The sequence below is a fragment of the Brienomyrus brachyistius genome, chromosome 14, assembly GCF_023856365.1.
Source record: "Brienomyrus brachyistius isolate T26 chromosome 14, BBRACH_0.4, whole genome shotgun sequence".
Classification (NCBI taxonomy): domain Eukaryota; kingdom Metazoa; phylum Chordata; class Actinopteri; order Osteoglossiformes; family Mormyridae; genus Brienomyrus; species Brienomyrus brachyistius.
The window spans coordinates 21461348-21744850 of NC_064546.1; the positions used below are offsets into that span (position 1 = coordinate 21461348).

Sequence of the window (283503 nt, forward strand, 5' to 3'; positions counted from 1 at the left end):
GCGGTACATTCCACCTGCCCTCTCCCAGCCCTGGGGGACAGAGGGCGGGTTAGGTGGTGAATGGTGGGGTGGGATGGCCCCATCCTAGTTCTGAGATCAGTACCTCGCTGAGCAAAAGCAGCCAGAGTGAGCAGTGGGCTACCCCCCAACAGGTCCTGCCATGCTGGATCTGGGGGGTGTCAGGGGGGGTGTATTTGTGGACCTGTGAAACACCAGCTCAGTCAGCTCACGGCTGCCGCGTGCCTTTCCAGCAGGCTCCAGGCTCCACAAGGACATTAGTAGGTCCCAGAGCTTTTGGCTGTCCCACCTGCTTCCAGGTGTGAAAAGGACCCCTTTCTTCATGCAGTCATAGCTTGCTAATGGCTCCCACCCCCCTCTCCAGGTTGGGGGGGGTTGGCCTTGACAAGCCTGGTTACACCCACAGGCCATCAGGGGAGGACTGGCCTCAATGCCTTGGTTAGTGAGAGTGAACAAATTAGCATGTGTGCTAAAGCCATCACTCAGCCACGTGGGGGTGGGGTGCTGGGGGCACAGGGTGCTGGGGGGGGCAGGCTGTCAGCACAGCTCAGGGCAGGTGCTGAAAAGTCACGCATCAGGTCCGTCTTTGTGGGACAGAAGAAAACATGCCAAACTCAGCACCCCCCACCCAGTTCTGAGACAAAAGGGTCCAAGTATTAAGGAGCCGCTCCTTGTGTCCCCATCCCCAACAGATGCGGTGGGTCCCTGTCGCCATGCCAATAATTACTGAATACGTGGAGTGTGAGCAGACGGGCGCAGGGGGGTGAGGAGCCATCGTCTGGGCCAGTGGGGGGCTCAGGTGATGCGTGGGCTGCATCTCGGGTTTCCAGGGCTGGTATCAAGGCAAAACGCCAAACGGTGTCAGCAAGGAAGGATGGCAGGCGCCCGTGTGCTCAGCCCTTTCACGGACCGGGGAGGATCGAGGACTGGGGAGGATCGAGGACCGGGGAGGATCGAGGACCGGGGAGGATCGAGGACTGGGGAGGATCGAGGACCGGGGAGGATCGAGGACCGGGGAGGATCGAGGACCGGGGCATGGCCCAGAAACAGCCCGTGGCTTCTGAAGCAGGACCATCACTTTCCAGCACCCTCAGGGTCGGTGTCTCATTCTGCCCTTCTGCCAGGGACCCATCCTGTCAGCTCGTGTCAGGCACATTCTCCCCTAAAGACTATAACGAGACGACAGGAAATACATCATACATTTGTACTAGTGAGGAATCAATAGGAGCAGGGAAATTCATGACACAGTTCAGAGCATGATGGTGGAGGAGGGTCTAGTGGGATGAAGACAGACCTGGAGCAGATCACAATCAGATCACATTCAAATGAAAAGTACAGAGCTGGGATTATAGATAAACGGTGAGCAGAGGAGCATGATGACACTCAGTGAGCGCGCCCGTGCATCTGCTGACCCCAGAGCACCATTTACACAGCAGCAGAGTGTTCAGGGAGCTGGAGCACAGAGACCTCCTCTTGGTTAGCGGGCCTGTGCCTCCGCTGATCCCGGAACACTGTTTACACTGCAGCAGAGCAGTCAGGGAGCCAGAGTCCGGAGCCCTCCTTTTGGTTAGTGCGCCAGTGCCTCCGCTGATCCCGGAACACTGTTTACACTGCAGCAGAGCGGTCAGGGACCCAGAGTCCGGAGCGCTCCTTTTGGTTAGCGGGACTGTGCCTCCGCTGATCCCGGAACGCTGTTTACACTGCAGCAGAGTATTCAAGGACCCAGAGTCCGAAGCGCTCCTTTTGGTTAGCGGGACTGTGCCTCCGCTGATCCCGGAACACTGTTTACACTACAGCAGAGCGCTCAGGGAGCTGGAGCACAGAAGCATGCTCAGTCAAACTTGCAGTGGGAGCTGGGGTCTCACTGCTCAGCCGTGCAGCCAGAGACTGTTACATCATCATTATTTTCCTATTGACATTCTCCTCGGATGGATGGTGCCAGTGATTATTGATGCTCTCCTGCGAGCTCCTGTGTGTTCTTACTCTTCTTTGACTGTATTTATAGATCCTTGTTTTATGTGCATTTTAACTTAAACTTCATTGCCTTCATCTCCCATTTACTGTACTATTCTTGATAAACTTTGATTTGATTTATTGCTTAAGTGATATTCCTGTCCAAAGTGCTTCTATTTACAAACACCCTGCAAATATAAATATTAAAATATACATTTGCAGGACACTTTCGGGTTGATTTTCCCAGTGCTCTGCAGGGATTTCTGCAATCCCTTCCAGCCCTTTAAGAGTTACCCCCCCACCTTCCTTTATGGTTTTGTGATTCTGGGCTCAGCTGCCTGCAGCTGTTTTTCTCCACATGCACGTCCTGGTGCCTCCTGGGCACCTCACACACAACCTAAACCCAAGAGTCGGGCTCTGAACCCACAAACACGCAACTTTCAGTCCAGGGTCGGGCTCTGAAACCACAAGATACGAACTTCAGCTCGGGTTTGGGTTCTGAACCCACAAACTTGTGACTTCCAGCCTAGTGTTGGTTTATGAACCCACAAACCCATGGCGTCAGGCTTGGGTTCTGATTCTACAAACACATAACCTTCTGCCCAGGGTCGGGTTCTGAACCCACACTGCAAAAAATGAAAATATAAGCAAGTATGATTTTCTTATATTTAGATTAATTTCCACTAAATTCTAATTTCATTACTAAACTGACCAACAATGAATGAAGATTAATTTGCTTGCATTTAGGCATATTGTCTTATTGCAGGAAACCTAAAACAAATTTCTTACCGCACTGGAAGATCATTTAAGCGGGGCCTCCAACCCTCATGTCTGACAGCTCGGGAAGTTGCCTCATCTGCCTGATGGATGGACAGAGACATGCAGCTCCAAGGTCTGGGGAGGGCGAGGTGAAAAGGCCTGCAGGCTTGTGGCTGACACTCTCGGCTTCGCGACCCCCCCTTCCCAGGCAGCCAGTCAGAGGGATGATCGCCCCCACCTGACATCTTTATCAAGTACTAAAAGATTCCCAGAAATTACCTGCTGTATTCATGAAGATTAGAAATCAATCATACAATAATTATATGATGTTAGTAAACGCATTTCCAGACATGATGAAATATACCAGTGTTATTTTATGAGATGCTTAACTTATAAACCAATAACAGCCTTATACCACAAAGAATTTTAAGGTCTGATTTTCACCAGGGAGACTCAGACACATTAGTTGTGATTAAAAACAGGTTTGAAGAAGCAGTAAATGTTTGGCTCTGAATGCCTTTCATTGACAGCAGCCGTGCTTAGTATAAAATCAGAGCCATTGTAATTATTTGGAAGGGAAGCAATTAATTATTAATTATTATTATTATTTGAAAGGGAAGCCTTCCATATGTACTACGTGGAGAAATTTGTTAATCTAATAAAAGTTGAAGCAATGTTTGTGTTGAAGGCAAAATCCAGGAAATGAGCTGAGAGTGAAACATGTATAACAGCCTACAAATATGTTTCCTGGGGGGCGGCAGCAAAACTAAACTAAAGTTAAAGCCCAGGAGAGGAGGCTGCACCAAAACCAGTGGGGGGGTAATGACAGTAGGTCTCCTTAGCATGTCAATGTGCTGCCTTTAAAATCGCGGCTGCAGTTTCTCCCCCTGAATTAACTGCAGTTCACACCTGCGGGACGTGAATCTCGCCTCTATTCTGCCGTGAATGGGACTCAAAACCCACTGCCTGTGATTGTCCTGTGAAACACCGCCCCCCCCTCTTGCCAGGCACTGAAAGAGTTAAAGGTGTTACACCTGTCCTATCAGACACCTGTCTCCAGGCTCCCAGCCAATCAGGAGGCGGCCGGGGAAGCTACCTGTCGGAGCATAATAAAGCCGCCGCTCTGTGGCAGGCAGAGATCAAACAAGTCCCATCAGTGCAGCGACAACATTCCTGCGCTCCTCTGCTGCACCGAGCACCGGCGACTCCCCGGGAGACCAGCTCAGCACCCTCCGCCTCCCACCAGAGTCATGACCAAGGAGATCGAGTAAGTGCCTGTCTGCTCATGTCTGCTCCTGTGCCTCTGTGCTCCGTTTGGCCGCCGCTCTCCTTCCTGCCTGGTGTCCCTGTGCTGTGCCGTCTCTCGGTGTGACTGCGGGCTCCCACATCCTAGCCTGGGGCCCCAGCCTGGGGGCCCCCGTCGCTGTCTTAGCTAGTGCTCCAGTGCAGTGTGGTCACGAGGATTCCATGTCAGCCAGAGCCGCTGTGCTCTTGGTGCCGAATCTGACACTTTTGGGGGGTTACGTGGGGGGCCGAAGGCTGCCCGCAGGCTGCAGTGTGTGTGTGTGTGTGAAGGCTACTCAGTGGCTTACTTAAGAAGCACCATGCCACAGACATCTAGACGGACAGATGGACAGAACGAGGTCTTCTTGTTTATCCGGAAGCTGAAGATGAAGGTCTTTATCAGATGGGGAGGGGAGTCCATTGGCTCCCCCAGTGCTGTCCTTGGCAGTCCACTGGTTTCCAGCACAGTTCCTTGTTCCAGCCCCCCGCCCCTTGTCGCTGTAGCTGGTCTCATGCTGTACTGTGTCACTGCGTTCTTTGCTATCTTTACTGGGCAGACCATGAATCCTCAAGCACTATGCCTAAGCAGCTGAAGAACATCCAGAGGAAATCTATTCCGGGTAAAGAAGGTGGGGTCCATTCCGGGTAAAGCCCATTACTTCAGACAACTCGGACAGGAGAACCTTCCTGTGTGATCTGGGAAAGTTCGAATCTGAGGTTGAACATTTGAAATCTGTAACGTGTCAGGATTTTCAGAGCATTTTCCTCAGAAATCCTTGCAGAGGAGGTGGTTCTGTGTGGTTTCTAAAGCAAATGAATGTGTGCCGCCTAGGCGTGTGTGTGTGCGTGTGTGTGTGTGTGCGTGCGTGCGTGTGGGTGGTGTTAAGGCTCGCGTCTGTTTACTGCTGCCAGATCCGTAGACAGACGCATTAAAATTGTGGTTTTGCAATCGAAACCATCACAGCCTGCGGCAAATATCTGCTGTGCTTCAGGAGTGCTAATAAAACGCCGGTGTTTGTGTTGCAAAGGCCGCACATGAGTGCAGCCAATCACAGCCTCCGTTTGCGGTGTGTCACCCCGCTCATTCCTTTAGCTGTCACCGAGTGTCACTCTCGGGGACCTGCAGCCCCCAGCCACCATACTTGTCATTTTTGCGTCATGACGATGAGAGCGGTATCTGAAGACGCCCGTCTTGCTCTGTCCCACAGCGCTTTGATGGTTCTGCAGAACGAGACCTATAACTTCCCTCGATATTACGACGGTCTCATCATGGACCCCTGGAGACAGTACGGGGACGGTACACTGCAGGACGAGGCACGGGCCCGCAGCCGGCTGCCCGCCGAGGATGAGGCCACAGCCCTCTCCTTCATGTGTGACCAGTACAAGGTGAGTTGTCCAGGCAGAATCTTCAACTCAGAAGTTGAGACTTTCAGTTCCTCTGTCAGTGCCGAGGCACAGGAAGCCATGAAACATGTCATATGCTCCGTTTCAGACGCCTAAAGATCAGAAGATGGCGCCCTGCAGTCGCAGCAGCAGCATATATAAGCAGCTCGAGCGGTAAGAGGCAGCAACTGCCCTGTCATAAGGGCCAGTTGTTGAAATTTTGACTCCTGAAAGGCACCTGTCAGGTCTGTGCGTGTGTGTGTGTGTGTGTGTGTTCGTGGAGCAGACAGACTTGCACTCTCTCTGAGCAGTCACCTGTAGAAAACTGAGGTCAGATGTAATGACTGGATAATCCAAACGTTAAACACAGGGGAGAGATTCTGAGGCAGGACACCCCATCCCACTGCCAGCACTCTGACTCACAAAAGAAATCGTCTTGAGAGCCTTTGTTCTGTGAAAAATGCCCTTCAGTTGGGAATGCTGTTATTCCCTCAATAACACTCAGAGCCACACAAAGCGGATCTCTGAGCGGGCAGAAAGGACGGATTAGGGCACAAGCAGTGCTCTGCCGGGTGTCAGTCTGCCTGGGAGCAGCGTGGGCGCCGGGAACAGAGTTTACCACACGGTGGCGCCACAACCTCTCAAAGTTCACTTCAGCCAGCTGCCCGCCTGGCCTCTGTGCCTGTTATCTAATCAGCCCTCCATCCCGCTCCTTCCCCTCCCCCAGGAATGCCAGCGTCACATCCCCAGACCTGGCTGCCTTGGAGAGTCCCACCCACATTATGAAGCTGTTCTCTGAAGTGATTACCAACGGTCAGCAGCAGGAGGCGCTGGAGCTGAACAAGAAGCTGACACCCATGTGCCCCCCCCGGGCAGCACCGCAGACTGATGGCTTCAGTGAGTCCAGTGGTGAGAGCTACGACAAGCAGGTCATCAACCACATCTTCGAATCCATCCTTCTGCCGTCGCAGCCGAAGTGGACCCCTGGTGCCAGTCCCGAGGTGAGCATATGGACGGCTTTTCTCCAGCCATGAGCATGCAGGCCACAAGCCCCCTGTCCTGAGCCTCACCTGCTCTCCTCCATCTTGGTTCCTAGGCTGTTCACTACCCAGAATCCTACGTGGGACCAACCAGTCCTGTGTACTCCTACACAAACTCCCCCCACGAGAAATACAGGTACGTCTTCCAGGAAATCACTGTCCCAGCAGCGTCTCATTGACCACGCACTCCTGCCCCTAATAAGCAGTTGGGAGGATGGACGATTTCACCAACTCCATCAAGCTTGCACTGTAATCAATAAGCAAATTGTTTTTCTGCTTGGCTGTATGTTTTCCGTCAGAATGACAATGACCTCTTTTCTAGGAATGAGTTTCAGTTTGTCCTGGGCGCCCCCCAAGCCTCCCAGCACAAGCCCAGCGAACTGCCTATGGTCTACCTGAACAAGGGCCAGTTTTACCCCATCACCCTCAACGGGCTCGGAGGGGATGGCGCTGGGGGCCTCTCCTGCAGCAAAGTGAAGGTGTGTCTCACTCTGACAGCCATGGCCTCTGCAAATACCTTCGACTGATCCTTTAAGAGGTCTATGATCTCTGAACACAATGTGGACACTTTCTGGCAGCCACAAAGCAGTCAGCCATAGTGCCTGAAGCACCCATCTTCTGATATGCTGCCCATAAGCATTAGCAAGACCCTTCGTGAGGGAAATCCAGGACGTGTCTCTCGTCAGTGATTAGCGAGCAAATTGAAGTCAGGTCACTGTTGTTTTTCCTGTGTGGGCCAAACCCATGCGTGTGAGGGTTGGATCTGGTGATTCCCACCCGCAGTGTGACTAACCCTGACAGCGGTGAGGTGTGGTGTAGGAAGCCTGGAAGATCTCTCCATTGTGGAGTAAATGGACTTTACACAGAAACATAAAAACAGCCAGGGACAAAAGAGTGGGAAAATTATTGTGCCATATGTCACCCTGATGAGTGTCAGGAAACATAAGCAGAGGCTGATCCTGTGCGTTTGGATGGAGAGGATAAGCAGAGGCTGATCCTGTGCGTTTGGATGGAGAGCATAAGCAGAGGCTGATCCTGTGCGTTTGGATGGAGAGCATAAGCAGAGGCTGATCCTGTGCGTTTGGATGGAGAGGATAAGCAGAGGCTGATCCTGTGCGTTTGGATGGAGAGCATAAGCAGAGGCTGATCCTGTGCGTTTGGATGGAGAGGATAAGCAGAGGCTGATCCTGTGCGTTTGGATGGAGAGGATAAGCAGAGGCTGATCCTGTGCGTTTGGATGGAGAGGATAAGCAGAGGCTGATCCTGTGTGTTTGCCCACAGACAGTCATCATGGCTGTATTTGAGAACGACAAAAGCCCAGAGATGCAGCTGAAGTGCTGGAACCACTGGCACGCCAGGCAGCCCACCGTCAAGCAGAGGGTCATCGACATCGGTACGTGAGCCGTGAAATGGCTGCACCCCCCACCCTGTTACTAAGGGGGGACAGTCCTGCCCCGGAGAGCCAGCGTCTGCCATTAACGCGCTGGCTGAGCTGACCATGTCTTGACTCTGCTGAACACGACATTTTCCCTTTGAGTCATCACATCCTTCAGCCAGTTGCAATACTAGAAGTGCTTCACCATGATGTCAGGAAAACCCTGCCTCCCTCTTAATCACACTGCGTTCTTCATGTTCTCCTCCAGCGGACTACAAGGAGGTCTTCAGCAGTATCAACAATGTGGAGGAAGTGGCCTTCAACGCATTGTCCTTCATCTGGAACACGGCCGAAGAAGCCAAGGTGAGACTAATCAAGGAGCACGAGGTAACCACAGGTGTTAGAGACCCGAAAATATGTACTGATGGGAGCCAATGGGATGTAGGGTGCTTTCCTTCATGAATCTCATAAAGCCAGGAGTGGAAGACAGCCAGTGGGCACAGCCAGTGGGCACAGCCAGTACTGTGCCCCCCCCCCACCCCCACTAGCAAGGAATTCATGGCATGTCACCACCCCAGGGTGCCTGTCACCACACAGACGCCTTGAAAGAGCCCAATCTGATCTGCTGCTCGCCCCAGGCGCTCTCGGGCGGGGCACTGAAACTCACAGCAGGTGTTCAGGAAGAGAGAGAGAACAGGAGAGAGAGGGAGGTGGCAGAAAGAGAGAGGACAGTGTTGCCACGGCAGCACCGGAAGAAGCCACTCCCTGTCTGCCATTCAGTTGTTTTCATGGGCCGCTGGGGGGACCTTGGTATCACCCCCAAATGTGACCCTTGAGGAACCTCGTGAAGCCCTGAGCGAGGAATGCAGCCCAGCTGGGGGTGCGGTGGAGCGCTATGCTCCGCCTGTCCGTCTCTCGTCATTTCCCACCTCGAACAGGCTGGGACTCGCACACACTGACACGCTACTAAACTCTCACTTTCCCGCGGAAGCAAGCAGGGCGCAGTTAGCTTTGCATGTGGGGATTAGCCAGGCTCCCTACTGCTGTACAGCCTTTCTGTTCTGCTTCTCCTTCATCATCTCCTTACTGTGAGGATGACTATGATCACCCCCCCCCCCCCCCCATCTCACCGTAGGTCTACATTGGCATCAACTCGCTGAGCACGGACTTCTCCTCCCAGAAGGGGGTCAAAGGTCTCCCTCTCAACCTGCAGATCGACATCTACGACTTCAGCAGTGGTACCAACCGCCTCATCCACAGGGCAGCCTGCCAGGTCAAAATCTTCTGTGATAAGGTGAGACTCCCTGACTCATGTCCCGAACCTCCAAAACATGCCTGAATTCACCCATAATGTCAAACAGCTCCAGTTTAGTCCTTAGTTTAATGCTCTCATGGCACATGCACTGCAAAATGCTAAATATTCCCGAAGCTGTCAGGCATGTTCTGCCTATGAAAAATACGGTACCTTGACCTAGGATCCGGTGCCATGATCTGCCATGCGCGCCTGGGATCCGGTGCCATGATCTGCCATGCGCGCCTGGGATCCGGTGCCATGATCTGCCATGCGCGCCTGGGATCCGGTGCCGTGGTCTGCCATGCGTGCCTGGGATCCAGTGCCGTGGTCTGACATGCGCGCCTGGGATCCGGTGCCGTGGTCTGACATGCGCGCCTGGGATCCGGTGCCGTGGTCTGACATGGGCGCTTACACACCCGTATCATGACAACAAATCTGGCACAAAAAGAAACTAGATTAAATCAGTGTTTTTTGGTGTTGCTCCTGTACCGTGAGGAGAGGGGTGATGTCATCGGTCAGGCCTGTGGGTTCCGCTTCAGCTCGAGGAGACACAGTGCAGTCAGCAGACCCTGGGCTGCCCCTGATATCTCCCCATCTTTCAGCTAAAATCCTCAGGACAACAAGTTCTTTGCTTCCATCTGACAAGAACCAACTGATGTGGTTTTTAGTCCCCGATTCGGGAGATAGGCTGGGCTCTGCACCTGCGGCTCACATGCAGCCGTGTGGCATTTCTGCATTTTTTGACGCCTGTAGCCGCGCTGGTTCGGTCGGAGCTCTTAGCTGGAGCCGACTCAGAAATCCTGTACCTTCATCTCTCCCCAGGGCGCCGAGAGGAAGATGAGAGACGAGGAGCGGAAGAGGGAGAAGAGAAAGGTCAAATCCACCGATTCCAGCCGAAACAGTGAGTTTTCCCGACCCCTCCCCCCCCATGGAGTCTTTAGGCGAATCACTGCTTGTGTCAGCAAGGACTCATTGCACACAGTGATTTATGAGCCTTGGGTCACGCCTGGCTATAGGCAGGCATGTCAGGCGTGGGGCGAGAGCCTAACCCGGCAGCAGTGAGCCTGTATCAGAACTCCCACAGAGCAATACTGCAGGCCAATGGAGTAAGTGGGGTGTGGGGGGGCGTGTGGGGCGTGGGGGGGGGGGGGGCATGTCAGGCGCCGCAGGAATGCCGGTCTACAAGTTGAAGGCGGCTTCTCACGCCTCACTGAGTTCTGTCTCGCTTGACTGAGTGACAACGACCAGGTCGAGCTCCGTGCTCCACTCAGCAGCCCAAAGAAACAGATAAATAAGGACAGATAAATAAGACTGACCCCCCCCCCCCATGCTCCTCAACAGCATCCAACAGCAAGCAGCCAGTGGTCTCCAGCTCCATCAGCAGCGACTGCACCTCCTTCAAGGTGCTGGAGGACATGGTGACGCTGCCGGTCCTCTTCATCCCCGAGATGCACTACAGCATGCAGCGCTGCGGCCTGGTACGCCGGGGGGGTGGGCTGGGTAGGGGAGGGGGCATCACACAGGGCGCTGACATGCGCAGGGGGCAGGGGGCTGGGTCATATGGTGACTGACATGTAAATGCCCCCTGCCCCTTTTCAGCCTTACTGACAAAACCAAATAATGGCAGCATGTGTCCTGTCTGGACAGGCGAGGTTCCCACAGTCAGGAGAGTGTGTGTGTGTGTGTGTGTGTGTGTGTGTGTGGATTAGGTTTATATTACATTGTTGTGACCGAATGTCCCCCACAATGCAATAAAATCTTATTTGATGTTGTGGGGACCATTTTTCAGGTCCCCACAAAGATCTGTGAATCCAATCGAAAACCTAAAAATGCCAAAAGTCTTGTATTTCATTTGGTTACTTGTGGTTAAGGTCAGGGCTGGGCAGGGGTGAAGGTCAGCATGGTGAGATTTGAGTTTCCCATAGAACTGAATGGAGAGTCCCCACAAAGATAATTACAAACCTGTATGCATATGTGCATGTGCGTGTGTGTGTGTGTGTGTGTGTGTGTGTGTGAATGAACCGGCACTCGCAGGCAGGACCAGGGCTGCATCTACAGAGTATGTGAGAGTAAGAACGAAAGTGTAATGGGCACTGAGCTGCTGGGACACTCCTGTTCCCGAAATTCAGGTCCCTGATGGAACTCTGTCATTTTTCCCTAAACAGGTGGTCCCTGCAACTCTGGGCGAATCTGAAAGGTAAACATCAACATCCTCGTTACCCTTTCTGCTCAAGACTCATTCGATTGCCTTTGCTGACCAGATGTCTGACTGCTCCTCCAGGTCTGCGCTGAAAAGGAGAAGCTGCCCAGCATACCCAGAGGGCAGCGAGCACTGCAGCCCCGCCCCCTGCAAGCAGCCCAGGCAGGAGGAGCCTCAAAGAGGTAAGATACCAAGAAAAGCCCAGGCTTGTGTAGGCCTCAGGCCTCTGGCCTCCTGCCTGGCACACAGACCCTGAACGTGAATCTTCATGTTTCAGTGCTCCTGTACGTTCGGACAGAGGGAGAGGAGGTTTTCAATGCCCTGATGCTGAACACACCAAACCTCAAAGGCCTTAGAGAAGCTGTAAGTTCCTCGTGCTGCTCTCAGGCCCTGCTGTCCTTTGCCAGCACACAGCAAATGGAAATAACTTCTTTCACACTAAAGCTGGGTCTCCTGGTTTCTTCTCCACCAGATTTCAGAAAAATACGGCATACAAGAAACAACCATCGGAAAGATCTACAAAAAATGCAAGAGAGGGTGAGTTTGAAGTTACCTTGTGGAGTGTGTGTCTGTTCATGTTTCTGGGTTTCGCTGGGCTATAGATTTCAGTGAGACATTAGTCTCAGTTTCCCTTCAGATACCTTGATCTGGAAACCAGTTAGCACTTGTTTAAAATCTCAAGTCTTCCTTTTACGAGGAACCTTCCAGAAAGTTGACAGACCAGTGGGTAGGAAAGGTGCTCCTTTGGAATGTGATAATTACTGCTCTTAAAGAAAGAGAAGAAAAGATTTCAAAACTCAGATGAGTCACACAATTGTCTTATTTATTTTTCTCTAATCTGATAAACCGAAACACCAGGAAGTCATGTGGACTGTTTGTTCCACAGAGAGCAAGAGATACCTGACATGATGGCCGACTGTGATTATGTGAGAGAGGCCTGTGATTGTGCAAAGCCCGACGGGGGTGTCTGCAGGATGGGCTGTCCTAGTTGGGGGGTAGCAGTGTGTCCAGATGTTGCAGTCAGGATCGTCTGGAAGCTGCGCTGATGGTCTGGCCCTCTCCTGTGAGGGGGCTACCCCACTAAATGGGCAGGATGTTCTAGAACCTAAATCAGTCAGCAGAGAGCAAGAATGATGAAGGGACACGCGTCCCGTGCCGTGCGAGTCGGGCAGAAACAGCCGAGAGAGAGCCAGTGGCCCCGGGGGCCTCCAGCTGCCTTTCAGGTTCCGCGGCATTTTCTCCCTTCTTTGGCTCTTAATCAGTCACAGCCCCCGGGGCCCGGGTCTGTACTGCGTTTGAGGGAGGAGAGCAGTGAGAAGGCATCTGCCGCCCCCCCTCCCATGCAGACAGGAACCTGATGGCGAATGTGGCCGCAGAATGAGGGCACCACTGATGGTCACTTATGAAATGTTCTATCTGCCCCTCCCCACAGGATTTTCGTCAACATGGATGACAACATCATCGAACACTACAGCAACCACTCAGCCTTCCAGATGGAGATGACGGACTTGATGGGACAATTCCAAATCACACTCAGCGAGTTCTAACCAACCTCTGCACCCCCCCCTCCCCACCACAAATTCATCAGCTGCCTTTTGATTTCAAATCGGTAAAACGCTGCCAGCAAAAGAGGGACCCGGAACTCAGGATGTCAGCCAGATTACCCCTCATGCCTCTGTAAATACACGACAAACTCTTTTGTACTCTTTATGGATTTTTGTTACCAATATTTTATATAATGAAAGCAATTAAGGTTTGAGTTTTTGTAAATATGATGTAAATATAAATAAATATGGAAAACGCGTGAGTCAAGCGGAAGACTCTCGGATTAATAGCTGAACGATCGCTGCCTATCAACTTGTGCTGTTTCAACTAAGCAAGTCAAGTGCACTGTCACCCACTGTCCACAGGGTGGTGCTGATGCTACTTGTTGGGCTTAGCATTTCTTTGAATTGCCCGGCGCTGGCAGAAATACGTACGCTGGGATTTTTTATTTTATTGTATTATTTTTTAACCGCCTGCCATTTCTTAGTCTCATTTAAATCGCCATTACTTCCTTTCATTTTCATCCCTAAAGCCAAATATAATGGCTTTCAGAAGAAATAACACATTTCTCCATTAAAACCGCACAGCGGCGTGGTCGTGCCCCGTATCACATTTCGCGTCTGCAACCTGTCGCATATGAGCGTGGACGTCCTTTCAAAATGTCGGCATGAACCACGAGAGAACACACGGCTACTTCAGCATGACCCCACGTTTCTGCCAAGATTTCGGTCTCCAGACTGTATTTTACAGCATTTCAAGGCTTTGTACCTCTGTATTATTGTGTAATGTCACTGAAAGTGCCACGCATTTCTAAACTGTTCTTTTTTAAATAAAGCTTATAAAATTATAAAACACGCCTATATAATGGTATTGTTGTGTGTTCCAGTCTTATTCAATAATTAAAACCCCCTCCACAGCACCCTCGACCACCAGTGAAAAAGTGAAAATGTGCCTAGCATGGTTATGTCCATTACTATTTACCGGGGGGGGGGGGGGTAGACTTGATTTAAAAAATAATTTAATTAATTAGAAGCGTTGTAATGAATTAATCGAAATTAAATCACATTTTAATCACATGTCAATATTTAACACGAAAAATAAATTTAGGTTTGGTTGTTGAATTAATCAATATACATAATCTTAAACTTTAAAATCTTGTTTATTTTCCTATCAGTCCACTACACAGACCAATAGATGAGTGCAGGAAAAAAAACAGAGCAAACTGTTTTCAGAACACTGGAAATTTTGACCCAAAATGTCAAAGTACTGATTGACAGCTGCTCCCATTTCTCAAACATCGTGTATGAAAAACCAGAAAAACCAAACAACCCCACTTCAGTCAGAAACTCCCTCAAGAATCCGTGGCCAAAAATAAACACACCAACAGTTCAAGATAAAGTGCTATGTCTACCATCTAAAATGGTATAATTACTTACCTTAAATACTTACCTGATAAGCTGTTAAGTGGTTCGCAATCTGTGAAAAAGGTAATATAAACACTGAAGTGCTAATCGCGCTAGCGCGCCAATGGGATTTACAATGTTATATTACCATCCGGCTAGTCGCTAGTTAATTTGACCCCTTCTAAGTGCAAAGTATATTGCTTGAGTTGTAATATATGTATTATCTGTTCCGTTTCACAGTGCCTATTTTAGTAAACATGTCAAACTGCAAGATTTGCTTCCTGGATGTTTATTGGAGGAGCCATCTGTCAAGCTAAAAACTGCGCATTCACATTAGCAAGGACAGAATAGTGCGAGTAAAATGTGCAATTTTTTTAATTCGTTATTTTCTCCGTAATTAATCAATCAAAATTAACGCGTTAAAGTCCCAGTCCTACTTTTTACGTCAGGTTACGCTTTGGCACTGTATTCAGAATCGTGAATAGAGCAGGTACTAGGTCAGGACTTTCACTCTCTATTAGTGCGCACGTCCATCCACAATGAGCTTTCGGAGAAACGGAGGAAATGCCAACACCACCAGCTGTTAGCAATGGGCTCGTTTCTCATATATCATGGGGAAGCTTTAAGAAATTAGTTTCAGGATCCTAAGGAAAACTCTCCCATACTGTCATCTGATAAGGAAAAAAAACACCACGGCAGTGAGTAGTTTCAAAAAACGAGAATGTCCACAAAGTAAGTGAACATTAGAGAGCAGCGCCCCCTATCGGGAATGTGGGCTACGGTCTCTTTAGCTAGCTGAGGATCACCAAAGGTAAAGAGCATGACTGCTAAAGCCCCAGCATGCCAGTAACACAGACAAATTATAGGGATGGGAATCGGCAGTGACCGGCCGAATCCATATTACATCAGTATATATTAGCCGCTTCAATATGTATCGCAATATTTATATAGATTTTGCTGACCAGCATTTCAGGTTTACGTTTAAAGATTGGAATGGTACGTTTTCCTTGTCACTTGTGTGCCTTTCGGTTACAGCTTTTTCAGTTTGAAACGTGAATGAAACGCATTTATATATTACAATCAAAATGCACAAATAGATTCAAGTAGTTCACCATGGAAAACATTATGCCAACTGTGGCCTTTAATTGGTTACAGGTAGCGCTAGTGTGTTGAAATTTGAAACAATTTGAAACATTTTGGCTTCCCCATAAATTATGCCAGAGACAGAGCGAGTGAGTTGGACTGTCGGTTGGCTGTATATGCCAAGCCCTTTTAGCTTTTATTCTTGTGTAGATGACAAGAAATGCATTCTAACTAGTTTAAATGCAAATCCTTTATATCAGAAGATCGGTTGTAACTAGAAATGCGTATTTCTGATATCAGAAATTCGACTTTAACTAGTTATAATGCAAATTCTTTATACTGGAAATTGAATTTGAACTACTTAAAAATGCCAATTCTTTATACTGGAGCTAGTGAGATCTAAAACCTTTTTGTCATTCATTGCATGGAATTTACACTAGTTAGCGTACCAGTTTCTGATAACCGAACTTCAGATTCAACTGGTCAAAATTACCAGTTGTTGTTATGAGAATTGAATTAGTTGAAAACCAAATTTCTGATATCAAGAATTCAATTGTAACTATAGTTATACTTCAAGTTAAATTATGAAATTGGTATTTTGACTAGTTCAGATTCCAACTCCCATCGAAATGAATGAGAAAAACGTTTTGAATCCCACTAGCTAAAATTGAATTTCCGATATCAAGAATTTGCATTCTAGCTAGTTAGAACAGAATACGTGATACCGTCTAGACATGACTTTAAGCTAAAAATATTTTCCATGCTCTTATACTGAAATTAGTTATTTTTCTGGAATCAAATCCAACATGCTAAATCATTTTAAACGACATCAGAGTGTGTGATTTTGCCAGGAAATTCAGACTTATTGTACAGAAAACAATAACTAATGCTGCAGTTCACGTTACATGATTGAGCCCCGATTTTCCGCTTGCTAAAAGTTTTTGGTAATCGCAAACAGCGGGTAAAATAAATATTTAACACGTCACCATTTTTCTCAGTAAATATATTTGTAAAGGTGCTTCTGACATGAAATTTTCACCAGATGTCGGTAACAATCCATGCAACCCACAAATGCAAAGAAATCAAACCTTAGATGTCCATAAATTAAGTTATGGTATATTTTGGAAGCATGATTTAGCCTCTTTTTCAGGTATGGTCATAGGTGCCATTAGGGTTGCCACCTGTCCTTTATAATACAGCATCACCCCGTATAATATGGGATGCAGCAGTTCTTCCAATATGGGACAATCCCATATTGTAAGGGACGGATGGCAACCCAATGTACAATCACAGCACGTGAGCGGAACTGCAGCACAGACAGGCTGCTGAAACGCTCCAACTCCACAGACATCTTGGTGACACTGATACCAACGTCCCAGCACGAGGAGCGCAGGGCCTCCTCCCTCCAGCACGAGGAGCGCAGGGCCTCCTCCCTCCAGCACGAGGAGCGCAGGGCCTCCTCCCTCCAGCACGAGGAGCACAGGGCCTCCTCCCTCCAGCATGAGAAGCGCAAGGCCTACTCCTGCACAAATCCAGGACCTCCTACCTTCAGCATGAGTGCAGGGCCTCTTCCAGCATCCCTAGCCCCATTACCTCAGCCTCTTCTCCATTTGTCACGTGACTGCAAAATGAATCTTTTGTCCCTGCCTTTCAAATTCAGGTAGGAATGGCAATGACCCAACAGATGATTAAAAAAATTTAAGAAAAACAACAGGACAAGCTGTAACCGATCAGTATTTACACGTGACATCCGCAAATCCTAATGAGGTAATTTTCATACATTAGAAGTTTTTTTTGTCCAAGTATAAAATCAGTATTCACACGTTTATATACACAATAATATTATTAATATTCAGTTTATGTAAAAATATTTTACTCTAGACAAAACCTGCAACCCAGCACATGACCAGATTTCTTTGTGGGCAGATGAATATTAAGTGAATTTAATTTTATGATAGTGTGCGCCCCCCGGAGGCAGGCAAACGTCACATCTAAAGCGGGACACTCAGTCACTTGTTCAGTTCTTTGTCGGCACACCCGGCTGCACGCCACCTTGGCCACCCCTAGGGGGAGCTGCATACGCATCGCCATGCACAACTGCATGTGGCTCAGATGTAGAAGGACTCGGAGGACCCTGAAGGCCCCTCCGGCCCCCCCTCCGGTCCCGAGGCAGGGCTCCCGCTGTCCTCCGTATCCACCAACTGCTCTCCGTAGCTCAGCCTGACCCCGGAAACCTGCTGCTCTGTGGCACTGCTTTCCTGACTGCCCTCGGGGCTCTGAGCTTGTGCCTGGGCCTGCCCTTGGCTCCTGTCCACGGCCAGCCTCTCAATCTCCTGGAAAAGGTCCTCGTGACATTCCTTCCACTGGCGGAACTTGTCAGCGGTCAGGTTGCTGTCCTCCAGGACAAAGTTAATCACCTGAAGTTCCGCCTCCTTTGCCTGGAAGACCAGCAGTGGGGGTCAATGAGGCATTGACACTACCATCCACTGACACCAGTCAATTAAGCTCTGATCCTACAGACACTGCTAAATTAAGGAGCTGTACAGCCCGGCGACGCCCCCAGGATGCGATGCCCCCCGCCAGTACAGAGGTTGGAAGTGGCCTTGCCTTGAGCGTGCTCTGAAGGGCCCGCAGGGCATGCGCCTTCTCGTTGATGACGGGGTTCTTGTTGCGGCGAATGAAGGACCTCCGGAAGTGGTCGTGAGTCAGTGGCTGCGTCTGACCGGTGATAGAGACCCCACCCTCCTTCAGCTGGTGGAACAGCATGCCCATCTCATCCTCGGTCGGCCCTGCGACCGCAGGAACATGCGACAGCAAAGAGGCATGAGGTAAGACTGGCACTTTGACCTGAGGCAGTACAACCTGCTGCCTCCCTTGGGGGAGAGGCACTTAAGCGACTCCTACCGGAAGCTTTGCTGCGCCCAGTGCTGGGAGAAAATACTGGGCTCTGCCCCGACTCCTTCATCTTCCTCCCTTTCGACTTGGGCAGGGTGTGACTCTCGGGTTTCTATGGCAGAAAAGCGAACATCTCTCATCAAGCTCCACGGTTTAGACCCAGATCTCTATTTCATGGTGTTCTATGGAACAGACCCAGGTCGCTGTACCTTACAGTGCTCCACAGTATAGACACGTCCCCCTCTACCTTACAGTGCTCCACAGTATAGACACGTCCCCCTCTACCTTACAGTGCTCCACAGTATAGACACGTCCCCCTCTACCTTACAGTGCTCCGCAGTACAGACACGTCCCCCTCTACCTTACAGTGCCCCGCAGTATAGATACACCCCCCGTACCTTACAGTGCTCCGCAGTACAGTCATGCCCCCCCTTACCTTACAGTGCTCCACAGTATAGACACGTCCCCCTCTACCTTACAGTGCTCCACAGTATAGACACGTCCCCCTCTACCTTACAGTGCTCCGCAGTATAGACACGTCCCCCTCTACCTTACAGTGCTCCGCAGTACAGACACGTCCCCCTCTACCTTACAGTGCTCCGCAGTACAGACACGTCCCCCTCTACCTTACAGTGCTCCGCAGTACAGACATGTCCCCCTCTACCTTACAGTGCTCCACAGTACAGACACGTCCCCTCTACCTTACAGTGCTCCGCAGTACAGACACGTCCCCCTCTACCTTACAGTGCCCCGCAGTATAGATACACCCCCCCGTACCTTACAGTGCTCCGCAGTACAGTCATGCCCCCCCGTACCTTACAGTGCCCCGCAGTATAGACCCGCCCCCCCGTACCTTACAGTGCTCCGCAGTACAGTCACGTGCCCCCATACCTTACAGTGCCCCACAGTATAGACACGCCCCCCCCACCTTACAGTGCTCTGCAGTACAGACACACACCCCTGTGTTTTATAGAGCTTTATCATAACACTCACCGCGTTTCCCCTGCTCCTTTGGCTTCGTGGGGAGGAGGAACCCTCATCTTCAGGTTCAGTTTCACTGTAGCACTCTGTCCAGCAGGGGGCAGCAGAACAGGGTGAGTCAGCTTTGCTCTTCTCATGGTGCACATTCTACCTCTTATGCACACAGCAAACAGTCAAGCACCACCCCAAAAAATGCTTCCAGACCTGAGATGTATTTAAGAATATACAAATACACATCGTGCCATGGGGATATGGTAAATGTGAGCCAAAAAGCTAGTTAAAATCAGAGCAGCCTGGCTTCGCTAAGAAAGCACCAAGCACCCGTACCGTTCTCACTGTCGGGGGGGTCCTTGTGAAGCTTCTTATACTTCTGAATCGCTGTTATTAAGCAGTTAATCCACCTGTAGGAGAGAGAAACCCATCAGGGACAGAAAGATGCTGCTGTGTCTTTAATGGGCGGAGCCATTCTATAATGGGCGAAGCCAATCTGTCAATAAGCCCACGCTCTCTTAAACGGGGGGCTGTGAGACCCCTACACCCCCCCAACTCTCCTCTCACAAAAGGGCACTGGTCTACACCCTCCTTAATCCCAGAAAATACCCCATCCAGCGGAGAAATGCTGTATGGAACATCAGGGGAAAAAACGTCCTGTCCGCTGGGGGGGGGTGTGTGGCTTCATGGGGAGGGACACTCACTTGCTCATGTCATTGACGTTGTCTGCAGCAATGAAGAACGTCTGGAAGCGCTGGTGCCGCACTTTAAAGACACTGGGAAGAGAGGGAGGGCAAGCAGTGAGACTGGGGCGGGGGGCAGAGATGAGGGGATAAAGCCTATCGGAGCCTCTTTAGATTAGCTACAGTGTTCTAACCAGCAACATCCTCTGAGGGGCATCATCACCGAGCAGAGTGCCAGGGCCCAGGGGGTCACACTTACTACTTCCTCTTGTGCTCGCCTGCGCTCTCGATACTGTAGCTGGGGATCTTCACCAGGCCCTCTGCCTTCTCCTCCTGAAAGACAGGCATCCCTGTCACCCTGTCCCCATGACACCATGTCTCTGCATCACTCCATCACCCCGTATCACTCCATCCCCATGACACCATGTCTCTGCATCACTCCATCACCCCGCATCACTCCATCACCGTGTCACCCTGTCCCCATGACACCATGTCTCCTCATCACTCCATCACCCGCATCACTCCATCCCCATGACACCATGTCTCCTCATCACTCCATCACCCGCATCACTCCATCCCCATGACACCATGTCTCTGCATCACTCCATCACCCCGCATCACTCCATCACCGTGTCACCCTGTCCCCATGACACCATGTCATACTACCTTCATGACACTGTGTCCCTATGACACTCAGTAGTCCCCAGGGTCACCCCGTCCCCTGACAACAGCACTTCCTCCTCGCGCTCACCTGCTGGCTGGTGTACCAGTACAATGTGGGACCCTTCAGCACAAACCAGAAGCGCTGCCACTTGGAGGTGAGGAAGACTCCGCTCTCTTTCTTCTTCTTCCAGAGCCAGCCATCGCAGTCGGCCCGGCCCAGCTCACGGCAGGACACGCGGCGGCGGCTCATGGCCGTGCGTGTGCCTGTTGGCAGAGGATGGTCACACAGGGATAGCCTTCCCAGGGTTCACTGCAGCGCCCCCCTCAGGCCTGCCCAGACAGCCACACCTACCTTTCATGCTGGACTTCTTGGCTTGGCTTTCATCCTAAAACATGCATTACAGACCGTCACCATCCTCACCCCAGTTAAGTCCAAGTCTGTCATTATTACTGCTCCATCTTTGTCATACCCACCCCCCCCCAAGATTCCTGACCTTCTCTCTGGTCATCTCTGGGCAGGAGCTCACGCTTCCCCGGCCAGTTCTGGTTGAGGCTTCTAGCAGGTCGCCTCCTTCGGCAGTGCTGTCCTCGTCCCTGTCCCGGGCTGTAAGGGAATCAGTCCCACAGGTGGCAGCTTGTCATTTATGCGGGGGGGGGGCTTGTGACATTTTTGCGTGGCCATTGGCCAATGACATCCACAAGCAGTTCTGCTGTCCTATCAAACTCGTTGTACAGGAACGAACACACCCACAGAATCATAAAGCCACACCTACAATCTCACCTTCACTCTATTATAGGAAACTGTACACAAGAGCAGTGAGCCCCCCCCCCCCCCCAAACCACACCTGTATTGCAGGTGAGCTCTGGGAGGTCAGGCGAGTTCCCCGGCTGTGGGCTGTCAAACGCCAGTTCCGACTCCTCCTGGCCCATGGATCCTGTGGCCTCCGTGGTTTGGACCGCGGTCCTGCGAGCAGCCGTACATGGTGGGAAGTGAAGCTGCACTCCCATACAAGCACAGTGAAAATGCAGCACATTCCTAACACATTCCACAGAAATACTGCCAGCACATCTCCCAGTGACCTCTCTGGTGTTGATGGAGTGCAGTCCTCCCGGGCCCGGAAAGCACCGGGGGACGCCTCATGGGTGCTGGCAATGACCCATTTAGGGGCGCCATCTGGCAGGACGGGCCAGTCGATCTGGCTCTGTTCATGAGACGAGAACAAACAAGTAAGTGGTACTGACCTGAAGGACAGGGAGCGCACGGAGGCCGTGACCCGGCCCAGCAGAGAGGGGTTCTCCTCGTCCTGCAGACAGGCAGCGCACACTGATTCACACTGCTCGCTCTGCACACGCTCTCCACAAACAGGAAGCCGGGTTGCACCGGCAGGGCATGGGGACGTGTCCCTCAGGACGGGAAGCCACCCCAAGCGTGCAGACTGTGCTTCTCAGGCATGGCAACGGTTTACACAGAGCAGGAAGTCACCATGGGAACAACCGTGAATCCCAGTCGTCAGGGCACTAAGGGGAGAACCCCCTCCCTCCACCACTTACCTCGATGGGGGCTGGACCAGCGGCCCTCTCCTGCCTCTTGGACACCGGAACTTTCTTCAGGACCAGGGTAACTCCACTGGGCTTCTCCTGCAGCTTCCGCACCAGGTTGCCACGGCTCCAGCCCACCTGAAGATACCACCAGAGAGAATTCTGGGAAATATATCTGGCCTGCCATCGATCAGTCAGGGACAAGCCCAGGATGAAGTGGCATGTGTCGATATAAAGCATGACACAGAGGCCTAGTCAGAGACATTATCTTCACCATCCTCATCATCACCAGCACAATCATCATCTTCACTATCTTTACCATACTCATCACCACCTTCATCATCCTCACCAGCACCACCCTCCTCCTGCCCACATTTCTATGCCCTCAGAGGCCTGAGAAACTCCACAGCTACAGGGCAGCTGGGACCACTCACCACTATCTGATTGTTGACCTGGATCACCTCGTCCCCGACTAGGATCCCCTCGCAGAACTCAGCAGGCGACTGGGGGGGGGGGGGCACAGACACGTGTTAGCAGGAAAACCAATCCCCACAAAGGACAATCCGCTAAGTCGGCATACACACTATCCTATGTATATTTCCAATGCAGAGTATAAATTCTTACAAAACACATACGGTTGTTACTTTGTAAATACGCGTCTACAAAAGTGTGAATGTCATAGTTATTGTGCTTTAACCCTCAGCGAGTCCTCCAACAGAAAGGACCCGCGCATGCTGTGTGCGGACTTTAGCTGCGCGGCACATAGATATTTTTCTGTGGGAGGACTTTGTTGTGGTAAGAATTTATACTCTGCATCGGAAACATACATAGTTTAATTGCTGTTATCCTTGCAAACTGGTGGTTTTTGTCCTCTTTGCTAAACAAGTGCAGGGGGTCCTACTCCAAACAGAGAACCCACGCAGCGGAAGCCGTGAGCAAGGCCTCCCCCGTGTAAAGAATAACAGAAAAAAGAGAGAGGCAGCAGCTTTCTAAGTGGGGGAGCAGGATTAAGGCGTCACCTCGAGCAGCAAACTCTAAAGTACATGGAAACAGAAAACGTACCTGCTGGGTGGCACTCAAATGCATCAGAGCTCGTTTTATACAATGATCAGTGGCAACATTAAACAAGAACTCAGCTAACATTCTAGAATGTGGAAATCAGAGCAGTCAGTTACACTGTATGAGCATAATTAAGTACAGCATAACATTTTAGAATATGGAGTTAAATCATGGAATGTTATTAAAAAATTCTGGCACATGCAATTAGACGCTCAGTTAGTCCTCGACCATGCGATCATCACCACCATCATCATCATCATCATAGTCTGAACTAAACCACATGACGACAGATGAGATGGGTTAGATGAGATGGGTTAACAAACACAATAAAGGTACATTTAGGAGGAGTATGTGTCATTAGAGAGTGTCTGACCTCAGAGGTCGTGCCCGTGATGTAGTGCCCCCCCGAGCTTGTGGTGGTGATTTCGATTCCCTGGGGAAGCAAAAAAGGAGCTTCACTGCCTTCTGTTAGCATCCTGCCAACGATAATTCTCTAAAAAAGATTATCATGCACCGTATTCATAATTAATATTGTTTGCATTTCATTTTAAAAGGTGATTGCATCCATCCATCCATTTACCTCTGCAGGGGATAGAAAGAAAACAGACAGAACAGAGACAGATAAGTGAGGGGGCGAGTGTTTCTGGTGCACAGGGGCCCGTCCCGCCGCCACCCGGGGCCCTCCCCATGCATGCCGACATACCAGCCAATGGGAACACCATGGGAAGCATGTTGCTGCTATGGCGATATACAGGTCAACAATAGGAATAACATGGTAAACGCATTTCACTGGCAGAGGAGTGTATGGAAGATTAACATTCAGATGATATTAGTGATGTGTGGGACTCTAACCAGCAGGGGGCACTGCAGAGCTAGGCCACCAAATGTGTCCCCCTAGCTAAAAAGCATGACCCCAGAGAGCAGCGAGAGGAAGGCTGAAAGGCTCAAGACAGGGTACAGAAAAGGCAGAGACAGAGAGGGGGGCACGGGGGCAATACCAGCTGGTCGCCAGGGGAAACAGGCACCAGTTGTACACTCTCAAGGTGGACAGTGTGGCTGAGTAGGTCCTCGGGGCAGCTGCTCAGGATGTTATCACAAATGTCCACTAGATGGCGACACTGCGGCATGGACAGGGGTGAGAGAGGCGGGGTGAGAGTGTGCGGCCGTGTGTCTGTCAGAGTGCAGCAGGCACCCGGCAGCATCGTCACTATCTGTATGATCACGGCCAGCTGATACTCACGACGGAGATGATGTCCTTCTCCCGTTCATACACTGTGACTTCCTGCGAAGGACAAGAGAAGACATGAGCACATGTCCCACGTGCTCGGCGGGGCATGCTATGCAGAAAGGGGTGGGGCCTGCAGAGGGGCGGGGCCAGGGAGGAGATCAGTGCCATAGGTCACATGGCAGAGGGTGGTCATCAGGCTGAGACACAACAAATAACAGGTCAGCGTGGCCTGTGACCTGCAGCAGGTGACGTCCCTGTCCCCGTCCCTGTCCCCGTCCCTGTCCAGCCGCTCTCCGTGCTCCAGTGCTGTATCGCCAGTGATTTCCACAGGCAATACAGAAACGGTGCTGGTCATCCACTTTGTGACACCAAAATGTCAGGCCAAAGTGCCCCCCCACCCCCCATTTCACACTCCCCCTGCGGTGCCCACACACGCTGGTGACCTCCATCAGAAACCCCCCCAGAGCCCTGCAGACTGGCTCACGCGTAGCTGGGCATATGACCTGTGAGGACTGGCCAGGTAATGGGGGGGGGAGATGGGAGCGTGACCAGGGAACGCGTCATATCCCACAAGTGAAGTACCCCCCTCACCTTCAAGCAGCACCTGAGCTCCCCTGTGACCTCAGAAGCTTCCTGATTGGTAGGCAGAGGACCAAAGACGACCTGTGACCTATGAGGTAATGGGGCAGAAGCGCGGACCCAAGCCCCGCCCTACCCAACGGCAGGCTGACACAGCACTTCTCTCCCGTTACACACAGACAGCTGGGTGGCAGCAGGGACACCTAGGTCTTGAACCTGTGACCCGCTGGGCCACCACACACTCCATCACCATCATCACCTCAACATAACCCTCGTCAATCTGCTCAGCAGACTCCGCCAAACTAAGGCAGGACAGCAGGCCGTTTCCAGGCTGACCTCAGGGAGCAGAAACAGGCAGTGGGTTCAGAGCGTCACCTGAGACGCAGGCATTCGGGGGTGGAGCCCACGCCTAGGGATGTCTGACAGCTGCAGAAACTGGAGACACCCCCAGAGGACGTACCACTTCACCCCCCAACACAGAGAGACGTGACCAAATTAAACAGCAAAGAAGGATGTGTGACTGGGGGCCGGCACCTGTACCAGAAACCCAGGCGCCACAGGGGCGGCGCCAGTGTAGGGGGCTGGGCACCTCAAAGGTCAGCACCACGCACGTGGGTCTCCTTCCACCCTCTGGACCGCACCACATCCCCTTTTGGGGGTCACATCCTCTCTCTCCAGGGCAGCGGTAACCTTCACGCTGCACTGGGCCACAGAGGAGCATCTGATGTGAGGTGAGGTGGGGGGAGAAGGAGCAGCTTGAGGAGATACCATGGAACTGGCCTGCACCTCCCTGAACACTCCCTGCGGTCCCACGGCAGCCTCTAATCCCTAGTGCGTCTTTACCGGGTTACACTGCCTCTGATAATCCCGACCAAAGAAGTAATGATAACCGGCTTTGGTTACTTCTCACTCGCTCATTCTCCACTGCTGTTAAATATAAGAACTCAGCACCGCCCTGCAAGGAATTTAGGTCACACCGCCCCCCCCGTCTGGCCTCACTATTACCATTTAAGCGGCCTCCTGCCGAGTGACAGCAGATCTGCGCATGAAAGCACATGGTGTTTTTCACACTGGAGGGCAGGTCACCTGCTCTCAGAGGCAAACCCCACCCCCCTCAATAGCCACACCCCCAGGTTAAATGCTCTGTCCCCCCCACACCTCGCCGGATGCCGCTGAGTGTGTGAGGGAAGGGGCGCAGAAAGGGAGAAACAGGAACCGGGCAGACAATGGGCTTCGCTAAGGGCTCCGTGCGGCAGGCAGAAGCAGGACAGCAGGTGCCCAGACTCCACCGCAGCCACGCACCCTGCATGCATCTGGGAGCCAAAGCTGCGCTTCATGCCCCTTCAGCCTTCCGCATGCTTTGTCAGGCTGAGCAGCTCACACGGGCCGTGAGACGTCCGAGCGCACAGGAACACACATACAGACAAACACACATACAGACACAGACTCACAGAGACGTGGAGATTGGCAAAATTTGACCACCCCCACTTCACGGGCACTGTACCTGTGCGCGGAGTCCCGAGCAGTGGCGGGCGTGTGCGGTAGTCGGCTGGAGCCCGTTGGAGTGAGCATGCCAGGTCACGATTCAGCTGGGCTAGCTGCAGCTTCACACACATCCACAGCACAGCGTGGCAGCCGGGCACAAGTGTCACGCTGTCTCTCTCTCTCTCTCTCCCTCTCTCGCTCCCTCCCAACCCTCCCCTCCTTCCCAGTCTTGCTCGCCTTGCCTTGTCTCCCGTGCACTCTCAGGATGAAGGCACACACGCACCCAACACACTCAGGCACTGAAAGCACCTTCCTCTTTGCTCCGAGATCCGCCTCGGTCGGCTGCAGACCCAGAGAGGAACTGAACCGTCGGCACTGGAGGAGGGAGGGAGGGAACATTCACTGTGGCCACAGCATGTAACTCAACTCGAAACAGGAGAGCGGACTGCAGCGAATAGCAACAAACACACAGCATCAGATTCTGGCCTTCGGTCCTGAGTGCCAAGCTTAACTCAGGGGGGGAGCCAGATCATAACTGGGATATACTGGGAGTAACACTGGGCCGATACTGAGTGCAGCTCCACAACGCTACAACAAGAGCATCAAGCCTACCAATGTCATTACAACCCCTCAATAAACAGCGTCCAATTACGACTGGGCGAGAGGGCAACATGTTCGATTTTTTCTTCATTTCACTATTATTACAGTATAACTGAGGTCATTGTTTCCTTAATTCAATGCTTTGTTTCCTTAAGATTCAGAAGACAAATAGGTGGCGAACAGAATGAACTGCAAACTGAAAACACCAATTTTAAGAAATAAATTCTATCAAAATAAACTTTTCTCTGATGTAACACCAGAAAATGCTGCTCGGTCCAAGAGGCGGGTTGGCATGGCGCATGAGCTGCTGCCCACAGTGTAATTTTACGGGATGGTCTCATATGGAAACAGTATGTGATGCCATTTGCTACCCAGCTTGACAAATTTCATCAGCGGGCACCTGGGAGTTATGGCGGTGAAACATTGATTGTTGGTGTCTGACAGTAAGCGCTTGCACTGTGCGCGTGATGCTGGGTGTTTCAAGTGGTACAATATAGTTCACTTTATTTCCTATTTCCATTTCGCTGGGCTCACTTCTTCCATGACGCATGTACAGGGGGTGGATAACAAAGCTGAAATATTATCCAGTCTTATATTGGAGGTTTCACACCTGCCTGTGCGCAGCCGGGTGGCCAATCTTCACCGACCCATAAGATTCGGTTAAGAGTAATAGGCAGGGATGGACATAACTGGTACGCAAGTAAGCATCAACCTTCACCAACAGTACGTGCAGCAATCGATTGTTTATAAAAGTGCAGATCCATACTTATTTTATGTATAAAACAATACTGTGCACTTTAACCTGCATACCACAAATGACGTAGAGTTACACACATACTGTACAGGCGAAACGCCGCATTGAGGCAGTAATTCATGCAAAAGGGGCCAAAGCCAAGCACTTGTTACATATGCATGATTATACTATTGGGATGACCGACATTTCTCTATTTAAAATCCTTTTTTTTATTGATTTCATGTAATATTCAAATTTTCTGAGCTTTCGAATCTGGGGTTTTAATAATATGTGAGCCTTAATCATCAAAATTAAATAAAGGCTTGAAATATCTCGCTTTGCATGTGGTGAATCCACATCATATATTAGTTTCACCTTTTAAGTTGAATTACTGAAATAACTGAACTTTTGGACGATATTCTAATTTTTCAAGTTTCACCTGTAAAATAAGGATGCATTTACATTGCTACCACAATCAATTCTTGCACGTATCATTTTTAAAGGTGAATGTGTACTTGCGTACCAGTTATGTCCATCCCTGGTAATAGCACAGCTGTGCTTAAAATACTGCGATCTAAACAACATAATGGGAGACATGTCAGAGTTCAAACAAGGACAGATTGTTGGTGTGTCTCTCGCTGGTGCATCTGTGACCAGGACAGCAAGTCTTTGTGGTGTACCAAGAGTGACAGTATCCAGGGTAATGTCAGCATACCACCACGAAGGACAGACCAACATCCGACAGGAGCAACTGTGGATGCAAGAGGAAGCCGTCTGAAGGGATGTCCAGGCACTATCCCACATTGTATCCAAAAAAACATCAAACCGTAGCTGCCCAACTCACTGCAGTATTAAATGTGCACCTCGACTCTCCAGATCGTACCACAGCTGTTCATCAGGAGCTCCACAAGGTCAATATTCATAAATCGGGCTGCTGTAGCCAAACCTTTGGTCCCCCGTGCTAATGCCAAGCGTCAGCAGGGTAAATCTAGGGCTGTGGACAATGTAAACATGTTTTGTTCTCTGATGAGTCCATCTTCATGGTCTTTCCCACATGCAGGAGAGTTACGGCGCAGAGAAGCCCCAAGGAGACTTACCACCCAGACTGCTGCGTACCCAGAGCGCAGCACAGGGGTGGATCGGTGATTGTTTGAGCTGCAATATCATGGCATTCGCTAGGCCCACTACCTGTTCTAGATGGGTACGTCACTGCCAAGGACTACCGAACCAGTCTGGGAGACCATAATCACTGAATGGTTCAAACACTGAAACCAGACGGTGATGCTATGTATCAGGATGCTAATGCACCAATACACACAGCAAGACTGCTGACAGAGTGCTTTGATGAACATGAAGGTGAAGTTGAACATCTCCCATGGCCTGCACAGTTTTACTGAGCCACTGTGGGGTGTTTTGGAGAAGCGAGTCAGGAAATGTTTTCCTCCAGCAGCATCACATAGTGACCAGGCCACTGTCCCAAGGTGAAGTGATGCTGTATCGGCCACCATACTAATAAGTTATTGTGGACTAATACCAGGTGTTTCAGTTTCAATGTCCAACCACTGTATATTATCAAGCCAGTGGCATGTGACGTGCTCTGCAGATTCAACCTTGCAGTGCGTTTATACATTATACATTATTAAGACTACACAGGTTTACGTGGAAATGCGTTCATTTCTGATTGTTTGAGACCACATATCAGCCTATGTTCCTTACTGACTGTTTATTGAAGTTTCTCATTTTCTTCTCATATAAATTTTACATAAGTAATGGCATCACAGCATCCAATCAAAACTATCAGCGAGGTCAGCACCATCATCACAGCATCCAATCAAAACTATCAGCGAGGTCAGCACCATCGTCAGAGCATCCAATCAAAACTAGCAGCGGGGTCAGCACCATCATCGCGGCACCCAGTCCAACAGTTCTGCCACAATGTAAATGAGGCAGCATTTGTTTTCAGATTAAGCTACTCTCCTGATCCATGTTACAGGACTGGAGAGTGGCACCCGGCCATCACGTCACCTCGGCTCATGGGGGCCCCCGGGTGGAATGCTGGGGATGCACTCACCTTCTGCACCATGCTGCCCAGCTCCTGGCACCGGCTCATGATGTTCCGGCTGTCGACACGGCTGCGGAGCTCAGCAAAGTGGTACCTGCGACATATGTCCAGTGTGAGCTGCTGGAGCCAATCGGCAAGCGGCGGGAGGCCAGTGGGAGGGGCAAAGTGCCACCAGAGTGGCAGAGTCAGATCAAAGCTGGGCGAACTACTGGTCATGCACTGCAGTTAAGAGACGAGGCCAGGATCCCTGAGGTTACGGTTATGTTTTCATATCAGCATGAAGCTTCTCAACGTCCCTCTCAACAGCCGCTGTCTGCCACTTGCAGGCTCTCGTCAGTCTTATGTTATGCGTTACATGTTTATTCCCAAAAAAAAAAACGATTATTACAGACAGCCATAAAAATAGTTAACATGCAGCATAATGGGGTAAAAATGATACAGGAAGTGGGACTGGGAGAGAGGCGCTTAGCGGCTGGAGCACTAAGGCAGGTAGGCAGGCCAGCTTCCTGTGAGATCAGGACAGGCCTAAGCCTGCGGTGGCAGCACTCTGCACTCCGACTCTGTGCTCGGGTCCTGCCCGATCCCCCTGCCTCTCCACAGGTAAAGAGGTGTCCTACCCCCACCCCCACAGACGGACGGAGAACCACTCCTTACCTGTTCAGAAGGGAGAAGAGGCCCTTGGCCGCCAAAATGACATCAAGGAGGGCCTGCAATATTGCAGTGGGCAGCTTGGTGGCACTGTGACCACTGTAGGACTTCACCTTCCATCGGCCCTGGATCCCCATCTGCAGCGAGTGCGCCACGGTGCGCAGTTTCTCTGTCAGGCTGCGCAGACTCTCCTCAGGCATGCTGTACGTCTGCGCAGAGAAGGGCACAAAGATAAGGGAAGGAGAGCGTTTGGAGGGTGAAGGGGGCTAGATCGCAGTGCACCTGGTTAGTCAGCCTTGGCAACATTATACATAAATAAATAAAGAAATAAGACCGTTACAGATGCAGAATAAAAGATGAATGTGAACGAGCGCCCCCTAGTGTCCCACATCCTACACTGTCATTACCCAGCCCAACCACAAACACACTGATCAGCAGAAAACTCCAACCTACAGCGACCCTCAGCTTCTCTCTCCCTGTCCCTCCACAGAGCCGAACCCTACCAGCGAGCACAATTTCTCCACGGCGTCCAGGATGAGCTCCTGGTGGCCAATCTTCTTCACGCCCAGCTGCTCCAACTCCCGGTAGGAAAGGGTCAGCAGCTCCTGACCTGACAGCTGCCACTCCTGGAAAGGATACTGCTGCAGCGAGGCCTCCAGGCCTATGGAGAGAGAAGAGCAGGATCGCCCCCTGGTGCATGACATACCACAGTGCAGGCCTCAACTGCTTCCAGGTTTCTGCTCAATATCTGCACCAATGTATGAAGCCTGTGAATTTAATGCAGGGGTCTCCTTGTCAGTCCCATTTTATGTACTTTGGAAACCGTTGAAACACAGCCCTGCTCTGCTGTATGTCTTCATTACCCCTCTACTGCAGTATTAACTCTAAAACCCAGTTTGAAAACTCTGTAATAACAGATGCATCCGGCCTGCGCTTTTCCTGGAACGTGTGACATGTGCTGGTCCTGGGGCCTCGCTGACCATGGCTGTAAAAGCTGTCAGATCTCAAACAGGGCCAAAGGGACAGATAATTAGTCAGAGCTAGGATTAGAATCAGAGTCAGGGTCAGAGTTAGGATTAGAATCAGAGTCAGGGACAGAGTTAGGATCAGAATCAGGGTTAGGATCAGAATCAGGTTCAGAGTTAGGATTAGAATCAGGGTCAGAGTTAGGATTAGAATCAGAGTCAGTTAGGATTAGAATCAGAGTCAGTTAGGATTAGAATCAGAGTCAGTTAGGATTAGAATCAGAGTTAGAATGCTTTATTTGCCAAGTACAAAAGGCACAAAGGAGTTTGTTTTGGTACAGATGGTGGCATAAAGTGTACAATTAAACATACAACAATAAATAGAGTAAAATGAAAACAGAGAAAGATAAAGATGTGCGAATAAACAAACATGTAGACATAAATAAAGGCAAGACAGCCAGGCATAGGGAGCAATCAGCTTTGGGGTGTGTGCTCCTCGCGGGCGATCATTTCGAGGGGGTGGGAGCTGTACACCGGGGTCTGCAGACTCATACAGCAGCACGACTGATGTCTCCACGCCAGGCAGCAGAATGTGGGAAACGCAGCCACAGAGAAAGCAAGAAAAACACTACTCCCCAGGACCGACCAGCCCCCCTCTGTTACTGATAAAGACATGACATCACTCAAGCGCCACACACTGACATTTCACATCAGTATGACCTGATTATTAGCAATTATATTAGAATAAACTTCAGAAATATTACAATATTTATCATAATATCTCAGCCAGAAGGCAGGCTGACACACTTACAGGAGCCAATCGGCAATGTGCGTAATCCCCCCCGTTAAACTGGAACGTTATACATGAACCTTGCATACGTTTGTTTTATTATAAGAGACGGAAGCTGAAAGTCTGTAAGGCATGTGGGTCAGTGAAGAGGATAGTAACCGGGGAGTGACGAAGGGCCGCCAGCGTGGTGGGGTATTTCACAGGGGGCGGGGGCGCCTTAATTATCGGAAGGGGAATTCATTTAATCCGGTATCCGAGCAACGAGCCGGACTTTTTCGGGAAGCTCCGTGTGTGTTTTTATAAAAACAAAACAGAAAAATAAGTCAAATGTGTGTGCTCGTTCTACTGAAACGCGTTAAATACACCGAAACTAAGTTCGTGCTTGCGGGGGCGGGTTAAAGCGGATACAGCAATCGGTATAGCTGCAGGTATAGGTTTCAGGTACAGCTACAGGTTTCAGGTACAGCTACCCCCCCGTAAGCCCCTTACCCCTAACCCGCAGAAAGCCCTTTAAACTTTAACCGTAATCCGAGCCCGCGTTACGTCTTTGAAATGTCCGCCCTGCTCCAGGCTCAAGCTTCTATTCGCCGCAGTTGCCGATCGGCCGCCGGCCCCCCGGCTTTCCTAATGCTGCCATCCGCCTGAGACTCGGCCGTTCCGGTATAGCACAGTCCCGGCAGGCAGCAGCGCGCTTCGTCCCGGAGCCTGACGCCGGACAGAGCGGCGCTTCCTCATTCCTGCCCTGCCCGAGTACGAGCGGCGCTCCGGCTTACGGGTCTGTCCGCTCAATAGTGTGTTGAAACCCCCAAAAGCCCGGGCTTTATTACCTTTTAGCCATTCGCAGACCCGGTCAGGGCTCCACGCTGTGACGGGCTCCATGCTCCCCGGAAAGTAGTAAAGCTCAAGCCTAGAGCGGAGGAAGGGCGAGGTGTTCCTGGTGATGGGGCACTCCCATCGGCAGGTAGGGGCCACACAGAGCCGCGTTACACCGGGCCAGAGGCGGGGGAGGGGAGGCTCCCGGACCCGCGCAGGGAAGAGGGCGAGTGCCCCGGGGTTAGAGCACTTAATGCGGCGCAGAGCAACTCCCGCCTTATTTATTTATACTTCATTTATTAACCCAGCTGACTTCCTCCGAACCCCGTGGGAATATTTCCTCCAGAGTGCCTTCACCAAGCAGGCGAGCTAAATACGAATGCATCCAAGAATAAAATATGATAATGAGCGCTTTTAAAATCACGCCACGCTGCTGCACCAGGGAGCATGGAGCAAGGCATATTCATAGCCCGCTTGGTCATGCTGATGGTGCATTTTGCCAGGAGTCATTTATTTCATTTTCAAACAGCCCATAGCGTAAGCGCCGCGGTCTTTATGGGACTGCATAGTCACCAAGGCTTGATTATCTAACATCATCCTCTTCTACTGTACAGACATCCACAAGAAAATATTTCATATAATTGCAGTGCCAGTGATGTAAGGCAGCTGGTAAATACCAGCTGCAAACTTCACCATCCAGCCTTGCCTCTACTCAGCAGCCAGGTCCAAACAGGCCCAGATCAGAAGGACCCCCCCCCCCTTTGAAGGCACCCAGGGTCCCAGGAATGAAAGCAAGATGAAAAGCTCCCTGCCGAGATCTGGCGCCCCCTGCTGCCCTCATCTTTAATGTCAAAGGGTGGGGAGTGTTGGACCATAGGCCAAAAATATTTAGATGGTGAGAAGGTGATAGAGATGTGTCTGAATACACACACCGTCTGGGCAAATAGACGGAGGAGGAAGAGACAGGTCCGCCCTGCATAGCCCGACCTGTGCCGTGCCTTTGAAGAGCTACAGACACCCTGCCTCAAAAAACCTCAGCTCAGCAGTCATGAAAAAAAATGTATTCATTGGGTTGTGAGAACATGAGGACAGGTGGTCCTGACATAGCGGAGGGAATCTTGGAAAGCTTGCGGTTACGTAATTATCTCTCTCAATGTCCTCGCTGGTGCATCGAAAGCTTCCAGACCGATGTGAATATGGACTGACTGTGAACTTACGGTCCTCTACATTTACAGCAGCTGGTGCTCCCCCACACTGATTCAGCAGTGGTACGCTCCAATAAAGCGCCCAGCTAGCCAAGACCGTTCCGTCGTAACTCTCCGCCCTAATTCTTGCCATTCCTGCTGCATGTTCAAACGTGTCCTCACTCCAGATGCATCTGAACCCATAGTCCCCACACATGTCAGACAAAGAGGCCCGCTTAAGCCTGTGATTTTTCAGTTCTGGGCCCTGGTACCGGGCCTGCATTGCAGTGTGCTCCTCAAGGCCCAGTCTGAGCCATTTGCACTTGCTCCCTGAGGACTGTGCAGTGCTCACCACTGATCCGCAAGAGGCGCTGACATGCTCATTAAAAATTCAGCGCTGAAGATGATTCACACTTTGCTGTGGTCCGATTTTCACGTTGGCCTATGATGGTGAGCAGTCTAATTACCGCACACATAACTGGGCCCATGATTAATTGTCTTCGCTGACTAAGATGAGGTGTGCAGGAACGATGGTTTCCATGCACACATGGTAATGGTCACAGCTTCCCCCTTCCTCTGGCAGCCTTGCCGCTGTCCGTCCCGTTGAGTCAGCAGTGACTCCTTTTGATCTCCTGCTTGTTATACATCATGTAAATATGAATATTAATAAGAGTAAGTGGCAGCGTGACCCTAAGCAGGGAGCAGCCCGCTTCATGAACACGCTAAGGCTGCTGCAGGACGATCAGTGGCAGATAAAAGCTGCTAAAGCAGATTGATATCTGATGCGACACTGGGCCCCCGCGCGGCAGCAGCCACGAACAGCGTCAGCCAAGAGGCAGCCAGCATGTAAAGCACGCGATGGTTTTGGCGTTTGCTGCTCCGCGCACACGTACTCCGAGTGTCCCAAACATATGCTTCGTGCTCGTGTTTCCAGGAAGGCAGGGTTGGGGGGTTCTCATGCATGGAAGCCGGCTTCCCAACAGCATTAAACACACTGAAATTGCTGAATTGACTTGTCATGTGGTTAGATTTTTCATTTTAATGCTGTCAGTCCCTGCTGTTATGGCAAAACACTGGCAGTCTGTCACTCTCTAACAGTCACAGACACACACAGACAGCATCCCTGTCTCTGAACCGGCCAGTGCGCAGCCCCCTAAAACACACACACACACACACACACACAACCTGTGACATATGGCCTGCAGGATGAGGTCACTTTCTGCTGAGGATGCTGCCCCCACCATAGAGATTAAGGGGTTGCTGTTTGGTTGTGTAAATGTTCCTGGACAGTCCTGGAGGGGCACAGGCCAGTGGCATGAGCTTACCCCCCAAGCACATGCTCACTATGCCGGCTGTGGCAGTAATGTGCACCTCTCAGGCTTCCTCCACACCCTTAACTACTTAGATCGGCAAACTGGAATAACAGCTGATACACGTGAGACGGTGTGTTTCGCTAAGAGCTCTCCTGGGAGGAACTGTGGGCCTGCGGTGCAGTTCGGCAGGTGTCCGGTACACGGGGGAGGGACGCCAGCACTTTGGGGGACTCCCATATGGGATTCTGCTGCTGCACAAGCACCGTGGACTCACTCTGCGCACACAACGCTTGGTGTGGTGTCACCGCTACACGTGTTCCTGCAGCGTCGGCACAGGACGCCGGCCCAGAAGCAGCACCTGAGCTGTGAGCCTCCATGGCTGAGGTATTATGGGATATGTCCAGCACCTCATGTGGGCAAAGAATGGTGTCGTTCAGACATGCCTGGTGATGGATTTTGGTGCTTAACCCCACCAGAGGGGGCACTTTCATCCTGCACCTGCTTTGTTATTCATTAGATTTATTTTATTGGTTTTATTAGCTAATGTTCTCATAACTGAAAATTGCTTTCCGGGTCCTAAGAAATGTCATTTAAATCTGTTTTTAATTCTCTGTCTGTAGTATAGATAGTGCATGGGCAAGATTTTTAATACAGGGGAATATATCACCTGAAAGCCATAAAGTTCAGCAGTGTGTGTGTGTGTGTGTGTGTGTGTGTGTGTGTGTGTGAGAGAGAGAGAGAGAGAGAGAGAGAGAGAGAGATTCAGGATGGTCCAGCCTTGTGGCCCAGAATATTACTCAGTCTGAATCGTTCATAATTGGAAATGTACAGATGGATGGATTAATCGATTGATTAGTGGATACTTGCGGAACCATTCACGTCGTTATTAAACGTGGAAATATATTTAAATATGTGCGTCTGATATTGTATAAGCCGAGGGGTTTCCTTATTTAGTACGGGAGTCTGGCCCCTACTATGACACGCGTATTCATTGAATATATATGTTAATATTTATTAACATTTTAATTCAGTTGCTTTCATTATGGTGAAACGTGCCATAGGTTTCCGCAGTACGAAATAGCGGCGTTGATCTGTTGCAGCGCCTGTTTGCTCACGCCGCCCAGAAGAGTGCCCTGCAGGGGCGCTCACGGCTCCTTATGGGCGCGGGGAGGGGGAGTGGCGGGCCAGGCGTGCCGAAACCGCCAATGGTGTGGCGGTTGGACTGGCCCGACGTTACATTCAGGAGGAGGGGGGCACGGGCTCGCGGCTCGGACGATCGGACTGATGGTGCGAGGCTGCGCTCCGCGCGGGGCTCGAGAGCTCGAGCTGTGAGACGTGACCGGAATTATACGCGCGTCGCGGCGGTTTTTCCATCGGTTATTATCCTGCGACACGGACAGAGGTTAAGAGCGCAGAAAAGCGTCGAGGCTGCCATTGTTACACGGCGCCCTCCTTGCCTCAGACTTGCCCCTACCTGCCTAGGGGAAAGGTCGGAGACTCCGGATCCGGGATCGGCTGCCGGGCGCCTCAGCCTTGTTGTGCGCGAGGTGCGCTGCTGACATTCCGCGTGCCGGCGGCTCGTGGGGGCTGTGATTCATCTCCGCCGGCAGGTAGGGGGCTCGATTCGACTTGCTGACGGAGCGGACCGCGGACCCGCAGGATGCCGCTGGCGCAGCTCGCAGACCCCCTGGCCCAAAATGGAGCTGGTGCAGCTGGAGACGGAGGTGAGACGGCGTGGTCCCGGTAGCTCCGGGGGTTTCGGGGTTCAGCCTGGGGTACGGGAGCACGTGGAAGTACATGAACGGACGCGACAACTGACACTCGCACTGCCTTTGTCACATACACTGACAGAGCTCGAGGCTTTGATACGGTGCCCGTCTCGCCGTGACAGTGATGATAAGTCACGCCTGCAGCTTCATACATTGCTAATAAAGCTGAAATCTGCCGTGCATTAATATGCTTGAGACTCTGCTGCCTGTTCTCGCCTTTGCACCGTCCTTAATGTTTTACTGACACGTCACCCCGCATGCCTGTTTTACTCGTCTCGGCCATTAAATGATGGATTTTCTCCGTTTGGCCGCCTTGGCTCCGGTGTCATGTTTTCCGGAGTGCTGTTTGTTTTCCGCGGTCCCGGTCCACGGAGTCCTGAACGTGCTCTCCCCGCTCGCACCCTTTCATTGGCATGCCTGCATTTCGCCCAAATGTTACCATCGCAGCCGCAGGTTTCCCGACGTCACCCTGGACCATCATCCTGGCCAGGCTGACTGTGTGCTCTTCCCCACTAAACGCCTGTCGGCTGGGGGGGTCAGAGATCGGCTGCTGTCCTCCCGTTTCCCCCCGTGACTTGTTGTGGGTTTGCCAGTGGGGGCGTGATGTGGTGCTACTCTGGCAGGTCTTGGTCAGTGGAGGGGGTGCGATCCCCCATCACCCCCCCACCCCATCTTTGAGGATGCCGCTGTGTCCACAGTTGCTCTGGGGTGGGGTGGGATGAGATGGGGTTGTGACCTGGCGGTCCATGCAGTCCAGTGTTTCACCAGCTTGAGGAGGAGGGGTGAGGTGGTCCTTGGTTATGTAACACATGTGGTCACACAGCTCCCTGGTCAGGTGTTGCCGCAAGATTTCTCTGAGGCGGCCCAGTAGATACTAGCCTGTCCCCATTACGTGCCTGTCTCCGGATGCACTTTGCTCCACATTTCTGGTGTTTCTGCGGGTTCTGGCCTGAGGATTTGCTCTCTGGCTCCCATCTGACATGCTCTGCTATTTTATGTGAACGCTTTCAATTGTCTGTTCGCCCGATGTCTAATTCCCAGGCCCAGTTAATTACACTTTAAACCCCCCCACCCCCCCCCCAAACACGACAGCCATGTTTCCGCTGTACGTATCCTCTGGTCAAAGCCCAACCAGACGGAAAACTTGCTGTTTAAGTTTAAAGTGTTTCCAGATTTAAAAACTGTGTATCTGTGGTTGACACAGGTTATCTGCTTCTGGGAAAGTTTCCAGGGTTAGGATTCGATTGGTCTCCCCAATCCAGCGTCTCGCATTGTACGATGTGTAACTCTCCGGTCAAGGGGTAAGTGTCACTCACTTATCCATGTCCAGTCCCTTGTCACTGGACAGGAGATCTCCCCTGTGCTCCCAGTTAGCCATTGCATCAGTGTTCACTAGGGGGACCTGTGCAGTGTGTGGTGTTTGTGTGTGTGGGTTCTGAGCAGTTGCAGCTGCTATGACTCCTGGCCAGACTCGTTGACATACTATAAACATGGGCTGCTGGGGGCTATAGTGCTCCTGACCAATAGGAGAGTGGGCTGACTCTGGCTCCTCCTCCTGCTATGGGCCGCAGGCTTCTTCCTGTCAGGGTGCTAGTGGGGGGGGGGGGGGGGGTCGGTTCCTCTCTCTGCTGACCCCTGGCAGGTTTTTCTCATCCCCCCGTTTCCTCATGGGGACTGTGTTGGCTCTCCTGCCCCCCGGCTTGCTTTCATCTCTGTGAGCACCTCAGTCTGACTCTCCTTCTGTTGCCCAGGAAGCTGTGTGGGGTGGGCACCAGCCCTTTGACTGTCCGTCCCCCCACACCATGCCCCAGTCGTGTGCATTCAGCCGTGACTCGCCCTTTACCTCCGCTTTCTTCTCCTCTTCACAGAACGGGCAGAGCACCACTGAGGACCGAGACACGTCAGCCGTTGAAGGTAAGGGCGAGCGCTCACACACACAGACGCACACACACTCACATGTGCACACAGGGCGTCTGGCACGGCTCCCTCAGCCAAGCCACGTCTCCCTCGAAGGAGCTTCTCCTTTGTCAGACTCTGATGAATACTTCTGCTTTCAGGCCTGACATGTGAGCACTTCCTGCATGTCAGCCTATGTGCTGTTGTGCAATGAAGGCCCCGGTGGCATGAGCTAGATGGAAGAGGGAGGGGTTGGAGCAGAGATAAATACACTTCAGACTTACTGGGGGGGCTTCCTGTTTGGGGCCCCGACTCATCTATCCGGAGATCAGCTCCAGTTTGGTACAGGAGGACCTCACTGGGAGGGGCTCTACTCATTTCAGAAGCGTCCATCCCCTCCTCCTGCGTCTGTCAGTCCGTCCCATGGATAAAGCCCACAGAAATGCAGCTTGTTGATCGCTGTTTCATTTTTTCCGCTGTAGAGTGCGATGTCCAGCAGACACACACACCCCCCCCCCCCCCCCCCCCCCCCCCCGTGTTTAATGTAGGGTGTTGAGTTTATTTCTCTCGCAGAGGAATCATCTGCTCTTTCCTGGCAGTGATTTCCTTGCTCGCCTCCGAGGCGAGGAGGGAGTTGTGATCATGTGATGTCAGTCAGGTGCCAGGATTCGCTGGAAGGCCTTTTTATGCTGGAGTCAACGGCATGTACATCTCCTCTGAAATACAGACGGTGTAGCATCAGGAGGGTGTGATTATTTTGGGGGGGGGGGGAATGATAAAATGTTTACAAATGTGGCTGGGTGCCTTGGGGTCTGTAGGGTCTCAATAAATGCTCAATTAACTGGTCAGTCTCTCAGAAATGGCACGCAAAGGGAGACCTCTCACCACTGTGTGTGTGTGTGTCTCTCTCTCTCAGCCCCAACCCGTGGTTCAGGACTGCGCTGAGATCGATGGGGTCTGATAATGCATTCCATTACAAAGCCAGAGAGCTCTTCTACCCGGGCATGATGGGTATTTAGCAGTGAGGTGCTGTAACAGCGGCCAGCTGTGGGGGGGGGGGCTGATGTGCAAAGCTGTCTGAGATATAGATACCAGACACTCGCCACCAGCGCCACATGGCTCCATGATTGGATCAGATGCTTGAAAGCCACCCCCCACCCCCTGGTCTAACAGTGCTGTCCCACTGCCAGTATAATATCGGCCAAATAACGAGCAAGGTCGGCTCATTTGGCAAAGCCCCCCTCGCTCCTGTCAGTCCTTCCTGGCTACGAGAATCGCCCACCATGGTCTGTCAGTTACCTGGCCAGCCTGCCGCTGCTTTGGGCTCGGGAGCCGCCAGGCGAGAGCAGGGCTGTTAGGAGTTATACAGCCTGCAGCGTAGGGTGATGGTTTTCAGGACCCTCCTGCGTTTGCCTGGAGCACTGAGGCATCTTTCTGGGAGAGGGGCCTGTCTTTGCAGGCCCAGAGGCAGATTACAGGACAACGGCGCTGCCGGTCTGCTGGGCACACCAGGTGTGATCGGCCATCAAGAACTAGGGAAAAATCTGAGTTTCAGCGAATTAGACAGCGGTTTAAAACAAATATGAATGTGACAAGTATGAACTAGACATTTCTGGAAAGCTGGTGTGTGTTGTGTGTGTGTGTGTGTGGTGTGTGTGTGTGAGAGCGAGAGAGAGCGAGAAGAGAGCGAGAGAGAGCGGGAGAGAGCGGGGGAGAGAGAGAGGGCATGGGCTGTCACAATATTCAGGCATTAAAATACAAAGCCCTCTACAAAGGCCCCTAGTGGATCCGACTGAATAATTCATATTTGGCCAGGGGGGGTGGGGAGCTTTGTCGCCTCTAGGAAAAAAAGCTCCAGTTGAAGCTGTTGACATTTTCCATGTGGGGAGGACAGTGGGGTGGGGCCAGGGCACGTGACTGGCTGCCGGTGCATGCTGTATGGGGCCAGGGCACGTGACTGGCTGCCGGTGCATGCTGTAAGTCTGTCGTAACGGGGTACCTTGTGACTGCAGCTCCATGTCCCGTGTGCGGTGTGTCTCCAGCTGCGGGGCGGCTGTCCCGTTTGAGAGGCTGCGGGGCGGCTGTCCCGTTTGAGAGGCTGCGGGGCGGCTGTCCCGTTTGAGAGGCTGCGGGGCGGCTGTCCCGTTTGAGAGGCTGCGGGTGCCTTTCATCCATCTTCACTAGTGATTCTATGTTAAAAACACAGACATTAACTTTATGGCCTTGCTTGTTCACATGAGCTGAAGTATGGTCATTAATTGTTAACCAGGAGAGTGTTTGTGCTGTGGCCACGTCAGCAGTTAACCTGACAGCCTGTTTATTGCCGTCCAGTCGCTCGACCTGGCCTCCTTCATCACGTACGCATGCACACGCAAACACACACAGAAACACATAGACACAGACTCAGTCACACACGCAAAAACACGCAAATGCATAGACGCACTCTCACATACAGACACACTCAGACGCGCATACACACATGGCAGTTAAACATCGCTTATCCCAGCTAGCCTGCTTTTTTGCTGACTGTGTGTTAGTGGGGGTTTCCTTGCCTGAGCATGTGGTATCTTCAGCAGCACCACATGCAGGCCCAGTCAGGTCTGCCATCCCAGCATGCTCTCTAGCGGGGGAGCGGGAGGTGTGTTAGCTCAGCAGGGCGAGGCCCTCTCCAGGCCGGAGTCCACCGTGCTCCCTGCCCAGACGTGTCTCGCCAGCTGGCCCTGTGGGCGGTATCAGCACCTGCTGTGTCCTGCCGCCCTGCCCTTTCCTGTTCCACGGCATTCCACCGGAACTTCCTGCCTGCTCCGGATGCCTTGCTGGACGCTGCTGCCTCTCGGGTGCCAATTAGAGGGCCCCCCCCTCCCCGATTAGCATGTGTATCTATCTTGGGGTGGTGACAGAGTAGGTTGGTTTTCTGCCATTTTTAACGATACCCTATCTCCGGTGCTATGATCCCGTAAATCTCCTCGGTGGGATGCCAGGGGAAGCACACTGACTGGTGTGAAACATGCACCCTTTACTGGAACCCCGGTAGCTTCCGGAGTAGCCAAAGCACTTTATGCCGACACGTCTCTCGTCAGGGTTTGTGCATTTGGTCTGAACTGGAGTCACCTTGGCAACACATGAGACCTGCCGCTTCCTGCTACGAGCAGGACCTGAGTGAGAGTGGTTTCATTCTATCGGTGGGAGGTTGATGAGGCTGTTTTCCCAACCCAGAGCCCCCCCGGCTGGTTCAGTGGGAGTGACACAACACTGAGGGCGGCAATCTTCTAACCATTGATGTCATCACATCAAAGGAGGGGCGGGGCGACACCAGTACAGCTTATGGTACCAGTCCCAAACAAACACATGTCCTGTGTTCCCCCAGCCACCCCTTAGTGGCCTTTGCGTGTGTGAGTGTGTGTATGTGTTGGGGGGGGGGGGGGGGGGGGAGAATGCTCTCTTAACTGGGTAAATGTCATCTCAGTCTGTCAGCTTCCACAACCTGTATTCTGGTTTTTGCCCGAAAGATTGATATGAGATGGTAAAGTGTTCGTTTTTCTTTGTGGTGGGTGGGGGGTGATGAGGCCAGCAGACCCAGTGCCAACCCCCCCTCCCCACCAGGCATTGTGTGTGTAAACCGCAGAGTAAAACACGGCATCATCTCCGAATTGACCCGCTATGCACCGAGGCATGTGCCCACCTCGCCACAGGGGGGCACCCTGTATCACTGCCCTTCTGTGAGGGTTTAGAACCTATGGGGGGGCTGGGTGTTCGTCACCGGGGGGGCAGTAGCCATTCCAGGATGTGCAAATGAGAAAGGTGACGAACGATTTCTCCACCGGCCCCGTGACATCCATGTGGCTGTCCGGAGGCCTGCGTATGCAGCTCTCTGCCCATCATCCCACATTTGTGGCAGATTTGGCAATCGGACACACACACACACACACACACACACACACACACACACACACACACACACACACACCCCAGCGCCTGCAGCTCTGGCTTCAGGTGACCAACCCCATTTGCCGGGGGGGGGGGGGGGGGATCTCATGCTCATGGGCTGGGCCTGGAAAATCAGAGCTGTGTGTGTGTGTGTGTGTGTGTGTGTGTGTGTGTGTGTGTGTGTGTGTGCGTGTGTGTGTGTCACCTCCGTGGGGCGCACTGCTGAAGCTCCCCTTGCTATTGCTGGCCTCGTCTCTGCTACTCCACCATCCTCGTCTCCCGCTGCCGCCCACGCTCTCCCGCCCACCCCTCGCCCGCGTCTCCCGCTCCCTGCGGCCTCTGCCGGGTCGCCATGGTTACTGCGGCACCCGCCATGTACGCACTCCATTCAGGGGAATCCTGCATGCTCATCAATGAGCCTCTCTCCATTGAGGTGGCGTGAGCGACTGGCGACTCTACCCAAACGCATACCTGTGTCATGGGGCTGTTGCACAGGATGTCGGGGGGGGGGGGGAATCTCACTGTGAGTAGCAGTTGGGGCAATAATGTCCCGGGTGCTGGGATCCGCTTTCTGGGGGGTAACTGGAGATAAGGATGCAGGATGCCGGCTGTCTCTGGCCTCTGACATCACGGCCCATTTTTAGGAGCCTGGGTCGTCCGCTTCACGCACCCACGTGTTCTCGGTCTCTCCCGGGACAGCGGTATGGGCTGTAGAGGAACTCTGGTGAAACAACTCTGTCCTGGGATCCACAGAGCTGAAGCTGGCATCCGAGAATTTATCCTGATGAATGTCTGTAAATATTTAATAAATATCTAGTCAAATCTGTCCTGCATTACTGCAGTTTACAAGTGGGTGCTGACTACTCCGTTCCTCCCTTTGATTGGTTGTCTCACGGTTTTTGTCCCCATACAACACGCAGCTCTGCTGGAGTTCTGTCAGCACAAGCAGGAGCGCAAGCAGCCCCTCTCTCCTGCAGTCGATGGTTGGCTGCGTTCGAGCTGTGGAGGGTGTGTGTGGGGGGGCTGTGTCTGTGTGTGTATCTGTGCCTGTATGTAGCCCCCAAGAACAAAAGCTGAGGTTTATAATTTGTCAGATTCCTGCTCCCTACCCCCTTCCTGCTACCTCTTTGTCTGCGTGTCGGCCCCTCCCCCCAGCTGAACGCGAGGCCTTTGTCTCGCTGTCCACATGTCCTTACTTGGTTGGTGCGTTCCTTCCTGCAGGCTTTGGCCCTCTTATGTGAGTGGCTGCTGCTCCCTGCTGTCTGCCTGAGGAATGGCAGCACTGGCTGCTGCATGACTGCGGTCGCTGACGGAGGTGGCACGTAATCGGCTCGTTAGGGGCATTACGCGTTGCCTCTACCGTCCTCGGCACCTGTCTGTATGTGTGACGTCCCTCCACATGGTCTCGGTGCATGACGAGGCCCCCTGGTGGTGGGAGGCTGCCACTTTTAGCGTCTGCCATGGACTGTGGTGTCTCCATGTCATGAAATGTGGTTTCCTCAGGAAGTGCTGGAGCGGGCCCTGTTTCCGCTTCTCTGCCCTGACATGCGCGGCGCCTCTGGCTGGACGGCACTCGGCAGTGTCCGCGTCTGCGTCAGGCAGCCCACTGCCCTCGCGTGGGCTCCTCAGGAATGTGGAGGCTGATATTCCGAACCAGGCACCATGTGCCAGAGGCAAGTGGGGAGGGGGGGGAGGTGGTGGTGTTGAGCTGCTTCTGCTGGGCTTGTTGGGTCATGGAGATGTACAAAGAGGACATGTACAAACATGAAGAAGCAGAATGTGACCTGTCCCTGATGGGGGCAGCGTTAACTTGGTTTAGAGGCTTAGGGTTAACTTGGTTTAGAGGGTCGCTTCTAGCAGAGACTCTTAATCCCCTTAGGGGGGGTTGTGGTTAATCGCGCTTGGAGGTGTGTGCTTCTGCACAGTCTGTCATAATCCATGCACATGTCCCACAGTGTGACACGTGTATGTTCAGTCTGTTCCTGTGCTCCAGGTTTCCTCTTGGGGGGGGGGGGGGGCTGTCTGCCTGTTTGGTCCTGGGTGTGAGCACGGGCCACCTTGCCGGAGCGTGTCCGTGTCACCCACCGTCGGCTGAGTCTGACGGAACGCAGAGACATGATACCGAATAAGGAAGTGAGTCTAAGCTGCAGAAATTGCTTAAGAAGCTCTGAGAGGAGGAAGGAGGACAAGGAGGCGGTTGTACCATCCCTCTTGATGCTGCCAGAGGAGCTAAGGTGGGGGGGGGGGGGGACCATGCGGTTGGCATAATGGATATTACTGTCAATTAGGCTTTATCCTGTACCCCGTTAACGAGGAATGCAGCCACTCCCATTTCTGCTTCCGCCATGCTCCCGCTGACCCGCAGCACTGATGCAATCTTATTGTGTTCCTCGAGCACCCCCACCCCTTTCTGCGCGGAACCGCTTGCTCGCCTGCCTCTGCTGACATTTGGATGACCGAGGGGGGCGCTGCGGTTCCCTGACCTCAGCCTTGACCCCAAACTCTCCATTTGCACACAGGATCAATCTCGCATTACTTGGATAGAGAAGGACTTTGCCCGCATACAGGTGAAGGTAAGAAGGCAGTCGGCCACTTCCCATGATCTGTGCCGCACCCACTGCTCTGGCCCGCGGGCCCTGGCAGGGCCACCCCTCGCCTGCGGGCCCCTGGTTCCGATGTCCTGTCCATCTGTAATGAGATGGCCGTTTGGGGTTTGCGTCAAATTGCAGGTGGGGTATGTGTGTCGTTCAGTGTGTGGGGGGACGGATGTTGCCCGTGGCACCTTGAACAGGGAGAGTCCAGCTTGACTTCAGCAGCAGATGTGTTGTGGGATCTTGTTGGGTGTCTTTCTGTGTGTGGCCAGAGTGGGGCAGTGCAGAGTCAGGCTGGAGTGATGTTAAGAGTTTTTCAGATTCTCGCTCTTGCTGCCAGGGCAGTGTTGAGGGTGGCGGTAAAACACTTAGGGGTAGAAACCAGACAAAACTCGCACTAGGGCCTGTCAGAGGACCGGGGGGCGGGGTAGCTGCATGTGCTGTTCTGCAAGGTCCGTCAGCAAGGGTGATGGAGGTGGGACAGACAAGGTGATGTCTAGGCCTCTCTCTCTCGCTCTCTCTCTCTCGCTCTTCCCCCCTCCCCCTCCCTCGTTCTTGTGCGGCTTTCGGTACTGTGCTATACATACGAAGGCTTCCTTCCTGCCTGGGTGTCCCCTCCAGTGCCTTCTGAGGACGTGTCTCTCTCTCTCCGGGACGCTGGGGGGATCCTCCAGGCTCCACTCGGGCTGGGGGGGGGGTGGGCTGACATGGAAAAGGTGCCCTGGAAGGTTCCCTGGAAAGTTCCCTGGAAGCGCATGCGCCCCTTCAGCTTCAGGAAGTTAAAGTCCAGGAGATTCACCAAGAGCGGCGACACCATTAGCGTGTTTGATGCGGGATGCAGACCTGCAGGGGGCTGCCCTATCCTGCCAACGGACCCCTGTGCTGCTGAGCAGCCCTCGGACCCCGAGGCTCCAGTGTGCTGGATGACGGTTGGTGGTGGGGAGGTTTGTCTCTTCTGTTCTGTTCCTTTTTGGTTTAAGCTTTGACGCAGCTGGAATGGTGGTTACTTTGGGTGAGTGCGTCTCATACCCATCCAGCAGGTGCTAATGCTCTGGGTGACATTCACCTGTGCGTGTAACGGGGTTGTCTCTGACAGCGCTCTGCTGGCGTTAGGCCTGCAGGGGATGCCAGGCGCAGCACTCATTTTCTGAGGGCTGATGCCGGCTGCCCCGCTGGTGTTTGTAATCATGGGCCGCCATGTTTCAGAGCCGCTGTAATGTACTAATGCCGTTAAGGGTCTCGGCTCCAGCAGCCCGTCAGCTGCGTAAACCAAGGAAGGAGGCCTGTTTTATCGCCGTGCGTCCAGCTGTCTACATGGTGGATTTACTTCACCTGTGCCTTAATGGGACTCTCCAGCCCATCGTTCTCTGCTTAACTGGGATGCATAAATATCAGTGCGCTTAATGCCAGACACACAGATCGACATCGGTTGCGGTCCTGCATCACCGTGTGGTCCGTTTGGTGTGCATTACCCGAACCCGCAGTGGCTATCCATGCTTCGCAGAAGTCGTCGGTTTTAAGTATGCAAAGATGCATGTTTCCTGTGCGTGTGTGTGGGAGTGTGTGCGTGTTCGTTCATTCCTTACAGAAAACAGCAGCTTGTGTGTGGCCACGATACAAACAGCCTGCATCCCTGAGCTCCATCCTCTTCAGTTGCTGTGTTTTTGTTGGTTTGGGTCACAGTGAAGTTGAAGGTGCTGGTCTCTCACAGAACTGTGTTGTTCCAACTCTTAAAGCCTTCCCATGTCTGAGCTCTTTGTCAGAGCCTGTGGGGGGGGGGGGGGGCTATTGTGGCCTCTGTGGCTATGATCGTCCGGAAGCTCTGCGCGCACACACATGCACAAAGACACGCACACAAACACACACGCCCCCACGGCCCAGTGTGTTTCCTCACCACACCCGCAGTACTCGCACCACCAGGCTAGTTCCTGTTTTTCGTTTTACGCAGACTGTTCTGTGTTTAACGCTACACTGGGGTCAGCAGATCCCATCTTGACCCGAGCTGCTAGCTGCTCTTCAGTGGGGTCGTAACGGCACTCTGGCATGTTTACGGGCCATTAACGTCCCCCTCTGCCCCTCCCACAGGATGACGATGTCATCAAGGAGATCAACATCACGCACGTGGTCAAGGAAGGCTCGGAGAGGGCCGACCCCTCACAGTTCGAGCTGCTGAAGGTGCTGGGCCAGGGCTCCTTCGGCAAGGTGGGTGTTTGTGCGCTCCCCCCCACCCCCACCACCACCACAAATGAGATTTGCCTTGAGGGTGTTCAGCTGTTTGCATGCCGCAGGTGTTCCTGGTGAGGAAAATCACGCCTCCGGACAGCAATCAGCTCTATGCGATGAAGGTGCTGAAGAAAGCCACGCTGAAGGGTAACCCGGCCCCTGCCGCCTGACCCCCCACCTCTGGCCACTTGCCCCTCACCCCCTGCCTCCGTGGGTGGATGTTCCCCTCCCTTTCCTCCCTCCTTGTCTCACTTTCGTTCTGGTTTTGCTTTTCCGTTTACCCAGCACCCCCCATCGTGGGAACAGCGTTAGCTCTGCATGTATGTGTGTGTGCCCCAGCCACATTAACCCATGGGGTCATAGTGGCTGCTGTTTCACACACTGTGCCACTTGTACTCTGAAAACAACAGCATGGGTGGTACCTGAAAGGGAGGTGGTCCGGTAGGCGGGAGATGATGGCCGCCTCCATGCTGCAGAGCTGCTGATAGCCTGTGCATCTCTCTGCCTGCATTCTGTGCTGCGTTTGGCTGCGTTTCTGCGCAGCATGTTCCTTTGTCAGTGAGCGCAAGCATGATGTCTGTCCACACTCCTCCACGCAGTCAGAGATCGTGTCAGGACCAAGATGGAGAGGGACATCCTGGCAGACGTCAACCACCCTTTCGTCGTAAAGCTGCATTATGGTGAGCTGACCTCTGACCCCTTGGAGGTGGGAGGCGTGTCGTCCACATGCTTGTTTGTGTGCTTGTACATGGATACAGAGGCACCATCCAACAGACAAAATGAATAACTTGCATCCCTGCACTGCTGCTGTAGGTGTCACGCAGACCTTTGTCATGCTCCTTCCACAGCCTTTCAGACGGAAGGGAAACTGTACCTTATCCTGGACTTCCTCAGGGGGGGGGGACCTCTTCACCAGGCTGTCCAAGGAGGTGATGTTCACAGAAGAGGATGTGAAGTTCTACCTAGCTGAACTCGCCCTCGGCCTGGATCACTTACACGGGCTGGGGATCATCTACAGGGACCTGAAGCCCGAGAAGTGAGTGTGTGCCTGTAGGTGGGTTGTGGGAGCGGCTAGCATGCATGTCTTTGATGCGGTCTCTGCTTTGTCTGTTCCAGCATCCTGCTGGACGAGGAGGGGCACATCAAGCTCACAGGTGAGGGGGGGGCATGCGAGCTGTAGGGGCACTTTGTCCCCACCCCTGAGCGCTGAGTCCTCATCTCACACAGTTAGCTTGTTCTTGGCACAGCTGCTCCGTTCGAAGCTGAACTTGGGGTTTGGTGGTTTCACGCCTATGGCTGCAGACTTTCCTTTTCCGCCCTGTGGTGCTTTTTTAGCCATGGTCACAGAATGCCTGTGTACATGTTTCCTGATCAGACTTTGGCCTGTGCAAAGAGGCCATCGACCACGAGAAGAAGGCATATTCGTTCTGCGGCACAGTGGAGTACATGGCGCCGGAGGTGGTGAACCGCCAGGGTCACATCCACAGCGCTGACTGGTGGTCATTCGGGGTACTGATGGTAGGTTTGGATGCACGCAGGGCGGAGCCTTCTGGGAACACGGCCTCTCCCTGCCGAGTCACTGATCCGCGTCTCTCTGTCCGCTTTCAGTTCGAGATGCTCACTGGATCGCTACCCTTTCAAGGCAAAGACCGAAAAGAAACCATGAACCTCATCCTCAAGTAAGCCCCCCCGCTCACCATGACTTCCTTCACAGCTGGGTAACCCATCCAAACCCATGTGTGCTGCTGTACCTGTCACCTGCTCAGGGGGGTGCCTGCATGGGGGCAGTTCCCTTGTAAGCCCCACCCCCAGGCAGCCTCCTGAATGCGTCTGTCTGCTTCCAGGGCCAAGCTGGGCATGCCGCAGTTCCTCAGCTCGGAGGCGCAGTCCCTGCTCAGGGCTCTGTTCAAGAGGAACCCCGCTAACAGGCTGGGTGAGAGGCCCTAACCGTATCCCTGGGGGGAGGGCAGAGCTGCTGGGGGGGCATCAGGCGTGTCACTGCCCTCTGTCCCTCACAGGATCCGGCTCCGATGGCGCAGAGGAGATCAAACGCCACTCTTTCTTTTCCACTATTGACTGGAACGTGAGTTTGTGCAGGGCATGGGGTGAGTTGGGGGGGGGGGGCTGGTTCCTTTATAGAGGTTAACACTCCCCCTTTCAGAAACTCTTCCGGCGGGAAATCAAGCCCCCCTTCAAGCCGGCTGTGGCCCGACCCGATGACACCTTCTACTTCGACACGGAGTTCACGTCCCGCACACCTAAAGGTGGGGGGGCGTATGACACCCCGAAGCAGGGTGTGGGGGGGCGTATGACACCCCGAAGCAGGGTGTGGGGGGGGCGTATGACACCCCGAAGCAGGGTGTGGGGGGGCGTATGACACCCCACAGCAGGGTGTGGGGGGGCGAATGGTGTGGCATCCTGTGTCCTGACTCACACGGCCTCCCCGCTCCCTGCACAGACTCCCCTGGTGTCCCCCCCAGTGCCGGCGCGCACCAGCTCTTCCGGGGATTCAGTTTCGTGGCCACAGTGCTGCTGGATGACGAGACCAAGCAGGAGGTGGTGCCGGCCCCCCCGCATCCGGTGGTGCAGGTCCGTCCCCCCAGTCTGTGTCTCCACCTGTCTGCAGAAGTGATGGGTGATGACATTCCGCATGTGGCCACCAGAGGGAGATGCTTATCCATGACCCTGTCGGTTTGTTGTACAGCAGCTGCACGGGAAGAACATCCTGTTCAACGATGGTTACATCCTGAAGGAGGACATCGGGATGGGCTCCTACTCTGTGTGCAAGCGCTGCGTGCACAAGGCCACCAACACGGAATACGCAGTCAAGGTGTCGCCCCCCCCCATCCCGCACAGTACTGCACATGCTCTGTGGCTGCATGCTCATATCCTTGTGCTCCTGTGCACCAGGTCATTGATAAGACCAAGACCGACCCGACAGAGGAGATAGAGATCTTGTTGCGATACGGACAGCACCCCAACATCATCACCCTGAAGGATGTGAGTTTGTGCCTCCCATGCAGAGGGGCCCCTACCTTCCACCCACTATCAGCTTAGCAGCCATCCCCTCCTGGCCCACAGGTGTATGACAGCGGGAAGCAGGTGTACCTGGTGACGGAGCTGATGCGTGGGGGAGAGCTGCTCGACCGCATCCTGAAGCAGAAGCTCTTCTCGGAGCGCGAGGCCAGCGCTGTGCTCTATACCATCACCAAGACCGTGGAGTACCTGCACATGCAGGGGGTGAGGCCACTATCCGCTACTCCGACAGGCCGCACGCAGCCCTCAGAGCCATGCTGGACATGCACGTGTCCTGCACCCCCAGGTGGTTCACCGAGACCTGAAACCCAGCAACATCCTCTACGTGGACGAGTCCGGGAACGCAGAATCGCTCCGTATCTGTGACTTTGGGTTCGCCAAGCAGCTGCGTGCCGACAACGGCCTCCTCATGACTCCCTGCTACACTGCCAACTTTGTCGCCCCTGAGGTGAGTGTGGGGGCGTGGTTCCTGGGGGGCGGGGTGCAGCTCCCGGGGAGTTCCAGCTGATATCCATTGATGGTTCTCATGTGAATGCAACGCAGGTGCTGAAGCGGCAGGGTTATGATGAGGGCTGTGACGTGTGGAGTCTGGGCGTTCTGCTCTACACCATGCTGGCTGGGTGAGTAGAGGGGCCTGGGGGGCGGGGTGGGTGTAGTGCGCGAGATTCGCTAAGCCCTCTCCACCCTTCACGATCCAGCTTCACCCCGTTTGCCAACGGGCCCGAGGACACGCCTGATGAGATCCTCAGCCGCATCGGGAACGGCCACTTCACGCTGCAGGGCGGCAACTGGGACTTCGTGTCGGACGCTGCCAAGGTGGACTGACGTCAGCCTGTGGGAGGCGCTACGCACCATTTGTGTGACATGTATTTTGCACACATGTTCATGCATTCATCTGTGTGCCCCCCCAGGACTTGGTGTCCAAGATGCTGCACGTCGACCCGCATAAGCGACTCACGGCTCGGCAGGTTCTAAAGCACCCTTGGATGGTCCAGCGAGACAAGCTTCCCAACAGCCAGCTACAGCATCAGGACGCCCAGCTCGTTAAGGTACCGCTCGCCCGGCGCTTCCCAGCCGGCCTGCCCCTATACTCAGGCCCCTTCTGCTCCCCAGCCGGCCTGCCCCTATACTCAGGCCCCTTCTGCTCCCCAGCCGGCCTGCCCCTATACTCAGGCCCCTTCTGCTCCCCAGCCGGCCTGCCCCTATACTCAGGCCCCTTCTGCTCCCCAGCCGGCCTGCCCCTATACTCAGGCCCCTTCTGCTCCCCAGCCGGCCTGCCCCTATACTCAGGCCCCTTCTGCTGTCCCCTTCTGCTCCCCAGCCGGCCTGCCCCTATACTCAGGCCCCATCTGCTGCCCAGCCGGCCTGCCCCTATACTCAGGCACCTTCTGCTCCCCAGCCGGCCTGCCCCTATACTCAGGCCCCTTCTGCTGTCCCCTTCTGCTCCCCAGCCGGCCTGCCCCTATACTCGGGCCCCTGCTCGCCCTGCACTCCCCAGGCCCGGCCGCCCCGATCTCAGGCCCCCCCTTTCCCTTCCTTTCCCCAGCCCCAGCTGCCTTGCACTCAGGCCCCTGCTCATCCTGCACTCCCCAGCCCTGACCCACCCCACCCATTTCCCCGCACTCAGGCCCCCGCTTTCCCCTTGTGTCCTGCGTAGGGCGCCATGGCTGCCACCTACTCAGCCCTGAAGAGCTCAGTGCCCACGCCCCAGCTGAAACCCATCGAGTCATCCATCCTGGCACAGCGACGAGTGAAGAAGCTGCCGTCCACGTCCCTATAGGCCCCAGCCGGCTGGCATCCGGGCCACGGACCGGCCTGATGGCTGCTGTGTGGGAGGCGCTGCTCAGGATCTGGGGGGGCGGTGTGTCAGACAGCTGGCCGCCCTGCAGGACAGAGACACTCCTGTGAACTCCCCTCTGACTGTGTGTCCCTCAGCGCTGCTGTCGCTGCCCTCCGTCACTGTGTTTTTTGTCCGTTCTCCCTCTTTACACATTGGAATATATATATACACACACACACACACACACACACACAGACACAGTATATCTGCTGTACATGTGATGCCAGGTAGTTGTCCTAGAGTCCCCGGTGCAGTGAGACCTCAGACACTGTCGACCCCTTGCGGCATGACGTGATGTGACGTAACGGCCCCTTTCTTCCACTTCACACATGTCAACGATGGGCAGCTGGCTGGGGTCACCAGGGTGATGCTGTACTGGGCCCTTGGCTTATGCTTTTGGGTGTTTCTTGGGTTCACCAAATGCTGTCTGTCGGGACTTTTATTTTGAAATGGGTTTTCCGCTGCAGCATGCTGGCTCCTGTGGAGGGCTCAAGCTGCTGTTCTGGCTCTCACTGGGGTTACATTGAGCACTTTGACATCCTCCACCCTATGGATAATAAACAATAAATCCATGAATCGGCATGCGAGTGATTTGGAAGCTGGCCTACTGGCTCTGCGCTTAAATTTCATTTGATTTAGACATTGGAAGTGAAACCTTGTCCAGTGGTGGCGGTGGGCAGATGATGTCACACACGGACAGCGCATTAGCCAATCAGAAGTCCCGCTCTGTGTCCTTAGCGATTGCCCTTTATTAAAAATGTATATTAGCCAACAGGAGGCCGGTAGATGTAAGTGGGATTGAACAGGTACTTGTGGAAGTGGCCCCTGCCCCCCCCCCCGCTGTTTTCTTCTGTTTTGTCCAGTTTCTTCTGATCTTTGAACATTCTCAGTCTCTGACTGTTTTGTATCGCTCCCCCTCCCTGTGTGGGCAGAGCCTGCTCTCACTCCCAGCTCTCCAGCCTTTTCTATGTCCCGTCAGATCAGCCCAGGGTCTTCCCCTGTTCTGTGTTCATTGTGAATCAGGGATGCACTGGCCGAGGCTCGCTGTCGCCCCCTAGCTTTGAGGGGACTGCTGGTTGCCTTGAAGAGTCTCTCCAATAAATGGTCCTCTACTCTTTCAGTGTCTCCTTATCCTTTCTGTTCCTGCCTTTTCCTGAAGGCGGCTGTTTCCTCTAGATCCTTAGCACTACAAGCTGGGGGAGGATGATGATGATGATGATGAAGAAACTGCTTAATGTGGGCTTTTGCTGTGAAGTGGGGGGGGGTCCTCGGAGGAAGAGCATAGCGATGTAGCCCCCCCTACAGGACTGATGTTGAGGGACAGAATCTCCTCATTCTCATCAGCTTCATGTAATTGGAAATTCAGTGGTGGCTGTCAGCTTCACATTCAAAAAGCAGTTTGGCGGCCTTGTGCTTCCTGAGATGCTGAATTTAATTTGTGATTAGAAGGTAAGTTGTCATCGCATCCTCCGCCAGCTGGTCTGGTTCCCACATCTGTCTGCTGTAAAGGACGGGGCTCCTTTAAACCGCTCTGCATCCACCTTGCTAATCTTACTGAGCTCTGAGCCTGTGTCCCATGAGCTTTTGCTGGTATGAAATAGCAAACGCTGGTCTGCCTTACTGCCTCAAACCCCATCTGAATAAAATGCAATAAAGTCCTTCATCAGGAGAATCTGAATCGAGCGGCAGTGTCCTGTGCGGGGGTCACCATGGTGACACTGCTCTGTGAGATCCAGGGTAACAAGAAGTGTGAGGCAGAACCAAGCGCCCCCCTCCCCCCATGTTCCACTGGGCAGGAAATATGACCCCTGTTCTAAGGCTGATGCATTCGATTTATGCAGGGATGTTCTGGTGTAATCTGCTGCTCTAATCCATCACATATCATTTCCACGACCTTAATCGCTGCAAAGCTATATGGCTTCTGGGGCATCACTAAGGCCAAGCTGAGGGCCGTTAGCGTGATTGTGCTGCTCTTATGGATGACTGTCCACACCCCCCACCCCACACACATGGCCACCTTGCGTACATCCCCCACACTGTCGAGGGCACTGCTGAACATGTCATGCTGCTTCTCAAACGCAGCCCGGCCCCCGCCTGTCTGCCCATGGCTGCTTCTCATTCTCGTCTGACTTGGCTCCACCTGCTTTTCGAGCCGTTCTCCTGGACATGACGGGCGGCTCGATGGCTTCCAGGCCTGCCTGATGCCGGCAAGACTCTGGCACATCAAAGATTCACGGGAAATCGATCGTAACCCAAAGCTGCCCTCAAGCCCATGGGCCCAGCATCACTGCCCTGGCAGCAGGTCTACACGAATGGGATGGAGAGCAAGAGTGTGTCAGCATGTCCACTCTCCACTGGACTGTACCCTGGGGGCAGGTGAGGGTAAGGGCACTCTCCCATGGTGCGGTCTGTAAGCACACCCACAGTTCATGCACACATAGAGCCGGAACGTGCCATCTCTGCTACAGCATCTCACACACATACAACAGAAGCTAGAGACCACCTTTCTCCACTATTGTGCATCTCTCTCTGGCACAGTCACACTGCACGCTCAAATGTTAGCCTCTCTACTGCACAGTCATACTGCATGCTCAGATGTTAGCCTCTCTGCTGCACGGTCACACTGCACGCTCAAATGTTAGCCTCTCTGCTGCACGGTCACATTGCACACTTATGTGTGCACACACTACATGCTGAAATGTTAACCTCCCTGAAAGACAGTCACAGTCACACTGCACGCTCATGTTACCCTCCCTGTGGCACGGTCACGGTCACACTACATGCTGAAATGTTAGCTTCCCTGCAACACAGTGAAAGTCACACCGCACGCTCAAATGCTAGCCATTCAGCGGCACAGTCACACTGCACGCTCATATGTTAGCCACTCTGCGACACGGTCACAGTCACATTGCACGATCATGTGTTACCATCTCTGCAGCATGGTCACGGTCACACTACATGCTGAAATGTTAGCCTCCCTGCAACACAGTGAAAGTCACACTGCAAGCTCAAATGTTAGCCTCTCTGCGGCACGGTCACACCGCACGCTCAAATGTTAGCCTCTCTGCTGCACAGTCACACTGCACGCTCAAATGTTAGCCTCTCTGTGGCACAGTCACACTGCATGCTCAAATGTTAGCCTCTCTGCGGCACGGTCACACTGCACGCTCAAATGCTAGCCTCTCTGCGGCACGGTCACACCACACGTTCAAATGTTAGCCTCTCTGCGGCACGGTCACACCACACGGTCATATGTTAGCCTCTCTGCGGCACGGTCACACCACACGCTCAAATGTTAGCCTCTCTGCTGCACAGTCACACTGCACGCTCAAATGTTAGCCTCTCTGTGGCACAGTCACACTGCATGCTCAAATGTTAGCCTCTCTGCGGCACGGTCACACCGCATGCTCAAATGTTAGCCTCTCTGCGGCAAGGTCACACTGCACGCTCAAATGTTAGCCTCTCTGCTGCACAGTCACACTGCACGCTCAAATGTTAGCCTCTCTGTGGCACAGTCACACTGCACGCTCAAATGTTAGCCTCTCTGCTGCACGGTCACACCGCACGCTCAAATGTTAGCCTCTCTGCTGCACGGTCACACCGCACGCTCAAATGTTAGCCTCTCTGCGGCACGGTCACACCGGACGCTCAAATGTTAGCCTCTCTGCGGCACGGTCACACCGCACGCTCAAATGTTAGCCTCTCTGCTGCACGGTCACACCGCACGCTCAAATGTTAGCCTCTCTGCGGCACGGTCACACCGCACGCTCAAATGTTAGCCTCTCTGCTGCACGGTCACACCGCACGCTCAAATGCTAGCCTCTCTGCGGCACGGTCACACCGCACGCTCAAACGTTAGCCTCTCTGCGGCACGGTCACACTGCACGCTCAAATGTTAGCCTCTCTGCGGCACGGTCACACCGCACGCTCATATGTTAGCCTCTCTGCGGCACGATCACACTGCATGATCATGCGTCAGCCTCTCAGCAGGACAGTCACACTGCAGGCTCATATGTTAGCCTTTCTGTGGCATAATCATACACTGCACATTTGTGTGTTAGCCTCTCTGCAGCACGGTCACACTGCACGCTGAAATGTTAGCCTCCCTGCGGCCCCGTCACGCTCTGCTGTCCCCTGCAAGCCCTGCCTGCTACAGGGAAATTGGCCAATGATGTCATGTTTCGTGGACGTGGGCCATTGCTCACAACATAAGCAGTGTGACACCTGTGGGGGGCGCTGTGCCAGAGAGTGGCTCAAGTTCTGTCTTCTGCGGTTCAGAAATGTGTTCTGGCAGCCTTCCTGTTCCTGTCTTCAGCCTGTGATGGCACTCTTCTGTCTGCCAGCTTCGGGGGTGTCCATACGGCTTTTTATTCAGCCTATTTGGGTTTGCAGCAGTGTGTAGTGTATGCTGCTTGCTCAGCTGCTCTGAAGGCCTGAGTCCACAGTAAGAGGCTCCCCCCCAGGCGAGTACACTGATGTAATGGGGAAAGCTGCCCCCACGCTGCATTAGAGCTCACCACTCCCCAAAGATCAAAGCTTTTAGAAGAAATGCATTTACAGGAGCATAGAGAGACACAACATTATGCCCCTTTGCAGTTAGTCCACTGGGTGGTAGCGTGGGCAAGCAGTGCAAAGATTGGTGGGGGAAGGAGCAACACCATAAGAGTGTGGAGACCAAAGCTGGAATTTGGAGGAATGTCCCTGTCTGCCTGATTGCAGCACAGCAAGTGAAATGCAACGCGATTCCACACTGGGCACTTGGCACGTCTGCAGTGCATCGGTGCAGTTTCTGCTGCACACCCCGCCCTGCCCCCTGCTGGCCTCTGCTTGCGAGCAAACGTGAAGGTGCTTCTAGCAGGTCCCCCCCCAGTATGGATAGCTGCCTGCTTATGCAACAGCAGGAGACACTACTGACCCCTGCTCTGCTGTTATTAGCTGGGTGGGGGGGCTTTTTTTTGTGGGACACGCCTCTTCAGAATGTGACGGCAAGCAGAGCTTTCATCAAGTCTGTGTCTTAGAAGATGGAGGGAGGGAGGGAGTCATCTGCACGTCCACCCCTATGCAGAACCGCTGATGTCATGACTGTTGCTATGGGCGACGAGTGGAGCAGAGAGAGGGACTTCGGTGCAGAGGGGGGCGGGGGTTTTCAATGCAGAAATCAAGGTAATGGGACAAGTGTGACTAACGGCAGATAGGAGACTGGCTGGGGGTGTCATTCAGTAGGTTTTATCCTTTTTTGGGATGCAGTATCACGGAGGGAGGGAGAGAGAAAAAAAAGAGAGGAGGGGGAGGGACAGAGACCATTTTAGACAGGCTGAGCCATCAGCCAATTAGAATGCACTGTGGTCACAGCCCAGCATCCAATGGCATGTGCCGTGGTGTGCGGGCCCTTATTAATGAATGGAGCAGCGGAGAGGGAGCAGAACGAGGCGAAGGTACGGCAGCAGGCAGCCATGAAGGGGCTCCAGCATGAGGCAGATGAAGACGTAGACGCACAGAGCCCAGTGGAGGCTGCGGAGCCGGGGCCCACCTCTCTGCCGCTGCCCCAGTCCTCTCGGCGCTCCATCTCCATGGGGGACTTTCGGCGGGCAAACCCCCAGGCCGCCTCGGAACCTGCCTCGGCCGCCGCTACGGCCCCATCCTCGCGCCTGGTGACGCCGAGCTCCAGCATGGAGTTTGAGGCGGCGCGGCGGCGCCTCCTGGAGGTGGAGGAGCGCCAGCGTGTCATCCGTGAGATGGAGGGCCGGTTGGAGGAGCTACGCGATGTGTTCGTGCGCTCCGAGCAGGAGGCGGTGGCGCACGGTGAGCTGGTGGCCCGCATCACCAGCTCCGCCCAGCAGGGGGAGCTCTACGCTGCAGAGAACGGTCAGCGCCTGAAAAAGGGCCTGCGCTTCAAGGGCCGCCGGGCCTCCATCGTGTTCTCCTCCATGTTGGGTCTCCGCACATGTCTGCCCTGGCGGGTCAAGCTCAAGTAGGGAAAGGCGACCCCCACAGCCCCGCTGCAAGCCACCTGCCTTCCTGAGGGGGACGCTCTACCTTCTCGTGGATGTTTTACCATGCGTCTCTCTGTCTCTTCCTCTGGCTGGTCGTGTAATCTCAGGTGACTCCTCGCTGCTGACTTACACAATGCGGAAAACATGCGTCTGAATCCTCCAGCTTTTGGATAATCCCCGCTGGTCTCCCGGACGACGCAGGTCTCCAGGTAACTGCAGCTGTACCATGTACTGACCAGCATGGAGCCCAACGCCCCCCTGCTCTCCCCCGCACGGTGACTCAGTGCTGGCAAGTTCGGCTGTACGGTTACATAAACATGGGAGAGAAACGGCAACGACAAGGTCACAGCAGGGGGGGGTGGACTCCATCGTCAAGACAACATGCCCGTGTTACTCATCTCCGTGGCGACTGCAGGCACCTCCCTCAGTGAGTGTCTTCTCTGGGGGGGTGGGGGTGGAGTGCTCTGCATTTGGAAACACTGAACTGTAGACTGTAGAAGCTTCTCACTTTCTTCAGGGAGGTTTGCTTGTTTTATTCTCCATTGCAGACAGCTCCCTGAACACTGCATGATGGGTAATGGTCATGGGAGGCAGCCGTTCTAGTTTTGGGTATCGGTTACCGAAATATGGGGGGGGGGGGGGGCATTGCTGTCCATTTTCTTGCAGGGATTTTGTAACCAGCTTCCTTGACCAATATCCTGGAGTCCTTTAGAGGTTCAGTGAAGTATTAACACTGCATTAATACTCTGCCTGTCAGATTATTTTAAAAAAGTGATGACTGGAGTTTCTGGACAGGAGTGCAATAGATGCTTTTAATGTTGTGTGGGAGGAGACGCTGGTAACCATCGCCCTTTGAACATCTGCGTGAAGACAGTCTGCGTGCAGCATGTGTTTGCACCACCCCCCTCCGATCTCCGTCCCAGAAGGCTAAATGGCCCCTTTCCAGAAATAGCATGTAGGGGGGATGTTCAGTTTCTGCAGGACTCGGGTGCTTAAAACAGCGGTTTCGGGGATGCATTGCAGTGCGGACTGCTCCATTATGACAGAGACAAGTGGACAGCAGCCCAAACTCCCCCATACCCCGACACATACAGCTCCGTGGAGCCTTATACCCCCCCGTTTTCAGGATCCTGCTTAAACACAACGCTGTGATGCTTCTTAGGTATTACTCATATTTATCTGTACCGTCACTAAATTTTAAACTTAAGAATCTGCTACAGTTTATGCTTCATGTAAACATGAAAATGTAACTGCCTAGAAGTTACTTTTAAGTAGGAGATTAACTGGAATGGGTGAACGCTTTTAAATGCTTATTTAAGCTGCATTTTATGCTGCCTGGACTCTTCTGTGGGTCCCGCTTCTATCCAGCCGCCTCTAATATAGTACTGCACTGCACACCAGCCACCGATAAAACGGATTATTTCTGACAGTTTTGAGTTTGTTCGCGCTGGTTTCACTCGGGTCGGGTGCTCTGTGTAATATAAATACGATACTGCCTTATATTGTCTAAACTTTATGGAGGCTACTTTGGATAAGTCTGCTAAATGGAGAGAGACGTTACAGCTTTATTAGTGCAGTGCGGTGCTCCGTGGTCGGTAGGAGACGCGCAGACATAAACGCCGAGATGTGCTGCTTGCTCTGCAGTTTAAAGCTGCTCATTTACACGTAGTTAACAGCCGTATCGCGTCCCTGTTTTTATTAGGTCGTTTGAAGGTTCAAACGCAAGGGCTAAAGCTTAGATATATACAGTATACACTTCCGGACGTCTCCTTTCCTTTGGAAGACTGCGAGCAAAATCACGCAAGGATTAAATGCTTCTGTTTTCCGTCTGAGAGTTCTTAAACTACGCTTATAAGGGTAGTTGTGGGACAGTCATTTGCTTACATAGCAGCGAGAAGCCAGGGCTCCGGGTCCAGGCCGCCTGGGGGCGTCACCAGCCTCCCTCCGCTTCATCCGCGGTTTCGCACGCACACAAACACGCAGATTTTTACCCAAAGACCTCTTGACTCACAAGCAATTTGAATGTACGTGAATGTGTTTCTAACGTGAAATATCAAGCATTTGATCTGTCTGTCGAGCCGGTGGCAGAGCAGGAATGGATCTCCGCATCGATCAGCCTCAGCCAGCCGGCCACGCACCCCTGTCCTGTCCAGAGATGGCGCTGTCCGCAGGGGCTGCACGGCTTTTCCAAATCAGACATGTGGTACTAACTGAATGTAATTCGGTGTTGCTGTTTGTCAGGCAGCAACTGCCCCATCAATTTTTACTTAGCGCTTATACACAGTTTAAAAGCAGCATGTCTCTCCGTCGTGCAGGTGCCACTGATTTCCGGACCCCAAAGAGGCGACACAGGGATACTCACCCCGTTCACTGTCTGTATGACCCCTGGGGGCATCCAGGCCAAGCTTGTCGGATTCTTGTGCGTCTGTGGCCTCTGAGGGGCTCAGTGTCACTGGGCTTCACAGCCTTTTCCACAGTTGAGTCTGGGCCAATTGGACTTGCACATCCCTGTAATCCACCTTCAAACAGCCCAAACCCTGAACATTCTGGCTGACCCAAATACCAGCTGGAGCATGTTCCTCAACACAGCAGCCCAGCTGTAGAGATGACAGTGTGGGGTGAGAAGCCAAACAGACGTGATTTGGTAAAGGCTTTTAATTCAGAGCCCTCTAGTGGTGCGGAGGCAAGTACCTCTGGACAGGGGTGCTGCTGCTGCCTTCCCTGGGGGTGGGGGGGTAACAGACGCCCATCTCCCTTCCTAGATTGGTGTCATGGGACTGCCGAGTAATGAATGAATGTCACTTTTGCTGTTTCGGCTGTTTTTAAATGTACAGACAAGATTGTACTCAGAAATAAATTTGAGAAATAGCACAATTTTCCACGCGTTTTCATTGCTCTGCGACTTCCAGTCATGCTTAAATTTAAACAGACCAATCTCTCAAGAGGTCACACCGTTTACAGTTTTTGTAGCAAATATTTATGAACTATTTAAAAGTACATTCCTTAGGTATTTTAGATTTCCCCACTTGAAAAAGCAAATTTGCGAAATGTACGCACTTGAGTTGGCGTTCTGGAGTTGGTGTGAACCTCCAAAGATATCCAACGTACGTCAGCCCTGGAGTTTGGGGTCCTCCACAGCCCCATGGGAAAGTCAGCTGATGGAGGGATGGGGAACAGGGAGCATAAAAACTAAAATATCACATTTTGAATCTCTCTCATGCTAAAATATCATTACAGTCAATACACACGGCAGGGGGTAGAGTCTGAAAACACTGCAGAAATTTTTTTGGTCCCATTGGCAAGTGAGCAGCACGAAACAGAGGAAAAATGCAAAATACAGAGGTCAGTGCGAGATACCAAGAGAGACTGGTGCAGACACACCTGGCGCGGTTTATACTCTACTCATGTAAGAGTACAGTGCTAAACCTCGGGCGTGTCATCTGCACAGAGCTCCCAACAGCTCCCATTACTTATGCAGACCTCGCAGTGTATGGAAACCGCGATGGGGAATGTTGCAACTGAGGCCGACTGTATTATGAAAAGACATTTCTTAGTGTATTATCATACTGTCACCAAGATGCATGTCTTTCCCAAAATGAGGCACAAGCGTCATTTCTGCTGAAAACCAGCAGGCATGCAGAGCAGGTACAGTATGACCCTGCCGGATTGGGGGAAACGCACACTACCCATGTACACGTTAGTGCCGTGTACACATGTACGGCATGAATGAAGCCATGCAAACTGGCAGATAGCGTCCTCCTCAAGGGCATGACGTCTAAGGACAGAAAGCGTCGGGCTCCAGGGGGTCAAGGCGAGCCACCGTCCCAGAGTGCTTTGCGGGACGAGAAAGCATGCCAACAGGACCTTTACATACGTCTAAGATTTCTAAAGGTCATTTTTGTTTTGAGACCATCTAGTGAATCATATATTTGCACAAAACACAGCACGGTGGGAGCGATTCGCTGAAAGTGGAACACGGGAATGACTATGAGAATAACGGAACAGCATTCCAGGGATGCCACATGCATGGCACCGGCCGGTCCAGAAGCACAACTCAGAGGCATTAAGGTTTTTAATGACAGCTCACCAAGCTGAGAGGTTGGCTTCATGATGGGTTATTTTATTTTACCGAGGCTTAATAAAATATTAACTAACACCACAAGATCCAAGTACATGATTCAGCATTAAAAAAAATCGTACCCAAACACACAGACAGAGGAGGGAAACTCTGTATTCTCCCCTTAATACATGGTCAGGTGGTGAGGAGCCCAGGTTAAAAACACCTTTTATTAATCTCCTGTTCCTATGTTCCACCACGATTTCACTAATGCACAACAAAACTCATTGGCAGTTAATACAGAAATTCCTGCTTTACCGGCATTAGGAAAAACGAGGCAGGTGGATCTGAGGAAGGGGATCTGGAAGGCCGGAGCCAAATGGCCAAACATCTGACTCTTTAAATATTAACAACCAGGTTCGGGCAAAAACAGGACATTCTGCAGGCCCGGCACTTACATTTAACACACTCTCAGTACAAACATCACACAGGTCCCTCCTGCAAAGTGAACTGGGTGAATCATAGTAAACCACACCAGCAATTCTGGTATGTGGAAATACCAGTCAGCCGACTAACGGTAATAGTGTAAAGATAGGCAGCTACAGAGCACAGGGCTACAGCTCACTGCTGCCATCCTAAGGCAGGAGGGGGTACAGGTCTGCTTTGCTTCAGAAAACTAGCAAGCAAGTAAACATCAGAATGCGTTTAAACGTGTGATTCTTTACCTACACACCCCCCTCCCCGGTAAAACACATGAGGGTCGCCCAGGCAGATGCACTGAACACCAGTCTGCCACCTGTGGGACATGTGATTTAATAATGTTTAGTACTGAACCCCATCAGAGAGGCGGAGTCGTCGCTCTCCCAGCTCCTAATTACATGTCCAGGGCCCTGGCTGTGTTCAGGTCACTCCAGTCTGGCACATTTTGAATGACGGTGACATGCTGAGATGGGATGACATCCCAGTGACACCCACAAGATCCACAGTCTCTTGGTTTGGTAGGAACTCAAGGGGCAGCAAGACCCAGGTGGCAGGGGCTGCCTGACAGGAAGCCACTTGTAGAACATCCCTGCCCTGTCATCCAATTCAAATCCAGCCTCCACAGGACACATGGAGGCACCTGCTGGCATCTGTTTGTCTACAGATACACAAACCATCTTCTCCACTGACGAGGGTCAGAAAGGTTTGGGTGGGTGGGGGAGGGCGGGCAGGGTCCCCTTAGGGTCAGTCGGCCAGTTTGAGCACGTAGTTCACAGGAAAGGATCCAGAGCGTGACTTGTCACCTTCAATGTGCCCGACCTGAGAAAGGAAAATGGGTGAGACCTAAAGAAGCACGAGGGGCCGATCACGCAGGGACGCTCACACCTCAGCCGGGACGCGGAGCGAGGGGCCGATCACGCAGGGACGCTCACACCTCAGCCGGGACACAGAGCGAGGGGCCGCTCACGCAGGGACGCTCACACCTCAGCCAGGTAGCCACTCACCCACCAGTGCGGATCATCTGCAGCCATCACCACTATAACCTCGTCTTTGTAGAAGGCCAAGTTGTCTGCAGAAACGGCTCGGCAGTCCACCAGCGCCTGGACACGCCTCAGCCTGGGCTTCTGTTGGGACACCTGTGTGGAGAACCTGCGGTCACCAAACCTAGTGTGTGAACAGGCCCCATCCCCGTACCCCAGCCTTGCCCTGACCATGGCATTCCTCCGTGGGCGGAGCACGGGCCCTCCTGTAGGTGAGCCGCTACCCAGAGGGCTGCAGTACTGCTCATCTGGGATGCCACCACAGGTGGGTGAGGCCACAGGGCACTTCCCCTGGCCGCCGCTACTGGTCCGCCGGTACGAGGTGGTCTTCCCCGAGCTGCAGGCGAGGAGACAGGAGGCGAAGCGGTGAATTTATGCAGACTGCCTGTGCTGCATCAGACTTTAAACTGCAACTGGCAGAATGGCCACAAGAGGGCAACAGAGGAAAGGCTGAGTCAGCCGGAGAGTGCAGGCCCAGACCTGCATAGAATGTGGATGAATAACTCTGAAGTTTACCAGAGCAGGTGTGGTGGTTTGTTATACATCCAAGAAAGGCCACACCCAGCGTTCAGAAGCCCCCCCACCAAACAACCATGGTGACAGGTAATTACCATGGCTGTTAAACCCACAACAGGCCTGTTTAAAGGCCCCACTGGCTCAGGGGACATTAAAGAGTTCTGTTTCACACCTACATGGAGCAGAGGAGCCACTGTCCTGGGGCCCCCCAGGAAAGGCTTACTTTACAGAGGGACAGAGAATCCTTAACAGCACCATCTGTTGGGGGGAGGGTGTCCTAGCAGGAAGTCCCATACCTGACAGGTCCCAGGTGACCTAGCGGTGAGCTGAGGGGGGGCTTGCTGTCGGCACCTCCCATGCTGGGAATGTCCCAGCACACCGTCTGCCGCTGCAGGTGTACTGCGTGCCCAGGCTGCAGCGGGGAGGGGGGGCTGTGCCGGTAAGAGGAGGGGTTCGAGGAGCGGCGTACCAGGGCACTGCCATCCTGGGAGCAGGAGGAGATCTGTGGCTCTGATCGCCCTGGGGGGGAGGGGGGAGGACACTGATGTAAGGCTACATTGGAGTCAAGGGGGAAGAGACTTCAAACACCCAGCCTGCCCCCTCCCCCAAATCCACAGCATCACACACCTCTCTGGATAGCCTTGGCGGGCAGAGGTGGCGGCATGGCACCAGAGGGGGCGCTGTTGGTGGGTGGGTTGCGGTACAGAATGTCCACATTCTCGTACGTCTTGTTGGAGATGCTGCTGCCCATGCACCAGGAGGTTGGGGAGGGGGAGGAGGAGCTGGGGTGCAGGGAGCCACGGGCGGTGCGGGGCGAGACCTGCGGTCAGGGGAGCGTTCAGAGAGGAGTCAAAGATGATGTGGTGGGGGACAGCTGGGGGCGTGGAGGCCGGGGGGTCACACCTTGTCGTCCAGGTCATCCTCGCTGTCACACAGCAGCTCCGGCGCCTCCCACAGATACTCCACATGAATCTGAGAGTTGAACTTTCCGCTTTGCGCCAGTTCCAGCTATAGTGGGAAAAAAGGAATTCAAGTCGGCGGGAGTCTAAAGGTAGCCAAGAAGACAGCCGGCAGTCATACTCACCAGCTCGACACACTGAGTGTGCTGCAACCTCCTGGCGATGTCCAGCGCCGTCTCTCCCCCTTGGTTCACTGGACCAACGAGAGTGCCATGACCTTTCACCCTCAGGGCTTGCAGGTGATAGTGGCAGCAGCGGGTAGGCAGTACGCACTAGGCGGGCAGTACACACCTGTGTGCAGCGTGGCCTTGCCCTTCAGCAGCAGCTTAACACACTCTGGCTTGTTGTGCAGGGCACTGTAATGTAGGGCCGTGTTCCCCTCTGACGTCTTCTTCTCCAGGCAGCTGCTGTGGAGTCATTTGTGGACAGAGCTGAGTGGTGGTGACGCCATGGCACAGGGTTATGACATCAGAGCTGAGTGGCGGTGACACCACAGCACAGGCTTATGACGTCAGAGCTGAGTGGCGGTGAGACCACAGCACAGGGTTATGACGTCAGAGCTGAGTGGCGGTGAGACCACAGCACAGGGTTATGACGTCAGAGCTGAGTGGCGGTGAGACCACAGCACAGGGTTATGACGTCAGAGCTGAGTGGCGGTGAGACCACAGCACAGGGTTATGACGTCAGAGCTGAGTGGCGGTGAGACCACAGCACAGGGTTATGACGTCAGAGCTGAGTGGCGGTGAGACCACAGCACAGGGTTATGACGTCAGAGCTGAGTGGCGGTGAGACCACAGCACAGGGTTATGACGTCAGAGCTGAGTGGCGGTGAGACCACAGCACAGGCTTATGACGTCAGAGCTGAGTGGCGGTGAGACCACAGCACAGGGTTATGACGTCAGAGCTGAGTGGCGGTGAGACCACAGCACAGGGTTATGACGTCAGAGCTGAGTGGCGGTGAGACCACAGCACAGGGTTATGACATCAGAGCTGAGTGGCGGTGAGACCACAGCACAGGGTTATGACATCAGAGCTGAGTGGCGGTGACACCACAGCACAGGGTTATGACGTCAGAGCTGAGTGGCGGTGAGACCACAGCACAGGGTTATGACGTCAGAGCTGAGTGGCGGTGAGACCACAGCACAGGGTTATGACGTCAGAGCTGAGTGGCGGTGACACCACAGCACAGGGTTATGACGTCAGAGCTGAGTGGCGGTGAGACCACAGCACAGGGTTATGACGTCAGAGCTGAGTGCCGGTGAGACCACAGCACAGGGTTATGACGTCAGAGCTGAGTGGCGGTGAGACCACAGCACAGGGTTATGACGTCAGAGCTGAGTGGCGGTGAGACCACAGCACAGGGTTATGACATCAGAGCTGAGTGGCGGTGACACCACAGCACAAGTTTATGACGTCAGAGCCGAGTGGCGGTGAGACCACAGCACAGGATTATGCTGCAAAGTCACCTGTTCTGAGTAAGGAAGTCCACCAGAGCCAGGGAGCTCCTCTCTGCCTGGCGCACGGCGAGGTGAAGAGCAGTCTCAAGTAGATCCTGATGGAGAAGAGACACTTACAAACATCCGCTCACATGTGTGGAAGTGCGCCCCGGCCATATTACCATGGCTCCTGTCCTTGCTTAAGGGTCAAGGGTAGGTTTCAATTTGCGTCGAGACACTGGTCCCAGTTTACGTTTCTGGTCCTTGCTGAAATGCCTTTGATCTGACCACCGATAGAGATTCAAGCTAGCAGGGACAGAGCCAGACGCTGAGCACCTGACCATGTGAGGCTGTGAACTCTTCCTTGGGGTTCAGGTCACATCCTGTGTTCAGTGTTGCATGAATGTCCCCATTACCCACTACGCCTCAAGGCGGGAGAAGCTACTGGAATATCCTAGGCAGATGTCGAGGAAAAAATGGAGAGACCAGCTGAAGATTGGAAGGGAAGGGAACAGAGGATGAGGGGAGGTATGGTGTCTGAATGACAAGGCCAGACAGGACCCCCGGCCGGCAGCAATCGGCACCTCACCAGGTCCTCTGGGATGGGCGCTGGCTTGGCCAGGTCCTCGCCCTCAGCATACAGCTGCAGCAAAGCCAGGAGGTCTCGCGTAATCACGGCATCATACACGCGGTGCGGGCTGTCGTCCTCCTTCCGCTGGACATAGCGCCGCTCCACGTACTTGGCCATGATGTACTCCTTCTTGGCACTCCTGTGGGGGGGGCATGAAGGTGATCACCTCCTGGCAGTGTTCATTTTGACAGAATATTTTGATTTACTTTTAGACTTAATCTTGTCAAAAATGCAATTTAGTTTTAGTCATCTGATTTTTTACAAATGTGTATTCTAGTTTTAATCAACAGCAATCACAAGATATTTAGTCGCCTAAATTTACAGTAACTGCAGTCAATGAAACGCATGCACAGATTGGTCTATCCATCCACTCCAGGATCCTAAAGGAATATTTACGCATGTTCTGACCACCCAAGCTCTCTCCCGTCCTTCCCACATGTCCTTATGGTGCCTGGGCTGGGCGCCATCTGAGCTGGAGTCCTGGTTCAGTCCCATGAAGGGGTGACATTGTGGAACGCGACTTACGAACTGTAACATCGGGGAGACGACCTTCAATCTGCCATCCTGCACAGGCCGGCGTGGAGAACTGACTCTGATGGACTTTGGCCTTCACCACAGATGACACCATGCTTTTGGCAAGCAGATGAACCAGAAACAAGCGACAGCTCTGGTTCAGTTAGAAATGTGTATTTGCGGACACTATCTGAGGACATGCGGCAGATCTAAAGCTGTTATTCTGGCAAGGCGTTCGGTCTGAACATTCCAAGGTTCAAGGATGCAGACTTAACTGTTGTAGAGTTTGTATTTTGAAATGTGGCACTAATTCTAAAATGGCTTTATATGAACTATTTATCATTAAAATTTTTATATAACCAAAATCTAGTCTCAAATAAAATACTTGCATATGATGCATCTTCATTCATATTATAACAAAAAGCAATAAACTGAAGTGACCTCCTCTCAAAAGGAAACAAGTACCAGACTAGTGGAACCCAACTGAAGTGTTTACTTCAGCGCCTAGTTTAGCCCATGACAGTCAACTTTCCAAATACATTAAAAGAAAAACCAGCTGTTTCCATTCATTTTATTGTCCGGTGACTTTCTCCATCATTACAGCCCCAAATGGCCATGTGCTGATTCTTCTTTTCTTCCTCATCAAATGTGAAATTTGTCCGTACGTCAGAACCTTGTTTCCTACCGAATACGGCACAGACTCGGCTCCCGTCCATCCAGAGATGACTCAGCGCTCTGCAGTATTTTGATGGTATTTCCAAAAGGAACCACGCTATGGCAGTTTTGTTAACTGGGTGTCTTCATAATAAAATTCGTCAAGCAGACAGGATGGGGGCGGGGGAAGTTTAGACTTTAGAGACAGAGCGGCACTTTCTACGCACTTGAAGCCGGTTAGATCAATATAATCCATGCAAAAGTGTAATAAGCACTGAAGCCTTCAGATGACATCATTGGAATCGACGTCGTTCTGGCAATATGACACCGTATGATGCGCAGTAACCATGGTGATCACCGTTTTGTGGCACTGCTTTTGCCGAATCCCCCAGATGAACCTCGTTTGTTGTTAAATGTGACACTGCAGGGTTGGTCAGCGGGACTAACCATGCAGATAACGGGATGCTTTGCACTGTACCGCATTTTCAACAGCGTAAATTAATATGTGTATTAGTGCATTAATAATAAATGGTTTTAGCTGTGTAATGATTGCTGTGGAATGTGAGTGTGTCATTACCGTGTAACGGTGAGTGTCAGGTAAACTGTGCGCTTCCCCGTCTGTCCCGCTGCTAGCATTAAACCAGTAGTGGCTGTTAATGCAGACATTAATTCCCATTTAGATAGAGCTGTCACCTGCTTTATTAAAATGACTCACACTCGCCACAAAACCTTTCTGTGCAGCCTGCCTGTGGGTCTGCTGCACCAATCACGTTCCGCGCCCTCTAGCGCTGTGACGTGACACAGAACAAACAGGGTGGCAGTGTAGGGTTATGTATGCAGCATTGTTCTTATTGGCGTGTTCGATTTAATTTTGCCTGGTAGTCGTTTGAAATTTACGGCCACCTTAAATACTCCTGACTGGGTCGGTTTTAAATCCTCTCTTTAGATGTCTTGTTTCTATTCATTTTGTCATAGTTTTGGCATCATAAATTATTTTACTACCATCTTGTCGTCATCAAGCTCTGTCGTTGAATAAACTCTCGTCACAGTTTTCGTCAATGGAATGAACACATGGGATGACTCACATGTCACTCCCTGGGAAGGGTTTGACGGCATCGCTGGGCAGGCCGGCCTCCATGATGTCATTGAACCTGGAGTTGCCGATGCTCACGGCCAGCTGGGGGAGGGGAGGTTAAGGTGGGGAGCTTAGGACGGTGTGACCAGAGCCAGCACACATGCAGAGGGGCAGAGCAGCAGAGCAGAAGCAGGACCCCGGTCTGACTCACCAGGAGCTCAGACGTGCTCAGCATGTCCAGGGTTAACGACTGTATCCGAGAATAGTGCACACCCAGCTCCCGGTGGATGCCAGAACATTCTATACAAGTGAGAATGCCCAAGTTCATGGACAGCCAGGTGGGATCTGGTGTACAGAGACAAGTGAAGGTTAGGGGACTCGAGGAGTGGTACGACTGCACACCGGACTCCTGAAGGAGCTGCTCCTAGCACGTCCCGTCAGCTGCCACCCTCACCCGGGGCCCCGCAGTCACAGCAGGTCTCGTTGCCAGGCAGGTTGGGCAGGCCGGCGATGACGGAGCGAGCCAGTTCCTGCAGCCCGCTGTCCTGGAAGGATGTCTGATCCCCGCCCAGGGCGGCGTTCAGGGCCTCCTCCTTGCTGTTCTGCAGCACAGACACCCAGCTGGGGGGGACATGGGAGGCTGGGGGGTCAATGCGGACCAGTGTAGCAGGGGCGGGGCCAAAAGGGGCAGCCCCTCCTTTCCCTGTGCTCTTTCTTACATGTGCTGCTAGGCTGAAATGCAGGTTCACTCATTATGGAGGGTGGTAATGATGATGATAAAGACCACGACCACACAAACAATCATACAAACACTCCGACAGGTGGCCTGTCCCCCGTCAGTCTCCCTGCCTTCACCCTGATCCCAGATCAGCATGTAGCAGCGCCCCAACAACGCAAATTTGTGTACACGTCCTGCCAGCGTAGCAGCGGAGGTTCTAGCCTCACACTCCTAACTCTTCTCCTGCTCCCTTTCTGATGGAAAGTACAGCTGAGTGTTGAGACATTTTAATGCAGCCCCAGTTTCTAGCGGACTTTCAGGTTTACCTGCAGTTACCATTTAAAATAAATCGTAAAGTATGTTTTCCCAGAAATGAGCTGACTGAACTGTGCAGGGGGGGGGGGGGCAGGCACAGTGGTCAGTTACTTACATGACACACTCCCTCTCATCCTCAGCCTGGAAATGGTAGGTGCGATTGTCTGGGGACAGAAAGGGTGTGTGAGACAGAAGAGAACACAGACACACACAGACACACTGCACTACGCAGTGCCCCCTCATAACTAACACACACGATACGGAGTTTAATTGTCGGATAGTGAAGTCAAGTTTCACACGTGTCACTGCTGAGGGAGGGTCAGAAAGTCAGGGCAAACATACGTGTGACCAGGTCAAAGGTCTTCGTGTCATCGGGGTTGGGTCGGACTTGACAGGTGAGCAGGTTGAGCTTGGCTGGGGGCCTGTTAATCTGAGGATGGGGTTCAGACGGACAAGTCGGTCAACCAGGAATAACAAGGTTAGCAGGCCGACAGACGGTAGTGAGCGAGAGAGCAGGCGAGCAGGTGAGGGAGTGCGGGGGGAGGGGCGGGGTGAGCAGGTGTGGTGATGGCAGACGGGCGGGTAAGTGGGTGTGGTGGGGGGTGAGCAGGTGTGGTGATGGCAGACGGGCGGGTAAGTGGGTGTGGTGGGGGGTGAGCAGGTGTGAGGATGGCAGACGGGCGGGTAAGTGGGTGTGGTGGGGGGTGAGCAGGTGTGAGGATGGCAGACGGGCGGGTAAGTGGGTGTGGTGGGGGGTGAGCAGGTGTGAGGATGGCAGACAGGCGGGTAAGTGGGTATGGGGAGGGGGACAGGAGGGTGAGCGGCTGCGTGGGCAGACGGGTGAGCGGCTGCGTGGGCAGACGGGGTGAGCGGCTGCGTGGACAGGTACACTCGGGTGAACTCTGACCGTGCTGTGAGAGATGGTGAGGCAGCCATATTTGACCCCACACTTCCTCCTCTGCCACACTTTGCGGATCCTGTGGACGGAGATTAAACAGCATGAAGGGCAGCAACATGTTCAGCGGAGTGCTGGGTCTCTACGGGAGGGACCCCGTGCTGTTTCTCAGGTACCAAAGCCCACTATGCTGCTCGCACATTGACCCGCAGTGTTCAGCTGCACACTCGTCCCAAGCGCACACATTCCCAGCAATATCACTCCCTTCCCGACACTCTCAGGCCCCATCCAAGCCTTGCTGATGAGGAACAGATGTGCGACGGCACAAATCCCAGCCTTCCCGTACTCCCTCCTGCCGGAAAGCACAGCAAACCAGAGACAGATCCCAAGCCTCTCCCCGGCTCACAGACTCCCCGGCTCACAGACTCCCCGGCTCACAGACTCCCCGGCTCACAGACTCCCCGGCTCACAGACTCCCCGGCTCTCAACACCAGCTGCTGGCACAGCAGTGAAGGAGCTGAAAAGTAAGAGCACCCCTGTAGACACCACGGGGGCATACCCCACCCTCACCCGTCACTCTTCTTCAGCAGGAACCCGGACTTCTCAGTGCCATACTTCTTGTTGCCCTGTGGCTGGTGTATGCTATATCCATTTCCTGAATTCTTCCTGTTGAGGTTGTCCTGTGGATGAAAGAGACAGGCACTGAGGGGAGAACCTGTGGGCTGAAGGTTGGGGCCCCTTGCTGGAGGCCAATGCCCGGTTGAGCTCACCTCTTTGCCGTCCACCTGCAGCAGGGACCTGAGAGAGCCCCGTAGGTGGGAGAGCCGCCGCAGGTCCTCATCCTGGTCCTGCCGAACCTGGGGCAAGACAGACAGCCCAGAGCAAGGCGACGGTGCCCATTACTGATTCAGCAACTGTCTGCTAACATCCATACAGCATGCCGTGATCACATATTTGGTGATCAGTGATCATTGTTGACACACCACAGCACACAGTGCAGAACAAAGAAATGCATTTAAGCCATATGTGACATCATGACATAGCAGGGGGCAGCTAATTCAGCGCCTGGGGAGCTGCGCTTGGGGGCGGCACCTTGCTCAGGGTATCTCAGTAGCACCTTGCTGGTTGGGGATGCGAACCAGCAATCTTTCAATTACGACTGCGCTTCCCTAACTATCAAGGCACCACTGCCCCAATAAAGAAGCTTTTGTAAATAAGGGCATACGAGTCAAAGCCCACTTAAGTCTCAGAGCGGGAGAACCAGACCGAGTTTCCTGTTACTCCTGCCAGCACTTATGGCAACATCTGTGGGGGGGGCTACTGATCCCAGCAGTGGCTCAAAACCGGTCCTGCAAGTCCATGATTCTGGTTTTCATGGGCAAGTTGACTGCCTGGTTACTCTGGAAACAGGTTGTTGGGGTTTGTCACTGTCAGTCTCTCTGGGCCTCATTCTGGGTGTGTATTTCGGGGGGAGGGCTGACAGTTTTATAATAGAAGGTGGAAGGTGAGCCTTAAATCACAGAACCACTCGGTGCTCAGATTCCTCTCAAGTCTCCAATACTAATGTCTGGCCGGTAGGAGGAGAGCTTGGGATACACAGCACTTGGGCTCTGCCTACCAAGCTGACAGACCCCAGGAGGCCGCTGAACCCCGTCCAACTCATCTCCTGATTAGTTCTCATTGCACTGCTGATCAAACGAGTTACAATTAAATAAATAAAGGTTTGAGCACCTCTGTGTGGGATCACAAGAACAAAAGAAATTTACAAACTTACAAACTTAACTAATAGCTCGGAGTTGTTAAAATCTTATCTAGCTCTGATTTGAAGGAACCCAGGGATTTAGCTTGCACTGCACTAGCAGGAAGATGATTCAGACTTAAGACTACATACCACCGATCTGAAGAAAATGCCATGCCTAGACTGAGGGGGACAGAAACAGGAGGGATAGGCAGATGGAAAGGTCAGGGGGCGGACAGAGTGCCATTCATCATTACCGTGTGCACCGAGGTAGCCAGCTTCTCCACAAAAGGACAGAGGTGCTCTGCAGCTTTCAGTCCATCCTGGAAGAAGCTGGGGAGAGACACAGACCACGACTCAAGTGCTGGCGCCCCAGGTCGCACAGGCAGGTATACAGAGGGACCAGCTAACAGCGAGGGGCCCAGAAACGCGGATCGGGGGAAAGACACAGAGCAAAAGTAGTGAGTCAGGAGCTGAAATAATCGTATCCCAATGAAGAGTAAGTTCTCCAAAAACCATATAACTGTGAAAATAAAAATGGTCTGTTTCCAGCTGAGCGTGGTTCAGATTTCAAGAGTCAAAGCTGTTAAGGTCCCAGGATCTGGGGAAAGTTCTAAGCAAACTGGGAGAGAGAGTAAACTTACCTGAGCTGGGCCTGGAAGTACTTGATGAGACTCTGCAGAAGATCCGGACCTTGTCGGATCTTGAGCTCCTGTGTCTTGAGCAAGTACTGAAAATTTCAAGAGGCAGTAAGTCATGGAGCCGAGCCAGAGCTGGAGGGCAGGGTAGCTGGGATTCTGCAATATCATGCTCACACAAGGCTCCTTGAAATGGAGTCCAAATGTAAAACAGACCTAGTTTCCTGGTAGTTCTGCTGCACAGCCTTTCAGGCCATAGGTACACTGTGAGATAGTATTACACAGTCACCAAGAAATGTACTTCAAAGCACTTTCAACATCTTTCCAAAAAGATTAGTAGCTCTTAGATATCAGGCCCAGCTTTGAGTGGTGATGCTACGTGGAAGGAATGGTTTGGGTTCTCAGTTCACACACATGCAACACTACAGTGGGATTATTCACAGAAAACTGCTAATGTGCAGTTAGACTGACACCTTGATGGCTTCTGTAATCTTCTGAAAGCTGTCTTTTGTTCATCTGTCAAGCTGGCACCCAGAACTAAAAGTTCCACTAATATCAGGAGATGACAGGAGCGGTATGGACTGTAAAGATGCTTCACCCAAGCATCCAGAACCTCCTAGCCCCACTCTCACACAGCCGGAAGGTCTCCCTCTCGCCTCACTCTCACACAGCCGGAAGGTCTCCCTCTCGCCTCACTCTCACACAGCCGGAAGGTCTCCCTCTCGCCTCACTCTCACACAGCCGGAAGGTCTCCCTCTCGCCTCACTCTCACACAGCCGGAAGGTCTCCCTCTCGCCTCACTCTCACACAGCCGGAAGGTCTCCCTCTCGCCTCACTCTCACACAGCCGGAAGGTCTCCCTCTCGCCTCACTCTCACACAGCCGGAAGGTCTCCCTCTCGCCTCACTCTCACACAGCCAGAAGGTCTCCCTCTCGCCTCACTCTCACACAGCTGGAAGATTTCCCTCTCACCTCACACATCTGCAGTTGGAAAGTCCTCCTTTCTCTTTCCATATCCTCAGCCATGTCACTCCCCTGCTGCCGGTGCTTCTCCAGCTTCGCCCTAAGGGAAAGAAATAAGGAATGAGGAGGGGAGGTGGAGTGGATGGGGTCAATGTAGACAGACAGAAAAACATTATAAGCTCCTAAAACAGGACCTGATCTTCATCAGAGTCATAATAAAGATTTAACACAATTTAACAAACACACACAGCACAGTACAATGGAGGAGAAAAAAAAAATAAAAAATCAAGGTTACTGATGGAAAAAGTAATTGGAGTCACATGTTCATATGCTGGAGTCTGGAGATTTTGGTTACTGCAGTATGGTCCAATCAGGAGAGATTCCAGTCAACCTCAGGAGAGACACTGAAGCTCATAAGAGTGGAACAGGGTTACAGAAACCATGGTCCTACATCAGTCCGCAACTCGGCAGACCGTTTATAAATGGACGAAATTGAGTGTCATTACCACTCGCTAGGAATGATGTCATACAAAGATCAGTGTAAGGGCCCAAGGAAACAACTGACAAAGAACCCTAGAGTGACCTCTAAACGCTGATATATATATTATGTGTCAAGTCTATGCAGAGCTTTCACCGTGCCCATCGCCGCGCTCATCGCCACGCCCATCGCCGCGCCCATCGCCGCGGCCATCCCCGCGCCCATCGCCGCGGCCATCCCCGCGCCCATCGCCGCGCCCATCCCCGCGGCCATCGCCACGGCCATCCCCGCGCCCATCCCCGCGCCCATGCCCATCGCCTCGGCCATCCCCGCGCCCATGCCCATCGCCTCGGCCATCCCCGCGCCCATGCCCATCGCCTCGGCCATCCCCGCGCCCATGCCCATCGCCTCGGCCATCCCCGCGCCCATGCCCATCGCCTCGGCCATCCCCGCGCCCATGCCCATCGCCTCGGCCATCCCCGCGCCCATGCCCATCGCCTCGGCCATCCCCGCGCCCATGCCCATCGCCTCGGCCATCCCCGCGCCCATGCCCATCGCCTCGGCCATCCCCGCGCCCATGCCCATCGCCTCGGCCATCCCCGCGCCCATGCCCATCGCCTCGGCCATCCCCGCGCCCATGCCCATCGCCTCGGCCATCCCCGCGCCCATGCCCATCGCCGCGGCCATCCCCGCGGCCATCCCCGCGGCCATCCCCGTGCCCATCATTTATACTTCTGCGCTGGTGTGCCTGTATTGCCTTGCAATTACACCACCAAAATGCTGAATGCTGGAGGTTTAAGTTTCACCAAAACAATTTTCTCTGCCACAGGAAACAAAACTTAGTAAGTTTTACGATATTAATGACTAATCCCTTTCAAGATGATCTGGCATTTAAAAGTCAGTTTAAAATTCACCACCACTGCTTCTGCAGGAGCTCTACATGTGCTCTCTGAGGCAATTATAATCATCGTCATCAATGCTGTTTAAATCACTCAGACAGGTTTGTGAGAAATTTATTTTATAATATCACAATATTTATCGCAAAAGAATCACACCGCAATATCAAAGTCGAGCAGCGCTGGTGTAAACAGCTGCAACCAAATTTGTTTTAATAGCACGAATGACTGCAACCGTGGCACAAACAGCAGACTAGTAATGAGCTAAACACAACTTCCCACATGAAACCCCCCCCAGCTGGAAACAAACAACAAAACATTTGCGTAGGAGGAAGAGTGACGGCACCAAGGGGACCAATCTTAGTTGTTACAGTCTACCTCACCACGATGTGGAGTTACATATCTGGGGAGGCGTGCTTCAGGCTGTGGACGTAGGGTATGCAGCTACGCTGTAACTACAGCAGAGAATCTACACAAAAGTATAAGTTAATCTTGATGAACTGCTGGCTTCGTGAGTTTCCCACAAGCAAAACACAGAACAATTTTGATGTTCATGGGAAGTTACAACAAAGGAAACCACTGCCCTTCAAAAAACAAACAAACAAACAATGTTTTCCATCTGAGACAACAGACAAGATAAAAAGTTGAACTTTCTGGCAAATGCACCCTGTGTTGTGTTTGAAGAAAACAAAACAGCAAACAGCATAGCAACAGCAAAGGCTTGTGCCCAGTGTGAAGCCTGGTGACGGGAGGGTCACAGTGTGGGGCTGCTGTGCTGGCTTAGGGCCTGGCAGCTGCAATAGGTGAGGAACCAATGAAAGCTGCTTCAGGATATTCCACAGCAGAATGTCAGACAGCCTGTCTGGGTTCCAGAACTGAGAAAAAGTCGGGTTATGCAATGATCCCAAAAACAGCAGAGAAGTGAACAAGAGTGTAGTTCAAACAGAATAAATTCCCTATGTGAGAACAACTGAACTCAGTCCCACTGAATCACTCTGGCTGATCTGAAACAGGCCCTTCATGCAAGACATCCCAGAAATATACAGGAACCAAAGCACTTTGTATAGAGGGATTGGCAAAATGTTTGGCTGTGGTTGTTGCCAATGAAGGAGATCCCATTACTTACCATGTACCTCTTCCGATCTGTTAAGAAAAGCCAGTGCAAATGGCTGTGTGTTGTTTACTAAAGGACTTTTACTTAATATTATTACATGAAGATCAGAAGATATTTTAGAACATATTTTAGGCAGAAACCCTCCAAAAGATTCACACACTTTGCAAGTTTATCATGGGGGGGGCAGTATTTGTCATTTGCGGTTTTTGTTGTTGAGTAGTTTGGAAGAAGCTCTGTATTCTGGCAGCCTGGCTGCATATTTGGACTTGGGTGTGAGCAGCATGGGAAACGTACAGTTTGACTTCATAGTCTTTCCAGGTTTTCTCAATCTGCTTCTTCAGTTCCTGGGAAGAGGGAGGGGATGAGGAAGATCATGTCAGAAACCTGCTTCTGCCAAAACAGCCCTCACAGCAGGCAGGCCGAGGCTTCCACACACCCAGCCGAGACTGACCTGCCTCCCGTCTCTCAGCTCACTCTTCAGGATGTTCTCCAGGGGAAAGGAAATGATGCTGTTCAGGTTCTGGACCTATGAGGATCCACAAAGGCACAGAGAACTGCCTGGGTCAGAGCCACAGCTCCACCAGATTGGTCATTATCCAGAGCTGACCTTCCATTCCGCACAAGTGACCACCCATCTGTACAGCTGGACTCCTTCTGACAGCCATGATGTAGAGGGACATGATTCTCATTAAACATACTGACAGCTTCAGGTCAAATACTCACAGCATCAGCTTCACAACCAGGTTAAATAGTGCAGCAGAAATGGAGCAAGTGTGTCAGCACATTTCAGGTGGCCAGAGTTGTGGCAATGCGCCAGGGGCTTCCCTCCTGTTGTGTACCCCTCAGGCCTGCCCGAGCTACCTCCCATCCAGCCAGGCTCTGGCCAGTGCTGCCAGTCAGGTTTGGGTGTGTGAGAGGGTTAACTGGTTTTGCTGGTTTACAAACAAACAGTTTGCAACCACCCCCCACAGGCTAGGTAATCGTCATGGACATCCACAGCAAACCGAACTCCATGACCCTGAGAGGACGATAATTATCTGGGTGAATCTCAATCCAGGTTATGGTTTGTCAATTTCTAAGACTAAATTAGTGATCATGGGACTGAACTGCCTCGGTCACCATTACTGTGACCTGCTGCATGAAATACCTAGCATTATATGTTTGAGAAAGAGCAAACCAATGTGAGGTGCGGCCCGCTGCCAGTGACGGAGTTCAAATGGCCAAGAGAACAGAGACCTGAATGTCTTGTAAACACACATGCTCCCTCTTCTAGGCCTCACATCCCCAGTGAAAAGTTGATTAAAGACCCAGCAGGCAGGCAGGCTGCGGGGGCTGGCAGGCCCATCCCTTCAAGCATGGAGGTCTGGAATGAATTAATGTTCCCTTCGAGAAACCCCCACCTCAACTGCAGCTGTTGCCCTGACCCAGATGGGCCAGTGCCCAGCTGAACGGTGCTTAGTTCCTCTAATGCTCTCCCCACCCAAGCCAGTATCCTGGGGCCGTTACCAAACAGGCCCATTGTCCATGTGCAAAGATGTTGGGGCAGGAAATGAGAGAAAGCACAAATGCTCCCACCTAAGGAATTGGGACAGCCCTGGACGGATGTTGTTGGATGGATGATGACAGCATTAGGTGGACATGGTCATATAGGGGTGTGCAAAAAAACACTTTTAACAGCAAGTGGTAATGAAGGTTGTCACACCTGGCACGTGACCACGCAGGTATCACAGTGCATCAGGCAGACGTCTCAATTCCCTTCAGCAGCCTCACACAAGGAGTGAGCAATAGCGTGCAAATCCCACCCAGCTCATCCCCTTATAGCCACCCCTGCTTCTCTCACCAGGTTCTTGAAGAGTGCGGTCACCTCACGGGTGAAGACGGCCAAGTTGAGGAAGCCGGTGGACACCTCACTGTTGTCCTGGGACAGGTGGCTGTTCCCCAGGTTCTCCAGGACCTCGATGTACTGCTCCTTGTTCTCCACGTATGCTGGACCAAACACAAACACGCACTCAGGGCCTGTATGGCCCAGTGGCTCAAGAGACCAAACACACGGGATGAAGATGTTCCAGGCCTTTTCCGTGTCCTCCTGGGTCTCTAAACCCAGCCGAACCAGGGTCTGCCAGGCAAGATGCCAGGAGATGTGGTAAGGAACTGCACAGCCACCAGCCCAGAAACAAACAGTTACCAGCGAGTAAACAGACTAAGAGGAGCAGCCAAGGACACCTGGACCTCATTATCACACATATATTAAATATACACAGTATATATATGTACATGTGTGTGCATTTCAGATAAGAAATAACAATGCGGTTAGTCATACATCACGGCAGAGCCATCATGTAGCCGCTACCAGGAAATGACCATGGCCCCCTAGCCTTTACCGTAATCCCTCACAGCCGACCACAAGACTCCCCCCCCTCCCCCAGAGTAAAGGCGGCCTCCTGACTCAGAGCGTTTAAAAAAACACCACAAATGGGAAACAGGCGGCCTTGGAGGGGGCACCTCTGCATGCGGGAACCAGAGCAGACACTCGGCGTGATGGCTCACTGCAGCCAGCAGCTGCACAGGCGGAAGGTGAAGCAGCAGTGCTTACTGCGACCTAGCCAAAACCAGGGGCTGCAGTGGACTAGCCATGCAAATGCTAGGCAATATTAAAGAGTCTGGAAAACGCAGAGCCAGAGCTCTACAAAGCCAAAGGAGAAGACTCCTGAAAATTGATACTGGTTGTTATAATTTTTATACGAACATGTACCCAAGTCTCCTAAGAGCGCTGTAATCAAGCCTGAACCGCGTCAGTGCAACAGACCACCCAAAAGCCTCTCATCAAGGGCCTCTTCCTGCCCTACTTCGCCTGATGCGTTTCCCTCTGGTTCCCTCCTCATAGTACCCTGGCAGTGTGGGGCTGTGTAACGAGTGTGGTAATGCGCTCCTACACACCACTTGGGCTCACATTACACAAACAGCTCCTCAGGGCTCCTTATCACGCACTACACCGATGACACCAGCCGACCCATCACCCGGAGGATTGTGGGCCGTAGGAACACCAGCATAGTCAATCAGGAAGAGTGAAGATGATGCAGACATGGGCACCACAAAGCCCCTCCTAGTACAACAACTCTGCTGCTCGTTCACCCATCATACTGGAACGAGTATGAGAAGAGGAACTGGTTAACGCTTACCCTATACGATCTAACCATCGCACAATAGTTACCATGTGGGCCAGAACTAACAGATCACTGGAAGATCAGCTATCCCACAGCCTGCATGAGCCAGATGACATCATACACACATGTTGTCTTTATCAGCTGCGCACAGGAATCTCTAACAGTGACACTAGATTGTGAATGAAGAATAGCTGCTTAATCCACTTACTCATGCCAGAGTTGTGCAAGGCTTTCATCATCTTCTTCATCCTTAGTAGAGCATTTTGATCCATCTCTAAGGACTACAAAAGAGAAAAGCAGAAGCCAATAAGAGTCTGTCTCCTGGACCACATGGCCACTTTGCCCAACTGCACAGAAAACATGAATAAAAAAAAAAAAAGCGATTTAGTGATTTCAAAATCCCAGGTTTTGGATCCAACCCAAAATGCCTCCGTTTGTGGGGGAGGTAGGATCTTCCACATCTATCTTAAAATGTTATAAACATAGATGCCAAGTGCTTGGACAGACAACAGAACTCAATCATGTTCACAAGCAAAGCGGCAATGAAGTGTTTATCTGGATAAACTGCACCAGTTTTGGCAGGATCCTGAGAACTGGTTTGGCTCCATCGGGCTGTTCCCAGGCTGAGAGTGCTGGGTGTGCCCGTGACGCGCCTCAGAGTGCCGACTCCAGCTGTGGAACTGGGCCCAACAAGTAGAAATGCTAGAGAAGCAGTTATGGACCCACACACAGCACAGACAGACGTGCTGGAGAGCGGAAGGACAATCACAGGTTGCACGTTTCAGAGTTAGAGAACTACATTTAAATGTACTTTTATTAAGCAAACAATTTCATCCAAAGTGACTTCCAGTGAGGCAAATAGCACATTGCAACATGAGTATCGTAACAGAGTTGACTAGACAAAGTGAGGCTAAGCTGAGCTTCTAGTACTTGTTCAGTTACAAGTAAACTGCTTAAGACCAGGCATGCACAATGATCAGCAGCTCTTTGGATGATGAGTGTAAGTATTTGTCTAGACGCCGGCTTTTCAGCCCACAATTTGATAGGCAGATCATATTCTTATGGCGTATCCTCTTGTTTATTAAATTCGGGTAACTAAATGCTACCGTTTAGGTAATATCATGAAAGCGATAGGCACTGAAGTGGGGGTGGGCAAAACTTAATCATTTAAATATAAAAGGTATTTATTGGGGGATGAAGGTTTAATTGGAGTGTGCAGCATGGATGGTGAGAGAGAACTGGTTCCAAAAAAAGTTCTGCTTTTTGTGGAAATGGTTTGTATTTGCAAAAATCCGACATGGACAAATTTACTGTCATTTGCAAATTTTGCAAAGATACCATTTATACAACAGGTGGCAACACAGCCAGACTCTTATTTATGGCTAGTGACTGTCCTACACTCAGTTCAGAAGTGCACAGTCATTGACCGAAGCAATAAATGTTCATTGCAATTGGAAACTTCTGAAATTAGAAATATAAAAAAATTAAAGAATTTGATATGATTAGTTTCTTTTATACACAAGTATTTTACACAGTTCCTAAGTTTATTATCATAATGATACAAATACTGTCTCTAGTAAGGATACAATTGCTGGCTAAGTGGTAAATTGGTTATTTAACATTACTACAAAGGGCAGTACGGTGGCTAGCGCTACTGCCCAACAGAAAGAGGGTCCTGGGTCCAGGCCCCGGGTGCCCGGCCCCGCGTCGGGTGTAGGACCTTTCTGCGTGGAGTTTGCATGCTCTCCCTGTGTTCGCATGGGTTTCCTCCCACAGTCCAAAAGTGTGTGTGGTAGGTTAAATCGACGACTCTAAGTTGGCCCAGTAATTGTGTGCGTGTGACTGTGTGGCTCCCTGCACCGTGTTGGCGGCTGCCCAGATCTGGTTCTTGCCTGCGCCTGTTGTTCCTGGGATAGGCTCAGGTCCCCCGACCCCCCGCGACCCCGGGTTGGGATTAAGCGGTTAGAGTGATGGATGGATGGACATTACTACATACATTCTAGTTTGGTTGAATTGAAACCATAAAAATATTGTTATCTATATCATGGATCGTGATTCTAAAAAAAATTTCTCGACATATTGGCCACATGGCCCACCCCTTGGCAGATGTCCTGCTCCCTTCAGGGTTAATGCCTTGCAGAGCATCTTTCCACATGCCCTTCTTAGACACATTAGCCATTAGCAAATTTTCCAGCAAAATCTGGAGCCCAGTCATACAGCCTGCTTTATGAAGCCTCTGGTCTCTTGCCACAGAAACGAGAGCTGAGTACATCTGAGGTACTGGGGCTGTATGTGAAGGCAGGCTGTCTCTATACAAGCAGCAATGCCTTGGCTTAACTGGCAGCAATGCCTTGGCTTAACTGGCAGCAATGCCTTGGCTAAACTGGCAGCAATGCCTTGGCTTAACTGGCAGCAATGCCTTGGCTTAACTGGCAGCAATGCCTTGGCTTAACTGGCAGCAATGCCTTGGCTTAACTGGCAGCAATGCCTTGGCTTAACTGTCTCTGTACAGTCTGACTCCTCAAGGTCCCATAAAGATTCTGTAATCTCTTCCCACATGGAACAAGAAGATTCCTAATGGGGCAGAAGGAATCCAGGAACTGCACTGGGAAACAACAAGCTCAGCTACATGGTGTAGTTGGTGGCAAGGTGCACCTTCCCTCCGGATGTTCAGGAAAACCCATGCGGGATGAAACAGGCAGGGGGAACACCACACTCACACAGTGCTGCACACCTGATCATGGACTTGTTGAGCCGTATCGAGACCAATGCACAGAACCAGACCCTGAGATCTCTCACCTACACATATAGAACCAATTTAGATGGAGAAATTCCAGCAGTATCATACAGCAACAAGCAGTGCTCTGAAAACAAACAGCTTTCTATAGCAGCCACTGAAGAGGACTGGTTATGCTTAAGAAGCAAGGCTGAAAATGAACCTCAGAACTGTCCAAGGTATCCCTGATGGTTCAGATACTGGGTGACCACTGCTCAGCCAATGCTGCTGCACTTTAGGCCCGGAATCCAAACCTGAAGGTGTTAATATGCAGCTTAAAAGATGGGTAGAATAGTTAGCCATAGTGATGCTCCGATTGATAGGCCACCGATCATGATCAGCCGATATTGGCTAAAAATAGCTTGATCGGCGAACCCCAAAAGCGCCGATCAAAAAAGCCGATCACTTGACGTAAATTACTTGCGCGACTTTTTCACACGTGCATGCACTGCGCACAGGTAAACAACAGCAGAGTTTTTTCAGCACACTTTTTCAAAGTGTCCGATAAAGACGTAAAGTTAGCCGTTTGCAATGTATGTCGTGATGAAATCCCTCGAGGTGGAAGCAAGCAACGGTATTTTAACACCACTAACATGATTAGGCATCTTAGAACACGCCATACAACTGAATATGCCGAGTATGAGAAACTAAACCAGCCGATTGCGAGTGATGCATTTAAACGACGTGAACCATACAGCAGGGATAGTACGAGGTGGAAAGACATCACGTTCAGAATTATGGAATTCATTTGCCTCGACGAACAACCTCTATCCGTTGTGGAGGATAAAGGGTTCCGTCGCCTGCTAAGCTGCCTTGATCCACGAATAATTTTAAGTTACTCTGCCTTATTTGGGAAAGATGGCCTACAGTAGCCTTAAGTTCTCATTTTCTAAAATAAACACTTGGTGGTTCTTCAAGATCTTGACTGTAGCCTATTTCTACAGTTTTTTTTCCAATATAGTTAATTTAGAGTTAGTTTCATTTCTACAAATGGTGCAAACTCTGCTAGATTATAGATAAGATTCCCATTCCCCTGCCATTCTGTGATCGGCAGTGATCAGCAATCGGTAGATCATGATCTTGGTGATCGGTAATCGGTGATCGGCCCCAAAAATGCTGATCAGAGCATCTCTAGTTAGCCACTAGATATAAAAGCAACTTTAAATGTACCACGACTCCTGCTGTAACCTTAAAAGCAGGGGGCTGATCCACCAAAACGAGAATCCTTTAGTCCTACGTCTAATCCTGCACAGCGCCTTTATTAGACATGAACAGCCCCCAGGATCCAATAACAAGGCAACAGCACAAGGTTACAACTTCTAGTTATTTTGCCAGAAAGACAGAAAAATGTAACACTGGCAGACGTGCTGTCGCCAGGAGCTCCACGCAGCAGCGGGTGGCCCCCAGCCACATAGAAAGCATAAACACCAACCAGCACAGGGAACGAGCCACGTCAGCTGACACCCCCACCTTCCTACAATCCTTGTAGTCTCACACACTCATTCATTCCAACTTATTAATCTTATCTGCACAGACCATTCATTCGCGCATGCACACACAAGCAGTACAGAAAGCCTATATGTGAACCCCCATTTTTAACACACAGAAAGCCACAAGTGAGTAGATTAGCAAACAATTCACACAAATAAGATTCCAGATTCCCATAATTCCTACATACATAGAATGAAATGAAACCGTGCTGAGATCCATCGGATCTTAAAGACCATTTCCATGATGATGCCTTGGAAAAAACAAAACAACAAGTTCCAGGATCTGACACTAGAGCCTCTCATTGACAACATTATACATAACAGAAGTTGAGAAAGTAAACAATAAATTCCAGAATATTACAAAAGAGACCAGTTCCTTGATGACAACCATACCTAATGTGGGAGGTCAAATGTCGTTATTTGAGTAAAATTCAAATAAAATAATCAGTGGCAAAAATACATGTTCAAAGATTTATGCAGGCTTAGTCATGTCACATATACTTCCACATTGTTGTTTTGCTTAATGGTCTTTGTCACTTTATGTAGAATAAGGGATCTGCCACCAGGCACAGACTTACGCAAATTTATTCAGCCAGCCAGACTGGACAAAACTAGTCAGCAAATTAGTGAAATAATGTGAGAATCTGAGAAAGAACGCGACAATATAGTAAACTGAAAAGTTCAGTCTGGAAACTGGACTTCACTTGATAAATGGACATATTTAACAAGGTTAACGTAGATGTAGCCTAAACTGAAGGCAGCATGTGACTGCATGATGTTGAAATTTTATGATCATAGCCTTATGTTAGCTATCTAATGCAAATAAATTAATACTGCAATTTCATGCCATCTGCTGTTTTATTCAGTGCAAGATACAGAATGCTACAATTGGCCATTAATTCCTGTAGATTCATGTGGATCTTCCGATCATAGCAATAAAATGAGCCTGTTGGCTGCCATTCCTGTGGGAAGCTAAACAAATACCATCTCATTATTGTCTGCTCATCATGTTCCTCACTTAAGACAGTATTAGACTAACGTTCCTGGTTTCACAGCCTGTTGTACACAATGGGCTTAGATGAGGCTTAGATTACGGCGCAATGATGGGCTAGGCCTATAATATAATAGTACAACTAATATTCGAAAATCTTTGAATGGTACATCGCTTTTAAAAATTTGAATGCTTATTTAAAGGAGTCTCCCAGCTTTACACCATACAGGAAAGAATTTTACAAAGTAAACACCAGCATCGAGAATCAGGCACTACAAACCATCTCCTTCCCTATACCATATAGAAATCTAGAAAGTAAACAACGGGTTCTAGGATCTTACTACAGGCAGACAATCTACTTGACAACACTGTATGTGACGGAATTCTGGAGAGATCCTAGAATCTCAAAGCACCATCTCTTTGATGACACTATACGAGGGCTACCACTAACAACTATTTTTCTATAGATTAATAGATAAAATAGTCGGGTGATTAATCGAATAATGGAAATGATTTGTTTTCCTTCAGGAAATCAACTTGACCATTTACATTTATTTTATTTTGACAACAATAAACCGTATGCTGTAGACACTGGAAGAAAAAGTCGGACTATTCTCTCGTAAGTGACGACACACGCCCGCCTTGATTATTAACCACCAACCAATATAACTTACTAAGATGTCCCCTACCACACCAATAAACATCAGGCACTTAAAGGGACCGCACTCACCCAGCACACACCCTGTAACAAATATTTATAAAATGACGAATGCATAACAAATCCGGCATATGATTTTGTAAACATGCCTAACAGCTAAACGCCTTTTTACAAACACAAAAAGATTCTAATGTAGCAGGCAGACAACTTTATGGCTTTAATAATGAGTGTAATTAGCAGCTACAAGGACAAAAAATATTTAAAAGCTCTCCATTCAAATAGTAATTTATTAAATATGAACAGACAGCAGTTAGAGTGGTTTTGTCAGCTCAGGAGGCCCATAGTCCCCAAAACCTCCTGTGCGTTTCCTCTTCTGGTGTTCCTGCATAGCGCTGTGGCACTATGGTATGCCATCGCACTTTGCACAGTGTAAAACCATCTTTTTGTGATAATTTGAACTACTCATAACTTTATAGTGATATTAAAGGAATACATTTGTTATAATGAACTGAATTTAATAATAAATTCAAAATAGGTTACCATACCTCGAAACTTGAAAATTTCCAACGTCTTACGTTCTATAGAACGTCGTAACAGAATGGATTCGTAATGCAAATGTGTGCAAGCTAATGCTAATTCCGCTGGCGTTTGACACTAACGTAACACAACGGCTCTCACAGAGGTGTTAGCAAAATCAGCACATGGTAAATCACAATGTACGCCATGTGAACTGTCGCTCTCCAAACCCGACAACGTCTTTACCAAGCGGACCATTCTGTCGTGGAAAACTTAAGCGAGCTGGACTCACACTGCAGTTAGTGTCTCTTCACTGTATGAGCTGGGTACGGCCTGGTTCCTGTATGCCAGTGGAAAAGTGCCTTATATTTATGTCTGTTGAAATTACTGCTATCCAGGAACTATTCTTTGGATCACTCTGAACTTAAGTATGAAGTCTGGTGTATTGTGCATACAATGAGGCATATTTATATTACTCAGTGTGTTCAGGAAAAAAAGTGAAAAGATAAGTAACATACATTTCAGTAGCTGCATGTTCTAATGGTGTAATGTACTGACCTTACTTACTGCCAGTCATTAGGGACATAGACTTATTTTTTTTTTTTTAGAATTTGGTGATCAGTGGTCATTGTTGACACACCACAGCACACAACAACGAAATGTGTCCTCTGCATTTAGCCCATATGTGACGTCGTGACATCACATATAGCAGCTAATTGCTAGTGTAGTGCAAGCAAAACCCTGGGTTCCTTTAAATCAGATTTTAACAACTCTAAGCTTTTAGTTAAGTTCTCCCCAAACGAGCTTGATGGGCCTCCTCTCATTTGTAAACTTCTTAAGTTCTTAATTCAGCACCTGGGGAGCAGTGTTGGGGGGCGGTACATGATATTTATATATTTCAATTATAAGTGCGCTTCCCTAACCATTAAGCCACCACTGCCCACAAAATAGTAGATATGTTCAGAGACATATACAGTCACCCCACTACGACTATGCAGAACTTCAAATAAACAGACAGAAAGAACAATCTTTAAAAAACCTTTAATCTTTAAAATAAGCCTTCAATCTTTAAAAAATATTTGGCTGACTCTCTCATTCTGGTATAGTAGAGATTGCTCACAAGTAGTCCGTAGAATGTCCGTAGAAGAAATATTAACGGGGGTGTGAAATGAAGTGGTTCAAACTGGGCACAGTCATAAAATATGTTATAAAGTGTAACGTCGCTGATGTGTGGTATATGCGCGGTACAAATCGGACGATGACGCAATCGTGAGTTTGAAGTTACCCGCCAAGTTTCAAGTTCACCCTTACTGCAGCAGCAAGCGTTTGAATCAATAAAATACATTTACAAATGTTATTAAAAGGTGTGTTTGTTATTATAAAAAAACGTTACAATTTAGCTTGACAGTATAACATTTTATTATGGTTTTACCGATATGTCTTATTACATTTATACAATACATTTAGCTTGACGGCGAAATGTTTTATTGATTACTATCTAAGATAAGATTTTTTTTAAAGATCCTTTTTCGTTTTCTTCCTAATTAGTTTTGTTCGGACAGGAGATGTACAGTTTTCTTTTTTACTGCATTTATGTTGTTTGTTTAAAGAACAGAAACTTAGACATCCTTCCATTAAAAATGTTAAGTCTCAACCACAATAAAGCGTTTAACTAAACAACCCTTCTGTTTTCATTACTCTAAGAGTCATTGTAACCGACAGTAGTAGCAGTAATAATAATAATAACAATTTGTAAAATACTGTACACTGTGATATCACGAAACCATGATATTTCCTGAGTCGATTATAATACTAATGAAAATCTCATTCCATTGCAACTTTACACCATACAGGAGAGAAGTCTAGAATGGTTTCATTGCATATGACATGGAGCTAGATGTTGGCGTCAATGACAACATTCCGCGAGGGCTAGGACGAAGCAGGAGCGTTCTGGGATACAGTGCTGCTTGATTCGGCCAGATGGACAACAGGGGTATCAGCACAGGACTTTGGAAATTGTGCCTGGCAGCATCGGTCGACACAGATCCTGCTTATGACTTAAAACTGCATGAGCTGCAGGGCAAGGTGTGGAGGGACGTTGATCAAATTTGGCTCTAAAGCTTTTAAACTTTCTCATTCGAAGGGAAAGTCCCTGTGATTTGCAGGTGCCATAATGGACAAAGCAGAATATAGGGGAAAAAACACTGAATCGTGCCCAGTACGGGAGGCACAGCAGGCATTTTAAGGAATAATACACTTATCGGTGTGTGTCTGGGATGCGGCTCTGCTGGCAAAAAAAGGGCGAAGGAATACCAGTGGCCTGTACTACGAAGCTGGATTACTGGCTTATCGGGGTAACTTGTCGGATTTAAGGTAGTCTGAACAAAATTTAAGTGAACGAATATGAAGTCCAATTAAACCGTGGTTCCTTAAATCCGACAAGTTACCCCGATAAGCTAGTAACCCTGCTTCGTAGTACAGTCCGCAGATGTCACTCAAATGACATTTAAACTCAAGCGCAAACACCACCAACCATACAGAAACCAATAAAGTGGGCTAATAAGCAACAGGTGCGTTCTTGTCTGCAAGCAGGATTTAATCCTAGTGCATACAACTGCTTGATAATTTAGCTAGTGAATAATGTTGCAGCTATATTGAACTGAACTGTCATGTCACTGAACTGCTTTTTAAAGTTACCTGTGAAGTTCGTGCTTCGCTTTTTTCCCCCAAAGTGAAAATAACATCTTTGTCACCAAGTCAACCAAACCCTTACTGCAAACGATCTCAAAAATAAAGAGAATTTCAGTCTCCAGTGCAACAAAAAAAATCTCAGCAGTCCTCCGTTCTTCCTGGGCTACGAACGCATGGTATCAATTTACTAGAACGGGTCTGTAATTTGATAATATCTCAAACATGAGAGAACGGTTCAGTCCCCCCACCCATTGCTGTTACTGAATTTAGTATCCGTTTAAATATTAAACGGCAGACGAACTTACGACTGATTGAACTTCCCCCGAAGTGGCTACGAAGTTAACTTCCCATGACATACACACCTCATGCACTTTGTTAAACACCCTCAAGAACCCTGGCGTCCTCGTCGACAACTGATCGTCCCCAGACAGGTAAACAAGCCGCAGGTCTCACCCACCTCCTCCAACGTGTTCACTGTGCTCCGGCAGTCGCTCATCTTCTTCTGGAAGCTGGACGTGCCCGGTAAGGCCGTGTCCTCATTCGCTAGCGAGACGAACTCCGAAATACTGATCCGTTCTGGCATTTTTGTTTTTGACCCGAAGAAACGACCAAGAGAAAGGAGCTGCAAACCCGCGCCGTCCGTGCGTAACCCGCGTCCCGCGAGCGGACCCGGAGCGAGCGAGCGCGCGCAAGCCAACTGCGCTCCTTTCGCTACCGCACGGGGGAGCAGCGCCGTGGTCACGTGAGCGCGCAGTGGGGCTTCTCGTAAGCGCCGAGGGCACCTGACCGTCCGCTTCTCATCACGGCCAGTCGGACATCGCTTTAAGTCAGCCTGGAAATAGTGACGAAGTGAGGCAAGAAGTTTGACATTTCTCTGTCTGCAGCACTGAACCGATAAAGTCAAGGTACCAGCTCATTATTCAGCCTCTACTACTGAACTCAAATCTAAGGATATTTTTATACAGTATTTGATTTGTAGTTGAGAGAGTAAACCTCTCAAAGTATGAAAAAGTTTATTTGTACTTGCATTCAAGATTAAACAGTGTTAACTTTACCCAACATCACACTGACCTAAGCGTTAGAGAAGCCGACTTCTATGAATAGCAAATCACTGACGGAGACTGATAGCGGTTTGTTGTGGGGCTCGTGTGTCCTCACTGTAAAACCCTTAAGTTTCATTCGGACTCAATGGCAGCACCCACTGCTGCCTGGTGCCCACTGCCGTCCCACAGTTCCTGTGTGGTCCTCAGCCTCAGTTACAGTTGCTTGATGGTAGTAACCAAGGTATCAGGCTGGTAAACACAAGGCTGCTGTATTTGTTAAACGGGAAAAAGTCAGATGTTCTCCAAAGCTACAGCCCCTACTTGATCACACATTGACTTTCAACACGTCCTTTCAACGGGCCCGGCCGTGTAGGAGACTGTGAACTGTGGTTATGTTGTATCCTGGGCCTGCAGGAGACCTGCTATGTCTGACAAAGTTCTACAAACTCACAAAGATCTGTGATTGTCATCATTATTTTTGGTCAATCAGAAAACCATACAGGGAAGACGGCAGCTTATCTGAAGTCAGGTGTAAATGACGAAACACTTCGGGGGGTGGGTGGTCTTAAAAGTTAGTTTTGTCATCTATAGCACCATTAACAGGTGGGAGGCCAGCAGTAAATATGCAGTTATTGACAACACAATCGGCAAAGGAACCATGCAGCGCTGTACCCAAACTGACCCTTTCTTTGTTTGCCATGCATTGCATTTGGCCCCCTTTATTGTTTGCTTGGCCCTTGGTGGCCCCCAGTGTAAACCACAGGCTGACTGCAGGGCAGCCGTGACAAAGAGACCTTTATGCTCATCGGCTCGCCCCCCCCGAAATCCGCCCATTGTGCTGGGGCCAGAACAAGCCCACAGCCTCACGGGGAAGGAGCGCCCAAGAAAGGGGGCCATTTAGAAAACGTTTGCAGAGTTCATTGTCCCACTGTGCTAACCCAAAATCTCACAATCCAGCCCCCTCCCCAGGGCAGTTTCAAATTTAACTTCAAAAGTTCCTTATTAACATAAGCATTCAGTCACAAAAAAAAACTACTTTTTGGCATCAGACATTAAACGAGGGGTCTGTGTCGACCCCCTTTTCTGCTCTCAAGCACTTTCTCCTCATTTGACACATTTTGCCATCAGCTGACCAGTCAGCGCGGGGGAGGCACTGGGTGCCGGGTGGGTTCACAGACACACATGGCTTCTGCTGGCCGGCCATTCGTTTCTGGGGGGGGGGGCTCTTTCAGGGAGCCTCACTGCAGAGGAGCCCCAGGGCCAGAGGTGGCCAAAAGAAAATGACAGTTCTGCTCAGAGATACCCGGTACCAGGGCTCTTCAAATCCAGGCCTTGTTTTCAGTTCTCCCAGGAAGTTAGTTGAATAATTACTGATTCTGATTGGCTGGAGGCTTCACACCTCACTCACAGGTAAAGGATGGCTGGAAAACCAGCAGTGCTCGGACCTCGAGGACCGTGATTTAAATAATGGGGCCCTGTACCCTCTAATATCCACTCCTCCTGTTTTTACCCTTGCATCTGCAACACAGGTTTGAAGCCTTGTTTATACCTCAGCCCAGCACGAGTGATTAGTCACCACTGCCTCTCAGGTGATGACGAAACATGTTTTTGCTGTTTGCTGTTTGCAGAAGCACCTGAGATGCAGCTTATTTACTCGCTGGCTTCCCGTCATGCTGTCTGACATCACAGCACAGGCTTGTTTCAGATAGGCTCTAATGACGTGTTTTGCGAACTGATTGAAAATCAGAGATGAACCCAGCACTGTGGTCTGCCCCTCCCCCAACCTCATGCCCCACACATCCACTGGGCCCCATCCAGAACCTTAAATGGATCCTGGTTGTTTTGGAAGCCAGCAGCACGGGCATATGGCTGTACAGACCGTAAATCCAGCGAGGCAGGTAAGCCTGTGTGTAGCCGCTGCTCCGAAATGGCAGGAGGCCTCTCAGCTATTCGGAGCACGGCCTTTGCTCCCCACTCCTCCATTCCTTTGTCTTTATCACCCCCCAGTGAGGAAAGCCAGAGGCCCAAGCGACTGACAGGTTGGGGCACGCCGAGTCACGCCTAGCGTGAGCACGGGCCAGGCTCCAAGGGCAGAAACAGGCTCACGGTACAAGATAAGAGGAAACGACGTCAAACCGCAGCCGAGGAAACAGTCAAAGGGAGAATGAGAATGTCTGTCCGTATACAGTGCTGCGTGATGCACAAACTGCACACAGCATGAACTGGATATGCTCACAGTGGCCTGTACAAGCAGCTATTCACAGCCACTGCTTCTCTTAGAGTGAGGCAGCCGTTAGTTTCCCTCCATGCTTCCCTTCTTGCTTGGATGAGTTCAGAGCCTTTCTGATGACCCCCCCCCCCCCCCCCCCCCTTGAGCGACGTGGCTTTGCAAGACACAAAAACACTCCCACCCAGGTTCAGCAGTTTCTCCACAGGGCAGCACGTCCTACAGTGAGGTCATGAATAAATGGATAATCACTATGATCAGGGATGGACATAAGTACATAATCTCAGTACAGATGTTAGAATGCCCAGTAACATCTTAACAGTGAAGCGCGGACACATTTGTGCTGTTATGACAAGAAATGACCAAACATCCAAACCTTCTTATACTGCAAATACCAGTTCTGTCAGTCCCTGAATATAATGCAACACTCATGTGAGCCTTATCAGTCTGGATCCCATAATGATCTTTTAAAGGTTTATTCATGTCAAACAGCCATTTGTTCTGCTTGTTTACACTCTGTATGCAGAAAACAGAGGCAGAAGACCAGCAGAGTACTGGGTAGGACCCGCACATGGTGTGTGGATCACTGCAACTCAAAGGCTAAAACATCACTCCAAAATAATCATCTTCAAATCCCCAAAGAGTAAGTGCTGCGTTTCCAGGTTTAGAGTTTTCACTCATTAAAACTCTAGCAGTAAAAGAATGACAATTTTAGACATTCTAACACTTCATAAATAATTCTGTACAAAATATCACAAAATAATGCTTATTACAAAAAACTACAATAGTTGCCCCCCCGCCAGAATTACCACCTGAAAATAACACCACACGCAGTCACACAAAGAAGCCTGCAAGTTTGCTCAGCGTGGAGCCGTAGCACTCCAGCGAGAAACACGAACACAGCAAGGCTTCAACCAACAGGAAGTGAGCGGCGTTTCGGCCGCGGGGCTCGCAGGGGCTGCACACAAAGACCCCAGTGTTCTGCGGCGCAGTTACCGGGGCGACGGGCTGCGCGGCACGGCTCTGACCTCATCGGCCATATTAATACCTCACAGTGCCTGGATCTAACCTAAAGCCTGGGTACGAGCTAAAAGGACTTATTAATTATTATCAATAATACAAACATTTATTTTCATGGCTGCCATGGTGACACTAGTCTGCTCGGGGGGGGGGGGGGCGGGGGGGTCATCATCAGTAGATACTACAGCATTAAGTGTGAATGTCACCAGGCAGGTGGGCACTGCGTCACATACAGTCATAACACTCGAGGCTCAGACACGCACGCGCACACACACACACACACACACACACACACACACACACACACACACACACACACACACACACACACACACACACACACACACACACACACAAAATACACTAATATATCTACAATAGGCAAGCAACAGACTACAGAAAATCGCTTCTAAACTCATATTCCCACCAAAAACACAACAAACTTAAAACTACTTCAAACTTAAAACAGCATATCTGCCACTTGGGGGTGACAAAGCCCTTCACGACTCCGGGACCAAGGACACCCACCCGGAATGTTCCACTGGAGCTCAGTCCCACTGGAGAGCCCCAGTCACGCATCACACTAATTCCTTTAACAACTCATCTCTGTCCAATAACCTGCACCTATAATGTAAAGTGATCCTTCCTTTTCACATAAACTGGTATTTCACTGAGTGAATATTCTAACTCTTTAACTAATAAGGATCAAGTTACACTTCACTAAATTATTCATATTTAAAAATCCCAAGGAAACTTACGATGCAATAACTTACAGACCTTTACATATTCCCTAAACATTGCTATCAGGCATTCCCAACATTGGTTTTAAAATATTCTAATTATTTTATACCAATTTATTAAATTATAGCTATTAAATTTAGTCAAGTCACATTAAGAAATCAACAGAAACCAGCAAGGATTGTGGTCTGCACCCTGAGCTGAGCCTGAAGGTGGCGCTGTGAGGTAGAACACACCAGGTGGGTATAGGCACACGACCTAAACCAGAAACATGACGCGCTATTCTGACAGCTAACCATTCTGACAGCTAACCACAACCCCGGTCAGACTGTCAGCTCTGTGCTGCCACGTCTCCCTCTAGTGGTGGAGGAAAGTACAGACATTGGCTTTGGCAAGATACAAATTCCTGAGTGTTTGGTCTCAGCAACCCCCCCCCCCCACCCACGCACCCACCAACACTCCCCAAGTACCCCCTACCCTATGGGGAAGAATTCTGACCTGAGGAGGACCATCCCTGCTTACAGAGGATCGAGTCAGTTCTCTTTTGGCAAACTACACATAGAACTTCACTTTGCAAACATAGAAAAGGTTATTTTGGGGGGGGGGGGGGGGCACCAGGCATCAAGTCCAATGAGAGACCCTGCAACCAGCCAAGGAGGTGTTGAGGAGTGTGAAATATCTAAAAGACACCCCCAACATAATGTAAACCTTGGACCTGCTGACTGGGCTTTAGTGCCATAAGCCCCACCCTCAAAGAAAATCACTAGCCAATTATTTAATAATAAACCCAAGGAAAAAAACACACACACACACACATACACACACACACACCACCAATTAGCCCACGTAACATGAATTAGGAGAACTAAACACAGTCGGGGGGCGGCCCTTTCCTGATCCCTCACCCCCACCCCATAGCACCACTGTGGGCCCCCCGGCCCAGCACCCTGGCCTCAGCTTCTCAGGAGGTCGCCTAAATCGTAGGTATCAAAGAAGTCAGACACCCCCTCGCCATCCTCCAGGCCCCACAGGTAGTCATCGTGGTCCAGAGGGGGGGTGAAGCTGACAAAGGGGCCGGCAGGCTCCGTGGAGCCGGGGAGCTGGTCCTCCGTCGTCTGCAGCAGGCTGGGGGGCAGTCCCAGGATGCCCTCGACGTCCAGCAGGGGGCCGCCGGAGGTGATGGCAGGCGTCTCTGCTGCTATGGGGGAAGGAGAGAGCAGGCGTCTGACTTTCCAAGGTATTAACAATTAGTAACAGAGCAGCCATCATCCCCAAGGTACAGCAGGCAGTTCCCCTGTCCCAGACTCACCTTCAGCAGGCTCCTGCTTGATGGAGGGAGGGATGGAGCCACATGATTCAGGGGTGGGGTCACAGGACTTTGGGGCAGGGCCACAGGACTCAGGGGTGGGGCCACAGGACTCAGGGGCGGGGCCTTTAACAGGACTGTCATCAAGCTCCTCCTCCGGACACAGATAGACCTCGATGGGGCCGTTTCTGCTCTTCAGGTGGATCTGCAGGGAATCCTGAGGGTGCACGATACCGGAGGGGGGGCAGGGGGGGCGGGGGGAGGTGAACCATCATGATGGTAACACAGAGCCTCACACAAACGGACATGCTGCACGCGGAATATGTAAGTGCTGCCAAATCCACAGACAGACAGACAGAGAGACGGACAGACGGACCCCGGAAGATGCCGGAACCTCCAGCTTGGTCTCGGACGGAGCCTTGATGGCGATGACTGTCTGGTCCTGCAAGCTGGCGATAGAGCGGATGTCTTGGTAGGTGACATATCCCAGCATGCAAAGCAGTTAAGGACAGCGTGTGTTGTGAGAGAAGAGGATCACATATGAGCTTTACTGACACCCTCCCAGGTGCGTCAGGGATGGCGAGACCCCCCCCACACGGGCTTAACAAACGATGATGTCACCGCCAGAGCGCTGGAAGGATATTGTTGGCTGTCTTTATTCTCAGTCAGCTGGCTCAGCTGGGTGGAGCTGTTCTGGATGAGCTGGTCCAGGACCTCCTCCGCTCTCTCCAGCTCACTGAGCTCCCTCCTGAGGGTCTGTGCCTGGTCCGAGCCACCAGCCGAGCCCTCGAAGGCCCTCCCGACCCTGCAGATGGAGAGGTGCCAGCCTTTAAACCGGCGTCCGGCCACCACAGACCCTCAAACCGGCGTCCGGCCCCCACAGCCCCCCATCCCCCGTCAATGCCGTGGCCCCCGAGTCCGCTGATGCACTCACAGCCACTGAATGTTGTTTTTGGACTTCTTGCGGATGAGCTGCACTCCCTCCAGCACGTTGGTGATATCATAGATGCGCCTCTTCTGCACCTCCAGCACCTCGGTGGCCCAGTTGAGGTCCAGCACGCCATCCGACGATTCGCTCAGCAGTCCCACAAACTTCTTAGTGAGGAGGCCCAGGGAGGTGTCGTACCGAGTGCGCTCACTGGGGGACTTGGAGGCTGCGTTTTGACACAGAGATAGCTCACTAATCAACACAACAGGCGGCTGCAGAACATGATCCACAAGCATTCAAGTGAGCCGAGCCAAAGAAAGAACCTGAGCACAGTGAGCAAAGAAAGAGACAGAGCACAGTGACCAAAGAGAGAGACAGAGCACAGTGACCAAAGAGAGAGACAGAGCACAGTGACCAAAGAGAGAGACAGAGCACAGTGACCAAAGAGAGAGACTGAGCACAGTGACCAGAGAGAGAGAGCCTGAGCACAGTGACCAGAGAGAGAGAGCCTGAGCACAGTGACCAGAGAGAGAGAGCCTGAGCACAGTGACCAAAGAGAGAGCCTGAGCACAGTGACCAAAGAGAGAGACTGAGCACAGTGACCAAAGAGAGAGACAGAGCACAGTGACCAAAGAGAGAGACAGAGCACAGTGACCAAAGAGAGAGACTGAGCACAGTGACCAGAGAGAGAGAGCCTGAGCACAGTGACCAGAGAGAGAGAGCCTGAGCACAGTGACCAGAGAGAGAGAGCCTGAGCACAGTGACCAAAGAGAGAGCCTGAGCACAGTGACCAAAGAGAGAGACTGAGCACAGTGACCAAAGAGAGATACTAAGCACAGTGACCCCGTCTGCCTGCGTGTGCCTGCCTGCGTCTGTCTGCGTGTGTCTGCCTGTGTGTGTCTGCCTGCCTGCGTGCGTCTGCCTGTCTGCCTGCGTGCGTCTGCCTGTCTGCCTGCGTGCGTCTGCCTGTCTGCCTGCGTGCGTCTGCCTGTCTGCCTGCGTGCGTCTGCAAGCCTGCGTGCGTCTGCCTGTCTGCCTGCGTGCGTCTGCAAGCCTGCGTGCGTCTGCCTGTCTGCCTGCGGGGGGCTCGGCTAAGAGACACAGGACGCCTCTCCTAGCGCAGCTGTGGACTTTGAACAGTGTTAGAAAAGTGTTAGAGCGAAGTGTCCAGCCACCCTCCCCCAGCACGGATACTCACTCTTGGGGCTAGAGAGCCTGACTGCAGCCCCCTTTCCTTTGGGGGTGCGGTAGTCAGGGAGGTATGGGGGATCTTCCAAGTCCAGCTTCCTCTTGGCCTGAGTGGGGGGGAGGGGGGGGGTGGTAATGAGGTCTCAATCCCTCTGCACCAAAAGAGCGGCAGCCTGCCTTAGGGTTCTGGACACCCCCCTAGAAATGCCCTAGAAATTATATTACAATATATTCGGAGATTTTCACAAACTCAATATTCATCACAATATTCGAAAAACCATGTAGTTAACAGTAAAATATGACTAATGTATTTTAGTTTGATTTCGATGTTACTAGCAGTTATGGAACATGTGACAGGTGTAATGATAAACTACCAACAAAAGATTCAAACTTTCAAGGATTTTGTGTAAAAATATTGCATTATAACTGGCAGTTATGCAAGAAAAGCATATAGGCAATATCATGATAGTCACGATATTCAAACTGATGACATGAATGACAGAAAGGATCCTAGGTCATACCCACTGCCCTCCCATTCACTGGCAGGTCACACCTACTCACTGGCACAGGACACACCCACTCACTCCAATCACACCTACTTCCTTCCACTCTCTGGATGTTCATTAATACCAAGAACGCAAAAAACATAATTACGTTCTTGGGTAAAAGCATTCTCTGAAACCCTCCATCACACCCACTCCCTGCCACAGGCCACACCCACTCCTTCCCCACTCCCTGCCACAGGCCACACCCACTCCTTCCCCACTCCCTGCCACAGGCCACACCCACTCCCTCCTACAGGACACACCCACTCCTTCCCCACTCCCTGCCACACCCACTTCCTCCCACTCCCTGCCACACCCACTTCTTCCCACTCCTTTCCATAGGCCACACCCACTCCTTCCCCACTTCCTCCCACACCCTCCCACACCCACTTCCTCCCACTCCTTTCCATAGGCCACACCCACTCCCTGCCACAGGCCACAACCCCCCCCCCCTGCCACAGGCCACACCCCCCGCACATTCAATCACGCAGCTCCTTCACCTCGTGAACGGGGTGATTATGATATGCCTGTCATTTTCATATACATATGGGTGTGGATATAAGGTGACATTTTTTCCCCAATATAAAACAAATACGTATGGAACTGAGGCTGTCTTATTTGCAAGGGATAGAATGCAAACCGCTGCTTCTGTGGCTGTCCTGCAGCTGTGCAAACCGCTGCTTTCGGCGCTGTGCAAACCGCTGCGAGTATTAAACCGAGAGCATTTCATTTTAAAAGATCAGTCATCTTTATTAAAATGAGTCAATGACTCACCACAATAAGTTTTTTTTTTACCCCCCTTAGGCAGAATGTTTGCAGCAGAAACACTCTCTGCTCTCTTGGGTTGTGTAGATTGTAGATAATACATATTACAGAGTGACTGTGCTACCATTGCCTGTGGTTACTTTCTATCAGTGATATGCTTAACTTCATATATGTTCTTGTCAAATATAATTATTTTTCTTTATAGAGATACAATTTGGCAGCAGTCCCCTTGCTGTAGAGTGTTAACATGCTTATCTTTTTTTACCATGAACCTAACCCTAAAGAAACAGGTCTCTCATTAGCGTATCAAAGTGATTTTGCACTTTGTTACTTTTACATTTAATACTGCCCATACAAGCATGTACCCTGTTTATATAAAATAGAGAAGGCAAGTTACCAAAGCTTATGGAGAATGCCAACACAGAATGCAGACAGGCAGCTAATGTGCTAATGCCAGCTAATGCCACTACGCACACAGCTCATTTAAAACTGATCAGACAAAGAACCTATAGGTATTTATGTTTTTTTTCTCCTTGACTGGTCACACGACCATTTTTCTGAACAGAGAGTCAATATAATGGAAAAATACAGTGTATTGCTTATTAAATGGGTAGTGTTTTCTTCTTAAATATAAAAATACCAAAACAATCACAACTGCAGCCCAATAACCATGACATATTAAACCAGGAAAACAGTACCGTCACATCAGTACTGTAAACTCCCATCCCACAGGAACACAATAGTCGGAGGGTGGGAATTTATATTATATGCTACCCACCCCTCTCCCCAACCTGCCCTGTTCATACCAACAGGATCCACCTGTGAGGGGCTGCAGGGGGTGACTGATTCTCCCCCCCCCCTTCATACAGCAGACGATGGACGCAGTGTCCGGGACCATGTGTACTACATCCCAGCTCTCACTCTCTCTCTCACTCACACACACACACACACACACACACACACACACACACACACACACACACACACACACACACACACACACACACACACACACACACACACACACACACACACACACAATAGCTCAGTGACCGGGAATCTGCAGGAACATTCCAGAAACACGCCTCAGCTCCTGTTCCACCCTCAGTTCCAATATTTTCCGACTGCACGTTGCCGTCGTTCCAGTGAATCCAGTCTGATGGGGTTGCTGTGGGCGTAGCGGTTATGGCTGTTTTCTGGGTGGAGGGGGGATTAGTGTTAAGGAGACAAGTCGGAGGCCACGGCTGTCGGCGGTAACGGAGCTCCCGATGAACACAGAGCAGCACCCCCCTGTGGGCCCGCAGCTGTGAGGGACAGGCGTAGGAGATGGCTTCGTCACTGGGACCAGAATGCCAACACCATAACCATATAGAAGACAGCTTACCATAGTAACACCACAGCAGCTGACCACAGTCCAGCAATGACAGCGAACACAAAGGGTCAGACAGACAAGGAGCATCTTCAGCCAGAAGGCTGCCCTGCACCATGGGGTTAAGGCAGAGCGCGAACCGACCGTGTCACAACCCTGTTGCACAAGAGTTCATTCCAGAAACTACACCGTACACAATGCAGACCACCCTGGCCCCAGACCATCGCAGAAAGAGGTTTTACGGCATAGAAAACGGCTTGTTAGCATTCCTCAGTCAGGCACGCAACAATGGATTTAACAATCTGAATATGAATTAAGCGGCACAATTTGAATACACAACAGAAAGTGACAGACTGAAGGGTCTGCAGTCTAGGGACCCCTGGGGAGGTTTGCGTCTCCCCCCCAGCACCACAACCACCACAATTCAAGGGCCCTTGGCAGCCAAACGCCCTCCCTATAGGGTCAGGGGCCCTTGTAGGCAAAGGATCAAAGAATGTAGGCCCTCTAAAATAGACAAACGAAAATACATTGTTGATAAGCGTTGCAAATTGTTTGGGGTTGGGGCCCCCTGAACCCCAAGGGCCCCTGGGCAGCGGCCCCGCTGGCCCGGTCCATAATCCGTCCCTGCCCCTCACGCTGGTCCCCCAGTTGGGATAAAACCCACCCACACCTCCACTGTCAAGCACTCATATCAAAGCAAAGGGCAATCCTGGCCCCCAAAGGGACACATGTAACCTGTAAAGCCCCACCTCAGGACTAACCAGAACCTTCAGGTTCTAGTCAGCTCTGGAGAATCTGAACGTCTCCCCTGGATCCGAAACGTAACTTTCACAGAAAAGTGCAGAACAAGCCACACATTCCCGCCACCTGTCACCGTCCGTCCCCCCCCCACGCCCTGCAGCTGACTCCTCCGACGACAGACACAGCCAGCTGACCCCAGCCAGTGACGGTACATCCTGACTGACAAACATGATAAAATGACCCCGGGTGGAGGAGGACAGCCCCAAACGGCAGTGTCAGATTCCTGCTCCAGCAGAACAAACGTGGAAATTAATGGCTGGATGGAGCTGAAGAGATCCTGAGAGAGCCAGTATCTCCGCCCAGCTCAACAAGAGACAACGCTGCGTTAAGACAACAGACGGGCAAAGGACGTTAACACCCCCGCATCATATACCCCCCATGTACCCAAATTCACTTTGTATTCAGACACCCCAACCCCCCACCCTCCTGTGAGGACCAGCCGCCCTAGAGCCCAGGCCGCCTACAGCAGCTGGCGTGCGGGAGCACAGTCTAGGGCCCCCGCCACAACCTCCCGGCCTGCTCCGAGCGACGCACGGCTCCTAAAGGGAAGCGCGACGCCCGCCCCCACTACTTCGAGCAGAAAACCTGACAGTTTCAGAAATCCAACAGGGGCACGGGCATTACAACATACGCTAATAAAGGTGATAAAGCTTTCATACAGCAGACGATGGACGCTCCTGATGGCCGCAGTGTCCGGGAGCACGTGCGCTACATCCCAACTCACGCACACTTAGTGTTTAAAAACCCATTTAGTCAAAAGCCGGCGATCACTGTACCGGAAGTCTGCCGGAGGCCGATCTGACGGGCTTCACATCAGGTCCGTGGGGGGTCGCGCAGGGGTAACCGTTCCTCTGCTCGGCGCCGGACGAGCTGCAGATCTGGGTGAAATAAGCAACCGGCACGGCGCTGATCGGCGGGCTACAGAGTGCGCTGCCGAATATCTCCGTCTTCCCTCCAGGGACGACCTTCCTCTGAATACCCGAGTGCCCGGCGTTAGGTCTCGCCGCAGCGGGTGAAACCCCCCTGCATATCCGCATCATCCTCTTCCAGCGACTGACGGAAGAGATACATTGTCAGAAAAGATACAGAGCCATTGCCCAGAGGATACCCGAAGCGTTTCCACTGCAACACAGCCGGGTTAGCTAGAAGACAATGGCTACAAGAAACATGTAAAAAATGCCAGTTAATTACAATAACGATAATACTAAAAGCCCCCGAATCAGAAAGATAATACAATATGATGCTTGCAAACAAATGCATTTCAAGCGCGCTGATATTTTACTCCTTACTTGCCTTCAGATAATTTCTCGATAAAATACAACAGCCTTTAGCCAGTGTCCCCGTCAGCCCAGTACTACAAATATGTCCTCTATGGAACCGCAGCGAACCGCACCAATACACACATGTCCAAATTGTGGAAACCCTGCGGGAGAGACTCGAATAGGGAAAAGAATAACTTGTTAAGATGTTCGCGGGAAACGTTTGCTTTCTCCCCCGCCCCCCGTAGCGATCACTGCTCTTAGGACCGCCAGCAGATCTCAGAGCCTCTGTTTTAGCGCCAAACTTCGTCCCGCGAAATTTGGATTTCCCGCGGCCAGAGGCAGGCTCTGATTGGCTAAGAGCACAGCGCCCCCGTTCAACTGCGAATATATGCATAAAGTGGGGGGTGGGGGGCGTGGCTTACCATGAAACAGTGGGGCGTGCACCTCGGAAACGTATAATTTACATAGCTGCGACTTCATGACATGTAACAGGCGCTCAGGGAGGCTAAATATTCTTACTCGAAAGAGTAGTGGGATTTTGTACCGCTTTAAAATCTGTAAAACGGGGTTCAGCTAACGTGCCTTCACTGTAACGTAGATAACGCTGTTCACTTTTTTTCCCGGGATCTTGACCTGGATAAGCGGTTGGAGGATGGACGGATGGATGAACAATTGCATTCATTTGCCCGGCAATGGTGCCCCGCCATTTGGCAGAACGTGGTAATCCGTTATAGCTGTAGCAGTTCCCAGAGGAATGATGTATGTTTGACTCAAGCTCTGTAGATACTAAATGTGCAATATGAGCACGGAATAAAACATTTTAGCAATGTTTAGTGCTCTAGGTTTTACTGCATCGTTGCACATCTCTTTTTATATACGCTGTTTATACCATGTGCGGATGAATGATTAGAATAATGTACAATGCACATGAATAACATAATGTCAGGAATGTGAACCTTCAAAGAATCACCACTTAAAACCCTGTTTCAGCGACGAGTAACGCACAATGGTACCACGTTACAATAAGGCTGGCTTTTGCCACTTGTAAATGGTAGTAACTCATTAATAAAAAGAAAACTGTTATAACTTGTTTAAAATTGTCTATCAATAATTTACAAAGTGTTCCAACTTAATTAATGACCAGATTATAAACCATTCATAAACTCTTTATATGGGTAGCCTTATTGTAAAATGGCACCCGCTCAATTTCAATTACGTGTTGCTTTATTACACGTTTCAGTCATCTCAAATTTTTACTTCAAACGGTTCTTAATGGAACGGTAAGTACAACAGTAGGTATAAAATCAAACCGTCGACTGCACCTCATCGTGAATGACAACAGACCTCATCTTAATAGTTCACTGATTTTCAGTGCTGACGTCAGCATTTTGACCGGCATCCCATCAAAGGTTCTTTCCTGCTTTGTGCCTTATGCTGTGTGGGATAGACTCCAGCTGGCCGCCCTCAGCCCCTGGTTACCCTGTCCGGGATAACCAGTCGGAAGATGGATGAATATAAATGTTACATTTATATTGCCTGTTTAAAATTGATTTCCGGAGCATTTTTTCCCCTTGTTGATCACTTGAAATAACAAGCCGAATTTCCTGGGAATTTTCTTCGAGTGAAGGTAAAATCGTTACTTGTTTACGATGGCCATTTGTAACCAGGCATATACCGCACTTTTTCGCCTTTATACCGGACAATATGGAAATTATTTTTGTCGTCGGAGACATGAATAAACCGGTTACTGGTGTTCCATAAAGTGACCACTAGGTGGTGCACTGGTAGAGCAAATGGATGTGACATCTATTACAGACGTGAAACTCATTTGATTTGACCATTTTACCCATTTTAGATTATATATTTTAACGGAAGAATTGCCTGCATTTTAAGGGCCCAACAGTGAGGTCGACTTATTATTCTGTTAACTGGGTTACGATTTAATGTACTATGCTTTTTTTTTTTTATACAAATAACCAGATTACATTTGTACATTGTCTCCCATTCGTCCATCCATTAAGGGAATTTTTGCGAACAAAAAAATTACACAAAATGGCGCAATAGGTAGTTAAACGTGCTGAAAGTAAAACACAATCTTACGTTTTCCTTGGCCATCTGTGCATTTTGTTGAGGGTAGAAAGACGTGAATAATGTACTAAATGTAAACCGATACGAGCCTATTTCATCAAACTGGGCTGCTGCACTGGGGCGAAGCGCGTTGGTCGGCATCACGTTTATGAGGCGCTATTCAGGATTTACGAGCAGAAGTCATGTGAAAGCAAGATCTTAAGCTCAAAACTGTTGAACTGCAGTGGTTACAAGTGGCGTCTTTGATAAAAGTCACCCAAAAATTGTCAAAATTTGTAACTGTGCATTTATGGTACGTTTAAATATTTTTTTGTCCAGCACAGACATTATAAGATGGTAGCTATCTTGGCAGCAGAGGTGGCTAGGAGCAGGGAGTGCAGGCCAGAGCGGCCCAGTAGATTATGTGTAGCTGATCGTGTGGGAGAGATTTGAGAAGGGGGGGGGGGGGGGGCAGACTGGCCGGCGCCAGCCGACACCTGCATCAGGGAGAGAAGCCCCCCCAAATGGCACAGGTGGGCTGTGTCAGCGTGATCCTGAAACCAACAGGAAGGAGATCTAGGAGATTCTATAAAGATGGTTCCTTCCCAGCTTGACAATGCTGCCATAATCAACATGCTAAACAGGATGCAGTTTTACTCTAGTTTATTCAGCTCTCACTGGAAAGTGTTTTACATTCCTGAGCTGTACCTGAACAGCATTCAACCACTTTATGGTTTTTTTCCAGTAGATTTAGCAGAGGTGTGTAGAGACTGCTGTACCATCACAGTTATCTTGTGGGAACATTGTGTTATCTTGACAAATTCTTTTAGCCTTACTGCTAGTATCAGAAACCCCCACAGCATGAACAGCCAAATTGTGTCCCTGCTATGATTTTTTTGGCCTTTCCACTAAAATCTTAGAATATCTTCACTGTTGTTGTACGTGCATAATGAAAGTCTGCTTGGCTCAGCTGTGGCGCACAGAGTAAATCCACGGAGTGGATCGCATCAAATCGTCCCTTCTGCAGTCAAAGACTTGTTTGGAGAAGATTGTCCAACAGGAAAAGCAGAGCTGCCAGCTGAAGGAGAAGCCTGTAGCCATGAGAGATGGTGACCTTTGAGAGCACATGGGCGGATCACATGGGCGGGTCACACTGGGAGCGGCCCCACCGAGGAAGGTGGATTTTGTTTAGCGTACCCTGAACACAGTTTCTCTTTAAGCGTTTGGGAAAATGAATGGCCATTCTAACATGACGCTTCCGCAGAGAAAATGAATCAAACACTGGGAACTGCCTCTGTCCTTGACACTGAAGTTGCGTTTAAGAGACAGCTCAGTGACTACCAAGTGTCAGACTGCAGAACTGACTTTTGAGGGAAAAAAAGCCATAGATGAAGAGAAAAGATGAGGCCAAGACGGTGTGAGAGAACAGCAGCAGGCCGGAGGGCAGATGTTTTCGGCTGTCTGCCCCCGGTGTGCAAACTGAGTGGCTCTCAAACACGCCTGACGGTATAAATAGAGACGCTGGAGAGCAGCCATCAAATAGCCCCTTCTGGGTACTCGAGCAGAAAAACCCCTTCAGGAAAAAAATCAGGAAAACTTCACTTGACTGCAGACGCAGCATCAGCAGCCGCTCTGATTCCCCAACCTGTGAGAAGCTCGTCACTCGAAGGCACTTGTGCACACTGCTGTGAAATAACAGGTGTGAGGGTGAGTAAGTGACCCGTGCGGATCCTGCCGGCCGCGCGCTTAGCGTCACGCCGAAGCCACGCCGATGGTGCGAGTCTTCACCTCAGTACATAAAAAACCATGTGACTAACACCTGGCTCTCACAGCCGTTTCTGGGAACGCTCTTTATAGCGCATGAGTAATATTAAAAGTTACCTGTGGTTTTGGTTTCAGACAGCTGGTTGGCCACCCTGCAGGGGGCGCTAGCTTGCCGGTGTAGGGCCCTCACAAAGCTGCTGCGGCTGGATGAAAACCCACACAGCAGAAGCTAAGTGCAAAGGGGATAATGGGATTGTACCCAAGAGCATTCAAACATTAGCAAAGCTGCCCCCCGTGCTCCTTCAGTCTAATCAGCGACTTGCAAACAGGTCTGCAGACCGAGGATCAAACTGCACGCCACCATCGTGCCACCCTGCTCCAGCAGATCCCACTTCCAATCGGTGTGAATCAAGGCTGCACTTGTGCCCTTGAACAAGGTAGTAATTTTCTGTGTTTGAGAAACTCTCGTTGCAGGCATATTCCCTTTAAGATCCATTCAAATCTACATTAAATGTAATTTATATGAGCTGTTACGTACTTTATTTAGCTGACCATGGAGTGAGCGAAGGCAGCTGGGCACCCGACATAGATCCTCCTCAGGACAAACTCATTTCAAGATGGCGACAGCCAACGTCTCAGATTTGTTTCATTTCCAACACAGCTGCTCTGTTTCTGGCTCCATTCAGCACTAACGCACTTCACTTTCGTGTCATAGAGCAGGGTGTCTTGGGGCCAGGGGCCCCGTCGAGAGCCCCACAAATCGAGCAGTTAACACACAGTATGTACATAGTCAGTTTATTTCAGCATGTAAAAAAGGTACATAGAAAAACACATTTTTATAAAAGTTTATAAAACTCAGTAACGTTGTTTGTAGAAATCCACAATCCCTACAAACATTCACAAATTGACTCTATAATAGAGTTCTACTCCCCCCCCCAGTCTGTACAAAACCCACTGTTAACTAGATACATCCCAAACATTTCTCAAGGGCTTTAGGAAACCCACCGTAATGGACAAGGGAAGCGAAAGGAAGAGTACGGAGAGATTTTGGTATAAAATGTCCAAATCATTTGGGTTCAAATTCAAGGAAAGTTGAATGAACACACTGTAAGAATGGAGACGCTGTCCTCACGCCTTTGTACTTTGGTGTGTTTAAGCCTCTTGCAGCCTGGAAATGAATGAGCGTGGAGGACCTGAGGTTAATCTTCTGTCATGACATCCCTCTTTCCCCACCAGCCCCCAGTCCTTGAAAATAACTACCCCACCCCTCCTTCCCGTTTTCTTGCCCAAAGTGAAGTGGGCACATGTGTTTCCCGCACCTGCAAAGTGAATAGGAGAGAAAGAAAGAGGGGGGAAAGGGAAAAAAAAATCAGTTGCTCGCCTTTCTGTCCCTACAGGCGGCTCCAGCGGCGGCTCCGCAGACTGACTGGCGCCTGGGGGAACTTCGCTTCATCTCCAGCTGATAGCCATAAAGCGCCTAGCGCACATTAAATGCGTGCTAATTGGCAGCTACCGGAGCATGCGGTCGCGGTGAGGGTGGGTAGGAGCATTTAAAAACCGGTACAAAAGGAAATCAAACTCGGCACACGCCGATAGGCCGGATGGACCCAAGGATGAATACAGCTCCGGTTCGGGATACTCTTAGCGTCATTAGACTTCTCTTGGATCAGTTGTCACTCTGTCCACATCTGCACCATTCTTAAACTTCTGAAAGGGTTTCACGTCGGTACCCACCGCGTCAGCCACCTGCTAGTGGCACAATCCACCGTCTTCTTTAGCAAAACTGCACGTTATGTCCGAAGCCTAGAATAAAAAGTAGACGTTTGTAGAAAAAAGCGCGAGATACGGTGGAGCACCTACGTGTCCCTCCCAGCAATGTGCAACGACCCCCGACATCAGACTCGAAATGTGAATCTAACAGAATGTTAGTAATTGCACATGTACAACGAAACTCCGTATGGCGTCTCAACCAGTGCTACGCAGTATAAAAATACACACACGATATAGATATGCTACATAATGAACCAGCGTGATCATACGTCCTTTTTTAATTTCACGCACAATGTGGGCGAGTCAGCAGATGATCGTGGAATAACGTGGTTCCCTGCAAACGCCCGGATCTCAGGCTTTTACCAGCCGCTGTCAATAAGAGTAGGTAGCCTTACCTTGAGTGACAACAGCACGCCGGGCGTCGGGCTGACGGCCGCCTCGCCCTCCAGGGCGATCTGCAGGTCGAAGATGTAGTCGATGACATGCTGCAGGATCTCCACCTGGCTAACGCTCCTGTTCCGCGGGATGCTGGGTACCAGCGCCTTCAGCTTGGAGTAGCAGTCGTTCATGTCGCACAGCGCGCTTAAAGGCTCCTCCACGGCGGCCTTGGTCCGGGAGATGCCCAGGCTCTGCTCGGAGATGCAGCACACCGCCTCGTAGCAGCTCCGGACGGACCGCATCGGACTGACAGCCTTCATCTTTATTCCGGAAACTAGGAGCGCGGCTGCTAAGTGGGTCAGGCGGTTTGAAACTTTGGTGAAAGTGAAAGCTACAAATGTGTGATGTCTGTCTAATAATAGAATCGCTCTGCCTGCTTATAGTCTATTATCTACTCTTCCTCACAACAGTTACATTTAGTAGACTGAACAGCCGAAATGATGCCGAGGTGTTATATTTAAGCACGTTTCCCCGCCCCCTCCTGCTAATAAACAAACCCTCATGCACCAACCAGCCAATAAAGGGCACTCTCACAAGAACAGCGTCGAGTCGCTGAAAACGCTTTTCTATGATTGGTTGTAATTAAATGTCGATCACAGGCGTAATTCGAAGAATGAGGAAGTAATACCAGAGAAAGTCCTCTGCTCGGTGGGGAGTTAAGTAACATAATTTCGAGTAGGAAATTTGCAAGAGAGAATAAATTGGAGGATACATTTTTGTTTATGTGTTATTCAGTTCATTAATTAAAATTTAAAACGTCCTTCCGATCCATGCTTCGTAGAGATTGACGGTAATTTTGTTTTACAGAAGCGTTTAAGCAAAATACGACACCCAGTTCACCAGTCTCTTTCTCTTTTGACCAGTAGACACCCTGACGTCAAAAATAATTATAATCCTCCCTCTTCTTCCCACTGTTGTCAACCACTAAGCACTGTACAAAAATAGTAATTGTGCTCCAAACTAACCAGACCATTTTCTGGTAAACTGGGTAAATATGACTTATAAGTATTAAAAACTCGGTCAAATAATTTTGTAATCGTTTTGATGATGTCATGGAGGGACGTATAATCATATACCTTTACTTGCAGCGTGAAGCCGTTAACTGCTATCGTTTACACTGACATTCCCATTGCGGGTTGTAATAAATTCTAAATTCCTCCCTCGCAAATGGCTTTTCCAGGTACACTGTCGGGGCGATAGCAACGGTAACTTTTTTCCTTAATAAAATGACAAACAGCTTAAATGCAGGATCGTGCGCTTTGATTTTTATATGCTGCTAAATTTTGTCTGTTCATCTCAGGGGGACGCATACACCGTGGTGGCTGGAAAAACTTCTGCATCGATTTCCCGGCAGCAGTGACTATCTCCGCGTTACACAATAAGCTCTTTCGCCAGTTTCTGCAGTCGCGTGGCGTGTCCGGCGGGACAGGAACCCGTGACTTTGCCCAGATCCACTATTATGCAGGTCGTTGATATTGCAACCGTTCCTATCTTGCGCCTTGAAAATAACAATTAAAATTTAACCAGAATATCGAGAAAAGTTGAGAGTGGACTAACAGATATGCTATTTTCAGGTTTGGAAATTACTCATTGCTGAGTTTTATGACATGCATTTTTAGTCAACATCAAAGCGCGTCCCTCTGTTCCTATTTGGTCTTATTTTCCCCTTTCTCACAATCCTGTTTTTGTGGAGGAATGCGCCCCACCGCCAGCTGTGCGTCCTATTCCTTCCCAGCTGTGTTGATCTAACGCGCCAGTCCCAGACAGCCTGGCGCCAGGCTCCCGACGTCATCCATTCAGCCGTTCCAGCGCGTCCCTTTGGCAAGCGGCCCGCATTGACCAGCCAGGACCTCCGCCCCGCCGGGTCCGTCACTCCGGACCCTGAGCCCGCCCCGATGGACATTAAACGCAGTAAGGGTCGCTCCTGTCAATCAACGCCGGGACTCAACCCCCCCCCCCCAATCCAGGGGCGCACAGATGTGGACGCCAGCATTTGCTTCACTCTTTTTACTCCGCTGGTGATTGTTTTACAGCTGGCTGTTATATTCAGTGCGAAAGCGGGATTCATGCAATCATATAGGCTAATAACGCAGGATTTGTCTCACACTTGAGCGTAATAAAAAGTGGGAACGCACCAAATGTACGGTTTCTTTTGTTTGGTCTCTGCCTTCAGATATGATAAGGAGGAAGATTTCTCTCCGATCGTACTGGGTTAAATTGCCCAGTTATCGCTGGCGATTGCGCAGCCATGGTCGAATCGCCAGCGCCTTCTGGTTCAGTACATGCGGACCGCTAGAAACCGGGAAATGGGAGACATACTACTGATTAGAGGTACACGATGTGTGCAGATACCGACAGGAGCACAGCTAAACACCATCCCGAAAATACCAGCGTCCGGGTCCACTAAAATAAATGAGCTTCTAATAAATGATGAAATGGGCTTGTCTTGCACAATGCACAGTGGCTGGCCGCTCCGCGGTGCTGTGGCTGCGGCGGGGATCAGGTGCCCTGCAGTCGGAAAGAGCGCAGCACAATCGCGGCTCTTTTCCAGGGGATGGGAGAGTTTCGAGACTGGCGTCAGGGAGTCTGCCTCCGTCCCCATCCCTCCCTCCACCCCCGGCTCTGTGTGCAGCTGTACGCAGACAATCAAGCCATCAACAATCGCCATGCATAATTAGCATCCCCTCACCCCAGCCCCCGCCCTCAATCCCCCCACTCCAGAGAAAGGCTTTCAAGGCGCTTTTCCTCAATCCGTCGTCAACAAAGCCTCTCTATTTCTTGACTGGTAACAACAGATGAAAGTGTGGAATAACGAGGTGTCTTCGCTCAGGGACGCACACACCGGCGCGGCTCTGAAAGGGAGTCGACGCACACACACATTCACATTCACAGGAGTCCCGCAGATTTGTGGGAAAGGCACCGATACTCTGAATAAGCGCATTGCCGGGGCCCTTTATAGGGCTTTTCAGGGTTTTATCTTCTGCCTTCAGATTCCCATGCTATTCCTCGTTAACTCCCTGCTTCATTTCCCGTTTAAGAACGTTTAAAACAGACATTTCTTAGCTTAAGAGTGGCTTTTGTTGTAATTTCCTGGGAGCCCATATTCCTCATAAAATAACGAGAGTGATATTTCTACTATATAACTAATATTCAATTCAATTTTATTTATATAGCGCTTTTAACAACAGTCATTTTCACAAAGCACTTTACATATAACCGGCCCGAACCCCACCAAGCAAGCCTGAGGCGACGGTGGCAAGGAAAAACTCCGTCTAGCAGGAAGAAACCATGAGAGGAACCTGGACTCGGAAGGGACCCAATAATACTGTCGCGACAACGTGAAACGATAAAGATATGTTGTCATTTAGAGGAGCCATAACGCTAATGACGTAAATCAGCTTTGTACTTTCCATATACTGTGTGATTCAGACAGGAGGTGGTTTGGGGGTTAAGTTACTTGTTTTTAATTATTTTTAATTAAACGCACCATTACTGCAGAGTGCATGGCATTATTTACAAATAGATTAGTTAAGAAATGTTTTGTAGCAAGTCATATATGAGGATAGTTCCTTAGTTAAAGGTATATCGGCAAGGACAGCAACCTGTAAGTGACTATTTTATACATTCAATCACTATGCCATTGTCAGGTTCTGTAGTCAGTGCAAATTTACATGTAGATTAGAATCAATAGAGTTGTTTGGATCTTAAAACTTCTTAATCAGCACATGGCAGTTTAATTATGCTGTGCTATTATCATGGGAGGCTCTCTTGGTCCTTGGCTAATCATGATGAAGCTCCACGCTTATGTGCATGGCTGGGCTGCCTTGCCTGAGCTACCCAGCGGGTTTGAGAGGGAGTGCGGGCCGGGAGTGCGCGCGGGGAGTGCATGCCGGGAGTGCGGGCCGGGAGTGCGCGCGGGGAGTGCATGCCGGGAGTGCGTGCCGGGAGTGCGGGCGGGGAGTGCGTGCCGGGAGTGCGGGCTGGGAGTGCGGGCCGGGAGTGCGCGCGGGGAGTGCGGGCGGGGAGTGCGGGCGGGGAGTGCGTGCCGGGAGTGCGGGCGGGGAGTGCGGGCTGGGAGTGCGCGCGGGGAGTGCATGCCGGGAGTGCGGGCGGGGAGTGCGGGCCGGGAGTGCGGGCGGGGAGTGCGCGCGGGGAGTGCATGCCGGGAGTGCGGGCGGGGAGTGCATGCCGGGAGTGCGGGCGGGGAGTGCGGGCTGGGAGTGCATGCCGGGAGTGCGGGCGGGGAGTGCGGGCTGGGAGTGCATGCCGGGAGTGCGGGCCGGGAGTGCGGGCGGGGAGTGCGCGCGGGGAGTGCATGCCGGGAGTGCGGGCGGGGAGTGCATGCCGGGAGTGCGGGCGGGGAGTGCGGGCTGGGAGTGCATGCCGGGAGTGCGGGCGGGGAGTGCATGCCGGGAGTGCGGGCGGGGAGTGCATGCCGGGAGTGCGGGCGGGGAGTGCGGGCTGGGAGTGCGCGCGGGGAGTGCATGCCGGGAGTGCGGGCGGGGAGTGCATGCCGGGAGTGCGGGCGGGGAGTGCGGGCTGGGAGTGCGCGCGGGGAGTGCATGCCGGGAGTGCGGGCGGGGAGTGCGGGCTGGGAGTGCGCGCGGGGAGTGCATGCCGGGAGTGCGGGCGGGGAGTGCGGGCTGGGAGTGCGGGCGGGGAGGATCACAAAAGGGCAGCATGATGGTAACAAAATGGGAGGAACAGTGGAATGTCCCTGAGACACAGGTCGGCATGACACTGCACAGCCGTTTGTCGCCATGGCAGAGGTTCTCATGCCTTCCTGGGGATCCGGGCCTGGGGCATGGTCACAGTCAGGAGTGCTCGGAGTAGGGGGGTTAGGAGGGAGTTGGAGTGGTGGGAACCCAATAGGGGGCACTGGAGAGACCGTGACAACAAGCTAATTGTTCCCAGTCTCTTTGTGATCAGCGGGCCAATTCAGAAATGGCACTAAGTGCCCTCCCCCTCCCCCCATTTTGGCCAAGAACAATCTGCCTTATGTGGACCAGAGCGCCACCTGCTGACACACACAGCACCCTCCCTACACCCCCTCCAAGGAAGAGTTGGACTGCTGCTCCTGGAAAGTGGTCTGACGTGGGGTTTAGTGAATTTAATTGGTGCCAGTGTGACTGACTGCTTGGTGAACGCCCCTCAAGCACCAAATCTGATGGTTTTCTTGGGAATTTCCCAGGATTTCAGAGGAAAGGCAGACATGAGAGTCGGATATTCAGCCTACAGCAGACAATCCCCGCCCTCAGCCCAACAAGCATTCTTACAGCTTCACATTTTTCAGTGTATACTGGAAGTGTACACTGTCTCATTGAGCCCGCTAAAACATCATGAGAGTGGTACTATGTGCTGCGGGCCAGTACCGGAGCTATACGCCGCCCCGCTGAGCCGCCGGAGAGTCACGAGAGCGGCGCTGCGAGCCGCGGGCCGGTACCGGAGCTATACGCCGCCCCGCTGAGCCCGCCGGAGAGTCACGAGAGCGGCGCTGCGAGCCGCGGGCCGGTACCGGAGCTATACGCCGCCCCGCTGAGCCTGCCGGAGAGTCACGAGAGCGGCGCTGCGAGCCGCGGGCCGGTACCGGAGCTGTATGCCGCCCGGCTGAGCTGCCGGAGCGTGGTGGTGAAAAAACAGCAGAAAACGTGACAAATATGCCTGAGAATGAAGCTAGAAGATGGAAAGGGGGAGAAACAAACCCGAAATAGGATGAAACAAAACAAAAGGACCCCCCCAAACGTACAAATGAACAAATGTGTGATTGTTTCAGGGTCAGCCAACTTTCATCACCCCCCCCAGGAAATCGCCAAAAACACAAGAATACCAAGCATGGTCACATATTCAGCAGAGCGCCCCCTAGCATGGCATCTGTGTCAGTCTTTCCTGTTTCTAAGGGCAGCATTCAGGGTCTTAACAGGGAAAGTTCCTGTTTCTAAGGGCAGCATTCAGGGCCTTAACAGGGAAAGTTCCTGTTTCTAAGGGCAGCGTTCAGGGTCTTAACAGGGAAAGTTCCTGTTTCTAAGGGTAGCATTCAGGGCCTTAACAGGGAAAGTTCCTGTTTCTAAGGGTAGCATTCAGGACCTTAATGGGTATAGTTCCTGTTTCTAAGGGTAGCGTTCAGGGCCTTAATAGGTATAGTTCCTGTTTCTAAGGGTAGCGTTCAGGGCCTTAAGAGGGAGAGTTCCTGTTTCTAAGGGCAGAGTTCAGGGCCTTAACAGAGACAGTTCCTGTTACTAAGGGCAGAGTTCAGGGTCTTAACAGGGAAAGTTCCCGTTTTTTAAGGACAGTGTTCAGGAACTTAACAGAGAGCGTTCCTGCATCTAAGGGCAGCGTATAGGACGTTAACAGGGAGAATTCCTGTTTCTAAGGGCAGAATTCAGGGCCTTAACAGGGAAAGTTCCCGTTTTTTAAGGACAGTGTTCAGGAACTTAACAGGGAGCGTTCCTGCATCTAAGGGCAGCGTATAGGACGTTAACAGGGAGAATTCCTGTTTCTAAGTGCAGCATTCAGGGTCTTAACGGGGACACTTCAGAGCTCTGGGATATCTCTCTACAGCGACAGAGCATGTATTCCTGGAGCACGCCAATGGTGGAGTTTCACCTTGAGGGCTATGGAAGCTAGGAACAGGGCTGAAAAGCAGACAGGCGGAGAGAGAGAAGGAGAAAAAGACCAGGTAATGAGGGAGGACGACAGAAGGCGGGGGCCGTGAGGCTTCCAGTTGGCCAGTTTGGGGGGTGATTTGCCCAACCCAGTTGGTATGTGTGCACCTGTGTGTGTGGTTTAGCGCACCAGCGAGATAGAGAAAGCCTTTTTGGGTCAGGGGTCCCTGGGCAATGTGAAAAGCCGCCCAAAGAGCCCCCCCCCATATCTTCTGTTGATTAACAGATACGGGGGAGAAACCCCCCACCGCAGACTATGAGGGACCCCACCAGCCTTATCTCCTCACTGCCTGTCCACTGAAGCATACAAGCGCCCCCAGAGGAAGGTGGAACCCCCCCCTCCCCCACTGATCTGGGTCACTGTCTGCTGAGAGACACGGGTGTGTGAGGCACCGTCTGCTAATGGAGCCGATTAGATGGTCCTGTACAGCCGGATGAGATAATGAAGCCAGGTCCCTGAGGTCACTCTCACGCTCATGGGCCACGGGTGCTGGGCTGCCCTGCCTGGGGGGCGCGGCGCGGCGGGGGGGGCAGATAAGGATACAGTTACTCTCTAAGAAGAAGCAAAGTTCCAGGCTACAGCGAGATAAAGCTGGAAGACGGTGATGGAACAGCCCCCCTCTCTATGGGAACGGCCCTGTTTGGGATCAGCGTTTTTCATGGTGGGGGGGGGGGGGGGCAGGCTATTCTGTGGTATGCAGCATCACCCATGTTTTTATTTCCTGACTTTCCCTAGAGCTGTTTTGTCTTAAGCTACTGGCTAAAGAGGGATCTGAGCCGCTGTCCAATGAGCAGACTGGGTGCACACTAGGTCTCCCCCCACGAACAGCAGATCTATATTTGGTTATTAGTGCTGGCCTGTCAGCTGATCGTCACTGGGGTGTGGGCGGGGCCACTGGGGGCCGCCTCTTCAGTGGGTAAGGTGTGCAGGAGGGGAAGGTGACACGACCTGGACAGGCAGCGGCTCAGCGATATGACGTCCTATCAGCTGGACTGCCTCGGTGCTCGGCGGGAAATGCAGCCTTTGATTGGTCTGTTCTGGGGGGAGGCCCTGTGAGAGCCTGTGGGAACATCTCGCCCTCATCCATATGACAAAGAAAGCCTCAGCTGAATGCACCGCATCCCCGATGCTCCGTCTGCGGCGCCTCCATTGGAGCATGGAACCAATGTCAGCTCCCAGGACATGTGTGTCGCGGGGAAGCTCCTACCAAAAGGAGGCGTTGTGCGGGTGAAGGTGTGGCCTCACCATGGAGACGCGTTCGTCATGGAGATTCACTCGCTGTGGAGACACTTACAACCTCTTTATGTTACTTACGTTGGGGGGGGGGGGGCTGCCGGGCTGGCACAGCGACTGAGGATCCACACCTCCCATCCCCTATAGATCTCCTCATGAACTATGTGGCTTTCAGGAGCAGCTAGATTGTCCTCTCACCCCTGGGGGGGAGGTTCCCGCCACTGCTGCATGTCAGGGCTTGTGTGTCAGAGGTCTTCAGGAGGGATGCTGAACCTAAGGAGCCAGACATCACTGAATGGACAGCTTCTAATCAGAATCCACTCCCACATGCCCCAAACCCCAAGCAAGAAACAGGAAGGCAAGTTCAAGGGAACATGAAGCAGAGAACGGTAACCGTCAATGGTCAGCATTTGCTAATGCCTGAGCTCAGTGCTGTGAACGGAGCCATGACCTTCAGCAGTGAGCGTTTGATAATGCCTGGGCTTAGTGCTGTGAACTGAGCTGTGACCATCAGTGTTTGCTTATGCCTGGGCCCAGTAATGTAAATGGAGTCGTGACTATTAGCGGTGAACATTTGCTAATGCCTGAGCTTGGCGCTGAGAGCAGAATCATGACTGTCAGCAGTGAGCGTTTGCCTGGGCGGGGTGCACCTCCATGCCCTTGCCTGACAGAGAGCTGGGGGGGTGACTATGAAACAGTACAAAGGGATGCTATGATCCCACACGGCCACGTTCGGCCCCGAGGTGCGGCATGTGCGAGAAACACTGCAACTGCTCTCCCTCCAACTGTACGGACACCATCCCCCAGCCCAGTGAGCCGCTCAGAGAATAAACTGCACAAATTAGAAAAGTACAGCCTCTCTGCCACTTCTCACACTGCTTCTTATCTCGATAAGGTCACCCCCCCAGCTATGTGGTGCATGGGGGGGGGGGGGGGGGGGGGCACTCTCATTGATGACTCTGCTGCATGCTGCCAGAGAGAAGCTGCTTCCTGCTTGCTGAGATTACTGCTGTAACGCTGGGTTTAGAGGCCTGTGCCACCGGGTGCGTGTAGACAAACACACACACACACACACACACACACACACACACACGTTTGTATTCATATCTCTGTGGGGACTCTCCTTTCATTTCTATCGACAAAACCCTAATCCCATCAAAAACAACCTGAGCCCAACCAAGCCCTAACCTTAACCATAAGTAACCAAACCATATACAACACTTTTGGCATTTTTAGTGTTTTGATTGCAATCATAGATTTGATTAAATTCCATAAATCCAAAAAAAACAAAAAAAAACATCTCCACATGGCAAAAAGTTACAGATTTTTAATCACATTGTCACATTCTAAGCACAATGGAGGTAGGAGCAGGTGTATGGGAAACAATATGGAGATTATTAAGGAACCTGAAAACGGCTAACAACAGTGACTGGACTACACCGCACTGGGAGGCACTCTTATATGCGAATAACGAGGGAGCAGACGAGGTGCAGCTGGAGTGAATCACACAAGGGCTGAAATGAGTGGTAAGACAAATTAGAAACAGGTGTGGCAGAAATGCGAGGTGTGACACATATTGTGGGGAAATCTAGTCCCCAAAAAGTAATAAGTACAAAACTCTCTCTCTCTTTCTCTCTCACATACACACACAGATTCATGCAGGCGCACACACAGCCAGGCCAGCATAAGTGAGCAGGGCACACCCAGACAGGCAGAGGGTGTCGGCCTGTTTTTGCCAGCCTCTCAGTCTGGATTCTGTCACCACATGACAGGATAGGTGACACCTGAGAGCCAGTTCACATCATGCTTTCTGACACATTCCGGCACTCCGCATGGAAGCCAGCATCGCATTCCTGAATGGGAATGCTTGGGGATTCCATCAGAGGATTCTATTAGGACATTTCGAAAGGGCAAAGAAGGTGAAAAATATATCCATGAGAGTTTTTTGTTCTGGGCTGTCGGGCAATGCAAGTACGTTGTACCCCCCAACCCAACCCTGATTCCGTATGACCCCCCCAGACAGATGTGAGATCCAGATGTTGATGCAGACTTGCTGGAGACAGTGAGGGCAGAGGGGTCTCCTGCTCACAGACATCCGATCGCTTTCCCTTCTGTGGGTTAACGGGGCTGTAGGGGAGCATGAGAGGAACTATAGGGGAAACAACTAAAGATCGATGTGTGAGATCAGAGTCGACCACAGGTCAGGAGCCTGTAGCCTCAGAGGGCAGGGAAAGCAACCTGACCAATCAGACTGGAGCTCCAGCCATGACATCCCCCCGATAGGCTTCCCGGCCCAGCCACACAGCCAATCAAAATGAGTCGTAGTGCAGGGTAAGATAACACAACAGCTAGAATGTAGATTAGGAGAGATGTGCATGTTTACCCTGGCAAATAGGAGTAACACTGTCCTCATGAGTCATATCAGGCCCATCTCTGTCTCTCACAAACACAGTGAAGCAAACGGCCTCCCATCTGAAGGCTTATCTGCATATCTGTGCCTGCTCCCACCCGTTCCTGTCTCCGGCTCCCTCACTTCCTGCAGCAGGAACAGCAAGTGACGAGCCTCAGGCACTCCCATCGCCTCTGTGCCATCAAATGGAGACACCTGGGAGCCGATTCCTTAGCCTCATGGCCAAGCAGAGGCGAGCCCTCCAGAACTAACAGACAGTCAGGCAGAGACACACAGGCACGCACAGAGATATGAGTACACAGAGACATGCATGCATGCACAGAGATTCACAGAGACACACAGAGAAACACAGGCACATACAGAGATACACAGAGACACACAGGCACATACAGAGACACACAGAGACACACAGGCACATACAGAGACACACCGGCACATACAGAGATACACAGAGACACACAGGCACATACAGAGACACACAGGCACATACAGAGATACACTGAGATACACAGGCACATACAGAGATACACAGAGATACACAGAGACACACAGGCACATACAGAGATACACAGAGATACACAGGCACATACAGAGACACACAGAGACACACAGGCACATACAGAGATACACAGAGATACACAGGCACATACAGAGATACACAGTCTCACAAAACAACAGCAAAGAAGCATGTGGCCTCTGTAGCTGAAGGAACAAAACAGAGTGAGGATGTGGTTGATGAGGGGAAGATCACACCTTCCTATGTTTCCATCTTCCGACTCGTCAGTCAGCGGAAGACATTATGATGCAAGACAGCCTTGTCACATGCAGAGAATATTTTAAAATCCACTGAAGAGCCAAACTTTTCTTGGTGTGTCATCATCTATACAGTAACGGGGTCATGTGACTGAGGCGTACCCTCAGGGCCCAGCCGGTCATAGCGAGGGTGACGCCCAAGAGTATCAGCAAGGCCCCACCTGCCCCTTTCTGTGTTTAACAAGCGAATAAACGCCTAACGTGGCCCTCAGCTTCAAACAGCATCGGAGCAAAACGCAACTGAACACGTCGGCGACAACAATCTGTCACAAACTTACACCTCGATGTTGCCTTGTTTAGTGTCACACCACAACAAGAGGGCATGGAACGTGTTTGATACTGCAGGGCCGCCGAGAAAGTGCAAATACACATATTTTGGCGAGCGCATGAGTCATTATAATAAAGGAGATGACAGCTCTTTTAAAATGGAAGTAGCTCTGTTATTAAACAAATAGCTACTATTGAAGTGGCACAGACAGGGAAGTTGACAATTTACACAACACTGCTGATTACACGCTAACGAAGCACATACAGTCCACGTTTACTACAGAAATACACAAATGCACATGTCAATTTACTCTATATAAAGCGCAGAGTGGTGCAAAGCATGCTGGTAACTGCATAATTAGTTCTGCTGACCAACCCAGTGGTGTCACATTTATGTCAGCCAATCATGGCTAGTGGGTGGGATCAGACCAAACGAAGAGGGAGTGTGCCGAAGCGGTGATCACCGTGGAGAATATGGCTCATACACTGTAGATTCTTTCGATCTCATTTGAATTAAATAGCCATCTTAAGTACCCATCTCATCACACAGCCAGACTTCTGGCCTGGGGGGGTCACCACCAGGGCTGTGACCTTCAGCGTGACCCCAGTGTGCTGCTTCTACATGAAGCTCATGAGCATTCCACAGGCTAAAGTTGCTGGGAGGGCAGACAGGCTTACTGGGGAGCACTGCAGCCTCCGAATTAATCTGACCTTTGACCTCGCTCCCCAGTGACTAGCCACACACACAACCCTGCAGACAGAGGCTCTGTGCTGATCCACACTGGCTGATAGGTGCCCTGGTACAGCTGGACTCTCTGAGACTCTGAGGCAGAAAGGTATCTGATTCCAGATTGACTGCCCCCCCCTGCAGGCTGCTGATGGAAGTGCTTCAGCTAAACCTATACATCAGGGATGTCAAACTCCAGTCCTGGGGGGCTGGAGCCCAGCACATTTTTGGGTTTCCCCTCGTTTAACACACCTGATTTAACTCCTTGTGCTAATTACCACACAGCTCTTGAGCTGAATCATTTGTGGTGGAAAAGGGAAAGAACTAAGCTGCACAGGGCTCCGGCCCCCCAGGACTGCAGTTGGGCAGCCCTGCTATACATTATTAGCAAGAGCTCAGCTGAGACCAACTCCACAACAACCACACACAAAGGATGCTTTTCCACCGCACCAAGTATGGTACTTTCGGTACGGTACTTTCGGTACTTTCGCTTTTCCATTGACTTCAGGTGGAGTTCCAGTACCGAAAGTGCCAAACCAGCTGGGATTTTTCTTTGGTACTTCGATACTTCAGGGTGGGACTTGAAACATTTTTTTTGTCGACTGGTTATGCAAATAGCCTGTTGCTGAAACACAGCACAAACGCCGCCTTGAAAATGCTATGATAGCTGCAAACTCAAAAGAATAAAAAAAAATTTTTTAAATGCAATTTTGTCATAAGCACGAACACAAGAAAAAGATCTGGATGGCGTGACAAGAAATTAAAAAGCATTTTGTTGAATATAGCGATGTCTTAGCAATGTGATTTTGTTATAAATACAGCGATGTGATTTAGTTATAAATACAGCAATGTGATTTTGTTGTAATAAATATCCGGGTGTTTATAAAACGAAAAAGGAGAATCATGAATTTCTCACAAACCCGTCTTCGAGTGATTTGGATGGCAAGGATGAAAATGATTACAATTATCTTAGAGAACGTCTGCAATGCTCGTGAAAACACAGCGGAGGTAAACTTTAAACTGATTTTTAAACATATAACAATCTATAAAAGGAATAATAATTAAATTGCAAAGTTTACTAAGCTCTTTTTCCTAACAGAGTAAAAATGTTTTAGCGACATTTTAACCCCCTAGTGATATTAATTCCTGGTGTTGGAATTAATATCACACACTATCCAGCCCTATAATACACTACAGCTATTTTTCGAATTCAGTGCAAAATACCTGCCTCGCGCGGTGATGTCATTTAACCCCGGTAGCGGTTTTTATGCCAGTGGAAAACCAACACCGTTAAGTACCGTACTTTCGGTAGTTTCTCAAAGTACCAAAAGTTTGGTACCTGGTGTGGTAGAAAAATGCCCAGAGACATTCCGTTAAAATGCGGAGCGTGGCGACAGCTTCAAATTGGTTTTTAAGGTTGCAGGCTGACAGGCCTGAGGCGACGACCTCCAGCAGTGGAAGACGGCCATCTGGAGATAATCTCTACACCATTTGGCAGACAGCCCCCCAGGCCATGGGTTTAGCACATGCCTGGCACCTACAATGCCAGCTATCGCTTCACCAGAGCACTGGAACTTTGTAGAACATGGACAACACCTTTAGCTTTTAATGGAGTGACACAGCCCTGGAGGGTGGCAAGCTGCTGCGGGTTTGTGCAGCATCTATCCATGTGACACATATACATATTCAGAAATATACGTCCCTCTCCCCACCTCACCCGGACCCAGGACCAGACCACCCTGGGTCTGACTCCAGTCTGACCCGGACCCAGGACCAGACCACCCTGGTTCTGACTCCAGTCTGACCCGGACCCAGGACCAGACCACCCTGGATTACACTCCAGTCCGACCCGGACCCAGGATCAGACCACCCTGGGCCTGACTCCAGTCCGACCCGGACCCAGGACCAGACCACCCTGGTTCTGACTCCAGTCCGACCCGGACCCAGAATCAGGCCACCTTGGTTCTGACTCCAGCCCGACCCGGACCCAGGACCAGACCACCCTGGGCCTGACTCCAGCCCGCCCAAGAGCTGGGATCCAGCCCAACTCGCTCTCTCCTGCTTGTTCTGTTCCCTCTCTATACTTCCACTCCGGCTTGGAGGCCTGCAGCTGCGTGCACCAGCTGCACCCTGCAGCCCGCTGACACCCCCACAGGAAACGCCAAGCGGCAGCTTCAGGGGAGCACTGTGCCACCAGCTCCTGCGGCCTGAGTGGGGAGGAACCAGCAGCCGGGTCGTGGGTGGTGACCCAGTCAGCTCACAGGAAGAAGTCGTCTCTGGGAGCTTGTGCTGTGGGCCGCACACTCCCAGCATGCACTGGGGTGCTGTAAGATGGTATGAAGAGAAAAGGGCACCAAGAACTTATTATAGGCTGTGGACATGCTACCCACAGAGCTCAGGGGAGCCAGGACTGTGCTGTCAGTGCATGTAGGTCTGGTGTCTGGTCCGGGCTGGTGCTCTGGACTTCCCAGGGCAAACACTGGATCACAGCTGACATGATTACCATCTCGTTTGAAACACACAGCATACAGAACAGCTAAATTTAGCAGCTCTCTGGCAGCATCTGCTGGATGTGGAAGTGAACCCAATCCAGCCCGCGAAGGGCTCGCTTTCACATCTACAGACTTTGGGCCCCTAAATCTGTTACGGTATCTGTGCCCCTGTGTCTGGTGTAACGGTTAGAAGCCACACAGAGGGACCACAAAGCAGCCTCACCCTACCCCTGACCTGCCCTTCACCATGGCAGCAACTGAACTGTGCTCAATGCAGAGAAGAAACCCCAGGTCAGGACTCGTTTCTCCATGCAGGTCACACCACACATGCGTATGTGTACACTGCCTGCTTACAGTCATCATGTAAGTACAGGGGCTACATCTCACAGTGGTTCAGAGAAGCTGACAGACAGAAGCTAACAGACAGAAGCTGACAGAGACAGAAGCGGACAGAGACAGAAGCGGACAGAGACTGAAGCCGACAGAGACTGAAGCCGACAGAGACTGAAGCCGACAGAGACTGAAGCCGACAGAGACTGAAGCCGACAGAGACTGAAGCCGACAGACGGATGCTTACAGATGGAAGATGACAGAGAGAAGTCAAAAGACAAAAGTTGGCAGACAGGAAATGACAGATAGAAGCTGAGTGACAGAAGCTGTCAGGGAGTGTCGGAGCAAGGCCTCCGAGAAGCCATGGGAAAGACCACTGCCGCCTGCCTCCTCCGTCCGTTCTTCAGACCTGGCTAGGGCAGCCTTCTGCCACTGCAGTGCCAGTGTGTGGGCATGAGTCACCACAGCACAGAACACTGGCTGATCAGCTTCCAGGGTGAGCAGTGCTGAATGTGACACACCAATCCCATCATGCCTCAGTCAGTTTCAGAAACCCTTTCCTCACCTGCCTTTATTAGCACCTGCTCTGCTAAGTGGGATACTTTATGTCCATCTGCCCTTTGTTACCTACACATCCATGCAGGTCTGTGCACATCTACATAACTCGCTTTAACTAACCTCAGCGTTAATGAGGTGCAGATGCAGTGAAGTTCTAGGGAAGCTCTAGGTCTGAATCTCAGAAATGAAGCTACTGTCGTACCTTTGAGAATTAACCTGAATCATCCAGCAGAAATGTGTCATGAAGCACTGGGCCACGGTGGGGTGCAAAGGTACCTGAAAGGTGGCGGCGAGGGCGGGCAGAGGACAGAGGCAGAGCGTGGCAGAGACGCAGGTGACTGAGTAGGAGCGGGCGCCGGAAGTGACATCAGCAGGATGCCCCATCTGATCAGATCATCGCCCGCTGCTCAGAACAGCACGTCTAATAAAAGACCAGTATGCTTCCTGTTTTCATGTCAAACTGTAACCCACAGCTCAAAAACAAAGGGGAGAGTCACTGTCAGAGATGGGGCCGGAAAGAGTGCTGTTAGAGTGTGTGTGGAGTGCGCAGGCACACACACACACACACACACACACACACACACACATGCGCGCACACACACACACACACACACACAGATACACACATGCACACACAGATACAGACACACACACACACAGATACACACACACACACACACACACACATGCACACACACAGATACACACACACACACACACACACACACACACACACACACACACACACATTCATTTCTAGGGGAGAAAAGCAATCCCAGCAATGACAGCCTTAACCCATAGGTGACTGGCTCAGGAGGTTAAGTCTCTGTGCCCCTAATCAGAAGATGGTGGCTTTGAGCCCCAGCCTTGGTAGAACAGTCCCATGTCTGTGGGCCCTTGAGTAAAGGGCCTTAACCTCCAGTTGCAGGGGTGCTGCGTGTTCGCTGGCCCTGTGCTGTGACTCCCAGGCTATGGAGAGCAAGATCAGGCCAGTGAGGAGAAGCATCCTGATGTGTACTTGTGCAGATGGCAAATACAGCACGTTTGCTGTCTTGTTTTATCCAGCACTAACCTTAACCATAAGTTAGCAAACAAAATTCAAGACGCTTTGCATTTTTAGTTTTTTGATTGGAGTCACAGATTTTTATAAATTTCCCTTTGTGAGGATCAAAAACAAGACCCTCACAACATCAACAGTTTCTTATCACATCGTGGGGACATTTGGTCCCTACTATTTAACATATACATGACCCCACTACACACATACACCATGCTTTAAATCCTTCCCCATGGACACTGGGTCTCAGGTCTGTGTGGACAGAGATGTCATGTGGAGGCACTGAGTGACAGACAGGCCTGTTCATCTGCAAATGGGCTTTCATTACTACACAGATGGGCACAGAGATGACACCCCCCCAACAGTTAATAACCTACTGCATTGTGACATATGGAGGAATAATTACAAGGGGAAAATGAGGAGGCTGAGGTAGAGACAGAGGGAGAGGGAGGGAGGGAGAGAGGGAGAGAGAGAGACAGAAGGAGTTAGAGAGAGGTAGGGATAGAGAGAGGGAGATAGAGGGGGTGAAGGAGATGGAGGGACAGAGAGAGGGAGAGAGACAGAGGGAGTAAGAGAGAAGGAGGGAGAGAGAGAGAGGGAGAGAGAGAGACAGAAGGAGTTAGAGAGAGGTAGGGATAGAGAGAGGGAGATAGAGGGGGTGAAAGAGATGGAGGGACAGAGAGAGGGAGAGAGACAGAGGGAGTAAGAGAGAAGGAGGGAGAGAGAGAGAGGGAGAGACAGAGGGAGTTAGAGAGAGGTAGGGATAGAGAGAGGGAGATAGAGGGGGTGAAGGAGATGGAGGGACAGAGAGAGGGAGAGAGACAGAGGGAGTAAGAGAGAAGGAGGGAGAGAGAGAGAGGGAGAGACAGAGGGAGTTAGAGAGAGGTAGGGATAGAGAGAGGGAGATAGAGGGGGTGAAAGAGATGGAGGGACAGAGAGAGGGAGAGAGACAGAGGGAGTAAGAGAAGGAGGGAGAGAGAGAGAGGGAGAGACAGAGGGAGGGAGAGAGGAGGAGACGGCAGCCTGCAGTCAGGGACACTCTTGAGCAGTTTGGATCACGGGGGGGGGGGGGGGTTCAGAGCTCAGCAGCCCCTCCCACTTCGGTCAATATGGCTGTTCTTTTGTCTTTTCCCCACAGCTCACCCCTCATGACTCTACCCCCCTCATGGCCGCAGGCTCAGGGTTCAAGCAGAAGGGGGCAGCTTTTGGAGAAAAAGTGCTGCTGTACTGCTCTACACCATGGGGGGGAGGGCGGATACCAGATGTGCTGGTGTTGCACGTGATGCGGATGTCCCCCCTCCCAGCCACAGTGGGCTCTCTGTGCCCTCTAAGAAGTACGTCCTTGTCCCAGTGGCAACCGGACACTGAGCCGCACACTGCATCTGCCCTGTGTAGGCGTCGGGCTGTCGCTCTGTTGCCACGGCAACTTCCTCCCAGCCACATGACCCTCCCCGCTTGTGTGTCAGAGACTGCGGTGGCAACAGCCGTTAGAGCCCCCTGTCCGCAGGACACGTGTTGGGGGCCTTTGGCTACACCTGTGAGAGGGAGGCTGCAGGAAACACAGCACTAATTTGTGGGGGTTGCACCTGGACGGACAAGGTGGGGGGGGGGGGGGGTTCAGAGTCACAGGCCTGGCTCTGTCACACTCGCTGACTCCACACTGAGATCGTGTCACACTGAGAACAGGTCACACTAAGACCGTGTTACACTGAGATCAGATCTCACTGAAGCAGGGACACACTGAGATCGAGTCACACTGAGACCAGGTCACACTAAGACCGTGTTACACTGAGATCAGATCTCACTGAGACTGGGTCACACTGAGATCGAGTCACACTGAGAACAGGTCACACTAAGACCGAGTTACACTGAGATCAGATCTCACTGAAGCAGGGACACACTGAGATCGTGTCACACTGAGACCAGGTCACACTAAGACCGTGTTACACTGAGATCAGATCTCACTGAGACTGGGTCACACTGAGATCGAGTCACACTGAGAACAGGTCACACTAAGACCGTGTTACACTGAGATCAGATCTCACTGAAGCAGGGACACACTGAGATCGAGTCACACTGAGACCAGATCACACTAAGGCCATGTTACACTGAGATCAGATCTCACTGAGACTGGGTCACACTGAGATCGAGTCACACTGAGAATGGGTCACACTTAGGACAGATGGTACTAAGATTGGGTCACACTGAGACCAGATTGCACTGAGATCAGGTTGTACTGAGTCCAGATGGCACTGAGATTGGATCGCACTGAGACTGGGTCACACTGAGACCAGATTGCACTGAAGGCGGATCACACCGAGACATGATCGCACTAAGATTGGTTGCCCTGAGTCCAGGTCATACCAAGATTGGCTCAGAATGAAACAGGGTCTCACTAAGACCAGGTCATACTCAGACAGGGTCTCACTAAGACCAGGTCATACTCAGACAGGGTCGCACTGAGATCGTGTCACACTTAGACCAGGTCATACTCAGACAGGGTCTCACTGAGACCAGGTCATACTCAGACAGGGTCGCACTGAGATCGTGTCACACTGAGACCAGGTCATACTCAGACAGGGTCTCACTGAGACCAGGTCATACTCAGACAGGGTCTCACTGAGACCAGGTCATACTCAGACAGGGTTGCACTGAGACCAGGTCATACTCAGACAGGGTCTCACTAAGACCAGGTCATATTCAGACAGGGTCTCACTAAGACCAGGTCATACTCAGACAGGGTCGCACTGAGATCGTGTCACACTGAGACCAGGTCATACTCAGACAGGGTCTCACTGAGACCAGGTCATACTCAGACAGGGTCTCACTGAGACCAGGTCATACTCAGACAGGGTTGCACTGAGACCAGGTCATACTCAGACAGGGTCTCACTAAGACCAGGTCATACTCAGACAGAGTCGCAGTGAGATCGTATCACACAGGTACAGGTTACACTAAGACTGGGCCCTATTAAATTAAAAGATTAAAAAACATCATTAAAACAATGCAGCCCAAACGCTGATGAAAAGGCCACTGTAACTTAAAGGGCGAGATGGTGAAAAGGCCACTGTAACTTAAAGGCTTGCTGGTGAAAAGGCCACTGTAACTTAAAGGCGTGCTGGTGAAAAGGCCACTGTAACTTAAAGGGCGAGATGGTGAAAAGGCCACTGTAACTTAAAGGCTTGCTGGTGAAAAGGCCACTGTAACTTAAAGGCGTGCTGGTGAAAAGGCCACTGTAACTTAAAGGTGTGCTGGTGAAAAGTCCACTGTAACTTAAAGGGCGAGATGGTGAAAAGTCCACTGTAACTTAAAGGCGTGCTGGTGAAAAGGCCACTGTAACTTAAAGGCGTGCTGGTGAAAAGGCCACTGTAACTTAAAGGCGTCCTGGTGAAAAGGCCACTGTAACTTAAAGGCGTGCTGGTGAAAAGGCCACTGTAACTTAAAGGCGTGCTGGTGAAAAGGCCACTGTAACTTAAAAGGCGTGCTGGTGAAAAGGCCACTGTAACTTAAAGGCGTGCTCACTCCTTTGGCCTGAGCACTGGATCAGGATTAGGGTGAGAGCTCACAGCGCCGACAGCAGGGGGAGCCGTTAGTCTGTCGTACTCGTGGGTTTCCGCCATCATGGCAGCTTGTAGTACTACGACGGAAATGAATGCACTAACAAAGAAAAGGCACACGTGTCCAGGCGCACAAAAATATCTGACAGGATACAAAAATAACCCGAGCACCCTGACACCTGCGCCTGCACCCACACCCACACCTACACACAGGTGGCAGGAAGTCAGGCGGAGGGGGGAGGGAACAGAGCAAGAAAAATCAGACTGCTGCGGTCAGAGACGCTGTCTGCGAGTGAGTGTGCGTGTGCGTCTGTGTGAGCATGTCTGCGAGTGAGCGTGCGTGTGTCTGTGTGAGCATGTCTGCGAGTGAGCGTGCGTGTGTCTGTGTGAGCATGTCTGCGAGTGAGCGTGTGTCTGTGTGAGCATGTCTGCGAGTGAGCGTGCGTGTGTCTGTGTGAGCATGTCTGCGAGTGAGCGTGCGTGTGTCTGTGTGAGCATGTCTGCGAGTGTGTGTGTGTCTGTGTGAGCACGTCTGCGAGTGAGCGTGCGTGTGTCTGTGTGAGCACGTCTGCGAGTGAGCGTGCGTGTGTCTGTGTGAGCACGTCTGCGAGTGTATGTGCGTGTGCGTCCGTGTGAGCACGTCTGCGAGTGAGTGTGCGTGTGCGTGCGTCTGTGTGAGCATGTCTGCGAGTGTATGTGCGTGTGTCTGTGTGAGCATGTCTGCGAGTGTATGTGCGTGTGTCTGTGTGAGCATGTCTGCGAGTGTGTGTGTGTCTGTGTGAGCACGTCTGCGAGTGAGCGTGCGTGTGTCTGTGTGAGCACGTCTGCGAGTGTATGTGCGTGCGTCTGTGTGAGCATGTCTGCGAGTGTGTGTGCGTCTGTGTGAGCACGTCTGCGAGTGTGTGTGTGTCTGTGTGAGCACGTCTGTGAGTGAGCGTGCGTGTGCGTCCGTGTGAGCACGTCTGCGAGTGAGCGTGCGTGTGCGTCCGTGTGAGCACGTCTGCGAGTGAGCGTGCGTGTGCGTCCGTGTGAGCACGTCTGCGAGTGAGCGTGCGTGTGCGTCCGTGTGAGCACGTCTGCGAGTGAGCGTGCGTGTGCGTCCGTGTGAGCACGTCTGCGAGTGAGCGTGCGTGTGCGTCTGTGTGAGCACGTCTGCGAGTGAGCGTGCGTGTATCTGTGTGAGCACGTCTGCGAGTGAGCGTGCGTGTGTCTGTGTGAGCACGTCTGCGAGTGAGCGTGCGTGTGTCTGTGTGAGCACGTCTGCGAGTTAGCGTGCGTGTGTCTGTGTGAGCACGTCTGCGAGTGAGCGTGCGTGTGCGTCTGTGTGAGCACGTCTGTGAGTGAGCGTGCGTGTGTCTGTGTGAGCACGTCTGCGAGTGTGTGTGCGTGTGCGTCTGTGTGAGCACGTCTGTGAGTGAGCGTGCGTGTGCGTCTGTGTGAGCACGTCTGCGAGTGAGCGTGCGTGTGCGTCTGTGTGAGCATGTCTGTGAGTGAGCGTGCGTGTATCTGTGTGAGCACGTCTGTGAGTGAGCGTGCGTGTATCTGTGTGAGCACGTCTGCGAGTGAGCGTGCGTGTGTCTGTGTGAGCACGTCTGCGAGTGAGCGTGCGTGTGTCTGTGTGAGCACGTCTGCGAGTGAGTGTGTGTGTGTCTGTGTGAGCACGTCTGCGAGTGTATGTGCGTGTGCGTCCGTGTGAGCACGTCTGTGAGTGAGCGTGCGTGTGCGTCTGTGTGAGCACGTCTGTGAGTGAGCGTGCGTGTATCTGTGTGAGCACGTCTGCGAGTGAGCGTGCGTGTATCTGTGTGAGCACGTCTGCGAGTGAGCGTGCGTGTGCGTCTGTGTGAGCATGTCTGCGAGTGAGCGTGCGTGCGTCCGTGTGAGCGCGTCTGCGAGTGTGTGTGAGCGTGCGTGCGTCTGTGTGAGCATGTCTGTGAGTGTGTGTGCGTCTGTGTGAGCACGTCTGCGAGTGAGCGTGCGTGTGCGTCTGTGTGAGCATGTCTGCGAGTGAGCGTGCGTGCATCCGTGTGAGCGCGTCTGCGAGTGTGTGTGAGCGTGCGTGCGTCTGTGTGAGCACGTCTGCGAGTGTGTGTGAGCATGCGTCTGTGTGAGCACGTCTGCGAGTGTGTGTGCGTGTGCGTCTGTGTGAGCACGTCTGTGAGCGTGTGTGCGTCTGTGTGAGCATGTCTGTGAGTGTGTACCAGTACCAAGTTTGGGTTCATCCCCATACAGTCTGATGCCCCAGTTCCAGGAGCGATAACAGAACCCAGGGCAAGGAACCTGGAATACAGAACCCTGAGGGGAAGCCCTTCCTCATTCTGCCCCACCATGTGCTGTTCAAAATCGGCGGGGGGGGGCACGACTATAATATCTGCATCACACTACCCAAGGAGGAGTAATTATGTGTCAGAGCCCTCCAGTGACAAAGGGGGGAGTCATGTCTGCTAACCCACATCCCCCTTGTGCTATATGTTATTCATCTAGAGGAGGTTGAGGCAATGGCGCATGTTGAGCAGACCAAACAGCAGTTGTAAGCTAGACAACTTCTGATGTACTGCCACCTGCTGGTCATAAGCCTGTACTGGAAATGAACCATTTACCTGATATAATGACATGTAATGTAACAAAGAAAAGCAAAAACACAGGCAAAGCTGATATTATAGCAAAGTACATGAGATTACAGGGCAGGCAGAGATAAAAACCGTGAAATCAAATATCTCTGTGACACGTTCGATACAAAATGCAGCAGTTATTGCGCTGAAAGTAGATATGATGCTTGTTTGTGTAGTTTTATTTTTAGCCACAAGGTGGAGCCAGAGGACTTGCAGTTGCATATAGGGAATAAAAGGCTATTAATAAAGAAGCCCCCAGAATAGACCCCGAATAGGTAACTGTAAACGAGCCACCCTCTTCTGCAGCAAGTTTATTGTCTGCTGGAACAGCAGAGACACTTAGGTGGGAAAGTGCCCTACAGAGGCATGACATCATCCACACACATCCAAGATGACATTCCCAGAGGGCAGGGCACAATGAATAACATTTCATTAAGTAAAACAACTGCATCTGCGGGGCAGCTCCGCAGCCTGCATCTGCCAGGACCTCACAAACCCACAGGCACCGCTGGGGGCAGCTATGCAGCCTGCATCTGCCAGGACCTCACAAACCCACAGGCACCGCTGGGGGCAGCTATGCAGCCTGCATCTTCCAGGACCTCACAAACCCACAGGCACCACTGGGGGCAGCTATGCAGTCTACATCTGCCAGGACCTCAAAAACACGTAGGCACAGCTGTGGGCGCTCCGCCGTCTACATCTGCAAGGACCTCAAAAATCCGCAGGCACCGCTGGGGGCAGCTATGCAGTCTACATCTGCCAGGACCTCACAAACCCACAGGCACCGCTGGGGGCAGCTATGCAACCTATATCTGCCAGGACCTCACTAACCCACAGGCACCGCTGGGGGCAGCTATGCAACCTATATCTGCCAGGACCTCAAAAACACACAGGCACCCCTGGGGGCACCTCCGCAGCCTGCATCTGCCAGGACCTCACAAACCTACAGGCACCGCTGGGGGCAGCTATGCAACCTATATCAGCCAGGACCTTAAAAACACACAGGCACCCCTGGGGGCACCTATGCAGCCTGCATCTTCCAGGACCTCACATTCACACAGGCACCGCTGAGGGCAGCTATGCAGTCTACATCTGCCAGGACCTCAAAAACACGTAGGCACAGCTGTGGGCACCTATGCAGCCTGCATCTTCCAGGACCTCAAAAACACACAGGCACAGCTGTGGGCACCTCCGCAGCCTGCATCTGCCAGGACCTCACAAACACACAGGCACCGCTGAGGGCAGCTATGCAGTCTACATCTGCCAGGACCTCAAAAACACGTAGGCACAGCTGTGGGCACCTATGCAGCCTGCATCTTCCAGGACCTCAAAAACACACAGGCACCCCTGGGGGCAGCTATGCAGCCTATATCTGCCAGGACCTCAAAAACACACAGGCACCCCTGGGGGCACCTATGCAGCCTGCATCTTCTAGGACCTCAAAAACACACAGGCACCCCTGGGGGCAGCTATGCAGCCTATATCTGCCAGGACCTCAAAAACACACAGGCACCCCTGGGGGCACCTATGCAGCCTGCATCTTCTAGGACCTCAAAAACATACAGGCACTGCTGTGGGCACTTGTTGCCGGGAATTCACTGATGTAGGACATACACAGGAGTGTGTTGTTTGCCAGGTGTGGAGGAGTACCCACCTGGGCGGAGTCCCTTTTGCCCTATTTGCGTGTGCATAGGGGTGTGAAGACCACAGGAAGACCACAGGAAGACATGCCCTTTGCAGACCTCCTGATGCAGATGCAGAGGGTGCTGTATGTGTTGCGTTCACTCCTGTCTTTATCATCTTCTGCTTGAGCTTCCGATGGAGCAGAAGGAGCATCTTTGGGACCCCCACCCCTGGCACAAAACAGGGCCCCCCCTGCTGCTCTCACTCTCAAACACATTAAAAAGGCTCAGATAGAGAGGGGCAGGCATCGGGCGGTGGGGCAGCTGGGATTTGGGGGGGGGGATGAGCTAGAGCTCTGTGAAGAGGCGGGGCTGCTGGGGAGGGGCTTCACGGGGTGCTGTTTGGAGGCTTAACTTCCTGTGAAACACTGTAGCAGTGGCTCACAAGTAGGTCACAGCGGGGGGGGGGGGGGGGGCAGACCTCGGCTGCACAGAAGCATGCTGGGTAATTCACTGCAGAGATATTGGGAGGAAACCCTGAGTACTGCGCAGCATGTAACTCAAGCCTACAGGCACATGCATGAACACACACTCACACGTGCGGTATACACACTGAGCATGAACACACACTCACACGTGCGGTATACACACTGAGCGTGAACACACACTCACACGTGCGGTATACACACTGAGCATGAACACACACTCACACGTGCGGTATACACACTGAGCATGAACACACACTCACACGTGCGGTATACACACTGAGCATGAACACACACTCACACGTGCGGTATACACACTGAGCATGAACACACACTCACACGTGCGGTATACACACTGAGCATGAACACACACTCACACGTGCAGTATACACACTGAGCATGCATCAAACACTAACCCTCTTTGTCAGACACTTACCAGATCGGAACCCCCTGAAGGCCCCCCCATGCCATGCAGGAAGCCCAGGCTGGCTATCTGACATACTGGGCTGATGGATTTGAGGGGATTAGCCCTTCAGCAGAATTCACCCTGGGCATTTATGTGTGCTGAGTCTATCTGGGCGAAAATGTAAGGCCCATTTTCAATGCCAGTGCAGCCCAGAATCACAGGGTGACACAGCCTGTCTGCCGAGAGGCAGCCCAGAATCACAGGGTGACACAGCCTGTCTGCCGAGAGGCAGCCCAGAATCACAGGGTGACACAGCCTGTCTGCCGAGAGGCAGCCCAGAATCACAGGGTGACACAGCCTGTCTGCCGAGAGGCGCCCAGAATCACAGGGTGACACAGCCTGTCTGCCGAGAGGCGCCCAGAATCACAGGGTGACACAGCCTGTCTGCCGAGAGGCAGCCCAGAATCACAGGGTGACACAGCCTGTCTGCCGAGAGCCGCCCAGAATCACAGGGTGACACAGCCTGTCTGCCGAGAGCCGCCCAGAATCACAGGGTGACACAGCCTGTCTGCCGAGAGCCGCCCAGAATCACAGGGTGACACAGCCTGTCTGCCGAGAGCCGCCCAGAATCACAGGGTGACACAGCCTGTCTGCCGAGAGCCGCCCAGAATCACAGGGTGACACAGCCTGTCTGCCGAGAGCCGCCCAGAATCACAGGGTGACACAGCCTGTCTGCCGAGAGGCAGCCCAGAATCACAGGGTGACACAGCCTGTCTGCCGAGAGGCAGCCCAGAACCACAGGGTGACACAGCCTGTCTGCCGAGAGCCGCCCAGAATCACAGGGTGACACAGCCTGTCTGCCGAGAGGCAGCCCAGAACCACAGGGTGACACAGCCTGTCTGCCGAGAGCCGCCCAGAATCACAGGGTGACACAGCCTGTCTGCCGAGAGCCGCCCAGAATCACAGGGTGACACAGCCTGTCTGCCGAGAGGCGCCCAGAATCACAGGGTGACACAGCCTGTCTGCCGAGAGGCAGCCCAGAATCACAGGGTGACACAGCCTGTCTGCCGAGAGCCGCCCAGAATCACAGGGTGACACAGCCTGTCTGCCGAGAGCCGCCCAGAATCACAGGGTGACACAGCCTGTCTGCCGAGAGCCGCCCAGAATCACAGGGTGACACAGCCTGTCTGCCGAGAGGCAGCCCAGAACCACAGGGTGACACAGCCTGTCTGCCGAGAGGCAGCCCAGAATCACAGGGTGACACAGCCTGTCTGCCGAGAGGCAGCCCAGAATCACAGGGTGACACAGCCTGTCTGCCGAGAGGCAGCCCAGAATCACAGGGTGACACAGCCTGTCTGCCGAGAGGCGCCCAGAATCACAGGGTGACACAGCCTGTCTGCCGAGAGGCAGCCCAGAATCACAGGGTGACACAGCCTGTCTGCCGAGAGGCGCCCAGAATCACAGGGTGACACAGCCTGTCTGCCGAGAGGCGCCCAGAATCACAGGGTGACACAGCCTGTCTGCCGAGAGGCAGCCCAGAATCACAGGGTGACACAGCCTGTCTGCCGAGAGCCGCCCAGAATCACAGGGTGACACAGCCTGTCTGCCGAGAGCCGCCCAGAATCACAGGGTGACACAGCCTGTCTGCCGAGAGGCAGCCCAGAATCACAGGGTGACACAGCCTGTCTGCCGAGAGCCGCCCAGAATCACAGGGTGACACAGCCTGTCTGCCGAGAGGCAGCCCAGAATCACAGGGTGACACAGCCTGTCTGCCGAGAGCCGCCCAGAATCACAGGGTGACACAGCCTGTCTGCCGAGAGGCAGCCCAGAATCACAGGGTGACACAGCCTGTCTGCCGAGAGGCAGCCCAGAATCACAGGGTGACACAGCCTGTCTGCCGAGAGCCGCCCAGAATCACAGGGTGACACAGCCTGTCTGCCGAGAGGCAGCCCAGAATCACAGGGTGACACAGCCTGTCTGCCGAGAGGCAGCCCAGAATCACAGGGTGACACAGCCTGTCTGCCGAGAGCCGCCAGCCCCTGCAGAACTGCCCTGTGACCATGGGTGGGCAGGCCAAACACCCAGGGGTTAATATGGAGAGACACTCAGACCAATAGTGCAACCCTGGTAGGGGGGGGATCATGGCATGAACACACACACACACACACACACACACACACACACACACACACACACACACACACAGGGCACAGACTCGCCATTTCCAGTGAAGAAAACATGAAAAGAAAAAAAATAGAGGAATGGAGGAGCAGAAGGATCTGGAGGAGGGCAGATTAGGGTTCGGGTTCGGGTTCGGGCCCCACCGCCAGCAAGCAGCCACAGAGCACGGGCACAGAGTCCATGCTGCAGATAAACACTGAGAAAGAGTGGCCAGGAGACAGGCGGGGAACACGACACCGGGCAGGACCTCTGACGCAGACAGACAGGCACACGCACACAGACACAGTCAAAGCGCAAATACAGAGACGTTTGTGAAATGCAGAGTTTGGTTGGCAGTTGACTTTCACTTCTTCTCTTTTCTCCTTTTCTTTGGGTGGGGTTTGTGTGTTTGGCATTTCTAGTCCGTTATCCCCCCCACAAGATACAAACAGAGCTGGCCTGGGCAGAGGTGATGTGGGTGGTGTGGCAGGGGGGCAGGCCACTGTGGGGCGGCACAATCTGTCCTTTGCCTTCCTCTCTTGGGCTGCTAGACATTTGCAACAGTTATGGTGCCTGACTCATAGTCTGTGTAGTGGGACCAGGCTGCCGCACAGCATCATGGGAGCCCTGGGATTCTGGCTGGCGAGTGATGGTGTCTGGGAGGGGGATGAAAGAGGAGGCGTGGACATGAGGCTGAACACAAAGTGCGCACACTGCTGATTTTCCCACAATGCCCTGCTCTCTCATTCTGCTTGAACAGGTGGGGATGAAGGTTGGGGTTACAGGGAGGGTTACCAGGTGTGTCATTAACACAGGTGTCGTGGAGTTGAGCCCCCTTCACTGTTCACAGGTGGATGTGGGTGAGGAGTTGACCGCTGCAGCACATCTCTGGGCAGGTCACATGGGAAGAGCACGAGAGAAACCGCTGGCTGTTTGTCCCATTCTTTTTAATCCAAAGTGGTATCCTAGCAACCCTCCAGTTGCCATGGAGAGGCCTATGGTCACCCATCCCCAGCCTCTCCCCAGCGCTACAGTCAGCGGGATACTGCCTCAGGTTGTCGAACATCCTCTGCCCGTTCTGATCCCTAGGCCGGCTACCATCGCCATGGAAATCTCAGGAGCCCTTAGCATGGCGGATCATGTTACGCCTGACATCCCCGCACTTAAGATTTGGGGCTCAAAATGCCATCCGAGACGTCTCTGTTCCTGAGCCCTGGCCAGCGAGGCCTCCGCAGTGCCTGCGAGAGGCTGTCAGGAATCCCTCACGCCAACCTCACCACTGCAGTGTCTCCCGATCCGGCGTGTTACTGTCAGCAGTGCAGTGTGAGATGCAGAGCAGAGGCAGGGACAAACAGAAAGCCTAACTTTCATGAAAAGCTATTTAAAGGGATAAAGTTTTACAGCAAGGAAACCACGCCACTGCTAGGAGACTCATGCGATTACCCTCAGACCTGAGTTACAAAGAAGCCAGCTTTGGGACAGGGTGCTTTTTCGGAAAGACAGGTCATCTGCTATTTCCGTACTCGACGATGGGCCGTAAATTCTGGCTCCACATACTGTACAGGTTCAGTCTTGCGTCTTAAATCACAGAGCGACCATAGATGCGCGATCTTTGCGCATCCGGATCTAACATAAAGCTCGACAATGTATTAATAAAAACGACAAGACTAATGCGCGGCTGATTTCGTTTGCGATAGTAATGAGGAGTCTGTATGCGAGGCGCCATTGGAAGAGGGACGCTGGCTTTGCGCTCGTTTTCCCGTCGTCACCATGCACACCGAACGCTGCTCGCGGGAGGACCTTTCCCGTTTACAGGGTGTCCGTGAATCGAACAGGACAACCGTAGCGGAAAGAGGGAGAGAGAGAGGGATGGAAAGAGAAAGTCACAGCTGCGGACAGGCGCTATAAAGTGGGCGTGGCGTCAGGACAGCGAGCGGAGCCCTATCGATATTCATGAGGCCAACTGGATATTAACTGTCTGTATGAATATGACATTGGCATGGACGCCTATGCTGTGGCGGAGGGAAATTCAATAAAAAAATAAATTTTCACAATAAGAAGCCATTTCGGCATACAGGTGACTTTGCTGCCGCCCTCAAAGCAGAACTCATTTAAGGCAAAAATAAGACAATTACGCTGGATATACAAAAACCAAAGATACAGAAAGGGCCCAGATGTTGTTTTTTCACTAAATATAAACATGTTTCCCATTTGCTAAAAGGCATGGTTCTGCCATAAAATGTACACCAACTGGCAAATTGAACTAACCGCAGTGAGAGGCTGCCAGTGTTATCAAATATCAGCTTTGGCATTTATGCATTTCACGATCGACGTAATTAAGACATTTTTATTAATTTTCTAAAAGTATTTATTTTTGATCGACACATATTATTCAATATCATGACGCAATCATTAACATTAACACTATACAGCCTATTTATTTTACAATTATCCGTATATTCATTTTTATCAAAATGCAGTAAAATACTGCGGCGCCCGGCAAACCGAGGCATCGCGAAAGCACCGAAAACCAAGGAGATTTGCTTGCGGGGACAGAACAGGCTCTGCATCCTCGTCATGAACGGGACTGTAGCAGGCACCCAACGAGCACCGAACCCCCAAATACACACAGCTGAAACACAAGTTGGTCAGACGCCGAACTGTAAGGTGGGAGAGTTATGCAAGCTAAGAACACGAGAGGATCGGACTGGGTACACACAGACAAGGGCAAACATACACGCCACGATTAGGATGGCAACTATAACCATAACAACAACAGTACAAGGACTATTTACAGTTACAGACAGGGGCTATTTACAATTGCCCATAAGCATGCCAGGATATGCCAACTGCCAGTGCTACACTGCCCCCCTCCCAATGGTCGACCATCCCAGTAACTACCACCCCCAGTCCCCATCTCAGTTCTGAAGCAAGTCCCAGGGGCCCAGCACCGACCCTTCCTCTTGTGCACCTTAAGGGGACCTAATGCCTCTTTCAGGGGGTCTCCCTGGCCGAGGAACCCCACACCCAGGGACTCCCACAGCCAGGCCCATCTCCAGGGACAGCCAGCGCAAGGGGCTGCTGCAGTCGTGCTGTGGTGCGGCTTCCTTCTGACCCCAGTTCTTCTTCCTCCCCCCTTGATGGGGCCCTGAGGTTTTGTGGCAGGTGGGTTTTGCCGTGGGACTTCCTGCTTGCAGGGTCAGGCGGCCAGGCACAGCCACTCCGGCTCCAGGTGGGTAGCCTCTTGCATTCTTGCAGTCCTGCATCATGGCCTCTGCCTCCTGCAGCTTGCAGCTCTTCAGGGTTAGCTGAGCTAACTACACGCCTCCTCCGGGCTAAGCAGTGCCATCTCGTGGCCCCGTAATGTCACCTAAAATGTCTTGGTCAGGCCTGCCTGGTGGTCACGCTCCTGCTCCCAGCTGGCCAGCTTGCTGTGCAGCCGCTCCAACTCCAGGTGCTCCTGCTGGCTCTGCCTGCAGGACTGGGGTCCGGTGGGCTGACAGGGGCGGCTTCGGGGCATGCTGCGGCAGGACTGGGGTCCGGTGGGCTGACAGGGGCGGCTTCGGGGCATGCTGCGGCAGGACTGGGGTCCGGTGGGCTGACAGGGGCAGCTTCGGGGCATGCTGCGGCAGGACTGGGGTCCGGTGGGCTGACAGGGGCGGCTTCGGGGCATGCTGCGCCAGGACTGTGGTCCGGTGGGCTGACAGGGGTGGCTTCGGGGCATGCTGCGGCAGGACTGGGGTCCGGTGGGCTGACAGGGGTGGCTTCGGGGCATGCTGCGGCAGGACTGGGGTCCGGTGGGCTGACAGGGGCGGCTTCGGGGCATGCTGCGGCAGGACTGGGGTCCGGTGGGCTGAAAGGGGCGGCTTCGGGGCATGCTGCGCCAGGACTGTGGTCCGGTGGGCTGACAGGGGCGGCTTCGGGGCATGCTGCGGCAGGACTGGGGTCCGGTGGGCTGACAGGGGCGGCTTCGGGGCATGCTGCGGCAGGACTGGGGTCCGGTGGGCCCAGCTTCAGGGCATGGCGCACAAGTCCAGGGCACATCAGGAGGACAGAGCGGCACAAGACATGGGCAAACACTTGCGCAACGTGCGACATACAATCGCAACCATTAACATTAACAACAGCAGCAGCTATTTACAATTACAGACAGGGGCTATTAATAATTGCTCAGAAGCATGCTGGGATATGCTGACTCCCCCTGGGACTACAAAACATTTACAGAAGAAAAGTAATGATCTAAGTAATGATCTGAAATAAAATTAAAAACTGTATGAGCCATTAAACGGGTGTTACCTGTATAACGAGAAAAAATCTGCAGCAAACTGGTCATGAAAATATACAAAGATGTTAGTAAATGGGGCCTGGGGTCTCCTGAGGTCAGATCAGCCATAGGAAACTATGGCTGTGATCATGCATCTAAGGTGAGGTAAGAGGGGCACAGCCTAGGCGGGCGACTGCAGCACGTGGCCCTGGAAACCAGAGGTGTAGTTCTCGAGATCCGGTCTTAGACTGAAGACCGATCAACCTGATCTCGGCCTTCAGTCCATTTTTTCTTGATCTTGCATTAGTCTTGAAATATTACAAAACATATTATATGAATCAATATGCAAATATACTTCTTTCCCTTCATTAAGTGTAAATTAATTTTCCTGCGCTGTCCTGTTGTAGCAGCACTATTTAAAATGTACTACACCTCCCATCTTCCCAGCGGTATCACGTTATTGGACAGCTTCAGAGGGGGCAGGGGCTGCTGGGAAGAGGTATTGAGCAAGTGTGCCCTTTAAAAATGAATGTGAAAGATGCTGGGAAGATCGCAATCATTCATCTGTTTGTTCATAGGTCTCTCACACACACTTACACACACCTAAACAGGCCGATTCATGCTTCAGTCTGCAGAAACCCGTGACCATGAGCATGTGTGTGTATGGACTGTCCAATCCCATCCAGCCACCCGTGACCCTTAGCATGTGTGTGTATGCACTGTCCAATCCAATCCAGCCACCCGTGACCCTTAGCGTGTGTGTGTGTATGCACTGTCCAATCCCATCCAGCCACCCGTGACCCTTAGCGTGTGTGTGTGTATGCACTGTCCAATCCCATCCAGCCACCCGTGACCCTGAGCATGTGTGTGTATGCACTGTCCAATCCAATCCAGCCACCCGTGACCCTGAGCATGTGTGTGTATGCACTGTCCAATCCAATCCAGCCACCCGTGACCCTTAGCGTGTGTGTGTGTATGCACTGTCCAATCCCATCCAGCCACCCGTGACCCTTAGCGTGTGTGTGTGTATGCACTGTCCAATCCCATCCAGCCACCCGTGACCCTTAGCGTGTGTGTGTATGGACTGTCCAATCCAATCCAGCCACCCGTGACCCTTAGCGTGTGTATGTATGGACTGTCCAATCCCATCCAGCCACCCGTGACCCTTAGCGTGTGTGTGTATGCACTGTCCAATCCCATCCAGCCACCCGTGACCCTTAGCGTGTGTGTGTGTATGCACTGTCCAATCCCATCCAGCCACCCGTGACCCTTAGCGTGTGTGTGTATGGACTGTCCAATCCAATCCAGCCACCCGTGACCCTTAGTGTGTGTATGTATGGACTGTCCAATCCCATCCAGCCACCCGTGACCCTTAGCGTGTGTGTGTGTATGCACTGTCCAATCCCATCCAGCCACCCGTGACCCTTAGCGTGTGTATGTATGGACTGTCCAATCCCATCCAGCCACCCGTGACCCTTAGCGTGTGTGTGTGTATGGACTGTCCAATCCCATCCAGCCACCCGTGACCCTTAGCGTGTGTGTGTATGGACTGTCCAATCCCATCCCGCCACCCATGACCCTGAGCATATATGGGCCAATGGCAACATCGCAAGCGAGAACACAAAGGGAGGCTCACGCTCAGGCAGCATGAGGGCACCACGTAAGCCACAGTGGGGGATGGGGGGCAGCCTCCTGTTCCCAGGAGATGGGGGTCACAGCAGACAAACGACCCTGCCAGCATCAGCAGAGAGGCCCGGGTTCAAAGGTTAGCTCTTCATTTTAAGCCCCTCCATTGACTACATATATCTGCATGTATTTATCCAGCACAGGCGTGTGTGCGTCTGTCTGACATGCAGGGCCCCCTACACCCACGCCTGTGTAATCCCCGCCAGCTGGACCCGTAGGCTAATCCCTCCCCCCACCACTGTATTGATCAGCTGGGCTGGGGATCCAGGTCGAGAACGGGACAGGAGAAGAGCGTTGGGAGGGTGTGTGCATCTGTGTGTGTGTGTGGGTGTGTGTGTGTTTGAGGGGGGGGGTGGGGGGCGGACTCAACCAGAAAGCATAAATAGAGACGGCAGGGTAGAGGAGTGAGAGCCTGAGTGGAAACCACCCCCTGCACTGCTCGGCTGAAGCTGGGCTGAAGCTGGGCTGAAGCCGGGCTGAAGCCGGGCCACCCTCTGGCCAGACATGCTTACGTTGATGTACTGAAATTGGATTTTTCATGAAGGACTTCATGGATAGGGGAGCGTGGGGGGGGCACATTTCCCACTTTCTTCCTGACGACGATGTCCTGTTCTCCTGCAGCACCTCTCACCCCCGTCAGAGATGGGAAGATACCCCTTGGACCCCAGCCTCGAGGTGGATGGATGGACAGATGGATGGATGAAGCACCTCTGCCTGAGCCTCCCATTTAGCACGGAATTCCAATCTGATGCCAACCTGCCGTTCCTGATTTGGTCTGTCTGGCGTGGGGGGGGTTCACCTATCCGGTCAGCCCCTTCGCATCACACCTCCCCCCCGAATCTGGGAGCCCCCCCATCTCTGCTGCCCTCCTTTCCCTTTTTCCTTCTGCGTCGTTTTTTAAAGCCACATACAGGCTGGTGTAGAAACGTACCACAGGATGGGGGGGGAGGGGAGGAGAGGGAGGAGAGGGAGGGGGAGGGAAGGAGATAGAGAGGAGAGGGAGGAGAGGGAGAAGGGGAAGACAGAGAGCTGAGAGAGCGTTATCCAGCATCTTGGCGTGATGCTAACGACTTAGCACAGAGGGCTAGCACATTCCTGCAGACGGCGGCGTCCTGCCTGTGTGTGAGCGACTCGCCTGTGACACTGTGACCGTGACGCCGTGTGACCGTGACACACCTCACCACTTGCTCGCCTTTGTTTCGCTACAAGCCAGAAGATCCGCAAGAACAAAACAGTGACCAGGTGCCGCCTGCACCGGCACTGTCGCACGAGAAAGGTACATCCCCGCCTGCGCTGCTCCCCGCCCGCGCTGCTCCCCGCCGCTGCTCCCCGCCCGCGCTGCTCCCCGCTCCGTCCCCTACAGTTCCTGTGACGCTCTGTCCGACTCCATCACTGCTGTGGTGGACACGTTTCCCCTAACGCTTACACGCGGGAGACGGCAGCTCCGTACAAAGGCTCCGTGTGCGACGGACGTGCCGATACAGGACGCTGAGTGCAGAGGGAGCGGGAGCCTTCACGCTCGGGTTTGGCTCTTTGTGTTCACAGTGGACCTTGATTTAATTTCACACAATTAAGGCACGCGGTGAATGCCAAGGGACAGACCGCAGACACCACGGCGGACAGAGCCAGAACACACAGAACACACGTGTGGCGAGGGACCGTCTCTGCAAAAGAACATTCTAGTGAACACCCAGCGTGAGAGGCTACGGGAGTACTGCTGGTCTGGGTCCAGTGTGTCTGCAAGGCCTTTGGTCTCCAGCTGAATACAGCGGTAAACATGCTGCACGGTTTCCTATGTATGTCTGTGCCACGTGCAAATCAGTGACCCACACAGTCACTGCACAGGTGAGTTCCAGGGAATCATCCTGTACAGCACAAAACTCCACCATTTTAGTTCATATAACCTAATGAGAAAAATCACAATAAGCGTTGAATAAAGTATCCACGTAAGGATTTCAGAGGCAAGTCGGAATCTCAAGGCCGAAAACAAATGCAATATCGGTAAGAATCACCGTGACCACGGAGCAGGCGGAGGGAGCGGAGTGCGGCACTGCGGCGCCTCCGTGCTAAGTGAGGCTCGCAGGCAGCATCACGCCGAGGTGCATGCGGATTTACAAACGCGTGGCATTCACACAGGCCGGAGCAGCAGTTCTGAAATCAGTCAATTACGACGGTATTTTATTTTTTTAACTATTAACGAAAATTTAGAAACAGCAAATATCTAGACAATGATTCATACGTTGAGGTGCGTGTGACTTAAGCCGGGAAAAGAATGCAAGCTGTGGTCTGGCATCAAGATCAAACGAAACATCGGAGCACAGACGCAGCTGCAGACACGGACACCTACTGACGGCGAACCTGGCAAATGATGAGAGGTGACAGCATTTGTTTACTAAGCATTTAGACATCATTTTGTTTTCTAAGTATATAAATAAGCGAAAGGCATCAGACATCCGACGCGTTTCAGGGGCAACCCTTGGTTCGCGACGATGAAGGTTCATGAAGATGAAGGAGTCACTGCATGCGGGACATGGCACGCTAATGACGGCGACGGGCTGTTTATTTGGCCAGCGGACGGGACACTGTGCCTGGGTCGGCCATTGATCATCCACGCCGGCAGCCTCCGCCCCGCATGGGACAAGAACGGAAACCGACCGCTCCGACACGCAACGCACCGCCTCAGGCCGGAGGAGGGAGGTGGAGCAGCTCCGCTAAGTGCATCGTGTGCGGCTCCGGACGGGCGAAGCATCCCGCCAGTTTTCGGAAACATACTGCAAATATCAAGCACGAAACGCAATCTGAAATCGTACATTTGCGTTATGTGCAGACGGAAAAACGCTGAATTCGATAAGCGATGATGTGCATATTTCCATTACTACGGAGGTGTTTGGGATTTTGTCTCAATGAAATGGGCTATTAGAATAGTGAAACATGTATTGATATTTATATTTCAATCGCCTGCAGGAATCGCAGCCACGGGATTACATGAAGAAACGGGACCGCATCAGAATATTTATAGCTGAAAAACAGTAATTTCGAAGGAATGGTAGATTAAAGCGTCATCTCTATTGAAGGTTAGTTAGTGCTTTTTACAGAGAGAAAGCAGAAGAAAAATATAAACGAAACAGGAAATCACATCTTAAAACGAAACACGGTCCTTGGTCAGGTGTTAAATGCTGACTGCAGTAGCCTACATACGCAAACGAATAATGTGCGGCCTTTATTTTTACCTGCAAGGCAGGAGCAGACATCAGCAGTATAAGAGACAATAAAACGACGAGACCACGATAAAGCAGAGGCTCACCTCAGCAAAAGATCGCTGTCGCTGTTTCATTTGTGCAGGTGGAGGCCAATGTAAGTATACGGAACACTAAATAGCCATAAGATTATGTACCTATAAATGACCGAACCATTAAACTGCAGTTGCCGTCAATAAATGAACATCCAAATTCATGCTATGTAAAACATTTTAAATTCTGTTATGTGGACATATGTATATTTAAATAGTAAATGCGAACTTATAAAATTGTGTTTATTTTAAAAATGTATACTGGGGATATTTAAACACAACATGGTTTTATTTTAGAAACCCAGTTTTGTTTTAAGAAACAGAAAATTAGAATAAGAATCACCTTCGTTCTTTGATTCTGGTCTAACATCGAACAAAGACACAGAAGTCGCCCCACAAAACCAACCTAACCATTAAAAAACTAAAAGCATCCTCAAAAATAATCGTTAACAAGTTTTATGGAGTAAAGCGAGTTGCCTTCCCCAGGAAAGGCGCTTATAAGCGCCGATGTGCCCGCTTCAGTTGGAAGGGATCGGTCTCGCCGAAGCGTCACTAATGGACGCAGTTATGATAATCAGCGGACTGCAAATGACACTGTCGCATCCGCGGCCCTCTGTCATTCTCTCATGTCCTGCCGACGACACGGGGGCGGGTATGGGGTTTCCGACTGACAGAAATAAATCAATAAGCAAATAAATAAAGACAACGTGTTACTCCGCGACGCTGTTCCAACATGCCTCATGCTATGTATTTCCCGTTTTATTCCTTTGCCAGAAATAAAGAGCACGGCGGCGGGAACGGCAATGCGTGCTTCTCTTTGTTTCCTGTCATCCTACAAAAATAAGCAGGAATTGCAGCTGCAACACGGCTTTTCGCCACCATTTTCCGCCAGGCATCAGTAGTCATTATGCATTACGGAGGTCACCGGCGAGGTCAGCATAAAGCAGGGATCTTAAATAGACTGTGTTACCAATATGCACAAGGATAGACACTGGCACACACGTACATGTAACATTTGCCGGGGTGGGGGGGAGGTGTCCCTCCCCGCCACCTAGTCTTTGTTTCCCCGCTGCCTTTCTGAAGAGCTACTCCTCCGGGACAGACCAGGCCCGGACTCTGACCTCTGACACGACAGATTGTTTTATTATGCTAACCACGTGGATATCAGGGGGAGGCGCGAGTAATAAATCCCAAAGTAAATGCATGGAGTCTCAATGCCGGCACGCATTACAAACGAACGGGGGGGGGTGCAGCTGACGTCATCATCTTCACGCTCATCACATGCACAGTGAAAGCAAGCAAAACAGTTCTTAGGATTAGCTGCCGAGAGCTCTGGGTCTCGAGAAAGATTCCCAGGAGACTGCAGAAGTTCGGCTGGCGAGGAAGCAGGCCTCGGACACCCCAAAATTATGCGCTTCAGCAGCGGTAGCCCAGTACGGCCGAAACATGCAAGTCTGATGCGCCCCCTGCTGGATAGAGGGGCCCAAACATACTGATACCAGCTTAATCGCTACTGCTTCCTGACAACATTCACCCGCTGCGTGTAAGGGCGGACAAAATGGCCATGTGGCCCAGACATTCTTGGAGGAGCACACCCAAGGAGACTGCAGATTAAGGGACCACTCGCGCATGAGAGAGGACGCCATGGGGGTACGAGGTCAAGTTCACGCACACGCAGTGACAGAGATGAGCAGCCCAGAGGGACAGAAAGCTAACGGTTAGCCTGCTCTGTGCCAGGACATTTGGCTCAAGCACGGCACCCTTCTCAAGATTTCAAACAGCTTCTGTCAGTTGACAGTGGGGAATGGTCTCCAGTTTTACTGGGTCTCGTTCGCATGTTGTTACCAAACTATCCCTCTGAAATCACAGAAATCACTTTTAACTTCTTTAAGAGTTTAAGCTTTTCACAGATAACAAGCAACAGACGCACATACAAAAGCATATAAAACAGACCTGCGTGTCGCTCCATCCGAATAGGAGGGTCTAACTTTTACAGAAGAAAGATCCTGGAGGACAGACCGCGGTACTGCATGGATGGATGGATAGAGGCGCCATATTTGTTACGGCCGCTGAAAATGGGTCAGCAGCGTACGATGATACTATGTCGCCACCTGCTGACTGCGCATATGAAATGCAACGTTCACGGGTCTAATTCAGCTCTTTGTTCTGAGCGGACTACCCGACATTACAAGCATGATATATAAATAAAAAATATGATAAATGATTCTCAACGGCACACACGCATTTTAAGTACAATAGAACCCAGTGTTTTGCACATTCATGAATCATTGTTGCCATCGCCTGGACGGGAGACATACTGCAATACACTATATATGTCTAAACAAAATTAATTTAAAAGCCGTGCATGCGCAATTCTGAAAAGTGGGCAGCTCGAAATGATGGTGCTATATGCTTGTTCTGGAAGGCGACGAACTGAAGTGTGTCGTATAACGAGAGACGTAGGGGTAGCTTCGCGCGAGTGAGGGATGATTAAAGCGGTAATGTAATCAGCAAACGGCTTGACTTCCATATTGAAAATCGCAAAACGCGCCGTTCATGACAGCAATCATTACAGCGGCCGCGTGAGGGTGCGCGCGGAGAAGCACCGTGAAGATCCCGGCTAGTAGCAGGCAGACGCATGCGCCTCGCGTGCATCGTCCTCCACTGCAGGTGAAAGCCCGTGGAGCCGTGGGGAGCCCCAAAGCCCAGGCGGAGCGCATTTACGTCGGCTGTCGGTACAAACACGTGCGCATTAGTGAATACTCACCTTCGAGATGTAATGCCAGAGCGTGCAGGATGGAGTGTTCTACCCATGAGTTTTAAAATGCTTATTTAGATATGCAAATCGAATAAGCAAGTGCGGTGCGGAGAGTCCTGCTACGGCACATGTAGCGTATAAACACACACGGGACAAATGAGCCGCGGTGGGTGGGAATGTGACGTTCTGTCAGGCAGGCATAGGGAGATTGGTTCCCCCTTGGGTCAGGCTGGTGATTGACAGAACACAGCGACAGAACATGGGAACACTTGCGAACACCAGTGCTCCCATCACCAAAACTGTTTAAATGAACCCGAGCAGAAAGGCTGACGTGTGTACATTTTACCAGGGAGATACTGGTGTACATTAGCAACCTTAGGCTGCGTCTGGCAAAGCAGACAGGAGGTCTAGAAGCTTCCATTATAACGCTGCTAATGCTACCAGAGTCCTATTATAATCTAAAGAGTTATGATTGGTGCACCTACTCCTGTGGCATACTGGGTACTGCAGAAGGGAAGAAACTCCCTGTGTGACTCAAAGTCACGATGTGAGGAAAGTCGTGGCAGCACAGCCTCAAACACCACATGGAGATCATGGAGGACTAAACATGCTAAAGCTACCACCAAAAAGCATCAGAGGAGGAGGAAGCTGCAGGCTGGTGTGGAGAAAGCTGTCCCATCTGCCACACAGCAGCTTCCCACCACAGCCATGCCAGAGTCTTTCCAAGGCATAAGATGCTAGAGGTAGGTCTGGCTTTGGGGTGTTGTTCACAGCTTCACGGTTCAGACTGTGAAAGTCCAGATAGAAAATGTTTGGCTGGAAACCAAACATTCACACAGACGGAATAAAAACAAAAAAAATCCTGAGCAACCGCTGAACATGAGAAAATGAGCAAGACCTTTAGTTACAGTGCATCAGAAACAGCTGAGAAGACCACCTTCCTGCAGCCACTGGTCTGGAAAGCCTGCCACTGCCGGATGTGGAAGGCGCACTCAGCACATGGGAGACAGCACTGGCCATCTGGGGCGCTTTGAGGGCCAGATGCCCACGACACTGTGGCCGGGTCCAAGGTTCTGGTTTGGCTCACAACCAGAATTCAATACAGGATTTTGAGTCAGGCAAATTTGTTATTTAAACTGTAGTTTGGGACCGGCCACCCGAGCGCTCCGACTACATCACAAACACATTGGTGGTGGGGTCAGAAACCCCCTTAGGTAGCATCTTTATTATACCACAAAGAAAATCACTTTGCAGAAGACAACTTCATCCAACCCTGGTACCAACATTCGGTGATTGGGATGGAAGGCAATTGTGCAGGAACTTTGGGGTGGGGTTGGCTCAAGGTGGAGGACAGAGTTTCGGGGAGTGGAGGCAGGGAGCAGGCCTGCGGGCCGGGCACAGAGGGTGGAGGCAGGGAGCAGGCCTGCGGGCCGACACCTTTGACACCTTTCAGCCTGACTGATAAGGACAGGACGTTAGTGACTCGCACACTCGATGCCAAACAAGGGGACCACACACACACGAAGGGTCTTGCTGAGTATGATATCACATTTATTACGTTGAACTGATTAATAGAGAGGCAGGTGACCTGTCTCATTGCTGACTTGAGGAAGAAACAAAAAAATGGATAAAGAAAGCAGCCCATAGCAACAATTTAGACGTTTAAAGAAGGGGGGGGGAGATGTGTTCAAAGACAACAGAACACAGCCCATTTATACAATAAAACCATACAGGACCATGTCTAACTCAATTCTCTGCTTTCAGTGCAGCCCAACCCTATTTCCCCCAAACATGTTATTTTCTTAAAAAAGGAACGACTGGCCAAACCCCTCCTGCACATTCATTTGCTGAGGACTGGAAGGTGTAACAGCCGAGGAGGAGATTGAGGACAATGACCGTGCGAAAGGCAGATCAGACCACCCACAATGACACCACAGCGCATTCAGTGAGAACAATTAAATCTCCGTGGAGGGCGGCGTGGGAGGGGGGGTAGGAATGGGATGGCAGGCAAAAAAAAAAAAAAAAAAAAGATACCAAAGTGCCCCCTTGGCCACACGAACGGGCAGGTAAACACACGCTTCAGTGGGCGGGTAATAAATGCCTGCTGTTGGACTGTAAAAACAGAAGTTTAAAAACTGAAAATGAGGGGATTCAGTGAAATGGGGGGGAGGGGGGCATATGGGGAGGGAGGGGGGCTGAAAAAAAAAAAGTTCACCTAAGGATGCTATAGTTGCTTTTAAGTTCATAGTCCTATGAATAATTCTTTTTACTATAAGTTTGAAATAAGTCTTTAAAGTCAACAGAAATCAAGAAAGTCTTCATTTGAGTTTATCTTTCATGTCCTTGGTTAACATCTTTCCCCCATTTGAGCTTCTGAACAGATCTGATGTCAGGGAAGAGGAGGTCGGGTGGGGGGGCATCTCAGTCTTTTCCCCAGAGGTGACGCCTTACTTCACACGTCCTTGGCGATCCTGGGGGGCACAGAAACTGGTTACAGTATTTTGAACCCCATTCGGCAACCCGCCCGTTTACCCGGGAGTACAGTACTGGCTTTATGAAACACACACCACACGGCTGAAACCGGGCCCAAATACCCAGCAACGGCTGAAATCGCATAGCGGCCAAAGCGAGAGATGAAACACTCCGCAGCCCACCCTCTCCACCCACCACATCCATGAAAGTATTCAGGCTACACCAACACCGCCAGTCCCATGTGATCCAGCCTCGATCCTGCAGTCAGTCCAAAGGCACTCAGACAGCCCATCAGACCCGCGCTGGCCCCATCCACACAGAACCACGGCCCAGAACGAAGGCCCTCGCCAAGCTGCCAGTCTGTACGCTTTAGAGTGAGGAGGAGCCGTTCCTGGATGCTCACCTGCAGCCTGTAATGACCCCTGCTCGGGTTACTGGTGTAGGGGTCGTTTCCCTGAACTTCCACCTGCGGGGAGAAAGAAAAGGTGAGGGAGTGTGGCTGCTGTAGGTGTGAGCATGTTTAGGAAGGGCGATGAAGACGGCAGACGTCACCACACAAGGCCCAGCCTGGCCACAGCGACGCAGGCAGTTGATCAAAGGGCCACACCCAGAGCTATTCATGCTGCTGAGCACCGCCACCCAGCATTCCACGTCGTAAAAAGGAAGTGGAGACTGCAAGGGCTCAGCCCTGGATTTCGGGACAGGTCCTGCCAGTCAGGACGCACGCCTGGGATAGGCGGCAGAAACGCTGTTCACCGCAACTCAGAGCGACAACCCCAGTGCAAAGAGTGAGCAGCACAGCCGACTCACTCATGGACGGGCTCAGCTTCCGGTCACAATCACCGAAAGCAGCAGGAACGGCCAATTTCCCCTCAGTCTGAGGGAGTTTCAGTAGAGACCACAGTGACGGGAGAATCAACAAAATAAAAGCTGCGATTTATTAGAGAACACACACACCTGCACAGGTACAAAGCAGAGTCAGCACAGGGGGCACAGTCAGGACTCCTGTTTCCATTACACACACACACACACACCTGCACAGGTACAAAAGCACAGTCAACACAGGGGACACAGCCAGGACTCCTGTTTCCATTACACACACACAGTCACTCCCAACACACTGAGTGGAAAAGAGTTCTGAAACATGGGCGCCCCCCAGCAACGAAGACACCCACAACCCAGTGTCAGTGTTGACATTTGATACGCCCCCACCTTGGGGGCTGGGCCAAGTGAACAGTTCTACTGGGTCAGGAATAGAAATCAGACAAACGCAGAATGTTCAGTCATGAGATGCCAAGCAGTCACCTGTCCCGATTTAAATAGAGGGATCATCGCTGGGGCTCGGCGATCACCCACGCTGGCCGATGGGGGGCGTCACATGCAATCCAACCTGGCCGTCCGACACGGCGCCGGTCACTGCTGTCAGCCGACTGGCTGTTATCACGTTACCACAGCCAATAAAGGGGGAGGAAGATCAGGGTCGCTAAGCTTATCAAAGCTCTGGGTTTCAGGAACTGCCCCCAAGTGCTCATCTGCCCCACCAAGTTACCATGCCAACATGAGGTGAGAAACCAGCACCTCCATCACGCAATAAATCCCCCCCCCCAGAACAACCTTCATTTCAGCCTAGAACAGAAGCCAAGAGGACAGAGGGAACACCTTTAAAACTGCGTTTTGTACCAAGATCGCTTCACTTTTACATACTGAATTAGTTCCTGTAAGTAGGTGAACAGCAAAGTATATTTTAGCGTTCGCTACAGAGACTGACAGTGAGATACTACAGCTGGGTTAAAAAAAAACATCACCATGGAAACCAGGTAAACCTCATTAGGCTTTGGTGCACCGAGCAAAACGGCACGACAAGCTTCAGGGACACGTGAGCAATTTCCTCACTACAGACCCCAAAAGCACTGGGGCCCTTTCGCGTCACTCCTGGGAGGAGACAGCCAGGAAGGCCACCAATCAGAAAGGAAGTCGCCCACACCATAGCCTCAGTTCAGTCAGGTACAGTGAAACACCGTCCGGCTGCAGGACACATTCTTTGTATTTTTACCATGAAAATAAGACACCACACAAAATCACATTTTCATTCTCATCATACAGGGTGGGAGGTTACCTTTCTCACACTCTCCTCCTCCTCCTGCCGTTTCTCGTAGTGCGAGAAGTCGTCAAAGATGGAGGTGGTGTGCTTGTAGCTGGCGATGATCTTGAGCACCTGCCGGGCCTTATCAAGCGGCACCTCCTGCGTGTCCCGCGAGTTGGTCACCGGCTTGTTCTCGTTGTTCTCCAGCCGGATGTGCCGCAGTTGGCTGTTGGGCACGTCCTTGACGAAGATCCAGCGCACGTCGAAGCGGCCCTTCCACTTGTCCTGCGACCACACGCCAGCACACGTGTTGTAGTCCACGGGCGAGCGCATCTCGGCCACGCCACAGAAGTGCCCGCTGCCGTTGACGCTGAAGAGCAGGTAGAGCGGTCCCTTGGCGCCCAGCGAGCGGTAGGCGGCGTCCAGCCGCTTGTTGCCGTGCTCCGTGCTGCACCACACGTTGTACTTGATGGAGCGGTGGATGTCGTCCTCCGAGTAGCTCTTGATGATGAACACACGCCCTTGCTTGGGGTTCCAGTCAAAGTCCTTGGGATTGTAATTGTTGACCAGGCGCAACTTCTCAAGAACGGGGTGTGGTTCTGGGGGGATTGAAACCCCTCCCACCTCAGAAGTGGGCGGGGACTGCCCAGCCCCACCCCCAGCATCCCCAAAGCCATTGGCACGATTACGAGGGGGCACCCAACGCGTGGGCGCAGCAGGCTGGGGAGCGGGAGGGCCTGGAGGGAGCTGGGGTGGAGCCATGCCCTGCTGAGGAGCTGGGGGTGGCTGGTGCTGTCCAAGCTGCCCAGTAGGGGGAACCAGCTGTCCGTTGCTAAGGGGGAGCTGCGGGACACCCCCAGCAGTGGCACCGGGCTGAGGGGAGGCCTGGTTAGGTGGCTGCCCGTTACTGGGAATAGCAGTCGGCGGAGCAGACACCTTGGGCACAGGCCCCTTGTTGTCCCAGGTGCCGATGTCCATGTTATGTTTGATAGGCGGAGGGGGTAGGTTAGTCCCGCCCACACCACCCTTCGTTTTCAGCTTGGGCTGCGGCTTGGCCGGCTTGCTAGCGATGTCAGCCCAGGAGGCTGGCTTCGCTGGGGTGATTGAGGCAGGGGGCATGCTGGGAGCCCCGGAGACCTGGCTGAGGGCCCCCCCTGGGAGTCCTGAGCCCACCACCTTGGGAGCCATGTCCCCAGCGCCAATCTTAAGACCGGCCATTCCCTGATCCAGGCTGTTCATCCCGGGGGCCTTGTTCAGGGGCTCGTTGGCGGCGAAGGGGGACTGTCCGTCAATCATGGCACCCCCCAAGGAGCTGGGGGCATAGGCATAACTGCTGCTGTAGCCCGAGTTCTGCGTGGACTGACCCTGGGAGCTGCTGCTGCCCCAGGCGGAGAAGTCAATGCCGCTAGGGAAGAAATTGAAGCCATGCTGCCCCAGGAAGGGATTGCTCCCCAGCGCCCCCGGCTGGCCAAACATGGCATCGGGCAGGAAGTGATGCTCCCCATTGCTGAGCTGTCCATAGGAGGTCAGGTAAGGCATGGGGGGGTCCCCTCCCGTAGACCATGCCGCCTCGTTCAGCGAATAGGAGAATCCTATGGAAGGGCTGTAGTAACTGGGCATGTAGGAGTCAGACATGGCCGTATAGGCATTGCTCTGAAAGAGAAGAGGGAGGTCATCAGGGGCTGCTCACGCCTACCAGTCGGGGCACGGAGACTGAGCTCACCGCTGCCCCCTGGCTGCACATTTACACATCACAAACAGTTTCTATGGAGGGACAGCTGCAGATTCACGACAAATCCATCCTGCATCCAACCATCCGCCCAAACCCCTGGCTCAGGCTCCCTTCATCCTTCAGACATCAGCCAGGTGAAAAGATCCAGGGGTGACAGGCAGGCCACATGCACGGCGGACAGTGGAAACAGCTCGGCTGCTATGAGGCCTGCAGTGTCTCGCAGCCCACCTCCACGCAGCTCTCAGCCGCTAAATGGCAGGCTTGTTCAGGGGGAGTCACGCACAGCCACCATTCAAACAAGCGTCTATCTTCACAGTCAAGTCATTCACTCTCTGGCACAAGTACCAGCTGCTTTATACAAAGGAAGCCACGCTAGCTGGCATTTCGTGCCATTACTTATGGGTCACTCCTAGTAAAGCAGCTCTCTGAGGAGGTGGCAGAGGGGGGCCCTGCTCATCCTGAAGCTGGCAAGACGGAGCGAGTTTGCCACATGGACAACAGGGGCTGGGCCTGGCAGGAAGCCACAAAGCCACCCATAACCAACAGGGTAAACGGCACCAGCTATCACCTGGGGGCCTTAAGGGCACCTTAACTGAGAGACTGTCACCTGGGTCCCAATAGCACCCCTAAAAGGGCATGAGCAGTATATGCAGACCATAAATCACAGCTTCACCAAGACTAAGCCCTATCCTCCTCATGCTACTGCAGAGCTCAACTCAGGAGGAGGAGTCAAGTTCAAGTCAATCTTTGATGTAGGAACTCCGACCACAACAGAGTGCTCCCCCAAGGCGCAGGGCTCTCGTGGGACACCTATAGGCCAAGGCTCGGTCACATGGCACCTTGCTGTCACACCTATAGGCCAAGGCTCGGTCACACGGCACCTTGCAGTCACACCTGCAGGCTCCGAACAGGAAGCAATGTCTTATCTGTGACAAAGCCTCCATTGTTGTAAACATGACAAACTCAAATCAAAGTTTTTTTTAGCGTGCAATCAAGTGAGAGACTTGTGGCAGTTAGTTGGTATGATGCCCACCAGAGGCATCCAGCTCTGTCACGGCGTGTGTCAGGAACACCAGGCCAGAACTCGCGTCTAACGATCCAAGAGTAAGCGACACGGCGGTAGGCCGTTAGCAGGACAGGCAGGCGGTTCAGGAGCAGAAGCTAGATGCTACCGGCACTAAACGGACACGCAGGTGTAACTGAATCCCACATACAGAAACAACATAACATGGAGAACTTACCTGTCTGGCCTGAGTGTTCAGGTAGGGCTCAAATTCATCATCATTCAGCGCATCCTTTTGGTTTACAGCTCCATTTTGCACTAAAATACACAGGGAAAAAAAAGTTACTGTAGCGAAGGCTTAAAATATGGAAGCTGGCCAGCAAAGGCAGAACATTCATCATCAATGGCGACAGCCTGCCTTTACATGATGACCCTTAGCTACACCGGGACGCCGACAAGACCCAAGATCCGGTGCCGATCCAAACGGCCACTAGCACTACGTGGGAATCACACTGCACGTTACATAACTTACTGACACCGCACAACAATAACTATAATAAAGATTCCTACACCGGGAAAACGGGGCGAACAGCACGGCTGTGCCGACCTGAGATGCTCGATGGCTATTAAAAGCTGACATTACCTGCAATCTATGGGGGGGGGGTGTATCCGCTTGCTATAGCGGACTGAAGAGCACCAAAATTTACCCTGCGTTTCGCTAATACGTACATTAATTGCAATAAACGGCACGCGAGCCGGCGATCCGCCCATTGGACACCGAGCGGTACCGCTGCATCGGGCCCATCTGGGTAACTAAGAAAACTGATGTTAAGAAACTAGTAAATCCGACGGAAACGTGAAGCTCAGCCAGCCGATCCCGATCTGTCCGTACTTCACACCCACCGAGACTGCTGTCCATACCGCGCAGGCCCGCGATGCGGCGTCCCCAAGCAGGCGTGCAGCCTGTCCGCCCGCTACCTGCGGCCGGCCGGCCGTGGGGATAGGGCTCGACGCCACCAGGCGGCCTAAGAGCCTCGCCGTGTTCGCGTGTCTTTCCCTGGCCGTAAACGCAGCGCCCACAGCGCTAGACTTCGCGGCCGAAACGCAATGGTCTCGGGAGACCGAGAGGAAAAAGCGACTCCGGGCGTCCGGCACCAGGCGTGAAAGGGACCGGGAAGCGGCCTAACGCAGGAAGAAGCTCGTTTCGGACGCGCAGTCAATTATTATTATCGATTAATTTATTTATTTACCGTGAACGATTCCGACAAGATGGGTTTCGGGTCACGCGGGCCTGCCGCGGGCCCTCTAGGCTGGCGTTAGCCTATCCATTAGCACACCCATTAGCATAGCTAGTAGCATGGCCGGCTAGTGCTCCTCGGCGCCCCGGGCTCCTGCCCACACGGAACGGCGACACATCGCCCGTGAAGTACATCTCCCGAACCGCCGCCTTACCTTTGTTTCCTTGGCCTTTCGGTCTCTGGATTGGGTCCAGGTGATTCATGAAGGTTTGAGTTATGAGAAGAAAAGAAGGGGAAAAAATACGAAGAATATGAAGAAGTGCAGTGGCCAGTGAGCGGCGTAGCAGGTGGTCGGGCCTGCTGCAGCACGGAGCCGCGTCCCGGGGCTGTTCTCCGGCGTTCGAAAATGTTAAAAAGTGCCTTTCGTTACCTGTTCGAGAAGGCTGCTGGCTGACATTTCTCTCCCCCTGGGGCTGCTATTAAAACGGGCACTGTTAAACGGTCAGAAAAGGTCTATGCGAGAGTTAGCCCCTATCTGTCTCTCCGCAGAGCCTAGCTTCGACACAATGGCGGGCTGCAGCTCCTCCGCTCTCTCAGGACTGTGAGCCAGCGACGCGGCGACTATTTCAACATGGCCGACGGACTGAACTCCATCGGCGTCGCGCCCCAACACGAAGGATCGCCCCCTGGCGGAACGGAGGAGCTTCGACATGCATCCAGGCACGGAGAATTGTCAGTCGGGAGAACATCAGTAGCGCCAAGTCAAAAAAGGGAATTTCGTCAGGACCATAACTTTCTCTACGTGAAATGTTTATTCCATAGAAGTTGCAAGGGCGCATTGTTAATTTGCTATTTTGTCTAAATAGCGTTAGCTAGGAATGAAGCGGGGCAGGCTAAGCCAATCCTATGGTGGTTTAACTGAAATTAAAATGAATCAGTGCACTAGTTAGTGTACAGTTAGCGACACCTCTGGTTTTAAGGCATACACTCACAAAACGATTTTCTACCCATTTCAATAAAAATTACACAAAAGCAAATGGGCTGTGTTGTAGCACAGCCGGTTAGACTGTGACTACAAAGTTGCTGTTTTGAATCCCGGTGCACGCAGAATGCTCAAGGCTATATCAAGGTATTTCTGCCCCCCTGACCAGGCCTCTCCTTGGGCCCTCAGAGCCGCACCGGGCAACTACCCTGCAAACAAATATTCCTTATGGCGCTGACCCTGCAGTGTGAGCCTCAGTGTCTCACAGAGAGCAAGATGGGTTAGGCACAAGGATGATTCACTAAGGATCACTATCACTGGCTTCTAATCACACAAAACTGAACTATATGGGGATTCAATCAATGTTAACAGATTAATCATAAGACTGAGTTTATGTGTCTCATACATGTACATGTAAGTACTGCGGTTTATTTATATAATTTATATTTATATTATTTATATAGCACCGTTCGAGAACAGATATCAAATGGGCTTCACAGGTAATAAAACGTAAACAATTAACCCTAAAACAGCCACCATAGCTTCTCAGCTCAGCCCCTGCCCCCCTAAACATGAGAAGCGCACCCTCCCTACGGATCTTTTCCTACTTTGTAGGCCTGGTCTTTATTACTCTAAGCTTTATTAGCTCCGTGTGATTGGACCTAACGATACCTATGGTGCAATTTCCCATTCTGATCTGCCTTGAACATTCAGAAAATTACTTTACAGTGATATTGAAATGTAACCCACATCATTTATATTAAATTGCACTATAAAATGTTTTCATTTGCTGTATTATTTGTTTTTATCTGTCTGTACAATAGTGCATTTACAGAAGTTCTCGCAGCGACAGTAATAAGTAGCTTTGCCGCAGTTCGCTAAAGCCATGTTTTCCAACAGCAAAAACGCATCTGTCTGGCGTAGGTATGCGTTTCATGACATAGATTGACCACATGGTGGCGCCATTTAAGCTCTTATTTGGCCCAAACAGCGGACTGTAATTAAATCGCTAATTCAGAGCGCAGACGTGGACTAGGCTTGAAAACCTCATCTAATTACAGTCCCACTGGTACTTTATCCTTCATCGGATTCTTTAGTATCATCTTGTACATCTGTTAACATGAATGGTATGCTAGAAATCTGGGTCCTATGATTTACTGCATCTGTAGGGGGCTGTGTGCGGCAAGGCCCTAACCCCCCAGCGCCTTGGACGCCTGGACATTAGAAAACAAGAAACCTGACTGATTCTGCAGTTCATACCAAGCTGCCATTATTAAACTCAGCAAAGAAACCGAAACTACAATTTAAATAAAGATCTATGAAATAATTATATATACATAAGTAAAGACTGTGATCTATGCAACAGAAACCACATGAACATAAACATGAAAACAAAACTGAAATCCTCAGACGGTCCTACAACAATTTATTAACACTTTATTATGGATGATAAATTGAATGAAAACGGTACATTGAAAACTACACATCCGAAACCGAACAAGCATAACTGCAGAACAGCCCAATACGGCAAAACAGATTTCGCGCTTGTGAACACACATCTCCATAAAGTAATGTGTAAAGTGCGTCATTTCTCCTCCCATGTTCAAAAACACTAATAAACTGCAAAACAAGCACAAACACCTAGCGAATGAATGGATGAATGAATGGGATAGTTACTTTGGAGTCGTTTTTTATTCACCTGGAGTGGAAAGGCGACATACTTTTGTCTGCCTGCTTTGCGATGTATTGATGTTTCAGATGGAAACCAGACCATGTATATTCATTATATAGTGCCTTCTTCAGTCCCACCGACAGAATCCAGTGCTCAGCCACTACCCGGGGGCTCCAGCCGGTCACACTCTCAACAGCCCCCTGCACATCCTCCTCCTCCATGTGCCTGGGCGACATGGGGCACCTCAGGCTGCCCCTCCTGAGGCTGCAGCTCCGTCCTAAAGCTGAGTGTCGCTACTTGTCTGGGCAGATCGCGATGCCTGGTGCTGCCTGTAGTGGCAGAGAAGGGCTTATTTGACGGAGAACGCGGGAAGATGAAGTGAATGAAGAGGAAACACAGGTACACTGCAATGGGGACACTTCCATGAATACAAGCGAACAAAGGCATCCAGCAGAGACTTGATGCATTCACACACGGAAGCTCTTGGTTTTACAGTTGTGCTGGTCTTGGGGACAATGCAGGCAGGCGCCGTGTCACGGTGTAGGTATGTATCAACTGAATCTCGTCGGTCAGCTGATGGCTCAGATCGAAAGAGGATCTCAAGCAGATGTGAGAAACCCGGCCCTTTCCAACTACCAGATATGTGTGTGTGGTTACTGGGGCTAATGCAGCAAGATGGGGAAACAGGAGGGTCTGGAGGGGAGGCTGAGAGCCTGAGGATGCACTGGTCTGAAGTCTCATTTTGAAAAGCTTTGGATGGTTCCCAGCATTCTGAGATTCGCTGGGATGGATGAACACCTTACTGGCCGGGCTCACCCTACTCCGTCCTTAGGGCGGGGCCCACTTCTCACGGTGCCCCCCCCCCAACAGCCAGACCAGGATGAGAATTCAAGCAACAGGACCACCCACTGTGCCGCCAAGCTGACATCCATCCATACATCATATTCTGCAGGACTTCTGAAAAATGTCAGTGTTCATATGTATCTTAGTGCTGACTGGTGACGCAGCAGACCATAATACCCAGGAAGTGCTGCTCTTTAGCTTTGTTATCCATACAGATTTAGCGTCATACATAAACATAAATAAATAGATAAGAAAAGCGCTCAGACAGCAGCAGCCAAAGCAGCCTCATTTCTCGGCCATTACTGAGCGCAGTGTGAATGTGAGTGAGGTCACCATGTGGCCAGTCAGGGTTCGAGGCAGGACACCCCCCACCCTCTGCCTGTTGCCCATGCTGTCTCCTGGTGGGACCAAGAGTCTGTCTGCTTTCCAGCAGTGGGTCCCTCAATAGCAAAGGCACAAGTGCGCCGGCGGGCCCCGTCAGACATGGCCCCTCCCCATGTGGGACATGTTTACTGTCTGCCTCTGGGGTGAGAGAGAGCCTCTGTGCCTCGGCTGCCTTCACAGCGACCTGTGATGCTGGCTGTTAGAACCAGTACAGCTCCTTGCGCTTCTTATGGTGCTGCAGACCTGCATCAGAACATGACAGAGGGAAGCAAGCCACACATCACTCTGTGAAAGACAGCACACTAATGACATGTATGTGAGGTTATGTGCATATACACAAGGAAGTGGTCGTCTTTGCATTCCCATTTCCGTTAAAAATACGATACTGCAACATGATACAGTAATAATAAAATAAGACACACATTGTCTATTTTATATATTTGCAGTTAGTTTTTGATGGACCGTAAAGCAATTTGATTTATATCACTTCATTAACGCTGTCAGCAGGGCACTGAGGACTGGTGCATGTTGAAAAGTGATGTTTTCAATAATGAAATAATGTTCCATAAAATATGAAGAAATCATTGTGATTCAGTCCCGTCGGGGCGTCGGCACCTGCGTCCATGTTCAGAGCCAGTGTCTGGGTCATGTCCCCCGGCGGCAGGAGGCCTGGCCAGGAGGGGGCGCCATCAAGCTTGCCGACATCATAGTGTGCAGCCAGCGTGGGCAGGTGGGCAGGCCGCATAGTGGGCATGAGCAGGGGGCTGTAGTGGGGCTCCAGGCCTGTGGGGGTGTAAAGTTCGTGCAGAGGCTGAGCTGGAGCGAATGTCTGGCCCTGGGCGTAGCCCCATGTCTCTGGGGGATGGGGGTGGGGGTGCGGGTGTGGATGGGGCAGACCAGGGTGCAGGCTGGGGGAGTAAGGATCCACTGGGTATGGGGCGGCCCCCTCAGTGGGGGGGCGGCTGTGCGCGGAGGGGTAGTTACTGTCCCAGAAGGAAGGAGGGAAGTTCCGGCGAGCACTCAGGGTGGGGTGGTCTGTGGGAGGAGAGAGGGACAGGAGACAATGCCGGGTTAGAGTTGGACTGGAAGAAGAACAGTGGCCCTGTCCATCCCCCGAGAGGCACGGGGAGCGGCCCGCGGCCCTGCGGGGAGCTGAGAGGCACAGGGAGCGGCCCGTGGCCCTGCGGGGAGCTGAGAGGCACGGGGAGCGGCCCATGGCCCTGCGGGGAGCTGAGAGGCACGGGGAGCGGCCCGCGGCCCTGTCCATCCCCCGAGAGGCACGGGGAGCGGCCCGCGGCCCTGCGGGGAGCTGAGAGGCACGGGGAGCGGCCCATGGCCCTGTCCATCCCCCGAGAGGCACGGAGAGCGGCCCGCGGCCCTGCGGGGAGCTGAGAGGCACAGGGAGCGGCCCGTGGCCCTGCGGGGAGCTGAGAGGCACGGGGAGCGGCCCATGGCCCTGTCCATCCCCCGAGAGGCACAGGGAGCGGCCCGTGGCCCTGCGGGGAGCTGAGAGGCACAGGGAGCGGCCCGTGGCCCTCTCCCTCCCCCCAAGAGGCATTCCTGCATGGCCCATCCTGGGATCTTCCCTGAGCCATCACAGGAGGCCGTGATCGCCCCTCTATAAGGCCAGCTGCCCTGTCGGCTTGGCAGAGGTAGCCGGGCTTTGCCCTAAATCACTTGTTGTAGTGACATCTCTCACTGTTATGTCAGCCCCCCCCCGGTCCTGCCAGCCCCCCACCTGTTGTTTTCGATGGGCCCTCTGGCCTTGTTAAAATGTCAGGAGCCCATTTCATTCTGTTAGCTGCTGCTTTTTATATTTAGAATTCCTCTGAAAAGAGACACCGTTTCTGCCGTGCGGATCAACCGGGCTGCTCGTAAATCAGGGGGCCGGGCTGGGTAGCCCCCCGGAACACGTGCCCCCGCAAGCCCCTGCGCTTACGAGCACATTCAAACATAGCATCAGTCGTCAGGCAGGAAGCTCCCCTCAGCCCCTGGATGAAGATGTAGCAATTAAACAGGGGTGGGGGGTCCGCTCCACACACACACATACACACACACACGCACACACACAAGGGCTTCCTTACCAAAGTAGTGTATTCTACAGCCTAAAGATGCAAAAAGCAGATTGTTACATTCTGTCGCTTGTAGGAGGGTCATGCTGCCATTTTCAGAGCCTCTGTAATGTAATAGCTTTGTTGGTTCTGTTTAAGCAAGTGCACAGCTCATGCTGGGTGTTTATAAGCCTGATCATATGCTGCACTACATTAATCCCACTCAATCCTGCTTAATCCCACACAATCCCGCTTCATCCTGCTCAATCCCACTCAATCCGGATTCATTCTGTTCAATCCAGTTCAATCCCGCTCAATCCCGCTTCATCCTGGTAAATCGCACTCAACCCCACATCACTGTGTTTAATCCCACTCAATCCCACTTCATCCTGCTCTGTCACTCTCAATCCCACTCAATCCTGCTGTTTAATTGCATCCTACTCCACCCTGCTCAAGCCTGCTTCATCTTGTTCTGTCACACTCAGTCTTGTCCCATCCTTCTCAATCCCTCTGCATGCTGTTCAATCCCACTTAGTTCTGTTGCATGGTGTTCAGTTCTGCTGCATCCATACCCTTCCCTCTGCCCTTCTAATTGTTTTAAACTGCCTAGCAGTGTGCCAACACCCCTGGCCCCCCGTGGCCTCGCCCCTCACCTGCCCTGACAGCTGCGTTGTGCCTCTTGCTTTCTCCCTCCATGTAGGCGCTAAGCGCCCTGGAGAAGTGCTCGTCCACCACGCTGCTAATGTCCCCGTGGTAGTATGTGAAGAGCACGCAGCGGGAGCTCAGGTACTCAGCCTCCGGCTCCTCCCGCTTCTCCTTCTGCTCGTCCTCCTCCCCGCGAGCCACTGGGTAAACTGGAAGAGCCCCGGCCGCAGGCTTCGACCCAGAGTCGGTCCCTGAAGTGGCCTCACACCCCTTCTGCATGCTGGGTAGAGCAGCCGCCGCTAGCAGAAGCTGTGTGGCTCTGGTGCCTCTCTGCTGGGGGCTTCAGTGCCCTTGGCGGGCTGCAGCTGCCGCAATCGAGGGCATCTTCTCAAGATCTGCGTCTAACCCACGGCACTCTGTGAAACTGCAGTCACTGACGGCCGGCGTCCCCACTCTCTGTTACAATGGAAAGGACCTGGGGAATGCCTGGATGTCTGCAGCCTGGGCTCCTCACCCCAGACCCCGCAGTGCCTGCGTCTGACCTCCTGAGTCGCTGCTCCCTACCAGAAAACGTCCGATAGCAAAGTGCGGGCTGCCAGGAGCACCCACTGCAGAGGAGCGGGACATCCCAGCCGCGCGTCGCGGCACCACAGAGGCAGCGTGGCAGCTGCAGAAATGGGGAACGAGAGCGATCAGGAGTGCCGGACGTGGCCCCCCCCCGGTGTGCAGTCCTCGTAGCAGCGACACGAGTGCCTGCACTGCAGCCTGAGGAGATCTCTTTAGTGCTCAACTATCCCCCCCCCACCCCCCCCTCCGACCCCCCTCAGCGTGGGGCACTGCCGACATCTGTTACTGCATGACTGGCTAAAGTGCGCCTGCCTGTTTGACTTACTGCATCTCTGATGCTGGGCTGCGCGTCTGCCTGTCGACAGGAAGCTGCCTGTCCGTACGCAGGAGGTCATGTTACTGCACTGGGTCGGGCTGCTGGGGTACTCCGAGGTCCAGGAGAGGGTGTCTGACACTGGAGCACTGCACTGACAGTTTTCACACTTTTGTGTTGAGTATAAACTGGAAAAACAGGGATATCCATGATGAAGTCCCACACGGGAGATACGGAGAGCAGCGCCTGTGGGGATGGAGAGGAGAGACCTGTATCAGGCAGGGGGGTGTGAGCCTCTGAAATACTCATCGGTGTGTAAACCTGTCAGTCGCTGAGGCACTCCAGCCATGTGGTTTAAGAGAATATTACAGGAAGGGGGTGAACATTCTAGACCACCGCAGAGAATTATGGGGCATGTTTGCCGAATTCCAGTCATAGGTGTGGAATGAGCCGGAATCCCTCTGATGTGCAGGGCAGACTCGGCCTGCCTGAGCCCCGTTCACAGGATGGATGTTCTGGAAAGATACAGTATGCTGGACAGAGATACCACTGCCGGCCCGGGTCCAGGAGGTCGAAGCGAAGTGAAAGTGAGAAGCACTTTTGCTGGAGTTGAAAACGAAACGGACGAGAACATTCCGGAGTTATGTGGCACGGGATCATGGGCCGGACCGCTGACAGGCATTCCCGTAGAAGACAGGCGGTTCTTTGCTTTGTCTTGTAGAGCATGTTTGTGGACGCCAGCCCCCCCGAGTGTTTCTGCAGGACCAGAAAATCCCCCCCAGCCGCCCTGGGAATCATCCCTTAGGGTGAGGCGCAGCCTAATTACGCTGGCTGTGTTAAAACTCAATATCGCCTATTTACACATATTTCCCTGCCTGGGGTGTTTCCAGCTCGCACGGCCATCCCTCCAGGGATGATGCAACATAGGGGGGCAGGGGCACGATGAACAGCTGCTGGGGGGGGGGGGGGCTGGGGGTAATGAGCTACAGTAATACATGCTCCCACAGTTCTAAGTATCAGTGACCCTGACCTACTCCCTCTCTCTCTCTCCCTCTATCTTGCCCGTTCCTCCCCAGCAACACCAGAGCTCCCAACATGCTTTGCTCTACGTGCCACACCCGCAGTTCCGCTCCATCTACGAGCAGCTGTCCTGGGTCATTCGCCTTTGCTGGGACAGCGGAACATCAACACTTATGCGCGTGCGCGGTGGCTGGTGGGGGGGCATCACCTGACATGGCTGTCACCTCCTGGCACAAACTGACCAAACTTGGGAAAGGAGGCGAGAAGGGGGGACGGTGGGTCCACGTGACGGACGACGGACAGGGGCCAGCAGGTAAAAATAAGAGCGTGCGTGTGAATGTCCCTGCGCACTGCCCGCCCCTCTCACAGGCTCGAAATAAACACGAGTTACATCATTGCTTGGCTATGCAAACCCACCTACCCCCTCATCAATGCCCCGGGACCCCTCCACTTGGCTATGCCCGCCCCCCGTTAATGTCCCCAGGTCTTACCCCCCCCTCTGCCTCCCCCTCTCGGCTGTGCCCCAGCACATACCCCCATCAATGGCCCCAGCTTGGCTATGCCCCCCCGTCTAGCCATGCTCACCAACACAGTTCCTTGCTGTGCAAACCGTCCGGCTTTAGCACCAGTCTCCAGGTCAGGGGTCAAAGGTCAGAGCGGGGCCCGCTGCTCTGAGCGGTCTGCGGCTCTCAGGGTCACTGAGCATGGTGAGAGGCACAGGGTTGTGGTGAAAACGCACACGCTCGCATAAACGCTTGGGGGTGTTGGGGGGGGGGGGGTTTGTTTGTTCAGACCCCTGAAGTCCTGAGCAGGTCACTCTGATCTTACACTGCAGTGACATCATGGAGAAGTGGCTATTTTTACAGGCTGTATGTCTGCCAAGGTAAAGATCCAAAAAGCATGTCACACTCCCTCTCAGAGATATCCTACTCAGCCTCAGGGTCGCCCCCTTCTGGCCACTGTTCTGCAGCACTAGCAGTGTCCTGCTTTCTCCTTCCCGTGTTTGTTCCGTCACCCGTGACCCTTCTGAGCCCGAGGTGGGAGTAACAGGGATGAGGTGAGGGTGCCCTCTGCTGCATTCCTGCATGTCACAGACCACAGCTCCTGCCAGTGATAATGACACCCAGCAGCCTGATGACAAATGTGTGCAGGCAGACGCTGTAGGACCCAGCATGGCTGATGACCAAGTGCTCTGCAGGTTATTATTCTGGGAGGTGTGGAGGATGGGATTGGGGTGGGAGGGAGCGAGGGATGATTCCGCAGCTACATGTCCTTAGAGGGAGTCACTTAACTGCGATTAACCTGTGGTGTCCATAGGTCTGTCCCTTCGCATTCTGAGATCTCTGATTGGTTGGTTAAGCAGTTTTTGAAGATGGGGGGGGGATCATTACTCATTTGCAGTTCTTTCGGTATTTCTGTCACTTATTGTCTATGTTCCTTGCAGGTTGCATCCAGCCTAAAGTAACATTTTAGCTACTTATGCGGCTACTTGACTCTCATTTTGAGGTAAATCATTTAAAAATAAATACTGGATATCCATCCATCCATCCATCCATCCATCCATCCATCCATCCACGCATCCAGCTTCCAACCACTTACCTTGGATGGGGGCGTGGGAGGGGGCTGGAGCCTATCCCAGGCAGCGCGGGGCTGGGGTCCACCCTGGATAAGAGGCCCATCTGTCACAGACCTACACACACAATCCAGGTTGTGATAGAGATGCCAACCAGCCGATCTGCATGTTATTGCATTCCTAGAGGAAGACGGAGAAGTGCTGCACATTTAATGGGAACATTAGAGTGGAAGTGCTGCCCTCTGCTGGTGCCTCCTTGAATGTACAAGAATTGACCACTGGTCAGTATTTAACTGGGTTAAAGCTGCATTTGACATTTTCAAAAGCAAACAAGAGGGCATGACTTTATGCCCCCATGCCCCCTGCTGAGATGAGTTCTGCAAATGAAACTAAAGGCTAATGGGGATCATGTGACCTTCAGGGATCATGTGACCTGATGGTTGCCATTTGATCCCGTGGACCGGGGTGGGGGGGCATCCTGAATGGCAGCTGGCTTTATTACCTTGTGGTTCATGGCTCAGCCAGCCCATGCCTCTGCCCCCACCCACCCCCACCTGAGCTGATTACCTGGCTCAGGTGTGCAGCTGGAGGGACAGAGCAAAGACGTGGACCCCACCCCACAGCGAGACAGGACAGCAAGGCCTGCTGGCTTAAGCAAAGCTGTAAAGAGGTGACAATGAAGGAAATGTGAACCATTTAATGTTTCATGCTCTTTGCACCATTATACAGCCCCAATACCCATCTTGTGACCAAGTCAGTGCTGCATGCAACACAACAGGTGACGCTGCGTGACCAGTCACATGACCAGTCACATGACCGTGCACAGCAGGGGCAATCGGTTTGCTCATTTCTGCTGCCAGAAAATCATATGAGCTAAAGTGCTGTTACTTCACATGCTGCTTTACTGGCAGTTTATACAGCTGAAATGTGATCAGATGACCGGCAGACCTTTGAAGCGTCTCCCTGTAGGATTCTCACAATCCTCTGTTTCATGGTTCTGCTCCCATTTGCTCACAGGATTGTGACCATTTTCCAAGCAGGCTGAAAACTCACCTTATGGAAGCTCAAGATAATGCGAAACACGGAGATGTTTACGGCTCTTACATTAATGCCGTTTTCTGACTTTGCTCTGTAGACAATGAGGCTAAGCATCTGGCCCACACACGGTGAGGTGTGTTGCCCTTAATGAGACTGCGGGGGTTAGGGTTAGGATGGAAGGTTCCAGAAACTCTACAGTTTTCCGTCTGGGGGAGCCAGTGTGACTCAGAGCTTCAAGTGGGGGTGCTGCCTCAGTTAAACACGTTGAGAGAGACACTGCACACACCGAAGCCAAAACTTCCGCACACTTCCGGCCATGGCCTGAATTTGGACGAACTGAAAGCTCATCTCAGAACCCGGAGAATCATCTCAGAGCCCAGAGGTTCATCTCAAACCTGGAGAATCATCTCAGAGCCCAGAGGTTCATCTCAGAACCTGAAAGTTCATCTCAGAGCCCAGAGGTTCATCTCAAACCTGGAGAATCATCTCAGAGCCCAGAGGTTCATCTCAGAACCTGAAAGTTCATCTCAGAACCACACTCCTGTGCGTACTGACTTTTGTTTTTTGGGATGTAATGTCCAGGACACCCCGCCCAGTGCCCCGCTGCAGGTGAAGTTCTGAAGGCCTGTGCTGTGCCGCTTTTCATGCCATAGATTTCCTGTGACAGCCACACACACCCCCTCAATCTGTGACTGCAACCCCCACAAAACACTGTATGGTGACAGTGTGACCAACCTCTGCCCACACGACTCCAAAGCTCTCAGAAGCTATTCTGATGTGCTGGAGGGTGAAAACCACAGCACGGTGGGGGGGGGCAGCCCACCAGCCAATCATGCTGCTACCGTCACGCCAGGCTCACTCACAGGCACCTGCATTACAGACCCCCACGTCAGGCTCACTCATAGTCACTGGTGTTTATGACCTCACGCCGGATTCACTCACAGGCACCTGCATTACAGACCCCCACGTCAGGCTCACTCAGTCACTGGTGTTTATGACCTCACGCCGGATTCACTCACAGGCACCTGCATTACAGACCCCCACATCAGGCTCACTCAGTCACTGGTGTTTATGACCTCACGCCGGATTCACTCACAGGCACCTGCATTACAGACCCCCACGTCAGGCTCACTCAGTCACTGGTGTTTATGACCTCACGCCGGATTCACTCACAGGCACCGGCAGTTACCAACCGACATGTTGGGCTCACTCACAGGCATCAGCGTTTACTGACCGTCACTGCATCAGGAAGCATTTTCTGAAGAGTGAGCAGAAGTTTGCTTGCCTGCCAGTAAAGCAGCCATGCTGCGGCTTCTCAGAAACCATGTCAAGACAAGTCAGATGTCGAATAAAAAAAACTTGAGAGCGTGTGTCAGCAGCAGGGAATCAAGTTGATTTTTAACATCCGCAGGCTGCCTCCACTCCTCAGCCCGGACATGTGATGTTTACTGGTTGCATGACAATGACACTTGTTTTTTCAAACAGGTTTTGCAGGTCCAACCCTGGGCTAGTGACATCACTGAACACAAAATCATCAGACACAGCTTTTAACTGGCAAAGGTGCGGTAGGTATACAGGGGAACAGCAAAAGTGGAAAATGTCTAAATACACAACTGCAGAAACAGCGGCAGCTTCTAGGAAAGGAGAGAGCGGCTCCCTGGTGAGATCGGAGACAGGAAACCCACTCAGCGTCGCAGAGGCGTTCAAGTGCGTCACGCAAGCCTCCCAAGCCCAGCCACAGCGAAAAACAAGAGCTGATCCTCCACATGATGAACGCAAGGCTCCAACATTCAGTCCACAGGTGCCCCTCCACCTAATCAGGATCAAACTAACCCTAACCAGGGTAAACCTAACCTTAACCCCTCTGAGACAGGGAGTCTAAAATCTATAGCAGAAAGCCCACATTTAGGGCTGATAGGCTCAGCCAGTAACGGCTGCTCCAAGGCAGTTTTATAGCGGCAGCTGACATGAACGTGTGGCAGGGAGGCTGGGGGTTGGTAGGCCGGGTGCCGGTGGGGGTGGGATGGCAATGGCAGGTCAAGGCCTCCTGGGTTCTGGTGGAATCTGGCCGTACTGATTCAGGTTCTATCCAGCACATATACAGGCCTGTAATCTGTTAGTGTTATGTCAGATGTGGGAACTTCATTTCAGCTTAAAGAGGAAGTGTGTCTTACTGGGAAACACCCTCCCCCACGAGCTGCTGTCTCAATTCTCCTCCAGAAACGAAAAATGCGGATAATAAAAGACGCCCCCGTCCCACGCACTGCCTCCCATGTTTATGGCTTTACGAGCACCGCCTGACCCCCGTCTCTCATAAGGGGACGCGGCTCCTCCGCACGCAGGTCAGCGCCACCTTCTGCTTCTTGCCGCAGGTCCTGGCAGCGTGCAGATCGCTCTGACAGCCGCAACTCGCTCACAAGGTGCCGCACACACACGCCCGGCCCAGGATGAAGGTGCTGATCGTGGCTCTCGCCCTCTGGGGGACGTCCTGCGCTGCCAGCCTTTCCTTGGAGGATCTGGAGTTCCACGCCTGGAAGCTGCAGTTTGGTGAGACCCCTGTCTTCTGAAGTTCATCAGCATGTTACCTCTGTTTGGGGACCACCTCTGTGTGGGGCGGGGGGGCTCAGCAGAGGGGGTGGGGTGGCGTGGGGAAGGAATGGGCGTTAAAGACAAGCAGATTTCCCTGTGTGGTTTAGAAGTTCACTCCTATTTGACTGAGAAACACAAATGTACCCATATCCCTGCCTGTGACCATGTCCGTGACCATGTTCACACCTGTGTCCATGCCCGTGTCTGCGTCGGTGCCTGCGTCTGCGTCGGTGTCTGCGTCGGTGTCTGCGTTGGTGCCTGCGTCTGCGTCGGTGTCTGCGTCGGTGCCCGTGGTCATGCTCATGGCCCATGTCGCCTGCCTTGCCTCGCCTGCCGGCTGCTGTGGATTGAGCTGCTCTTTCCGTGCCTTTGGCTGAGACACTGGGTAGCGAGTTCTGAGCGGCAGGCGGCACCACGGAGGTAAACAGCCAGGGAAACATGAATATCCACCTGCCTCTCGTGCTTCCTAGACCTTTTTTATGACGTTAATGTCAAACACGTACAGCCCCATGCTGCCAGCAAGAGGGCTGCAGGCTGCAAAGTTCACCCCTCTCCCCGGGGAAGCCGGGTAGCGATAACAACTAATGACTCAAGCAGTAAATAATGAGCATCAGACAGTGGCAGAACCTGGGTGTAGCACCAGCTAGCTTTACCTGGGGAGGGAGTCAAGCTACGGGGCTCAGTGGGATAAGCTTGTGTGTCTGTAAATCACAAGGTCGCCGGTTCAGGCCCAGCCTCAGCACGTCTGCGGGTCCATGAGCAAGACCCTTAACAGGTGGCTGCCCTCCCCGGACGGCCAACTCTACAAAGGACAAGCTGAGGGAGACGGAAAAAAGAATTTCAATAAAGGATCTTATTATTCACCCTAAAACAAAGACATTGAGATACATTGGTTCGATCTGCCGGCCCAGTCTTGATTGGCTGAAGGAGGGTTAGTGTTGGGATGTAACTTGGCTCTCCTCCCCCAGGAAAGGTTTATGACTCCCCCGCTGAGGAAGCCCAGCGGAAGCTGACCTGGCTGTCCAACCGCAAGCTGGTCATCGTGCACAATATGTTGGCTGACCAGGGCCTGAAGAGCTACCGGCTGGGCATGACCTTCTTCTCTGACATGGTAGGGCTCTGGGGGCTGGGCTACAGGGCCCAACAGCCCACTGGGGGTGGCGTGATGGGTTCTGGGGGGTTATATGTCAGAGAAAGCCCAACACTGAGGGGCTGACCTCACCCCACCCTACAGGACAACCAGGAATACCGGCACACTGCCTTCAGTGGCTGTCTGGGTTACTTCAACGCCACCCTGGGGCGCAAGGGCAGCTCCTTTCTACGGCAGGTGGGGGGCCTGGATCTCCCCAGCGAGGTTGACTGGAGGACCAAGGGCTACGTCACTGAGATCAAGGACCAGAAACAGTGTGGTTCCTGCTGGGCCTTCAGCGCGGTGAGATGGGGGAGTGAGTGTGGTGGAGGTGAGTGGGGAGTGTTTGGCTGCCTCTGACAGCATACATCCCGCCCCTAGACTGGCTCTCTGGAAGGCCAGACCTTTAGGAAGACCCAGAAGCTGGTGTCCCTCAGCGAGCAGCAGCTGGTAGACTGCTCCGGGGATTATGGCAACTTCGGCTGCGGTGGGGGGCTGATGGACAATGCCTTTAAGTACATCAAGGACAACGGGGGTATCGACACCGAGGAGGCGTACCCTTATGAGGCCAAGGCAAGTGCCCCCTCCCTCCCCTGCCCGGCTCTCCCAGGAGAATAAACATTAGTAACCCCTCAATCCCCCCACCCAGGACGAGAAGTGCCGATTCAAGCCGGATGCCATCGGAGCGACGTGCTCGGGATATGTGGACCTTCCCGCAGGCGACGAGGCGGCGCTACAGGAAGCTGTCGCCACCGTGGGACCCATTTCTGTGGCCATCGACGCCGGTCACGTCTCCTTCCAGCTGTACGACTCAGGTGAGACGGAAGACTCCCCCGCCCCCCCACACTGCCCCCTGCGGGCATTCACGACGAGCCCGCCCTCCCATACCGCCCCCTGCGGGCATTCACAACGAGCCTGCCCTCTCATACCGCCCCCTGCAGGGATATACAATGAACCCGAGTGTAGCAGCAGTGACCTGGACCACGGTGTGCTGGCGATCGGCTATGGAACCGAAGACGGCCAAGACTACTGGCTGGTAAAGAACAGGTAGAGGCTGGCGGGTCTGGGCCCTCCGTTAGCGTAATCGCACTGATTAACTGCCACTTCAGCCAATGACAGCAGTGGTGACCTCTGACCCAGTGCCACACAGTCCATAGTCATTAATCAGTGACTGTGGGGTAATGACCTCACAGGCTGATACAGGGGTTGAGTGCCTAGAGGCGGGGCTTTAGGCACGCTGATTCATGGGGGCGTGTGTGTGTGTGTGTGTGGCTTTCAGCTGGGGTCTCCAATGGGGTGACAAAGGCTACATCAAGATGTCCAGGAATAAGCAGAACCAGTGCGGCATCGCCACAGCTGCCAGCTACCCTCTGGTCTGAGCACAGCCACAGGTACAATTATTAATACACGGCTCAGCTTCCCTGAAGGCCAAAAGCATGGGGTGCGGGGATACCTGCAGGGACACCTCTGGGGAAGCCCCCGGGGATACCTGCAGGGACACCTCTGGGGATACCTGCAGGGACACCTCTGGGGAAGCCCCCGGGGATACCTGCAGGGACACCTCTGGGGAAGCCCCCGGGGATACCTGCAGGGACACCTCTGGGGAAGCCCCCGGGGATACCTGCAGGGACACCTCTGGGGATACCTGCAGGGACACCTCTGGGGAAGCCCCCGGGGATACCTGCAGGGACACCTCTGGGGAAGCCCCCGGGGATACCTCCTCACTATGACCTATGTGTTTCACCTCCCACAGGAAGGAACCGGGTAGAGGTCACAATGGAGATGTGGAGAAGAATAACTCACATCAATACCTCATGGCTTCCCAGGGCACAGAGAATTTACCAGAACATCCACTGTGAACGATGCCCCCCTTTCCCCAGAAGGGCATCGCAGCATGACTGGATACTTGAGTTTGCAGTAATTGCCTTAAATATGTCTATATTAACACAAAATCCAGACCAATAAAACTGACATGATCTGACCTTTCATACTTTCATCAGTCACTCTTTCTTGAGACACTTCAGTTAGGCTGATGTCAGGCCATCCCTCCGTCCGTAGTGCCTCGCGGTGACGTCAGGCCGTCCCTCCGTCCGTAGAGCCTCGCGGTGACGTCAGGCCGTCCCTCCGTCCGGAGAGCCTCGCGGTGACGTCAGGCCTTCCCTCCGTCCGGAGAGCCTCGCGGTGACGTCAGGCCTTCCCTCCGTCCGGAGAGCCTCGCGGTGACGTCAGGCCGTCCCTCCGTCCGTAGAGCCTCGCGGTGACGTCAGGCCTTCCCTCCGTCCGGAGAGCCTCGCGGTGACGTCAGGCCGTCCCTCCGTCCGTAGAGCCTCGCGGTGACGTCAGGCCGTCCCTCCGTCCGGAGAGCCTCGCGGTGATGTCAGAAGGGCACAGAGATGCCAGGAAGGGGACACTGGAGCCCCTGTGAGCCTCAGAGGGCTCTCTTAAGCTGGGACGGCTAACGTGGGCATCAGCCTTCGTGCAAAGTAATGACAAAAACTTTCCATTGGGATAAGGAGTGGCTTTCTGTCTCCGATACTAATCATAACTATTGTGCGGTAACAAGTCTGAGCTACGGCCACATTACGCGCTCAACTGGACGCACTTTGGCACGTGTATCATACCTGTCGTCACGTGTATCATACCTGTCGTCACGTGTATCATACCTGTCGTCACGTGTATCATACCTGTCGTCACGTGTATCATACCTGTCGTCATGTGTGTGTCGCTCAATGCTGCCTCCTTCAGTTTCTTCAGGTCATAGCATTTCATATAACAGAATTCCTCCATTTGTGTTCCCATGACTTACCCCCCCATTACCCTGAGCAGGGTATCTCAGAGTGCGTGCACAGAGACACACACACAGACACACAGATACACACACACACACACATATGCAGGCACGTTTATATGGGTATAACCCAAATCCCTACAATGACAACCCTAACCCCTACTCAGCCCTAACCTTAACCATAAATAACCAAACCTTGCACCAGACTTTTGGAATTTTTAGTTTTTTGATTGCAGTAACAGATTTTTATAAAACTTTTACAAAACTTTTTTCACCTTGTGGGGACTGAAAAGTATTATCCCCACAACATCAATATAACACGTTTTTTTTTTTTTTTTATCATATTTGGTCCTCACAATGTAATATATACATATTCCACACACACACGCACGCACGCACGCACGCACGCACGCGCACACACACACACACACACACACACACACACACACACACACACACACACACACACACGTCCCTGGTGGTCTACCTGCGTGCCTCTCTGCGCTGTGCAGTCCACCCAGGACGGGAAGCGCCGATTCACACCGGGCGTTACATATTACTAGGAGAATAATAACAAATACTCATACTACACTGCAAAGAAAAAGGTAAGAATAGTGATAAACAGGCAACTGAAAACGGGGGTTTTGAGACATTTTAGGATATAAACTGTTTGACAAACTACGGAGTAAGAATGGCGACGACTACAAGCAGTGCTGAACCACGCCTGTTAGGGTAGGAGGCTGATGAAGATGCACATCTTCCAACCAGTGACTTATGATGAATGTCCACAGTGATGAAAATGCTGCTTTGAAAGAGGCAGCTCACCTGGCCATGTGCAAAGTCCTTGGAATTTGGCAGCGTGTGAGAACATCACATCAGCGGATGGACTCCGGGATTCGCATACTGATGAAGCTTTATGATGCATATGCAAACCAACAGGCCTATTTTCATCTGTAAATTATGTAAAGCATGTACTTTATCATAACCTAATAGTGGTCAGACATAGAACAAAATTAGAGCTGGGGAGGTCATGTCGCATGAACTTAATGTTTTTTGACCATCATAGTGAACACGCTTCATGGCCTGGGTGACATGTGTGTGCCACTACAGGCAGACAGACAAGTAGACAGACAGGCAGGCAGACAGGTAGACAGACAGGCAGACAGAGACAGACAGGAAGACAGACAGAGACAGACAGACAGGCAGACAGACAGGCAGGCAGACAGACAGACAGAGACAGACAGACAGACAGAGACAGACACTCCCCATGCATTCTGCCTCCTCCTGAGGAGACTTGTACATCTTCCGTTAAAAGGCTGCTCTCTTTGCTGTTCTTCCTGCTTCCTATCACCATCTGCATGAATGTAACCACACTGCCCCCTGCTGTACCCCCCGCAAAACAACACATGAACCCTTTAAGAATTTTTCATCTCTCTTTCCTCTGTCCAAGCCCTCATCTAAGGAGACTAGGGAAGGCATTTCTTTTCTTCAGATCCAGGGGTGCAAAGCAAGGATGATAAACGCTATGGAAACAAAAAAACACAGTCTTGCATGCAGAAGGGGCACATGAGCTGCTAGGATGGGCTTGCAGGAGAGAGGTCACAGTCGCAGGTCAAAGAGGTCACAGGTCAAAGAGGTCACAGGTCAGCATCCCAGAGACAGATCTGAGATTTCAAAATCTACAAACTGGCTACACAGCTCTTAGAGCAGAAACATGGTGAGCAACACATTTAGTGGATCCCCTTCAGCTTGAACAGCAGGAAGGTACAACAGCAGATACCCCAACAAGTAGCAATGGGCCATTTACTCTACATTGCATCATTAGGACACCAGTGTAAGCCATGTACATCATCAAATACTATCATTTGTTTTTTACTTTGCATATTTAAATCAGTTTTTTTCATAGTGGGCGGGAAAGACGCTACTACCTGCGGCGTCTCTCTGGCACTGCTGCTGTACCACTGTTCACCCTGCCAATATACTGGTGTGTAAAATTGGATCTTATGGCGCCGCCTTCTGGCGAGCGAGGGTATAGGCTGATTCAAACTACGCAGAGAAGTCGCGAAATCACGTGTCTGAGTGTTTTCCGAGAAACATAACCGTACGAAATTGATTTTGGTTGCTTAAACTACTCCATAGGAACGTTGGAACAATTATTCTGTAAAATGTAAACGTTAAAGCGTTATTAATGTTATAATACATGCAGCTCATATGGTCCAGTAACCTTAATGGCTATTAACCGTATTATGAAAATACATATGCAGATTAATGAGACACACATTACAAAACCGATTGGTCTGGTTTTTGGGAGCCTGGAGTAAACCGCGTCAGGCGCCTATTAAGCCAAGAGTTTAGAGACAAGCGCTGCGCACGGATGTGACCGGGCTGGTATGGCCGGACTGGCTCCGGATCACAGAGCCCCAAACCGGATAAACTGGATGAGCGCCATTTACATCAAAGCCCTAAGCTTCTCCTCGCAGCAGACACGCCGCCATAAATGTCTGAGGCTCATGTGATCTTCCTGCGAGAGCGTTTTGGTGCTGAGGGAGTCTGATATTGTGTAGTAATCATTATTTATTATTTTTTAACCGTATTTTGCATACATAGACATATAAACCATTTATCCAGATACATAACTGCGCCTTTTACCGTCCTCGGTGCTCTTGGCCACAGATTCTCCTTTCCTGCAAACACCAGTTCTGCTCCCGGTGTTACTGTATTACTCATTAGACTTCCCACATAATATTTTAAATTATTAATATCGCATCTACCTGCAGCTAATTTTCCACCTTTCTGTCAGTGTTCGCCGATTGATTCCCGTCCACCGCAATTTTCGCTCTCAGCGTCTATGTTGTTATTTACAGAGAATGCCTTCACGGAAATGATTGCTTTCCTTTCTCGGGGAAATGGAAGACATCTGTTTTAATCATGGGCAAACAGTTGCCCTCGATGTAATTAATGAAAATGTATTTAGCGATTTTAATGTGCCCTTCTGAAATGTCACATTACCTCTAGTTCGGATAATATTTGCTCAGAAACTGAGAAGAAAATGAGTTAGGAATTAGTGGTGAGTAATCAGATTGTGAGCAAAAGTGTGACCTTCACCTCCCCTTCCAGCCGTGGCGGGGGTCCGCCCGGCCTCCGTCCTCTTAAAGGGACCCTGCCCGAAGAAGATGCATCTCCTTCTAACTTCGACGCAACTTTGAGCTAATGCCTGATGCAAAATGTATCGATCGTTCGTTCATTATAGCATGTAAGTGTTTAAAATGGCACTTTTGGGTACAGCGAAGCATGGGGAGTTTGTAATTGACACAACTCACCCCCTTCCACACACACACACACACACACACACACACACACATACATTTGTATTCATATCTTTGCGGGGACCATCCATTCATTTCTCTGGGCAAAACCCTAATCCCAATAATGACGACCTTAACCCCCACCCAGCCCTAACCTTAACCTTCGGCACTTTTCGTTTTTTGATTGCAGTCACAGATTTTTACAAAATTGAGTTTCCCCTTGTAAGGCCCAAAAAAAATGGTCCCCACAAGGTCAAAATATATATTTTTATCATATTGAGGGGACATTCGGGCCCCACGATGTAATATATACACCGTCCCCCCACATACATACATCCATCCATCCATCCATTTTCCAAACCGCTTATCCTACTGGGTCGCGGGGGGTCCGGAGCCTATCCCGGAAGCAATGGGCACGAGGCAGGGAACAACCCAGGATGGGGGGCCAGCCCATCGCAGGGCACACTCACACACCATTCACTCACACATGCACACCTACGGGCAATTTAGCAAGTCCAATTAGCCTCAGCATGTTTTTGGACCGTGGGGGGGAAACCGGAGTACCCGGAGGAAACCCCACGACGACATGGGGAGAACATACAAACTCCACACACATGTGACCCAGGCGGAGACTCGAACCCGGGTCCCAGAGGTGTGAGGCAACAGTGCTAACCACTGCACCACCATGCCGCCCCGCCACATACATACAATTACACATATATATATTGATTCCATCAATTTGACAGTGCTGGTTACTCATTGCTGTGATGATGGTGAAGCTGTACCCTATACATGATCTCCTGTTTGAAGACCAGCCTGCTGACAGAATTCTGACCCTTCAAATGACCAACCTGCACCGAAACCTTAACCCAGGCTTCAGGGTTATGTCACAGTTAACTGGAGCCACCTTACTGGACTTAACAGCGGCTTTCGTGGTCTTTGTCACTCTGCATTACATTGGCGGCCTCCAGTGGCCACACAAAATGCTGCACTCAGCTCACAGAAAACTACAGACACGGGAGGTTGTAGAGTGACCAGTAGTCCGCAGGGGGCACCTTTGCTGCGGGGGAGGGGGGGGCGCAGACAGAGGGAGAGAGCGAGCCGTGTAAATTAATTGGTTTTGTTAAATCCCCCATTGAACGGGAAGCTGTTGCAGTCTCACAAAAGGCCATTACCGGCAATCAATTTAAATCTGTTTTACCCGTCCCACAGAAACCAATTAGGAAATTTAATTTTACTTTTTGATTTACAGCATTTACACATATAGGGCCCAATCCAGTTAAAATGCTAAAGAAACAGAGGAAGGCTGGGATGCTGGAGATGGACCAAAGCCTGTTGATTGAATCGTTCAGGGAGCGGATGGATGAAAGGCTCCCGGCTTTAATGAATACAGCTGCAGAAAGCAAACACACCTAATTGCTGACATGAAGACAAAAGGCGGAGTTTTCCTTCGGCTGCCGGCTGCAGGCTGACGGCTACAGGCTGCCGGCGCAGCCTGAGAGCGGCGGCCCCCTTGATTCACAGCGCCAGCTGTGTCCCTAGTTTGGCGGCTGCATTTCCCCCTGACAGATTACTCCAATATGTAAGACCTTACAAAACGAGCCTCCTTAAGCTCTTAAAAACAGCTCCTTCAGTCAGACAGTACATCCTGGTACTCTGCCTCTGAACGGCAGCATATTTCACCACCAATTACGGTATTCTGCCCCCTCCTTCTCCTGCATACACCTGACAACTGCCACCCCCCTAATTTGCATTTCTGCTTGTGAACTGGACTCCCCAACAGTTACCGTGAAAGGATGCAGTGTTTCACTTCAGGCACTAGATGGCAGCATATTGTTTACTAAAGGAAGTGGGCCTGGCACTGGCTGCAGACTCACTGGAAGGCAATACTGCCAGCCGTAGTGTGACCTCACGGCATTAAGGAACGGCCTGTTACAGCAAGAAAGTGTGACAAATGGCGATGATGTAACTTGTTTAGCAAAAATAACACGCTATCAGAATGCTTTAGCATGTAACGGTGAAATATAGCTGGGTTGTTGTTAGACCATCTGTTAAGATGGAATATAGAAGGAGGCATGACGTGAAGAGCCGACAGAGAGAGACACACGTGTAAGACAGGCCTGTGTCTCTGTGCTGCTGTGTCAGCCTCACAGCGAGTCCTGACACGCCCGGGGGGAGCCAGGCCCTCCGTTGCTGAACACTCTGTCTGGCAAGCTGTGGGGGGGCCATCGTGACAGTAATCCCTGCCACGGGGCCTCGTGCTCACTTTGATCTCACAGAAGCCCCTGAGCCCTTCTGGAGACTGCTGAGGTATCTTCTGAGGATTCTGAAGGCCTTGTCCTCTACACCAGCAGAAAGGGCTTCTCTTCCAGCTGAAACACCAGCAGCGAGCTCGGACACTGAAATACCGCTGAGCTATTCCTGATATTCCACGGCTCCCCCTCCCTCATCATGGTCAGTCTCATTAAGCTTTTTAGGCGATTGTGGTAATTAAAAGGATTCTGAGAGCTAGGTTAAGTCCAGGATAGTGTGTTGTGAGTTTGTTTGCAAGTGGTGTGACGTAATGTGAAGGCTGGGAGGTCAAGTGGGCGGGGGGGGGGGGGGGCAGTGGTGGCAGTGGAAGAGATGAAGCAGAGAGAGAGAGGACAGGAAGGGAGAGAAGACAGAAAGCGAGAAAGTGGCAGAAAGAGAGAGGGAGGTGAGATAGAGCTGGGAGCCGCTTTGACACACCACGGCAGCGGAGGGCATGATGCCATAAATACAGCAACAGCCACTATGCAGTGTCACTCGAACCTCCAGCCGCAGGAGAGCACCCCCTCTCAGGTGTAAACCATGTACTGTTTACACTGAGATTATCAAGGGGGCGTGTCAGTAATGCAGCCACCTGCTGATTTGAATAGCAGCATGAAGGGGCGGAGTCAGAGCTGACCAATCAGGAAGCGGAAGGTGTGACCCTCAGGCCCTGAGCCTGGCCCGCTGAGTGTGGTAAAGTTGAACACACTTCAGAAGAACAACAGAAACGCATCAGAGCATCGCTGCTCTGAAATCCATTCTGTTTGGAACGACGGGAAAGACCAGAGGGGAAACAACCTCAAAGCAGGGGGATTGCAGACGGGGGCGGGGTTGGGGGTCTTTGTTACAAATGGCAGCTGTTCTGTGATCAGTGTGGTTTAATCTTTGTCATTATCGTCACCACACAGAGTTACCCCTTTCGGTGTCCCTGTCCAAAACAAACCATGATACCTCCCCAACCCCCACTGGACAGCAGTGGCTAGTGGAGGTCAGGATGGGGAGAGCTGGAGGGAGATGGAGAGAGAAGGAGGGAGATGGAGAGAGAAGGAGGGAGATGGACCGAGGGAGAGAGAAGCCAGAGTGTCAGCTACCATTCAGGAAGGGTCTGCAGGAAGGCGGTGGGGCGTCCAGGAGGAACGTGACTTAGCAGTGAAGCCCAGGCAGGTTCAGTGTCAGGGTGCCAGGCACGTCCCCACCATGCTGGCACAGCCACAGATGGGCGTTTCGCTTCCTGGCACGGAGTTATTTCTCATGCTCTAATTGGCTGCGATCTGTCATGCATTAACCAGTCTGAGCCCTTGTTCTCCTTTCTGCAGACCTTGTTGTGTGTGTGCAGTGAGTCTGGTCTGAACAATGGAAGTGTCACAATGGGATGGCAGTAGGGGTACTGAGACAGAGCCCAGGAAGCTGGGACAACCAGTAGAGTTAGTGGCAGTGCTCCTCCTGCTGGAAGATGCGTGATTTTACAAGTGTGTCTCTGACAGTCAGAGAGCGGGGCTCTCTGTCCAACCGGAGAGCGGGGCTCTCTGTCCAATCGGAGAGCACGTGATTATTTTGGAGAATTTTATTAGTCTATAAAGCCAACATTCGTTGCACTTAGGCTGCTCTGATTTGAGCCAGGCAATGAAGGAGGTGCTACTGATGTACACCCCCTTGGACAGAGCAGATGCGCTGGGTATTTATGCCTGAGGAACAACCACAGTGGCTGGAAGATGGAGGTGCAAGGTGGCGTCCTTTTGATGCCGCTGGAGGCGACATTTAAAACACACAGCAGTAAGACCAAAGCACAGAAAGTCAGAGACATGCAGGTCCGGCGTGTGGCAACAGGCACTGAAGAACAAGGCACTAGTAATTACTGCTGAGTAATTACTAAAAGCTCGATCAGAGAGATCTGCTGAACAGGGGGTCCGGATGGCAGGGTTCACGCTGAGCTCCACTAAACGGAGCCTCAGTCCGTTGCGGGCGAGCAACCCGGAATAGCCGGCTCACGTTGACAGGCTGCTCCTTTGCTCTGCCGGATCTGTACGCTCGCTCAGGAGTCACCATGCTCCTCATGGGCCTGTGCTCCTGATGGACCAGCACTCCTCATGGGCCTGTACTCCTGTTGGTCTGGCCTTCCTCCTATGCAGGTGCTCCTCATGGGCCTGTATTCCTCACGGGTCTGCGCAGGTGCGTGTGTGCCTGCGTATTGGTGGGGACCAGATGGACGGGGTGATGACAGCAGCAGGCGTGGGCAGTGTGTTGGGGGGGGGGGGGGACAGGGCGGGGCACAAAGGTGACACTCAGAACACTGTGGCGCATTTTTCAGGACCAGATGGTGGCAGTACAGGCCCCGCCTCCTGCTGCTCATTTACGTCACCCTTGGGGCTGGCCTGCCAGGCTCAGTGGGTCATCCTCCCTGTGAAGCTATGAGGGCCACTGAACAGTGACATAACCGCACCCAGCGGGGCGTGAGGGCTGTACCATTCATGACCACTGGAGGCACCCGAGTCACAGCGCTCCTGACAACCTCCTCCATGACGCAGGTAGGATAAGGCCATCAGGGACGGGCACTTTTTTACGCTTGTTTTTTCCCTTTAGTTCCTTCCATGTCGAGTGCGTCTCCCCCTCCCACATCATGTCTCCCCCTCTCCTACGCTTCAGTCTCTGCTGCCCCCCTCCCTGCCTCATCAGGCTACTATTGTGCAGCTCATTGGGGGACTAGTTGGACAGACTGGGCAGCGGCTCATGCTGGCTGTCATCAGCTGACGTTAGCGCTGGCTGCTGATTACCTGCTGCCCCCCCCAGTCCACTGCCCTGTCAGTCTCCATGAACCTGAAGCCTCCAGGTCATCCCCGGCCCTTCTCCTCACACCCTTGTCTGCTAGGCAAGGCAGCTAGCAGGAGACCTGGAATCCTCTCAGGAGGTCCACAGAAGGAGACCCTCAGAAGGAGACCCAGCTGTGTCTGACCGGTCCTCCTCCCCAGCACCTCAGCGGCATTTCACTTCTGGACTCTTTTCTAGAACCTTCAGAAGGAGGCCAGGAGGGCTGTTCCAATCACTGGTGGTTCTCCTTGTTCTATGCTTCTCCTCCATTCTTATATCAGTCCCCCGCTCAGCTCTTCCTTCACACTGGCTGATGCTGCTGCTGCTGTCTTGCTTGTTTTTCCTTCCTAATGTGTAGGTGGAGCCTACAAAGAAGGTGGACTGCAGTGGGCATGACCTGCAGAGATGGTGGAACTGGCATGGACTGTAGAGAAGGCGAGCCACCCTAGCCCTCCTCGCAGGTCTGTTTCTGACAGTGTAGAATGTCACACATTAACCTCGCAAGCCCATCTAAGGTGGTTTATCAGCTGGCTGTGAATGATAGCTGTGTTTTGGGCAGGGGCCACTGGCAGACTTGATGGCTTCAGCGATGACAGCATTATGTAATAAAAGCTACAGTAAAACATGCAGTGTCATTTTAATGAGAAGCCAGGAGGAGTGCTGCCCGGACACCTGCTCGCGACTCTGTGGGAACAGATTAGCGTGAGTCACGGTTGTCACGGAGACCCAACCAGTCGTCTCTCATGGGCTTGATCATCTGTGGATGGTTTTTCAGTGTAATCCAGAGTCAACTCTCAAACGCCCGAGATCCACACCACCCCGCTCTACCCCCAGTCCCCCCACCGGAGAGGAGTCTGCATCTCCCATCTGAGGAATAGGTAATTAATTAGTTAGGTCTTCCACTTCAAGCTGTAATGTCTCTTATCCCACTGCCTAATGAGGCGATACAACTTTCGGCACATTAACCTGTGGGGGGCGGGGGGGGTGCATTTTACAGACCACTGGAGGGGGGTTGCATTACACATGTAGGCAGCATATTTTCCAAGGGTTTCTCTGACATGTCTGTGTCCAGATGCTGGGCTGACATAGATTAGCTAGCAGTCCAATTAGCTGTAATAGAGTGTGCTACGCACCAGCCTGGTAGCCGTGGACAGAGCTGTGAGCGCAGCCGTGCTCTGTGTCCGTCACTGCTCATCCATCCCGCTACAACTTAGGCCGCGCTCCCTGTCTGACACTGCGCGTCCATCCCGCTTCAACGCAGGCCGCGCTCCCTGTCTGACACTGCGCCGTCCATCCCGCTTCAACGCAGGCCGCGCTCCCTGTCTGACACTGCGCGTCCATCCCGCTACAACGCAGGCCGCGCTCCCTGTCTGACACTGCGCGTCCATCCCGCTTCAACGCAGGCTGCGCTCCCTGTCTGACACTGCGCGTCCATCCCGCTACAACGCAGGCCGCGCTCCCTGTCTGACACTGCGCGTCCATCCCGCTACAACGCAGGCCGCGCTCCCTGTCTGACACTGCGCGTCCATCCCGCTACAACGCAGGCCGCGCTCCCTGTCTGACACTGCGCGTCCATCCCGCTACAACGCAGGCCGCGCTCCCTGTCTGACACTGCGCGTCCATCCCGCTACAACGCAGGCCGCGCTCCCTGCCTGACACTGCGCGTCCATCCCGCTTCAACGCAGGCCGCGCTCCCTGCCTGACACTGCGCATCCATCCCGCTTCTACGCAGGCCGCGCTCCCTGTCGGACACTGCGCATCCATCCCGCTACAACGCAGGCCGCGCTCCCTGTCTGACACTGCGCATCCATCCCGCTACAACGCAGGCCGCGCTCCCTGTCTGACACTGCGCATCCATCCCGCTACAACGTAGGCCGCGCTCCCTGTCTGACACTGCGCATCCATCCCGGTACAACGCAGGCCTAACTCCATGTCCGTCACTGAGCATCGATCCCGCTACAGTGCAGGCTGCGCTCCGTGTCCGTCACTGAGCATCGATCCCGCTACAGTGCAGGCTGCGCTCCGTGTCCGTCACTGAGCATCGATCCCGCTACAGTGCAGGCCTAACTCCGTGTCCGTCACTGAGCATCGATCCCGCTACAGTGCAGGCCTAACTCCGTGTCCATCACTGAGCATCGATACTGCTACAGTGCGGGCTGCTTTCTGTGTCCGTCACTGAGGATCGATCCCGCTACAACGGCCGCATCATCCCAAAGACCCATGCCAGCAGGTCGAAGTTGCCTGCTAATCACTCACTAATTATTAACAGGTGACGGTGCCTCCGTTGAGTGCTGCATCTTAGCGTTGGAGGACTGACTTGGTGGGGGCGGGGGGGGGGATGGTAAAAATAAATAAATAATGAATTACCCCCAAGGCGGGGCCGGCCGGACCAGCTGGGGCAGGGGGGGCGGTGGCGGCTAACAGCAGAGCGAGACTCTCCACGGGAAGCAGGGCGCAGAATCATCCATCAGCGAGGTGGAGGGCCTGTCAGGCTGGGTCAGGGGGGGACGCAGAGGCAGATGGGCAGGGATGATGTGTCCCAGCTCAGGGCTGTGGGGTGGGGGGGGGGGACAGGAGCCTGAGCACTGCCCGGATGGAGATCTGTTCTGATTGGCTACTGTCCTGTCACTGTCCTCACGGTCCCTGCTGCCTGTCATTATATATGAGCCGATTAACATCACATTGTTACAGAAGGTAATTAATATATGTTCTGCAATTGATTCATTGATTATGTCCATATATAAATAAAACCGCAGCAAAGTCCTCAATTAGGCCGTCTGATGTCTTATGTGAGACAAAACGCTAATTAGACCTGATTACCTCGTCAGCGGCATTTTGACAGTCTATAGACCCGCTGCTCAGTTGCTAACAGACTAAAGGGGTAAATAAGGAGGCTTTAATTAGTCTAATAATCATGCAGTCAGATTTCCAGCGCTCAGGCTCACCTCCAGGGGGCGAACAGGGGCCGTCACTTCACCAAGGACTCTGGGTAATGCTGGAGAGGACCAGTGTCATACCAGCAGAGGTGCCCCCCTTTTCAGGCCAGGTTTTTATCCACAGAATAATTGCTGGGACCCTGCAGGTTGTCACTTTCAGCATTTTCCTGAGGACAGCCGGCATTATGCCCAGCAATAGAACCGGCCCATCCAGCACAAGGTCAGGGTAGGCCCTCCTGGCTATGGCCCGTCCTGCAGGCCCTTCTCTGGGTCTGGCTATGGCCTGTCCTGCAGGCCCTCCTCTGGGTCTGGCTATGGCCTGACCTGCAGGCCCTCCTGGTTATAGCCGTCCTGCAGGCCCTCCTGGCTATAGCCTGTTCTGCAGGCCCTCCTCTGGGTCTGGCTAAGGCCTGTCCTGCAGGCCCTCCTCTGGGTCTGGCTATGGCCCATCCTGCAGGCCCTCCTGGCTAAGGCCCGTCCTGCAGGCCCTCCCCTGGGCCTGGCTAAGGCCTGTCCTGCAGGCCCTCCTCTGGGTCTGACTATGGCCCGTCCTGCAGGCCCTCCTGGCTATAGCCTGTCCTGCAGGCCCTCCCCTGGGCCTGGCTAAGGCCTGTCCTGCAGGCCCTCCTGGCTAAGGCCTGTCCTGCAGGCCCTCCTCTGGGTCTGGCTATGGCCCGTCCTGCAGGCCCTCCTGGCTATAGCCTGTCCTGCAGGCCCTCCCCTGGGCCTGGCTATGGCCCGTCCTGCAGGCCCTCCTGGCTATAGCCTGTCCTGCAGGCCCTCCCCTGGGCCTGGCTAAGGCCCGTCCTGCAGGCCCTCCTGGCTATAGCCTGTCCTGCAGGCCCTCCTCTGGGTCTGGCTATGGCCCGTCCTGCAGGCCCTCCTGGCTATAGCCGGTCCTGCAGGCCCTCCTCTGGGTCTGGCTATGGCCCGTCCTGCAGGCCCTCCTGGCTAAGGCCTGTCCTGCAGGCCCTCCTCTGGGTCTGGCTATAGCTGGTCCTGCAGGACCTCCCCTGGGCCTGGCTAAGGTCCGTCCTGCAGGCCCTCCTCTGGGTCTGGCTATAGCCGGTCCTGCAGGACCTCCCAAACACTGCTGACTCCTGCAGGAAGATACGGGACATTGTGTGCATGAAACCCTCACAGCAAGGCCTGCACATGTGTTCCTGTGCCCCCACACCCGGACCCCCATCACAGTTCTCCCAGCCAGGGTGAGGTGACAACATGAGTTGTGGATTGCTGGAATGGCTGGTGCTCTGTCTGGGCCAGGCAGGTATGGGGATGGGGCAGGGGCACTGAGACAGCCAAGAGAGGAGGGAACGTCAGAGAGACTAAATTAAAAGGCATATTACTGCCCCTCCCCCCAATCCAATTCGCACAGCCCTCTGATGAGAGAGGCCCAAGTAGCAACTCAGTGATTCAGGGCGGTGTGACCTAGCGAAATGGAGCACGGACACCAGTGCTCAGTACCCCCCCCAGAGGAACACCAGGCAGCGAAGGGGGAGAGGATTGAGTCATCCCACCCAGTGCTGGTGTGACTAGCACCCTCTATAGGCCACATTATACCAGCCCAGCTCCATGGACATGTAACAGGGTGGGGGGGCGGTTCACAGCAGACCTGTGCTTAAGACAGGAGGTCCATGGGGGGGCGCAGCGCAGACACCACTGCGTTCTGAGGCCCTGAGCCTCTTCTTCGCCCCCCCACCACATCCCCCAAGACAGACCCTGTCCCAAAGAGGCCACTCCCCAGCAAAGACCACATCCCCACAAAGGCTACACCCAGCAAAGACCACCCCCTCCATAAAGATCACACCTCACAAAAGGCCACTCCCCCAGAAAAGACCACACATGACAAACACTGCCCCTAAAAAGGACCCCCCCAACAAAGGGCCACTCTCCCCACAAAGGCTGTCCCCTTGCTCCTCCCCCTCACAGGCATTGTCACTTGGAGGTGCCCCCCCACTTTTCTTCCAATCAGAACAGAAAGGGTTTCCTGAGGTCCCCACGTGTATCTACTGCACTGCTGCTGCCCGCTGAGGGCTGGATCCCTGTCAAGTTTGTTTCCCTTCTCTGCATTTCTTACAAAAATAACACTCTTTGCTAAGTCTGGTCGTCTCCCTCTGGGGGACAATGGGATGAAGAAGGTGCCGATAGTCTTGCTGCTTGGACGGCTGGTGACTCTGGGGAGTTGCTGCAGATTCCCACACTGTCGCTGACACCAGCGTCTGAGTCCCAGCCTGACAGCAAAGACGTCCCACTGACTGTCGCCACTCTGCTGTCATTCTGCTCTTTAGCCGACATCTAAACATCCTGTCGCCTCACTGACGTGCCGCTGTTCCCTCTGTGTAAAGTGACATTAACGCTGCATCGTCAAGAAGCACTTAAGCATGAACTGAGAGAGAGAGAGAGAGAGAGAACTTTGGGTGGCAGAGGGGTAACAGAGCACTGCACCCCCTATGGGGGATGGGGGGGGGCTCCTGATGGCAGATGATGCACAGGAGGGCTTTTATTCTGGGGGTTTGCTGTGTGTTTTTCTCTCACTACAACAACCGTCTTCATTAGAGGAGGAGTTCAGCTGCTGACCTGTATGCTCCTGCAGAAGCTCTCCATGAAGAGGCAGGAGCTGGGAGCTAAAGCGGATAAACTGTCTTTGAGAGGTCTGTCCTGATTCTGGGGGTCTGTCCTGATTCTGGGGGTCTGTCCTGTCTCTAGGGGGGGATCTATCCTGTCTCTGGGGGGGTCTGTCCTGTCTCTGTGGGATCTGTCCTGATTCTGGGGGTCTGTCCTGTCTCTGGGGGGGGATCTATCCTGTCTCCGGGGTGACTGTCCTGATTATAGGGGGTCTGTCATGTCTCCGGGGTGACTGTCCTGATTCTGGGGGGGTCTGTCCTGTCTCTGGGGTGTCTGTCCTAATTCTGGGGGGTCTGTCCTGTCTCTGGGGGGGTTTATCCTGATCCTGGGGGGTCTGCCCTGTCTCTGCGGGGCCTAACCTGCCTTTGTCTTTTTAAAACGTCATGGTAAATGAGCTGGCCTAAGTTGCTGCACTGGCGCAGACCTATCTGCTTTTCCTCAGTGTGATACGGTGGCCTGCTTGGTCTGGGAGCCACATTTGCACGCAAATGTGGAAGCGGCTGATTCACGTGGAGCTTTCCATCACAACGGGGACAGGTGTGAACGCACGGCTGCCTCCGCCGGGCACTGGGGGGCTTGAAGCGGCACACTGCTTCCACATCATCTCCTCAGCAGGAGCTGATGAATAATAATGGGAACTGTAATGCAAAGGGGGGGCAGGGCGGGGGATTAGCTGCCACCTGCTGAGTAACGGCCAGTAACACGCATATGTGCGTCTGAGAGTGTGTGTGTGTGAATGCATGTGTGTCTCAGTGTGTGAGTCTGTATATGTGTCTCTGTGAGTGTGTGTGAGTCTGTATGTGTCTGTGTGAGTGTGTGTGTGTGTGTGTGTGTGTGTGTGTGTCTGTGTGAGTGAGTGTGTGTGTGTGAATGTATGTGTGTCTCAGTGTGTGAGTCTGTATATGTGTCTCTGTGAGTGTGAGTGAGTGTGTGTGTGTGTGTGTGTGTGTGTGTGTGTGTGTGTGTGTCTGTGTGAGTGAGTGTGTGTGTGTGTGTGTGTGTGTTTATGCCCTTGAGAAATATAGCCTGATCTGACTAAATTAAAATGTCAGTCACTTTGCCTCATAATAACTCTCCCGCCCAAAAATGGTAATTTCTATGAATGATGACATACACACATATGAATGCAGTGATCACATGATCGTTGGGCGTGGCGTTGGGCGTCCAACTGAACTTGTCAAACCCAGTCAGGCTGAAAATGCTGCAAGGTCCTGCTGGCAGAAGAATGTGCAGCGCTGCACGTCTGTCATTAATCCGCAGGCTGGGGCGTGGCACGGGAGGTCTCATCTGATACCGGATAACGGCACACAGATCCGTCTGAACGTCACCGCTTGACATTTGGGAAGATAGCTGGATTCTCCCCAGGCCGAAATAATGAGCAAACCGCAGATAGCGGAGCCTTGGCGGGTCTCTAAGAGGATCTGTTGCTTCGGTCGGGGTCTGGTCGACCCCGCTCACACTGCGGGCTGTGCACAGAGCGCAGGACTCCGGCTGGATGCGGGCAGACGTCGCATTTACACTCTGTTTTACTGCAGACAGCTTGTTAGTTTACTGCCCGGCAGAGTGTTCCATTATCTGAGTGGCGCTCCTCTCCAGAATAGAGACCGTAACTCTGTAGAAACCCCCCCCTCCGTCTGATCATGCGGCGGTGGGGGCCCGACAGCCCCCACCATGCTGCTGACTCAGTGTTCCCGGCTCTGACGGGGCCTCCTGGGGCGCATACACTGCCAGCTCTCCCTCAGCTGTGAACAAGACCATCCGAAAACACTTAAGGCATCAACATTCCGGGGCTTTCCGGCTCATCCTGTATCTGTGTGTTTGCTGCTTTGCGTGGCAGTCAAACAGCCAGGCCCATCCATCCGACGAACAGCAGTGCTGCATCTGTGTTGTACTCTGGTAGCCAGTCAAGTGATGAGCTGGCCGACGGCAGCCAGGGAGCGAGGAGGGAGCTGAAGGTGGTTCAGCGGCCGACGTGCTGGGGACGGGTGTCCGGATTGGGACAGATGACTGCCCACGGAACCGGCAGAAAGCAGGGATCAGCGCTCGCATGGCCAAGCTGACCCCCCCTCCCCCTCGAGGCCCAGCAGGACCGGCTGTGCCCCCCCCGTGGCCACCTTCTGCTTGCTGGCCTGACCTAATCCCTGCACCTTCTGCACTGACCTGGCCAAGCTGGACTTTGCAGGTCCTACCAAACGTAACCCAGATATCCAGACTCCCATTCGCTCCATCAGTGATTCCTATGACCAGGCCCCCCACCCCCCCAAGTCCCCCAGGAATGTTGGGATCTCCACTGGGTGGCCAGTGCTTAGGGCTCACACTGAGCATGAACTCGCACTGACCAGCTGGTGGGGGTGCCGGCGTGCAGATAACACACACTAATCCTCACTACACAGCCTAGCTTAGTGATACGGCTCCTGAGCCCTGAGACACGTTTAATTCAGCCCACTCGTCTGGATGATCCTCCCGCCCTCTCTCTCTCCCTCAGTCTCTCTCCTCCCTTGGTTTCTCTTCCTCTCTCTCCCTCCCTCCCTCCCTCCATCTCTCTCACTTTCCCTCTGACTGTCTCCCTCTCTCTCCCACTCCTCTCTCTTCCTCACTCTCTCCCTCCCCCTGTCTCTTCATCTCTCTCCCTCTTTCCCCTCCCTTCCTTCATTGCTCACATCCTCCGCATTTAATGTTTGCAGAATATCTAGCTGCCAATAGAAGGGAGAAAAACATTTTAGTGCAGATTAAGCACTTAGTACAAAACACTGTGTTAAACCACGTGCAATGATTCTGATCATACACAGTATATATACATACAGAGTATGTTCCTCACCATGTCGGCATGGTCCTGTACCCCTGTTAGATGTTCCTCACCATGTCGGCATGGTCCTGTACCCCTGTTAGATGTTCCTCACCATGTCGGCATGGTCCTGTACCCCTGTTAGATGTCCCTCACCATGTCGGCATGGTCCTGTACCCCTGTTAGATGTTCCTCACCATGTTGGCATGGTCCTGTACCCCTGTTAGATGTTCCTCACCATGTTGGCATGGTCCTGTACCCCTGTTAGATGTTCCTTGGCATGTTATTGTGCCCCCACCAGCAAAACCTCTGGCCCTCAGCCCCCCATCATTTCTCCAGCCCCGCATCACGTCGATCCTAAGATGAGCGAGTAAACTAGACCAATGGGACTGCTGGATCTACAGATTCCGCTTCACTGCAATGGCTGCTGTATCCACATGCAGGTGCCTCCCCAGGACAGGACGGCAGCCTCACCAGTGAACCAAACGCTTTTTATTTACTGTATGTTTTTTTCTTAAATACAAGCTGACACAGTGCCTGTTTCCTGTGGTCGCAGAGGCGTCACCCTGGCAGTGCCTGTTTCCTGTGGGAATGTCATTTTTTACGCAGCCACAGAAAAGGTCAGTGCGCCTCGTTTTAAATGAATAAGGGTGTTGCTCATAATTGCTTTTCTATCACTGAGCCGAGAGGCCGGCTCTTATTGGGAAACTTTCCTCCCCTTCTTGTGGCCCCATTCCAGGATCCCCGCTTCTCTCCTACATTATTTAGGTGCTAATTAAGATTCGGGCCCTGCCCCTTCACCCCGGAGTTGATGGCGCCTTCCAGATCCAGAGGACAGGAGATCGCAGCTGTACATAACAGAACTCCTGCGGGGCATGCCTCCCTCTCTCCGGCAGTGGAAATGCCTCTCTGTCTGGGATTTACATCCCTATTGAGGAGAGCAGATGCCCGCGGCCTTTTCCGCAAACTCAGGTCTGAAGTGCAGTTCTGCGGGTCTTACTGAGTGGCTGGGATAATGCTGAGGGAATTTCAAGTGCAGAGGGAAGCCCCTGGGAATCTGAAGAAGATGTGATCTGCCGAGGCGGGGGGGGAGGGGGTGTAAACCTGGGAGCCTCCAGACCGTAATGGCCAGCGGTGTGACATGACTTTTGGCAGGGGGGGGGGGGGATCTTCCAGCCTCTGACCCACATGGATCACTGTATGACATGGGGACGCAGCATACGGGGGGGTCATCAGCACTGCTCTGGTTCTGTGATCCCCTGACCCAATGTATCTGTCTCCCAGGTTCCAATCCTGACTCTGACTTCTGACTCTGACTCTGACTCTGACGGCCAGGGGCGTTTCCTCTCGCATTTTAATGGATGTTTTTTTGCTGCCCCCAGCTCTGCATAGCCTCTCGCACAGGCTGGCCGCTGAGGGTGGGTCAGACACTGCAGCCTTTTGCTGAACCTCTCCTGCTGTTGTCACCCAGGTGCCCCCATTTCATGAAGCGCCACTCTAGTGTTCCTGGTATCTGGCGCCATGTGTAGACCTTCCACTCTTGGTAGCTTTCCAGTAGCGAGAGATGGACCCTCCCCAGTGGCAGCGCATCCAGCCACAGCCATGGCACTGCAGGGATCTGCGAGCCCCACCTCTCCCTGCTCAGCAGTCTCAGGATTTTAGAGGCAGGCAGCTTCACAAACAGCAGAAATGCCCAGAAATCTGGGTGCTAAAATCCCTCAGGACGTTGCAGAGTAATCTGGCCAGAGAGAGAATCTGCCCCCCTGGGTCAGCTAGCGATGCCCCCCCCTCCCCCCCCATGCAATCTGACAGGTGGTCAGTGGGGGCGGGAGATCCGTCTCACACCTGATCTCTGAGGAGGCTGGAAGGGGGCTGTAATCTTTTCTGAGCACTTGTGGCAAATCAATTGATGTGATTGGAAAACATCTTCGGGCACACCTGAGTCATGCATCCCGCTTGCTGATTTCAGTTGGGGGGGGTTTGATAGGCCATTTCCTGCTGTGGGGGTGGGGGTTTGCCCCCATGCTTCAGTTGTGAAATATGCAAGTGGAAAAAAATTGGTTTATCTCAGGTGACATTTTTATTGATTGATATCACTGCCTCCCCCCCTTGAAAGCACTCGTGTAAGCGGCCCGGGGGGGGGTTAGGGGGGGTGCATCGCCCCAGTGATGAATTATTTGTTTCTCTCTTCATGGCTCCCAGTCTCCACCAATTTCACCAAGAAGCAAAATCATCCTGTAAGTTGAGCCCCTCGGATGGGAAAGAGACAGATGAATTGAAGAGAAATTGTGTTTTTGGGCTGGAGGAGAAAATGAACGGTGGGGGTTAGCGGAAAAGGGAGAGACGAGCAGCTGGGGAAGTAAATTCTGCTTCCTGCATCTTTGTGGGCAGGATGGGGGGGGGGGGGGGGGGGCAGGACAGTGCCGGTTGCTCGGCCACTGAAGGGACGCTCTCCCAACTCCAGTTGCGATCTCTATGTCGCCCCCTGGGAACTGAGTGTAAGTTCTTATTTCTGTGTGCCTGCCTGCCTGCATCTACATGCACATGAAGGGACATGAACATGAATTTGGCAGATGGACTGTGATTATATAATATTATACCTGTTTTCATTCAACAGTAGGGTTAGGGTGCAGGGCTGAGGCTGATCGGGACCATGAGGGTTAGGGTGCCGGGCCGAGGCTGATCGGGACCATGAGGGTTAGGGTGCCGGGCCGAGGCTGATCGGGACCATGAGGGTTAGGGTGCCGGGCCGAGGCTGATCGGGACCGTGAGGGTTAGGGGGCAGGGCCGAGGCTGATCGGGACCGTGAGGGTTAGGGTGCCGGGCCGAGGCTGATCGGGACCATGAGGGTTAGGGTGCCGGGCCGAGGCTGATCGGGACCGTGAGGGTTAGGGGGCAGGGCCGAGGCTGATCGGGACCATGAGGGTTAGGGTGCAGGGCCGAGGCTGATCGGGACCATGAGGGTTAGGGTGCAGGGCCGAGGCTGATCGGGACCATGAGGGTTAGGGTGCAGGGCCGAGGCTGATCGGGACCGTGAGGGTTAGGATGCTGGGCCGAGGCTGATCGGGACCGTGAGGGTTAGGGTGCCGGGCCGAGGCTGATCGGGACCATGAGGGCTCGTCTAGCTGCATAGAGGGCAGCCGCAGGGCCCTGTCCCGCAGTACTTAGAGGTAAGAGTCCCGAATGGAGAAAAGCCGCTTATAGTCAATATGGGCAAACATGGTGATGCAGCCCGAGCGCTGAGGCAGACCCTGGCCTAATCCGGCGGAATAAATGACAGACAATGCTCACTGAGGTCTGCTCTGAAGGGGAGAGAGAGGAAGAGAGACCGGGAGAGAGAGTGAGGGAGGGAAAGAGAAAGAGGAACATAGCGAGAGAAATGGAGAGAGAGGGAGAGAAAAAGAGAGGGAGATGGAGAGAATTAGAGGATAAGAGGGAGTACAGGGGGGACAAGGTCAGCGTTAGAAGGAGTACTAGGGGGGCAGGGTTAGAGGCAGTACAGGAGGAAGGGTCAGGGTTAGAGGCAGTACAGGGGGAAGGGTCAGGGTTAGAGGCAGTACAGGAGGAAGGGTCAGGGTTAGAGGCAGTACAGGGGGAAGGGTCAGGGTTAGAGGCAGTACAGGGGGAAGGGTCAGGGTTAGAGGCAGTACAGGGGGAAGGGTCGGGGTTAGAGGCAGTACAGGGGGAAGGGTCGGGGTTAGAGGCAGTACAGGAGGAAGGGTCAGGGTTAGAGGCAAACAGGGGGAAGGGTCGGGGTTAGAGGCAGTACAGGGGGAAGGGTCAGGGTTAGAGGCAAACAGGGGGAAGGGTCAGGGTTAGAGGCAAACAGGGGGAAGGGTCAGGGTTAGAGGCAGTACAGGAGGAAGGGTCAGGGTTAGAGGCAGTACAGGGGGAAGGGTCAGGGTTAGAGGCAGTACAGGGGGAAGGGTCAGCGTTAGAGGCAGTACAGGAGGAAGGGTCAGGGTTAGAGGCAAACAGGGGGAAGGGTCAGGGTTAGAGGCAGTACAGGAGGAAGGGTCAGGGTTAGAGGCAGTACAGGGGGAAGGGTCAGGGTTAGAGGCAAACAGGGGGAAGGGTCAGGGTTAGAGGCAGTACAGGAGGAAGGGTCGGGGTTAGAGGCAGTACAGGGGGAAGGGTCAGGGTTAGAGGCAGTACAGGGGGAAGGGTCGGGGTTAGAGGCAGTACAGGGGGAAGGGTCAGGGTTAGAGGCAGGGTTAGGGTTAGAGGCAGGGTCGGGGTTAGAGGCAAACAGGGGGAAGGGTCAGGGTTAGAGGCAGTACAGGGGGAAGGGTCGGGGTTAGAGGCAGAGTCAGGGTTATAGAGAGTACAGCATCCCTCCTCCTGTTCCAGGGCTCCCCTCTGACACACTGCGATCCCCAGGCGAGTCGCCACATTCTGCATTTACTCCAGTTTCCCAGCTGAAAACTCGCATTAAATCAGCCTTTTTAAATCAGCTTTATCTAACCTCTTCCTACAGAGATGTGAGTCCTGTAACATCAATCACGAGGCTGAAACCATCTTAATAAGGCCTAATCTCTGCTTTGTCTTTAAACAAGAAAGCAGAGATTAATAACAACCTCGGTTAAGGAAATGTCCTTCTATAAATACTTCACTTTAACAATAGTTGTTAATTTAGAATTTTCGCTGTGCATATTTGTGACGCTCAGTTCACTTAAATATTTTTTTGTCATTTGGTGCTTTCCTTATAAATCCTCAGCATGATCATTCTCTGAATTCTCCTCTGATGAGGCATGACGCTCATAGATCAACATTCAGTTTGGTGTGAAACATGGTGCTTTGGGCAGGTGACCCAGTGACGCTAAGGGCCTGGTGTCTATGACCAGCTTCGCAGGAGGTTGTCTGGGCCTCGCAGTGTTTCCTGGAAAAGGTGGCCCTTCTTTTGTCAGTTGGAAAAGAGATGGAAGAACAGAAAGGCCAGTTATAGCTATTTCTAAAGTGTCAGCTTCTCAGGAAGAATAACCTCTCTCTAAGAGTCACGCACACACACACAGACACACAGACACACAGAGACAGATAAACACGCACACAAACACACGCACGCACACAGACACACACAGATCTACACACACACACACAGCAGCTGACGACCTTTCGGTAAAGTGTCTTTATCAGCAGTGCTCTGTGGCTGGGGTCCCTCACATCACTCACATGACGCCAGGCCAGGGTCCCGCTCATGGTGGAGCTGAGGAATATTCATGAGCACAGGGACCCTGACTTGTCTGATTCCAGCCACTATTGATGCATGTAGGATCAGTGTAACTGCCAATAATTCAGCAGCAGAATGCCTTTCAGGACCTCGTGCTCATGAATATTCATGGGGGGGGCACAGTGTAGTGTGGCCCCCGAGACTCACTACTGCATAATAGTCTCCACTATTAACCGTGACGCCCACCCCTGACCTCTAGTGGGAAGCTTGTGAGAACTCTGTTATGGTTCGTGTTGCTGTTGTACCTGAAATCTACTCGTTCATAACGTTTAAGGCCTCTGTGTACGCTGTCCGGTGTGGAGCCTGTCTGCATGTCTCTGTCTGTCTGTCTGCCCATTTGTCTGCCTATCTGTTTGCCTGCCTGCCAGTCTGTCTGCCCATCTGTTTGTTTGCCCGTCTGTCAGTCTCTCTGCTTGTCTCTCTGCCTGCCTGCCTGTCTGTCTGTCTGTCTGTCTGTCTGCCTGCCTGTCTGTCTGCCTGTATGTCTGCCTCCATACCTCTCCCCATTTCTACATTTTCTGCTTTCAGGAACCGCAGAAGCTAGATGTTTGACTTCCAGGTCGGGGGCCGCGAATCCTGCTGGGCTAGAGAGCCACCGACATGCCAGCAAGAGCCAGGCAGCGAGCCCCCAGGGAACAGCGGCCTGGGCATTTGTGTGTGTGTGATCGGCACGTCGCTGTGAGCACATTAGCATAAAGCTGAGGGGATTCAAATTACAGCCTCCTGTAGCCTCCTGCCTAAATTGGGCGAAATTACAGCGCAGGTCCCGGCGGCGAGCTGGAAGCCTCAGTAATTACAGTGTGCGGCCTTCAGCACCGAGCCTCTGATGAATTTGTCATGATTGCCGGTTATTTAGTGCTGCCTTGATCATTTTAGCACATGTGACAGGTAGGTTTTTCCTCCGATCCCTTTAGCGAATACGAGCCGGCAGCTTCTCATTCTATTTAAAGGCCCCTTCTCATCGCTGGCGGTTAGTGCCGACAGCCTCTGGTTGCTAAGGGAAAGTGTCGGTGATGCCACACGGCACAGAAAGCGCTGCACAGCCGGCATGCAATTAAACATCCTTTCATTCGATTTGATTCTGTGCTGATGAGACTTGAAGGAAAAAAAAGACTGATTTTATGCTAAAATATCGAATGACTGGCTGACATGGCCGCAGGGGGAGACCTGGGCGGAGTATCAGGGTGTCTGATAGCTTCATGGCAAACCTGCCAGCTACTTTGCTGCTAGCTAATTGGTTGAGTGACTGTGGTGGGGTGGGGGGCAGCGTGGGGGACACACATGAGCATCTCTGTAAGGATCCCCGGCTCATAGAAAGGAAGGTTTTTCCACTTAAGGAAGCTGTTTTCCAGATGACGTCGCGCAGTGAGTGAGGCTGGCTTCTGCGCAGTGGATGGACAATTATACAGTCACACAGTCATACAGTTACACAGGCACACAGTCATACAGTGATGCAGCCTTACAGTTATACAGCCACAAAGTCACACAGTCATACAGTTACACAGGCACACAGTGATACAGCCTTACAGTTATACAGCCACACAGTCACACAGGCATACAGTTATACAGGCTTACAGTCACACAGTCATACAGTTACACAGGCACACAGTGATACAGCCTTACAGTTATACAGCCACACAGTCACACAGGCATACAGTTATACAGGCTTACAGTTACACAGGCATACAGTTACACAGCCATAGTCACACAGTCATACAGTGATACAGCCTTACAGTTATACAGCCACACAGGCATACAGTCATACAGTTACACAGGCATGCAGTCATACAGTCATATAGCCACACAGTCATACAGCCACACAGTGATACAGTGATGCAGCCTTACATAGTCATACAGTCACACAGCCATACAGTTACACAGGCATACAGTCATACAGTCATACGGTTACACAGTCATACAGCCTTACACAGTCATACAGTCACACAGCCAAACAGTCACACAGTCATAGTTACACAGTCATACAGCCACACATGCATGCATTCACACAGCCATACAGTCATACAGTCACACAGTCATACGGTTACACAGTCATACAGCCACACAGTCATACAGTCACACAGTGATACAGCCTTACAGTCATAGTCACACAGCCATACAGTTACACAGGCATACAGTCACACAGCCATACAGTTATACAGGCATACAGTCACACAGTCATACAGTGATGCAGCCTTACATAGTCATACAGTCACACAGCCATACAGTTACACAGGCATACAGTCATACAGTCATACGGTTACACAGTCATACAGCCTTACACAGTCATACAGTCACACAGCCAAACAGTCACACAGTCATAGTTACACAGTCATACAGCCACACATGCATGCATTCACACAGCCATACAGTCATACAGTCACACAGTCATACGGTTACACAGTCATACAGCCACACAGTCATACAGTCACATAGCCATACAGTCACTCAGTTATACACGCCAGGTTCTTGCATGAGTATTGCTGCCATTAATGTATGAATGGGACCACCACCACCCCCCCAACTACACCCGCCATTCCCTCTGAATACACATACATAGACACACCCCTAGGCATCTCACACACACACGCACACCCATGTGTCACACAAAGACACACACAGCTGACCTGTGTTGATATAAAGCTGACATTGCAGACAACTGACGCTGAACCATCGGCCCCCTGTGAGTGTATAAGTTTGATGAGGGAATGGAGGGTGTGTGTGTCTTCATATGGAATGCAGACTGTGGTCGGGGGGGGGAGATCATGTGACTTATCATTGTGTTACCAGTGCTGTGCCCCCCTCCCCCTCCCCCGTCAGGGTCGCACTGGGTTGGAGGAATACGCTCTGCTGTGGGCTCCCACAATGCACCGCGGCATCAAAGGAGCCAACGTCATGGCGCAGCCAGGCTGGAAATGTGCTGAGAGATGTGTGAGTTTATATTCTCAGAAAAACAAAGAGTCTGGAAGCTCCCTGAGCTGGATGGGGGTGTCAGGTGAGCATTCTGTCGGGTAGGGGGAGCTGACAGGCAGGCGGGGGGGGGGGCTCCTCCTGGACACCTCTCGTCATACATCGCCGCTCGCTGGGCTGTCAGCCATGAGCCCCCCCCGTCAAAGCATGAAGCCAGCGCTTGACACCCCCAGAGGAGCGAGGGAGTGTGCGGTGTTTGATTTTTATTTATTTCTGTTCCATCGCTAGGTGAAAAATGGTGGGCAGCAGCTGCGAGCGGTAGCATGGCGCACAGCCAAGCAGGGACACGTCACGGCAGGAACACGCGTGGCCTGGGCCCCCCCCCGGGGGCAGTGCGGAAACGTCACGGCAGGAGCATGCGTGGCCTGGCCTGGCCCCCCCCCCCCCCCCCTCCCGTGCAGCACAGAGTGGGAGATGGTCTGTCAGGAAGCAGCTGAGTCCTCAGGGTGGCCCCTCTCCCACGCTTATCTAGTGCGTCGTGTGATGAATGTTGTTAAATGGATTTAAAAAGAGGAAACCCCAAATGAGTGAGGCAGAGACTGTAGCACCCTGCAGCTGCTCAAATCAGTTTAATCTGTTCAGGATCCAGCTGATTAAAGCTTCACTTTGAAACATTTTTAACATTATTTAAATAAACCACCACTGAAAGTGAACTTACAGATCCCAGCGGTGCTTTGTATGTGTTTTGTGTATGTATGCATCACTGTGGGCGTGTGTGTGAGCGTTATTGAGTGTGTGTGGGTGTGTGTGTGAGGGTATTATTGAGTGTGTATGTTATTGAATGTGTTCCTGTGTGTGTGTGTGGGTGTGTCTACGGGTGTCAGGTGTTCTGCTCACACTGGTCCAAAGGGCCATCTGCTTCTGTCTCTCCAGGTGCTTATGGGTAACTTCTGGGTGTTCATAGGTGTATTACACAGTGTCCAGCGCCGCTGTCCTGATCTGAGCGGCCCGATCACTGTGCCAAAGGCATTGGAAACTCAATACCAAGAACGCAAAGAGCGTACTTGCCGTCTTGGATTGAGACAGATTTGTGTACTTGCTGTTCCACTATGTTGGACACCCTAACCCAAACCCAAACCCAAACCCTAACCGCTATACAAATGGGTGCATGAGAACACAAGTACGGTAAAGTACACATATGAAGATTCAGCCATTATCTCAGCTCAAAGGCAAAGAGGCCATCTTTGTTGATAGCAGCGGATTCATGGACGTGGAGATGCTGAAGCCATTAGCTGTCCATGCTGCTCCTGGAGTGGGGGTGTGCGGCCTGGCTGGCTGCTGTGGATTTCTGGGATCTGATCCCCTGGGGGCACGGGGGGGGGGGGGGGGCAGGTGACAGACTCACTCTAGAGACCAAACAACGGCTGGGGAGGTGAAATATGCAGCTGCAAATTACTCCGACAACTTTCATCTGGAAATGGGGTCATCGGAAGGATTCCCACTTCCGGAAACTTGGAATGCTGACAGGCTGCGTGGAAACCAAGGACATGGGGGGGGGGGGGGGGGGGGCAGGGAAGCATGAAATTAGGGGGCACTTCGGAGCAACCAAAGAATTTTATTAAGCGTCTTTATATGTCCTGTCTTAAGCTGTCTTGATCTACATAATCCTCATCCAAACAACAGATAATGAATCTGCTTCACTGGCAGAGGTTCAGACAGGGAAACACACACTGCTGGGGACATGGGGGGGCTGCAAATGACTGGATTCAGATTAGAAGGAGCCATTTCAGCGGGTTTGGAGCAAATGCCTGTTTTGGTTCACGTTGGCAGGTCGGACTTCGTGGCGCTGGGCCAGGTCTGTATGTCATGGGCCTTTCAGCCTGCTGCTCCTCTCTATAACTAACATCACGTCTCTCTTCCGGAACATTCTGATGACCCAAAGTAGCAGATGCTCAGCCTCCTGTTCTCTCAGGCTTGGTGACGTTCGGCCTCCCAACAGGACTGGGGTGGGGGTTTACGTACATCCCTGCCCCCCCAACCTGGAATCCACGGGAAAGAGCAGTTGCTCTTCTGACATGCCTGAAACCGCCCATTTCCACACAGGCATAATGGAAAGGCCTGGTTTGCCATCAGGAACCTCCTGAAGGAACCTCACAAAGAACCATCAGTAAAGCAGGAAGCCATAGTCCTGATGGGTCCCCTACGCTAAATCAGCAGTGCAGCACAGGTCCCCGCTTCACACGCCTGTCACACGCTTGGTTTTCATTCTTTTCCACAATCAGATCCATATTGATGAGTCTGTGTTCCAGCAGAATGTAATTTAGAAAAACAGCCGTTCTAATCCCACATTTACATTCTCCGTTGACCGTGTCTCCCAGCGTACCTGGGAACACAGCTGTGTAATTGTCATTTCACCGCAGCCTGAATTCAGCGCGGAAGAATCTGCCACGGTTATCACATAGGATTACGTTCCACAAATGCCGATTTGTAAATGGAGAGGTGCCAGAATGGAGTGCGGACCTGCGGCGACTGGTGGGTGGAAGCGGGTGGGTCCGGGCAGCAGGAGGACCGGACCACAGTATGCAGGCGGCAGGTTCTCAGAACCCGAGCAGAAAATGCATCAAAAAAATGCATCGAAATGCACTGTAAAACGTAAGAGTGATGGAGAGACACGCCGAGCGGCAGCACCATGAGTGTGAGACTCCCGCCTACACGCTGCTCCCATCAGTTCATCATGGGGCTCCTACACTCCACATCCTCCACACTCGCAGAGAGCTGGTCACCCCCCACCTGCTGACACTATCCGCGTCCGCGTCAGCTGTCTGTCTGTCCAGAGTGGTGGGAACGAGGACATCGCCCACCTCCGCCTAGACTGCCTCCTTCGTCAGATACTGGGGCGGTGACTCTGGGCCGTTCCCCTTGTTCCGCTGAAGTTTACCACTGACATCGAGCTGACAGGGGACATTAATCTCATGCCGGGTCCGGGGCCCTCAGTGTTTACACCCACAGAGAGAAGATTAATTGGCTCCTAAAAGAGGTTCACAGTGAGAGGCGCCCTGGTCGTTTGTCTTGGGGGGGGGGGGGGTCTGGCATAGAGCGGGGGGCTCTTCCTGCTTCTGGGTGAAAACCTGACATCGTGCTGTGAGTCAACTTATTGCTTTTTATTTTTTAAAACCAGTTAATTTCTCAGTGGAGGAGTATGCAGCTTCAGAAATGTACACTGACAAAAAAATGGACAAGAGAGTTTAATTTCCAGCGGTTACCTTGTAGTTGTGTTTACTGCAAAGCCAGATGTATTTTCATGTGAAACTGCAATGGTCAGGCGCTGCAACATTACAGTTAAACACTGATGACGTGCAGGATGTGTATGGAGTGGGGGGGGCAGAGTGAGCTATGACATCACCAAGTTGCACCAGCAACTGTACAGAAGAGTCTGGTAATAATCCAAAATATGGCCGGTCGCCAACGGCGAGTCACAGCTACATCTCACCCTATACTTATACTCAAATAGTTCTTCTGCTGGGAATCACTGCTTGGGGCTTGGTGGGAACGTTCCCCCGCAGCACAGAGACACACTAGGAGGCAGCGTGTGGCTCAGTGGCTAAACCTCTGTACCTGTGATCAGAAAGTAGCTGGTTCAAGCCTGACCTCAGCACATCTATGGGTCCTTGAGTATGGCTCTTATTCCCCGGCTCCCTGGGTGTTGCAGTAGGTGGCTGCCCTTCGCAGCCAGCTTGCTCTCACCTAGAGAGAGCAAGCTGGGGGAGGCGCAGAGAGAATTTCCCTACAGGGATCGATAAGGTATCAGTTGTTTGCCTGCTTGCAGGCCACTGCATCATGTGCAGCCACAGACAGACGGTAGCCCAGTGATTATTGAACACAGATGGATTGATTTTGGTTTTACAGAACTGACGGACATCTATGTCAACACAGGCTGCTGTATCCTGTCATTAATATTGGCATGTTTATATAAAGAATATTATTAGTTTCCTTGCAAAAGAATTATAAGCCCACTTCCATAAGCAGGAGTCACATGACTTTGCCCCTCCAGAAAGCACTGATTCTGTCAGTAATTCCCTGCATCTGGATGGCCAGATTCAGATCAGCCACGATCAGCAGCACCCCGGTTGCTGGTCCGCCATTGGTCCTGTATGGCTCTGAACCATTAGCGCCGCCTTTAACGGGAGACTTACACCAGGCCTGGTGACCTTTCAAGTGCCCATAGACTCATGCTTCAGATAGACAAGTGGATGTACTGTGTTGGAAAAAGGCATCGGCCAATCAGACTCACCGTTGTACCTCAGGATTATGTCGTCATCGATCAGCAGGCTGAACCAACATTAGAGGACAATCCAGGCAGTCAAGGGCCAGCTTGTAAATACAGTACTTTATTGCACACAATGCACATGTTCTCATTTTTGGTGTGACCAACATTATTGCCAAGACATGTTTTCTTTTTCCCATTTTACTTGTTTACCTTCTCAGTAGAAAATAACAGAAGAAAACAGTAAATCTCCAGAACAAACGGTTTCCACAAGAAGAGGTTTCTGATCAAGCCAGTTCAGCCCCATGGGACACGGTGCACTGCCTTCAGTCTGAAGAGTGCAGCCGGCCGCCCGGCCTATCACGAGTCCCCAGGGCGGCCCTGGGCTCAGCCGGCCGCCCGGCCTATCACGAGTCCCCAGGGCGGCCCTGGGCTCAGCCGGCCGCCCGGCCTATCACGAGTCCCCAGGGCGGCCCTGGGCTCAGCCGGCCGCCCGGCCTATCACGAGTCCCCAGGGCGGCCCTGGGCTCAGCGGCGCCACCTTTAACCCCCCAGGGCCACGTCACCACTTGGGTGGCTCTGCCCTCCTAGCTTGTGTAACACAGATTAAGGATAAACAAAAGAAAATAACAGTAATTAAATGCCGACACTATAAAGGAATGTTATGAAAAGCTACTGCTGACAAAGAGAAAGACGACACACGCATGTCACATACGTGCACATATGCTTACATATGTAATAACACGCGTGCGTATGCCATACAATCCTTGTACTATTTTTAGCAAAGGCACTGCAGGCCAGATTATTCGGACCCCTCCCTGCTGGGAGGCACCGTGGTCCAAAAGAGGCTGGCGTGTGAAAGCCGCCGCATTGCACCTGTTTCTGTAATGGGAAGGACGCAGCCGCAGACAGCATGATCACTGCCTCCCACTGCCCTTTCCAAGCCGGAAGCTTCTCAGGGCTTCCAGGGGTAGGGTCACCTCAAGGCGGCACTAGCTTTTGGTCAGAACATTCCAGTTATGAGTGTGCGTATGTGTGAATACAGGAAGTCAAACCTTTAATGTGCACTGAAAATAGCTGAAGTCTTAGGTTCTCTCTGCTCAAAGGGAAACTTTGCAGAAGGCAGCGACTGGCACTTCAATGGCCAAGTAGAAAAATATCTCTTCCAGTCTTTTGCTTGAAAGGCACTTATGATGGTTCTAGAAATGTGCTTCCTGGCTGTGCTTGTGACGGGTCCCTTCCCTGTCACTGCATGCGGGAGGCAGGACAGATTTATTCGCGCAAACACACACGCTGCTGGTCCCCGTCACACGTTACACTTGTCAGCATGTCTGTGTGTCTGGTACCCAAATCCTTCAGTTCCTGAGAGCTGAAACAGACTCTTTGAAAGAAAAACAAAACAAAACAATGTGCTACAGGGCACAGTGACTACGCTCACTCTGATTCCAGGTTGAGGTCGTATCCAAACAGCCATTTAACTCCGGTTACGTTACAATCAAAAGCCACCAACTGAAAGAGGCCCAGGCGCTTTGATACTCTTTTTAAGCTGAAATATCAATCACTGTGATTCAGCGCTTAGATCTGGGAGCAGCTAATGGGTCTTGGTTTGGGGAGGGGGGGCAGCTGCATCATGGGGCCTGATATTAGTGAAACACTGCTTTAAAGAGAACGACAGGAGGAAACACAGCAGAAAAGCAACCTCCTCCCCTCTATGGAACAGCAGAGCTCCAAAGAACGGCTTTAAATGGGAGCAGTAGAGCCCCCCCCCCGCAGACCTCATTCTGTCATTTGTCCAAGAGCGACAGAAGGCTGGAAGAGAAGATGACCCGGCTGCCCACACACCATTTCCCAATAGCAGCAACCTCGTCTGGACTTTGAAGGTGACCCAGCACCGCTTTGACTGACCTTCAGTTAAGTGGCTGGAGAGTGTTTTACATGCAGTGGATCTGCTTACTGAGGCCTGGGTGAGTGAGTGAGCGAGTGAGTCAGTGAGTGAGTGAGCAGAAGCTAACAACAGTATGAATGATACGCCACAAAAACAGGGAGAGATCAGCTTTCATATACATACATATATGTGAGGAGATGAAGGCGCAGCGATATCACATGCTAGGGAAGGACAGTGTGGTGGGGCTTCGTGTTCAGCGGACACATGACTCAGCAAAGCAGTTGCTGTTCCTGGCCTGCATCCCATAATAATAATCACTGCAATAACAAATACGGAGCCTTTTCAGAAAGAGTACAAAGGAGAGGCAGCTGACAGACACAGTAGCATGTTTCTGTGCAGATGGTTTCCCATCAAGAAAGTGTGCATGTGTGTGAGGCCAGTGAGATCGTTCCAGTTAGCGTGTGTGTGAACACAGCGCACTCATTCCAGTTAAGCTGTGTGTGTGTGTGAGAGCCCAGTGCGATCGTTCCAGTTAGGGTGTGTGTGTGTGTGAGAGAGAACACAGCGCACTCATTCCAGTTAAGCTGTGTGTGTGAGGCCAGTGAGATCGTTCCAGTTAGCGTGTGTGTGAACACAGCGCACTCATTCCAGTTAAGCTGTGTGTGAGAGCCCAGTGCAATCATTCAAGCTAGGGTGTGTGTGTGTGTGTGTGAGAGAACACAGCGCACTCATTCCAGTTAAGCTGTGTGTGTGTGAGAGAACACAGCGCACTCATTCAAGCTGTGTGTGTGAGAGAACACAGCGCACTTGTTCCATTTAGCTGTGTGTGAGCCCAGTATGATCATTCGTTACACTGTGAGTGAGAACTCAATGCAATCACCCCAGTTAGGCTGTGTGTGTGCTTCAGCCCAGTGTGAGCGTTCCAGTTAGACTGAGTGAGAGCCCAGTGCAATTGTTCCAGTTAGGCTTTGTGTGCGCATGTCAGTCCAGTGCAATTGTTCCAGTTAGGCTGTGTGTGTTAGGCCAGTGCAATCGTCCCAGTTAGGCTTTGTGTGCGCATGTCAGTCCAGTGCGATTGTTCCAGTTAGGCTGTGTGTGTATGTTAGCCCAGTGCAATTGTTCCAGTTAGAATGTACGTGTGTGTGAGCCCGAGAGACAGCCCTGTGTGACTGTTAGGCCGTGTGTGTGTGTGTGTGTGTGTGTGAGCCCAGTGTGAGCATTCCAATAGGTAGTGTGTGTGCACGTGCGTGACAGCCCAGTGCCAATGTTGGTGGCCAGACACCAGTTTTAATCTTGTTAGTCCGTGAACCAGACCAGGTAGTACATTCATTAAACAGGTTAAACACAAGACAAAAATAAAAATTTCAGCAAAGTTAGTAAAATTCATACTAAGAATGTTTTATTAAAATAAATGCCAAGGAGGGGTTAATAAGGAAAAAATAACAGCATACACCATGAAAACGAAACGCAAGCATGTAAAAATACTTGTAACAAGAACTAATAGTCACTAATGAGTTAAACAAGCTAGGAACTGCCAAGAAAAGGGGCTGGAGGGAAGGCAGGCTCCTGACGTGACAGGAACAGGGGGGGTCGGGGGGGGGGGGGGTTGGGGACAGTTTAAACCTTTAAAAAAAAAAACCTGCATTGGGCTTCATCAGAAAAAAAAAGGTTTCAAAAAATGATTAATATACATATAAAATGAAGTTAGAAAAATACATTTGAAACCTGTAACAATGGCTGTTAATTACATTATCATACAGAGTAGGCAGGTCAGAGTGTGCCACTACTCTCCAACAGCTGACGCCATCTCCAGGCTGGCGAAGCAGCCATCTGAGAGGGACGATAATACTGTCAATTGCTCGCACGTTTCTTTTAATATTGCATTTTGAAGAGTTCGTAACACTGAAAAAAACCAAAGCATTGACCTGTTGCGTAACAGCATGTAATAGAACACACACATGATATAACGTGTGGGCTGCCAGTGATGGAGATGCATCAGGAACTCTATGGAACCTGCGAGACGGGGCGTCCCGTTCCGGGCCCCCGCAGGGAGGCCAAGAGGAATAACACTGACCGACTTCCAGCGTCACCATGGAACACAAAGTGTTTACTTGCACTAGGGGAAATCTGGCATGGTTTCATCTCCGAAACCTTCAAATTTTTGGCAAATATTCTAATGATTCAGGTGTCTCAAATCCAGCCCTCCCCACAGCACAAGGCTGCCCCCGCCCCCCACATCCCGAGAGGGCAGAGCCAGTGACCCACGGCGGGGTCACCGCCGCCTTCCCCGTCTCGCTCTGCGCTCCGCCTCCTTGTGGCAGACTCCTGCATCACAGTTGGCAGTTTGTTCGCAGTATAAACACACACAAAGTAACAGACACACACGTGTGTGAATGATAACCTTCAAACTTAAATCAAACAAAAAATAATAAGAGTATATTTGTTCAAATGGCATATTAAAGGACTAAGGTGGTGGTGGGGGTCTAAAAACAATAAAAAAAAAAAGCCGACCTATCCTTGGGAAGACGGAAGATGGCACGCATTAGCCTGTCGAGTGACTGCTATTCTTTTGCATAGAGTGACGTCACGCTGCTCTCAGCGCACTGTCCTCGGCGCGGTGCTGGATATGCCAGGAAAACCAAATGACCATCGATAAGGCACTTTTTCTGGCTCCCTCTCTCCCTTGCATGGGTCCTTCGCTTCTCCCTTCCGCATGCAGCAATTTTGGTCTTTACTTTCTAATCCAATAACATCCAACTTCACTTTTTAAACTTTTTTTCCTTTTCAAACAAATTTTTTTTTACACTATTTTATAATCGCAAGTACAAAAAGCTAAAATTGCCAAAAATATATTTTTCACCAGCACCCTGTAAAAGTATCTAATTTTGTTCTTGTCCGTTTGTCCGCAATGCCGGTATCTACATGTGTACATTTAGATATTTATATAGTTATATTTATATATATAGAACAGGTATGTATAAAGCAATTAGAACAGGCAGGCATGGCTTTCAAATCCTAGTTTTTCATGAGAAATGAAAGATGTTTTAGGGGTGGGGCCTCTCAGAGCCCCCCCCAGCAGACGAGCACAGTGTGCTGTGGACACGTCAGGTGGGGCTGTCTAAGAAATGCACTTTAATGCACTGAGACACGACAGACAGAAGAGCCAGCGAGCGGACAGCAGCCGCTGAGCCTTCTGCTTCATCTCAGCTCTGTCGTGTGATACAGGAAGTGTTTACATGTAGTTTCCCTCCAAGAAGAGCAGGCTAAACGCCACATTCTGTCACATCATTGGACGTTTATCGCTTCCTTCTTGTGAAGGGTAAAGGAAAAGGAAGAAATAAATCAATAATTCTGTACAAATCCATACTTGGGCATGAGGCTCCTCCCTGTTTAGTGTTTCTGTTCATGCATCTTGGTAGAACACTCACGTCACAGCGACCCCAGCACGACTGCGGAGAACCTCCCAACAAGTCACGTGGACCGTCGGGAACATCAACACACCGTTTTCCATATTGATCGAGATGGGATTGCTGTGACATGAGATGTATAGACATGTAGTTCAGGCACTGAATACCAACATGAGAAAGGGTTTAGTGGAGACGCCCAGGGCTCCCAGAGACACCCCACTGAGATGAGGAGGCCAATTTCACCTTCACCAATCTCAGTACATACATTAATACCCAGGTCACCACATTTCCAATGTAAAACAAAATATTTAAAATAAACAAAAGGAAAGAAAAACCAACATAAAGAACACAGTAAGCTCTGCAATCATATGAGCCATGCTATAAGTCAGCCAACTCAGGCAACACCCAGAGTGTGTCAGCCCTTCCAAACGACGGCTCAGCGCATCAGGAAACAGAAGTACGATGACAGAACCAAAGGGACGCGCTGATGCTTTTTAACCCTTTCCTTTTTCTTTCAGGTGTCCCTCTGCAGGGTAAGGGGACTGGGGCGGGGGGATGAGCGGATGAGGTCAAAACCATCATATCGAACCAAAAGACTAGCGTAGAAATGCAGACTCAGGTCCAGGTTGGCACTGTCTTATTACTCTGAGTGAAGTGAACAGACGGGGAGGGGCAGGGCTGGGGGTTTTATTGCTCAAAATCAGTGCAGGTTCTTGGGTGGTGATAAACCCACCCAAACTGCAGGGAGATACTTAAAGAAAAGGAAAGGGAAAAATGTTTGATACCAAAACAATTTGATAGTGAAGTGAGAGTTTCTGTAGGGCTTGCTGTGGTGGTGGTTGTAGTTAGGGTAACTGTGCGAGTAGATGCCGTTCTCACGGGGTCCGAGAGGCTAGCAAAGCCAGTTACCAGTTAACTGATCAGCAGGCAGGCTGGGGGGCAGCTCGTCATTGGGTGAAGAGTTCAGAGGTCAGAAGGTCATGTGTTAGTTGCCGGTGGCGGCTAGGTGGTTAGAAACAAAAAAACAAAAACAAAACAGATAGAAAGGATATTAGTGTCAGCAGGAAGAGACTTGAATGACATCATTTTGACAGTAAAATGAATGAAATCTCATGGTCTTTAAATTCCCCTTCCAAGAAAAAGGCTAATCTGGTTATAATCATGTTATGACTAGAATGCGAGTCCCTCATCCTCCAATCAGCCGCGTAGGACACCGCAGCTCCCGCTGAGAGAAAGCAGAGGAAGGAGCACCAAGCGCAACACAAACACAGTAATGCTGCAGTGCGAGTGACCCTGCGTGTGCCAAACAGCAGTCGAGGCTCCACTGGCGTTTCCAGCTTGCTTTATTCGCCCTCCGCTCAGCTAGATGTTTATATATACAGATGCCATAAATACATCTCAGAAAATGTCAATGTACTAAATGACAGTACCCTTGCACAACTGAAATATAGTACAAAAATATTTTTTCCCATGTGTACAAATTCATAGAAGGCAAATTGTAAACTGTATGCAGATCAGAGTGTGTCCATGTCATTACAAACACGTGCACGTCAGATCCGGGGGAAAATGTTGGTCAAACAGCCACTGAATGTCCAATTGCTTTGCTGGCTTTAATTAGCGTGTTTGCAGTGCGTCCGTGCAGGAGGAGAGGCGGGAGGCCTGGTGGCCGTCCTGCTCAGGCCTGTGACATTTACAGCCTGACTGCCTGAACGCACCAGCACAGAATGTAAACTGAAGAAAACCTTTTACAGAGACAAACCTGAGCATTCAACATCTCTACGTGATGATAACTGTCAATGGATTTATCCATCACTGTAAACGTTTGCATACCACAGATATTTCTGAACAAGTCAGGAAAAACAGCACAAATGACAAAGAAACCCAGCCCCCCCCCAAATGAAGAGTCATTAAGGTCTAAACTAACCTCTGTCTGCTGTCACAATCCTTTGGTAAGGATGGACACGCGTGTCATGCCTTCTCACTTTAGTTGCCATAGCACCTAGGCAACAAGTCGACAGGGTTACATAGCATCCGAGTCAATTGGAGAAACAGCACCACACACACACACACACACACACACACACACACACACACACACACACACACACACACACACACACACACACACACACACACACACACACACACACACAGAGACAGACACACAGAGACAGACACACAGAGACAGACACACAGAGACAGACACACAGAGACAGACACACAGAGACAGACACACAGGTGTGGTGTACCACTGAGTGAACCTTCACATTGGAGCAGTGGCAGGGTAAGCAGTACAGAGCAGGATACGGTGCGTCAGGGTAGCATTTGCTGACTCCCTGCCGCCGATCGTCTTTCCGGCGCTCATGGCCGTGTAGGTGTGTACATGCGTGTGTAGAGACATGTCAGGCCTGAGCCCCCAAGGCTGCGTGCAGGAGACTGCGGCTCTGCTCCGGTCCTTCTGCATCAGGGGGCTGTGCTGAGCAGAGCCCATAAGCATGGTCGTTTGTATGGCTGTGTGATGCCCTACAATTTGGGTTGGCCGATTAAGGGGGCTGTTTATCCCTCCCCTGCCCTGCACCCCTTCACTGGCTGACACAGCCCTTAGCTGACCCCTTGCTTCTCCAGTCACTCGCTCAGAAGTCGTTCAGTGTGACTGGGTGGGGGCACAAAAAATAGAACACAGTTTAATTTTCTCCTGCTGAAACATGGAGCCACCAGCTGAGATTCCCATGAAGATCATCTGATAATGAAGCGGCTCCTGGCCTAAAGTACAGGGCCAGCCCAGAGCGACCTGCAAGGGCTTCAAAAGGACCCAAAAAGGAGCAATAAAACGCATGAGGGCCTTAATGAGCATCCCCACTGCGGTGCAGGAGAAGTCCGACAGACACCAAAAAAGGTGTCCTTACAGGGCCTTGGGGGCCTGGGTACCAAGGCTCAGCAGACTCTGTGAAAGTGTGTGTGTGCGAGCCTAGTGCGATCGCTCCAGTTAGTGTGTGTGTGCGAGCCTAGTGCGATCGCTCCAGTTAGTGTGTGTGTGCGAGCCTAGTGCGATCGCTCCAGTTAGTGTGAGTCTACTGTATGATTCTCTGGCTGAGGGAACATGGACACACACATGCTAACACACACACAGACACACACACACAGACACACACACACACAGTGAATGGGGCCATGGCACTAGCGCCCTCAGGTGGACACAATGTATTTACCTTTTAACAAGTCCTGCCCGTGGCTCCCGGCAGCGGCAGCGGCGTCCAGGACGCCAGTGAGAAAGAGGCCGCCCTCGAGTCCAGGGCTAAAGGGTGCGCCTGAGCCCCAGGGACGCTTACCTAGAACCCCGGTGTGCTCGATGGGGTACTCCAGCAGAGACGTGGGGGCCAGGGCGTATGGGTACTCGTATGGCGTGGTGTAGATGATGCCAGCGTCAGGTGCCGGTGGCACCAGGGCTGGGGCGCCATTGGGCAACATGGCGGCCATTTGGGTGGGCCGGATGATGTTCATGATGGGCGTCCCCGCTGGTGTCGGTGGCCTCAAGGCTGTGGGAGGGAGGACCTGCCCGGTGGGGGCAGCTATGAGGCGGGGACCTTGAGCAGCCGCAGCGGCCGCTGCAAGAGAGAAGGCAAGGTTGGCTGCCATAAGCGAAAGGAGGAAAGAGGGAGAGAGAGGGAGGGGGAGAGAGAGAGAGAGAGGAAGAGGGAAGGGCGAGAAACCAAACCACAGCAAGATGGGGGGGGAAGGAGGGTGGAACAACAAAAAAGGAAAATTAGTTCATGCAATGATCACTGTGAACCCAAAGCAAATCAGCAGCGAAGAAGAAAACCAGGTGCGGGGGGGGGGGGGGGGGGTTTGGCCATTTAGGGGGCTAGAAACCCAGATCCAAAATTAAGGAGGGGCAGGTGAATCTTCCATTAAGGGAGTGAAATTCCCAGACCCAAACTGCATGGGCTGGCTCCATCGTGTGTGTGTGCGTGCGCGTGTGTGTGTGTGCGTGCGTGCGCGCGCGCGCGTGCGTGCGTGCGCACAGACGCACACACACAGACGCACACACACACACACACACACACCTGCACGAGAGATGAGGATTCCATCAAATAAAGCCACCAAAATGGATGTGAAGGGGCAGGAGATGAAGCTAGTGGGTCTGACCCACATGGACAGGCGCGGGCGGGAAGGAGGCCCTGAGCTGAGCCTGGCATGGGGGAACCAACCAAAGATTATATGCCAGTAAACAAGGACTCTGACCATGGAAGCAGCCACCTACAACCATGACGGGGCTTAGGCACAGGGGTGACAACCGATACCAGGCAATCCTCTGCGTCAGGTCAGCAGGGGGGCGCACACAGTCAGGGCATGATTGTGTGTTTGGAGTGAGACATGCATGGAGGCCCCCACTCACTGACAGACACTGCACATCAGGGCTGGCTTTCACACCTCTAAGGTCTAAGGCTTCAACACGAAGAACACACACACACAACAGACGCCATCTAGCAGAGATTGGCCTGGGCTTACGTGTCTTTAAGTTGGTGTCCCTGTATGTCCCGTTGAGAATGGCCAGCTCCATAAGCTGCATCTTCTTCAGATTGTCCTCTCCTTCAGCCTGGAAGGGCATGAAGGAGCCCATTGATTAATATGGAGGGAACAGAACAGCACATCTCACACAGCCAGGTTACAGGAAGCACAAACCAAGTAAATAATTAAAATCAGCATAAAAAATTTATCAGGAAAATTACAGTGTAATCAAAGAAGCAAATTAAGTAGAAAAACAAAGGAATATTTATGCTATTGGTTTTGGCCGGAAAAATGGGAGAAATGACTGTCATTCCGTAATCTTGCTGACAAGGACTTCAGAAGAACACAGACAACAAATTGTTTTTGTTCCCTTGTGTGCAATGAAATGCACTACAAGAAGCCTGCATTCATCACTCCCATCAATTAATGCTGCAGCTAAATAAATACACAAGCACGCTGGAGTCATTATTGTCAAATTAGGGAATAGAAATGATTCATGGAAAGCTATGAGCCAGGCAGCTTCCCCAGATCCATGACAACAGCAGCCCAGTCAGGCTGCCCAGCCCACCTAAACCTAATCAATGCCCCCACATGCCATTCAAACAGAAGGGGGAACAGAGGAATGCCTGCAAGGTGCCGGCAGACACCCAGGGCCACCGAGACTAAATGCTGCCCCCCAGCGAGGACGCTCCCACACCCCAACTACCTGCCCGTGCTGAAGATGCCCTGAACCGCTCCCATCACGGCTACATCATGCTATTCCCTTATTCTCTTTGAGGGACAAGGAAACAAACCCCAAGGCAGGGCGGTGGAGTACATGCCAGAGTAAGGACTAGAAGTGGAGCAGAGCCTGGACCAGCAGCAAAGCGAAACACCCTGGGATATATGCGAGCAGCAGGCAGCCCGAGCTTGATAGATTCACAGGTCAGGGAGCTAAAGAGGCCCTGGGGATGGAGGAGCAAGTGTCATTTATCGCAGTGCTTTGTGTGCAACCCCAGCAGGTAGAAACAAACTTGTGACCAAGAGACAGAATGTTTAACGATCCATGTGGATAAATGTGAATCTGCTTCAGATAACAGGCGTCAGCTAAGAACATGCGTGATGTAACATGTTGCTAGTGCTCTGCACCTGGCTCTTCAGAACACCCACCCAGGAAAAAGAACCTGAGAGAAAGCCATATCTCAGCACAAGAGGTGAAATGTTTCCAAAGCCTGGCTGCTGGTCCACAGTACTCCAAAGCCATGGAAAAGCTTGTGGTTAACAAGAGTGAGAGCACCCTATCCCGTGCCCCAAGCGCCACTGTGCAAATGCAGCAGCAATGGCCATCACAAGGAAGGTGGCATAGCTTTAAGGACGAGAACCGATGCACAGGATTCCAGTGAATCAGCAAGCAACGTAAAAAAGCAGATGAATGACACAGGCAGGGGCGGGGCCACTGCTCAGAAGCCAATGTAATAACAGGCACATTGGCTGGGGCGTCCCAGTAAATACACAATAATAAATCCCTGTGTGAACACTGGACCCATGAGTGAAAAACAAGCACTCCACCCAGCACTTGGGAGGGAGCAACACTCCACAGAAGGAAAAGCAGACAGGAAGTGCACATGCCACTGCGGGAAAATTGTTGAATTCCTGTAACTGCTCAGGGGGCAGGAGGCACCGGGGCTAACAGGGCAAATGGTGAGAGGGAGGCCGGCCTCCTGCTTTACACATACGAGTGCATGACAGCAGAAGCAGTCCCACATCCCCAGAATGCATTTTCATCTGGGGTTTCCCCTGCCAGGCATCTCGCTGAAGTAGCCGTACAAGTCCAATTATCATGAAGATAAACATGAACCGGCCAAATGCCTGAAAGAAGGTCCCGGCAAAACAAAGCAAGCAAAGAAGTCATAGGTGGGGCAACTGGCAAATGGGACCGAAGGCCTTCATTTATCCAGAGAGGCCTTGGCCCTGCACTCTGTTCTGAGGATGAGGTCACCAATGGCAAGTATCAGCAGGGCAGGGAAATAGCACACAGCTGTTTTGCTCCATCTCCTTTCTGAGAAACACCCACATCTGGTGAAAAGGCATTACAAGACTATGTCCTGTTCTGATGTTTTCTAGAATTTACAAGATTCCCAAGGAGAAAGAGAGACAAGAAAAATGGTTGGTGTGAATGGACCGAGGCCAGAGCCATAAGGATACAGAAAGGACAAAATGGAGGAGCACACATCAACAAACACATCCCTCACCAGGACAGCGAGTGAGACAGTGCAAGACAGACAGACACACCACAACACGCAGAGTGCAGTACAGCAGAATGTCTTTTGTCCGTCTCCAAAAATCAATGACCTAAGTTTGTGCCCAGGTTAGTTTGGGCTCTCTTGGCCTTCCAAGGGAGGAACAAAAGATGGACTGCCACAGAGTTCAGTGACTGACTGAGAAAACACCAACAGCAGGCATAGAAAGGCATGGGGAAACTTAAACATGCAAGCAAACAGTAACAAATCAGTTACAGTAAACAAGGAATAATGGAATGGCTGATTAGAATGTTTCCCCTTTAAATGAGATCACCGGACTGCGGCGTAGTTGGGAACACAGCCGTGGGAGCAGCAGGTCCATTTATAACCCATTTCTAACCGGCACCCCCAGAGAGGTGCAGTGCTGCACAATGAGTTGCAAAGAAGCCTGAGGCTCCCGAGGTTGCACCCCCCCCCCCAGCAAAGGCCTTGACTAACTCACTGAGAGGCATGCATGAAGGATACATTAAGAAAGTAGATAAAAGTCTTGCTTAAATTTATGATCAAAACAGCACAGTGCTCTCACACACGCACACAGGTTGGTGGGGACCGCCAATTAATTTCTATGGGTTTAAGCCTAATCCCGACAACCTCATCCCTACCAAGACCTTTACTTTATAAGTAACCACATCAAATGTAAGACTTTTGGCATTTTCAATTTGATTGCAGTCTCAGATTTTTATAACACTAAGTTTCCCCTTGTGCGGACCGAACAAATGTCCCCACAAGGGGAAAGGTTGCAAGTTCACATTGTAGGGAAATCTGGTCCCCACAATGTAATACATATAAAAGCACACACAGATAGCATTAGTGCTTCTACACCCAGGGAAATAAGAACAGCACATTAAAAGGATTCACTCTCTGTCCCAACAGTAAGACATGCTGTAAGCCGCTATCAGACAGCTGCCTGGACAGAGCTTCCTGCATACACGCTAAGTCCCTCATCCCCAATCCAACGCCTCCATCCCATGCAATGAATTGTTCTGTTTGCCTGATCCTTTAATGCCAACCAATGGAGTTCAGAATATCTTGAAGGGATTTGGAGAAGCTGATTTAGGGAGTTTAAATACTGCTGGATTTGAATCTGATTCCAGGTCCTGCGTCGAGGCGATTCAAAGGGCATTTTTGACTGACTGGACATGTCACAAGTCGTGCATTCCCAGGACGCAGAAAACAGGAACCGAGAACAAATGAAAATGCATAAACAAACAACAGAACAACAAATGAAGCAGCAGGCTGCACATTAAGGTGCAATTGGCCAAACCTCGAAATAAAAGGAAACTAGTGCAGACAGATACTTGATAGGCTGAGCACAAAAAGAGCGGGGGGAGGGGGGGGGGTAGATTCAGAAGGCCCATAAGCCACCCAGCCAAGAGCGCTTCAGCAGAACAGCACAGACTGCAGGTGGAGATGTTCAGCAGATGTGATGGGCGGCCCGGGCCTGTGCCAGTACGAAGCCCAGGGGCTTTGAGGGGACGGTGCCTGCTGCCAGCTCCAAGAGCCACTCCGAATGTGAGACATTTTTAAGGGAGGTGAGGGCTGCTCTAAACGCCGAGATGTATACAGTCCCATTGTCCCACTGAAACTCAGAGAGGCAGAGATGAAAGCCCCTTCTCCCTCCCCAGAAGGGCAATAGGGCGTTCCCATCCACCCTAGCGAGGTCCAGCAGTCTGTGGATAATTACTGCCACGCCTCATTCCCCCTGCTGCATTATGGGGGGGGGGGGGGGGGGGGGATTGCTCCTTATTGATTCCCTTCCAAATAAAAGGATTAGGAGGTTCAAAGCCAGGCGAGATTCTTCACTCCAGTGCCAAAGCGGCTGGATGTCATCCGCTTCTCTGGGACAGGCCAGCGACACACCATCCACAGCTAGGGGGCGCTCTGAGAAACAGGCCGATTAACTTGTTCATGTTAGCTTCATTACATTCTTTTAAAAGCACAGGCCTTGTCCTGGCAAACACACACACATGCGTTTTGTGGAGACAGGGCTGCTTTGACAGAACCTTCATCTGACAGGCGTGATCAGAGCAACACAGTCCATCTTCCTAAATGATGCATTAATGTTGTAAAACTCACACAAGAGCATGATAAACTCCAACAGCAGCGAAGGGATATTTATTTAGCTGGTTTTACCAGAGCCAGTCGCAATTAAGAGAAACACTCAGGCAGCGAAAAGTCCTGCGGATGCCAAACAGCCCTAATGGGGGCCGACCGCAGCAGCGCAGCGACCGCAGCACGCTCCCTGTGTCACCTGCAGCGGCCCCACATCTATTGTGACCCCCGTGAGCTGCTCTTAAGCCCAACTGCTCCGGGGACTGGCTGATCCTGCTCTCTGCTCCTCTCTTGTACATCGCTTTCGACAAGCATGCCTGCTAAATAAATGTAAATGTTACAGGCTGCCTCCTTTTTCAGGCTTCCTTTTACTATTTTCATTCACAAACACAGGCTGAAAATTAAATATAACAAGCACCTCTCCCATAAGCGAGTGCATCAAAGGCGTGCACATACCATCCCTGTATGCTGTAAGCCATTCTGCAGAAAGTTGAGAATGCACTGCATTAATCTGAGAGACACACATGGCTGGGAACAGCCAGATGGTCTGTTGTACTCATTTGTCATGCCAGGGCTGCTGGGAGGCGAGAATGATTAGAGTCCGCATGGGAAAGGTGTAGCGATCTGTTATCGATCCGAGCAACTACGAAGCCCCAAGCAGGTCTAACGAGTGAGCTTCCTGTCCAGCCGTCTGGACCAGGCACAGCCCACAGACTCAACCCAACATGTGGGCTACACCCCGCTTGGGGCCATCTGTCTGACAGAGTGCCTGTTCCTTGCTGGCACAGAGGGGAGGGAGAGAGGGAGAGATAAAACACGAACAGCTCTTAGTAAATGAGTTGGCAATAGTAAGAGCATTAGGGTTTCAACGTGCAAAAGCCACTACTGCCCCAGTGACACAAGCTACAGACTCAGGGATGCCATCATCAGCATCATCTGCATGAGAGATTCTGGCAGAGATGATCACGGAAAGGCTTGTTAGCTGCCAGTGAGGTACAGGGGAAAAAGGTTCCTGCCATGAATCAAATGGAAAACAAAGTGTGGAAGCCCTCTGAAGCATATCACTGCTCCTGGCCAGGACACGCCGTACCAGTGTGCCACAGAGTGCTGGCAGTTCAGGGGCTGGAACCCAACAGGAACCACAACTCATTAAGCACAATAGAAACCAAAACAGCACAGAAATATGGGTGAATGTGGGACAAACCCAACATAAAGATCCATTCAGCGATGCTAAAATGCTGCAGATCTCGAAATCCAACTGGTTCAAGGCAACATTAAGGACTTAAGAGATGAGCGTGCATCATACTCAGCACACTTAGTGCTCCAAAGTGCTCCCAAGCAGACACTAAACTGCAGCTGCCCTACACCCAAGTTGTGACCACTTGAGACCAAGCAGCCTCCTGACATACTAAAGGAGAGTCCCACATCCTGTTTGCTCACAGTGCCAATTTGGCAGCTTTTAAAACAAATTTGCAAAACTAATTATCCTACTGGAAGGCATGCAGTAGCAGTGCAGGATCACTAGCCTTCCTGGAATCAACCACAACTGCACCACTGCAAACAGGATGACAGTCCTGGCCAAGCGGCACCTGCCAGGACGGTTGACCTCCACCTGGAAATACAAGAACACTGCAAAACTCTAGTATGTGCTATTTCCCTCCACGGGACTTTAACGTCCACTCTAACCTACCCACCCACCCCTTTTCTGTAACCCCTTATCCTGTTCAGGGTTGCGGGGATCTGCATTAAGCTTGACTTACTCGAGCCCATGTTGTGATGTGGAGGGCTCTGTCAGCTGGGGAGAGAGGTGTTAAGGCTAAGCCTGCAAAAAGTGATTTTGATAAAATTAACTGTGTGATCAGGCAATCAACAAATTAGCTAATTTTGGTCATCAAGATAAAAGTATTAGCACTCAAACCTAGTAATACCTTCAAAATGGTCCATAAAAGTTTACCCATTTCACTACACTGCTTGTATCTCAGTTTGTTGCAATTCATCTCCCCTCTGCTACACTGGTGGAGTATCCCTACTGAACGCATGCACCGACCGCAAGCATATGTCCATGGGCAATGGTAGTATGTGCACTAGAGGCTACACTCGCAACTGTATGTGGACTGTAATCGCATATAGAAACTGGACTTAATACACAATTATTAACGTGTCTAGGACACAATTTAAGCGGCAAACTGAAAAATGAATGAAAAATTCTGTCATCTGTTTTTATTGCCAATTATCAATGTTATCAATTAGTTGTTGCAGTCCTAGCTTGGGAAAGAACTTCTAAGCACAGGGACAGTTCCAGGGAATGGAATCATATTTCTTTCAGGCCTTTAACTGAAACCGCTGTTATTCTATTGTAGTCTGAACCCAATTCATCTCACCACACTGACATTCAAATGACTCTGTTCCCCAGAGTGGTCTTTGGAACTACTGAAAGCAGGACTGCTCCTGGAGGGCTTGGAGTTCAGGTCAGGGCAGGGCAGGGAAGTACTGACTGATGAATTGACAAATCCACGGAACAAAAAAAGGCTTGTGGATTCCTATGAATACCTGACATTATTAAAGGTTCTTTATCAATACAACAAACTGTCCGGGGAGAAGCAAGAGTCCAATCACGGCTACAGGGTGAGGTACAGAACCAATTGGCACCAGGAAAATTAAGCAACAACAAAACACTTCCTAGTAGCATACCACAGAATCCACTCCACAGAGTGTGGACTGCCAAACACCCTTGTCAAGCACCACTAAATCAAGCAATGTACAAGGTAATTGGAGGAACGCCATAAAAGGAAAGGTTTAATTCAGAAGCAAGAGAAGCGGAGACACTGCAGCGTCAGGTATTACGGCCAATCGGAGAGAGCCTGGGAAAAGACAGCTTTACAAAGCTGAAACAGAAGTTGTTCTTGACAGTAATTATGCATGACAAAGGATAATCAAAGGACAGGAGAGGCAAAGAAGGGGGATGATTCTACGGTCACTTCAGCAGCGAAGATGCTTAGTTTGTAACCATGTAACAAAAAACACACAGAGGCAATTCCTGATTTAAAAAACACACAGCATTTAACAACAATCAATACAAATGTGAGTGTGCAGTAAAATGAAACATTAAGTGCCAAATAAAACAATTAGGCTCAGTGGGCATCACACCAATCCTGTCTCGGTTGTATAGTTCAGAGGTGAGCTCTTAGTTCTAGGAATGGGTGACTGGTGGTTGAGGTGGCAATTTGGCCAGGGATTGATTGACCATCAAGGTTAAACACCCAAAAGGCTCAGGGCCTGTGTGAATGGCCTTTGGGATGCAGCTCCGAGAATGACACTGCTACCAGACAAAAGCCACGGGCTGGCTCAGTGTTTGCCCCAGTGCCACTGCACCAGGTTTGCTTAATTCTCCACTATGCTGCTTGGGGTTATGGCTTCAGCGGAGTATTCCAGCTATACCCAACACTCTCCTAGTCTCCTGATCCATCCTCCAGATGTCCCATTTCCATGGAGAAGGGCTGACATCATAAGGATCTGCTGGCCAAGGAGCTGTGTCCCTTTCCTAATGCTTCCCAAGCAGCTCAGCTCTCTGTCAGGTCCTGCTACCCCCCAAAGTCACCAAGTCATGGTGCTCCTGAACTTGATTCCTATAAACTGATATGACTTCCATTACAGTCAACCTCTAGTTTTCATTTTTACCCATTAACAATCCAGTGGATGATCACAAATAGGACCTGCAGATCCATGTAAACATAATACATGCTTGCCGACACCCCTTCAGAATCCCTCATTGCCATTTTGGACATAAGCGTGCTGACACACAAACAGGTCACTTAACAGACATTTCTCAAACCGGCATTCCCACTAAGGCTTTTGAGACAATGAATCTGTTCAGGGGGTGGCTATGCTTAATGCGAAAATATTAATAAATAAGTGAGCAGGGGCCAAGTCCCAGGACAGGGATAATACTGTCACCTCCAGCTGGGTGCATCGCGGCTCAGCAGGGGCTCTTGTGTGTGGTGAGCACCATTACCAAGGTACAAGAATTAGCTGTACAGACCTAATAAGTTATGATTACTTTAATGACTTCATTTAGCCATTTTGAGGCGATGAAGAGGAATGCCGATTACAAAATGCCCAGCAGACTGCATGAGGGAGCACGGTGCTCAGCAGGAACAGCAGTAACGAAACCACGCGATCGTTGCTGTCAGACCTTGCTCATGTCAGCCTCCATATTCAAGGGTAAATGTGAGGGACTGCGGGAAGCTAAAGGCTTAGGGAAGAGCGAGACCACAAAGAATAGCAGCAGTGGGGACATTCAGGGTGCAGATGTCATTTACAGTCAGTGATCAGAGCTTCCTGTGCAAGATGGACACCAGTAATAACCATGACCAGAAAGGAGGAACCAAAAGGAGGGGAGGGGCACACTCTCCTCTCAAAAGCAAAAAATAAATTAGGGTGGCCCCATTTGCCTTGTGGTAGATTTAATAAGAGAATTTCACACACCCAAATGGAGAGAAGATGTCCATCATTACACACACTGTATCCAGGCGATAGTGATGCATCCCTGCTTAATCCAATTAATTTTAGCATGACATTGGCAGCCTATCTCCCATCCACAGAGCGAAGGGGGAAAGACGTCCTGCCGGACAGCCTGGCCACCGCAAACACACTTTGGGGGATGTGGCGCGAGACAAGCAGGCCTCTGCTCTCAGGCACAGTGAGACAGAAGAGAGCCTGCTAGTGGCGATGCAACATCCAGCAAACCAACAACTGTGCCTAATAAAGTCAAACAGGAAATCAGAGGATCGAGCCACAGAGGTCAGAAGTACAAACTCCCTGGTGACAGCTGCTGTACATGCTCCACAATATCACGCCTGCACTCCAGGCCCATGAGCCGATGTGGTTTTTCTGACCACACTGCTTTACCAGTGCTGACAGAGCACCAACGGAGGCCAGCAAGGTGCCGATTATGCCATTTTGTGGAGGGCGGGCACCCCAGTGAAGGCTATGTGCTGGGTGACTAAGACCAAACAAAGCAGCTTTAATCAGAAATAATAGGTCGGCTAGGTATCAATCAACTCTGACTCAAAAAGTGGAAGAAAATATTCTCCCTGGCTACAGCCATAGCAATCAGAGCAAGTTTGATGTACAAGATCAGAAACTAAGTTTAATTTTAATCAATGACGCTGTCAAAATCAGCCGTGCAATCAACAGGGCGAGGAGTGTGACCTCACCCCAGGTAGCCCTGACCTGAGCTCGTGTCGCTTATCAGCCCACATTGCGGCAAGGCCTTGCTCTGCGTAACCTCGTTAGAATGGTCACATACAGAGGCACGTGCCTGCTTTTGTCACAGCAGAAGGCTGGGCTCCTGCTTCAGTGCATAGCAGAGCAACAGGGAACTGCTTGAGGGTGGGCACTGAAATAAAGCTGATTATGGACAACCTGGAGCAATCTGGCCAGGGTTCAGCAGGTCAGCCGTGTTCTTCCATGCCTCCTCACGGAGAAAGCGGCAGACACAGCTGTCAAGCCAGTCTGTTCACCACAGGGAACTCCACATGGCCACCTCCGGCAACCAACGGCAAAAGCCAACAGAGTGGCTAGAACCTTCCGCCTGATGTCTATAGCTACTCAAGGCCACACACACACACACACACACACACACACACACACACACACAAAAAATCTCTTTTCCACATTTTATGAGAGAAAAATTAAAAACAACAGAACCGCCTTCCCTGGGGATGCACAATTTTGTGGTTAACAATCACAAACGCAGGTGTATTGTGGCCGGGTGCCGCCGGCCCAGCCCGCTCTGCTCAGCCCTCACCGCAGGCACAAGCAGCTTCTTCACTTCCTCCACTGCCCGCCTCATCTTGATTTCCGCCCGTGTCTGAGTGTCCTCCACAGTGATCAGCACATGCAGGTCTTCGTTTAGGTGCTCCCAGTTGGGTTTACCCCGATTCTGTTCCTCCTGCAACAGATGAGGGGAAGCACAGAATACTTATGCAAGGACAGCAGACGAAATGCAGGAGCAAAACACCAAACGTGTAGAAAGTTAAAATTAAGTAGGAACAGTTTCAATGAATGACCGAGGTGTGATTAAGATAAGCTCTGTATTATGGATGCGTCTCAAAAATCCTTTTCAAATCACCTCCTTACCCCCAAGAACCAAGAGGGAAGCAATAAGTTTATGGAAAATGAAACAATGCTTTATGTGCCATTTTCGGCTTTCTGGTCACAGGCACAGAGGTTTAACCTGCTGAGAAAGAAAAAGGTGGGCCTGTTCAATTCAATAGGTGACTGTGGCAGGCTGGTGCTCTCACTTCTGACTGGTACCTCCCACATGCCACATTCCTGTGCCTTGCATGGAGGCAGGCAGCATCCTGCTGTGCCCTCTGTGGCCAGGCATTAGAGGGACTGAAGTGGGTACTTTCAAAGACTAACTGCAGAGATACAAATACCTAAACAAAGCAACTAAAGCACGATTTTAATGGAACTGGACCTGTTGGGCAATGCATCCAGTAAGTCAGCATTCCGGGAAGAGCCTGCCACACGGTTCAGGAAGCAGGAACGTCATTCACTTCCTGTTGATTAATACTGTGTTGTGCATCGTCAGCTGTTTTCCCATTTTGTTTCTTCTCACAGCCTAAAACCTGATCATTTGTGAGGCAGGTACAGTAACTGAGGTATCTAATTGTTAGAGCACAGTATGGCTCAGTGGGAGGCTGGTCTGACATGGCACTAACCCACACGCCGGGCTGCTCGACGCGTGTTAACCCCCCTCCCCCATCTACAAGGAGTATACAGCATGAGCCAGTCAACCCTGAGGAGTACGGCAAGCTGTTCTGCGTGATTTCACACCGGCTATTGGGGACCAGGCTATACCAAGAAGCACCACTACCAATGCAGGAATGAGATATTTGCAAGCAAGACCTATGAAAGGAGCACATGATCTAAGGTTTCCGTTTATGGAGAGATGACAAAAGGGGGTAAATGTCGTGCTGTACTCCAGTTTGGACTGCCAACCAAGACAAGTCATGTGACCATCCGCTGGATGGAAAAAGGGGGAATCCATGCCCCTCCCCGCCAAACCAGCATAACCAAATGCCCAGCTCTACCGTTACTAAAAGTAGCAAGCTATGGGAATTTAAAAAATTAAACATTCAAATATAAAAACATTCTTGCATTGATGAAATGATTTTTAACCCTCACTATTCTGCCCAGCTGCTCTGTGAGACTGTGCAGCAAGATGGGGGCAGCTAAAAATAAACCAATGAAATGCTTGCAGAAACAGTATGGAGCAGCTGCCTTGCATCCTGCGCAGTTCCTGAGCCAACATGGATGACCGGCGATGCTTCGCATATCAGAAAGAGATCCAGAGCCAGCAAAGTGCAGTGCAGGCAAGATGCTGCCAGTTACTTCTTGCTTTATTTTGCAGTGCTGTTGGTGATTCTAGAATTTGTCTAAGACAAAATTAGAAGCATCTAAGGAAGTAGATAACACTGAAAACAGATATTCTTTGGAGAAGACATTAGATTGCCGGGAACTGAGGGGCGGCGTGCCCACCTGACTCAACTTAGCAGCGTATTAACTGTCCTCACAGCATTTGAATTCCGATCCCCAGACAGATCCAGCCCAGTCTGAGGGGCGGGGTCTGCTAGGGAAGCCCCCAAGAAGTGGACATTCCAGTGAAGCCACACGGCTGAAAAGCGACGGTGGCATCAGAGCAGAGGCGACAGAGTGCGAAGGGGAGACCAGTGAGGAATGTGGCGATGGACCCCCAAGCCGCCCTTGGGGGCAGGAGGAGGGCAGCAGCCAGCACCTGCGTCTCATGGTCAGTGGGACACACGCCCCCTGCCGGATCCCTTTTCCCCGCCACATCTTTGAATATGAATGAGGGTCAGAAAAACAGGCACATTCCAAAATTACAGTAAAAGCTCATTATGAAATCAAAGCAAACAAAAAAAAGAAGAAAAAACAGTTTTATGAGGATACAAAACGGGGAACTAAAGTGTATCCTCATCATTAGGGGAAAAGCAGAGTGGAGTAGATACATCACACCCTGAGAAAGCAGACAGCAGAAATCCTGCTGCTCCCCTCCGGGGTCTGGGGCCCTTTCAGGATGCGCGGTCGGCTAGGGAGGGGCCCCGGTCGCCCGGCTGGAGCACAGCGCCCACTGATAAGGCTCCATAAAGGAGAGCTGTCAAAGTGACTGTGCCCTGACTGTGTGGGGACGTGTGTGTCAGTGTGAGCGTGTGGAGAGGGGCACCAGCACTGGCACTCGAAAGAGTGACTTCTATAATCTTCAACTCAAATCTGGCACCAACAGGTGGCTCCCCTCAACGGAGTCCCATCAGTGCTTCTGTAACCCACCGCAGTTACACAGCATATACTGGAGACTGCCATCACTTTCTGCCAGACTGATGCCACCAACTGACCAGAGCCTTAAACTGCCCTTCAGGCCATTAGAGATTCCCACTCCTCCAAGCAGCACCAGCCTGAGCACCTCATGCTGAAAACGCTAAGCAGTGTGTTTCCTGTACAATCTGTCTTACTTCCTTATTTCTCTTCATATGTCAATGAAGTTCTAGTTTGTTCATCACATGTACATTTTGGGTGGTATCTCCATCATGAATGCTCAGAAAGTGCTACCATTGGCTGTTAACCTTGCCATCAACACAATCACCACCCCCTCTTCTTGCATGGCGGCATCTACTTACCTTCTTCCTGTCCCTCATGGAACTCTTTCCTCTGACCATGATCTTGCATCCAGTTTCTGCTTCCAGTTGCTTGGCAGTCAGGCCGCGGGGGCCCAGGATCCTCCCAACGAAGTTGTACTGGGGGAGAGGAGTGAAAGTAATTAAACAATGACACACTCATCGAACAATGATCAGTTAAAAACCGAACCGTCTAGACTTTTTCACGCAGAGGGATAATTGACTGCAGCATTTCAGGTGAAGCACCTTGCTCCCAGCCTCAGTACAATTCAAAACTGCAGCCCTAACCATCATGCCACCTGCTGGGAGGCCAACCGTTACTGTCCTCTGGGAGCATCCCAGCTCAGCCAGCCCCACCATTGTTTGTTTACCCTTGAGCTCCAGCACTAGGATGCTGCTAATCTTATTATCTGGCCACTCTCAAGCAAAAAGCTAAGCACTACATGCATGTGTTCACACACTCAGATGGCGTCTGCTGCTCTAGTCAACCAGCAGTGACCCCCCCCCCACAGAAGACAGAATTGCACAAACACACCAACACTAAATCAGTGCCATGCTTCCTGGCCATGCTCTTTGCGCTTTACAGCAAAGATTTTGGAATTCCTGCCATGTTGGCACAGGAAAATGAATTCTTTCCGTACAAAAATAAAACTACAGGGAATTAGAGAAGGCAGAAGGTGAGGGCTCTGCCAAAGAGCGTGTCCTTATCAAGCCCCTTTCACTGGTGAGCGGCCCAGCAGCTTGGTACCAGGGAAAAGTATTTACTAGCGTAATCCTCTCCACTTCAAGCTGGCTTCCAAGGGGATCAGGAAAAAAAAGTGTTGAAATAATCCGAAACATTTTTTTGTAAAAATGAAACAGAAAAGGGAGAAGGGGGCACAAAATAAACATGAGGTGAAGTTTACGAGAGCGTCGGGTTTCAAGTGGGGCAGGGGAATGGATGCTGGATTCCACACAGACATGTTTGTGCAGACCTTCCTTATCAGAGGCTGGCTAATCCTGCATATAGACAACAGCGCTTTGTTATCTTACAGCCAATAAAAGCTACACCAAAATACATCAGGTGCCAACGACCTAAAAAAGGAAAACATGCACACCGGCTAACATGGAAAGTCACTGGAGGAACTGCGTTTAATTGGCATCTGTTAGTGAAGCACCGGCTGATTGCCTAGTGATGGAAAGATTTTCATTCTGATCAGCCACTCAGTGTAAATACAGCCAGTGTCGTGAGTCTATCAAGTAGTTTACCAACTACTGTTTTTGTGCCAACTAGTAGTGGCCGATATGGTGATATTTTATCGTTTAACTGCACCCACAGCACACATTCCAGAGGTATTATAAGAATCATGATACAGCAATACATTTACTTTTTAGTAGACACTTTTGTCCATAATGACGTACAACTGAGGAAAAAAGCACATTGTAAACATGCTACTGAGGAGCTGATTAGGCACAAGTGCAGCTAAGCTGGGTTTCCAATGAATGCCCAGTTAGAAGCACATTAACACCATTATTAAAATGACAGGACAAACCTGCACGCTCAGAGGCTGCAACAGAACAAAAGCAGACCAATGTGAAACAAGGCGACTGAGGTCTGCTTGACATCCCAGCACCATCTGCATCTCACTTTTTACAATTATGTCCGAGTTCATCTCAATTCACTGGTTAGATCTTGAATTAAAAACTATTTGATCTTGACCCATTTAGCCAACTTTATGAAAAACAAACTTTAGATACCATCGGGTTGCTAAAAATATTGTACTTGTGTCACACGGTAAACAGCATGAGGCCCATAGACTGGTCGGCTATGCTGTAAAATGTAGTGGGCGGCAAGTATGATGAAAAATTGATTCCAAAAAAATGGTTTGAACTTGCGAAATCCTAGGTGGACCAATCTACAGTATTTAGCAAACGGTGCAAAGGTGCTGTTCGCACAACAGGTGCCAACAATTCTTTTAACCACCTGAAATGTTAGCAGCCCAAATAGACAGAATATCTGGCTATGCATGTGTGCATCATCCTCAGCCGCATCGTCTCCCACATCTTCTTAATCAAATGGAAGAAAACTTCACTGATGCAAAATTCAAATTCATACATTTTAGTCATTTATCCATTATTTGTATTTGTTGAACAATGAGTTCAGAAGTCTGCCGTTTTAACGAATGTGATAAGTACATTAAACTTTTTTTTTGTTTTGCTATGATGAGTCTATTATTTTTTATGCACAGAATTTTGCATATTCTCTTTGCTAGCCTCTTCCATAATGATGCATGTCACATTCCCCAGGTCCCACGCTGCCAATGCCAGAAGCAGGGGTGGCCCATCACAGGAGCTCCACCAGCAGAAACAAGCAGGCCACCCGGGCCCGTCTGGACACATTTTAGATAGTCAGAGGGGGAAAGCAGAGGGCCCAACAGCCAAGAGAGGCACCTGTAAACAGAGAGCGCCATCAAAGTGTAATGAGGAGCGCTTTGGTCTGGGGAAACATTCCAATAGAAATCCCATTTGCACATAAGCAGCCTCTGCACACTCGCAGGCAGGTAAGGAAAGCCAAGCCACCATCGCCATGAACATGTTGATGCTGATTGGACATGGCAGAGACCAGGAGGTGCCGGACAGTGGGGAAATTGCTCACTTTGAATTCTGGAATAAGACAGTAATTACAGACACCAGGACAAGTGGAGGAGGAGGCCTCCAAAGTATGGCCTTGAGCAACAAAGGACAGAGGTGGGTGTGGGGGGTTGCGAACGTGTGACAAACAGTGGAGCTTTGGCCGTTTCCATGCCAATACCATGGTGCTAAAGTCCAGCTCCACAACCTGGTCAGCGAAGGTCAGCTGCTGGAGTGCATAAAGCAAAGGTCTGTGCTACATGGTGTAGAGAGTAATCCCCCTTTCCTGAAAGGGGTTAGGGAACATTCCCCCACATACAGTGCAGAGATGAAAGCTGGAGCCGTTACCTGCTTTGGGACCAAAGGTGGGGGGTGGGGGAGAAGACATTTGCTTACCCTGTCTGTGGGAAGCCCTGATCCAAATCCTCTTAAACTTTTGAGATGTGTTAGACAAGTCAGGAAATTTATGCCTAAAAAGCTTTTGATAGTAAAGAAGTAAAGTGAAGTAAAGAACCCATCTTAAAAAGGTACAACACTGGCACCTTCGATTTGGTCATGGAGACATTGTGACTGCTACCCACATACTGCTTTGCCTGGGAAAGTCTGCACATACAGCAACAAACGTCAGGAAAATCAAAGCCTTTACACTATGACCTGTCTGCACTACACTAAGGCCAGAATTTTAGAAAACAAACTGATGAATTACAATGACAACAACCGTGTGAGCACAAATGCAAGATACCTGCCAAAAAGCTCTGACTGAGGGAGGGAGCAGAAGGATCAAAGGGGATAAAGTGGCAGTAAAGGCCCATAGTCAAAAGAGGAACCCAAATCATGAGCACTCATTCACATACAGAATTGAGCTATGGAATACTTTTCGATTCAGTTCTTCACCATTAGCAAACAAAATGAATGCAAAAATGTTTCCCTTTACTCACACCTCCAGATGTGCCCAGAGTGTCCTTCAGTGCTGGGTTCCCTTATTTAAAAGTCTTAGAGATTAGAGACCAACTCCTTCCCTGTTTTATCTCCATTTCCAGCAAACCACTGCAAATAAGCAAACCCCCTGCCACAGCACTCTAGTGCAGAGGGGAGCTTACTCTGACATTAAAGGCCGTCAGTTTAGCCTTGTTATCGGCTCTGAACAGACACCCAGGGCAGCAGGGGATGGGGGAGGGGGGCGGCACTGCTGGAATGCCCTGCACTGCCCAGCCCAGAACATTTCCTAACTGGGTGAATGACAATAAGGATGGGCGACACCACACACAATTCCAGCATTTCATGGAAAGAAAGACCGGCTAACTACTAATAGTGAAGCTGCTAGCTAGTCATGCTGGCAATGAATAAGGCTACTTCCTGAGCAGACTGGCTCAGCCCACCAGTGCTCCCTACAGTGGACAACACATGGACAGCCAAGTGCTCAGGGGGGAGCCCACCTGGCCACCTACATACACACAAAAGCCAAGAGGAAGCAGAAGAGACAGAAAAATTACAGAATTCTGCATTCTTTCCATGGATGACAAATGGAAACAAAGGATGACAGTGATGCATGTTTGGACAGTGGAGGCACACTGACATTTTATTTAATAGATGCTTTTATCCAAAGCAACATACAATTGAGAAGGCAGGATCAGACAGCCACGAGGAATTGGGGGGTTAAGGGTCTTACTGTAGGGCCCAATGGTGAACGCACTGGGCTGACCCAGGGATTCAAACCAGTGACCTTACCGAGTTCATGCACGGCATACGAATCCACTGAGCTACACACAGCAGTGTAAAGTAGTGTTTCTCAAACTAGTCTTCAGAGGCCACCAGACGGTCTAAATTTTTGCTGCCTCCCAACTCTCAGGGATTTGGGATGAAAAACGTGGACTGTGTGGGGGTCTCTGGAAGACTGGTTTGAGAAACACTGGTGTACAGGCTTGGGATAAGGATACCACCCTTAGACTACGCTATGGTTTTCAAGCCTATCCCACTGGCTTGGCCTTTTCGTGCCTTGTTGAACATTAACAATGCCCCCTAGTTTACACTGAATGAACTGCAGACACCTGCATTCAGACTAGTCTTTACAATCCCCACTAAAGGTCAGCCCCCCATGGGCCCCACCCACTTACAAGACCCCTCTCACCACACAATACAGATGAATACCAGTACACAAGCCTTTTTTAATCCTTGATCCTAAGCTGTTTCAGACCTAAATAAACTCCAAAAAGAATCAGACCAAAGCAGCAAAGCATTTTTATGGCTGTGGGCCAATCAGAAGATCCTGGAGGTGATGTCCAATAGCAGACATCTAGCAACTGCAGAAATGAACAAAATCAATGATAGGCTGAGTACGGCACATCGAGGCTGCACACTGGCAAAAGGGTCCATTTACCAGCAAAAGTCTATGCAACAAAGGATTAGCAAGTAAAACCCCTCCCCTGCTGTTACTATACTAATGTTCTTCCAGTTACAGAACTGATTACATTGCGCAGGTGCAGTGTGCTGTGACCCACAGCCTGACTTCAGCAGTGAAACAGCACACATTAAGAATGAACCTATCAAGCAGCAGATGTATTTCACATCGACACGCATTGATACAGCACGAGAGGTGAGGTGGGTGGAGGGAGATGTGCCGATGCCTGCTCCTCCACCGCCGAACGCCGGCGATCAAAGCGGCGAGAATGAGAAGCGATGCGGCCGTCATGTTCAGTAGCCATCTGTGGCTCTGGCTGCCGCCTACACAGCCCATGGTGCCTTTCATCCACTGCCGGAGAGCGACACCCCCTCCCTGTCCCACCACCCTTACAGCAGGGCGGGAGCCTCGGGCCTCTCCAGTGACGACTGATTCCAACTCAGTCTCATGACAAAAAAATTTTTTAAAAATCTTCCTCGAAAAATAATTCAATTACAGATCTTCCTCACCCGCCTGCCCCAAACTTAGCTGTTGGTACAGGCCCACAGGGAAATGACAAGGGCAGTGTTGTGGTGCCACCCATCAGTAAGAGGCAAAGTCTTCTCCAAGGCAGGTCCCTGCTGTGTGAAGCAGCCTGCTATTCCTAGGGCTTAAGTGGGATATCCTCACAGAGGTCGAGTTCTGTCGGCATGTGACCATAAAGACATCAAACTCAAATTCAATTAAAGAATAACCCTTCCCTCCTCAGAAATAGTCAAAGGGTGAACTCACATATAACCAATTCCAGGTGCTACAACATTTCTGGACAATCCCCACCCCATTAGTAACGCGGACTTAGATCACATGGGAAGGATCTTCATGAAAGCTGACTCAAAAAACAAAAACAAAAGAAAAACAAAATGAGAAGAGGCGGCGGCGGCTGGTGAAGAGGGAGAGCCACAGAGAGGTGGAGAGGGAGAGCCACAGAGAGGTCCCGAGACAGACAAGTGACGATGCGAGTTAGCTTTAATAACCTAACGTTTAGATTCAAATATTTTGCAAGAACAGTAATTTGGCCTCCATCACATTCTCGAGTTTGACATTCATCGTTTGAGAGTTGGCCATAAACAACTAAACAAATATTTTTGGAGCTTGTCGAAAGATCAGACGGCACGCAAAGCCAAAAACAATACTGAGAATGATTCGGGTCGCATAACACACACACACAGACACAACACAAGTTTGTTCAGTAAGTGTATACTAAAAGCCCTGGCTTGGGTACGCCATGCATCTTCGTTTCGGTAACGTGCCTCGCCCACATAGACGAGTGACCGTGGAATCCTGCATTTCTCTCAGTAGCTTTTAAACCTTCCATTGATGTTAATTTTACATTTTTGATAACGAGTCCAAAATGGTGTTCCTAGAGCATACAGTAGTAACTTTGTATATACAGTCACATAATTTAGATCTGTATATTATAAAAAAAGGTCTTAAATGTTATAAATAGAAAATGACAAAGTAATTTGATATGCATAGTGTACAATACCGTTTGTTTAGTAATTGGTAATAGATTGACTTTTATATGATCGGTCAGGCTAGCAGGCTGCTATGGGCAGCGGTTAGGGGTGGCCTAATAACAGAAGTATTTTTTGAGAATTGTCACATTGACAGAGATCTGTCACCCCTAACCCTCACTAATGTGAAGGGCTTACTGTATCGAGTCTTGAGGCACTGTCAATTTATCAATATAAAAACAAGGGTGTGCAAATTAGGACAACCATTCATCAGAATGCGAGGTCATCAATTAATACCACGCTGCACCACAAGGAAGGGTGCAACCAAAATCACGTGCTGGTACAACCAACTGGGAAAGCTGGTAGCAGCCACTACTGCAAGTTTGTCTGGAGCCCTGAGACACATTGATCTGAATACTAAACTCATGCTACACAACTGCCTGCCCGAGTTTCACTCCACTTGAGTCCTTTCTAATCTGCATAAAAAGCTATCACAACTCGAACATAGGCTTCGCTTGCTTAAACAGAGGTGCTATGACTGGAAGTGTTCAAAGGCCTTTCTAAATTGCTGGTGAGGACTGCACTGAGCTAATTTCACTCACTTTTGAGTTCCAGAGCCATTTTCTGAACATTAATGGTCAAAACGGGACCTTGAAGCATTTGGGGCAGTCATTTCCCAAGTTCCACAGTTAGCGGTGGCAAAAAGGTGCTGCCTTAGGCGCAGGTTTGGTCGTGGTGCCAGGTGCCCCCCCAGAAAGGCACTTACATTTTGCAGAGCGGCCAGAGAGACTGCCACCTGTTCAAATGCTCAGGCATCACGACTCTCAGAAGGTGCCAGCAACACACCGAGAGCCAGGCATGATGACGCTAACAAAGGCCGACGCAGCAGCGCATCGCCGCACGCCACCCCTCTGCAATGCAAGCTGCCTGAATGCAGCCACACGTTACTGCCGAAAAGAGCATGTTGGGATAGACCAGCTGCAATGGACATTTCCCGGAAGGAAAGCACACCATCCACCACTTACACGAGCCAATCTGGCAGGTGACACTCGCCCACACAACCGTCTCTCGACTAGTGTCTCTGCCCTGATCACCACCAAAAAGCAAAATATTTCTTCAGACTCACCGCAGTGAGAGAAGTGGGGCTTTGGGAGGGGGGGTGTCTCATGTTTTATATTTTATTTTTATATAAAAATATAAATAAAAAAGTTATATATGATGCATAAAGAGCTAACAAGCCATTTAACATGCTGCACCCATGGAAGTTCAGAAACGTTCAACTGGGCTGTGTCTCTCGACTGCAGAGAGGCTAATTAAGAGGCCCATTTTAATTCACATTTCCTTGGGTGAGGGCACTCTGACGGCTGCTGGTACATTCCTAAAAAAGCATGTGACCAGGTCTAGCACAGTAATACAAAAGCAGAACCATTATATTTGCTAAAGGTGCCCACAAAAAGAGGTGTGGCAGTAATTAGAGAACAGAACAGTAGAAGGTGCATAAGACAACTCATCTGTTCAGTTCCAATTTGCAGAGTCACTCACTGTGACATTGTTCAGCAACACAGGTTCTGGAATTTCCATGAAAGAATGCTCTCACATAGCAGGCACTACAGGTATGTGCCAGGCTGAGCAGTCACTCTCCAGCATGTATCAGGGACACGCAGAAGCAGTATCTACATCTGAAGACATGAAGAACACCAATGGGACAGAAGAGGTGACCACTTCGGTCACCCTATACCTCGCCACTAAAGGGAGCGAATCCAGTTTGATGAAGGGTGTTTATCTTAAAGGATTGAAGGTTATGTCATGAAGCTCACGATACTGCTTGAGGGGAGGGCCAAGTCTTCAGACTGCATTGAAACACCAGACGAAAAAGGGAACCCTCCCCCAAACAGGTTTGACTGCAAATATGACCAACTGGATTCCACCCATCTGGCCCCTCGCTGCCTAAAACCAAGTACTTCATGATAGTGCCTGACATGCCCCTACAATTAATACTACAAAGTAATTAAGAGCTGAGAACAAAACCAGTACAGGAGGCCTTTCTGGTGTAGTGCAAGCTGTCGTGCCTTATGAAGGGGGCTATGATGCGCCCACCCAGAGAGGAAGAGCGGAAGGAAGCTTAAATGAAGCTTCCCAGTAGGAGGAAGAGTTGCTGAGCTACCGAAGACCAAACACTTTTAATGGCAAACTAAATGTTCTCCCTGTGAAAAATGAGGTTGGGGGGGAAACACAAAAAAAAAAAAAAAACACAAGGAGAACGAATAGATATTGATTGGCTGCCTGCCCACGGCTCACACACTGACTGACACTTGAATGGGGATTTAGTAGGAAAGCGTCCAGGCAGCTTCTGCTTAGCGTCACGCGTTTGCATGTTTACTCTGAGCAGAGATTAGCAGCTGACAGAAAGCAGGGGTGTCCACTTACGGCACCAATGCTTAGCCACCAGCCCAGCTTACTCCCCACTGTTCTCATTCATGTACAATAAATCAAATGGAAGCGAAGCATTTACGCTTGCATTTCCCATCTCACTATACTCAGGGGTTCATTCTAACATTCTTTTTCCACAGTCATTAAAAACACGAAAGCATTCTGACCTTAAACTAGTTAATTCGCTGGAGGGGAACCCAGCTCTTCCATGGTCAGACCTCTTATCAGTTATCACACACATTACCACATGTGGGAAGGAGCTGTGTGTGTGTTACATGGATTCCCACCCACAAATACCCATATGGCAGGGGGTGCACGCTCCCCCGCTCCTAAAAGACACACAGCCAGACGGAACAGGGAAAGCAGAGATGTGGCAGGGTTCAGGGCTGGGGAGTATTCATCTTGATGGAGAGCCGAGAATTTTATTTATGATGGCAGCGGCTTGCCGCCGAGTGCAGCCGGCCTTTATCAGCTCTGTCAAGAGGAAAACGCATTTCACGCACTGCTGCCCCTGCGTGCCCGGCCTGCACACCCTTCTGCCGCCCACCGGATTAGGGAGAGAAGCACTTCCCTGGGGAAGGGGGGCACACAGCTGTCAGCCTGCCCACCTTTAGCACAGGCATGCAGCTAGCTGCCACTGCAGCCCCCCCCCCCCCTTTTTGCTCACCACCACTAGCCTTGACATAGCCCAATGCTTATCCAGTGTCATGACTCCATGTCAAACTGGCTGTGAGAACGGCCACGGTGCAGTCAGAGCAAAGCGGGAGTCACAGCTTTTTCAAGCGGTGAATATTTATGAATTGGCACGTTCTTGGCCCCCACCAAAAGGAATTACCACAGTGAACCTCTGAATTTCACAGTGAGTAAACGAGTATGGGAAAAAAAAAAAAAAAAAAAAAATAAAAAATCACTGAAAAGGTTACTTTAGACCCAAGAAAGCGGGACTGTAACGGCTTTGAGTGATAACCCCATATTGCAGAACTGGCTTCACTGCCAGCGACAATCACACAATAGAGTGTGATTACCCATAATCCCACACTCAAGACAGGTTGCCACTCCCTGGACACTGGTGAACCTAAATAACCAGGTTACATGCTGGTAGGTGCACATCACCCAGAGCGCCGTATGAATGGGTCAATGACACACATCATTTCCAGTCCACTGCTAGTGAATAACATCAGGCAGAATGCCTGCATTAGAGACAGGTGAAGATGCAGAGACGTATGTGGCAGAAGATAAACATGAGTGCAAGAGAGGCAGAAGGGGAACATACGTCAGGATACTCTTTCACAGGCACAAAGAGCTTCTCCTGCAGGTGCACAATGGGGCCCACAGGTTCAGGTAACTCCAAGGGGTGTTTCTCCACCAGGCCATTCACAGAGTCGCTGTACATGTCCTTCCGTACTCTGGTGATCTCTGGAACAGAGGAATAAAGAAATGAACAAACAAGGAAGGAAAAGTCATCTGTAATGATGTGTCAGGAAAAAAAAATACATTCAGCAGTATTTCGGGGTGGTGGTGGTGTCCAGCGAACTCAGCCAGTGTGCCTGCATTTATACCGATAATTATTAACCCAAAAACCCAACAGAACCGTGACTCAGACATGGGGAAACAAATCACCAGACAACGATTCAAACATTTGAACCCAGTTCACCCATCTGCTTGAATTATCCCTTTTAGAGGTTGATGGAAGGATGGAGAGAAAGGAAGGAAGACTACACTTGAACAAGCCAATCCTTCATAGTGAAATATGGCTGCAGCTGTCACGCTATCAATGACAAGAAACAGACTGGGGGGTGGCCTCCTACAGTACCAAGAACAAACAGAAGAGGCATTTTCTGACAGAACAGCTTTCACTAAAAAGGCTGTCCAGGTAAAGGGCTATGGCCCCCTATGGCCAGCCGCAGGCCACATGTGGCTGACACCCCACCCCAAACTGGGTCACACTGCAGGGTGCATATGTGGTGTCACCGTGGATGTCACCAGTGCAATATGTAGGCACATGGGACTAGCAGGGTTATAGGGATCACTGACGAAGAGCAGGTTAGATTCCAGTTCCACGGCTGTTGGGATGACTGCCGATCTGACGGCAAGAATTTTACTGTGAAAACCTTTGCTTTCCTACCCTTCCATTAATTCCCTTTCTCTCCTGAAATGTCACATTAACATAAAGTGGCAGAAGAAGGCCATCCGCCAAAAATGTGCAGCGCTTGACAACCCCTAATTTCAGCTCTGCAGCACTACTGAGAAAGCCCCTGTAAATGCTCAGCCTTGCTGAAAAGATTACCTGCTGCCATCTTGTCCTCTGAAAGCCTTTGTCTCTGCCCAGTCTCGTCAGTGTGCCTCTCAAGGGCAAAGCAGCACATCAAAACAACAAAGACCACAGAAACTACTAACGTAATGTTAAAGCAGAGGAAGCCCTTAATGGTGCACACCAAAATGCCACGGAAGTTCAAGCTTTTGGAAAGTCATGCCAGAAGTGACAGCACATAGCAGCGGTGAGTGTCTTTCCTGCCAGACTATCACTGAAGGAGATACTTTCATGCAAGGTCATTGCACACAGGCCAGCTCTAGAGACTGCATTCAGCTTTGTTTTTGACTGGATATTTGCACCCAGACACTGAAGGGAGGCAAGACAGGAACTTGCTATTTACTGAACAAAGATGAGACTATGAGAGATGAAGATGGCAAGAGGAACACTGCCACAGACAGCTGCATCCAGGGTCCCCCATATAGGCCAAGGATTCGTAGTCATGCTTGCTTCACAGATCGCATCTAGTCAAACAAAATGGTGCCTCATCAGTCCTTTGGAGCCTGTTAGGTCGTCCAAAACAAATCACAGATGGGTAGGGGTACCAGATCAGAGGTGGGCCCCAGAGGGTGCAAGGACGATGGGGCCCATCTGCTGAGCACACTTGACAGACCTTAAGGCTGGCCTGGGGGCAGAAGGAGGGGGGCTTCTGGCAAAGCCATGCTTCAATGACTCTTCTAAAAACTACTAAACTCCACCGGGACTCAAATCAACACTGAAGACAATTATTCCAGTGAAACTATTCTTCACTCTGAACACCGTTGGTAATTTCCTGCCTAAATTTTTTAAAAGAAAAAGGGATCCAGAAAGTCAGAGAGACAACAAACTGCTTGGTAGAGACTCTGGCCGCCTACTCTTGAATATCAAGTTATTAAAGAGTGCACTAACTAGTACATCTAGAACACGGAACATCCAACAGGATATCCAAATCATGTTTGCACCAACACTGCAAACCGAGGAAGTGGGGAAGGTTGATGCTGATATCTGAAGTACAGCGATGCTGATGAGGAAGGTGGGGCTTACACTCAACCAATACTAACAAATCAGCAGTAGTCTGAGGGATTAGATTCCCCAAAGCAGCTCTAAATGAAGCCTGATTAATTGTTAATGCCCATCACCTGAGAGTGCTCGACCTAACAGTGATTAAAAAGATCTGTGGTCAGGGAAAGCCATGCCTCATCTACCTTCCCCTGGGTTATACCCCCCCCCCCCCCCAGATTAACACAGAGACGCTCTTTCATCTGTAGAAGACGGAAACATCCACTTGAGATGAGTAATATTTGCAGAGGGGAGGGAGGCCAGGCAGATGCACATGCCTGTGGAGGAGTAGTGAGCGATGACTAAACAAACCTGGGCAGTGAAAACATTTTGCCGAAAGAAGGCATCAGAACTTTGTAAAGGAACAAGCGTTTTCCCACTCCGGCAGGGAACGAATGCGGAGAGACGACAGCCAAGCCTTTCCTTTATTTACACACTGAATATCCAAAAATCTGTCTGGCTCAAACAAGGGGTTTGCTGGTGGGAAATAATTTTTGTTTAAAATTTCAGCAGATTTACTGCATTATGACACTGCAGTCATGTACTACTCAATCTGGATGAAACACACCAGACATATAAAGGTCAGACGGAGGAGAAAAACACACACAGGTATGCAAAATGTATTCTACAAATAAAACTGCAATGAAAAAGTTATTTTGCAGATCGCCTTCCTATGTTGTTCAGGATGTTCACCAGATATGTATACAGTGTTTCCCCTACCATTACACACACACACACACACACACACACACACACACACACACACACACACACACACACACACACACACACACACACACACACACACACACACACACACACACACCCTTGAAGGTCAAGTTAATTTAATTTAAATTTTCTATAAAGCGTCATATCACAACAGAAGTCATTTAAGGTTACCTTTCCTATAGAACAGGTCTGTACATTGCCATCTTATTAAACAAACTAAACAGCCTTATGTTATTCATCTTATTTACACAACAGCTTGTCATTTTGGTCTCTACCCAGTCGCGTGTTTACAATTCTCCTCTGCTCTCTGTATCGTGCATGGCGGAGCTCAGCACAGACATGTGCGCGCACACACACAGGTGAGCACAATCCCACCAGCGGACAGACAACCACCTGAAAAGCAGACAAAAATGTTTTTTTTTTAAAACTGCTGTCACCTGTCGGTGTCCATCTGCCCCCGCCCCCCCCAAGCTGTAAACCTACGGGAAAACACTGTGTGTACTATACATAATATTGTATAGTATATTATGTACGTCTAAGATATTTCTGGAAAACAAGTTTTAATAACAAGGTCTTTAAGAAGACTGACAGCGAGCACATTACCATAAGCAAGCAAAACCATGCAGGAGCACATGCTGGGTTCTGTGGAAGAGCCTTAGCTAAGACAGGGACAGATTACCATTAAGAGACACTCAGTGTAACTGCATTATGGTTTGTCGCCACTGGGGGAGTGGGACACTGAACTTGCCTACTACTCACAAACGACTCCGCGTACAAGAAATGCCAGTCGTGAATCATGAAAACAGATAATGCAACCTCTTATCAAGTCACCAAAAATCAAAATATGGATAGTCTGATCATCTAGTATCATAATCATCTGCCCCAACAATTCTTTCATGGCAGGGATTTCCACAGCACAGGGACAAGCACGGTGACAGCCAATCTCAGAGCGCTGAATCACCACCTTTACACGGTTAGACAGGGCATTACCACAGGGATCTCTCCATCTATCATTAGAGCTGTGCTGGGGAAGACAATAACAAAAGCAGCGGTATGCCCAAGCTGAAAGATCTGCTCTCGTTTCAAAACAAACACAGCTCCTACACTAGATATCAACTTTCCTTGATAAAGTTCCATACACAGGGTGGAACCCAGGAGCAGTAAGGAAGCTAAAGGAAAAGAATTCTCTCTGCAAAGGGCTATCTGATGGGGGGGGGGGGGGGGTTTAAACTTAGCTGCCACCATGGGGTCCTGCCCTTGGTCACGCCGTACTGCCTCCACGTCACCCCAGGGCTTCTTGCTACACAATTAAGTTGGGAAAAAACCAAAAGCAGAGACTCCTCGCACTCTTGGACATTTAAGGAATACGCATGGGTACAATTTATTCCTCAGAATTCTCCTACGGCTCACAAACGCCAAGATCTTTTAAAATGAGAGAAAGAGCCTTGTTGTCATCAAACTGGAGGATATGTAGCGTTAAATTGGAAACCCTCTTAAGTGTAATTTACCAGAGTAGATTCCTGGGGAGTGTAGTTAAAATGTTTCCGCATGCAAACACATCAAGATTCTTTTCAGGAGGCATCGAACAGATGCTTCCAGAGAAAATTACAATTCTGTAAAAAGCAGCCAAGTCAGACCCCAGAGACCATGGAACACATTAAATAGATCCAGAAAATTACTCTGGAAATGCATCAACTTGACGGGGATGTGCTGAATTGACAGGTCAGATTTGTCTCAAATTACGATGCTTTACTGCGTTGCTTTGAACACACACTGGCCATCAAACATACACCACTACACTGGTAAACTCAGCCCCAACGAGATATTCTACCATCCACAGTTCTAAAAGTTGTAATATAGACCAACACTACAGCTGGTGCAGAATTGCTCCTAAAAGCACACCAGGAAATGAGAAGGGGACAGGAAAGAGTGACCAGGATGTTGACTGAAACTACATTTTACTGACCATGACACCCCCCACAAGCAACAATGACAGGAAGCACCCTGCTGTCAGGAGGAAGGATGGAGCCGGCCCCGTGGTGGTAAACAAAAATAACTGGGGTGTTGTTTCCTACCCTCGTCTCCAAGGATACAATATTAACATGCTATCCAGTCTGTCCAAAACAACACTCCCACCATATGCAATGCATCTATATGCAGCCACCCTTTATTCTGAGTGATGCCTTTTGAACTCAAGCTGTTGGGATTCCACGTCTTGCAAGAGGTGGTTACAAAGGCTGTGAAAGAAGACATTCATCTGTCAGGGCAGGAGGGCACCAATGATCACAGCTCTGCGCATGTTGACAGTTATGCCGATTTTATCAAGGACAGACTCAGGAATCGTCATTTTTCTGCTGTCAAAAAAACGGAACCTTGCGGCTCATATCATTTAAAGAAGGGAGAGACGCTGCTTACCTCTATGGCTTCCCCCATTTGTACTAAAGGTGAAACAGCCAGTAAACCACAGCCACACACTCAGTTTTAATCATGGAGAAAAAGCAGCTTTTAATGACAAGACTGGTGTGAGATCAAGGCACAGTGCTCTCTGCCATCTGGGTCAGTCTGCCCTGGGAATCATTAGGCTCCTAAGTGCTGATGGGAGGCACGACCTGTCTGGGAGATTAACACACTAAACAGGAAGCCCACAATCAACATGTGAACTCTGGAAGGGGAAGGAGACACACAGCATCCGGCTGTAAAAATACTGTTAAGTACATAAAAGGTATGAAATTTCCAAAAATGCAACTGAAAAAGGCCAAAGATGAAATGAATAGGCAGTGGGACGGTGAGCACATGGTGCATACTGACCCAGGGCTAATGCAAGGAGACAGACATTTACAAGCTTTTAACGGCAGTGTGAGGGCTCAGATGAAAGGGAGACCAAATCAGTGACTTGGGGGAAAGTGCAGGGGGGGATTTGTTCTCCTAGAACTGGCAAGCAGCACAGTGCCACTGATCAAGGGAGACACTTACACCATCAACTGCAGGACCTAAAGAGGGAAATCCTACTGCATCTGTAGATAACATTACACTCCCTAAACTTACAACAATTCAGCTTACTGTGAATGCAGCACAAGGTCAGACCATGCAGATCACTGCACAGAAGCTAGGTTTTTAATCACTTCTGCACAAAGCTACACTGCTGTAAGTCAGTGCATGGTTACATGGCTAGGCATCTGGGAAGCCGTACCTCAAACTTGAGCAATGGCCTCATAGGTAGAACAAGGCGAGTATCCAAATATTTTTTGCTAAATCCCACAAATTCATTCCTCTCAGCAAAAAAAAAAAAAGTTTCCCTGAGATTGCTCAGCAGACTATGGATCTGTGACCATGTCCACAAAGTTGTGGGTTCAAGTCCCACAACCGGCAGAATAACCATATTATCATTGAGCAAGATACTTAACCCCAGCTGTTCCAGGGCTAACTCTGCTCTTTGGTCTCCACCAAGTTTGCTTAAGTGCAGATCTGACAATGTCCAAACCAAAAGTGTCCAATCATGAAAGGTGCTTTCTTTCTTGATGCTACTGTAAAATAGTAATCTTCATAACTTCACCTCAGCTGCAAAAAGTCAAATTAGCCACTGGTCCCCATGCATTTCACATATTTTGCACAAATTAGATTGCAAAAAGCAAACATATTTAGAAAAAGCAGAACAAGCAAGTGCCAGTTTGCCAAATACAGGAAAATGTCATCATGGAAACCTTCAACCTGACACCCTGTCATGTGATAATCATGTGAAATATTTTACCAGTCAAGCAGCTCCGACTAGTCAAACTGCATCTGAGATACACAAGAACACTTCGGAAACAGGCTTTCCACATAACCAAAGGTAGATGCTCTCAAGGCCTCCCTGTAGACCACAGGACTCCCCCAGGAGGGTGTACTGTGTGGGGCAGTAATTACTGTTCACTTGCCCTTGCAAGCAAAGCACACACAAGCAAAGAAGCAACACCACAGGCTGCTGCCAGACAGCTAAATTATTCATGTAAAATGTATTGCCTTAAACGCCACCCAAAAAACGACAGGACCACAAACTGTGGATGGTTCGATTGATCGTTGCGGGACGTTAAGTGGATAGCAGGGAGGGAGCTAGCATTTGATGGCACTAAAAGTCTGACGCTTCTGTTTCACTACTGTCGTCTTGCTCGTTACCACACACCAACTCGGGGGGGAAAACTGAAAGACTAAAAAAAAACAATTCATAAACAGGGGATTCCACCTATAATCCTTCACTCTTCCAGGCAACACCTGAAGAGAGGGTGAGGGGAACTGGCATGACTTACAGATGTGGCGAAACGCTATAAACATTTGGTGGCTCATATGCCAGTTTTGGAGGGGAAAGGGCATCAGTGAAGACAGATGTGTGAAGTTCTATGGCAGGCAGCTGGAAATGCAAAGCTGAAGCCCAGCATTTCTGCTTAGGGGGAGCTCTCAGGCAATCTATTCAATTAGTCACCAGAACACTACAAACACAAAAACACTTTTTATGAAAGGGGGAATAAAAAAAATGTAATGGTGTCTCTGAATGCATTTCTTCTCAGGGACGTTTCCTTTTAAAAGTTAAAGTTCTTGCTTTCTGCCTGTAAACAGGCACAAGTCGCCTTTTTAGCATAAAATGGTGACATCCAAATGGGGAGGGGCAGAATGAAAGCCTGAAGGCTAAGGATGGGAGCAGGGCCTGCTCCAAGCCATTCCGTCAAAGCGGCTGTGTTGCTGTTGCAGGACAGCCCTCATTCCTCACAAGGGTGAGGGCCACAACATGCACCTGATAACTTGTAAAGTAACCAAGCAATGTGCACTAATGCCTCTTGTGCTAATCGGCTGCAGTAAGAGGCCTGGATGTTAGTGCATGGTGGGGGGTGGGTGATAGAGAGACTCAAGGGTGCAGGCTGAGGTCCAGATAACAGGAGAGGCTGATGGGAGACTGCTTTATCAATCAAGACAGGCCTGCTAGGACCCAGCCAGATACCACCTCGCAGAGGGAGGAGTGTGTGCAGGCATTAGATAGCGCAGAAGCAGTGGTCTGAGCCACCAAGCATCTGCAGTACTGCATAACCAGTAGTTCAGAGGGTGCGAGACTTCTGTGGATAAATGTGGTGTGAAGCTATGTCACAGCAACTTATACATGTACCAGAGTCCTGTCAAGCCAGACACGGCCAGAAATGGGGAACTGTCAGCACCAGCAGCAGGTCTGAAGGAGCAGGGGGTGAGGTTATCTATTCAACTCCAGGCACAAGACAGTAAAGCACTTCAAGTCAAAGTTAACTGCTTTCTTTGTGTGACTCACAGTGACAACAAGCCTAAACATAGAAATGTCTGCTCATACCACACTCGACAAGCCACAACGGGCACTGACCTGGAGACACCATGACAGGGAGTAACAATTCATAATGCCATGGACAGCCTGCCCCCTCCAGGTGACAATAAGCACAGTGCTTCAACTGTCACAAAGCACTGGAATTGGATATTGGTTTCACCCAGCAACAGGGGAACTAGAAACATGGTTTGATAACTAAAGGCCGGTGTGAATAGAAATGAAACCATTTTCAGTATGAAAAAAAACAAGAACCCATGCAAAATCACATCTAAAACATGAACTGCAGCGTGAAGGAATTCAAAAGTCCACGACACAAAGCAAAGACACCTTCAGTTCAGTTAAAGTCTGGGCAGTAGCACTTGTTCCTCATAGTGGTCATAGTTGAGAGGGGGTGTCACTGGTGGATCAAAGGGTATCTGATTGCTCTGCTCCATGGAAACAGCTGGGCACACAGAGAAAGCACACTAAAGATGGAGGAATGTGTGATGTGTGTGCAGCTGCCAGAACTATTGTGGAACAGGTGACAGCAAAGACCACCTCCTCGCCTCTCAGGGTTGTGCGAGTGGAGATTATCGCCACACGCCCCGTCTGCTTTTTGTGCCTCAGCTCCACACCCCAGGCAGCGTCACTCATCTGCTAATCAGGCACCAGGACTGAGGGGTCACCTTGACGCAGTACAGACATGTGTTGTATCTGCACCATTAGAATAGCAGCTACTGCTCTGGCGGTCACACCCAACCAGGGTATGACTGTCTCTTCTCAAAACCAGGGCCCAATGTGACAAAAAAATCACAACGGTTTTTAATTTAAAAAAATGAAGACTCCTTTATAAGAAATTAATATTTTTTAAGTACAAAACACAATGTCCATATTCAAAATTTCACATAATTAGAAGTTAGCCAGTGGAAGAACACATGCTGGTGAAACTTAGCTACAAACATGACAGTCTGAAATATTCCACAGCCAAATGTTTACACTTAAGATGTCTTTCAGCCAACTCCTTGCACACCAGTATTTATGGGGGAAGCTTTTGTGGCTCCTGCATTCGGTGGAGACCAGACAGTCAGACACGCTTGGCTGCGAATGGCAGGGAGCACGCGGGCACAGCCAGGAAAAAATACACAGGCTAAACAGTGAAGGGATTGTGCTCTATGGCAGAAGACAACTTAGTATGTAAAGTAAAACCTACATTCTGGATACCCCACAAGCCAATAACAAGAATGTGAACAGCACAGTCTCGGCAAAGGTAAAAACAAATCCGCCCAAGCGACGGAAATCAAGCAATAGTCGACACCCCACCTCATTTTTGCTTTCATGCAGCACCAGTGAAAAATATGGGGATTACAGAAAATGACTCTAAGGCACAATGACTTCACACCATGCGGTGAAATACTATGGGACTCGGCCACGCAGAAGAGCGAATCAGAGAGGGCCTGTGACTGAGACAGGAAAGAGGACAGCAGGCAGTCAAACACAGGCTCCACTGCCAGCACGACCCCCACGCTCTACTCTTTCCGAGAGGGAGGGAGGAAGGGGATCATATTACACAGGGTGTGAAGACACCAGTCAGATGGTCAGCATTATGACTCTGCTCAATTTTACACACAAGTAAATGGCAGACAGGTTCAGATACACAAAACAGCAACTGATGTGATAATTCACTCCACTGTAAAATTTTAGTCATTACTCAAAGACAAAGAAACACTACTCCGCAGCATGTGAAACCTGTTCGGCAGGGGTTTTTTTCTGTCTTCACAGCTCAACTAGTGAAAATTGCGTAACTTTGCACAAAACGTGTTGCAATAATAACATTAGTCTTCCCTTGCCAGGTATAATTGGTGATAATTAAAACGCCCAAATGAACATTAAGCCTTCACGTATGCAAACCTAGGAGTCTGACGGTTACAACTTGTATTTCAGAAGGTTCATTAATATGCGGGGATCACTGCCTATGCATAATCCTGGGTCCTCCATAATACGTGGCATTAGATGACGCCTTCACAAAAGGGTAAGAGGAAAGCGCACCAGTATCACCCCTCTATCTGATTTCCCTAAACCACGACATGATGGAGCGCACAAGCTGTAACTCGGATTGTATTGGAAATTCCAGCCGAAAAGCAGGGGAAAGTGGCGCACTCTAGCGTCACCTACTTAATGCAATTATATAAAAGCTCACTCGCACTTCCCAGCTCCCCCTCGCTCTGTTATTTATAGCTGGAGAAACAGCTCAAAGTGCCGTTAAACCAGCTGCGTGAAATATCAGGCTTTCACTACTAGCCAGCAGCACTTTACCGGACAAAGGGATCCACTTTTAGCCAGAAAAACGTCTATTTCTGGAATTTTTGAGAAGTCATGACACTGTTCATCGGGGGTCGATTTCGACAAGCTTATGGGAATTTTCAGCGGCTTATGGGTGACAACGAACTAATGAAATGATTTTTCCCACTGGGTCGAAGGGACTCATTTAGCATGCACCCTCGCAGTTCAAAGGCAGCCGGAAACACATTCCAATACAGCCCATAACGAGTCTGTGCCGACTTAAAACACTGGGCTATCGTCCACTTCGGTTAACTTTGAGTACGAAACCTTTCCGAAGGACAGAAAACAAAAAAAAGTTTGGCTAAGTGACAAAACCAAATTAGGCGTGCCTTAGCCCATAGGCGGTGAAAGAAAAAACAGGCACATAGTGAATTTCACAAAATTAGAAAATGCGTTTTAAAAGTGCGTTCCTGCGCCGTGTGGTCCAACGAGTGCCCCAGACCGCATCGTATAACGGAAAACACCCAGACGAAAACAGTTCTACAGACAGGGAGGGGGCAGCACACAGAGTAACTGGATCGCCCTCTACTTATACACCTAAGTCCGGACAACTTTCCCGCAGCCAGTTCACCGGAGAAATAAAGTTCGTAAAGCCACGGGACTAGGGGACCGAGGTGGCCCCAAAGGTCGGCAACTTATTCGTGAAATCATCGGAAGTGGGTGCTCCTCTGCTAGTCCAGAAAGTGTTCACTTCGCGAAGTTGTACGTGGCTAACTGGCTAAGGGCAGCTAACTGCTAACAGCTAACTGGCTACACGCCTCGAGTGAAGCGCGTCGTGGCCGGGATACCACCACCTCCCCCACAGTCCCCACGGCGTCTTTACCTTCGTCCAGGAGCCTTTCGAGGTGTGTGAAGATACCGCAGAGGTTTGGCAAGCTGGCCATGAGCTTCTTTTCGTTCAGAAGCTGCATGAGGTAGTCGGGACTCGGCCTCGGTCTCTCCTTCACTTCGATCTCCCCGACCATCATCTTTGCGCCAAGGTGCGAGCAGCCCAACACAATCCTTCTTCACAAACACAAAAAAAATGCAAAATAAGAAAAAAAAAACTTGCTGAGCAAATCCCTCGTTCCCCTCACGTCGAGGTGGTCGCACCTGTCCGACTCCCCCAGTTAAACAGTGATTTATTTCTAATTTGCCGCTGTCTCTTGTGAGGAAAATAAAGCCGGATCGTCTCCTCGCCCCTCAGACCGTTGGCTCTCGCTCTACTCAATGCGCGCGGCGACGTTGCGATCCTCCGCCTGTGAGAGAGTATTCACCAAAAGCGTTCGGGTCACTACCTCCCGATTGGCCAGACACGTTTCTAACAGACACCGTGGTTTACCAATGAGAATATCACAAACAAATGCATAGGGCGGGCTAGAAGTAACAATGGGTGGCATGAATCGAATGATCGACGTGCGCGGTGACCAATTGCTGGGAAGCTACTTTAAAAATACGACTTGGCGATTATTCAAAGGTTTCTTAAAAATATGAGTTCGAGCTGTTGCACGAAGGATAGAAAAAGTATATAATCAATCTGAACGTTTTTGGTGTTTTTTTTGGTTATCAGTTACGACGAAAATTAATATTCTTTAGTCGCAGTTTGGCTCTGACCAAATAGTTTCATAATTAACATAATATTTTCCCCAATGATATTTCCTAATTAGATTCTCTTTTGGGTGATATCTGTGTGAATAGCTTCTCTGATGCCAGGTTTTAAGCTGTGTTCATATGGCTCGTTTTCCCCCCACAGCTTTCTTGCATTTGTTTTTAGTCTATTATTGGAAGCTCACACAGCAGCACTTGTACTTAACTTGGCTCAATGACAGCTGTATGCTTGTTAGGTATTATCTACCCCACATGAACGTCGCTTTGGACGAAGCGTCTACCAGATAAATAAATGCGATGTTAAACCACGTCATTCAAGCATGGATACTTCAAGAAAAACACATATCGACCGCACATGGTGTTATCTAATCTTGTGACAAATGTATTTATAATAAAAACAATCGGAAAACATAATATCTTAACAGTTTCTATAAACAATATACCTAACAAAGGATTTCGGTCTCCAGGTGTGTAAAGTTTGGTCACTGGTATACTATTACATTACATCCAGGCTGAAAATACTTTTCTTCACACAGCCTTCGTTGTGGGCTGCAATTATAGGTGTTCATTATTTCTAGTAAAAAAACCATCTCGCATTGTCTTCATTTATAAGCATTGAATAACGTATTTGATAAACGGTAACGTCTTTTAGTTAGTCAAAGGGCAAGAATTGGTGTGGGAAAAATGCTAGTAACGCTATGAGATAACGTTAAAACTAACCTGGACAGAGATTTGTTTTAAGGTAAAACAGACAACAGATCATCATTCTGCCGCGATGTTACCTGGCTGAATTCAGCCAGGTAAATCCGGTGGGTTTATTGACATTCAGCAAACAGCCCGGCCAGTTCCTTTGGTATAACACACTGCTATGCTACACAGAAACGCTGATGAACACAATAATACGAATAACACACCGATCAACCATAACATTAAGACCCCCGTCTATTATTGTGCAAGTCCCCCTCCTACCACCAAAACACCTCTAACCCGTCCAGACATGGTCTCCAGGAGACTCTGAAGGTTAATGTATCTGGTAGGATGAGGTTAGCAGCAAATCCTGTAACCCCTGTAAGTGGTGAGGTGGGACCTCCATGGATTGGACTTGTTTGTCCAGAACATCCCACAGATTCTCGATTGGACTGAGTTCTGGGGAGTTCGAAGGCCTAATTATTAGAGTTATACCTTTGTGAAGCACTTTGAATTGCCTTGTGTCTGAATTGTACTATTTAACTAAACTTGCCTTGCCAAGTCAATACCCTAAACCGTTTTTATGTTTCTCAAACCATTTGTGAACAATTTCTGCAGTGTGGCAGAGTGCATTATCCTGCTGAAAGAGGCCACTGGCATTGGGGAATACCACCGCCATGAAGGGTTGTACAATGTTTAGGTAGGTGGTACGCGTCAAAGTGACATCCACATGAAGGCCAGGACCCAAGGCTTCCCAGCAGACCATTGCTCAGAGCATCACACTGCCCCCGCTGGCTTGCCTGCTTCCCATAATGCATCCTGTATCATCTTTGCCCCTTTTAAATGAGGCACACATACATGATGTAACGGAAACGTGACTCATCAGGCAAGGCCACTTCCTTCCATTGCTCCATGGTCCAGTTCTGAGGCTCGTGTCCACTTTGGCGCTTTCGGTGATGGACAGGGGTCAGCATGGGCTTTCTGACCGGTCTGCAGCCCAATACGATGACTGTGTGTTCTGACACCTTTCTATCACAGCCAGCATTAACGTTTTCAGCAGTTTGTGGTACAGTAGCTCTCCTGTGGGATCAGACCGGAGAGACCAGCCTTCGGTCCCCATGCACACCAATCACCCTTGGGCGCCCATGACCTCTGCTTCACCGGTTGACCTTCCTTGGACCACATTTGGTAGGTACACGCCAGGAACACCAAGACCTGCCATTTTGTAGATGCTCTGACCCAGTCGTCTAGCCATCACAATTTGGCCCTTGTCAGAGTCACTCAGATCCTCACACTTGGACATTTTCCTGCTTTCAACACATCAACCTCAAGAACTGACTGTTCACTTTCGTAATATATAATGGCTCCCTTGACAGGTGCCATTGTAACAAGATAATCAATATTATTCACTTCACCTGTCAGCGGTTTTAATGTTATGGCTGATTGGTGTATAATTAACTGCAGCAAAATCCATTGAAATCCAAATCTGATCAGACTTTTAGAAATAATGCAAAAGTTCACATAGAGAGAATTAAACTGTCCTCGGTACCAGTAAATGCGAAATAATGAAACACGCAAATCTTTTGTTTTATTCATCGAGATACATGCTGACAACTTCCACACTCTTCTCCAGGATGAAAGACACAATTCAGAGTCATTGCATGCTTTGTACTCCAGACTGAAAATTGTGTTTTTGATTTTCTGCATTTAATTAGCTCAATGAATTAGCCAATGTCACAAGCCACCCAGAGATTCACGGCATTGAACGAACCCCCAGTCCTTCAATGTTACCCTCGATTATTCCAGGAGAAGTAATTTATTGCTTTGCATTTTAATTTCACCTCCCGATGTCTGCAGGACTTGCCTAAATGTGAGCTTTACCCTTGACCCCAGCTCACCTTCTTCATTCCTTCATAGCTGTGTTGTAGGTCTACTCCAGTTATCTTGGGAGAGATATTCACGGACATCAAATCCCTCCCCTGCCTTGACACCGAACAGATCGCCTTGTCAGTCTGTCATTAGAGATTGACAGGAATTCCTCCAGACAGCAAGGCCTGTCCGGGACCCAGCTGGCCGGTGTCTTATCACAGAAAGTGCTGGGTCCATCCTCTGGAGTGAAAACAGGCAAACGCTAAATCCTGCACCCCCATTCCCACCCCGTCAGGCATATTTAACACACCTACCCCTACGCCTGCGCTGTTTCTGTGCAATAAGAAACCAAAATCGGAGGCCAACACCGTGGTGAATTCCGAGAGGCATTTTGACCAAAATATTATTTTTTTTTACCACGGACATGCTATTTAACTATGCAGCCTACATAGTTGTATTTCTCAATCGCAGCATTTCGCCACAGACACAGATGAGTCTTGCCACGGACACGTTTGGTTTTGTACGGATGGATAAGCCAAGGATTCCTGATCAGCAGTGGTGCTGCAGAAAATTTTGAGGGTGGTCAATCCACACCGTGTCTCTTCCGCTTGGAAAATAAAATGCCACGTTTTTTATTATTTGGGAGTAGGGTGGTGACAGGAACGACCATATATTTATTTCCACCCCTTACATCCGCCACTGCTGATCAGGCTAAATCTCTCCCTGTTTCTTTAAGATACACGTGTCATTTTTCATGGGGTTTGCTGGTTGTTTTTAGGGTTACCTTTCAAAAGCATCCATGGACAAGTTCCAAGATTCTGTTATCAGAAATATTTAGCATTTATTTAAAACATTGAATGTGCCTTTATGCTTATTTGCATCATGCTCATGGTAATTGGTTCCCCACTGAGCGTCTGTCAGGGTTGCGTCATGCACTGCTCTTTGCATGCGCTCCTGTGACTCTTTAAGAGAGATACTAATCCCACACAACATCATGTTTTCATCATTTTTTAATGACACGGACTCCATTTAAAAATTAATCCAATTAGCAGTGCAGTTGATAGCGATTTGGCATGTGTCTGTCTTCTTTCATGAAGAGGACATAGGAGGAACCTGTGAGACTGGCCATCGCAGATGAGCTCACTTCCTGGGTTGGCAGGAAGCCGGCTTTTGGAGGGGGCTGGCCATCGCAGGGTCACTGCAACCACAGTGTCGTTTATATGAATAAAAACTACAAAGCACCAATCACAAAATCAGCCACACAAAAAGCCTTTAATAAAGAAGCTGTATTTGCAATTTATGCCATAGTCACAAGGATGATGACGGGCCCTCCTCCATGCATGGGAATGTAATCAAACGGGCCATGCCTTTTGGGACTCCTGCAGTGTGGTTTCCTGTGACGTGACCAACAGTGACTGGGGAGGCATAGTGGCCTCAGACAAAGCCCCTTTGTTGTGGTTCTCCACTTATGTGATTCTCCAGCAGCTTTTAGCTGTCCGGCTGGCCTGACATACGCCTCGGAGGGGGTATGAGACGGCCACAAGTTGAAGGTGCTGAACTCACTCGTGCTTGCTGGCTTCTGGCTTTATTAAGCGACGCCGTTCTCTTGCCTGCAGAGCTGAGTCTGTATCTCATCTTCCTGTTTGCCCTACTCTGTGGGCCAGCTTTCGAGGTAGTTCCCCTCACTGCGTCAGTTTTCCAAAGTCTTTGACACCAGGAAGAATGAAGGCCTCTCTCAGGACACAGAGCACAGGGGCAGAGAAGCACATGAGGCCGTGTTGGGGGGAGGGGGTGAAGACGGAGGGCCCTGCTGCAACCTTGACAGGGAGGGCTGTCAGTGCGCTGCATGCATATTCTCCACACTGGGTGGGGCTCAGCGTAAGTCGAGTGACGGTCGCTCAGTTTCATAAATCGGCCAGACACCCAGCCCAGCAAATATTAGCAGATAAATCATTCATTCAGCGATTATAGCTCTGCTTTCACTGTAACTGATTCCAGCATGTATTATGTATGTAAAATCCCAGGCCACTGTCCTCTGGAAGGGGCCATATTCCCAGCTCCCGAGTCGCTTTCCTCTCGATGGGGCCGTATTCCCAACCCCCAGGCAACTTTCCTCTGGAATGAGCCGTATTTCCATCCCACGGGTTGCATTATTCTGGAAGGGGCTGTATTCCTAGCTCCTGAGTCGATTTCCTCTCGATGCGGCCATATTCCCAGCCCACGGACCACTTTACTCTGGAACGGGCCATATTTCCAGCCCCCAGGCCACTTTCCTCTATATCCCCAGCCTTTGGGCCATCTTCTTCTGGAATGGGCCATATTCCCAAGTGCACCTCTGACAAGTCTGCATGTGCTCTGAAAGCTGCGAGGCTCCTACACCATTGACTTCAGCAAGACAAATGGCTCCCTGAGGGTAGCTTGTTTCCATTGCAGCGGTGCTCTCCCTTCCTCATTGTTGCTGCTAATAGTTTGCCTTTGGAGAGCCGCTCTGACAGGCATCCACATGTGGAGGAGGTGGCCCATGTTGGGGGGGTGGGGGCTCTGTAGGCCGGAGGAGGCTGAGAGCCGTGAATTCAACAGACTCAAGGAGCGCAACATGCACAACACACAAGACACACTTTCACACAGACTATGCACACACACACACAGTGCTTCACCAACAGGACGTACGGCCTCCCCCATGTCCCCTCACTGATCCTGTGTGCTTCACCAACAGGACGTACAGCCTCCCCCAATGTCCCCTCACTGAACCTGCATGCTTCACCAACAAGACGCACAACCTCCCCCCATGTCCCCTCACTGATCCTGTGTGCTTCACCAACAGGACGCACAGCCTCCCCCATGTCCCCTCACTGAACCTGCGTGCTTCACCAACAGGACGCACAGCCTCCCCCCATGTCCCCTCACTGATCCTGTGTGCTTCACCAACAGGACGCACAGCCTCCCCCATGTCCCCTCACTGAACCTGCGTGCTTCACCAACAGGACGCACAGCCTCCCCCATGTCCCCTCACTGAACCTGCGTGCTTCACCAACAGGACGCACAGCCTCCCCCATGTCCCCTCACTGAACCTGTGTGCTTCACCAACAGGACGCACAGCCTCCCCCATGTCCCCTCACTGAACCTGTGTGCTTCACCAACAGGACATACGGCCTCCCCCATGTCCCCTCACTGAACCTGTGTGCTTCACCAACAGGACATACGGCCTCCCCCATGTCCCCTGACTGATCCTGTGTGCTTCACCAACAGGACACATGGCCTCCCCCATATCCCCTTGCTGAGGGCTCCTGCCTCGTTACTCTGATTGGCTCTGTTTCTTGTTTGGGATTCCATACCCTCTCCGTTTCACAGATTGCCAGAAACCTAACCTGGTCGCTCTCCTTTAATCCTCTGTGGTGTATGCTGCATATGGAAAGCATTAGAGACAGTATTTCTGGGAACTCAGACAAATTTCTGGAGACACGGTAGCCATTTGTTGATCATGGCTGATGCTTGGCTTGAGCGTGGGGCTTGTTTGGGATCTGCCAGTCTTCCTGAGTTATCATGTGAGGGCTTGGGGCTCATGCTACACGCTAAGCCTTCATTTCATTCATTTTTCTTTATTCCACACTTTGCCATGTGACTTGTTAAATTTGTCTGTTACTTGATAAATTAAATGAAGGAACGACTGGGGACAGAAGCAGAGAGGTGCAGACGCACAACATGCAGAGGTTGGAGGTTGACTGGGACACACATGTCAATCTTTAGGAAAATAGCCAGGCAAATGGGACCATAACCCACACTGTTTACACTCTGAAAATTAAAAAATGGGAGAGAATTATGTAAACGCCTCAGGGGAAATAAATAAGGAGGCATTGTTAAGAGGCAAACTAATTTTGTTTGACAGGTTTTATTTTGAGGTTTAATGTGCAAGGGTTTTGTCTGTAAACTGGGACGCAGGCCCCTTCCCCACGGCTGACCCGACGTGAGGCACGTGAGAGGCGGCCTGCTGAGGCTGATCAGACAAACACAAAGAGAGGATGTTTTCTGCGCTGCCCCCCGCAGGCCTTTCCCCACCCCCTTGTCCCCAGGCCATTAAAATGTTCTGACTGACAGCATGGGCGCTCCCCGCCTTTTGCCGCTTGTTAACTTTCAGGGTTCATAAAATCCCCGAATCACAAAAACAAAATGCCATTTTACGCAGATTAATTCCCCAAATATGACCTAATGGAAGAGCATGGGACAGCAGTCAGGCTCACAGGACGGAGGGAGGCTGTGAGGGAGGCCTCAGCCGCCCCAGGCTGCCTTGATGGTGTGGAATGTGCTGGTCCTGTGCATGCGGCACTGATTCTGGCCCTCCCCCCACAGTCCACTGCCAGGCAGGTGAGGGAGCACAGCGCCGACAGACAGACTGTGGAGATGCCCCTCCCCCATACCCCTGATAACACCCTGATACCACCACAGTGAATATCACAGGGGAAGGAGGGTGTGTAGCCCACTCCCCCAGCACGGTGACCCGTCATGGGTGCAGCTGGCCCTGCTCCGTGTCCGATGCCCCCCCCTCACTGCGGGACAGCTGTGGACTGGTGATCTCATAGGGGTTGGGTTACCAGCACTCGATCCACAGGGTGCCCAGGATGCTAGGCTAATGACACCCCCCCCCCCAGGCATCTCTGGCGGGGTCCTTGGCCTGAAGCACCTCCCCCTCCCCCATAAATGATGCTTGCTCCCGCATTCAGGTCTGAAAAACAACCTCCGCAGTAACTGGCGGCGTTAGCGGGAGGTATGCGGCTGGTTGTCATTCCAGCGGCCGTTTCCCAGCAAGCCCAGGCTCGCCCACAGACATGGGCTCCTCCTTCACAGACCCCCTTCCTGCCTTAAATCTAGTGCATGCTGACAGTCACTGTTGCTGAACTGCAACTTTTAGCTGTTAAGTACAAAGGACGGTCTGGCAGCTAAACGTGCCCTGGTGTTTCCCGCCTTGTCTTGTTGTGCCGTAATTACTGCAGCTAAATTGCAGCACTTCAACGCCGGAGTGTCGGCCGCTATCGTCTTATTGTTTTAACCTCGAGGACGACAGGAATGGACGCCTCTGATTTCATTCAGCCCTGATGAATCACATCGTAGCAGAAGTGCGGCAGTGGGCAGATGACCGAGGAGGGACTGAAAGGAGACGAGGAGGAGCAGAGTAAGGAGAAATAACAGTACTGCTTTAATGAGGCTCTTTTTGTGTGAATGGTGCAGCTTGCAGATGTTTAACATGTTTCCCAGGACAGGAGGAGGGCGGCGTGTGGAACTCGCCGACGGCTCTGCGAAGCAGCCCTCAGTTCAGCAGACAGGATTCGTACGTGGGGACCATGTACTTGATGTTGATGAAGGCGTCCTCTCCCCCGTAGCGCTCAAACACCTCCAGCGTCTCCTGGATCAGATCGCCGACGTTTTCACGCTTCTGCTGGCTGTAGTCAATCCCATCTCCGGAGTTAACTGGCAGCACAAAGCAGCAAACAGAAGACTTGGAAACAGGCAGGAAGATATGCGCACACACACACACACACACACACACACACACAGAGCTACATACGCCTGCATTCCTGTCTTTGTGAGCTCTTCCTGTTGACCCTATTGTACTCTAATTAGTGACCCCTAATCCCCAATCGGCAAAACAGAAAACCTGTTTTTGTTTTTTTGTGGAAGCGGATGATGGTATTAAAAAAAAGATGTTTTCCACACACACACACACAGACAGACACACACACAGACACACACACACACACACACACACACACACACACACACACACACACACACACACATACAGACACACACACACACACACACACACACACAGACACAGACACACACACATGCACTGCACCCCACCCCACACCTTGCCTCCACTCTCCCAGGTGACAGCAGGTACTTTCCACATTCAGGACATGTATATTATTATGGGATATTATTGTCCACCCAAGATACTAGCGAGAGCAAACACAATAACTGGGAGGAAAAGGTGCCAGTTACTCACAAGGGGAGAGACCCCCCCTCCCCCCCCAGGAAGTCCAATTAGCGGGTACACAACTAATTGGTGTGCTTGGCTCACATGACCTTTACACGATCACCAGTACTGATCCAGAGATGAATGAGTGCAGGGGGTGACAGCAGGGGTGGATGCAGCCTTTCTCTGCCCCCAATACCCCTGGCCTGGGTGCAGGCTGCTCAGGCTTAATGCCATACGGAGGTTTGTAAAACTCTAACCTCCCTTCAAACCTGTTTAGGAAAAGTGAGTGCAAATTCCAAAACTGCTTGGCCATAAAATCAACACCTGAAAGCAGTAAAAGAGGTGGAGTAGGGAGCGTCCCCACACGACCTGCCGCGAGTGCCGAGTGTGTCCGCGAGACCAGCACCGCCTCTGTGAGGTCAGCGAAGATGCCGGTCACAGCTTCATACGACTGAGTGAGCCTCAAACTCCGGAGCGGCATGTGGGCGCTGAGGCGCTGGGCACAGGCGTCCTAGGGCTGATGTTCCTGAACAGTAAAAGCCCCTTTCCATGCCTGCTCACACGAGCCCCCTAAACACTGTTCTTCCATTTGACAGGAGAAATGACAGAACTGCATGAGCCAAATGAAAGCATCACGGATTCAGCCACTTAAACAAAAAGAGAGCCCAGCCTGGTCATCGGTGCATGCGGAGGAGCCCCAGTGTTTACGTGGCTTTTCTCTACTGCTATCCCCCCTCCCCCCCCGGTGCCCCTTCACCCTTGTTGTCACAGCTGTATAGCACATGCATGTGAAGCCACAAAGCACACCCCCCTGTTTGTGTTAACACTCTCCATCTGCCATACGGGGCCAGGGAAGTACTCTGCGGAGAGGCGGAAGCAGCGAGCATTGTGGGAAAAACCCAGGGGGGACAATGCGTGCCCCATGGGTGGCCTGGCGCGCATCACAGTGGGGCCCCTGATGGCTGCAGGAATACAGAGAAACTCTTACAGGTTTCTGGGAAAGTGGGCAGCTGGATTTTCCCTGCGGCGACATCCACAACTTGAGTCACCAAAAATCTTTATGAGTGAAAAAATCAACAGGAAGAAACGCGAGTTTAATTTGGCCACACGTTGCTTTGAGGGATGATTCGATCGATGCAGCACAGTGCAATTTTTCGCCTTCTGTGGGGATTATAAAAGGAACCCCACGGCACATCTGGCCGGAAAACAGAGAACAGAAGAGGAAGAACCGTGCCTTTTGTGAGCTCTCTGCTTACAGGCGGCCTTATGACCTGGCTGCTTCCCCCACGGCCCCTCTGGCTCCTTCCTGTCGCCATGAGCATGGGGCAGCTGTGATACTGTTTTTCCTGCTCTCAGCAGTGATTTTTGCCCCACCTGTCGAGCCTCTGAGCTCCCCCCATCCCCCAACTGTTCCCCTTAGCTTCAGAAGTGAATGGATGGGGCCCAACCAGGGGGAAACGGGAGCAACAGCTGCAGGAGCGCCCGCGTTTCCATGCGAAGATGATGACCCCTCACTTTATCTGGGGGGAGGGCCCCTCTCTTTGCTCACAGTAGTTTCTCCAGATAGGGTTTTTCTATTTTCTGTTTTTTTCTATTTGCCTGAATAGGGACCCTAAACAGAACAGACGGAATAACTGTGACCCAGAGTTAAAAGCTGCATAGTGGCAGCAAATGTGTCAAAAGCCAAACTCTGCCACCCATTTTGAGAGAGGAGGTGGAGGACCCTGGTCCATGTGACCCTTCCCGGGGGCTAGAGCCACCCGCACCTCCTCAGTAATCTGTTTAAGCCACTTAGGAAAGCAGCTTCCACCAGTGAGAAATGAGGCCTGCTCCGAGTGTCCAAGATTATGTGCAAAAGTGAGAGCATGTGATTTTCGGGGGGGCTGCCACTATCCCACAATGCTCTGCGGCTGGCCAGGGTGACCGGGCTAGCAGGCCAAGCCGCACTCCTGCAGGAAGCTGGCCCACACTGCTCCGGAGAGGCGGGGCCAAGGGTCCCATGGCCCCGGGGCTGATGTGTCGCTGGCCATGCCAGGCTGGCCCCAGCGAGGGGAGGCAAGGGGGGCACATGAGGCCCTGGATTATGACATTCCAGAGCCCCCCCATCCCCAAAGCACAGCTGTGGCTGCGGTTCACACAGAAATCGGCACCCTGCCCACCCCCACTGTGACATTCTTCCCCCTTCCACTGGCTTCCTGTCTCCCACACAGTCGGCTGCAGTGGGGCTGGTGGAAGCAGGGGGGCGGGGGTTTGGATCTCCTGAATAATACCAGGAAGCTGCCTTCTGCCGCTTTTCTTAAAGAATTCAGCTGCTTATCAGAGCCCTTCATCCGAAGCGGCATCACGTGATGTCCTATACAGGCCGCTCGTCCCGAGGCATGTGATTGGCCGGTGCTCATACCGAGGCTGTGTTTGGCTGGTGCTCATACCGAGGCATGTGATTGGCCGGTGCTCATACTGAGGCTGTGTTTGGCCGGTGCTCATACCGAGGCTGTGTTTGGCCGGTGCTCATACCGAGGCATGTGATTGGCCGGTGCTCATACTGAGGCTGTGTTTGGCCGGTGCTCATACTGAGGCTGTGTTTGGCCGCTGCTCATACCGAGGCAGTGTTTGGCCGGTGCTCATACCGAGGCATGTGATTGGCCGATGCTCATACCGAGGCTGTGTTTGGCCGGTGCTCATACTGAGACTGTGTTTGGCCGGTGCTCATACTGAGACTGTGTTTGGCCGGTGCTCATACCGAGGCAGTGTTTGGCCGGTGCTCATACCGAGGCATGTGATTGGCCGGTGCTCATACTGAGGCTGTGTTTGGCCGGTGCTCATACTGAGGCTGTGTTTGGCCGGTGCTCATACTGAGGCTGTGTTTGGCCGGTGCTCATAACGAGGCATGTGATTGGCCGGTGCTCATACCGAGGCTGTGTTTGGCTGGTGCTCATACCGAGGCATGTGATTGGCCGGTGCTCATACCGAGGCATGTGATTGGCCGGTGCTCATACTGAGGCTGTGTTTGGCCGCTGCTCATACTGAGACTGTGTTTGGCCGCTGCTCATACTGAGACTGTGTTTGGCCGCTGCTCATACTGAGACTGTGTTTGGCCGGTGCTCATACTGAGACTGTGTTTGGCCGCTGCTCATACTGAGACTGTGTTTGGCCGGTGCTCATACTGAGGCTGTGTTTGGCCGCTGCTCATACTGAGACTGTGTTTGGCCGCTGCTCATACCGAGGCAGTGTTTGGCCGGTGCTCATACCGAGGCATGTGATTGGCCGATACTCATACCGAGGCTGTGTTTGGCCGGTGCTCATACTGAGACTGTGTTTGGCCGGTGCTCGTACTGAGACTGTGTTTGGCCGGTGCTCATACCGAGGCAGTGTTTGGCCGGTGCTCATACCGAGGCATGTGATTGGCCGGTGCTCATACTGAGGCTGTGTTTGGCCGGTGCTCATACTGAGGCTGTGTTTGGCCGGTTCTCATACCAAGGCTGTGTTTGGCCGGTGCTCATAACGAGGCATGTGATTGGCCGGTGCTCATACCGAGGCTGTGTTTGGCCGGTGCTCATACCGAGGCATGTGATTGGCCGGTGCTCATACCGAGGCATGTGATTGGCCGGTGCTCATACTGAGGCTGTGTTTGGCCGCTGCTCATACTGAGACTGTGTTTGGCCGCTGCTCATACTGAGACTGTGTTTGGCCGGTGCTCATACTGAGACTGTGTTTGGCCGCTGCTCATACTGAGACTGTGTTTGGCCGGTGCTCATACTGAGGCTGTGTTTGGCCGCTGCTCATACTGAGACTGTGTTTGGCCGCTGCTCATACCGAGGCAGTGTTTGGCCGGTGCTCATACCGAGGCATGTGATTGGCCGATGCTCATACCGAGGCTGTGTTTGGCCGGTGCTCATACTGAGACTGTGTTTGGCCGGTGCTCGTACTGAGACTGTGTTTGGCCGGTGCTCGTACTGAGACTGTGCTTGGCCGGTGCTCGTACCGAGGCATGTGATTGGCCGGTGCTCATACTGAGCCTGTGTTTGACCGGCTGTCCACAGGCTCATCCTACATTTCCAGGCCTGGGGTTTCAGGCACTTTGTTCAGGTCCAGGTCCAGGTACTAAGTTATCACACAAGCTACCAACTTATGCATTTGGACAACAACTAAATATGCAAGAAAGGGAGGAGCCGTGCGGGAGAGCTATGAAGGGGAGCAGCGAAAAGCTGTGAGGATGAGCAGTGAGGAGGAACGGTGAGGGAGAGCTATGAGGGAGAGCAGCAAAAAGCTGTGAGGAAGAGCAGTGAAGAGGAGCTGGGAGGGAGAGCAGCGAGAGGCTGTGAGGAGGAGCTGCGAGGGAGAGCTATGAGGTAGAGCAGCAAGAAGCTGTGAGTGGGAGCAGTGAGGAGAAGGAATGAGGAGGAGCAGTGAGAAGCTGTGAGGAGGAGCAGTGAGGAAGAGCAGTGAGGAGGAGCAGTGAGGGAGAGCTATGAGGAGGAGTAGCAAGAAGCTGTTAGGAGGAGCAGTGAGGAGGAGGTATGAGGGCTGACAAAGTGTAGAGCCATCAGAACGGCCTGTGTTAATCATCAACACATACTGGCAGCCAGACCTCCATGAGCATAAGCAGCCCTGTGCCCTCTTCCTGCCCACTGCCAGGACAGGCCAGCAAACATGTGGACATCCAGCTTGTCCTCGCTGACTCCCTGGCTCATGCTGGACTTATACCTTTAATGATCCCAGGGGTGCGAGGGGTGACATCCTCACACCATATGTCTGTGTATGTTACAGGAAGGGGGGGGAATGCTGATGTAATTATGGTGATCTCACCATATTCCTGACCTCATTTCAGGAAGTCCATATTCACTGTGCTGTTAACACAGCCTGATTTTCACACGGTCATGCAGGCACACCCCTAACCCCATCCCTGGTAGCCACCTCTGAGGGGGGATGGGTATGTTGCTGTGGTAACAACGGGCTGGCAAGACGGGTGTGACAGGAGTGGCGTGTTAATCCGGCTGCGGAGCCCCTTCCTGTGCTTCTGTTGCGGTGTGCTAAGATCACCACCTCGGACTTGGGCAAAAACGGCTGTGGTCTGATGTCCAGACCATCTGAGTGGGTCCCCGGCGTGGCTGGGAGGGACCTTTCTCTGCAGGGTGGCAGAGCGGGGGCCCCTAAAAAGCTAGTGTTTATATATAGGAATATTTAGATGTTTGGACACATACTGCCAGAAAACACACAAGCATGGAGTTCATTACCGTCCTTACCTCAGCACTAAACCACGTGGAACTAAATGGCAACGGTAAGAGATGGAAATGGGCGGGGTCAATTTTCACCTCTTCATTTTCAGGCAATGGAAGAGGCAGACAGGATCCTGCCATGGAGGGCCAGTCAAGGCCCTCACATGTGAACTCATTACTCCAACTTCCCGGGGTTAGCAGCTGCTCAGACCAGCGATCGATCTCGGCGAGGGACCCGGGGGGGGGGCAGCTGAGGAGGGGAAGACAAACAAGCCACACAGCAGGAAATGCAGGTGCACCTGCACACACAAATATACACACACACACACTCACACACGCACACGCACACACACACACACACACACACACACACATGTACACACACACACTCACACACGCACACACATACACACACTCACATGTACACACACACACTCACACGTACACACACACACATAGACACACATACAAACACACTCACACGTACACACACACATAGACACACATACAAACACACTCACACATACAAACACACTCACACACATACATAGACACTCAAACACACTCACACACACTCACACATACATACATACACACACACACACATACATACACACATATTTACACACATTCATACACACACAGTTCATGTACTCCTATCACTGAAGGGACTTTCGATTCCTTTCTATGGCCAGAATCCTAACCCTTACCAGGACATCGTTAACCCTAACCCTAACCCCCACCCAGATCTAACTATAAGTAACTAAACAAAAAACAAGACTTTTGGCATTTTTAGTGTTTTGACTGCAGTCACAGATTTTTAGAAAATTGAGGTTTATATTGTGAGGACCAAAAATTTCCTCATAAACTATAAAGTAACAGGTTTTACCACATTGTGGAGACATTTAGACACAGACTGATTTTCTGGGTGGAGATGATAGAGGGCAGACAGAGGCAGTGATCAGTAGGATATGCAGTGTTGGAATGCAGGCTGACTGGGTGACAGAGGGCGGGGGGCGGGGGGGGGGCTGAGGATGGAGCCCAGCCAATGGGCTTTGGCTGGGAAACGTGGGGGGTGGGGCCGTGGCACAGATGTCCTTTGTATGGTGAATGCTGAACTCAGTGAGAGACCAGCCCACAAGGCTCTGGGCTGTGTATCTGTGTGTGTCAAGAGGGCGGGGCCCGGGGGTGTGTGCATGTGTGTGTGAAGAGGGCAGGCCTGCACCCTGTGTGTGTATGTGTGAAGAGGGCAGGCCTGCACCCTGTGTGTGTGAGAGAGAGAGAGAGAGAGAGAGAAGAGGGTAGGCCTGCACCCTGTGTGTGTGTGTGTGTGTGTGTGTGTGTGTGAAGAGGGCAGGCCTGCACCCTGTGTGTGTGTGTGTGTGTGTGCGTGAAGAGGGCAGGCCTGCACCCTGTGTGTGTGTGTGAAGAGGGCAGGCCTGCACCCTGTGTGTGTGTGTGAAGAGGGCAGGCCTGCACCCTGTGTGTGTGTCGAGAGCATGTGTGCATAGGTGTAGAGAGGGTGGGGCCTGTGGGTGGAGAGTGCCAGCCCTGAGGATGCTCAGGTTCAGTTCTCAGGCTCAGTTCTCTTTGGGGGGCTGCTCAAAATTTTTATTTTTTATTCAAATGGTTCAGCTTGCTGTGCTGGTACATTTACGTTTGTGCAGAGTTATCATGAGGCCCATGGTCCAGGGCAAGTCACCAAATGATCAGCTAACCATGCTGAAGGGGGGTTTGAGCCACACCATGCCAAGGGGAAAAGAGGAGAAGCATGTGGGCCAGTGGGAAGATCCAGGCCCACCTTCGGGGAGCTTCACTCCAACACCCGACAGCTCCTACACCCTCAGGAAGCAGAGTGCCGTGACGCCCCGGCCTCCAGTGCTCCCCAGACCCGACCGTGACGCCCCGGCCTCCAGCGCTCCCCAGACCTGACCGTGACGCCCCGGCCTCCAGCGCTCCCCAGACCTGACCGTGACGCCCCGGCCTCCAGCGCTCCCCAGACCTGACCGTGACGCCCCGGCCTCCAGCGCTCCCCAGACCTGACCGTGACGCCCCGGCCTCCAGCGCTCCCCAGACCTGACCGTGACGCCCCGGCCTCCAGCGCTCCCCAGACCTGACCGTGACGCCCCGGCCTCCAGCGCTCCCCAGACCTGACCGTGACGCCCCGGCCTCCAGCGCTCCCCAGACCTGACCGTGATGCCCCGGCCTCCAGTGCTCCCCAGACCTGACCGTGACGTCCCGGCCTCCAGTGCTCCCCAGACCTGACCGTGACGCCCCGGCCTCCAGCGCTCCCCAGACCTGACCGTGACGCCCCGGCCTCCAGTGCTCCCCAGACCTGACCGCGGCCCCCGGTTGCAGTTTGCCCGCTCAGTACAGGGCTGCCAGCATACACAGGGCTGCCCTGCTTCTTCATTACCGTATTGAACTTCTCTGAGATGGACGAGATGACAAGAACAGTTCTATGCGCTCCCACCCCCTAATTACCATTCCAGGCAAGTCGCCCCCCTCCCAACCCCAGTGATTAAATGCACTTTGCCCTGGTAGCAGAGGCTGGCTCCCACTTCGGACTCAGACGGCAGCACGATACCCTCACTTCTGAGCATGCTGTCAGCCCAGCAACGGCTCCCCTGAGGAATTCACAGGCCTCCTCCCATCTCATTAGCACACGCTCCTTCACCGCACTCAGCAACTTCCAGCCTCCCACCTCTCATATACCCCTGTAGCTTAGATTGCTTGTCCAGCCAAACGGCCCCCACCTCACTAAGGGGATCTATTGAGAGGGAGTACTGGGCTTGATCAGTGTTCAAAATATGTTTAGGGAATACTGCGTTCAGTCAGTATTCAGGAAGTACAAGGTCCAGTCAATTTGTGCTCAGTTTGTGTTCAGTCAGTACTCAGTCCAGTCAGCATCCAGTGTGTGTTTTGTTGGTACTGGGTCCAGTCAGAGTCCAGTGTATGTTCAGTCAGTGCTTGGTCCAGTGAGTGTTCAGTACATGTTCAGCCATTAGCAGCAGGTGTCCCTGGCCACAGAGCAGGGCTGAGCAGAACTGGCCCATCTTCCTGTACAAACATCATTACTTTGCCATGTTAGTTCCACAGGGACAAGTTAGTCAAGCAAATAATGTCAGAGAGGAGGGAAGAGATGCAAGTAGCAGGATGTGTCCCGGGGGGCTGGAGAGACACACGGCCTGCTAAACAGCATTCCCAGACAGGGAATTTATAACGTTGGGAATGCTAAATGGCATTGGCAATTTAAAACACCGTGGATGCTAAACAGCATTTCCAAACTGGAAATTTAATACACTAGGAATGTTAACTGCCACACCAGACTGGGAATTTAAAACACCAGGAATGCTAAATGGCACACTGTAATGGGAACTCAAAACACTACAAATGTAAAATGAAACATTGGGCTGGCATTTTAAAACAGCAGAAATGTTAAACAGCACACTGCACACTGGCCATACCAGGGAACACAGAAACCATCGGTGAGGTCAGAGGAAGGTGGGGTGGGAGACTCTCAGCCCACTGCACGCAGCCCCTGTCTGCCTCTCAGCCCACTGCATGTAGTCCCTGTCTGCGTCTCATTGTGCTGCACGCAGCCCCTGTCTGCCTCTCAGCCCACTGCATGTAGTCCCTGTCTGCGTGTCATTGTGCTGCACGCAGCCCCTTTCTGCCTCTCAGCCCACTGCATGTAGTCCCTGTCTGCGTCTCATTGTGCTGCACGCAGCCCCTGTCTGTGTCTGAACCCACCATATGCAGTCCGTCTGCGTTTCAGCCCACTGGACACAGTCCCTGTCAGCCTCTCAGCCCACTGCACGCAGCCCCTGTCTCTGTCTGAGCCCACCATATGCAGTCCATCTGCATCTTAGCCAACTGCACGTAGTCTCTGTCTGTGTCTAGGCTCAACACAAGTAGCCCCTGTCTGCCTATCAGCCTAATGCACGCAGTTCCTGTCTATGTCTAGGCTCACCACATGTAGCCCCTGTCTGCCTTTCAGCCTAATGCACGTAGTCCCTGTCAGTCTCTCAGCCCACCGCACGCAGCCCCTGTCTGCCTCTCAGTCCACCACACACAGTACATGTCTGCCTCTCAGCCCACTGCACTCAGTCTCTGTCTGCCTCTCAGCCCACCGCACGCAGCCCCTGTCTATGTCTCAGCCCACCAAATGCAATACGTCTTTATCTCAGCCGACTGCACGAAGGCCCTGTCTGTGTCTAGGCCCACCACATGCAATCCCTGTCACAGAAATGATATCAAAGGCTGCAACCGACCTAGACAGCTGCAGGCAGTGGGCCCAGCCATCTAGAGCACACACGACCCGGCCTAATGGGGGCGCCGTGGTGTGCGAGGCCTCGGGCACTTCCCCGGGCTCCTCTCACCCTAATCTGTTGGGCAGTTCTCTAGGCAGCTTGCTGCTGCAGTGGCAAACACTGAGGGCCTTGCAGCCCCACCCCGCACCCGTTAGACTACATCCCAGGTCAGGACCCCTGCCCCCCCCCCCCCCCCACGGTTCTGAGGATGCCATCTGTACGAGAATAGGGCAGCCAACCCCACCCACCTGGGGCATTGGGGTGAGTACAGGGCATGGCAAGGATACAGCCAATTGGTGTGACCCCTCGCCGAGGGACAGGCTGGCCTTTTGACACTGATTCCAAGCACAGGCATCATCCACCAGCACCGTGACTGTGTGTCCTAGTACAGAGAACCTATAAATCTGATTTTACCAGATTTATGTATGTGGGGGGCATCACTGGAGCCCAATTCACAACCACGGCTCAAATACGAGACAGGAAACACACGGCCCCTATTGTTACGGAAAATGAAAGGACCCCCTCCCCATTTCAACCTGCCTGCCTGCACAGTTTGCCCTTTTCAAAGTGACGGGTTTTTACAGAATCTTCATTTAAAACAATTTGGCCTCGCCTGAGCCTCAGTGCAATCAGCATTCACTCATCAGCGCATCAATAGGCGTCCCTCTCCAATCAATGCGTATGAGTGGTTTATATAGGAACTGCACTCCTGGGGGGGGGGGGGGGTGCATGCTGATTAATGAACAGTTATTTTTCCATTGTTGTTCTCTGTGTTGAAAAGGGGAGTTTGATCCTGGGACTTGTGTTTGCTGGGGGGTGGGTCATTCAGGACTCTGGGTTTGTGGATGGGAGTGGGTGGACCTGTGATTGCTCTTAGCTTTATGTGACTCCACTGTCTGCTGTGTTTACTGCCACGAACGAATCCACACCGCAACACGAAAAACAGGAACACCCAGAAATTAGCTCAAATGTCCAGTGGGGGGCGTCCTGACGTGGCTGGCATTAGTGACTAAAAGGGTTAACCCAGCAAAACTACAAAGGACTTCATGAAGCGCTACACTGGCATATCCTCTGGGGTGCATAAATTCATTAAAAGTCAAATAAAAGAAATAAATCCTCTTAAAAAAAACGATTCTCCCGGAAATAGGAGATACCAGAGGTTGGTTAAAAAAGACGTGAATTCCGATTATGTGACTGCGAGAGTGATTGATTAGAAAGTGAGCCAGTGCAAATGTGAAGCTGAAAGGTGCGAGAAGGGTTAGGGTTACAATGGGCTGGCTCAGCCCGGCCCAGCACTTAGTGAGACAAGGCCTGGGGAGGCACCCAGATTCAGGGATCAACACAGCTTGTTGTCAGGTGAATTATCCTGCAGGAGGTGCAACAGCAAAAGGACAGGTCAGCGAGACAGGGAGACTGAGAGAGGCAGAAAGAGAGAGAGATAGGTAGAGGGCGAGAAAGAAAGCCATGAGTTACAAGGAGGAAATGAAAGATTGCCATGCCCCCCCCCCATGTTGGGGCCCCTGACATTCAGGCTGTCCCACAGATCCCATCTGTACCCCTTCTCAAGTTCAAACGCAGCCATATCTGCAAAAAACATGACAGGGTGTTAGGGCTTAAAAGGCTTCCTGCATCCTTCATGTGGCAAAATGAAGTCAGTTTGTTCTCCATACACATAAAGACCTGGATAGATACACACTGTACATACATTCACCCGGATAGATATTCACCCAACACACAAACACTCAGATAGATATTCACCGTACACACAAACACTTAGATAGATATTCACCCTACACACAAGCGCCCAGATAGATATTCACCGTACACACAAACATTCAGATAGATATTCAGGGTACACACAAACACTCAGATAGATATTCACCGTACACACAAACACTCAGATAGATATTCACCCTACACACAAGCGCCCAGATAGATATTCACCGTACACACAAACACTCAGATAGATATTCAGGGTACACGCAAACACCCGGATAGATATTCACCGTACATGCAAACACCCGGATAGATATTCACCCTACACACAAGCGCCCAGATAGATATTCACCGTACACACAAACACTCAGATAGATATTCACCGTACACACAAACACTCAGATAGATATTCACCCTACACACAAGCGCCCAGATAGATATTCACCGTACACACAAACACTCAGATAGATATTCAGGGTACACACAAACACTCAGATAGATATTCACCGTACACACAAACACTCAGATAGATATTCACCCTACACACAAGCGCCCAGATAGATATTCACCGTACACACAAACACTCAGATAGATATTCAGGGTACACGCAAACACCCGGATAGATATTCACCGTACACGCAAACACCCGGATAGATATTCACCCTACACACAAGCGCCCAGATAGATATTCACCGTACACACAAACACTCAGATAGATATTCACCGTACACACAAACACTCAGATAGATATTCACCCTACACACAAGCGCCCAGATAGATATTCACCGTACACACAAACACCCGGATAGATATTCACCGTACACACAAACACCCGGATAGATATTCAGGGTACACGCAAACACCCGGATAGATATTCAGGGTACACGCAAACACCCGGATAGATATTTAGGGTACACACAAACACCCGGATAGATATTCAGGGTACACACAAACACCCGGATAGATATTCAGGGTACACACAAACACCCGGATAGATATTCAGGGTACACACAAGCACCTGGATAATTATTCAAGTACAAACACCCAGAAAAATGTATATCTGCTCTGAAAATCATCAACACCCTGTTATTCCCAGGCTACCAGAAGCCACACCTCCTGCCACACCAGGCCCCCCCCCGTAATCTCGACAGTGCCCACCACCGACAGGACTGCGAATAGCTCACTGCAGATCGCCTGTGCAGGAGGGCTAGTCAGTACCGGTCGAAAGTTATCGTAAGCAAGACCTGAGCCATCAGTCAGTGAGGAGTCTGGCGGTTTGGATATGCCTCTCGTACCGGAAGACCAATTACAGCCTCTTCCCAATCACCACTTAATCTCTGCCCAGGCAGGCCCCTCCTGAATTCGCTCGCTGTTTTAATCCCTGCGGCGGCTGCTATCTTTCGAGGTGCCGGGCCCCCGCTTGCCATTCAGCTGCCTTCCCTGCAGCCTCCCCAAAGCAATCTTGTTTCTCGGCCTGCCGCTCACTCCGTCTCTCTCACTTTTTGATTTAACCCGAATGTGATCTTTCCTAACCCAATTTTCTACGCGTGAGCACGCCCCGACTTCCAGAGAGTAAATACATCCTGTGCTGTCTGGTGCTCTCAGGTTCCCCACCAATTTCACCTTTAAATACCAAGGAAGCTAAACAATGTAAATCAAGAAGAAGAAATGAGATTTTTGTTTGGTGAGGGCAAGTGTCAACAGAATGCTTTTCATAAACATGCACGTCACTGCTATTTACCCCTCAGCGGTAATGCGCGTTACTCAGAGTGTGTGCGCAGTGCTGAACGACATATGTGTGTTGATGCAATTTGCTGCGATATCTGGTGGGCTCCCACACGCCACAGAGTTCCTCACACAGTGAATGTTCGCCCCAGCATGGGAGTGCTCCCCATGCACACACCCTCCCTGAGCTGGTGATCATCAGGAATGCCAGGAGGGGCCCAACTGGCCTGGAGCTTTAATTCTGCATATTCGGTGACGGGCACAATGTTTGTTTCGCTGTTCATGAGGCCTGTTATTCGCGGGGTCTGTGACACATCCCGGCATCGGTCAGGCGGAACTCTCTCCCATGACTATTGATGTGGCACTACTGAGAAACGCCCCCATACAGAATGACACAGCCCGCCATTGTAATTGGGCGCTCTGTTACTGTCCGGCTGTCACTGGGTGGCTAACGATTCCTGAGCGTAGCAGAGGTGGGAGCTAATTTAACAGATCGCCTCCTGTCATGGCACCATTTTAATTCTTAAAACTTCCTTGAGATGGAAGCCATTCATCACACTCCGGTCTGGGTCTCCTCTTTTTGCAATGTCCAGGGCAGTTTTTAGCAGGCTTCTCTAGACAGGTAGAGGTCCCGCCCCCTCTCTTCCCAGGGACACTGTACCCAGGGCTGATGAAGCAGTGGAAAAGTGCCTATTTCCCCTTGATTCCTCATATAAAAAAAGGTTGTGGGTGGACCTCCTTCACCTACATCCTGCCCGGATGCAGCTGTCTGGAGGCAGTTCTCAGGTGCACCAGGAAGCAAGCCCATGATTTGCGGTCAAGCGTAAATTGGAAGCTCTGTCCATGGTCAAGGCGGGTCATAAATAGTTGATTTGGAGCAGCAGGACTCTGCCACAGGCACAGACTGATGTGAAGGACTCAAAGATAAATGAGAAATACATTCATAATAAATATATTATCAATCTCGTCAATCACCCAATACCTGCTACTCCATATTTCAGGAATAAATAAAGGCACAAGCAGCTGGCCAGTGATCAGAGAGCTTATCCCTTTGGGGCAGAGGGGCACTATAGACAGTGTGTCTTAAAAGGGGCAGCATGTTGTGAGCTGCTGTAATCTGTCCTGTGTCAACGTCTGCTGAGGATCTGGCAGCTATGCCACTGACCAAGGACATACTGAAGATAAGATGTGCTGACTGGACAGCCTCAGTACTTTCAGTGTGGGTGAGTCTGCACATGGATGTCTGTGTCAATCAGACTCTTGGTGGGAGGTCCTGCCCTTGCAGCCCTGCCTGACACAATCCACCCCCTGCCCAGGAAATGCCCAACCCCCGCCTGGTGCAGGTAATTCCAGTCAGCAGTCACAGAAATGCACAGAACTTGAAGCTGTGCCAACAGACAGCAGCCAAGTACCAAATAACAAGTCCCAGAGTTCAGAAGACTGCCAATGGTCAAGCCTGTCACTGGGAAAACAGTTTTGATTTTGTGCTTGTGGGTGCTGAGGAGTGTATTTTATGTGGCAGGGTCATGAAAGTTTAAGATTACCAAGCTCTGGGTCACACATTGCAGCTGCTGCTTTATGAAAGCACTTACCAGACCCATCACTGAAATACACAATACAGTAGGCAAGTGCAGCCACTGCCCTCCCTATGCCAATGCAATGAGCTGGATGCAGAGCAGAGCCTTCGCTTGGTAGGGAAGGTGGCGTGTGAGTAAATGCACACATAAGCTAAGCCGTGTTCAGGTAAAAAAATGAAGCATCTATGTTTTTGGGGCAAAGAAAAAAATGCATGTCTGGGGAAATGCAGCTGCAGTGTAGGCTTGCCTGCAGCCAGCCGCCAGGCCAGCAGGTAGATGCAGTGTAGGTTTGCCTGCAGCCAGCCGCCAGGCCAGCAGGTAGATGCAGTGAGAGCTTGTCTGCAGCCGGCCGCTGGGCCAGCAGGCAGATGCAGTTTGGACTTGTCTGCAGCCGGCCGCTGGACCAGCAGATAGACGCAGTGTAAGCTTGTCTGCAGCCGGCCGCTGGGACAGCAGACAGACACAGTGTGGGCTTGTCTGCAGCTGGCTGCCAATCCAGCAGGTAAATGCAATGTCGGCTTGTCTGCAGCTGGGCGCCAGGCCAGCAGGTTAGTTAACAGTGGCGAGGTTTCAGGGAAGGAGGCTGAAGGATTACTGACGGCAGAGACTCTGACAATCGGTGCTGCCCTGAGTTTAGCCTCGACATGGCAGACAGAGCACTGGGAGGTGGGATGGCTGATTTATGGCATCCCCCGCCCGTCTGCCCACCCCCACTCTCGGCCCCTCTTACAGGCATGGCTGTGCAGCAGCCTGTGGCCTCTCCACCTCTGCTACACTACATCGTAGGACCTAAGTAATTAGCAGGGAATTTTAACAAGCTTAATGGGTCAGGAGCAGCTTAGCGTATAGCACCGCTCGCGTTAATGAATTAGCTGCCCGGGCTTGAGGCTGTAATGCACCCAAGTGCTTGTTGACTAATTTGTCAGGTTCATCCAGGCACATCCTGACTAGCTTTGTCTCGTCTGACAAACACTGTGCCTGAGCCTGGAGTAAAGTGTGAAGCAGCTGGACTCACAAGATCCCCTACAGGAACTTTGTTATGATTTCAAACAAACAGCAAAAGATTCTGGGAAAATTATTCTGGGGAATAATTTCCACCATGTATATATTGTAAGGTTTGTGTATTATTGGGACAGGTTCAATTCTTTGGTGTGAAAATGAATCACCATTGTTCAGCTGTCTTCGGAAGCTGCGGGAATGAACGCCACCTCACTCACTCCCTCCCCTTACAGAAACAAGGCCTCTGAGGTCAGCCTACGGAGTACAGGAAATGAAAGTACTGGCAAAGCCAACAGAAAGCTGGGAGTTGTATTTTTCTGCAGAGTTTTGCTGGCTCTACCCGAGGGGCCACTGCTGGAAATGCCAGCATGTTGCTGCTGTTTTCCAGCTCATAAAGGTTTTCTGTGCCACGATGCTTCTGTTTAATTTCAAAGCTCATTAGCAACAGCTGCAAGGGTCTCTCTGGCATTCTGGGTACAGGCTACCCCCCAGGGGCATTTCAGTCATCACCAGTCACATTTACTTAGGGGTCAATGCAGGTGTCGATGCACCATCAAAGCCTTCGGACTGGACACACAGGAGCCTGTTCAAGTATTGGCTGTTTTGAAAATCAATGTAAGTTCCACATGGGATCTACCATTGCACCATAAGTCTGAATTAAAGTAAATGTCCAGCAAATAAAAGCATAACAAGGGAAGGTCAGGAAGCTTCAGCTCTGGTGAAGGCTGCGAAATGGACTGACTGTGTCAGGTGACCAGATGCTATAAGGAACCACCCGGAAGCAAGTGAAAGTTTTAGTGAGAGTGCCAGCCGCCACTAATCACTATCCCACAGCAAAGCAAGATGACGCCCCCCCCCCCCCCAACCACTTTCCAGGACCACGGTACCGCAAGGGCCAACACAGTCTCACTCTGGTTAATAAGCAATCACGCGTTTCGCAGCGCGACAGAGCAGAGAATGGGAGGCTGCAAACCACTTCCTGAGATAGCATCTGAAATATTCATACAGCCGCTTGTGCTGCGCGCTTCACTGTGAATATATATCAGCGTTCTGCGCTGCGGCTCTAATCAAGTGCATGCTAAATTTAACAGCCAATGCTTAGTTGCTACTGTGACAATCATCCTGGGTGCCTCTGCTCTCCACTCTGCCGGACTAATTAGCTCATGGTTGCTGCACCCTTGGATGGAAAGTCCAGCTAAGCCCCCCCGACCCCCCCCCGGCTCCCCGGTGACCCTTCGCTGGTGTGATACACACACTCACTTTGATTTTGCACTGGATTCGGCTTTCTGCAGGGCTGTGCTTGTGGATGGGGCAGGCAGCGCCTGCTTAAGGCAGGACGGCTTTATTCCCAGGGCATCCTTACTAAGAGACCCAGCTCAGGTCCTGCCTGTCTGCAGTCCTGGAGTAGGTGACACATTTGGAAACACCCTGCCTCGCAGATGGAGGGCTGTGAGAGTCCTCAGTCAGAACACAGCCCTGCAGCCCCAAGGAGGCCCACCTGAAGCTTCATGGCTTCAGCCCATTCCATCACGCCGCCTTTTCGCCTGAGGAGCTTCACCAAGCACAGCAGAGTGGCGGGAGGTGTCCTGACTTTATGAGCTTCCATGTGAGTGCCAAGGAATACGCCAGCAATGCAGCACAGTTCCAGTTATTAAACTGATCCAGCATCAGCTGGCATTCCTGCTCGCTGCACCGCTCCGGGTCCGGAGCACTGAATCTGTTTGATAGCATGTTCTGGAAACATCAACATTAAACATCATAAAGAGCCGGTTTGTCCTATTCACCAATTTTGTAGGCAAAATAAGATGACAAATGGCATTTCAGAAAAAAATTACATTCTACTCCCTTAAGAACTCCTTTTTTCGGATTTCCTCCGCTTGTTGGAGCGCGTCACCTGTGCAAAGGCTGGTCTCACAGTGGAGGAGTGCGGAAGGAGTCGGGCTAATGAACAGGGCTGATTTCCCCACTGCTGCTGCATCCATAATTGAGTGTGAAGCTCAACAAAACATGAACCGTGCTAATGTGCCTTTTAATAATTTATCCCACAAATCAGTCTTCATCACAATCACGCAACCATGCAACACGAGTCAATATTATGAATGGGGGCTCCACGGGAGGTGGGGACAGCATGGCCGCAGCCCACAGAGTCGGCAGAGATATGCGGCGCATATCGGGCTGCGTCACGTCATCAGCCGCCGCGGGTGCCAGCCCCCGACAGACCTGCAATCAGGTGGCCGTCACAACTGGCCTGCCTTTCATTCTCACCTCACGAGGACCTGAAATTCCTGTTCAGCCCAGTCCTGGAATCAGGAAACCCATTTTTTAAGCTTTAAACCTTCCCCGTATTGAAAAGTTCAGCGCAGAGGTCAATGCCGGTGGGCAAGGAGATAAAATGAACTCCAGCTCCATCTGGGAGCTGTGAAGATATGTGACACATGCCGCCCCCCCCCCCAGCATTCCACAAAATGCCCCAGACGGCTACAAGGGTGAGGGGGCACATTTGTTTAAATCTTTAACATAAGCGTTGAGAAAAAAAAATGGGCAAAGTGGAGCCCTGAGTGTTGGCTGGCGATGGAGTGGATGCTGATATTATCAAGCAGATGTGAGGTCACATGGGAAAATGTCACGGCCTGGCGCTAATGAAGCCCCCTCCAGGAAAGAAGTAGATAAATTATTAAAAGCTTTCATTTTTAAATGGTGGCAAAAGTGAGCTGAAATGATTTGCACTAAAGCAGAAAAGGTCATGGCGACGTCAGGGAGCTTCATTAACCTCTGGCTGCGTGACTCACCACTACTCCTGTGGGGGCGCGACCCAGGACCTGGCAAGCTGGTGGGCGGGGCCTCGCAGGGGTGGCTGGTGGGATGCAGACTCTGTTGTGTCATTAAATGTCCCCATGGGGCGACAGTAGAGCACGACCCAAAAGCCTGCGATGTTTTATGGACGTGTGGTGCTGTGTGTGAGGTATGTGGGGGCGGCCGGCCATGCTGTGCTCTGTCGGGCCCCCCAGGGGACACTCGCAGCATGTGCACAATACTTTCCATCTCTCTCAGTCGCCCATCTATCCAAAATTGACACATTTTGTTCTTAAATAATGACCTGGGCTGAATGCAAAGAATGTGCAGGAACGTTGTACTGGAAGTGGAGCAGAGCAGAAGGCGAGCGCAGAGCACGCAAACGTCCGGGAGCCTGGCGCTTTCAGGGAGAGCGCGGCCACTTAGCATATAGGACATCGGGAAACAACAGAGCAGCAGCAGCTGGGCTTCACCTCTGTGCCTGGCTCTCCAGCATTCCCTGGGCTCCCGGCCGGATTCCACTCCTGCTACCAGGGGGCCATTCGTGGCTTTAATTCCAGGGAGGAAGCTGAGAACTAATTGCTAAGCCGTTCCGCTAATTTCTCATTTCTGAGATAGAGGGCAGCTGTTCGATCTCAAGGGGTCCACACAGCGGTCCCCGGATGGAGATTGCGGAGGAGAACGTGCTGCCAATCCGATTAACCCCACAGAAGACGACAAGATGCCGCTGTGACCTCCTGGAGAGCTGCTGAGAAATGTCGGAGAGGTACAGGGCAGCAGCTACGCTAACCGTATTTGTGACCACGAGGACAGCCCACTCAAGGCCCACTGTCCTCTAACAAACCTGCGTAAAAACCTCCAGATGTATTTGGGTCAGTTTCACAACTAACCTGGCCTTGACTATTTATAGGCAGAATGGCATCTAATCACTAATAGCTGACAATGTTAATTGGATGCCGTAGTATGGAAAACTCCATGCGGTACATGAGATTGCCCTTTCCTCGCCAGGCTCTGTAGCAGTATGGCCCATGTATCGACACTTAATGCTAGCTCATGCCAGCATCCTCGCTTAATGTTAGCATTTACTATAGTATTAATATTCCACTTAAGGTATCATGATGCAAATATTTTAGCAGATGAAGCACAAGTCTGTATGTATGACTTTCAAATAAAACTACAATGATCCATCCATCCATTTTCCAAACCGCTTATCCTACTGGGTCGTGGGGGGTCCGGAGCCTGTCCCGGAAGCAATGGGCACGAGGCAGGGAACAACCCAGGATGGGCACACTCACACACCATCCACTCACACATGCACACCTACGGGCAATTTAGTAACTCCAATTAGCCTCAGCATGTTTTTGGACTGTGGGGGGAAACCGGAGTACCTGGAGGAAACCCCACGACGACATGGGGAGAACATGCAAACTCCGCACACATGTGACCCAGGCGGAGATTCGAACCCAGGTCCCTGAGGTGTGAGGTAACAGTGCTAACCACTGCACCAAACTACAATGAAATTATAATAAATTAATAAAATTAATTATTTATGTTCTTTAGGTTAATATGCTGGCCAACTGCTATAATGCAAGCAAACTGCCTTGTCCAGCATTACAGGAGGAATTCTGCACTGGATGTACCATTTAGGAAAAGACATGATGCTAAACAAGCTCAGATGTATGGATCACTGGACCTAAAATCGGTACATAGACCTCCAAAGCAATACACCGGGAAGATGTGCTATTGGCAGGCAGCCACCCTGTAAGTGCAAATGAGATTAGCATGGAAATGGCTGGTTTAAGCTGCCCACTGGTGCGGCCCGCGGAGACTCTGTGGCCGGTGGGCTGTGAGTGAGCGGCTGGTTCATGGACAGACCTGTGCAACCATCCATCCATACACACACACACACACACACACACACACACACACACACACACACAGGTAATTATTTTTGTGGGGACCGTCCATTCATTTCTATGGGCAAGACCCTAATCCCAACAACGATATACTTAACCCCCTACCCAGCGCTGACCTTAACCATAAGTAACCAAACAAAATATGAAACTTTCTGCATTTTTAGTTTTTTGATTGCAGTCACAGATTTTTATAAAATTGAATTTCATCCTATGTGGACAGAAAAAATGGGCCCCACAAGGTCAAAATAAGAGGTTTTTATCACATTTGGGGACACTTGGGACAGGGTCAGTGGAGGGAGTGTTCCTATTGGTAATCAATTCTTCACTGGCTCATCAGACTGTGCTTCACATGGCCTGTAGGCCTTATAGCCATGTGGGTCTGAATACTCAAACACACACACACTGACTGCAGGCCTGGGAAGCCCTCCAGGTGAGTGGAATCCATCTTCTCAGACATCAGGCCACACACAGACATAGCTTTGCAGAGTCATTTTCCCCAAGCCTGTCCCCTTAAGGGAGAGCTGCAAATAGAGCAGAGCAGGGACAGTCTGGGGGGAAGAAGGACGCACATTTCTGAGGAAACCGCATCTCTCTCTTTGTTTGTCTGATGGGGGAGTGCTGAGCCACAGCCAAATTCCCTGAAGAAAACACTCATCCCTTTCAAAAAAGATTACATCACCAAGACAAGGTTTCTCATCCTTACTGCATCTGACTGAAATGCAACACAGATTAGCATCTTCTTCTTAAGAAATGACCAATCAGATTGCTGCAAATCCTGCAGGAGCCCAGTGTGGACCTGGCCTGTCACGCTGAAGCCACTGACTGACTAAATTGTGGCCAATCTATTTGCAGAGCATGCCACTGACTCAGTGAGGTGCAGCCAATCTGCTTTCAGAGCATGCCACTGACTCAATAAGTTGTGGCCAATCCACTTGCAGAGCTTGCCAGTGACTCACTAAGTTGTGGTCAATCCACTTGCAGAGCTTGCCAGTGACTCACTAAGTTGTGGCCAATCCACTTGCAGAGCTTGCCAGTGACTCACTAAGTTGTGGCCAATCCACTTGCAGAGCTTGCCAGTGACTCACTAGGTTGTGGCCAATCCACTTGCAGAGCTTGCCAGTGACTCACTAAGTTATGGCCAATCCACTTGCAGAGCATGCCACTGACTCACTAAGTTGTGGCCAATCCACTTGCAGAGCTTGCCACTGACTCACTAAGTTGTGGCCAATCCACTTGCAGAGCTTGCCACTGACTCACTAAGTTATGGCCAATCCACTTGCAGAGCTTGCCACTGACTCACTAAGTTATGGCCAATCCACTTGCAGAGCTTGCCAGTGACTCACTAAGTTGTGGCCAATCCACTTGCAGAGCTTGCCAGTGACTCACTAAGTTGTGGCCAATCCACTTGCAGAGCTTGCCAGTGACTCACTAAGTTGTGGCCAATCCACTTGCAGAGCTTGCCACTGCTTCACTAAGTTGTGGCTGTTTGCAGCTCCCAGAAGGCTGAAGAGCCACACATCCAAAGGGATCCTCCCATCTGATAAAAACCCTCTTATCTAGATTGTTTGAAGGAAAAAAATGACCTTTCCCGTCCCGGAATAGTAATGCTGGGGGGTCGGCAGTGATATGGCTCAAGGAGATAGGTTCAGCTGTGTGCTGACCTCTGTGGTGTTGACCTTTGTAGGGGGCACACGCATAGCATTCATCCGTAACAGGGCAAAAGGCACACAGCACCTGTCTGTAACGGATCAAAAAACAAATGAATGTTTTCTTCAAATCTTTTGGAAAACACTCTAAAAAAAGGCAAACTACGCATTAGTTGGATTGGAGAATTTAATCCCGAACAGGCAGGTCTTTGTGTTACAGAGAGGAGGCGGAGCCAACCGTCATGTGGGTGTGACCAAACAGCCATCCGCTGCGCAAATGCGTCAAAGAGCAGCCGTGTTAGGAATGCAACCCCCTGTCACCGTGAATAAGTCACCCCCTCCCCCCCGCCTCCAAGCTGCCTGAGCACACGAGAGCATTCTGGCCAGGTTCTGTTGAGCAGAACGGCGCAGCGTGATTCATGGTGTAGGAACTGGGGTGGGGGGGCAGGCGCTGATAATACCGCAGCCTTCCAGTGTGGGAGTTAATTAGAAAGGGCTGTGAAGCGGGATGAGGCCGGGCCACGGCGCTCATGCTGCGCCGCTAAGCCGGAAAACTAATGAATATCAAAAGAGTTAATTGTTTAAAGCATTCTGCCTACAATTACACAGTTAATAAAGACCCTGCCCAGCTCCGTCTGTCTCTCACCCTGGGACGCACGCCGCAGCCCACGTGACCCACCGGTCTTTCCATCTGACTGACTGCCACAACAGGACGTCTCCAAAAACACGGCGCACCGGCGCTAAAAAGGGACGCGGCAAACGTCTGCTGGAGTCGCCAGATGGAGGGGCTCACTGGGAGTCAGAGTCAGAGGCGACAGGCCCCGGCCACTGCTGCACTGCCACGTGCACTGCACTGCACTGCCCCTGTGTGTGCTTTACTGGATGCACACACACACACACACTCATCGCATGACACCGGGGAGGGAGGGGCCAAACGGTGTCTTCCCTGGTGGATTCTGCCTCTGAGGCCATCGCTTCAACGTATTTAAAGTACAATCCATGTCCTTCAAAAGGCGGATATAGATGTCAGGGGAACACGAAGGGGGGGACATGTGTATGTTCAGAGCTGTAAGGCATCTCTCTGACTGGCCCAGGAGCACAATTAGGAAATGTGCTATTTAAAGGCTATGGGATAGGGTGGGGGTCAGCCTGCAGTCCTGCAACTATACCAGTACATGTGTATGCATATCAGCTCTGTGTTACTGGGAATGGACACTCTATGTATATGGGTGGGGCTGTATATATTAAAGTTTGTATACAACACGTATAAGCTTCAGACCTGCAGACAGCCCTCCAGTCCAGGTGTGGCAGAGTGTGGCAGAAACTGGGCAGATTTTGTTTTCGGGGGGGGGGTGATATTCGCCCTAAGCCACCCCCAAGGACGAGACATTTCCTCTGCTTGTTCCGCTGTGCTGCAGCTGTCTCAGAAAAGCCCCCAAACTCATCTTGGTCCAACAACAAAAAGCTTGCAAAGATTCAGATTAATTAATTTGAGTAACTGATCCAATTAAGTAATTCAATGGTTTGGATTAGACAGAGAAGCGCGGCTCCCCAGGCGGCCGCACAGACCCCCAGAAAGCAGCGGCAGCTGGGCCGGGGGGGGGGCAGTTGGGCCGGGGGGAGCAGCGGCGAGACAAAGAACGCAATTACACACACAAAGCGGTAGCGAGAAAAGCAGATAGAGTGAGGAGAGCGGGAGCAGAATAAATAAACACGCGAAGGAAGAGGAGGTGAGGGCGCCGGCTGACTCCCTCGATTATGCGTGAGCTTTCGTCTTATCGGGTGACCTTTAAATTGGAGCGGCGACGTGGAGGGAGCCTCGGGCCGCCATGGCCGCTCCCATTGGCTGCCTGCCGCACCCTGCTGACAACAGAAATTAGCAGAACCAGCAGGCATATCAAGAAGGGGAATTACAAACATGCACATACATTATATTATATGTGACTGTATCTAATTATATATATGGTAAGATTCACTGATCCCCATCAGTGCACCAACATAAAAGTTCATGATGCGACTGCCCTGATTAAAAACGTGTGCACCGGGTACAATTTCGGGATGGACTCTTTGTCTTTAACATCTTTGCATCGGTAAAGTCCGATTTATTAATATATAATTATTAGTAGACACTCTATGCCTTATACCAGTAATTTTTTACCAATAATGTTATATTTAGATTGATTGTCCCTCTGTATCTGTGCCATTGAGTCACATTGTATTATATTCATTTTCATCTTGTCACATTGTGTCGAGTCTAATCGTGTCGAATCGCATTGTATCACAATAGGGGTGAATCATACTGTACTGAATGGGCAGCATTAAGTATCTTTAATGTCCCCGATCGTTGCCAATACATCGAGACGTGTATTGCAGTAGCCTCAGTGATGGAGATGCACATCCGTGCTTTCTGGGGGGAAACAGCCGGGGGGGGGGGGTCTGGGATCATGCCTTGCTGAAGAACATGCCACACTGCCTGAAGGGCACTGGGGGGGGGGGGGGGGGGGGGCTCTACAACATGCTGCCACTGGCAATAATCACACGAGCAGAAATGCTACTTGGGACCAGCAGGTGGCGTAGCAATTACAGATACTGTCAAGCACCTGCAAGGTTGGCAGTTCAGTGCCCCGTTGCCATGGTACCTCCCCAAAGCAAAAGGTTTACACACAAGTCAGTGAAAAGAGCAGCTTCACTCAATAAACCTCAACCATCCTTCATTTCAACATTTCACATGAGAAAAGGTGGCCGCAAGCAAACTTATAGGCACCAAGAGAGACAGTCAGGGCTCGGCTCTAAGGCTGGAGCGCACACACACAGACACACACACAGACACACACTGAGCTGACAGCCCCTCCCAGCGCTGGGACAGGAGGGGCTGAGCGGGTGAGCCCTTAACTGCTCCATCTCCGTGTCGTGAATAACGGAGCCGTCAGCGTCAGGAGCAGGGGAGGGGGCCACGCAGTGTGCACCCAAATTTGTCAAAGTAACAAAAAAGTATGTGGGGTGAGGTGCGGGCGCAGAGCGGCCGCCGAGCGAGAGCCATGCGGGGCTTATCGGACTGGCCACACGCCTAGCAGCAAGATAAAGGAGGCCAAATTAACTAGATCACAGGGCGGATGGCAAGATGAATGGGGTATGAGGGACTTACACCTCACAGATAAAGCAAAGAAAATAATCATAATAACAGCAAGGAGGACAATCGTCCAGCCCCCGGGAGCCAGGGAGGGAGTGAGCGGGGGGGGCTCGGGGGGGGGGGGGGGGGGGGTAGTACCTGGGCCACTGCTCCCGCACTTCGGCTTGCAGGTGACCCTGGCAGAGGTCACGCCCCTGGTGGTGCAAGCAGGCAGTATAGCATGTGGAATGGCGAGCGTCAGGCCTCTAAGGACACATCCCAGCCATATTAGATGATACACTGCTTAACCATGGCTGGGTGACTGGTAAACAGCATGTACTGTTAGTTAAGCACTGGGACGGCTAGTAGACAGCAGGAGACCTTAGTTAAAGACTGGGACAGATGGTTGACTGCAGGTGGAGTTAGTTCAGGACTGGACCAGCTAGAAGACAGCAGATAGACCTGGTTGTGGCCCGGTCTTGTAAGAGGATACAGCATACAGAATTCTGCTGTTCAGAATGTTAGAGCACATCTGTGCAGGTCACCCTGGGTGTCCACCATCTGAGCCTGGAGCGTACCGCTGCTTAACGTCAGATTGCTCATGATCACACAAGAGAACACTTTATCATAAGCAAAAGGCATTTATAGGATGTTAGATGAAGCATTTAACATTTTTAACGAAGCGGTAGAGTTTTCATAACTGAACAGTAAACACAGAGCTTGTAATACCACAAGCCATCCATGTGTACTGAAGCCTGCAGTGTCATTAAACATTATTTTCACTG

At 51.3% G+C, this 283503-nt stretch overlaps 14 protein-coding genes and 3 long non-coding RNA genes across 37 annotated transcripts in view; 6 read left to right on the forward strand and 11 right to left on the reverse strand.

The window, feature by feature from the left end:
* LOC125707238 (uncharacterized) overlaps window positions 1–499 on the forward strand; it is a 3966-nt gene extending 3467 nt beyond the window's left edge. Inside the window, exon 3 of the mRNA XM_048974219.1 lies at window positions 1–499. This exon is cut by the window's left edge and continues 1280 nt beyond it. The gene's annotated coding sequence lies outside the window, so the exon portion shown is untranslated.
* A 2885-nt stretch (window positions 500–3384) lies between these two features.
* grhl3 (grainyhead-like transcription factor 3) lies at window positions 3385–13703 on the forward strand. The gene is made up of 16 exons (XM_048975719.1): window positions 3385–3997; window positions 5223–5400; window positions 5507–5571; window positions 6125–6398; window positions 6494–6573; window positions 6760–6916; window positions 7719–7830; window positions 8081–8175; window positions 8948–9106; window positions 9929–10007; window positions 10448–10584; window positions 11272–11303; window positions 11388–11488; window positions 11584–11669; window positions 11779–11843; window positions 12739–13703. The coding sequence occupies exons 1-16, from the start codon at window positions 3981–3983 to the stop codon at window positions 12851–12853; spliced, it is 1752 nt and encodes a 583-aa protein (XP_048831676.1). The 5' UTR covers window positions 3385–3980; the 3' UTR covers window positions 12854–13703.
* A 2622-nt stretch (window positions 13704–16325) lies between these two features.
* On the reverse strand, window positions 16326–33308 carry cnksr1 (connector enhancer of kinase suppressor of Ras 1). 3 transcript variants are annotated; one of them, XM_048975716.1, is made up of 21 exons: window positions 33066–33307; window positions 30987–31144; window positions 30490–30692; window positions 29845–29929; window positions 24389–24430; window positions 24147–24266; window positions 23522–23581; window positions 22524–22592; window positions 22102–22227; window positions 21793–21854; window positions 21396–21514; window positions 21045–21154; window positions 20903–20936; window positions 20639–20814; window positions 20147–20220; window positions 19909–19980; window positions 19541–19614; window positions 19226–19299; window positions 18242–18344; window positions 17945–18126; window positions 16326–17775 (listed from the first exon to the last, which is right to left on the reverse strand). In XM_048975716.1, exons 1-21 carry the CDS (start codon window positions 33115–33117, stop codon window positions 17446–17448), a joined length of 2325 nt encoding a protein of 774 aa, XP_048831673.1. In that variant the 5' UTR covers window positions 33118–33307; the 3' UTR covers window positions 16326–17445. The 3 variants fall into 3 exon arrangements, with proteins under 3 accessions (XP_048831673.1, XP_048831675.1, XP_048831674.1); XM_048975718.1 differs by lacking the exon at window positions 24147–24266 and having other exon boundaries at window positions 33066–33308; XM_048975717.1 differs by lacking the exon at window positions 23522–23581 and having other exon boundaries at window positions 33066–33308.
* A 3504-nt stretch (window positions 33309–36812) lies between these two features.
* Window positions 36813–39224, forward strand: LOC125708001 (uncharacterized). The gene is made up of 2 exons (XR_007382402.1): window positions 36813–37272; window positions 39186–39224. It is a non-coding gene; the product is annotated as an uncharacterized LOC125708001 (long non-coding RNA).
* Window positions 39225–39809: 585 nt separating this feature from the next.
* On the reverse strand, window positions 39810–41380 carry LOC125708003 (uncharacterized). The gene is made up of 3 exons (XR_007382403.1): window positions 41213–41380; window positions 40513–40757; window positions 39810–39929 (listed from the first exon to the last, which is right to left on the reverse strand). It is a non-coding gene; the product is annotated as an uncharacterized LOC125708003 (long non-coding RNA).
* Window positions 41381–44564: 3184 nt separating this feature from the next.
* rps6ka1 (ribosomal protein S6 kinase a, polypeptide 1) lies at window positions 44565–53947 on the forward strand. The gene is given in 22 exon segments (XM_048975464.1): window positions 44565–44813; window positions 45660–45713; window positions 47817–47933; window positions 48020–48101; window positions 48554–48634; window positions 48803–48849; window positions 48851–48990; window positions 49071–49108; window positions 49330–49472; window positions 49563–49633; window positions 49799–49887; window positions 49973–50037; window positions 50116–50218; window positions 50413–50543; window positions 50659–50784; window positions 50865–50954; window positions 51036–51194; window positions 51277–51438; window positions 51534–51610; window positions 51689–51806; window positions 51902–52039; window positions 52648–53947. Coding segments are annotated over 22 exon segments (2196 nt in total). The 5' UTR covers window positions 44565–44771; the 3' UTR covers window positions 52771–53947.
* Window positions 53948–55099: 1152 nt separating this feature from the next.
* LOC125708006 (uncharacterized) lies at window positions 55100–61691 on the forward strand. Of its 5 annotated transcripts, none has more exons than XM_048975465.1 (2): window positions 55100–55367; window positions 56265–61691. In XM_048975465.1, the coding sequence occupies exon 2, from the start codon at window positions 58194–58196 to the stop codon at window positions 58803–58805; it is 612 nt and encodes a 203-aa protein (XP_048831422.1). In that variant the 5' UTR covers window positions 55100–55367; window positions 56265–58193; the 3' UTR covers window positions 58806–61691. The 5 variants fall into 5 exon arrangements, with proteins under 5 accessions (XP_048831422.1, XP_048831425.1, XP_048831426.1 ...); XM_048975468.1 differs by lacking the exon at window positions 55100–55367 and adding an exon at window positions 55519–55984; XM_048975469.1 differs by lacking the exon at window positions 55100–55367 and adding an exon at window positions 55519–55944.
* A 1231-nt stretch (window positions 61692–62922) lies between these two features.
* asap3 (ArfGAP with SH3 domain, ankyrin repeat and PH domain 3) lies at window positions 62923–90953 on the reverse strand. Of its 3 annotated transcripts, none has more exons than XM_048975463.1 (26): window positions 90682–90953; window positions 81311–81383; window positions 79779–79924; window positions 78390–78464; window positions 78233–78282; window positions 75460–75550; window positions 74495–74580; window positions 74108–74183; window positions 72883–72969; window positions 72683–72792; window positions 72125–72194; window positions 71560–71647; window positions 71333–71381; window positions 70639–70805; window positions 70396–70529; window positions 70195–70286; window positions 67901–68081; window positions 67342–67427; window positions 66167–66282; window positions 66001–66068; window positions 65820–65924; window positions 65544–65736; window positions 65213–65435; window positions 64572–64737; window positions 64365–64496; window positions 62923–64179 (listed from the first exon to the last, which is right to left on the reverse strand). In XM_048975463.1, exons 1-26 carry the CDS (start codon window positions 90805–90807, stop codon window positions 64105–64107), a joined length of 2865 nt encoding a protein of 954 aa, XP_048831420.1. In that variant the 5' UTR covers window positions 90808–90953; the 3' UTR covers window positions 62923–64104. The 3 variants fall into 3 exon arrangements, with proteins under 3 accessions (XP_048831420.1, XP_048831418.1, XP_048831419.1); XM_048975461.1 differs by having other exon boundaries at window positions 66167–66279; window positions 90682–90936; XM_048975462.1 differs by lacking the exon at window positions 62923–64179 and adding an exon at window positions 64197–64245 and having other exon boundaries at window positions 64344–64496; window positions 90682–90936.
* A 3001-nt stretch (window positions 90954–93954) lies between these two features.
* On the reverse strand, window positions 93955–103761 carry e2f2 (E2F transcription factor 2). The gene is made up of 8 exons (XM_048975470.1): window positions 103448–103761; window positions 102931–103207; window positions 98685–98781; window positions 97493–97712; window positions 97202–97363; window positions 96935–97049; window positions 96562–96775; window positions 93955–96450 (listed from the first exon to the last, which is right to left on the reverse strand). Exons 2-8 carry the CDS (start codon window positions 103192–103194, stop codon window positions 96206–96208), a joined length of 1317 nt encoding a protein of 438 aa, XP_048831427.1. The 5' UTR covers window positions 103195–103207; window positions 103448–103761; the 3' UTR covers window positions 93955–96205.
* Window positions 103762–108026: 4265 nt separating this feature from the next.
* On the reverse strand, window positions 108027–110527 carry id3 (inhibitor of DNA binding 3). Its single transcript, XM_048975359.1, has 3 exons — window positions 109413–110527; window positions 108982–109050; window positions 108027–108566 (listed from the first exon to the last, which is right to left on the reverse strand). Exons 1-2 carry the CDS (start codon window positions 109713–109715, stop codon window positions 108997–108999), a joined length of 357 nt encoding a protein of 118 aa, XP_048831316.1. The 5' UTR covers window positions 109716–110527; the 3' UTR covers window positions 108027–108566; window positions 108982–108996.
* A 3510-nt stretch (window positions 110528–114037) lies between these two features.
* LOC125707437 (cornifin alpha-like) lies at window positions 114038–148250 on the reverse strand. 2 transcript variants are annotated; one of them, XR_007382287.1, is made up of 2 exons: window positions 148037–148250; window positions 114038–117624 (listed from the first exon to the last, which is right to left on the reverse strand). XR_007382287.1 is itself a non-coding variant. In XM_048974570.1 (2 exons), exons 1-2 carry the CDS (start codon window positions 148050–148052, stop codon window positions 140215–140217), a joined length of 657 nt encoding a protein of 218 aa, XP_048830527.1. In that variant the 5' UTR covers window positions 148053–148250; the 3' UTR covers window positions 136949–140214. The 2 variants fall into 2 exon arrangements, 1 of the variants encoding a protein (XP_048830527.1); XM_048974570.1 differs by lacking the exon at window positions 114038–117624 and adding an exon at window positions 136949–140855.
* Window positions 148251–150369: 2119 nt separating this feature from the next.
* ythdf2 (YTH N(6)-methyladenosine RNA binding protein 2) lies at window positions 150370–158001 on the reverse strand. The gene is made up of 6 exons (XM_048974568.1): window positions 157800–158001; window positions 157584–157608; window positions 156370–156449; window positions 153430–155049; window positions 151717–151779; window positions 150370–151312 (listed from the first exon to the last, which is right to left on the reverse strand). The coding sequence occupies exons 1-6, from the start codon at window positions 157824–157826 to the stop codon at window positions 151289–151291; spliced, it is 1839 nt and encodes a 612-aa protein (XP_048830525.1). The 5' UTR covers window positions 157827–158001; the 3' UTR covers window positions 150370–151288.
* A 1759-nt stretch (window positions 158002–159760) lies between these two features.
* On the reverse strand, window positions 159761–174977 carry vgll2b (vestigial-like family member 2b). 7 transcript variants are annotated; one of them, XM_048974567.1, is made up of 5 exons: window positions 174158–174977; window positions 167446–167599; window positions 164839–165072; window positions 161866–162285; window positions 159761–161493 (listed from the first exon to the last, which is right to left on the reverse strand). In XM_048974567.1, the coding sequence occupies exons 3-5, from the start codon at window positions 164906–164908 to the stop codon at window positions 161450–161452; spliced, it is 534 nt and encodes a 177-aa protein (XP_048830524.1). In that variant the 5' UTR covers window positions 164909–165072; window positions 167446–167599; window positions 174158–174977; the 3' UTR covers window positions 159761–161449. The 7 variants fall into 7 exon arrangements, with proteins under 7 accessions (XP_048830524.1, XP_048830523.1, XP_048830521.1 ...); XM_048974566.1 differs by lacking the exon at window positions 174158–174977 and adding an exon at window positions 167987–169771 and having other exon boundaries at window positions 167446–167536; XM_048974564.1 differs by lacking the exon at window positions 174158–174977 and adding an exon at window positions 167987–169771.
* ctsl.1 (cathepsin L.1) lies at window positions 170029–174161 on the forward strand. The gene is made up of 9 exons (XM_048974560.1): window positions 170029–170258; window positions 170830–171004; window positions 172015–172157; window positions 172281–172478; window positions 172557–172748; window positions 172825–172990; window positions 173117–173222; window positions 173455–173566; window positions 173929–174161. Exons 2-8 carry the CDS (start codon window positions 170905–170907, stop codon window positions 173552–173554), a joined length of 1005 nt encoding a protein of 334 aa, XP_048830517.1. The 5' UTR covers window positions 170029–170258; window positions 170830–170904; the 3' UTR covers window positions 173555–173566; window positions 173929–174161.
* A 402-nt stretch (window positions 174978–175379) lies between the features above and the next one.
* LOC125707435 (uncharacterized) lies at window positions 175380–178970 on the reverse strand. The gene is made up of 2 exons (XR_007382286.1): window positions 175789–178970; window positions 175380–175522 (listed from the first exon to the last, which is right to left on the reverse strand). It is a non-coding gene; the product is annotated as an uncharacterized LOC125707435 (long non-coding RNA).
* A 25246-nt stretch (window positions 178971–204216) lies between these two features.
* Window positions 204217–248843, reverse strand: qkia (QKI, KH domain containing, RNA binding a). 6 transcript variants are annotated; one of them, XM_048975350.1, is made up of 9 exons: window positions 248681–248841; window positions 248412–248590; window positions 237148–237290; window positions 226947–227063; window positions 224054–224197; window positions 213914–214001; window positions 212614–213033; window positions 211329–211403; window positions 204217–210406 (listed from the first exon to the last, which is right to left on the reverse strand). In XM_048975350.1, exons 2-9 carry the CDS (start codon window positions 248554–248556, stop codon window positions 210390–210392), a joined length of 1149 nt encoding a protein of 382 aa, XP_048831307.1. In that variant the 5' UTR covers window positions 248557–248590; window positions 248681–248841; the 3' UTR covers window positions 204217–210389. The 6 variants fall into 6 exon arrangements, with proteins under 6 accessions (XP_048831307.1, XP_048831306.1, XP_048831308.1 ...); XM_048975349.1 differs by having other exon boundaries at window positions 248412–248593; XM_048975351.1 differs by having other exon boundaries at window positions 212614–213009; window positions 248412–248843.
* Window positions 248844–256899: 8056 nt separating this feature from the next.
* pacrg (PARK2 co-regulated) overlaps window positions 256900–283503 on the reverse strand; it is a 69586-nt gene continuing 42982 nt past the window's right edge. Inside the window, exon 5 of the mRNA XM_048975633.1 lies at window positions 256900–257194. Coding sequence (XP_048831590.1) covers window positions 257034–257194 — 161 coding nt within the window. The 3' untranslated portion in view covers window positions 256900–257033. The remainder of the gene's footprint in view (window positions 257195–283503) is intronic.

Coding starts and splice junctions, on each gene's coding strand:
- grhl3 (XM_048975719.1), top strand. Junction 5,572..6,124: donor ATATATAAGCAGCTCGAGCG/GTAAGAGGCAGC, acceptor CCCCTCCCCCAG/GAATGCCAGCGTCACATCCC. Junction 6,574..6,759: donor TCCCCCCACGAGAAATACAG/GTACGTCTTCCA, acceptor CCTCTTTTCTAG/GAATGAGTTTCAGTTTGTCC.
- cnksr1 (XM_048975716.1), bottom strand. CDS start 33,117: ATGGAGCCCGTCACAGCGTGGAGCCCTGACCGGGTCTGCGAATGGCTA. Junction 29,930..30,489: donor CTCTTCTCCCTTCTGAACAG/GTAAGGAGTGGT, acceptor CATATGTCGCAG/GTACCACTTTGCTGAGCTCC. Junction 19,300..19,540: donor CCCCCCCGACAGTGAGAACG/GTACGGGTGCTT, acceptor CCTGCTGGACAG/AGTGCTACAGTGAAACTGAA.
- LOC125708006 (XM_048975465.1), top strand. CDS start 58,194: ATGGCATGTGCCGTGGTGTGCGGGCCCTTATTAATGAATGGAGCAGCG.
- asap3 (XM_048975463.1), bottom strand. CDS start 90,807: ATGCCAGAACGGATCAGTATTTCGGAGTTCGTCTCGCTAGCGAATGAG. Junction 70,287..70,395: donor TGAGCACGTCTGAGCTCCTG/GTGAGTCAGACC, acceptor CCCCTCCCCCAG/CTGGCCGTGAGCATCGGCAA. Junction 64,497..64,571: donor GCCCACGGAGGAATGCCATG/GTCAGGGCAAGG, acceptor TTCTCCACACAG/GTGTCCCAACAGAAGCCCAG.
- e2f2 (XM_048975470.1), bottom strand. CDS start 103,194: ATGATGCGGATATGCAGGGGGGTTTCACCCGCTGCGGCGAGACCTAAC. Junction 97,364..97,492: donor AAAAACAACATTCAGTGGCT/GTGAGTGCATCA, acceptor CTCCATCTGCAG/GGTCGGGAGGGCCTTCGAGG. Junction 96,776..96,934: donor AGGTTCCGGCATCTTCCGGG/GTCCGTCTGTCC, acceptor GTGCACCCTCAG/GATTCCCTGCAGATCCACCT.
- id3 (XM_048975359.1), bottom strand. CDS start 109,715: ATGAAGGCTGTCAGTCCGATGCGGTCCGTCCGGAGCTGCTACGAGGCG. Junction 109,051..109,412: donor GCGTGCTGTTGTCACTCAAG/GTAAGGCTACCT, acceptor TTTTTATTCTAG/GCTTCGGACATAACGTGCAG.
- ythdf2 (XM_048974568.1), bottom strand. CDS start 157,826: ATGTCAGCCAGCAGCCTTCTCGAACAG. Junction 156,450..157,583: donor GAAAGGCCAAGGAAACAAAG/GTAAGGCGGCGG, acceptor TGTGTATTTTAG/TGCAAAATGGAGCTGTAAAC. Junction 151,313..151,716: donor GGGGTCATTACAGGCTGCAG/GTGAGCATCCAG, acceptor TGTGCCCCCCAG/GATCGCCAAGGACGTGTGAA.
- vgll2b (XM_048974561.1), bottom strand. CDS start 164,225: ATGCAGAAGGGGTGTGAGGCCACTTCAGGGACCGACTCTGGGTCGAAG. Junction 162,286..163,954: donor CAACGCAGCTGTCAGGGCAG/GTGAGGGGCGAG, acceptor CTCCTCCCACAG/ACCACCCCACCCTGAGTGCT. Junction 161,494..161,865: donor GGCTCTGAACATGGACGCAG/GTGCCGACGCCC, acceptor GTTCTGATGCAG/GTCTGCAGCACCATAAGAAG.
- ctsl.1 (XM_048974560.1), top strand. CDS start 170,905: ATGAAGGTGCTGATCGTGGCTCTCGCCCTCTGGGGGACGTCCTGCGCT. Junction 171,005..172,014: donor CGCCTGGAAGCTGCAGTTTG/GTGAGACCCCTG, acceptor CTCCTCCCCCAG/GAAAGGTTTATGACTCCCCC. Junction 172,479..172,556: donor CCTGCTGGGCCTTCAGCGCG/GTGAGATGGGGG, acceptor TCCCGCCCCTAG/ACTGGCTCTCTGGAAGGCCA.
- qkia (XM_048975348.1), bottom strand. CDS start 248,556: ATGATGGTCGGGGAGATCGAAGTGAAGGAGAGACCGAGGCCGAGTCCC. Junction 227,064..237,147: donor CTGTGAAAGAGTATCCTGAC/GTATGTTCCCCT, acceptor CCTCTCCCCCAG/TACAACTTCGTTGGGAGGAT. Junction 224,198..226,946: donor CCATGAGGGACAGGAAGAAG/GTAAGTAGATGC, acceptor CATCTGTTGCAG/GAGGAACAGAATCGGGGTAA.